The following is a 288,358-nucleotide window of genomic DNA, read 5'->3' on the forward strand; positions in this document are numbered from 1 at the left end:
AATGATGTCTTTTTTTACCTTTCTGGACCTTGAATGTGGTAATTTCATTGCTTTCTTTAGGAGATAGAAAAAAACTGGGATTTCATCAAAAAAAAAAATATTTGTTTTCAGAAGACGAACGAAGGTCTTGCGGGTTTGGATTGATGTGAGGGTGAGTACTTAATGACAGAGATTTCATTTTTGGTTGAACTAACCTTTTAAAATCACTCAGAATGCCCTAGCAAACAAATATCAATGCTTTGACCATGGCGCCAGTTTTTGCAAAGGCAAACCGTTCACATTTCCTTCAGGAAGAGACGTCTACTTGTTGTACATAAGTATGTTGAATGTAACATACTTTCCACAAGCTCATTTTACACCATATTTTTTCCTTTTAAGAGAAATATAATGCTCGAACTGACCATGGAGCGCTATAATTACTATGTGAGTGCAATTAGGTGGAAATTAGAGTGGGAAGCTGATCCCCCACCAAACCAGATTCCATGAACCTTCAGCTATGTGTGGAATCTCAACACTGACGGCTCTAGTACAGCGGTCACGAGCGCTAGCGCGACTGCTTCACCAATGTGAGGCGGCTTTGTGTCAAATACTTCCTGGCATTCTCTTAGTACTTTCTCAAGTGTGTAATCCGCTGGTTTAGATTCCATGAGGCGGGATAGGTTCTGTGTGGTATCATTCCCACTTTCGCACCTCATGCTCTGTTTTTTTTCAGTGCAGTTTGGGGATGTTGCACAAAGTTATCTTAAAATGTTGTTGTACTTCAGAGTGGTATGAGCAGCATTTGTCTCTATGGTTCACTGCAGTTTTTTATCTTCAAGGTATGATTGGAATGGCATTATTGTCATTCTAGTTTTGTGATATTTAAGGGCATTCAAGCAGTTAAACTTCTCACGGTATAATATGCAAATATCAGCATGTCTCTGATATATATATATTATACACAGTGGGTGCGGAAAGTATTCAGACCCCCTTAAATTTTTCACTCTTTGTTATATTGCAGCCATTTGCTAAAATCATTTAAGTTCATTTTTTCCCTCATTAATGTACACACAGCACCCCATATTGACAGAAAAACACATAATTGTTGACATTTTTGCAGATTTATTAAAAAAAGAAAAACTGAAATATCACATGGTCCTAAGTATTCAGACCCTTTGCTCAGTATTTAGTAGAAGCACCCTTTTTAACTAATACAGCCATGAGTCTTTTTGGGAAAGATGCAACAAGTTTTTCACACCTGGATTTGGGGATCCTCTGCCATTCCTCCTTGCAGATCCTCTCCATTTCTGTCAGGTTGGATGGTAAACGTTGGTGGACAGCCATTTTTAGGTCTCTCCAGAGATGCTCAATTGGGTAAGGGCTCTGGCTGGGCCATTCAAGAACAGTCACAGAGTTGTTGTGAAGCCACTCCTTTGTTATTTTAGCTGTGTGCTTAAGGTCATTGTCTTGTTGGAAGGTAAACCTTCGGCCCAGACTGAGGTCCTGAGCACTCTGGAGAAGGTTTTCGTCCAGGATATCCCTGTACTTGGCCGCATTCATCTTTCCCTCGATTGCAACCAGTCGTCCTGTCCCTGCAGCTGAAAAACACCCCCACAGCATGATGCTGCCACCACCATGCTTCACTGTTGGGACTGTATTGGACAGGTGATGAGCAGTACCTGGTTTTCTCCACACATACCTCTTAGAATTAAGGCCAAAAAGTTCTATCTTGGTCTCATCAGACCAGAGAATCTTATTTCTCACCATCTTGGCAAACTCCATGCGGGCTTTCATGTGTCTTGCACTGAGGAGAGGTTTCCGTCGGGCCACTCTGCCATAAAGCCCTGACTGGTCGAGGGCTGCAGTGATAGTTGACTTTCTACAACTTTCTCCCATCTCCCAAATGCATCTCTGGAGCTCAGCCACAGTGATCTTTGGCTTCTTCTTTACCTCTCTCACCAAGGCTCTTCTCCCCCGATAGCTCAAGGAAGGGTTCTGGTCGTCCCAAACGTCTTCCATTTAAGGATTATGGAGGCCACTGTGCTCTTAGGAACCTTAAGTGCAGCAGGATTTTTTTGTAACCTTGGCCAGATCTGTGCCTTGCCACAATTCTGTCTCTGAGCTCTTCAGGCAGTTCCTTTGACCTCATGATTCTCATTTGCTCTGACATGCACTGTGAGCTGTAAGGTTTTATATAGACAGGTGTGTCTTTCCTAATCAAGTCCAATCAGTATAATCAAACACAGCTGGACTCAAATGAAGGTGCAGAACCATCTCAAGGATGATCAGAAGAAATTGACAGCACCTGAGTTAAATATATGAGTGTCACAGCAAAGGGTCTGAATACTTAGCACCATGTGATATTTCAGTTTTTTTTTATAAATCTGCAAAAATGTCAACAATTCTGTGTTTTTCTGTCAATATGGGGTACTGTGTGTACATTAATGAGGAAAAAAATGAACTTAAATGATTTTAGCAAATGGCTGCAATATAACAAAGAGTGAAAAATGTAAGGGGGTCTGAATACTTTCCGTACCCACTGTATATATATGTATATATATAATATATATATATATATATATATATATATATATATATATATATATATAGAGAGAGAGAGAGAGAGAGAGAGAGAGAGAGAGAGAGAGAGAGAGAGAGAAATGAATAGTCCTTTTTGTAAATGTATTTAAATTATGTAAACTCGCATTTGATGAAGACTCAAGTTCTTTTAGGAGGCTGCTTCATATAGGGGTGGTCCACCCTCTTGGTGGCGGCCATGTTGGGATCACATGACCAGCTGAATACTATTCATTTTTATCTCTGTAACACTCTTATTTTCTAAAACTTTTAATAGGTGTGTCAGTATAAAATCTAACACTGTGTCCTAACTATACGCGATGCGATAATATTCCAGCAACAAGCAATTTTTACTGTCCACACTAGACTTGATTGACAAAATCAATCAAAAACCACAGCCAATCAGAAGAGCATGTGGATGGGCTTTCCTGGGAAGAGCACAGCAGTCAAAATGAAATGGATGTGGTCAAATTCATAAACATTTCACTATTTAAACATTTTTTAATGTACATACTAGTGACTGAGACAATCTTTGAAACAATACACTTGTTTGTTTGCAATGAGTTCACAGTTTGAACGTTTCCCATTTATTTACTTTTAAGATCTGAGGTGAGTTAGCCATTGTTGTTTCCATTACAGATAAAAAGCTGGGAACACAACATGATATTCAAACTCACATTAGATGCTTTTAACAATGAATAAAGCACATAAACAGTACCTGATACTATCATTACCATACTTTGTGTTACTGTTCCTGCCGCAATGTCGTGGAGAAAGAGAAACCCTTTCTAAAATAGAATTGTCGTGTATCGCCGTTGTGGCTGGTTAGGACAAAAACTCTGATTAACATGGAAAAGTGTAGTTAGGACATGGCGTAAGACCCCTTCATACTCCTGAAATAAACAATAAAAACTGCGTATTGCACTTTTAATGTTACATTTTTCATATTGAGCTTCAAAATGATATTTTATGGTTTGTAAGGGCATAAAGGAAGTAGTACTTTGCACTACACTAAATTGACTTTTTCTCCATTTTTATATCTATAAATGTTTTAAAAACAGACCGAACAACTCCGTATTAAAGACAGAACAAAGAATCTGTTATCCAGTGTGCTCTGTTGACTTGGAGAAAGTTCAAACACCCCCACAGTTTCAAATGTCACATCCATTGTAGTCTCGTCTCCCTCCCATTATACATGTAAACCCTCTTTTCACAAATTATTCACAAATTATAATGTCACTTTCACAGTAGATGGAACTGTACAAAATAGAAAATACAGTAAAAAATAGAATAGAGTTGTAAGAAAAAGTATGTGAACCACTTGCAGAATCTGTGAAAATGAGAATTATTTTAATAAAATAAGAGGGATAATAAAAAATGCATGTTATTTATTGTTTAGTACTGTCCTGAGTAAGATATTTTACATAAAAGATGTTTGCATTTAGTTCACAAGACAAAACAATAGCTGTATTTATTAAAATGACCCAGTTCAAAAGTATGTGAACCATTGATTCTCAATACTGTGTGTGGTTACCTGATGATCCACGACTGTTTTTTTTTTTTTTTTTTTTTGTGATGGTTGTTCATGAGTCTCTTGTTTGTTCTGAGCAGTTAAACTGAGCTCTGTTCTTCAGAAAAAAAAAATCCTCCAGGTCCTGCAGATTCTTCAGTTTTCCATCATCTTTTGCATATTTGAACCCTTTACAGCAGTGACTGTATGATTTTGAGATCCATCTTTTCACACTGAGGACAATTGAGGGACTCAAACACAACTGTTAAAAAAGGTTCAAACATTCACTGATGCTCCAGAAGGAAACACGATGCATTAAGAACCGGGGGGTGAAAACTTTTGAACAGGATGAAGACGTCACAATTTTTCTTATTTTATTGAAATATCATTGTTTTTCATTTAGTACTGCCCTCCGGAAGCAACAATAGAAACTTGCATGTTTCCCGGAAGAAAAATTAAGTAAAATTTACCTTGATATTTCAATTCAAAAGTTTTCACCCCCCAGCTCTTAATGCATTGTTTTTCCTTCTGGAGCATCAGTGAATGTTTGAACCTTTTTTAATAGTTGAGTTTGAGTCCCTCAATTGTCCTCAGTGTGAAAAGATGAATCTCAAAATCATTCAGTCACTGCTGGAAAGGGTTCAAATATGCAAAAGATGCTGGAAATCTGATGAATCTGGTGAACCTGGAGAATTTTTCTGAAGAACAGAGCTCAGTTTAACTGTTCAGAACAAACAAGAGACTTATTAACAACCATCACAAAACAAAAAAACAGTCGTGGATCATCAGGTAACCACACACAGTATTGAGAATCAATGGTTCACATACTTATGAATGGGGCCATTTAAATAAATTCAGCTATTGTTTTGTCTTGTGAACTAAATGCAAACATCTTTTATGTAAAATATCTTACTTAGGACTAAATAAAAAAATAACATGCAATTTGTATGATCTCTTTTATTTTATTAAAATTATTCACATTTTCACAGATTCTGCAAGGGGTTCACATACTTTTTCTTTCAGTTGTATATTTTTTTAAAAATGTGATATAACATGTCAGTACAAGGAGGTGCCTTCAGAAAGTGTTTTTTATCCAGTTCAGATGAGCAGACTAAATATTATCTGAGCTGTTTTATTTTCTGTTTATTATATAGGGGTTGTTATTTTTACAATCCTGTAAGAACATTTTATTTTATTAGATTTGTGTGGTTATTTTCTAGAAATAAAAGCTAAAATGACAATTGTTGTTGAAGGGCTTTTTGTTTGTTTGTTTGTTTGTTTGTTTTGGATGCAATTGATTTCCCTTAATTAAATAAAAGTATTTATTATTACTTATTATAACTTTGGTATAACAGGTTTGAATGGCTGGACTTAGTTAACCATTTGTGTAAGATTTTTTTTTTCTTCCCCTTCTTCCCATGATGTAGAAGGGGTCCAAATTATATTACTTCTTAGATAATTTTATGGAATTATCTATTTCAGATTGAAATCATGTTGTAACTGGGTTTATTTTAATACTGTTATATGATTAAAATATGTTCACGTTGTGTTTGATGTTATGTTAAGTAATTGTTTATCGACCTTTATTTTTGGATATTACAGAATTCAGTAACAGGGTTGATTTTAACCCTCAGATTATTGTTGCCACTTTAAATGTATGTCAATTTCATGTTATATAAATGTTTACCCTAGGTTCATTCAACATTTTATGGGATGACCCTTTTTTTTTTTTTTTTTTTTTTAATTAGGTGGAAAATTATGTGGTAACTGGGTTCAATTTAATGCTGTTAGATGATTAAAGCTATTTTTCCTGCTTTGATCATTAATACAAATGTTAATCCAAACTGCTTCTTTCTGAGTGTTGCATTTTACAGAATTAGGAGGCAGAGGGGGGAATCATGTGGAAACCGGATTGATTTTAATACTGTTGCCACTTTACATTTTATGTTAAATAATTGTTTATTAAAATTGTGTTACTTCCTGGTAGTCAAAATTGTGGAATTATATATTTTAATAAGAGGAAACTGCACAGTAACTGGGTTGAATTCAATACTGTTATTAGTGTAATATGATAAAGCCACTTTTCATGCTGTGTTCATGTTAATTAATTGTTTATGCAAAATATGTTACTTTCTGGGTGTCACAATTATATAGAATTAAGCGGGGAAATAATGTGGTAACAGGGTTGATTTTAACATTGTTATATTATTGTTGACACTTTTAGATACTGTTCATTTTAATTGTTTATCCAAATTATGAAGCTTCCTGTGTCACAATTTTACAGAATTTTTCAATTGCTACTTTCCGAGTGTTGCAGTTTTACAGAATTAGGAGGGGGAAATCATGTGAAAACAGCATTGATTTTAACACTGTTAAATTATTGTTGCCACTTTTATGTAAATTGTATGTTAGATAATTGTTTATTCAAATGATGTTACTTCCTGGCTGCAAAATTTTGTGGAATTATATATTTTTTAATAAAGGGGAAATTATGCAGTAACTGGGTTGAATTCAATACTGTTATTAGTGTAATATGATAAAGCCACTTCTCATGTTCATTTATACGTTAATTAATTGTTAATGCAAATTGTTACTTACTGGATGTCACAATTTTATAGAATTAAGGGGAAAAATCATGCAGTAACAGGGTTGATTTTAACAGTGTTAAATTATTGTTGCCACTTTTATGTAAATTTTAGATAATTGTTTATTCAAATTATGTTACTTCCGGCTGTCAAATTTTTGTGGAATTATACATTTTAATAAGGGGGAAATTGTGCAGTAACTGGGTTGAATTCAATACGGTCATTAGTATGATAAAGCCACTTTTCATGCTGTGTTCATTTATACATTAATTGTTTATGCAAATTATGTTTCTTTCTGGATGAAATCATGTGGTAACAGGGTAGATTTTAACATTGTTATTTTATGCTGTTCATTTTAATTGTTTTTCCAAATTATGAAACTTCCTGTGTCACAGTATTACAGAATTATCCATTTTTTTTTATTAAGGGGTGGAATAACCATGCAGTAACAGGGTTGATTTCAACATTGTTATATTATTGTTGACACTTTTAGATGCTGTTAATTTTAATTGTTTATCCAAATTATTAAACTTCCTGTGTCACGATTTTACAGAATTATCCATTTTTTATTAAGGGGTGGAAGAACCATACAGTAACAGGGTTGATTTCAACATCGTTAAATTATTGTTGACACTTTTAGATGCTGTTAATTTTAATTGTTTATCCAAATTATTAAACTTCCTGTGTCACGATTTTACAGAATTATCCATTTTTTACTAAGGGGTGGAAGAACAATGCAGTAACAGGGTTGATTTTAACATTTTTATATTATTGTTGACACTTTTAGATGCTGTTCATTTTAATTGTTTATCCAAATTATGAAACTTCCTGTGTCACAATTTTACAGAATTATCCATTTTTTATTAAGGGGTGGAAGAACCATGCAGTAACAGGGTTGATTTTTAACATTGTTATGTGATTATTTTTCATACTATGTTAGTTTTATGTTAATTCTCTAACATTTAATACTTAACTCTAAACACCACTACTTGGAATTCTATTACTTTGAAGCAATAAAAAACACAATTTGTACTTTATTCATAAAAAGTGGAACCCTTTGTATTGTCAAGACCCACAATGCTTTTGTGTTTGTCTTTGAGTTATGTGTGTTTGTACTCAGTGGATCAACACCACTTAACACCACAAATTCAAGAGCTTCAAGTTTGAAGTCCTAAATCCTTCCTTCAAGTCACACTTTACAAGAACCCCTATGTTCTTCCCCAGCTGCTCTTGTAGTCATACTGCCTTTGCCTTTTATGGATGCCCGGTTTGCTTGTCCAGCCCTCAGTACAACCACAGAACCTCTTGTGTGAGGTCCTTTAATGTCCCACAACGGAAACAACCGTCACTAAGAGCTCAACAGAGAGATTTGTGTTCTGTCTCAGATGGGCGGCACTAAAATAAGTGCTTTATTGTGCCATGTAGATGTCTGATAATGCAAGGAGGCGCCATAACTCTAACTGCACTAATAATTAATGGGAAATGACTACAATACTGTTATACAGAACACAATGAAGAAGTGCTATTAAGATCTCTGTTATGGAAAATGATATACCAGTTATTCGGGTTGTCTCCATCTTGTAGTTTACATAAATCTTTAACCCACTGTATTACCGCACACATCTGCAACGGATGACGCTGTTTTATCTCTGCTGACAGTTACCGTCACTGGGTATAAAAATATTACTACTGTGTACAGTATGTTCCCACAGATCTAAACACACACACACACACACACACACACACACACAAACATCGTTCTGATTATTTCAGTGTTGTTTTGGTCTCCATCCAGGGCCACATTAATGCATAAACTTACCTGGGATTAAGCCCAGGGACCCAGGCTGAGGGGGCCCATGGTGTTTGACATATTGAAATTGATTATAAAGTTTACATTGTGTTGGCTATGGAGGAAGTTTCAGGCTGTTTTTTGTCCATACAATGAATTCTGATGTAGGGATGCACAATATGGTATATCGAAATGAATATCACAATATAGTAATGAAGGCTGTTATTCTATTCAATTAAATAAAAATAAAAAATAACGCCGGGAATGTGGTTTATGAAAACAACTAGAACAGAACTTTAAAAAATGAGTAACATTTTATTTTAAGGTGATGTAGTTACATTGTACTTACTCAAATAAGTACTGAGTAATATTAATTAACTACTTACTATAGGGTTAGGGTTTGGTTTACGGTTAGTTATTTGTAATTACACACACACACACACACACACACACACACACACACACACACACACACACACACACACACACACACACACACACACACAGTCTTCAGAGTTAAAAGTCATTTTTCAGCTTTTTTTTCACTTCCCAACTAAATCACCCTAATTATTCTAGAATGTATGGACAAAAACAGTTCAAAATATCTATTTTGTGTGTTGGAGAAGAAGAAGAAGAAGAAAAAAAATCACAGGATTTGAATGACATGCTGCAGTAAATGATGCCGAAATTTCATTTTTGGGTGAATCTTCCCTTTAGTTAATCAGTCTTTTTTTCTTTTTCTTTTTCCTAAATGGATTAGAAAGGCATTTATTTAATTAGACTTACATAATTATTGAAAAGACTTCAATGAAAACTGAAGCTAGATTGACTTGCAAGAAAACCGGCACAACTAATCTCAGATATAAATGTTGAGTCAGTTGGTCATGTAAGCTCATTCATGAAAATGACAGGGCTTATTATATGCTCATATTGAAACAATAGTTAAGTATTACTTGCTTGTCAAGGTCTATAAACAAAGCAGCATACAATACAATTCGAGGAACAGGCCTTCGAGGCTTTACAGGGATTAAGTGTTTTCCACACTACGTAGTTCATAAGTCACTCTTAACTGGGAATAAAAGTTAAAAAAAAACACCATCAACCCAGGTCTTTTCACTAATTAATGTTTCTTTAACAATCCTGCAATGTCATTGCTATTTTTTATGTAAAATGCGAAATATGCAAAGCTTGTTTGGATTGTGAAAAAGGAGAACAGAAAGATGAAGAGAGATAAAAAGGAACAGATATGCAGCTTCATAATCATTATATGCTGTTATAATAACTGCCACGTACAACTAATCTAATTGTCTTTTTTTAATGTAATGAGCAGCGCTCTGATTTATTTTAATGACATTAAAGTTTATGCATGGTATAGTCAAATTTTGTGCAGGATACTGAGACACACGTATTTAAATCTTTCTGAACGTTACAGTGAGCATGCATGAAATGAATGAGCAGGGAGTGTGTGAATGAACAGACTTTATCTAATTCACGCATGAGTCTTAGAGCAGCCCTAAGTTAAGTAACACTTGGTTGCAAATGGAGATATTCCTTTTTTACTCTGCATTTTGCATAATAACACCTTTTCAACCATTTTTGGTTTTGCAAAAACAATAGCATATGCACAGACAGATGCAAGTTTGGGGTGGTTATTCCCAACAAAAATATGTTCTAAGAATATTCAAAACGTTTCCATTAATTTATGAAACCTTTTTTTTTTTTTTTTCTGAATGTTCAATATGTCCAGTTTTTTCCCCATGTTTTTTTTTTTTTTTACAAGATGTAATATAAGTCTCTGGTGTCCCCAGAATGTGTCTGTGAAGTTTCAGCTCAAAATACCTCACAGATCATTTATTATAGCTTGTCAAATTTGCCCCTATTTGGGTGTGAGCAAAAACACGCCGTTTTTGTGTTTGCCCCTTTAAATGCAAATGAGCTGCTGCTCCAAAAGAGGGCGGAGCTTTAACAGCTGGCACTTTGGTAGCTCAACAACAACAAAACTGGAGAATCTCACGCAGACCATATGACGATTGTCAGTAACGGTGTTCATCCTTACATTGTTTAAACCGGAGTCAACACTGATGGAGAGACTCAAGAAGAAGTTACAACTTATAGAATGCAACTGAATGTTTCTGGATGGTTAGAGGATAAATTTATATAGTTGCTGTGGAGCTGATTCAACTCATCAACTATGTGCCATCATGTTAATCTTTTGTGCAAATCCAGCGTTGTTTTGACACTCGTTTGCAGTCTGCCGTAAAATGACGGTATGCTAACAATACTTTACTACAACAATTCTTCCTCTTTTCTAAAGCAACCCAACATGGCCTCGCCCCTTTTGCTGAGTGTTCTCGGGGGCAGGGTTTATGTAAATTTTAGGGTTAGTGATCTCACCTGTTTTGCTCCCAGGCTGAAGCGGACTCTGGTGGCTTCCGGGCTGGAGCGGACTCTTTGGATGACCTCTGTGGCCAGAGCAGACTCTGGGGATTTTGGGGCTGGAGCAGAGGAAGCCATGAGGGATGTGTATGTGGACCAGACACACTGGAGGGACCACCAGACTTGGGACTCTGGTGGCTCCCGGACTGGGGCTGACTATGGCGAGCTGGAGCGGACTCTGAGATGGTCTCCAGGGCCGGAGCGGACTCTGTGATGGTCTCCGTGGCCTTGACAGGGAGAGTGGGTGGCTCTGGGACAGCCTCCGTGGCCGGAGCAGACTCTGGGGACTTCAGGGCTGGAGCAGAAGAACAGCGTGTGTTATGTGCTGCGTGTGTTTTGGATTTCTTTCCTCTTCTGTCTTTACCATTTTGCTCTCTAGTTCATCATTAGGGGTGTCGTCTCTGCAGCCAATCCGGTGCCGCCTTGCTGGTTAAAGATCTCTCGGCGTACCGCTCTGGGGTGAGTTTCCCGAAAGCATCGTTGGTGAGCCATGGTCGTAAGTCCCATTGAACTCTATTGGTAACGACGGAACTTGCGACCATAGTTCGCTTTGGGAAACGCACCCCTGAGTAGCTCAGTGTGTGTGCTTAGGTGTTTTGAGTTGAAACCTGTGTTTAGAGTAATTTTGTTTTGAACATGTGAATCGAACACTTGATTTTGTACTATCCAGGCTCTATGCTGAGAGTTGAAAAGAGTTAACTGTTCTTTATTTTTGGAGAAAAAGAGAACAAGTAAGCAGGTTGCGCGATATACATAATGCCCGCAGTTATCAAGTGTTAGACACACTAGGTAAGGGGTGAGCACCCTCTGTGTAATTTTGTTTATATTCAGTGTAGATTGTTTGTGGCGTTGTATGCGGCGAAGATTTTGGGTTTGTTTTTCACATTTTTCTTTGGTTGGTAAGGTTAGAGGGTTTTAGGGATTTAGTTTTTTAACTATTTTTTTTTTCTTTCTTTAATTTGCCGCAACCATCATTCCTTTTCCCCATTAGTTTATTGTATTTTCTTTATTATTGTTTTCTAAAGCATGCATTGTAAATAGCACACTGTTTAGTGGCTTCAGCTTGAAGGAAATAAATCATTCAATTGGCTTTAATGCTCTTTGTGCCTGGTCTACTCCACTGCCTCCACCATCACAGCAATATTAACAACTAAATTTTACATTCTAACCCCTAGAACTTTAAAGTTCGTAACATTTAATGGGGGCTCGTCCGGGATCGTTTAAAAATTCTTTTATGTGTGCATGAGTTTGAAAATCACATTTCATTGGTTCAGACTCATGCCATCGAGAATTTGCTATTAATATTCACAAAGTTGGAATGCTGAGCTTTAAAACGATCCCAAACTTTGTTTTAAAAGGGGACGGGAAATGCCAGTGGGTCGTGAACTGAGCAGAGAAAAACAGCATGGAAAGGGAGCCTATTCCTCTCAGAAAACGTACAAATAAAGATTCTTTTTAGGGCTGGGACAAAAAAATTTGTTGCATCGTGAATCGAGAAATGATTCTGGATCAATTCTGAGATTTTCTGAATGCATTGTGATTCTCTCTCGAATCGATTCTGAGCTTAGTTTTTAACAGCAGAGGGCACTGTGTGCTTTAGAAAAAGCTGTACTCTGCTTGCTTCCAGTTCCTTAAACACACGACTTGAACCTTCTATAAAATAATCATTCATAAAGTTTGAAAAGGTTTAAGTGTATTACAAAGGTGTTTGTAGTGGGCTGTTTACATTAATCTCACGTCATAAAAGCATTCTGAGGTGCAAGTACATTCTCAGACTCGACCGAATGCACAAGCGCTCTTCTTCATGAGCATTTGAGCATGCGGTTAAAAACTAGCCTAGAGTGCCATCTGCTGTTAAAAACTAAGCTCAGAATCGATTCAGGAGAGAATTGCGATCCAATTTTGAGAATTTGATCCACAAATCGAGATGAATCGATTTATTGTCCCAGACCTAATACTTTTAGATGTTTAATTACTGTTTGGATCATTGGAATCGCTAGACGAGAGCTTTATGAACTAATTTTTGTAGACTGTAGCTCGAAATTTTGCCAGCATGGGTCACAAATAAACAATGATGTTCCATAATGTTTTTGTATCATTTTAATTATTAAATTGACTCACATGCTGATCTAAACAAATGACATGTCCACTCTCGTTCACTCAGTTAGTAGATCCCTGTTCAGAACGAGATGCCTCATTCATTAAGGTCATTCACAAACAAGCAATTCGTTCAATAAAGGCGTATCCATTCAGTAGGTCCAACCTATGAAATTTTCAATGTATAGATTTTTTAAAAGTGCTATTATCATTCATTGAGGCATTTTCCTGAATTGTTTATGGTGAATTAAGTTTATATTAAAGGGTATCAGGCTTTGTTATGGAACTTGGCTTCCCGACACATGTGTGTCAGCACTTCTCATCCCTGTGCATTGTTTCACAATAGTTTCTCATGCCTCTCTTAGACGTTTGTGCCATTTGTTCTTTTTCCCACGATATGGTAGCACTTGCTCTGGCCTCGTCAGACCTGGCTTATCTGAACAATGCTTCAAATAACCATGGGGACTCATCGCTGTGCATTCTGGCCAAGAGAGCTACAAACATTTATGAGTGTGAGGAAAGAGCTGAAGCTTTTTTTGTGAGAGCTTGGAGATCAAGGTGCCAAAAATAGGTCTCCCAAACAATTGGAGAGGAGAGCTCTTGACAGAGATAGGGGTTTGACAGGCATGGAATCCTGCTGGAGAAACGTCAGGTAACAGCTGCAGTGTTGTTGTGGCACTGTGGTGGTCAGGCCTTTCACTGCAGCCTGGTTTCATCATAAATAATACCATCTCATATCTGTGTCCAACCTATATTCTTATTCCATTCAGCTTGGTTTTACTGGCATATTTTCTCATTTTGGTTCTTTTAAGACAATTACTGCAATGATACTGTAGTACAGTAATGTATCAAATGGTAATGGTATATTTTGATATAAACTATTGTAGATGTACTTTTTTTGTGTTGTGTTGGACAGAATCCTATATTTTGCAACACCAAGTGCCAAACATTCTGAAAACATCTGGTGAAATGTATAAATATTTTAATGTTTTTATATTACCTTCACCAAGAATTTTGATAATTTGCATTTTTGCTCATATAAAATTTTGGATTTTGCCTCTTAAATTTCTTTGCTCGTAAGAGAGTAGACAAGCTTTGGGACATACTATCACGTCATACAATCATGTCTTTTCTCTCTGTCGCATCCTGTCACCGTAAACTGGCCTGCCAATCATCTTACATCCTCCACATTTCATTTAGCCAATTTCCTACCGTATCGGAGAGAAATGCAGCACGTTGATCTGCAGTCGCGGGTCTTTCATGTGAAGAACTCTCCTCATATTGATGCATAATGATGCATTTAAAAGTTAATGGCCATTCAGATATTTATAAAAGTCCACATTGGTTTTGCAGATGAAAAATAACATATAACATTAAATAAATATTTTCTATCAGGTTAAACTGATTATTAGTCACTCAAACCTCTCAGCGTCGATCGCGCACATCCGCCATGTTTTGTAGTTTTTTAACACTTTTTACTCGTGTTTGTAGTTCCGAACTGAATCCTCGTCCAACGCGCAATGGGTTGTGGGCAATATTAGCCTTTATAGTGTGCACGGATCCACACTTCGAAAATCTACCGGAAATAGTAGATCATCCGGGGACTTTTGGCATACTCTTTTCAACATACTATGCTTTGGGACACACTTATTTTAATCTCACATACTATTTAGGATGGATAGTATGAACACTGGGACGCAGGGATTATGTTTTATTTAGCAAGCATGTGACCACTTAAATCATAGAAGGAAAAGACCATTTACAGCCAAAATATTAAATGAACGATTTGATTGACAGCAGTGGTTCTTAAGGCAAAGTTGTTCAGCATAAAGAGATTTATCAAATGATTTGAACATTGTGAGGATTAGCGGAGCGGGGCGGGGTTTGGGTGGGGTCCCACGATAAAAATCTTTTTGGTGGGGCTCCCCTGGTAAAATCCGCATTCCGGGGACAAAATATCACGTTATTTTGGGTCGATTCAATCCACTGACATGAAAAACAACCTGCGGCAACAGTGTAAATGTAGCCCAATTCCACGGGAAAACTGCAGACATGGCAACACTGGTTGTACTTTTTTATTTAACTCTTTACTAATTTAGATCTAATGTACTGTAGATTTGATTCAAATTTAAACTTCACTTCCCACATTTCTCACACAGACCATGTGAAAATGGCCTTTTTGGCAGAGTTTGCACCTCTTCCTTTGTTTGAGCCTTCAGCTGTTTCCTATTGTCTTTCTCTACTCATCTACTGCATATGAAATCACACATATTGTCTGAGTAGTCTATACTGTACATTTGATGAAGAACATCATGACTGCTATGTGTAAATTATGAATATTATCAATGTGTCACTGTGTAATTTCCCTGCTATTCATGACTCCTCTACCATGGTTTATAAACAGTAAAGTGTCCAGTGGATGTGAACTTCAGAATCATGGCAGAAGTAGTATGTCATCCGGATACTTTTTTTTTTTTTTTTGCCTATACTATTTTCATATGTTGATTTTCACCATATAGTAAGAAGAAATGAGTATTTAGACACTGGGATGGTGTCCGAGTCAAATTCTTGGCTCAGAGCAAAAAAGTTTATAGAAAATAAATATTATTATTGACAAAAATGTATCCAAAAATACTATGTTGAGTCAAAATTCCATAGGAAATGAATACAGGTCAATTTGACCCCCTTTATATGTCCCCATCCTATGATAAAGAAATATAAAAATTACATTGATGAGGGTCAGAAAGAAGTTTTTTGAAGAATTCATGGAACCTCCTAGGGGGTTTTTTTCCACCCCTGGAAGTCAGCCGACATTGGCTTAATGTAGCACCATCTTGTATATGTTACATATTACCACGCTTGTTTGTACAGTTTTAACCACTTCCCTTTTTTTCTGTGCTTCTAATATGTAAAGCTGCTTTGAAACAATTACCAATTGTAAAAGCGCTATATAAATAAATTTGACTTGACTTGACTTGACTTGATGGAATATCAAATAAATAAATGTTTTCATTGATACAATATTTAAAAAAACACACAGCTTGCCGGGTCAATTTGACCCCCTTTATGCATAGGGTTAAACTAGATTATTTTTTTCGCACTATACACAGTGACATAGTTTTGAAACAGTGGTTTGATTTATTAAATTAGAGCAACTTAAGAAGCTTTTGTGAAGTGAAGGTGGAGGCTGATTACAGTATGAATCACATCATTATGGTTATTCATATACTGGACAGCCTTGGACTACACTTGAACAGACTTGATTGATTAAACCAAAGTGCAAATCCTTCAGTCAAAGTCTAGATGCAACAAAATAGTCCCTCCCTCATTTCTTTGGAAATGTATTTCTTCTTCTAAACCAGTCTAAACTTCCTTTCTCAGATCCCAACCATCATCCCACTGATGTCCCAAAACCTTGATATGACTTCCCACAGATAATGAGGTCACTGCCTGGAATCAAAATACACCCACTGGCAACCATATTGGGTTATGGAGGACAAAATGCCTTTCTTGAAACATGAGGTTAGATGATAAACCAGAAAAAATAGCCCCAAGTCTTCCACCTAGGAATATGTTTTCCTCTGATCTTAAATCAGTTATGATGGATCATACTAGCATATGTGGTTAAGGTCAGGCTTTTATATTGCTAAAATCAGATCAAAATCCCAGAACTCCTTATTTGGCAGAACTCCTCCCTCTGTAATCACTAATGTGAGTCATCCAGCAGACATGCCCATCTCTTTACTGCTCTCCTTGATGACGCTTCACACAAACAAACACACCTTGGCCGTTACCATAATACATCCTACTTTGGAGGAAATGAAAGGAAAGGGTAAGATGGTTTATCAAAGGACGTTTGATAGCACTATCAGTCTATTAAACCAGATTGGATTTTTGAACTGCTGTTATCAAAGACAAAAGGACTTAATATAATACACACTTCATCAAAATGAACAGTCACTCTGTATATTACTTCATTTATAAGTTACTCAACTTCACTAGTTGTAAAATGTCAATGTATCACACCCTTAAAACCCTTACAATACAAACTATGCTCATAATATGCATATTTATAACCATCATTATATGCAATAAGCAGTACTTTGACCCATAAACAGCTAACCCAAATAAAATCAAAACTGAAATCTCATGACTATCTATCTATCTATAAAATAATAAAATAAATGTATTATAATATTGTAAATAATAACTAGGCTATACAAATAATGATTTATTATTTATTAAAGGATTAGTTCATTTTTAAATGAAAATTACCCCAAGCTTTACTCACCCTCAAGCCCTAGGTGTATATGACTTTTTATAAAGGGGTGAATAAAGGCCTTCTGAAGCGAAGTGATGCATTTGTGTAAGAAAAATATCCATATTTAACAAGTTATAAAGTAAAATATCTAGCTTCCGCCAGACCGCCTACCATATTCAATTTACGAAGAAAGTGTAATGCCTCTCGCAGTTCAAAATGCTTCCGTTATGTCCTATGCCTTCCTTATTCAACTTACGAAAAAAGCTTAACTGACGCGACATCAGTTTACCCTTTTTTCGTAAGCTAAATACGGAAGGCGGTCTGGCGGAAGCTAGATATTGTACTTTATATCTTGTTTAACACAGATATTTTTCTTACACAAATGCATTGCTTCACTTCAGGAGGACTTTATTAACCCCCCAGAGCTGTGTGGAGTACATTTTAATGGACGAATGCACTTTCTTGAGCTTCATACTCGTTGGTCCCGTACACTTCCATTATAAAGTTTGGACGCGTCAGGATATTATTAATATAACTCCGATTGTGTTCATCAGAAAGAAGAAAGTCATATACACCTAAGATGGCTTGAGGGTGAGTAAATCTTGGGGTAATTTTTACTTTAAAATATAATATCTTTGATAATAAGTTTGATTCAGATTAGAAGTCGTTTTAAACGTTTCGTTGAGTTCTGACATGTTAGAGCCATAAAGTTTCCTTCGTCCTCCACAGATCCCAGTGTGTCAGAATGCCACCCACACGCTTCCATTGATACTCAAGCAACAGTTGACATGACGTCACGTGGGAGGGGCTACATATAGTCTTAAAAAAGGTGTCGATCTCCGTCGCAACCTACTCATATTTGGCTGGATTTTACGCACGCATGAAGAAACACAGCGTCGGTCGGCGACTTCAGCGGAGATTATACGAAGCTCTGGGACATTCGTATTCTTGTCTTTTCGTCAATAACCCAAAAATTACTCATAACGCTAGCAAAATGACGGGCTCTGATATTTCCCACGTCCTGAAGGAAGGAGAGCTAGAAAAGAGGAGCGACAATCTCCTCCAGTTCTGGAGGAGGAAGACGTGCGTTCTCACCACGGACAGCCTGAACATCTACACCGACACTCAGAAGAAGAACAAGAGCAAAGAGCTCAAGCTGCAGTCCATTAAGAAAGTGGATTGTGTGGAGCGCACCGGGAAGTTCGTGTACTTCACTATTGTGACTACAGACAATAAGGAGATTGACTTCAGGTGCTCGGGCGAGGAGAACTGCTGGAATGCCGTGATCACAATGGCTCTGATTGACTTTCAGAACAGAAAAGCCATTCAGGACTTTAAAACACGACAGGAATCGGAGAACTCTTCTCTGGGACAGCAAGAGAGATGCAACGCTAGAGCACCTTGAGATGTTGCAAATTCAAGCCATACATGGTGAGAAATAAATTATGCTATACTTAGCGAGTAGGCTACGTTGTTTGACATAAGTTGATCTGAATACAAGCTATCAATTGAATAGTATACTTAACACTTGAGTAATGTTATGGTTTGAATGTAGGAAAACTTATTCTCCCTTTTTGTTTCATTTAGAGATACAGCGAACTGAATCTTGAAGTTTGGACCAAAGCGAAGCATGTCAGCATGTCTGAAAGGAGCCCATGTGCTCAGAATAAGGACTGTGGTTGAGCTGGTCTGTGAAGGTCTTCGGAATAAACCTGCAATGATTTCAACAAGCAAAACCCTCAAAAAAGACTGAATCCTTGAACTTTCTTAACCGCCTCCATAAGGCTCTGGATATGTACATGTAAATGTATCTATTTATTTTTCCAAAGGAATGCTGCAAATACCAATGTTGTATTAAGTTATTTCATGATGTATGTATTTATTTAAATAAATTTGCATAAAACTGAGTTTGCATTTGGACTTCATCTATAATGAATGATTTTTTTTATTAGTATGAAAACAAAATCAGGTAACACTTTACAATGAGGTTTTTTAACATTGAATAAAACACTTGTAAAGCATTTATATTAATTTCAATTGCTAAAATCAAAAGTTATCTGTTAATATTATATAATGGACCTAAACCAGTTGTAATACTAGCAAATTGACCTTATTAGTGTTACCGAAACTCATTTATAATATCTCACAATTTTTCATATCATAATGTGGTTTTATAGTCCTTGTACATCAGGCTAAGCCTAATTAAAAGAACAATATGGCATTTCAGCTTTAACATGTTTCTAGAAGTTTTAATTGCCGTTATTATATTTTGTGGCTTTTGTCTAAAAGAAAACCAGGCATTTCTTGAGGGAGTGGAAAGTCCCTTGTAGTGGAAGTGACTTGTTCATTCAGAAATGTGGTGTCATTGATTGTGCGTCAGATAAATGGCTCAATAGACCTGTTGTATAGCATTGCTATACGCTTATGTTATGAGCCACACCCAGTGAGAATGCTAACTTTTATTTTACTGCAATATTTTAATTTTAAATAAGACAAGAGCCAATAATTTGGGTGTTTTATTGAGGCTATAATTTTCACATTTGCCCTTTGAACAGGTGTAGGTGTATAGGAAAGATTGTAAACTCTGTGATCCACCCTATACAATAAACGCTGCCGCCTTATCAAGCAAAAATCATGTGATGAAACCGCTCATCATTACACGTTATAAATGTGTGTCATTTGTTCAATCAGCATTAAAAAAGTATGTTTGTTTAGACGGTTTTATCGGACGCACGCGCGTTGCCATGGTTACGCGTTAACTTCCGGTCTGTGTTTGTTGAAGGGGTCTGATAGTAACTTTGTCACATTCAAGTTTGGCCAAGTAACGACTATTTTCTTCGACTGGTAACCCAAAATAATACTGGTTAGCTAAAGTAAGTTCACTTGTTATTTATTTTGCTTGTTATCAGAAATGATAGTCTAGCAACTGTGTTGATACTTTGTGGAAGTCTACCGGAAGTTAAGTTTGGGCCACAAAACGTTTGTTTATGTTGTTGCCATTGAAACAGTCTATAGCCAAAAGGATATTATCATTGATTCTTGTTCAATATAATGCCTTCAGGTGTCAAACTAGGTTTGGTTGAAGTCAGTGCATGTGTCGGAGTAGCCTAAGTGTGAAAACCAAAGCTCTCGGTGGTATTACATAGCTTTACAGATTATTGAGCGCTGGGCTTTGAAGTTGTATTTAGCTGCTATATGGATCAAAGGACACACTGATCTAAGGAGCAGCATCCAGTCAAGAAATATGTCCGGCTCATTTCTGCCCCCTCAGCTATGGGCTCCTGACAGACTTGGTGGCTCAGTTTCACTTTGTATTCTCTTCTGGGGCCTGGAGGTCTGGAAGTGTCCGGATATCTGGATGGAGACATTTATAACTCCGTATACCATAAACCCAGCATAGCTATTTAAAGTTCCCTGTCATTTTATTGAGTTTTATTGTTTATGAGTCATTTTTGAAAAAATGCAGCAAAAGATTTATATATTTTTTCTTTCTTATGACAGGTTTTGAATATTCAACATTACAATTTTTGGCTTGATATGCCAATGAATTTTGTTTATATCAGCTAAGACTTGAAATTATGAAATATTTTTTTTTTATTATACTTTTTATGAAATGTAAATTCACTGATTTCAGATTAGGCTAAATCTCTCAATCTAGGCCACAATTATTATAAACCACAATTATATTCAGAATAGAGCTTGGCCTCGAGTTTCTTATTGCTTTTAATATTTAGGACACACATTTTCATTTAAACGTTTTTTTTTTTTTTAGGTCATTAAGTATATTTTATAAAACAAAACTGGACAATTTTTTTATTAAGCATTTCATTTAGCATATTTTAGGACCCAATTTTTATGAAGTATTAAGGCCTAATTAACGTGTACTTAAAAATTAAATATTTAGGAAACAAATTCTCATTTATATGTTTTTTATTATTATTAATTTATTAAGCATTTAGATTAAAAAAGCAAAATCGGAACAATTTTTAAGTTAAATGTTTTCTTTAAGCATTTCATTTACCATATTTTAGGAACATTAGGACAATTTTTTTATTATGTATCAAGCAGTTCAGTACACATGTTTTTTATTTACATATTTCTTAATAAAAGTAAAACATTTAACAAATTGTCTAAATAATGTTTTATTAAACTAAGTACTAAATAAATATTTTTTTAAGCATTTCATTTAGTATATTTTAGAAACATTAGGACAAATTATTATGAAATATTTAATTATGTGTGTTTAATGAAACATTTAGGACACAAATTTAAATGTTTTTATCAAGATTTTAGTATATTCAATAAACAAAATATCCCTTTTTGGACATTTTTTTATATTAATGTTTTATTAAGAATTCTATTCATGTATGTGTTTTTTTTTTTTAAATTATTAAGCATTTAGTTTAAAGCAAAATTTGACTTTTAAGCATTCTTTTAGCATATGTAGGAAAATTACAACAGTATTTAATTACGTGAATTTATTAAAACATATTTAGGACATTTAAGTTGTTTTTTTATCATTTAAGCATTTTATTAAGTATAATTAATTAATATTTTTAAACTTTTAAAATGCCAAATTTAATTTTTTTTTAGATTTTTTTTTTTTATTAAGATTAAGTAAAATGAAATAAAATTAAAATAAATAAATAAAAACAGGACACAATATATTTAAATATATTTTGAGGATTTCATGAAGTGTAATCCTTCCAGTAAGATGTTTTGTTTTATATAGAGACACAATGGAATTGACAGTATTTACTTTCTGTGTCTCAAACAAACACTTCTGAAGTAGTGAGAGCTCATCAAACTTCACAGTCATGCAGGTGGAACCTGAGGGTGTTGTATACTTAGGGTTGGGTTTATAGAGGAAATATGTCTTTCGTCCCATATCTAAAAGATAAGCTGCACCCACCAAGTCACTTGTTTGATCTTAAAATTGACATACCCTTATGAATCATTACTGCCTTATGAATCATTACTGTACTAAACACAAAGGTTCGCAGTCATTGTGCTCAAACATAACTGATTCCTGAGACTTTACCTTCCATTAGTTTTGATAATTATTTTCACTTCCAACGTTTTAATTTCATTTTTACAAAAATATTACATTGGTATTCATTATCTCTACAACAGTCCTCACAACATTAGTTTAGAACCCACTATTACAATTACAAAGATTACCAATACCAAATTGAGCACAAACAACTAGGGTTAAAAAAAGTAAAGTTGAAAAAATATTATTTCACAATTTTTAGGCAATTACTTGTGACTAGTTGTACTTTTTTCATTAACAATCCCACTTGTAAAATATCTTATGTCTGTGTCAGTATCATATTTGATCATTTTTTGGAATTTGACCTCACAGTCAGGTGAGCTCACCTGAGTCATACCTCACATTTTTTACCTGTGACCGCACAAAGTAAAAAAAGAGCCAATCAGAGACCCCGTGAAAGAATGTGACTCCTAAAATGGCATTCAACTGTGCTGACAAATGGAGTCAGTCATCTATTGTATTTGTGAAATGTGTGCGTGTATTGAGGTATTGTTTCCTTTAGTTATAATGCTCGATGTCCATTTATTTTTTTATTCAATTCTTTGTGGGCGTACATGTCTGTGAATAAATAACCTGAATGTTTGGCTTTAAACATTTAAAACATTTAAAAACACACTCAGATGCCACCTGATAATTAAATTCGTTTTGACAAAGGCTTGACAAGTTCTTTCCTGTGAGATCAAATTTCAAAGAAATCAGGAAGTTTTTAAAATAATTATTTTATTTTTCCTCACACAAATGTGTGTGTGTATATGACTTTTTATCACTTTCATAAAAATTATTTTCATGATTTATCAAAACTTTATTTTTCTTTCGTCAAATTAACTTAGATAATGTGGTTCAGCTAACATAATATTTTGAGTTTCTATTTATTAAAGGAGCCTATAATGCCCCTTTCACAAGATTTTCCCCTATTTGGATGTGAGCAAAAACCCAGTTTTTGTGTGTCCCTTTAAATGCAAATGAGCTGATGTTCCCAGTCCGCTTTCCAGAAGAGGGCGGAGCTTTAACAGCTTGCGCTTTGGTTTTTCAACAACAACAAAACTGGAAAATCTCACGCAGCCAAAATGACAATTGTCAGTAAAGGTGTTCAGCCTTACATTGTTCAAACCGGAGTCAGACACTGATAGAGAGTTACAACTTTTAGAATGAAACTGAACATTTCTGAACAGTAAGAGGATAAATTTATGTAGCTGCTGTGTTGATTCAACTCATCGACCAACTCATGTGCCGTCATGTTAATCTTTTGTGCAAATTCATCGTTGAATTGACCCTCGTTTGTGAATCAGTCCGGCGTAAAATGACAGCATGAGAACAACACTCTACTACAACTTTCTCATTTCTGCAGCAGCCCAAGATGGCCTCGTCCCCTTTGTTGCGTGTTCTCGGGGGCAGGGTTTATGTAAATTTTAGGGTTAGTGATGTCACTAACCCAGGAAGAAGCTTGTTGTAGTCCCTACCAGCCAATTGTTGTAGTCCTTAAACAGAGAATTCTTTAAAAGGAAATATCTCCCTTTACATTGAACTTTGAGCGTCGTAACTTTGCCGATGTTGTTTATGCTCAAACAGCAACATTACACACACACTTTCTTAAAGTTAAAAAAGTAAAAAAAAAAAAGTGAAATCATAATCAACCACCCCTTTAAAATTTAAATCTCCTTCATTGTATGAACTCAGGTTTATTTCAGTGTACTCAAAATTTCAAGGTTACCAGGTAACTTTTGGAAAAAATATATATTAGTTTTTACAGTTTCTATCCTGTGTCTGAAAATGTGGTCATTTTTAATAACATCTGTTTGAAAACTACAGCATAAATGTATCATATTCTGCAGCTGTCAAAAAGCCACAGAGAGGGAATGAAAGTAAACCAGAATCTCTCTAAGGTAAAGTTAAATACATTTGCACTTTCACAGCCTAGCTCAAGTTTTTTTTTAAAAACGCATTAAAACTCTGGGTGGAAAGTCACTGGCACAAGCTTTTTTTCAATATGTTTGACCTCTTATTACTCATTCGCATCTCTCCACTACCGGTTCGGTGTCCTGCTTTATGTAAATTAAGTAAAGTAAACCTTCAAAGGGAAATCTTAGGGTGTTACCTAGTCATGGAAAACCTCTGGTCAATTGAGTGAGACATAATGTCACAAATAATCATGGCTTTGAAGATTGATGACTCTAGTCTTGAGAAAAATGCAATGATATTGCAGAAAATGAGTTGGTTGTGCACAGATTTTGGTTATGTATTATTACCTGGGGCAGCAATTGTCTGTTTCGCAGACTAATACACGTGGACTCACCCACATGCAAAAAGAAAGCAAACCACTACCTCATTTCCTCTTCCGACACTTTGTCCTGTTCTGAGTTTGGGAATTTCATGCACCTGTGATAGGAGCAACTGTGCCTTTTCTTAAGAATCCATGATTTATGTTGCCAGTGTTTAACTTGGGCTCGGCTGGGCTGTAACAGTGAAAGCGTAGGAGGAGTTGCACATTAGGGGTCCAGCCGCAGAGGATGTGCTCCATTGTATCCGTGATACAATAGCCCGTCTATTTATCTCCATTCTTTGGCAGGATGAATCAAAAATGAATGAAGGTCTGGAAAGGTTGTTAAATTGAAATGTCAAGTGATCCTTGGATCTGTAAATCAATATACATGATCTCAAGATCTATTAAAATACAGCTCAGATGGACGTTTAGGATTATACGAGCATAGATGTCTCTTTTCCACATGGCTATCTGTGAAACTCCCCAAAGAGACTATAATGGGTTTTTTGGCGCTGTTCAGTTGTTACAATCACTGTAGTTTGCAGACAATGAAATTCTTCCTATGGGAGAGTTTTCAAGAACAGACTGTTATGTGATATAAGGGACTGCATGGGAAACAGAAAAGGGATCCTTCCCATGGTCAATAGTAAAATCAAACCCGGAACATCAAGCATTTTTAAAGTTCATATTCCACCCAGATTTAATGGAATCCAGGACATACACATTCTCTGGTGTGATTGAAAGGAATGGAGGAAAAACTTAAAAGCTCTTGAGCAGGGGTTTCCAAACTCAGTCCTGGAGCGCCACTGTCCTGCAAGGTGTAGCTCCAACCATCTCCAACACACCTGCTTGAATGTCTCTTGTATACCTATAGTGAGACATCGATTAGCTGGTTCAGGTGTGTTTAATTGGGGCTGAAGCTAAATTTTGCAGGACAACCTCCCTCCAGGACCAAGTTTGGAGACCTCTGTTCTTAAATATAGTTATCACTGTGAGGTCTGTATGGGCATTAAGACCACCTGACCAGACTGAATTCCGTCCAATTTTAAGGTTGAACACAAAATCACTCACTTATTTGTTCTCTATGCCAGTAGACTCAGACAGATGTGTTTTCACAACTCTAACTGAAAGATGAAAGAGTCTGTGTGCGCTAAGCAAGTACTATTATATAATTATAATACTTGCATTCCAAATAATGGGTTTCACTTTGTTTTGATGGTCCCTTTAACACATTCTGTTGACTATAAATAACGTTGCACCTACATGTCTACCAACTCTCATTAGAGTGTAGAGTATTAATACCTAGGATATCGAAGTCCACTAAAGGAGGGAGAGCGTTTTCACATTTGGCTCCAAAACTCTGGAATAGCCTTCCTGATAATGTTAGGGGCTTAGACTCGCTCACCCAGTTTAAATCTACATTAAAGACGCATCTCTTTAGCCAAGCATTCACATAATGCATCTCATGCCAGATCAATTGCACATGACTATATTTGCTTAATGTTATGAACAGCAGCTACACTAATTATTCTACATTTGCTTTTCTGTTTTACCTCGGGACACCCGTCTCGAGGTGACTAGAGAGGACATCAGCTTCAGTTTGGATCCAGCCTCTTAAGAAGACCTCAGATAACCAACACCTATGAAGAGACGGCGCTAACTCCTGCGAGGACTTCAGAAGACGCAATCATCTGGATCAACATACACATTGCCCAATTTCTATATCCTAATTATTGTTAATGTAATTCATTTTTCCAGGAGCTCATTGCTTCTAAGTTCAGTTAAACTGCTAACAGTGATTGTAAATTAATTGCCTAAATTATTACATTATTTGCTAACTGCATTCTTTAAATTGTAATGTTGACATGCATTCTCTGTAAAGCTGCTTTGAAATGATATACATCGTGAAAAGCGCTATACAAGTAAATGTGAATTGAATTGAAAAATTGAATTAATAGACTGGTAGGGTTAGAATAAGATGAAATTTACTTGCAAAGTTACTTATAGTCAGTAGAATGTCTGTTGGGGGAACATCACAATAAAGAGTTAGCAGATATTAAGCAGACAGTCTACGAATACTCTAATGAGAGTCAGTTGACATGTAGTTGCAAAGTTACTTATAGTCAACAGTGTTCAAAAAGCACCATCAAAATAAAGTGTTACCAATTAATGTACTATACAATGTTCACTTACCTTAAACAAAATTTACTATGTCTAGTAAAACTCTGGCCCTGAGGATAACCCAGAGAAAAGCTGGCCCAGTGGATTAATTTTAGAAGAGTAGTGTTGTCTTGAATGGAGCAATTAACATTATTTACTGCAGAGAAGCAGTAACTATTTCCAGTTTTTCAAACTCCTGTGGTGTGTTAACATTAGCTATTTTTAATAATAATTTCAAACAAAATCAGGAAATTAAGTTCATTTGGTGTTGTTTTGGGAGTTTGAAACAGCTTGCCAAATCGGTCTTTCGGGAAAAGTTTGCTCCAGCTGGTAAACACCTTTGAACTGCCATTGGTCCATTGTGATGATGTAATAGGTAGGTGTGGCTCTGAAACTCCGCCTTCTTTGACATGAAAATCTTCCCTGGTTAATTTCTTCTGTTCAGTCCTTCGAGGTCAGACGTCCTCAAGTAAAAGCATGAACACACTGGAGAGTCGTTTTATAGTAGAAATTGAAGTTGTAATTCTACTTGAAAGAGACACTGACACTGTTTTTCATGTTTAATACTATAAAGCTACTTTTATTAAGCAGTCTATTGTATGTGGTATATAAATAAACAATGAGACTTGACTGGGTTGCTGATTTGCAGAGCTATGATCAGATGCTTTCTCAACTGCTGTTTTCTCACCGCTGTCATTTTTGTTATGTGTTTATTTTGTTATTGAGGGGAAAGTGTGCGGTATATATAAATCTAAACGTCGCTCTCAGCAGCGTGGACGGCATCGGGATATTGCTAACAGTATACCGCTGCTCATGTATTTCAAGCTTCCTTTTACCCTTAAGTGAAGAATGAAAAAGAACTTCACCGTAAGTATATCTGGGCCTTTAGGTATATGTAAATGGCCCTACTCCAAGTGAGATTCAAGCCAGCTTCAACCAGCATTGGAAACGGGTACGCATTGGATTCTAAAATCTGTAGCTTTCTGTATCAGTCACTAGTGCACCTCTTATGAGGCCAGGGGAATGAGGTTTTATCTCCACAGATCTTATGAGCTGACCTTCATTACGCTGAATTCAATTCAACCAGTTCCACTCAAAATAGCGATAGCCAGTGTGGGAGGCGGCCACTAGCAAGGACACCAAAGACTACAGTCTCTCACATCAGTCGCTAGTACACCTCACCTTTTTAGGCCAGGGAAGTATTTTTTTTTTACCTGCACAGCCTTTACCATCTGGCCTCCATTACATATACTTCAAGAATAACATCAAGGTGCACTTCCATCCTCAGCTATGTTGATAGCCAATGGCAGTTCTAGATGAGTCTACCATCTGGAGCCTACACTGGATATTTCACCAGCATGCATGATCTATTTGCTGGCAAGTTGACTCAAGTTGATCAAGTCAAATCCTCAACCTCATTTGAAAGACAGTGTTAATAAGCCAAGAGAAGCTCAGAGAGAATCCAGGAGAGGGTTGGGGATCAACATCAACAGGCTGGGCAATGTCAGGGTCAGTCTTGACTTTCTAACACCTCTTTGCTGCCATCCGCTCATGTCTCAGGTCTTAGAAAAAAAACATAAGATTGTATTACAAACACATACAAGCTCAGTCCACCATCCCTGCCCCCAGTACATACATTTTTGTACTACACCCCCACAGCTGTGCCCGAGGCAGCAGGGTCTTGTTTATCGTACCCAATGCAGCTGTCCATGACGGCAACTGCCAGCGGAGGATTAAACAGAAGACAAGAAGTATCAGGGAGGAGGAAATGTGATGGAAGCAAGATGAAAGAGTGAAATCTAGTTCCTTTATTGTCACTTACAGTCGCAAGAAATGTTCTCTTTCTCAAGAAAATTACCTTATTAGATCACAGAATGGGACTAAGACAAAGTTTTTTCCTTCATTATTCATACAGGACATTACAGAGAGTGGAAAGGATCAGAAAGTAAAACAAGCCAGGACATGAATTTGGGTTGTTCAAAGCACATCCACACTATGGGCCTCATTCATGAAACATGACCAGAACAAATTTTTGTGTAAATCATTTGTAAAGCTGTTCTGGCATAAAATTTCATGAAAATGTTTGTATTTTCAAGCTGTTATTTGGTATGAAAGAAACTTAACCTGCTCCCTACCACGTGCAAATGGTGCGTAAAACATTTGATCGTTCTGTGTTTGTTTAGGCAAACTGATGAAACTGCATTTTGATGCACTATGTACCATAATAATATTTCACAAGTTTGTTCGCCCTGTCTTTTTTTAAACTGTTCAACTTTGGGTAAAATGCAACGCTCGTCACTGTCACATTTTTTTTTACCCAGCCGTCCAATCACAATGGTGGAGGGGTGGGACAGATACTACACCGACTAACCATTCTACTTGTACAACGACTAAACAACAATGGAGATGTTTGCTGGTTTGCCAAACCTGATAAGGGAGTCCAGAAGATTCCCCAGCGTTCCTGGACATGTAATTTGCGTAGTTGTAATTCATAGACGCGGATTATGCTAATTGTGAATGAGCATGCCAAGTTTCCAAAAATCATGGAAAATTTCTGGAAATTTACTGGAAAATTACTGGAAATATTCCACACCTTTGCATCCCTAATTGGAATTAATTAACATACACATGTTTAACTATCAAGTCTGATGTTTACGAAGCATTTGTGAATCTTTAGGAAAGTTTTCAGGAATGTCCATTTTACGTGCAAATTACCCCGAATTTACTCATATATTTATGAAAGTTTCATGAATGAGGCCCTATGTGTGAGTTTGCTGCCCACAAGGCTATCAGCTCTGACAGAAGAAAGTCTGAGATGGTGGACAAAGGCCAGAGGTCAGCACATCCAGTAATCTCAATGGCAGCATTCAAAAAACAGTAGACGCAAAATACCCAGATAACCAACTACATCTACCAAGATTCTGAAGTGCACATCCAGAGACTTTTCCCATGAAGCCATGGTAGAGGAGTCATCATATTCATTAATGGCAGAGAAGAGTGACATGGCTAATTCCATAGGTCACATGACAATGTCAACATGGCAGATGTTGACATTGCAAGTTCATCAAATGCAGCACAATACGTGAATTTGTATCGTGAGAATAGGCTTGTTCGAGATGAACTACACTAGCCTGCCATCGCCTGGCGAGATCTGCCGGTTGCAGGTGGGGGTGGAGTACAGACAGCCGTCAAGTCGGACACTTTGTACTTCCCGTAGTGTGCTGAACCAACGCCATTCATGGTAGACCAAGCGATTTTTGCATTGATTGTAGCTAAAGAAGTGGATGCAATTAAAATAAGAATATATATTTACTAGATAGCCTAATCTAAATTTTTGTTAATGTTTTGTGTGAATATCAGATATTTCATATCAAGATTGGTTAAATACAGGAAAACACGCAACACATGTCGTCCTTGTCATCACAGAATCTGACCAGTGAGAATAAAGTGTGTTGTCATCAAGGTTTTCGTAGCCGATTCTGAGCAACTGCGGCGCCTGACATAGGCAGCTGGTCCCGTTTTGCTCTCGCGGTAAACTGATGGCACATGTGATCGTAAGGCAGCTGCAGCACCTATCAAAGTCAGACAAATTTTCTAACCAGAATGCATTGCTTTTGTCAGGCAGCAGCCAATCTTTGCAGCACCACATGAAGTCGAACAAGCCTTATGTCATTGAAAATCCTGCAGTTTTTGAGTCAATCACATGAGCCATAAATGTCATTCTGGAGCTTTAGGAAATTTACATCATGACAATTGGCTTCATTGGCTAATGGCCCCACAAGAATACACACATTCTAAGAACTACTAGCCTGGGGTGAATTTCCCAAACCCAACTATGGTCACAAGTTCCATCGTTACCAATAGAGTTCAATAAGACTTGCGACCATAGTTGACTGACGCCGCTTTTGGAAAATGCATCCCTGAGCTGGACCAACTGATAATGCCAATTCTTGATTAGGTAATCATGTTATTATATTCCTGTCTTATGTTGTATAATCTAATATCACCTGAATGTTGAGTTCACAGGCCTGTCCTGACATGCTGCATCTTTGAATACACCCAGGAAATCATATCTCAGTCCCACAACATGATACATCCTGGTGCAGTGGGTTCAGATCTGGGTTGAAGGTCCCCCAAAATGCAATCCTTGAGCTTTCAACACTGTGTCCCTGAGTAAGGCACTCAGGTTACTCCAGTTGGATTGTCTGTAAAATAAGTGTACTGTAAGTTGCTTTTAGTAAAAGTGTATAGTTGATAACCTTCTCCATTATACCTTGGTAAAAGTGTCAAGATGAAAACTTCCTCCACAATGGGGTGTGGTTTTTCTGTTGGTATGAAAAGTGAAGCTTTTACACTATTATCTCATGATTTCTCTGGAAATCTAGCCCACAAACTTAGTGTTTCTGGCCCCACATGCTACTGAAACAGGAACATGCTGAATGGGTTTCAGACAGGAAGTCTTTAGCAGTCCTGACAGATAGGCAGCAGTATAATTACAGAAGCTTGTGGTAAACTCCTTTTTGAGGTAGATTCAAGAATCTGAACTTTATCAAGTGTAAGAGATGCCAGCAGACTTTTAGATGTCCCCACAGGGCTCTTTCAATGGTCACTTCTTTGAAGACTCCGTGGCATGTCCTTGCATTGCTCTATGTAGAATACCTAAGAGAGTAGTAACAGTATTGAATTTCATCCATTTGTAAATCATCTTGTCAACTTATCAAGGACCAAGTGCAAAGAAACCCTTTCAAGTCCTCCACAGCTTCTTCTGCGGTCCTTTGATATCTCTTTCAGTGCGGCACATTGCTGAATAGGCATCTATTTCGAAAATAGGCAATGAAATAGCAGGCTTTTATTCTATATATGACCGACTACTATTATTTTATAATTGTTAATTGTAAAATTTATCAGTAGTTTGAATTTTTACAATTTTTTTTTTTATTTCAGTTAACATTTATTTTAATTAACAAATATATATTTATATATATGGCTGTTCATTTACACAATAATGCCGTTTTGGGGGCCTGAAAATGCAAACTTTTGAAAACGGGTTTCTCCGTGTAGTGTCTTCGTATAAACTACAAAAATGTGAATTTATGAAAATGGTGACATCATGTGCATGCGTATTAGGCGCTCAGTCTATAGGTGTGTAGTTTCTTTACAAAGTGACATCGCCAACTACTGGCCAGGCAGCAGAATACAGCGTTTTAGTCGTTCTTTGCGGATCTGTGTGAATGGGGATCATTTTTACAGTGGTATCATACGTGACAAAAAGCAATGGAAAAACTTTTCCATTTTTGGTACATCAGTGTCATGTAAACGTACCCTTAGTTTATTTATAATTAATCTGCAACATATTTTAAATGGATTACAATACTTCAATTAATAGGACTACTTGAGGTTTTTTTTTTTTTTTTTTTTTTTTTGAGCCATGGATTCGCAAATTCTTCAAAAACACCAAACATTTTCTCAGAACTCTGTCAAAATATGATTCACAACAATTTTTGAAGTACGCTTAAGTACTTGTCAAAACACAAAAGTACTTTTTCGTTGTGGGTGTGCTATAGCATGACTGTGTATCTTAACACGAGCATGTATTTTTCCTTGCAGGCATCACAGTAGGTCGCTTTGAATTTTAAGTCATTTGTTCATCAACAAGACCTGACAAGCTCAATTCAGTCAGTCATGACCCACCCTGCTAATAGAGGCTCAGTTTTTCTTTCAAAACAGGTCACAGCACTCTGTCAGAAAAAGGTAGGGCGTCATGGCAAAAGAACACAAATGGGGCTCTGTTTATCATGAATCTCATCTTCCTGTACTTTGAAATATGGGTAGCTGACAAATTGGTTTCCAACATGATGCAATGAATTTGACTTGGAGGAACACTGCCAAAAAAAAAAAAAAAAAAGTTTAGATTCCCAGCTGAGCAAGGTGGATGTTCCCTTTCTGATTACTTTGATATGAAAATAGATGTAATTCAAGATATATGCTGTGAATTTTTTTTTTCTTAAGTAAATGTGTGTTGTTTTAAGGGTATTTAGATATTTGTACTTGGAAAAAAAAATACTGGCTGGGCTGTGAATACAACAGCTACACCACACCTGCAAACAGAAGAGTTCAAACCTTCAACTGCTAATGAATCATTTCCTCTGTCACACGGGCAATTTTAACCATAAAATAATTAATCAAACTTGCTGGGGGAAAAAAACAGTAGTAACAAGGACCTGGAATTTATTTTCCCACCAAAACAGTTTATTAAATAATAAATCCACTGCCATTTTCATCATGTTTGCCACGACATTTCTTTGTAGAAATGTTATTTCGAGTTTAAAAGAAAAAGAAAAAGCAGTTTATTAAGTTACAGGAAATATGTGACAGGTAGTATTTATTTATGGCACTAACTACTCAGATTAACACTCTACGGCAACAGTTATTGTCGAAAAACCAAAGTTTAATTCAGGGTAAACTCTTAAAAAATAATCAGAATGGATAATAAAATGTTAGTTCTGGTCAGTTAGTTCTGGTCCTTGAATTTGATTGGTCAAGCAACATTCCAAGATTGCTGATATAATAGACCTGTTCGAACCAGAACTTCAAGGTCACTTTGACAGACACAAAAGAGTGTTGAGTGAGTGTTGATTTGCATTGATTCAGTGAATATTTATTACTATTTTTTATATTGCTATTTATTATATATTGCTATTTTATACTGATATTTATTGCTGATTCAGCTTTGACTCGGTAATTCAGATATATTGTTGATTTAATGTTGATTCCCTGAGTGTAAAAGTACAGATAATAAAAAAATATTATATCTGTGTGAAGTAGCACAGTATAATACTTAGGAGTTAGGAATGTAGCAACCCTGATAATAATGGCTTTCTTATGCCAAATTATACTGCACAGAATCTTCATTGCTTATTGTATACTGTGGTTAAATGCATCCCCCCTTGAACAATACTTTTTTATGGCTTCTGTAGTCTGCAATATAATGAATGTGTCTGAAATTGTGATTCATAACAGAGCTGAGCATGTCTGTATTAAAACGATCTTTGCTCTGACCTAGTAGACATGTCAAGACATGACTTTTTCGCCTCCCTTTGCTCTGTAATCTGAGATAGCTGAGGGGAAGCTCAGGAGTGGTAATTACTGGGCAAACATCCGCAAGAACAACCCAAACTAGTCAACACCTTGTCTTCCCAACACACCTAAGTTTACAATTAGTAACCTACCCTCTCACTTTATTAGCCATGGTTGAGGTACATAATTTAGTTTTTTTTATGACACTTTCTATTAAAGGAAAGACAAATGAAACGAGAAAAGGGGGAATGGAATCGGGAAATTACAAAATCAGCTTCAAACTCACATCACTTGCAGAAGCACCATGGCTCAACTTGTCAAAACATGTGGACTGCTGCTACACTAGGTCACTACTCCAACATGGATGCTTTTATCCAGAGCAATTAACAGTGTGATTATTAAATGTTCAGTCTAGTGATTCAGTAGTCAGTTGTCCAACAATCAAGTAGTCCATGAGTAAGGTTGACAAAGTGAGTTCTACTTCTATGAGGGTTTTAGCTTGCCAGCATACTGAGTTTTAGCATGGTATAAGTACATGTACATAAGCTTCAAAAGATTCATTTCAGTCGGAAGCAGAAGTGTAATTTGTCTTTTTAAAATTTCATATCAATGTTTTAGTCTGACTGAAATCCTATTAGCAGGGCTGGGACAATATTATCCATGCATCGTGATTCATAGATCGTTTCTGATATTTTCTAAATGCATCGCAAATTGATTCTGAGCTTAGTTTTTAACAGCAGATGGCACTCTATTTTTTAACAGCAGATGGCACTCTATTTTTTAACCGCATACTCAAATGCTCACGAAGAAGAGCATTGACAATGTATTTGCACCTTAGAATACTTTTATGACGCGAGATTGATGTAAACAGCCCACTGCAAACACCCCTGTAATAACTTTTTCAAACTTTATGAATAATTATTTTATTAAAGGTTCAAGCGGTGTGTGTAAGGAATTGGAAGGAAGCACTAAAACTAAGGAAAACTTGGAAAACTAAGCTCAGAATCAATTCGAAAGAGAATCGCAATACATACGGAAAATATCAGAATCGATCCAGAATAATTTTTTGATTTGCAATGCATCGTTGTATTGTCCCAGCCCTAAATCAGCCAGGACTCAAACTTGGGACATTCTTGCTGTAAGGCAGCAGTGCTACCCATTAAACCACTGTGCAGGACTAAGAGGTCTAGATCCTTGTAACGGAGTGTCTATTTGCACTAAAGCCCAAAGTATACTTCACTATTTATGCAAATGTGAGGGTCAGTGTACAGTGGCCGTTGCGCAAATTTCGTCATTAGAAGAGTACAACGTCATATTTTTGTAGCTGCGCATACTTTGTACTCTCAGGTCACACATGCACATTTAATGTTTTTGCAGTAATTAGTTTATCCACAAAATGGCAATTGTGCCCTGGGGTGTCGAAGAAAAACTGCATAAACAGAACAGAACGGAACGCATGCAAGCTACAGCAACAATGGAGGCTTTTATAGACAAGAGATTATGTGTAGAGGTTAGAAAGTACACTCAACTCGTGGTGAGAGATTGCTTAAAACTGCACATGTGTCAAACGCCTATGTGTAAGTGTCAAATGAAGTATACTATGTAAGGCTGTGTATTCAACTGTGTACACTAGCGTATACGTAAAAAAAACGCAGTATAATTGCAGCTTGAGTGTAAATAGCCTGTCTTGTTTGCAAAGGCTATTTACACTAACTCCACCCACCAGTGTCTGGTTGGGCCACACAAGATTAAAAAAGTTTACACCACTCAATGTAGGCTGTAAGGAGTATGGTGCATATCAGATCAGAACGGTATTTATTTTCAATAAAAAATGAAGAAAATATTTGAAAAGTGGAAAAAAAGTGCCTAACGAGTGTTTAATAATAAATGTTTAATAAGTAATAAATAATATTGGGTAGGGTTAGAGGTAGGTGTAGGGAGGGCTTTATTGTCCCAATAAGGCGGCACCATTTAATAACTTTAATAAATATAATCATTTACACTCTGTTATTATTGCATCCTGTTAATGTCCAATAATACTGAGGTTCAAATAGTATCTGCAATTATTTATAAGTATAAATAGCATCTAACATCTATTTACACTTTATATTATACTTTTTATATTATACATTATATTACCCTTTTATATCCTTTTTATATAGTGTAAATAATAAATCACTATTTTCACTTTGTGTAAATATCCGCTGCCTAATTGTAACTCGGCTTTATCTAGCATATATGCACCCAAATCGGACTACAAGGCCTTGGCTTTGTGAGTTTCTTAAATCTAACTAGTCCAAAAAACTGAAAAGTTATTTTTGAAATGATGGTACTTTTCAAAGACCCAAATGGCTTACACCATGTAGAAATTCAGCCAGAAGAGTTACCAGACAGTACCTTTTCATAGCATTTACCAAAGCTAGCAACCCTAAATATTGTCTTACCAACTGTCACGAGCAAGTCCCTTCACCAACAATCTTTGAATGGGACACTGTGTACCTAATGTGTACACGCATAGCAACATGAAGAAGACAACACAGACCACCTTGTGGAAAGTCACATTCCAAAGAAGCAAATCTCCAAATGTATGACTACACTGGGAACATTACAGCTGAACAAAGACTCTTTGCAGGCCTTGGAGGCATGCCAAGAGTATCCAAAAACCGCTAACAAAGAAAGGTGTGACAGTAAGAACCCAAGAGGACCACCATCCCTCCGAGGGTCTTGTCTTACATACTGTACTGTCAGAACACCCACGCCCGCTCTACTGTCAATCATGCATGGTTGCTTCCACCTAAAATCATCTATTGAGGTTTGACCATTTGATAAACACATATGTCCTCAGGCATCAAATCTTATGTTCATGTATTATAGTCCCAGAAAGCTCATTACACAGCTGTAGGAGGAAGGAATTCTTTTGTGCGATGTGAGTCCAGCACACATGTGACCTAATTAGGCCTTGACTTTAAGGAGCGCTTCCGTCTTCCCCCGCATGTATCCAAGCACAAAGGTCCAGTGTATGCGCCCACTCACAGATATGTAGCCTGTAGGCCTTGGCACTGTTGCAACTACTGTTGTCCCATTTGAACTTGTCCATCAAGTGTGATGGGTTGACATATGGCTCAATGAACTGAATGATCACCATGAAGACCAAGTTACCAAGTAAACATTTATCAAATGACTCAATGCAAAAATTGTTGGCTAACAGTAAATTGTCTTTATGCGTTTCTGTGCCGGATATAGCATAAACCTGATGTTGCAATAACCTGAAATCATGCAATCATTCATGAGATGTACTAAAATAGAACTTGTCTCCTTACCTATGGCTTTATTTGATGGTGTATTTCTTAAAAGTGGATCGCTGACTCATTTGCTCCCAAAAAACCACACCCAACTTCTGCCTGGAGGCCTTTTCTACATTCATAGTTTCCATGAAAATCTTACCTACATACCTGCAGGTAGGTTGAGGCAGGTCTCATTTCTTCTTTTTTCTTTGACCAGATAAGACAGCAGACCATAATTAAGGCACTTTTATTCTACAGGCTTGCAGTTACTCAGGGAAGTTGAGGAAGGAAGGGGGTTTTCCAGACAGTACACACTTTTTACCATGTCCCAACAAGCTGTAGCACTGCCTGCTGTGACAACGAAAAGGAAAGTCCAACCACAAAAGCATTTGAAGCAGAAAATGAACTTGAACTTTTTGTCCAACTCATGCACAAAACTCACCATCACAAAGCAATTGGGGTTTGTGGGTAGTTGATAGGTGATTGCTAGGGTTGTTACACTGTTGAAAAAAACAATACGCTGGTTAGGTATGATTTGTTGGTCATGAACTGGTTTAAGCTGGTCAAGTGCTGGTTCCAAGGTGGTCCTAAGCAACTAGCTCTAGCTCAGGACCAGCTTAAACCAGCTCATGACCAACTAAGGACCAGCATAAACCAGCTCAAACCAGCTAACATGCTTCAAAATATACCTAACCAGCATATGCTGTTTTTTTTCAACAGTATAGGGTGATTGCGAAGTTTATTCCCCATCAAATGTGGTACCTAATCAATCGGTGCTTTTGGGTGGAACGACTACTATTTAAGCGAGCCACACCGTTCTGTACGGAGCCGTCCCATGCAGTTGAAAAGCGCGAAAAAGTGATCTTGTTGTATTATGTTAGTTTAGCAAAAGCATCCACTGAAGTCTATTAAAGATATAGATATTCATACATACTTATAACTAGGTTGCAGACGCACTGTCAACTTTCAGTGTTGACGGACTGGCTTTGACTGTTCCAATGTGTCGGATGGCTTACATAGAAACAGCTGCTAATGAGGCATCTATATACTGCATATATCTATGGTTGCTACTGATAGCATGTTGCTAGGGTGTTACTTCCATGGTATCGCAAAGAAGTTGCTAAGGAGTTTGTTGTGGTGCTCTGGTTGGTTGCCAGGGTATTGCATAATAGATGCCAAAATGTTCCAAGACAAATACTGTGTCCAAATACTTTCCTTCTATATAGTATGTGAAACACAGTATGCCAAAAGAGTAGTATTTGCATATACATAGTATATATAGTATTTGACAAACAGTAGGTGAAGATTCCCCAGATGACCTACTACTTCCAGGGAGATTCTTAAGTGTGCATTCAATGGATGCTTTACTATCCCATGAGGCCATGGGAGAGGATTTATGAATGTAGTTGAAGCGATGCAACTGACGCTGGTAGGTCACGAGATAATGACAGCATGGTGGATGTAGTATGCTCAGATTACATTCATACCACACACATTCACACTATATAGAATGTACGGTTACAAATTTAAATGTAGTACCTACTCAGACAGCACGTGATTTCTGATGCACTGCAATTGTCCAGGGGCAGGATTTAAGAATGAAATTAGAGGCCAAGCACTGAAGGTGCTATAGCCCCTATTGTAATTGTTAGTTTTCTTATTATGGGCCAAGCCCCGAAGGGGCTGTAACCCCAATTGTATCCGTTAGTATTCTCTTATTATTGGGGGCCAAGCCCCTATTGTATTCATCAGTTTGCTTTATTGTTATTATTCTTCCTCCCCAATAGGAGTCTATGGCAGCCATATCAACGAAACATAAGAAATGGAACATAGGAAAATGATGAAATCATTGAGTCTCTTTACTTTTTCGCTATTCATCCTTCCAATCTTCTCCATTTCTTATGAAAATTGGCTCAGATGATCTTTGGCCTGAGCTGCACAGAAATGACTGAACAGATTTTTTTTATTATTATTCATCTTTGTTCACAAGTTACGATGTCAAAGACTTAACTAGGTTGACTCAAAATTGGTTCATAGGCTGTATTTCAGCCAAACTTTGAGTAATTGAAAAGAAAATTGGTACGCTTCATCAGAACCATGATCTGTGGGTCCATGGCAAATTTGGGAACAGCACCATCTACAGTTCATGAAATCTAAATAAAAATGGCTATTTTTGCCTGTGTTTGTCAGAAATTCATGATCTTGGTGTTTATGGATACCTTGTGTCATGCCAAATTGGGGATACCAATTTTGCCGGCATTGGATGAACCATCGGGCCACCATCTTGAATTTTGTCTTAAATTGCTATATCCGGTAGCACTTTACAATAAGGTTCATTAGTTAAACATTAATGTATTAACTAACATGAACTAACCACGAGCAATACATTTTTTACTATATTTACTAATCATCGGTAACGTTAGTTAATGAAAATACAGTTGTTTGTTCATGTTAGTTGTTTGTGTTAACTAATGTAGTAAACTAATGTTAACAAATGAAGCTTATTGTAAAGTGTTACCCAATATCTTTTAAACAATTTGACATTGGCACAAAATTTGGTAAGTATCTAGCCTGGGTGCCAGCCCGAACCCCGCCCACAACATTTTTTGGACGGGAAGTTCGGTCTGGACTCGATCCATTGTGGAGTAATTATGCTCAGCTCCCAGAAGGCCGAGCCAATCAAATTGCCAGGGCGGGCTTTAAATGATGATAGACAGGCTATCTGCGGTTACGTAACCACCCACATCATCAAAGAGCGCTTGGGTTGAACTGGTTTTCACTAACGATGACTGCAGCTGGAGAAGTAAGATGTTTAGATTCCGCTATCACGTCTGTAATAAAAGAAATCGACAGCGCATTAATTTTAAAAGACGAACAAAGAACCGCAATCAAGGCATTTGTCGATGGGAAAGATGTGTTTGCCGTCCTTCCAACGGGATTCGGCAAAAGTTTAAGTACAAGTTCAACATACGTCACTTACTGCGTTGCTCTGATTGGTTGTAGGTCTATCCAATTGAGTGCAGAGGGTTTTTTTTTCGGTTAAGACACGCCCCATAATTCAAGTGCAATGGAGCAGTATCAGACTCACATTCTGCCTAGAATATGAGTATGACGAAGTCAGGCTAGTAAGTATCATCATCAGCATATCCTGAATGATGATTCACAGCGCCACCTAGTGTTTCAGAGATATACGTTTTTGTTTTTTGTTGCAAAAACACAACTTTTGAAAATATAGTTCAAAAAAATTTTTTTGGAGTAATTTTTCATTTTCCAACAATGTGACGGTCCGCCATATTGAAGCAAATGAAAAACAGGTTTTTTCGCTACTCCTCCTAGAAGCAAATGAAAAACAGGTTTTTTCGCTTCTCCTCCTACAAATTTTGTCCAAAATCGTCTCTCTTTGGACCGAGTTGCACAGAAATGACTGAATGTTTTTTTTTATTCACTACCATTCTTGACAAATATCTCTCAAAATTTGACCTTGCCTATGTTTGTTGTCTTATGCTTGTTAGCTTAGCATGCTAACCAGTTGCCATTCTTTCAATTGTGGCTCTTCAGCGATCAGGTTATAATGCTGCCTTCACGTGGTCTCGGAATTATCGTAAATACGAGTTTCCTAGGTAAAAATTGCACATGAACAGCCTCCAGTTTCGAAAGTTGAATGCAATGAGCTCGTAATCAGGACTTAAGAAATGGGAATTATCAAATTTCCGATAGCACGTGAAGGCAGCACAAGCTACATTAGCATTAAGTAACATGGTAATCTGGTTAAAATATTAAATAATCCTTTTGTGGAAATATGTTCTCATCTCTTTTTTAAGATTGTTCTTAAGACAAAACTTAAGAAATATGTTCTTAAAAATCATCTTAAAGTTTGAATAACCTCCAACTTATCTTACATTGGGTAGAAATGCATATTACTATTACTATTGAGTATATGAATCTAAATGTGTTCCTTATTGTATATGTGAATGTTTCAAAGATGACAAAGCAACATGTCGAAATGTAAAACTTTACTGTGGTGCTGTAATTGCAACAATCATTAACAAACAGTGAGCCATTCACTTCATTCAGGCAAGATAACATTGTACTGATTGCTCTGTAAAAAAGGAAAAAGTAAATGAAAAATGATTTTTAAATTTCAATGGGTTGAACTATGGCTCGAGGGCACAAGCATCATTCAAGCACAAATTTCCTATATGAATCCTGCATTGGAAGTTTTGTACTTTGACCTTAACAGTTCCCCACTAAGGACTCACTCAAACTTTACAACACAACAAAAAACTCAAGTAATTTGATGCTCGACTGTACTTGCTCCCAGAAAACCTGAATGAACGTGTTCTTAAAAACAGTATGATTATATATAAAACAAATCAAGTGAAATGATCAAATAAATACATTCTCAAGTGTTTCAAACAAATATATACACTTTTGATTACCCAGTCATGCCTTCGCTGTCGAACGTATCGCACTTCATCGGAGCAACATCAATGAACTGGAACTTCCCAGAAGGCCTCACGTGTCTCTATTGTGACCGACCTACCCAATGCCTAACAAACAGTCATGAATATGAATATCTCAGTCTTATGGCTGATTGTTCGTTCTGTTATCATAGTGCTACTGCCAATTCTGTTAACTTCATCTAAATCTACACTACGCATTTGGTGTCAGAGCATTGTTTTCCTTTGTGTAGTGTACAATCAAGTCTGTAAACAATGTACTCTTCTTTGTATTGTTCTATACAGAAACACTGTTTTGGTAAAATAATAAAATGAGCAAATTTGTGTGGTTGAAAGCATAAAGAATTGCACTGGCGGACTTCACTGACTTTTCGGTTCTTTTTTTCCCCTTTTTTTGGCATCAGTATTAAGGCCCGGTGTATAAATGGAAGAGGATTTTGTGAGTTACGCACACGCAGACACAAACCCATTCAACTGCATTCAGATGACACAAATAGATGACCAATATTGCAGAGAAAGGGAAGTACGTAGGGAAGAGGGAACACATCAATTAACAAGAGTGGCAGTACAGCATTTTACATCCACTCTGAAATGATTATCTGTCATATGAATTAAAACAAGAGTCTCTTTCTCTCTAGTTGAAGTGCTTAGTGCTTGATGGTGGGCTACGGTTGGTAGCAACATCATGGTGGGGCATTCAAGGGGCTGTGTGACGGTGATCGTTTGGCTGTGTTTATTGCTAGGCAACAATTGCTAGGCGATGGTCGCTAGGTGACGGCATCTCAAGTGAAGACGTAGTTGATGAGCAGCTGAAAGAGCAACAGCATGCACAGGATGAGACAGTGGCGACCGCTCAAGGACTTGCTCTCCTCCGACGTCTTGTGTCGCGCTATCTGACGACCCAGTGCACTCAGGTTTCTGAAGACGTAATTGAGATACAGGGATCAGTGTAATACACTTGCAGTACTGAATACAGTATTTCAAAGGGTTTACTTGCCTCTGTATGTCTTGCTGTGTTTTCTGTATAGCTGCTACCGAGGCCTCTATGAGGGCGATGTCCTTCACTTCTTTAGTGCATCTTGCACACTCTCTCATAAAGCCTGATGAAGTCAAAATGAGACATGTAAAACAATCTGAAGTCTTGAATTCTTTATTTTGCAATAAATATTCATTTATTTAGTTTTTTAAATAAATATTTATTTTTGTTTTATTTGAAATAGTCTCTTTGTTTTATAATAAATACTTTGTTTGTTTTTTTATATTTTTTGTTTTATAATAAATTATTTAATTCAAATTTTTGTTTCATAATATTTATTTTGTTTAATAAATAATATATTCATAATTAAATATCTTTTATCTCCATATATATTTTATTTTATAAGAACTATTCATTTTTTTATTTTATTTTATTCTTTTATTTTACTTTTTTAATAAATATTTTCTGTTTTATAATAAATCGTTTCATATATATTTTTGTTGTACAATATTTATTTGTGTTTAATATAATTATATATTCGTAATTCAATATTTTCTATTCCTAAATACTTTTATTTTATAACATATTTATTTTTGTTTTATAAAAATATTTTCTTTGTTTTATATTTATTTTTTGTTTAATATAATTATATATTCATAATATATTTATTTTGTTTTATTTTATTATTTTAGCTTTTTAATAAAAATTTTTAGTTTTATAATAAATTGTTTCAAATATTTTTTTGTTTTACAAGATTTATTTTTCTTTAATAATTATATATTCATAATTTAATATATATATATATATATATATATATATATATATATATATATATATATATATATATATATATATATAATAGTTTTGTTTTATTAGAAATATTTTCTTTGTTTTATAATATTTATTTATTATTTTTTATTTTATTATTTCTAAATAATAAATTGTTTAATAAATTATTATTTAGAAATAATACAATAAGAATAATAATAAAACAAAACAAATAAAACAATACATTGTTTCATATATTTGATATTTATTTTTGTTTAATATAATTATATATTAAATATATTTCAATATTTTCTCTCTCTCTAATATATATATATATACACACACACACACACACATTTATTTTATAATAAATAATTATTTTTGACTTATTTTATTTTTGTTTAATATAATTATATATTCATAATATATTTATATCTTTTTAAAATATTTTCTTTGTTTTATAATAAAACTTTATAATAAAAATTATTTATAATAATAATAATAATTAAATATTAAATTTTTGGGATATATATTTTTTATATGTTTTATAATTTTACATTATAATATATGTTTGTATTTTATAATATATAATTTCATTTCATAATACATTTTCTTTTCATTTTATAATACATATGTTGTTTGAATTTTTTTCATTTATGTTTTTTAATTTTATATAATATAATTATATAATATTTATACAGATTTTTACCTTGTGTAATCAGCCAACGATTACTTAATTCCTCTAAAATATTCCCAAGCTGTTTGGATTTAATCAGTTCTGTTTTACTTTACAAATTTTCTTTTGATCTCTTTTGGTGTTGTTTACTTAACTGGTCAAATGGTGTATAAATATTCTTTTATTAATTTTTATACAGGTATTTAAAAGTTGTGTCCAAATTATATTTGTAAGTGCAACAGCAAAAAAGGTCAAATTTTAGTCTTTTATAGCCTAGCGGATCTAAGAAAAAGATTTCAAAATCTGATTGGATAAGTTATCTTTGAAGTCTTTGTAATAGTCAACTATAGTAAATGTGTAAAATGACTTTAAAATGACTTAATTTTAGTCCTTTATAGCCTAGTGGATCTGAGAAACTATTTCAAAATCTGATTGGATAAGTTATCTTTGAAGTCTTTGTAATAGTCAACAGTCAGGCTCACAAACTATTTTAATTGCCGGAAGAACTCTTCATTCACCTCTTAACCAATACAATACATTCACTTCTATTTGCGTATGGTATAAGTCTAACGGGATGATGACTTGCCTTCATTGTCGGATGACTCGTGATTGGGTTCTGGTGTGGTACTGCTGCTCTCCGTGTTCTGACTGCAGCTGGACGGCTGGCTGCTTGACTTCCTGTGCTTGCCATTCACCCGCAGCTGAGAAACACACATCTGTCAAGTCAAGCACACACACCCTAAAGGGGCATCGGCTCACCCAAAGGAGCCCAAGAAGAATCCTTCTATACAAAATACTAGGAAACTGTGACTCACCTTCTGCTGTCCAGCCCAGTTCTGGCTGTAGGAGAAACTGCTGCGTTGGCGTAGGGATTTCTCTTTTGTCTGGATGATGCCGTCTTTCTCAAACTGTACCAGACAGCGGTCCGGATCCCAGGGCTTAGTGCTGAGAAAGAAATTGTGACGAGGAGATTAATAGTTATTGAAATGCTGCCAAATTTTTGAATTTGTAACCAATGGAATTTAGGGAATCAGTTAATTTTGCTTTAAATCACATTATTTTTCTGTAGCGTTCATATACAAAGTGGCTCATTGTAAACATACTCCGCATATTTGTAGTGCCACTCATTAGTGTCAGTATTAAGAGTGAAGAGACGTGGGCTCCAGTGTCGCTCGCCCCTCTCTCTGGCTTCCTGCCGCTGAGCCTCTTCCAGCACAAATTTCTCCTGGGTGGCACTGTTCTGGTCTTTATCTGTAATCGCTCTGGTCACATGCTGCCACAGCCTGCAGGAAAACACACCAACAATTTTCCACTATAAGCTTAACATCTTATAAAAGCCATTATTGTTTAGTCACTAGTCACAAAACATTTTCCACAGCGCTTTGATGTGGTACAATATAAACCAGGAAGTTGAGGTCATTTTGAATGACACATATTCTTTGGTGATTTAGAGGTCAAGACTGAAGAGGTTTGTAGTTTTCATTTGGCTGGTTAGAATTAGCTGTTAGCCCCTGCTGGTAGATGCAGTAACTACATCTTGTCAAAAAAAAGCATCTTTCTCCATTGACAGCCATGTAAATGACAACATTTTTGCAAGCGAAATATAAATGGCTAATATATAATTTCATAATTGTACATGTTTTACCTGAGCTTGAGTTTGTGGAGAGACTAGAGTTTGTTTGAATATATTTTAAAATCTAATTTAATTTAATCTGAATTTTCAGCATCATTACTCTAGACTTCGGTCACATGATCCTTCAAAATTGATTCTAATATGCTGGTTTGCTGCTTAAGAAACATTTATTATTATGAAAACATATTTTTTTCAGGTTTCTTTGATAATTTTTTATAGGAACTTCAAAAGAACAGTGTTTATCTGAAATAGAAAGCTTTAGTAACATTATAAATGTGAATTATTATTATTATATTTAATATTTATAAAATATAAATATATTTAATAGTTATATAAAATTATTATTTTTTATTAATATAAGCTAATATACATAAAAAAAAAAATGTATGGTAAATCACAAATAAAATTGCATATAGATAATGCATTTTGCAGCATTCTTTGTTTAGCCTTTTATGTGTTCATGAATTTGTGTTTCTGTACCTCTGAGACTCGAACGCCTCCTGCTGGTCCATCTGCACCACCTGTCTCTTCAGCCTCTGCCTGCGTATGTCTGGACTGGGGTTCCACAGCACCTCCTGGTGGCCCGTCTTCTTCTCAGTCAGGTGCACTTTACTATCCTGGGGAAAGATTTGGATTTCAAACACGCCTGTGAGATAATGTGTTTCCGGCCATTGTGATAGGCAGCCTGTGCGCTTGCCTCAATTTCACCCTGGGGATCAATAAAGTTTTATCATTGAAGAGACACCTGAAGGATTAAGTTTGCCACATCTTCCTGTAAGTTACTGATGAAACAAGCCAAAAATAGTTCATATTTAAAGGGGTCATGATATGAGAAATCATATTTGCCTTGATCTTTTGACATGTAAGAGATCTTTGTACCATTCAACACACTGCAAGTTTCCTAGCTTAAAATGTCCTACTAATTATAAAGCATTTATTTGATCAAGCTCCAGAAAATGGCTCATTTTGATCTGTGATGTCACACTGGTAAATACTTTTGCATATGTCGAATATTTACATCATGCCCACTGGCATTCAGTTGCTTAACGGCTGACATTTACCTACAATGCATGCCAGTGTCACGTTGCATCAAAAGAAAATAGAACTCGCTATATAATATAATCACTGACATTGTCTACAGTGGACACAGTATACAGATGCACGTTCAGTTTCTGACATACTCCATGAGCTTGAGTCTGTCAACAACAGGACAAAAGTTGTGAACACAGAGTTGGCGTTCTGACGTAGAACACGGAAGCTCTGCACTGTGTTTGCTACATCAACTAATGACAGGGGACAGGGAAAAATTGTTGAATAAAGTCAGTATTTTTGTTTTGTTTTTGCACACAAAAGTATTCTCGTCACTTCGAAACATTAAGGTTGAACAAATGTAGTCACGTTGACTATTATAACAATGTCTTCACTACTTCTCTGGACCTTGAATGTGGTAATTTCGTTGCTTTCTAAGAGATAAAAAACCTCTAAGATTTCATCAAAAATATCTTAATTTGTGTTCTGAAGATGAAAGATGATGTCTTACGGGTTTGAAACGACATGAAGGTGAGTAATTAATGACATAATTTATATTTTTGGGTGAACTAACCCTTTAACAGTGGGCCCTTGTGGTAATTACAGTCGAGCAGTACATCCAAACGTTCGCCTATCATCCATCAACCTCAAATATGGCTTATCATTTGAAACATGCAAGTAGTAGCAACTTTACATGGCTGCTCGCTTTAACGTTAACCTAGATAAATGTGCGCTATTATATATCCAATGTTCATGCAGAGTGTTGAAGGCAGCTAAAGTACTGCAAGCTTTGGAGGCAACGGCGCGATCACTTGCATTTTTTAAAATAAAAGTGAAGTAAAATACAATATAAATAAAATACGTATATGTATAAAATATGTCATTTTTTGTCATACAAATAAGAGTAATACATAATTCAGAACTACTTTTATTTATGTAAACACACAATAACAACAAAATGTAATGCCTTTGTAAAATAATGAAAACAAACAGGATGCGCTTTTTGCCATCTCGGTCTCCCTGAACAGCAGCGTGTCCCATAAATGAACCGAAACGTCTCGGTTACGTATGTAACCCTCGTTCCCTGAAGGAGGGAACGGAGACGTACGTCAGTAGTGACCGACGAATTGGGATATCGCTTAGAGAGCCCTATCATCTTCGTGTAAACTAAAACAAGCCAATGGAATTGGCGTGCGATATTTGCATAATGCGCACCGCCCCCGACAGGTGTATATAAATAGGAAGCAGATGCAATCGCACTCTGTTTTTCGCTGAGGAGACAACTGGTGTCCGCACTACAGCGAGGGTACAGAAACTGTGGCGACGGGACGTACGTCTCTGTTCCCTCCTTCAGGGAACGAGGGTTACATACGTAACCGAGACGTTCCCTTTCAGTCGGTCACGTTCGACGTACGTCAGTAGTGACCGACGAATTGGGATCCCAACTAAAGCGCCACAGTTACGAAACCCCTTCCAGTGCCCAGCACAAGCTCAGCCGCCCATAGCACCGGCTGGCGGTGAAGGGGGCGAGCTTACACCGAGAGAGTCTACTGCTGTCTAACCACTACCCACTAAGTAAACTAGACACACTGGGGAAGCGAACCCGTAAGGGACGCTGCGGAAACCACTACCTACCCAATGGGGGAGGAGTTTACGTGGGAATGCACATATGGACTGGCCCGGAGGGGCAGTACGCATATGGAGTCCCTGGGATGGCTCCACCTGGTTAGGGGGAGACTCATCTGACAGGTGACAGCAGAGCTGGCTCTGCTAAGGGAAAGACACGGACTCGGCCCGTAGGGAGTTTTAAACCGTGGAAAATACACATATGGGACCGCTCACGTAGAGGGGTCACGACATATGGGCCCCAGCCAACAGACAGCGTCAGCGACGGATGTAGGCCTGGCATCAGACACTCCGCAATGTCCGAGCCGAAGGGGGAGGCGGAGGAACTCGACAGGGTTCACCAAGCGGGGAACACGACTGGAGTGAAAGTATGCACGTATCCGGCCAGTGGCGGGAATGGCATTGCAAGCCGACACTTAGAGTGGGTACAACACGTCTACCGACTAGTGGATGCGAGTACACGCGAGGATACCGGCTCTACACGTAGGCTATAAAACCTAGCGAACGTGTTAGGTGTCGCCCAGCCCGCAGCTCTACAGATATCTGTCAGCGAGGCGCCATGAGCCAGCGCCCAGGAAGAGGCCACCCCTCTGGTGGAGTGGGCTCTCAACCCGAGCGGGCAAGGCACGCCCTGGGATTCGTACGCCAAGGCGATGGCATCCACTATCCAGTGGGCCATCCTCTGCTTGGAGACAGCCTTTCCCTTCTGCTGGCCTCCGTAACAGATGAAGAGCTGATCTGAGGTCCTGAAGCTTCGCGTTCTGTCCACGTAAACGCGCAGAGCGCGGACGGGACAGAGCAAAGCTAGGGCTGGGTCTGCCTCCTCCGAGAGCAGCGCTTGCAGGTTCACTACCTGATCTCTGAAGGGAGTGGTAGGAACCTTGGGCACGTATCCAGGCCGGGGTCTCAGGATGACGTGAGAAGCACCGGGCCCGAATTCTAGGCACGTTTCGTCGACCGAAAATGCATGCAGATCCCCTACCCTCTTCAGGGAAGCCAATGCAACCAGAAGAACCGTCTTAAGAGACATTAGTTTCAGGTCGACTGATTGCAAAGGTTCGAAGGGATGACCCCGGAGAGCTGTGAGAACCAGGGTCAAATCCCAAGAGGGTACGGAGGAAGGGCGAGGAGGATTCAGTCTCCTGGCCCCCTCAGGAATCTGACGATCAGATCGTGTTTCCCCAGGGACTTACCCTCAACTGCATGGTGATGTGCGGCAATGGCGGCAACATACACCTTGAGGGTGGAGGGAGACAGCCTTCGCTCCAACCCATCTTGCAGAAAGGAAAGCACGGATCCGACCGAACATGATCGGGGGTCCTCTCGGCGAGAGGCGCACCATTCGACGAACAGGTTCCACTTCAGCGCGTAGAGATTCCTAGTGGAAGGAGCTCTAGCGGAAGTGATGGTGTCTACGACCGCTTGCGGGAGATCACTCAGAACCTCCGCATCCCGTCCAGGGACCACACGTGGAGGTTCCACAGATCGGGACGCGGGTGCCACAGGGTGCCCCGTCTCTGAGTCAGGGGGTCCTTCCTCAGAGGAATCGGCCAGGGAGGTGCTGTCACGAGGAGAATGAGGTCTGAGAATCAGGTCCGAGTGGGCCAGTACGGAGCCACTAACAGAACCTGCTCCCCGTCCTCCCTGACCTTGCACATGAGTTGTGCGAGAAGGCTCACTGGGGGAAACGCATGTTTGCGCAGACCCGGGGGCCAGCTGTGTGCCAGGGCATCCGTGCCGAGCGTGCCGCCGGTCAGGGAATAAAACCACTGGCGGAGGGCAGTTTCCGGGGAGGCAAGCAGGACTACCTGGGCCTCGCCGAAACGCTGCCAAATCAGCTGGACCGCCTGGGGGTGGAGCCGCCACTCGCCCGCAAGTAGATGCTGCCGTGACAGCTCGTCGGCTGCACGGTTGAGCACACCTGAGACACGAGTGGCCCGAAGGGACCTCAGATCCTTCTGACTCCACAACAAGAGATGGCGGGCGAGTTGCAACATGCGACGGAAGCGTAGACCACCTTGACGGTAGGTGTACGCAACGGCCGCAATGCTTAGTGAGCGGACTAGAACGTGCTTGCCTGACAACAGCTCCTTGAAGCGGGCCAGCGCAAGACGAACCGCTAGCAACTCGAGGCAATTGGTATGCCAATGCAGCTGAGGCCCCGTCCAAAGACCTGTCACTGCATGCCCGTTGTACGTGGCCCCCCATCCCGTGGCAGAGACATCTGTGGAGACCACAGCGTGCCTGGACACTCGTTCGAGGGGTACTCCGGCCCACAGGAACGAAGGGTCCAACCACCGGATAAGGGTGCGACGGCAGCTCGGTGTCACGGGGACACGGAGCGTGCCGCACTGCCACGCCCATCTCGGGACCCAGCCGCGGAGCCAGTGTTGAAGCGGTCTCATATGAAGCAATCCGAGCGGCGTTACCGCGGCTGCAGATGCCATATGCCCCAGGAGCCTCTGAAAATCTTTCAGTGGAGCCGCTGTCCTGCACTTGAGCGAGCTCAGGCAGTTCAACACCGACTGGACGCGCACCTCGGTGAGACGCGCAGTCCGTGCGACCGAGTCTAGCTCGAGACCGAAACAAGAGATCCTCTACCCGGGGGCGAGTTTGCTCTTGTCCCAGTTGACCTGAAGACCCAACCGGTTGGGAGCTACAACCATGTCGGGTAGGACTTTGTACTGACATGCCCGACCCTCGAACGCAGACCGACCTAGGAAGGGTCTGTGTCGAGGCAGAATCGAGACATGAAAGTATGCGTCCTTCAGGTCTATTGCTGCAAACCAATCCTGGGGACGGTCCAGGATTGGCCGTAGCCCACCGCCCTTTTACGGTACAATGAAGTAGGGGCTGTAAAACCCCGACTTCATATCGGCTGGAGGGACCGGCTTGATTGTGCCCTTCGCCAGGAGGACAGCCATCTCCACCCGGAGAACAGGAGCACTGTCCAACGACACCGGAGTGAAGTGGACAGCCCTGAAGACCGGGGAACGCCGGGCGAACTGAATCGCATAGCCGAGTCTGATAGTACGAATGAGCCAACTGGACAGGCTGGGGAGCGTGCTCCATGCTTCCAGACACTGAGCCAGCAGGACCAAAGGCACCACAGACGCACCGGGGGTGGGGCAGCAAGGCAGAGAGGGACCCGACCCGGACGGCTTGGGGGCGGCCCGGAGTGGGGTCAGACTCTGCGAGGCAGCAGTGTGCATGGGAGACGGCGCACGGGACGCGGTCTGCACCATCACACTGCCACCTGCTGGCGAATGGGGAGGGAGCTGACAGCAGCGAGGCGGAGCCTGGCACACTGGCAGACACCCCCTGTTGTGACCTGGAGTTTGAGGAAACTGCTCCTTTTGTGGCAAAGTGGGTACCGCTGGACTCCGGAGAGCCAGCGGCGGTAGATGGACAGCCGCCACAAAATCCCCCCGGCCCTCCTCCGGGGGTGGGAGAGCAGATGGAATACTCTCCCAAAGGGCAGGAACCTTCCGCTCCAGGTCGCCCGTCTCAGGGCCGAGTTTTCCCCGACCGCTTGCCACCTGGCTGGCAGAGACGGGCTGGGCACCACGTCCGCGCCCGGCACCCTGCTGTTTGGCTGGTGTAGGCTGCTGCTTTGCCAACTTAGCAGGGGCGGAGGAAGACGCAGGCGGGCGCCCTCGGCGACGAGCGGGCTGAGGCTGAGCCACGGGCGGCTGGGTGGAGGCAGCAGCGGACCGCCGTGGCATGACATGTCTGATAGCCTCAGCCTGCTTCTGTGCAGCGGAGGACTGTTGGGCACAGCTCTCCACCGCGTCGCCGAAAAGGCCGACCGGAGACACGGGGGAATCCAGGAACCGATGTTTGTCGGTCTCCCTCATGTCTGCCAAGGTCAGCCAGAGGTGGCGTTGCTGGGCTACCAGAGTAGACATCGCCTGGCCAACAGAACGCGCTGTCACTTTCGTTGCCCGGAGGGCAAGGTCAGTGGCAGCGCGCAGCTCCCCAAGCAGGGGGCTCACCGCGCCAGCCAGCGGCCGTTGGACACAACTGCGTCGCAACAGACCGCTCGACTGGCGGGATCTTCGCGTACCCCCTGGCTAGCCCGCCGTCCAGGGAGGTGAAGGCGGACGAGGGACCAGGCCCTGTACGAGCCCCAAGCGGAGCTTGCCAAGACCTGGTCACCTCATCGTGTACTTCCGGGAAGAAAGGCATTGGGGGGGGACGCTGGATTTGACCAGCGCGACCCCCCGCCAAGTACCAATCGTCCAACCGAGATGGGCCGGGACAGGGTGGAGGGTTCCACTCAAGCCCGACGCACAAGGCGGCCCGGGAGAGCACAGCCGTAAGCTCGGGATCCGACTCGGGCAACGCTACCGTCCCGGGCGGCAGCGCGTCCGAATCCTCCCCCGAGGACTCAGGCTCACCTTCCGATGCAGCGATCGACATCTGATCCGCCGCCGGCACACCAAAGGTAACGGCTGGACAGTCCGTAGAGGGCCCAGCGGAAACCAACGGTGGCACGATGGGTTGCGGTGCTGATGAGGCGGCAGGGGCCCGAGGAGCGTTTCCGCTCGGCGGGGAAGCCCTGACCGTAATCCTCCGGTCACCCTTCCTATACAGCGCCGTACCGTCATTCCGGTTCCCGGGGCCGGAAAAAACGGTCGTACGCGGCATAGGAGAGGGGACCCCCGCTTCCTGAGACTTCAGGAAGGAGAGTCTCGACCTCAGCATCGCGATAGTCATGTTCCCGCAATGGGAACATGAACCATCCACAAAAGCTGCTTCAGCGTGCAGAATGCCCAAACACGAGATGCAACGATTGTGCCCATCAGCAGGGACCAGGGAACGACCGCACCCATTAACGCACAGACGAAATGACATACTGTCAGGGTTCGTCTGTAAAGCTCTTTTAGAAGGGGAAGTCAACTCACTCGTGCTGAAGCACCCAGGGAGCGACGCGATGTGTCAGGTACACCACTCCCTGACACACCGAGGAACCGGCCCAAATCGCTACACACGCACACGCTCTTTGTGTTGCTGTGAAAACAGCAGTTTTCGAGCTTATAGCTCAGCTCCTCGGAGACTCGCGACCTCGCTGAACGTGCCCTTTCACCAGCACTGAAAGCTCGCTGTAAATCCTCTTCTGAGGCAATGTTTTAGAATAAAACAAACGAAGAAAGGAGTCTTCTAAAACAGGACACCAGTGAATGGCTCCGAAGCGAAAGACAGAGTGCGATTGCATCTGCTTCCTATTTATATACACCTGTCGGGGGCGGTGCGCATTATGCAAATATCGCACGCCAATTCCATTGGCTTGTTTTAGTTTACACGAAGATGATAGGGCTCTCTAAGCGATATCCCAATTCGTCGGTCACTACTGACGTACGTCGAACGTGACCGACTGAAAGGGAACTCAGCGTATAGGTTACTTGCCTCACAGACATGAGAAATATATTTAGAGAAAGCTGAAAATGTCTACTTTTAAACAAACCAATTTGAAAAGAAAACAAATACTCTCTGATTATGTAATCCACATGAAAGTTGCATTTCTCTCTATAGGCGTGTCCACTATACTGTGGAGATGACAAGTCAGCATTGTCAATTTCATCTTTGCAGCTGGCCACTGACTCAGAAAACACTAGTTTATTAATAAACAATTCTTAAAATGTTATTTTATAATAGTAAACTTCGATAAATGAGCTATTTTTTTCCGACATATTCATAATCATTACTTTTGCCAATGCTTTGCGGCAAGCTTCATGAGTGCGCTTGAGCGTGAGGGATATTCCGCCCCCAGTATATTTAAGTTATTAAATTAATATAAACATGAGACTACTCGATTAATGGCTTAAATGAACGACTGCTATTCGACTAGAAAAGTCTTTAGTTGGGGGCAGCCCTACAAACAATTTCATAATGATTTGTCTGTAAATGGTTTTCCGCATATATATATATATAGTGCAAAAAACTTTATTAACATTAAAGTGAACCTCAAGGAACATTCAAATATTTAAAAAAAATCCATGCCATGACCCCTTAAAATGTATTTTATTTTTATTTTAGAATAAAATGTTATTTTATATTTTATTTAAAAAAAAATATTTTGGTATTTTTGAGGAAATGTTGTGGACTGTTCTGAAAATACTCTTACCCAGTGCCCATCTACTGTAGCCAGAACGTCTTCCCCCATACGTATCTTTCCAGAAATCTGGTTAACATTGCAAGAGCTGCCAAGAAAAGGCTGGTACAGAGAAAAAGTTGTAAGATTATGATTAAAAAAATAAATAAGCTGGCATTGACTAGGTTTGGAACTCCATAATACCTTCAATTTGAATTCAAGTTCTGTATAACATTGTGTTTTTTCACACTCAATTGTGATTTTCCCGCCAAGCTCCAAAGTCATTGTACCATACAGAATACCTGTAAGAAAGTCACAATTTCTGTTTATTAATGTTTCACGAAAACATTAACGTTGACAGTTTTCTCATTATTTACTCACCTTAATTTCATTCCAAGAAATAACTGAAATACTATAATATGGTTTTGGAATAAAATGATGGTGAGTAAAGAATGATAAAAGTATTACATTGATGATAACAAATAATTATTTATAGGTGTACTATTCCTTTAAGACATAATTCAGCATGGTTTAATTATGAAATTTAGCTTTCATATTGAAGTCCATCACCTTTACAGTGAGCGTACGGCATTGTGATGATATACTCTTCATCTCGGGGCAAAAGCAAGAGCCTGGCCTTTCCATCTAGTATAGCAGACAGCGAGTTCCCTTTAAGAAATGACACTGAGGTTATAACCAGCATCGCAAAGGTTGTGTATTAAAACCACTGTATGTCTGCATTTGAACTGCAGCATGAAATTTACATACCATAAAATTTGGATTTGGCCAGAATGCTTCCACTAATGCAGAATCCATCTTTCTTATTGCTGATGTAGAAGGCTGAAACAGGAGGGTGATGAGAAACCTGAAAGTACAAAAGTCAACTGCTTATCAGATGAGCTTATTGGTTTCCATTGCAGAGATTGTAGTCATGTTTACAATGTTTGCACAAGACAATCGTCCTAGCAGAGTAACACCATTCTCTACATTAAGATTCACTAACAGAAAGTGTCCAGAAACTTGTTTTAATATCAGTATATTGGTTTAAAATGGCAATGGGTTTGTTACATTGCATTCAAAGGGATAGTTCACCCAAAAATGAAGATTCTGTGATAATTTACTCAGTCAAACCTGTATGATTTTCGTTCATCTTCAAAACACAAATGAAGATATTTTTAATGAAATCCAAGAGATTTCTGTCCCTCCATAGACAGACTACAGAACTACCACTTTGATGCTTCAAAATGTTCATATAGAGATTGTAAAACTAATCCACATGAATTGAGTGGTTTAGTCATTTTCTGAAGAGACTATATAATAGCGCATGCTTTATATGATGAACGGATTTAATTTAGGATTTTATTCACATATAAACATTCATCAACTCACATATCAGTTGTGGTAAACGGAAGCTCAAGCATGTTTTGCTTGACATGCAAGAACCAATGAGGTTCATTCTCGTGTTATGCAGCACATTTGAGCTTCTGCAAGAACCAATGAGGTTTGTTCTCGTGCGTCAAGCAAGTACGGTTGAGCTTCTGTTTATGTTCGCTGATCAATGTTTATATGTGAATAAAAGCTTTAATTTAATTTGTTAATCATATAAAGTGATCGAGTCTCTTCAGAAAATTTGGACTAAACCATTAAATTCATATGGATTAGTTTTACGAACTTTTTGAAGCATCAAAGTGGTAGTTAATTGGACTGTCAATGGAGGGACAAAAATCTCTTAGATTTAATCAAAAATATTTTCATTTGTGTTTCGAAGATGAACGAAAGTCTTACGGGTTTGGAACAACATAAGAGCAAGTAATCTATGACGATTTCTTTCATTTTTGGGTGAACTAACCTTAATGCAATGTCATATATCTTTAAGTGTGACTTAGTCCAAACACTTCTTAAAACCACTTAATTCTAAAGTCTCACCTGCTCTGCTATGTAAAATGTACAGCTGTCTGTTTGTGGATGAAGCCAACAGCATCGAAACATTTCTCCTAGAATAGGGTTGTATGGTTTCTTCAGACCCTGAAAGATATACAAATGAACATCAGTAAGACTAAAGAAAGTAATATTTTTATTTAGCAAGGACACATTAAATTGATCAAAAGTGACAGTAGGGACAGTTATAATGTTACAAAAGAATTCTATTTCAATAAATGTTTCTTTCTCAGCACTGAAGACTGGAGTAATGATGCTGAAAATTCAGCTTTACCATCGCAGGAATAAATTACATTTTAAAAATACACTGCTCAAAAAAATTAAAGGAACACTTTGAAAACACATCAGATCTCAATGGGGAAAAATATCATGCTGGATATCTATACTGATATGGAATGGATAATGATGGAAATGAAAATTATCAACCTACAGAGGACTGAATTCATTGAAACCCTGGAAATCAAAGAGAAAAAATGATGCAGCAGACTTGTCCATTTTGCTGAAATTTCATTGCAGCAACTCAAAATGGTACTCAGTAGTTTGTATGGCCCCCACATGCTTGTATGCATGCCTGACAACGTCGGGGGAAGCTCCTAATGAGACGACGGATGGTGTCCTGGGGTATTTCCTCCCAGATCTGGACCAGGGCATCACTGAGCTCCTGGACAGTCTGAGGTGCAACCTGGCGGCATTGGATGGACCAAAACATAATGTCCCAGAGGTGTTCTATTGGATTTAGGTCAGGTGAGTGTGGCGGCCATTCAATGGTATCAATTCCTTCATCCTCCAGGAACTGCCTGCATACTCTCGCCACTTGAGGCCGGGCATTGTCGTGCACCACAAGGAACTCAGGACCCACTGCACCAGTGTAGGGTCTGACAATGGGTCCAAGGATTTCATCCCAATACCTAATGGCAGTCAGGGTGCCATTGTCTAGCCTGTAGAGGTCTGTGCGTCCTTCAATGGATGTGCTTCCCCAGACCATCACTGACCCACCACCAAACCGGTCATGCTGAACGATGTTACAGGCAGCATAACATTCTCCACGGCTTCTCTAGACCCTTTCAGGTCTATCACATGTGCTCAGTGTGAATTTGCTCTCATCTGTGAAAAGCACAGGGCGCCAGTGGATGACCTGCCAATTCTGGTGTTCAATGGCAAATGCCATTCGAGCTCCACGGTGCCGGGCAGTGAGCACAGGGCCCTCTAGAGGATGCACAGGCCCCTCAGGCCATCCTCATGAAGTCTCTATCTGATTGTTTGGTGAGAGACATTCACAACAGTGGCCTGCTGGAGGTCATTTTGTAGGGCTCTGGCAGTGTTCATCCTGTTCCTCCTTGCACAAAGGAGCAGACACTGGTCCTGCTGATGGGTTAAGGACCTTCTACAGCCCTGTCCAGCTCTCCTAGAGTAACTGCTTGACTCGTGGAATCTCCTCCAGGCTCTTGAGACTGTGCTGGGAGACACAGCAAACCTTCTGGCAATGGCATGTATTGATGTGCCATCCTAGAGGAGTTGGACTGCCTGTTCAACCTCTGTAGGGTCCAGTTATCGCCTCATGCTACCAGTAGAGACACTGACCCTAGCCAAATGCAAAACTAGTGAAAAACAGTCAGAAAAGATGAGTAGGGAAAAAACGTCAGTGGCCTCCACCGGTAAAACCGTTCCTGTTTTGGGGATCGACTCATTGTTGCCCATCTAGTGCACCTATGGTAATTTCATTAACACCAAAGCAGCTGAAACTGATTAACAACCCCCTCTGCTACTTAACTGACCAGATCAATATCCCAGGAGTTTAACGGACTTGATGCTATTCTCTGATTAAAAACTGTTTCTTTAATTTTTTGAGCAGTGTATATTAAATACATTTAAATTGTAATAATATTGCACAAAATGTTAGTTTTTACTGTATTTTTCATAAAATGGAAAAAAAAGTACCGACCCTAAAACCTTTGAATGATTTATTCTGTATATTTTGGTGTTTTCATACAGTTTTTTTATGTGATATCCCAAAATGTGCATAAAAATACATGTATGGAAACCTGGTTACTGTGAGCTGATTTATGATTCTAAAAATCTCAATCCAAAAATGAGCAATTCATCCAACTTGCCTTTGGTTTCTTGTAGAATCCTGACAGATACCAGCGCAAGACCTGCTTCATCCTGCAGTATGGGCTCTCCTCCGTCACAGCCCTGAAACAAAAAATATATATGATGATTATCTCTTCTCCAACAAACCCAGTGAAACCTAAAAATGCTAGATTTAGTAAAGTGCGGCTGGCTGCAGTAGTGATGCTTACTGGGACAGCAAGTCAGCATGGTAATAGTAATCTGAGAGCTTGTCCAGAAATGAACGTGGCTCCAGGATAAACGTTGGCAAAACCACTTTAGACAGGTCCATCCCTGGCCTCAGCTGTTTCAGGAGAGTCCAAATTAAACCCTTATTCTCATCGGAGACTGTCTCGACCTGGGACGCCTCACCAACCTGTGATGACAACAGAGAATATATATATATATATATATATATATATATATATATATATATATATATATATATATATATATATATATATATATATATATATATATATATATATATATATATACACACTTTAAATGCAATGTAAGGCGTTTTGGATAAAAACATCTGCGAAATGCATAAATGCATAAATGTTAATGTAAATGATACCCATTGTCATTCATGTTCTTTTAGTAAAAAAAAAAAAAAAAAAATGCTCGTGTTGTAGAGTCATGCAGGTATGACAAAAATTTGAGGCCAAAACGTGGAAGTGAGTTATCATTTTAACACTTCCGGTTTCATCATCCCGAAGTCAAAGGTTTTTTGTCGAGGAAAACAGTATTATGCTAACTGCCTGTTGGCCTACAAATTTACATCATATCTCCACCACTCTTCCTACGCTCCATTCGGAAGGGCTCATCCCTATTCCCTAATCCCTTCAAAGGGTTTACCCTCCGGAGTGACAGCTTTGAAGGGATGAAGGGGTCAAACAAACTCTTTCTTTTGGAAAGCACTTCTGCATCATCTTAAGACAATCAAGGAGGCGCCTTCGTCGCACATTTTGTACGCTCTGAACAACGAGTATATTGTGCAAGCTGCTCCTTTTGTTTAACGTTATTTATTTATTTTTGGTTTGTTGCACCATATTGTATTTGAAACATTTGAATGGACTGATAAAGGTAGCTTTAAATTATCTAACTCATATAAATATTACAGTAGTATAGAAAAATACTACACATACAGGTAAAATCGAACTCTGAGCCTCCTGTACCCATTCTGTGACACCAAACAACTTCCCTGTGCAAAGGATCATGGGGGCCCGAAGTGTCGATCAGTTGTACCCTTCGAAATTCTTCATTCCAAATGGCCCTTTGAAGTGGCCAGTTTTGAGCACTTTGGTTTGGAACGACCCTTCAATATGGCAGCCATGATGTTTTCACTCCGAAGTGCCCTTCGGAGGGCGATATATCCCGTTTGGAATGCACCGTCTATTGACTGACACCAATTAATTTTTTGTATGCTTCATTGGGCAATACAACAGCAGACTTTATACTGACCCCTATTGGTGTGGAAGTAGAATCACATAAAATGTTTTAAATTTTTAGAATCACTTAAAATGTTTAACAAATGTTTTTGTTAATAATAATACCATAATATTGGGGGTTTATGGTATTAATAATAAGTGAGTTGTATTTGGCTGGTCATGTGATCTCAAAATGGCTGCCACCATGAGGCAGACCACTAGACTGGGTAAACCCAGCCTGATCTGCCGGCGATTTGATTTCGCCCGGCAACTCAGTCTGGAAACCCGTACATTCATTTCTGCTGCATCTGTTACACTTTTGCGGGAACCAATCACAGACTGGCTTATCTACTTTGCTCGGTATTGGCGGGTACAGAGCTCTTTCTATGGCTCTGGGCGGGTATAACACGATGACGTCTCTCGCATGACCGTCAATCCAGTTCCTTTTAACCTCTCAATGATGCTAAATGACTTCTTTAGTTTAGCAAACAAATCGCTCGACTGGGTGTAAATATCACTCACTTTTTTATCTTTTTTTGCACAACCTGCAAAAATCGCTCGATGCCATTGCTGCTTCTGCAAACCGCTGATCAATGCTACAAACCAATACAAACTAAGCCTGTCTGGAGTTTTCGAATCGCTCTGCAAAAGTACGTCACCCGGATCGTTGATCTGATTGGTTGAAGGACTATCCAATTGCGTGAATAATGCTCGTTGATCACGCCTCTTGTGCAGTAGGAAATACATAGCAAACTCCCCAGACCAGTGTTCAGTTTTAAATTGAGCATTGGTCTGGTGATAGCCAGACAAGTAGACCACCACTAGGTAAACTGCTTTTTCTAGACAAGGAGTCTCATTTATAACACACATAAAAGCGGATTTGATTCTGATTCCATGGATTTCATCTTATGTCAAAAGTAAGAGAAGAGCATGTATACGAACATTTTATGCTCATATACTGTATACCAGTAATTTAAATAATTCAACATCTTTAATATTATTAATAATATTATTATAGGTGTAAATGAGCAACTGCTTTGTGATTTAAGATGAATTGTGATTTATAAAGTGCGATGCATATCGGAACATTTTTTGAGCATATGGACGTTTCATAAATCATTAAATTTCTGAAATTGTTATACATTCACAGTTAGGATCATTCTATGCACATCTTTATAAATGATGCCCCAGATGAAGCATCATTTCAATTATAATAAAGATGAGTATTTTAGTCTGGCCTAAAATGACATTTAAGCTGAAAAATGCACATTTTAATTGGCTAACGTACAATTTCTCTTTGTTTTAGCTTGTGTTCAGTCACAGGAACCATGTTTGTTGCATCACTGCATAACTGAAACGTAATTAAGTTTGTGCGGGATAGACAAAGCAGTTCATTCAGACCAAACAGAGACTGTGATAAAGCCATATTAAGTTATCACCTCTCCCATCTCTTCATAGGCTTCTTCAACAAATGCTGTTGCCTGGAGACACACATCATCCGATTGGTCTATATCACTCTCCTCAGTCAATCTGCCTCCATTCTCATTGGCCGCATTGTCTGAGTCTTCATGCGTCTCCCTCTCTGATTTGTCCGAGTTGGCATCGTTCTCCATATGGTTTTCCAACATGGAGTCATTCAACCTTTAAAACAAACAAACAAATGACCATGTGAGATTTGTTTCGGGTGCAATTTGCACAATTTTATTGTATATATTTATTATTTGTTGTATTTTATTTTATTTTTATTCTTTTATTCACTTTTTAATTAATTTTTTTAATATTATTCTGCTTCTCCCTTTTGAAATATTTATCTCAGTGAGATTTGTTATGTTCACGTTCAAAGCCTGTCGAGATCAGTTGCCAAAGCAACAAATCACATGACATTCATCTTCACGAGTAATTTGAAGGACAGGGCCGTCACCATGGTCACAAGAGGTTCATTAAATGAGCATGAACGTTATTTTCAAAATTCCTGTTTTGTCCCATTTGATGCTTAAGGCAAAAAATCTCTAAAGAGAAATATGAAGCATCTGACTAGTAAAAAAGGTCTTACATAAGTAATCTGACCATTAGCAAAAAACATGACATAAAATAATCTCTTTGTGTCCACCACACACAGAGATAAGAGGAGGAAAACCAGCACACGTCCTGCGTCGCTGGCTGTCAGCAGACTAGCAAGCCAAACAAAAAAAATATGTCCTTACCTTGCCAAGAATAATTAATTCCTGATACTCCAAAGATTGGTAAACAAAAAAATAATAAAAACACAGAAAAAGTCTTTGTTTACAATCAAAACACAGTGATTTCCCCCTACAGTTCCTGTTTCGACTGGTGTTTGCACAGGAAACCTCTGCAGTAACGTGTTTTCCAGAGCTGTTTTTCCAGCTTCACAGCTTCTCTGACGTGTGCATGAGCGCTTGCATGAGTGTGTTTGTTTGTGCTGATGGTGGTGTTGGGTTTACATTCTCCTCATCTCTTCCTGCTTCTCTGCCTTTCACATAAAGCTTTAGGGCACAGTTGATTGGACGACAGCTTCAAAGTGGCTAGAAAGAGGTGGGGTTTGGAATATATCAATGATTGCCAGCCCAAGGATGTCACTGGCAAACAACGTCTACTATTTCTCTTCCTCTCAGGTATGCAAACACAATGGAATTTTAACACTTTGAATCTTATTTGTTTATTGTGCAGAGAATGAAAATTAATTATTAATGTTAATGTTAATATTTTATGTCATGGTTATAGGCCTGTGTTTCAGCTATTGATTTTGATTAATGGTATTGTATGTCACACAATATTAACATGATAGTATTTCTAATCACTGAACAATATTTGTATTTAAATTTAGTTTAGCATTTATACGGAGTAAGCTGGTGTAATAATAATAATAATACAACAATGAATAATAAAATTGTGTTAAGGGGAAACCAATCAATCAATCTAATTTATGACACATGAACATTTGTATATGGTCATATCATTACTGGTGATGTTTGCTAAACCAGACAGACTTAGCAACTGCATAGCAACATGCTAAAAGCCAAATCAAAACTAGACATGAAAACAACAACAACGTTCAACACAGTGAACAGAAGGTCTTAAATATACAAGATAACGAACTCAATGCAAAACAGGTGTGCTCTTATAAACCTAATGAGTAAAAATGACAACTGAGGAATAACTTTCAAACAGGAACATAGGTAGACGGCAACAAAGAGAAACATAAGAGTCCATGAAAATTAAACTAAAACTAAACATGACAGAAGGTGGCTCCTAATGCCATAAAAGAAATTAAAAAGGGCAGTCCATTTAAAAGGGAGTGTCATAGAAGGTGGCAGAAGAGTACCCTGGTGGATCAAATGGTGGGAGGATCCAGGGAGGAGATAAATGCAGGTGGAGGCAAATGGAGGTCCCAATTACAGGTGTCAGAAGAGTACCAGGGTGGATCAGATGGTGGGAGGAGCCAGCGAGGAGATGAATGCAGATGGAGGTCCCAATTACAGGTGGCATAAGAGTACCAGTGTGGATCACATGGTGGGACAAATGAGGGAGGAGGTGATGGTAGGATGATGCAGGTGGAAGCCCAGAGCACAGGTGCTACAAAGGCCAATGGCCAGGGTGGATTTAGCAGCCCAACTGCCAGCAATGGAGCCAAGAGCTCTGGAGACCTGGGCAAAGCTGAGGTTTTGACAGGCCTCGATGACATCATAGGATCCAGAGGCCTAGGCAGAGCCACAGCGACGAGCACCTGAGGTGGAGCCAAGATTTTGGTGAACTGAGGCAAATCCAGTGTGACAGAGGACGAAGGTGGATCCGGAGGGAAGGCGGTGAGATGGAGGACAGTGAAAGGCCCAGAAGCCGTTGTGCAGGCAAGATGGAGCCAGAGGGAGGAGGGAGTATGGTGGAGCTGAATGGTCGATGGGCCGAGGTGGATTTACGGGAATGGCGGCCTGAAGCGAAGCCAGGGGATCCACATTCCAAGGCAGAGCTGGTGCCCAGCAGATCTGAGGTGGAACCGACTTACAGTATAGTTCCAACAGTGGGGCCAAGGGACTGAAGGGCACCAGTAAAGGCAGAGCTGAAGGACTGACTGATTAAGGCAGAGGAGGTGGGAGAGGGAGGCAGGGCTGGTGTGTCTTCAACAATATTGAAATTTTAAAACTGGTAAAGTGAGTTTTTTAGGTTCGGTAGAACCAGTGGTGATACAGCTTTTAAGCAGGGCAGGATCATTAGTGAAAGGTCTTTGGAGCTGGGCAGGGCCAGCAGTGATGAGGGCTTTGTGCTAAATAGGACAAGTGCTGATGAGGACTTTATGCTGCACAGGACCAGCAGTGAAACAGACTTTGAGCTGGACAGGACCCGTAGTGATGAAGGTTTTGGGCTGAGAGAAATCAGAGGAGGAAGGCTGTCATTGCCCTCAAGCTCCTCTCTATTTCCCATCGGTTCATATGTAGAAGTTGGCACACAAACCTGGTCAGACTGGACGGTGACACTCAGATCTGGGACAGACTTGGCTTCAAGCTCTAGTTCCACTGCAGGCATTGGCTCAGGGTCCGTGGTGGGTGTCAGTGTGGTCTTCAACTTTGCAGTGGCCATCTGCTGTGGGTATGCGCACAGCAGACAGCGGAAGATGACCTCTCTAGGTTCCTTTTCCCATGTCTGATAACTCAAGGGGGCTGTAAAAGAGGCTTTATTGTCTCATCATCAAAGTTGGATCTTGCAGCCAGTTGACTAAAGCGGGCAGAGTACTCCAAGATAGAAAGATTCTCATGTGCTAAGTCGATGAGTTTCGCTGCAAAATCCATTTTCTTCTTTTGCGGTCTAGTGTTCTGACAGGGGCTGGTCCAGAAAGGATGATGAAGAAGAAGGTTTCAAATAAACAGTAGCATTAGCTTTTAATTCAACAATATAACAAAAAGGAACACAGAAACAGCATGTACTGAAACACATTCAACACGACAATAAACACAGAGAACTGAAGGTCTCAAATACATAAGATAATAAACTCAATGCTAAACAGGTGTGCTCTAATTATTAACCTAATGAGTAACCATGACAACTGATGAATAACATGGCAGGCAGACGGCAACAAAGAAAAAACAGTCCATGAAAATGAAACTAACTAAACATGACATTGTCATTGTCAGCTTATCAAAGCAAAAAACAACAACAACAAAAACTTCTGCTGTAGATGTTTTAGAATAAATGTAACCAGGGTATTCGAGAAAGCAAGGTTATCTTACTGTCAAACATGCCCTGAACTCTCGGTTGATTAATCCAAAACCTTGCTTACTTGAGGTATTCTGGTTCCAAAAACTTACACGTATGTTTTGGACAAACTCACGTATGTCCAAAACGGTTACTTTTCAGGAAGTGAAAAAACCACCGTATTTCAAAAGCAGTTGAATGTAGCGTTGTCATACTTGGTACGGCATCTTTACATGTAACCATATACTTGCCAGTGTAATGATATATTCCACATTTGACCAAAATTGAGTTTAAATGGACATACGTGCATATTTTACAATAACGGTGGTCGATACGCGTTCTTTCGATCATTAATTAGAATGGCAAAGTCGCGTTTCATATTGACAGATGAATACGCTCAGTTTATTAAATAGCCCACATCTTAGTTTATTAAATAACACTGTGAGATTAAAAATAACATGTATATATAGCCCTGTCATGGCAGTTCTTTGGCCCTGTCTCCGCTGGCTCCATTCAGCCCTTCTGCGACTCCTTCGCTTGGTCTGCTCATCAGCTCCGATCAGCTTGGATCCGCCTCGGGCTGCCTGTTTGCCAGCTCTGCCCTGTGGGTCGACTCTCAGACTCCACCTCGAACCTCCAAGCACCTCACTCTACCATGATCAGTTGACCAATCGGCTCTACCCTGGATCCTCGCTCCTCGGCTCCACCTGGGATCATCATCTGCTACAAGGGGCTTCCTCTTCCCACCGGATCCACCTTGGTCAGTTGTCGCTCTGCCTTCAGCACAGACATCCGGGCCTTCGTTTGCACCTCGGCCCTCCACCCCTTCGGCTACATTGGACTCCTCTTTCTTTCCGGCTCTGCCTCAGTCCTCCAGCACTTTGGCTCCACCTCGACTACCTCTGTCAGTTGTCCACCTGTTACGCCTGGTCTCTCTATCAACGCTGCATCATGGCTCCACCATGGGGTTACTACCTGGCTCCTCCCACCATTGGCTCTTTCCACTGTCATCTCCCCCCTGGCTTCTTAACTCATTCTGGGTTATACTGTTTGCCAGCTTTGCATCCTTATCATAAGGATGCAAAGCTGTTGGACTTTTGTTGTTGTTTTAAGGCATGTGGCAGGAGGAAGTAATGTCAAGTCTGTATTTTGTTTCAGTTGAAGCAAATTATCCATTTAGTGCATTAAAGGTTTCGTAAGAGCAGTAATAGATAACTGTTGCAGTCAGGGACGTGCACAGACATTTTGGGGGGCAGGGGCTCAAGTGGAAAAAAGGGCACTTTTCATAATTATTTATTTAAAAAATAATGAACCCTTAAATATATTAAGACAACTTTGACTTCCCTGATACTCACTCAATTGTTTTATACTCCACAGATTTCTACAAAATAATCAGTTCACACAGAGACCATGGTCTTCTTCACTAGGTTTATCACAAGAGAAGTCAACACCAACTATTTTCAAGTAGATATATATTTAGAATAAATTACTGGACCAAGGAGAGGGACATAGTTTCACTAATAATTTGTTTATTTTGCACAAATCAATAAATCGTTGTAATTTTTTGGTGTTATTGGAATACTTCTTTCATGAAGTGGACAATTTTAAGATTTTACAATTTTACAATGTTAAGGTCCATTTTTGCTGCCATGTCTTTTACTCTAATGGAAAGAAAACTTAACCCTAGCCCTACACATTTAGATGGTGTTTGTTTTAAGCCTACTACCCTCCGTCTGTTTGCATCTGTAGATTTCTTCTAAATTAACCAAAACAAGCTAATCTGCATATATTTAAGCACATCAAGAGTTTTTTTTTTTTTTTTTTTTTTACTGAACTGTTAATACGTTATATATTATAACAAATGCCTGCAGAGGACGACAAAAGCCTGCTGATTTTTGTTGTTAGACAGCACAGCACGATCAAAGCCACCATGATTAAAAATATGTTATTAGCTAAATAATAATATTCGGCCACTTCTTTGTGATAGAAATGCTACAGCCACTGTAATTTCTTCAACAAGAATATATGGACAGAGCGAGGGTTTAAACTTTTATTGATGTATTATCCTGTGTAAGTGTAGATGTAAGAATAGCATTATGTAGCTGATGCTGTATTTTGATTTTAAAAAGTTTAAATAAACCATGCATCTTTAGAAAACTGTCTAAAAATGTGGTTCATGAATGTGCGTCCATGGAATGATCCTCTTCTTGTATTGACAGCCCAACCAATATCTTTACCATGGTTCAAAACGCAATGCATAGCACAATAAAATGATTGAAATTATAATATGACATAAATTTCATTAGTATCAAATCAGGCAGATGTGTTGATTGTGGACAAACTATTAATGCAGCGTTAAATGTATAAATAACCCTTAAATAGACAAAACTTTCAGGTTTGTGAACATAGGCTAGCCTACCTGAAAGAAATGCACGGGATGCATCCATCTAGGGCTTTTTTCTTTTTCGCTTCTCATCGCCAGACAGCAGTTGCATTTTTTTTTTTTTTTTTTGCGGGAATAGTTGTCACAAGTTATCAACCAGCAGCAAACTCGAGGTGAAGTGGGGCATGGCGCGCGAGCGCGAGCGTGCGGGCATGAATGGCGTGTCGCGGAGCGAGGGATCTGAACTCGACAAAGCCGACCTGATATAGTATTTTTTTATTATTATTTGTTTTACACAGTAAATATATTTGTTTGACAGGGAAGCTAAGCGCAAACAGGAATATATATTCATTTATTTAAAAAAAAAAAAAAAAAGCACCCCAGAAAAAAGGGCACTTTCTCTCGAGGAAGAAAAAGGGCAGGGGCTCAAGCCCCTTTTTTGTCTATGTGTGCACGTGCCTGGTTGCAGTAACACACTCTGAAGGTGGCTGACTGTAACGTAGGTTTAAAATGTACAAAAGCTATTCTACGATTTTTGGCATTTTATTGATAGACAAAAATGATTGGGAGACAAGAAAGGGCAGGATCTAAATATGATGTCACAGACTCAAACCCAATTTTCCCACATGAGCACCAAGATTCAAGAGAATATGAACTCATTCATGCCAAATCCAAAATATTCTACTGCAATAACTGTTTGTTTATTTCTTTAAGAAAATACTTTTTCAAACTCCTAGACAGTTTGTCTAAATTTTCACTTCAATTCGAGTCCAATCATCACACCATGCCGGCAGAAAGTTCTGGATTTTGTGTTGATAAAAGGCTGGAGAACTGTTTTTGTATATACTGCATAAATGAATTTGATGGCATAATGCCAAACTGCATCTGAGGCTGTATCTTTTGAAAGATTTAACATCGACACGAAACTTTATGTGTGTAATTGTCACCCAACACTGACCACACCAGATAAGTTTTGTGTAAGCACCACATATTGGTCAAAAGTAATAAGCAATTATGTCACATTACAAGTAATTGTATTTATGGGCTTTCAATAATTTAGCTTAAAATCATCTTCATCTTTACTCATTTTTGCAGTTGGTCTGATGCTCACTGACTTGATTTTTAGCTCCTCATTCTGCCTCTGTGGTGATTGGCCCCTTAATTGCTGCTTACAGATATTTATTTGTGGATTTTCTTTTTTTTTTTTGTTCAATTGCGGTATCCATTTTTTTCAGAAAATAACAAAAATCTGGCCATAAATGTTTCAGAATATGTGTCAATGTGTTTTTGTCAATTGTAGTAGTTAATGAAAATAGTTTTGGTGTATTTCATATCGTATCATTTAGCAATAATTGGACATTTTATTTGGAGGGTACATTATTTTTTTCTTTTATAGAATAACAAAAATTGAGGTATGTTGTTTTAAGGCATGTGGACACCCCTTTTTGATGGGGAGCGGAGTGTAGTAATGTCAAGTCTGATCTGTATTTTGCTTCAGTTGAAGCTTTAGTGCATTAAATGTTTCATAAGAGCAGTAATAGATAACTGTTGCAGTAACACACTCTGAAGGTGGCTGACTGTAACATAGGTTTAAAATGTTCAAAAGCTATTCTAGAGTTTCTGGCATTTTATTGATAGACAAAAATGATTGGGAGAAGAGAGAGGGCAGGATCTAAATATGATGTCACAGACTCAAACCCAGTTTTCCCACATGAGCACCAAAGCTCTAAAAAAGGAGGTATATTAAAGTCGATTAATAATTTATTATTTTCTTCAGCTGAGACGCTTCAGATGCACACTGTTCGCCATGATGTTTTGAATTGTTTGATATATGTTTTGCTCTGAAGTGGCTGCCAATCCTGGACTTGCAAGCTTTAGCGCAGATGGGTAAAGGAAAGATTGGGTCAATGCTATTGTCTACTTTGATAACCAGGCCTTTCCTACATTTGTGCTTCTCCTGGGCAGTTGCCGCTATGCATTCTTTAAACTCACCAGCAGCTTTCTTTGTGAAAGTCCACTAAATATATCTGTCTGCTGCCAGTGTCTCCCAGTTTTGGAGGTTTATGTTAGTTGGCCATAGGAATTAAAAAGAAAAATCATTTTAAAACAGACACTGGATCAAACTAGGATACTGTACTGTATATGTTTGATTTATATTGAAGTGATTGGGACTTTAAAAAAAAACAGTACTGTGGGTAATACTCACTGCACAAGGTCTTGGTCTGTGAGAGCCGTGCACTGCAGCAGCTGCAGTATGTGTGAAGACTCAGAGGAGCTGCTCAGATCTCCATCCCTGCAGCTCTTTGCTGTCATCTTCGACAAGCTGGAGCAGCTGAGAGCCAGTTCCAGAGCGTCCATCCAACAGCGTCCTGGAGCAGATGACATAAGCTGTATAGCCTTCAGGTGGACTCCATATTGAGAAGGCAGATTTACAGAAGAGAAATGCCAATGCTCACCATCAGATTCAGATGCTGCCCTGAAGATCAAGTAATTACTAGGCAAAGGTTGTGTGATGGAACCAACGGATTCTCCTTTAGGACCCTAAAAAAGACATAAAAAAGACAGACATCAATCAATCCCAACAATAAAGTCAAGAAAATGTGTTCTTGAAGATGTTCATGTCTAACCTTCATGGCCCATATGGACTTATCCAGTGGATGGTAGACTTTGAAACAGAATCCGTCCTTCTTTGAGGGTCTTTCGATGAGTTTACAGGCATTGAGAAGAATCGTTCCCACCCAGTGTTCCGAACCAGGTGTCTTATAAATCAGGAGAATGCCAGGCTTCAGGACACACCATAATTTCGTCCAGCTCTTCAATGTTCCCCGAATCTGATCCAACAGAACAACATCTTAAAGCTACTGCAAAATCATTGTTAGAATGAAAACCAATGAAGTTTACTAACTAACCTTTAGCCAGTTGGACATAATAACCACACTTGGATCCTTAAGTGCACTGAACAATTCATTGGCGACCCTCTTCTTTTCCTGTCGATAGTTCTTTTTTTGAACCTACAATATAAAATGTTAAGGTTTAACGCATTGCTCAAACATCAGCTAGGGGGAGTAAGTGGACGGCAAGACATGTAAAATGTCTAAAAACCTTGCTGAACACTAGAGTGCACCATATACAATACCAAAGAGCTACAAACCAGCAAAAGATACAGCTGCAAGCAGAAATGAGTTGGATCAAATTTGGAGCTACCATTAAGAAATAGGAGAAATGGACATTATGTTCACAATTGAACATGTTTTGCTTCATCTTCTATGAAATCTCTCTGTTGAACAATTCAACTGTAGATTATTATATACCTGACAAAGCTTAGGTATTTTGTGTGGTTGATTTTAATAGCATTACAGATGACACTTCATATTTTTGATTGTGTGTATAAAACTCAAATCATATACCTCTTTTAATATATCTTTAAATCTCTCTTTAAACTCTCTCTAAATTTTAGACTGTGGAGAAGAACTCCGAGCCATCTCAAGCCACCAGTCATCTCAAGGATAACCCCAAATTAACACTGGAGTCTATGGAGTTACGCTAACTGTCTTTCATTTTGATTTCATGATTTACAAAAATCTATTTAAATTTTTAGTTTTTTTAAAGAAATTTAATTTTTTAAGGGTATTGCCAAAGATAAAAATAGTTGAAAAAATAATAGAGTGTTATTTTTGTAATAATACTTTATATACTATTATTGTATTTTTTAATATTTAATATTTATTTCTTAATATAAAATTAGCTTTTATTTTTATATTTTCAGTTTTCATTTCAGTTTTATTTAGTTTTAGTGATATGTTTTGTGCTCTTTTTATTAGCTTTTTTTATTTAGCTTAATTATTATTATATAAGCTTAAATTTTAAAACTTATTTAACACTTAATTAATTTTATTTCAATCAACAAAAATGTGTTTATAACAACACTGCACTGGATGAGTGGTTCATTAGATAAAGATTTTTAAAGGTTTCACCTAAAATATCAAATACCAAAAACATTTTCATGACAAAACGTATAGGTCCTTGAGGCAAACGTGTTCCTAGTGAGGAGTGAGATGTTTCTGTGAAATTCGAATTCTCTACCTCAAACGGGGTAGCCGGGCTGATGTATTGAATATTTAACTGCTATCTGTTAGCAACCATATATTCGTACCAAAATGACAAAATGCTATTAGCCACATGCAAAATTTGGTGGGCTAACATTTGTAGCTGTTCAAAGTAAGAATATGAAAAACAAGCAAGATGAAAATCTGTATTAAAAATATTTAATAAATATTTTAGTATTTCCTCTGCTTACTATAGAGGAAGTGCCTGTATGCAGGTTCTGTGCCGTCCACCTGTTGACTAGTACTGGAGGTGACAACACGAACAAGCTGCTGTTTTGAGAAACTGGGCCAGGAACTCTGCCTTGAGTAGGAAGCACATCATACCTTAAGCGATTCTTTCCTTGCCAGCTTCTCCGTTGGTGAGGAAGACTCCTTCTCCAAACCAATAAACATCCTGGATTCCGACTGAGGCAAAAAAGAGATTGCAAAAAAGAAAATCCCAGAAAAATCCATTTAAAATTCATGTAAAGTCAACATGAGATCAAACTTTTCTTCTTACTTTCTTATTACATATTCCTGAGCTTAATATGAACAATTCAGCAGTGCACATTATTCCAAAGAAAACAGGATTTGAAGTCATTTTACTCCACCTATAAAGTGACTTGATAAAAAAAAAAAAAAGAAAAAAGAAAAAAATTCTCATTGAATTTCCTTATATTACGGAAACAAAACGGGTTGTGAATGTGAATGCTGTATCATGCTCACTTTCCAACTATGATAATCATATTAAGTATATCCCCCCATATTAAGTAATTATATTAATTTAGAAATTATAATGCTATTGAGGCAACATCCAGCTACAACTCTTTCACACTAACTGCAAAAGGCAACAGGCTAAATGCAGCAGGTCTGTTTGGTCAGCTGTGGGTGTCAGTTGAACCAAAATATGGAGAAGACAGCTTTCCTCTTAGGCCCAAATTAGCCTGTAAACCAGATGATTGAGTGTTGAGTCCAGAATAACAGCAGTAATGTTATTGGACTGTTTTATATTCAGGGGCGTTTTCTCCAAGGAGGCAAGGGAGGCAGTGCCTCCTCAAAAAATTGGATGAGAAAATAATCCATATTACAAAAATAAAACAATGCAAATATTAAAAAATGTGACATGAAATTTTAGAAATCACTCGTATTTCTAAAATAACACTGTCCTACAGCGAACCAGCAGGTAAAGTTTTAGTGGGAGTCTGCATCTCTCTTGCCTCCCCTGAACCCATTGAGTTTTAACAGACCCCCAAAGCGTCCAAGTTTGGTGGGGGGTAATTGAGAATGAATAGGGGAAAGACGCGTGAGAGGAAGCAATACCTCCATTGTGCTATGATTGGATATGATTGGTTCCCTATCAGTCAGTCAAGTTCGGCATTACGTCACGACGCCTGGCGAACTGGGATCTTGCCTGAGAGCCCAATCACCTTCCAGTGTAAACAAAACAAGCCAATGGACATTTGCAAGTGAGATTTGCATTGCGAACCACACCCAGTGAAGCGGGTATGAATGGAAGCATGCTGAACTCACCCATTCAAGCTTTTTCTTCTGAGCCATTTCTGAAGATTCTGCTCTGCAATCACCGTTTGAGCGTGTACAATGAACCAGAAGGAAACTCTTTAGACAGTGTTGGTGTGACAGCGCATCTACGTTCATTGCATTCATTGCAGTTCTCCTAAAAGAGTATTTCCCACACTACAGTGCAGACTGCCTGTAGAATGTCGACAAAGCATGCTTTTTCTATGGTCCCATTTCACAGGGGGCCTTTTCTGCAACACTGTCGAGGACTGTGCTCAGCAGTTGAAGAGCCTGCTCCGATGTGCTACCAGGCCATTGGGAACTGCCTCTCAGTCTGCTCATTGCCAATGGTATCCGTCCCCCTGCAGTAAAAAAAGAAAAAGAAAAAAGGCAAGTGTTCCGGCACGGCCAGCTCAGCCCGTCTCCTATCACCAGCAAGCATTGGTGTGCGGTTCAAGGACGCTGCCCCACTGCGGGTGCGTCAGCTCGTACGCCATCATTTGGACTATCAGACTCGGTTATGCGATTCAGTTTGCCCGGTGTCACACCAGGTTCAGCTGTGTCTGGTTCACCTCAGTGGTGGACAAGGATGCTTCTGTCCTTCATGCAGAGATTGCAGTCCTACTGGTGAAGGAGCAATAGAGCCGGTCCTTCCAGCAGATATGAAGATAGTGTTTTACAACCCATACTTCATTGTACCCAATCTTGGACCTTCATGTCTTCAATCGAGCCATTCACAAGCTCCCATTCAAGATGTCAACGCAGAGACACATCTCAGAATTCATTCATCACCAAAACTGGTTTGCAATGATCATCTTGAAGGATGCATAGTTTCATGCCTTGATTCTCCATCAACACAGACCAAGGGCAGGATGGTGGTTCCACTAAAATTGTTTCAGAGGCTCCTGGGGCATATGGCATCCGCAGCCACAGTCACACTGCTCGGGTTGCTTCATATGAGACTGCTTCAACAATGGCTATACAGCTGAGTCCTGAGATGGGCATGGCAACACAGCACACACCGGATGGCAATCACACAGGCCTGTCGCCAAACCTTCCGCCCATGGTCAGACCTTGCTTTTCTACTGGCAGGAATTCTCCTAGAACAAGTGTCCAAGCATGGTGTTGTCTCAACCGGCTGGGGTGCCATGAGCAATGGGCATGCTGCCTCTGGCTCCTGGAAAGGACCTTGACATCAGTGGGACATCAATTGTACCACATCAGTGGGACATCAATTCAACAGCCCACACTCCTGGGAGAATGAAGACTCCACCCCCAGATGGTCCAGCTGATTTAGAGATGCTTTGGAGCTGCACAGGTTGACCTGTTTGCCTCTCCAGACAAGTCCCACTTCCAGTTGTTTTACTCCCTGACCGAGGGGACACTGTTGTCCTCTGTAATATGCAAGTATGTTCCCCCAGTGAGCCTACTTGCACAGACACTGTGCAAGATCATAGAGGATGAGGAGCAGGTCTTGTTAGGTGTGCCATACTGGCCCAACCGAACCTGGTTTCTCGAACTGATGCTCCTCGTGACAGCCCCTCCCTGGTGAATTCCTCTGAGGAAGGACCTGCTTTCTCAGAGACAGGGCACCTTAAGGCACCAATGTTCAGACCTCTGGAATCTCCACTTGTGGTCTCTGGACAGGACGTGGAAAACTTAGGTGGTTGACTCCCAGTGGTAGACACTATCACTTCAGTGAGAGCACCCTCTATGAGGCGCTTACACTTTATAGTGGAACCTTTTCGTCGAATGGTGGTGTTCTCACCAAGAAGACAAGGTAAGTGCCTGATCAGTATTATGCTTTCCTTCCTGCAAGTGTGGTTGGTGTGAAGGCTGTCTTTCTCCACACTGATATTGTATGTTGCCACTATCGGCGCACATCAGGATGCAGTAGATGTTAAGTCTGATCGTCTGGTTCCTGTGGGGCGCGAGGAGGCTGAATCCTCCCCGTCCTCACCTTGTACCCTCTTGGGACCTCTCCTTGCTTGTCAGAGAATGCCATTTGAGCTGCTGCAGTCAGTTCAGCTTAAGATCCTGTCTCTCAAGACAGCGCTCCTGACTCTTTTGTCAAGAGGGTAGGGGACGGTTGACCAATCGTGCCTGGAATTCGGGCCAGCCAACTCACATGATCCTGAGACCCCGGCCTGGATATGTGCCCAAGGTTCCTACCACTACCTTCAGGGATCAGGTGGTGAACCTGCAAGTGCTGCCCCCAGATTACCCAGCCCTTGCTCTTCTCTGTCCCGTCCACACGTGGACTGCATGCAGAGCTTCAGGACCTCAGACCAACTCTTTGTCTGTTACGGAGGCCAGCAGAAGGGAAAGGCTGTCTCCAAGCAGAGGTTGGCCCACTGGATAGTGGATTCAATAGTCTTGGCATATCAGGCTCAAGACCAGCCATTCCTCCTTGGGGTAGGGGCTCACTCCACTCGGAGTGTTGCCTCCTCCTGGGTGTTGGCACATGGTGCCTCGCTGACAGACATTTGTAGAGTTGCGCTCTGCGCAAAACCCAACATGTTTGTGAGGTTTTAGAATCTCCGTGTAGAGCCTGGCAAACCCTGCATGGATTTCCTCCAGCACCTTCGGCAGTCAGACACGGTGGAGACATCAGACGCTAGGTCTAGCACTCATGTGTATGTCCAGAAGGTCAGCCCCTGTACTAGACTAGGTGCCCATGTGTTGTGATTCCCCTACGGGTGATCCCACATGTGTATTCTTCCACAGTACAGCTCCCCTGTGGCCGTGTCTTTCCCTTGGCAGAGGCCACCCTTTCGTCTCTGCTCGGTATTGACTTCACCCTCTCAGACAAGATCCCAATTTGTCAGTAGTTCTGACGTAATATCTCTATTCCCTCCTTCAGAGAACAGGGGTTACATTAGTAACCTAGATGTTATGTTTGGATACGACTGGTTTGTGCGATAAATCCTGCCTCTTACTTTCGTGCATGTTCACGAATCAGTCTGAATCCTTTTTTACAGCCTATGGTCTGAATGAACAAACTGATGAAATTGATGGGAAGACTAATAAAAAGTAAGTAAACATCTCACCCACTTAGATATTACCGCTTTGTCATGTCATATTCAAACTTGAATGGCCTGAAAACATCATGACTGTGGAGGAGTTTTATTGAGCAATCAGCTTGGTGAAATTAAAGGTACATTGTGTCTTTGACCAGAGTTTACTGAGCTTGATGACTGATGATATACGAAAATAAGATGACTACTAAAGAGAAAAGCTGAACGTCAGTTCACAAATAAAATGTATTGTTTAAATTATTACTGCTTTTTGGTATTATTTTGGAAAAAAAAAACACTAACTTGATGAGATTTATACCAGGTTTTAATAAATAGAACATTAATAACATTGTTAATCTAAAAATACAAAATATAATTGTAATTAGTTTCCTTTTTTTAATGTAACGTACGTTTATTTTACCAGGAAAATGTGACAACATGAAACTGGGATATGAATTTACATTTGATTTATTAAAATAGTTGTTAGTAATCAAAGTATTATCAGAATATCCAGTAGCAGGTGCGATGCTAAATGCTTTTTCAGGCTTATACAGATGAGATGCATTAATGCTGCATTATATCCGTGTGTATTAGATTAATGTCTCACATGGGTCAATTAATGACAGCCTTTTACTCTATATTTTCCCATTAAAAACACATGATACAAACAGATGCCTTTTATATGTGCCTGAGACATGAGTTCTGATATACTAAAATCTTTTACCGCATGTAAAACGGTTTGGAGAGAAATGAATCAGGGAGACTATGATTGGTTGAGTTTTGGCATGCGCTAATTGCAGGTCATTTCGCATTTGCAGTGTATCCTTTAATAATTGTAGTGAATCCTTTAATCCTTCACTTAGCAGCATTCAGAAATTAATTCTAGTGAAAGGTTAACTAGAAAGTGGGTTGAAATAACAAATGTGTTATGGAAATGTTCTGCAACCAGCAAGTACAGGGTTTTTTCTTTCCCATCTGCATTATTATGTCGACATATTCCATGCAGGCAGTCAACAAAAACATTAACGCACCACGCTGCTGGGCGACCGGGCCGGACTGACCTCGTCCCTCAGTAAGGGCAAACCATTTCGCTCCGTTTCATTACCTGCAGAACACACACACGCACATGCACGCACACACACACCCACACCAGTACACAAATGCCTAATTAATATCAAGGGCAATAAATGATAATAACCACAACGGAATACACATATAATGCTATAGTAAATAACATCGGGGATATCAAAATATAGTCAGCTCAGTTAAAGATTAAATGAAATACATATTTTTTTTACACTTTCCTTTCATAATAAATGTCCCATATTGTGCACAATTTATTAATTCTCAGTTGTTTGTAGCATGTTGCTGTGTGGTTGATAGGGTATTGTTATGTGGTTGTTAAGGCATTCTGAGTGGTTAATTACCTGTTTGATAGGGCATTCTGGGTGGCTGTCAGGGCTTTGCAATGTGGTTACTATCGTGTTCTGAGTGTTTTTCAGTGCATTTCTACTGGGTTTTTAAAGTGCTGTAGGTGTTGTCAGGGTGTTACTAGGTGGCTGCTAAGATGTTCAGAGTCTTTTGTAGCACAAGGTGTTCTGAGTGTTCACAGCACCATGTTTTTGCTAGGGTGATCTGCATTGCTTTGATGTTTTGAGTAGTTGTTATGGCATTCTTACACGGTTGCTAGGGTGTTGCTATGTGTGTTGCTTAGCTGTTTTTGGTGCTATGAATTTTCTAGAGGGTTCTAGGTGGTTGCTAGGACATTGCTATACAGTTGCTAAATTGTTCTGAGATGTTGCCAGGGTGATGGTGTGTGACTACATCTACATCAGGGTTCTGCTAAGGTGTTTTGGGTAGTTGCCAGGGTGTTGCTATGTGATTGCTAAGGTGTTTGTGGTGGTTTGTAGCATAGTGCTATGAAATTCCTAAAGTGTTCCAGATGGTTGTCTGGGCATTCTTATATGGTTGCTAAGGTCTTCTGAGTGGTTTGCAGGGTGTTGCTATGCTATTCCTGGCATGTTCTTGGTGGTTTCCCTGCAGTTGCTCAAGGGTTTTTTGTTTGTTGGGTTATTGTTAGTGCATTACTTTACAGTTGGTAGGGTGTTTTGTGTAGTTGCCAGGGCATTGCGGCTTAGGTGCTGAATGTTTGTTAGTGAATTTCTATCAGGTTTTAAAGTGTTTTAGTAGGTTGCCAGAGTGTTGCAATTCAATTGCAATGGTGTCCTGAGTAATTTCTAGCAAGTTGCTATGCAGAGTGTTTTAGTTGGTTGCCAGGGCATTGCTATGTGAAATATTAAAGGGATAGTTGACCCAAATTGAAAATTCTGTCATCATTTATTCACCCTCAAGTTGTTCCAAACCTGTATGAATTTCTTTCTTCTGCAGAACACAAAATATATTATGAAAAATAATCCCCCCCAAAAAAAAAAAAAATAGTCAATGGGCCCATCAACTGTTTGGTTACCAGCATTCTTCAAAATATCTTCTTTTATGTTCTGCAGAAGAGAGAAATTCAAACAGATTTGGAACAAATTAAGTGTGAGTGTAAGTAATGACAGAATTTTCATTTTAGTGTGAACTATCCCTTTAAGGAAGTCAAATGCACTATGAATGTGGTTTTGTGATGAAAAACATTCAGCTCTTGAATTCTTTAACACAACTATTTACCATAACCATAGTGACTTAGAATCAGAGCTCCTGCTCTGATTGTGCTAGTGCTTCCACACATTTAAGAATAGAATGGATACCTGGGCTGAGTGGGTACAGATCATGGTCTCCTCCATAGGACAGGTTGCGGGTCAGTACACGTGGGTCGATCTTGGGAGGTGACGTGGCTGTGGGACAGAGGGAGAACCGTCTGCGGAACAAGTTCTCCTCTTTCATTGTGCCAGCCAGTCTGTCCACCTGGAGGAGAAAGCAGGAATATCATCATAGTTTGTAGCAGCATACTGCACTGAAATACTAATGGATCATCACACACATACACACACACACACAGATTAATGTTAATGCTGCAGTGTCATGCAGCCCTTAACAGAGGTAACAGATAATCAGCAAAGTAAAGTGGGAGTGTGTGAGCAAATGTATCCGCTCAAACTTGGATGAAAATGGTTCCAGAAAGCTTATGCAACATAAAAATGGATGCTAAATGAGAAGAACAGCTGACAAATATTTTAAGATGAACTCTTAAACGTGAGTTTGCAAACTGAACTGATTCTAATGAGACAGAGTGCCATCTACAATAAAATAATGGGAAGAAAACACCACTTTCTAATGTGTTGTCCTAGCAAACTCTTATGAGCTTATTCATGTAAATAATCATTAAAAAAACTCAAGAGTTACCAGATTGAACCAGTCCTTTACTGATAAAAACGTACTGAATCTGTACTGAATCTCATAAACCTAATCCATCCATCCATCCATCCATCCATCCATCCATCCATCCATCCATCCATCCATCCATCCATCCATCCATCCATCCATCCATCCATCCATCCATCCATCCATCCATCCATCCATCCATCCATCCATCCATCCGTGTGTATATGAATTTCAAAATTGACCTAAAATTTTTCTTAATATATATACGTAAGTAAGTAATATATACCGATACGTATACCCTAAAAACTTACATACCTTACCTTTAAATATTCACTAAATCACTACATTACCCACATGCATTCTTTAGATAATTAGGTTCAAATTCTAGGGTTGTGAAATGAAAGGTTTTAGGTTACATAAGATGACACTAATCAAAGGAGGAAGTCTAAATAGCATGGGCTTTTAGTTGCAGAGCATCTGAATCAAGTTTCCCAGCATCATTCCTTCTCATAAAAAGGAGCTAAAAATAGTCCTTCTGCTGCAGTGTGGATCTGACGGGGGGTGTGGGAGCCGCCGTCTTTAAGGTGCACAGTTACAAACCCCGCTCTACCTCTCTTGCTCTCACTAGAGCTCTGCAGGGTAATGAACCCCGCCCTGCATGTGGCCAAGCAGTCAAATGAACCAATCACAGCTCAGGGCCACAGCTGGAGGGCAGGACGGGATGGATTCAATTGGCCGTGCATCTGGCTGCTGTTCAGTTTTGCTCTGTTTATAAGACTATGAGCAGCAGAGAGATGAAAACACATCCTGAATAGACTAAACAAATATAACACCTGCAAAAAGAAAATCAAAAAGCCCTTTTATATGCAAGAAAATGACAAAAGAGATCTCTTTAAAGGTGAAGTGTACAATTTTTTCAATGTTAAAGGAACTGTTCACTTAATAATGAAAATCGTTTACTCATTCCAAATTCATTTGACGTTATTTCCTCACTGGAACACAAAACAATAAAATAGAAATGAATGAGACAAAGGCTGTCAAAAAGGACAAAACAATCCTCACATAAAACTTTCAGAATGGCTCAAGGTCATATTAGGGTCAGTGATGTGATTTTTGTCCAATTTAATAATTTATTCAAAAATACATAACAAAATGCAATTCAGTTTTATATTTTGTGGGACATAAAGTGATAAATGCCCTTAATGACCATAATGAAAAAAAAAAAACTGGTATAATCTTTACTATTTTATATATAAAAACTAAGATTTTAGGACAGTTCAGGTTGTTAAATGTCATGTGGTGCGACTCCCCAAAAATGTAATGATATTTATGAATTAATTCATGGTATTTGAAAAAAAAAAAAAAAACTTTTTAAAATTATATTTAAATACATTTTAGAAAATAATGTTGATGGTTACACCACATGACATTTTTAGAGTCATTAAATGTAGACTCTTCTTTGAATTGGTATAAGGTTTTTCTAAACCAACTTGAATACAAAAGGACATGTTTCTAATGTTAATGTTGACAGTTACACCACATGAACTTTTTAGAGTCATTAAATGTAGACTTTTCTTGAAATTATTATAACGTTTTTCTAAACCAACCTGAATACAAAAAGGACATGTTTCTAATGTTAAATGACAACTGTGAATGTCTTTGTGTATGGCATAAAGGCCTGGCTGATGGAGCAAGGGGTGTTTCATGGTCTTATTAAGTGTTTCAAAAGCTCATTTATTGATATGACACTTCCTACATCGAAAGGGGCACGGTTAATAATGATTGTAATTTTAAATTTAACAAAATGCCACATTCAATTTTAGATTGAGGTGAGCAAGCACATTATTAGGAGCTGGCATATGAGAGATCTAGTGGTGGTTTGCAATAAAAGTGCCAGGAAAATAATACGCTGCCATTATTCATACAAAAACAGCCTGAAGTTTTACAGACGAGCCATTCATTTCTTGTGACACTCTTGAAGTCACTCTGTATTTACTGAGCAAAACTGCTTGTTCTTTGTTCGTCTGATTCGTGCAAACAGCATACAGCCATTGTTTAGATGTTTCCATTCATAACCAGCAGCCATAGTTATTTGATGAGCGTTTTGACCCTGCATGCCTGCACTATGATCCACTCTAGTAATCTTTAAACAGAGCTGAGTAAATGAATGGTAAAAAAACTGTGAAGAACAACTAGAGCGATGCCAAGCCACCGTCTGCACAATCTACCGAGCGTCCGTCCTCCTGTGACCTGGCAACTCTGATTTAAGGTCTGGCACTCCACAGCAGCTTCAAAACACTCCCTACTGAGATTTCAGAAGAAAACAACCCTTTATCCTGGCAGCTGACATCTTTAATCGCTTCTTAACAAAGAGAGAGGTTGACATAGCTAGTGCGGCTTTGACAACTTAATGGATCTCAGTGTAAAAGTACCAGAGTGAAGTTCAACAACACTTTTGCACTAATGCACTTTTTAGTTCAGATTCTTATTACAATGTTCCTCTGGATAAAGACGCAAATATGTGTATGTAGTATCTATGTTTTGTTCTCTATAAAAGGTGTTTATTGTGTTTGAATTGGTTTTGAGGATGATAATCTTTCGCCTTTAAAGAGCATCATATGTTTACCGTAAGTGTTGGAGGGTAACGCATTACAAGTAACTTGAGTTACGTAATCAGATTACTTTTAGAAGTAACTAGTAAAGTACCGCATTACTTTTTCAATTTACATCAAAATATCTAAGTTACTTTTTAAAATAAGTAACTTAAGTTACTTTTTTTTTTTTTTACATTTATAGACTGACAGCTCTCCTGTCCCCAATGTTGAGAGAAATAAAGTGCAGAGGTGATGTGTGCGCTGTGTAAACATGATGGTCATTGTAGTTCTAGACTACATGTGAACGTGCTTTTAATCTCACTTTATTAACCAATGTCTTTGCTGCGGACCTTCAATGATATAATTCAACCATACTAAGCAGCAAAAAGTACTTTAGATTAGATTTAGAAATAAGAGTCTTGAACTTCCTTCTCCTGTGTCATGTTCTTCTTTAATCCAGAATGACAGCATGGGGTATATCAAAAAATAATAAGTGTGAATCAAAAATTTAAAGGCACATGTAAAAATATAGAGCACAAACTTAAAAAAAAAAAAATGCAAAATGATCAGAATGGCAAAAAACACATTAAAAATGATATTGCACAAATCTTGAACTTGTGTTTATGTGTTCTTAAAAGTTGTTTTCCTTGCTTTTATTACTCTGTGCTCTTACATTTTCTGCTCATATTTTGCTCTTTTGTACTCTTGTGCTGTTTTTCTTTTTGCTCTTCTTTCCACTTTCTGCTCTTGCTTTTCCAAATGTTGCAGTTCGAGTTTCATGTAAATTAGGGCGGGCTTGAGTGTCACCATTGGTGTACTAGTTGTAGATTGACAGCACCTCCTCTAGCCAATCAATCGAAGAGAGGGAGATGACATCACTTCAATGCGACTTCACGCTACTGATGCTCACACTCATACAGGGGGAAGGTAACAGTTTAATTTGAAACTGTACAAGCACTTCCAAGCTGTAAAGTTATCTGAACTATGGACATATACAAATAAGTCCTCTTATTGAGATACATGAGATACTCTTTTTAATGTGCAGTCTTATGATTATTAATCTTTATGTTCATAATATATGGTATTTGGTGTTAAATATTACTTGGCTCATGATGCTAATATGCTAAGTCTACTGTAGCTAATATACTTCTTAAATGTTGTTAAATAATTATAGGTAACCTGGTAAATTAATTCTAAGACTGAATATATAATTTCTGCGTTGACTACAATAGTGTTACAAAAGAGATAGTTACAGAAACCAGGTGGATTTGATTTGCAGTGATTTATTCAGTCACTTATTATGTTTATTTACATAACTGCATAATTGCACAATACGTTTTAAATATAGCTTTAAAAACAAAATTATAGATCAGGGATAGGCAACATCAGTTCCGGAGTTCCATTGTCCTGCAGAGTTTAACTCCAACCCTGATAATAATAAAAAAAAAAAAATAAAAAAAAAAATCACTGTAATTTATGAGCAAATATATTAATAAGGTAGGCTTCGTATGTTAAATTCTCTTGTGCAAAAGACAGGAATTGACGAGACAACAAGTAAGCATATATTATTATCATTATTGTATGAATACTAAAAATATCTAACTGTAATATAACAGGTATAGATGAGCCAGGCACACATAAATGTGACGTTGTGAGGCTGCTGCATAGTGGCAGTTGCTATTCGCAGTGCCAGGTCTAGTGCTAGGTGCATTAAAGGTGAATATAACAGTGATGGATCATCAGACAGGCACAACTGTGACAGGTTGTCATTAGGATGGTGAATTTAACAATAAAAGATTGTCCAGATAGACATATATACTGGTGGTGACAGGCAAATATACAGTATAATGGTGTCCTGCCACAGAAAGATTTTACCCTAGTTTGGATATTGCCAGCTGTGACGGTTATCTTCCCCTGTATGAGTGTGAGCATCAGCTGTGAGTCGCACTGAAGTGATGTCATCTCCCTCTCTTCCATTGATTGGCTAGAGGAGGGGCTGTCAATTGAGAACTAATGGACCAATGGTGATGCTTAAGCCCAGCCTAATTTACATGAAACTCGAACTGCAACATTTGGAAAAGAAAGAGCAGAAAGTGGAAAGAAGAGCAAAGAGAAAAACAGCACAAGAGTATAAAATAGTAAAATATGAGCAGAAAATGTAAGGGAGCGCAAATTACAGAGTAATAAAAGCAAGGAAAACAACTTTTAAGAACACATAAACACAAGTTTAAGATTTGTGCAATATCATTTTTAATGTTTAAAGTTTTGATTCATGCTTGTTATTTTTTTTAAATGTGCTTTTAATTTTTATATTTACGCTTATTATATTTTGATCTGTGACCACATTCTTTGCCATTCTGATCATTTTGCATTATTTTTTTAAGTTTGTGCTATATATTTTTACATGTGTCTTTAAATTTTTGATTCACGGTTATTATTTTTTGATCCACGACCACAATACTGTTGAACAGTTAGTCTGAGCTGCGCCCTCTACTGTACAGGAGTAAATATGCATTTTCTTCAGCCTGAGGCGTATTAATTTCACTTTTGGTTTGAAAGAGCCTTAACATTTGCCAAAAACAGAACTTTTTTGTTGTTATTAAAAAACAAACAAACAAGCAAGCCCAGCCCAGATGAGAAAAAGAAATGCAAAAGTAATGTATGCCATTACTTTTTAGGAAGTAACGCAATATTGTAATGCATTACTTTTAAAAGTAACTTTCCACAACACTGCTTGCTGTTATTGAAAGGTTGTGCGTAAAAGCCCTTATATAGAGATGGTTTGGTAATTTGGTAATTTAGTCATTTGTTTTATGCAAATAGCATGCAGTTGCTCATTTATAATACTCCAAATTCATTAACATTAGAATGAAGAGCAAATTCATGTGTGTACACATCTTGAATTACAGCAGGCCGAATTTTTTCATTTTTTCCTGTAAATACTAATAATCTGCACAATTATTAGTGAATGTTGAAAAATCTAGACAAAAATAATCAAAGCATGTCTTCAACACAGTTCCACTTAATGAAAATAAGATCTTTATTTTTATTTTTTTTTATTTATATGCACCAATAAAATTGTATTGTAATAAACAGTCTGTCATGGGTTGCTCAGGAAATGGACCAGGAATAATAAAAATACTATTTATTAAACACTTAACAATAGGATCTTAAGTAGCAAACTGGCGTTAACACAAACAATACCGGACATTAATTCAGAGGCTGCATCTTACGAATGCTGCATTTGATGACTGAATGCAACATTCTGGTGCAATTAAGGCTGTCCCAATTCTAAGGACTCCTTCACATGTGGCCTTGAAAATGCGTCTTTCATTTCCCGGGCCATGCACAAATGGATGGCTCAGACTATCCCAAGAATCACTGCGTGCTGGTGGCGACAGGAATTTTTGAGAGAAAATAGCGGATTACACTTTTAAATGTAAGTAAGTACTTATACTCAATATTGAGTTCCAACATAGTGGAATATCTAACAATACAAATGTTACAAAAATACTTTAAAGCGGTTTAAATGTTGACATATCTTATTAAGATACAATTTCTGAACTTCACAGCTTTCATAGGTGTGGCCTTTGAAGTCTGCATTCTTTGAAGCATGTAGCCTCTGAATTGGGACACAGCTTAAGACTCAGTCAGAAGTCACTACATTTGGCCGATCTCACAAACCTATCGCAATTTTGATGATGAAAAAACGTAAAAAGTTGCCACCAACATGCATGTAAACAGTATACAGATGAGGCATTTGCATGATGCATAGATCTTGAGAAAATCATCACGACATGCTGCTTGGCTAGAGCTATAGGACTTATGGGATCTGATTAAGTCTTGATCATGTTGCAGTCCAATCAATAGAAACTGGATCTTTTTATATGGTGGGTAGGGACAATGTGTCCAATTGGACACTGTTTAACAGCTGGAGAGCACTTGGATTGGATCAATCACTCAGATTGACAGGTCTTGATTTATTGTGTGCCATAGAATAGGAGCACACAGCTGAAACAGCGCTGGAAGATCATCACTTATCCACCAGGATCTTATTAATTGTTACCTATAGCAAATTTCATCACTTCATTGCATTTTTGTCTAAATTACAGATCCTATTAAAATATCCATTGGGTGAACAGGTATGGTCATGTTGGAAAGATCGTATTTACAAGTTGAACGCACATGAACAGCACTGCAAAATTGTAATTATGGGAGGGAATGGGTGGATTATGACTTATCAAATTGGAACTTCCCCAGTTGGACTTCTGTAAAAGCACAATAGATGAGAGCTACAGAAACAAAAACAACAGTAACTAACTTTTCTCTCATCTAGCTGCCTCTGCCCCATTTTAATAGGGTTTTACCCCATGTTTTCACCCATCCAATATCCATTAGCTTTGTGACATGATCCTTTTTGACAACCGAGTGAATGTCTGTCTGTAGATCACTGGACTGCCCAGTGTACAGACGGACTTCACGCTTGCTGGGTTCAGCTAATCTCCACCCTTAGTGGGCTTTTAATCCAACTCCTAGCACTGGAATTAAGGCCTGGCCAAATGACCTATTTACTACTGTTGGCACCAGAACAGCAGACAGAGCATGGCATATCTCACGAGACAAGGTCTCTGACATATATCGCATGGTGACCTCATTTTCACCAACCAAAGCTTCCACTGTAGCAGAAAGAAACACGTGGGACTGATGAAACATAAATAAACAATGGAGACTTAGTTACAAGGGGATTTGGTGGTTGGTTAAATAGTGAATGGATTGACAATAAAATCAATATGTAATTAAACTGATCCTGTTTATTTCCTTAATACACATTCCTGGTATTATTGTGCATGATTAATCTATGCACATAATTAATCTACCAACATTCATGATCTTTTATCAAAATGTAATTGCTTGCTTCGCCTCTTAAACGACTTTCCTTTTCAGATGACATCACTAATATTTCTTCCTTTACCGTTTATTTGTGCCAACTAGCATGATTTATTATACTTTTGGGGAGTCACACCAAATGACATGTTAAAACCTTACCTAACCTGAAAATATCTGATATTTTAAGTTACTTTTTGACCTTGACACACAGTCACATGGGTCTACAGTGGCCAACTCTATGATATCCAGTGGTGGGTGAAGTACACAAATCAAGCACTTGAGTAAAAGTACAGATACCCTAATAAAATATATAACATACAATTTAACTAAATAAAAACACTATAAATACTCAGTTAAAAATAATGAGGAACAATATGTTTTTATGAAATGTAGTGTAGTGTAGAGTAAAAATCACAATATTATGCTTTGGAGTATAGTGCATTAAAAGTTTTCCAAAATAAAAATACTTTTTATTAAAAATATAAAAAAAATAAATAAATAAACAAAATAAAAAGATACTTAAGTACTTAAAAATTTACATTAAAATACTGATGATATCAATTTATTTTAGCTTGTTTGTATATTTTTTTTTTCAAATAAGAATAAACAACAAAGTAGTTTTGTTAAAATATCTCTTTTTCGAATAATTATTAATAGGATATTTCATTTTTAAGATTTTCATTCTTTTAATTAGATTTTTTTCTTCATTATGATATCAGGACAGTTGTACCAGCCTGACATTTTGACTTTTTGCCCCTCTAAAAAAAAAATCAAAATTTTTTAAACAGAAATCAAAAACATATTTGGTATAGATGAGGCATATTAAGTTGATGTGTGAATTGCATTTTTAATGTAGTTATTTTTAAATAAACTGATAGACAAAAATAGCAATTGACTGACCATAAAATTTTCTGACCAATGTATTGACCAATTTTCACAATTCCTGACTTTACATATTAAAGTCATTATACATACTGTAACTCACATTACAAAAGCAATATGCAAAAATAGCATTTAATTGGTCAAAAATAATATTGCCTTTTTGTTTGGTTAGAATGAGCGGAAACCATTCCAACAACCAGGGCAAGGTGTTGGTTTTCTTACAAAAAAAAAAAAAAAAAAAATGGAGTATATATTTACAACAAGTGCAAACAGGCTGCCTTGTTGGCAGAGGCTATTTACATTAACTCCGCCCACCACTGTCTGACTGAGTCAGACATAATTACAAAAAAATCCCACAGATAACAGACTGACTCGAGTTCGAATACACCTTTTTCCTCATTCTTCTACCTTTTCCCATTGCATATCAGCTCGGAGAGGGGTTTACTTAAATAAGAAAATATTCAAAAAGTGGAAATAAAGTGCCTAACGGATATTAGGATTAGGGGTAGATGTAGGGGAGCATTAGTGACAGGGACTAGTACTGTTCCAATAAAGCAGGATCTATTTAGGATTTTAATAAATATAACTGTATACACTGAATATATTGTTATTATTGCACCTTTTTATAATATACTACAGTACACTAAGGTGCAAATAGTATCTTTATAAAGGATAAATAGCATCCAACAACTATTTACCCTGACTTCAAACAGCCACTGCCTTAAAAAAAAAATGTAAAAATCCTAACCCATCATAATTTTAAACTGGTTAAACTGGCTTAAGACATACACCTGACAAGCTGATACCTGCATATAAGTGTTAAGTCTGACTGAAGTTTGAATCTAAAAGTTCTCAAGTGTGCTAAATGGAGATCAGGGAGGTATTTTTGGGCCCTCACAAGGGGAAAGTCTAAAAACACTGGCTTCCCACTGAGCAGTCTCTTTAAATAGAATGACAGCATGGCCCCTGCGCTCTCAGCTCCACTAATGATGAGTTCGGCCTCATGGGCGACCATGACCAATAACAAGGTCACTCAGAGCTAGCTTGTAACTTCATCTTGGGGGCTGACAGTGCTCAGTCTGACTTTCTTGTCTGAGAAGCAGCAATTACGGTTTCTTGAGAGGCTTGATTGTGTGCTATTCAGGGACACAGCCACTAAAGGGACTGAGCAAATGTTGTTCTTGAATGCCAGGGTAACCCTTGAATGCTGTGACTACATTGCCAAAAAAAAAAAAAAAAAAAAAAAAAAAAAACATTCTTAAAGGGATAGTTCACCCAAAAAAAAATAAAAGTAGATGACCAAAAAGTTGATGGGCCGCATTGGCTTACATAGTATTTTTTTGTTGTTGTTTTTCTTCTCCATATCATGGAAATCAATGGGGCCCATCAACTTTTTGGTTACCCCTTTTCTTCAAAATATCTTCTTTTGTGTTTAGCAGAAGAAATAAACTTTTGGTTTGGAACAACTTTAGGGTGAGTAAGTGATGACAGAATTTTCGTTTTTGAGTAAACTATGAGGCCTGGAAAGAAAGCCAGGTTTGAAAATTATTAAAGAAATAGTTTACTTAAAAATGTCTCTTTCTTTTTTTTTGTTAACCCCTTCAATTTGATAATGGCGTGTCTATTTACACTAAGTGCAAATAGCGTCCCTTGTTGGCAAACACTACTAGCTCCGCCCAGCAATGTTTGTTTGGGCCACTCAAGTTTTATAAAAAAAAAAAGCACAGAATTCAACATCTTCAGTGGCATAGCAGTAGTGAGTAAGGCTCGCAGACCTGGCTTTTAACACAATCGACGCGGGTTCAAATCTGCCTTTTTCTGAGATCGCATTTATTTTTATTAAAAATGGAAATAATGTTCAAAATGTGAAAAAACTGTGAATGTTTAATAATATTAAAAGTATTTATTGGGTAGCGTTAGGGGAAGGTGTAGGGAGGGTTTTTATTCTCCCAATAAGGCAGCATCCATTTAATAATTTGAATAAATATAATCATTTACACTCTATGATATTATTGCATCTGTTAATGTACAAAAATACTGAGGTGCAAATAGTATCTGCCAATATAAAGTATAGATAGCATCTAATTGCTATTTACTCTTATTGCAAAGAACTGATACTTTTACATGGTGTAAATAGAATCGCTATTTTCACCAAGTGTAAATCATATCACTAAGAAAATGCTGCTATTTTCACTATCGCTATTTGCACTTAGTGCAAATAGCCGCTGCCATTTGAAATTCTAGTTTGTTAACATCTAAATCCTGAATGAATCATTCAGGCTGGTTATGTAAACCAAAATAAATGATTCATTGAATAAAACTGACTCAAAAAAATGAGACATTGCAACTACTCTCAAGATTTTCAGTGAATAACAACTTAAATTTCAGTCTTTTCTAACAAAAACTTATCATACAACTTCAGAAAACTAGAAATATAGTCATATGAACTACTTTTATGATACTTTCATGTCTTTTATTGAAGCTCGAAAGCTCCCGTCCACATTCATTGTAACTGCATGGACCAGTACATTCCTCTACATTTCTCATTTTGTGATCCACAGAATGAAGAAAGTTTAGGGAAACAGGTTTGGATTGACATGAGGGAGAGTAAATAATGACAAGATGCTCATTTTTGGGTGAACTATTCCTTTGAGATATTTAGAAAAACCAAACAAGCTCTAAAGTCTATATTTATACTAGGACCACTGTGTCCACTAGTGAGGTAGAGCTTTAGCCTACGAGTTTTATTTATTCATTGGCGTGTGATGCATTAGAGCCCAGCTAATGGTGCCATGTCTGTACCTCAGCACTATTTTGAGCAGGTTGTGTTTTTCCATCATAACCCTACATCACATCACACACTCCATTTAACACAGACTTTAATGCGTCTTATGTAGGTCAAAACAAATGAATGAGAATTCAAAGACTTCCGTAAAAGATCTCCCTCCCTCTCCCACCACCCCACATAGCCTAATTTCTGCAGCTTTTTGAGGTTTTCGAAATTACACCTTGTTTCTTCTGTTCCTTCACGTTTTTATTCCCATCAGCACTAATTGCAATCAAGGGCTGTGTTAAACATAATCAACATCTAATTACAAACGTCTGGATTATAGAGCCTGAATACCCTTCAAATTTCCAGTACCATTCAGAGTATTTTAGGGTACGTTTACATGACAACGATGTACTAAATATGAAAAAGTTTTTTTCTTTTTTTTGAATGTACAGATGACAAGTACATGTACAGACTTCAAAACAATCCCCGTTCACAGGGATCCGCGAAAATTACTAAAAACGCTGTAATATGCTGCCAGGCCAGTAGATGGCGATGTCATTTTGTAAAGAAACACTATGCACCTGTAGACTGAACACGTAATACTAGGGCTGGGAAGATAATACCCACACTTGGCCACTTGAGAGCGCGTGCAGGTGTCAGGAAGTACGCAAGACTGTCCTTTGTCTTAAAAATGCCAAAGTGCAGTGCCCTTAAAGCACACTAAACCAACACTATCTCAAATACTGCTTCGGAGCTAAGCGTGTCCCATCATGCATTATGTTCGGGAACTCGCGTGCCCTGAAATCACGAGATGTCAATGAAAACGTTAAATTCAAAGATAAATTAATTAGATATTATATATAATTTGGTAGTGAAACTTAAAGTGTTGCACATTTTATTGGTACAAAGATGAGTAGGCTATGTGTATTTTGTACATCTTTTGCGACTGCTTTTTATTACTTTTTTAATTAGAAGCACCACATTTTTAATATTGTGTCTTCTGTTAGTTACATAGTGAATTCTGAACAGACATTTAGAAGTTTATTTTAAAATGCAAAGTGTTGAAAATAATAATTTAAAAAAAATCTCTGTTAACATTTGCAATTTTTGCAACACTATAAGTGTGTCCCATCGGGTAATCAATAGTTCTATACATACTTGCAGTCTTCACGCCCACTTGAAAACTTGGGCCAAATACAGGAAATACGTCATGTAAGTAGACAAATGGTCAACCGCAATGGTGTGTATATTTGGACAGGGCAAATTAATCTGGATCGATCCTGATATTTTCTCTCTCTAATCGATTCTGAGCTAAGTTTTAACAGCAGATGGCGCTCTAGGCTGGTTTTAGCCACACACTCTCAAACGCTCATGAGGAAGACTGCTGGACAGAGCTCATGTGTTCGGCTGAGTCATGTAAGAATGCTTTTATGCAATGAGACTTGTAATCTTGTAATTCACTTTTCGAACTTTATGAATGATTATTTTAGGTTTAAGTGGTTTGTGTAAAGAAACTGGAAGCAAGCAGTGTAGGAGTCTTCCTAAAGCACGTAACTTATAGTAGCGCCATCTGCTGTTTAAAAACTAAGCTCAGAATTGATTTGAGAGAGAATTACGATACATCTGAAAATATCAGAATCGCTCCAGATTCTTCATATCGCGAATTGAGATTCGATGTATTGTCCCAGCCCTATGTAATACACATACGCATGACGTCACAGTTTTCACAAATGCATTTTTCTGGTTTACACTGAGACTATAACGCTATCGTTTTCAAAAACTTGCAGTTTGAAACCTGTTCTCAAAAGTTTGCATTTGCAGGCCCCCAAAACAAATGAATGTCCAAAACGCATAAAAAGTTTTCAGGTTTTAGTTGAAAACGGTGTCGTGTAAACGGCCCTTTAGTTCATTCACTCCATTTCCTGTTCAAACTCTTCAACCTTTAGTTACTTTGAATGTTATTAGTGCATTCTGACATTCTACTAATAAGACAAAAAAAAAAAAAAAAAAAAAAGATTTAAACAATATGGCTGCCAACTACAACTGCTTTTCTAACACTGAAGACTTCAACTACATTTTTATCATTTCTAATTTACTTACCATAATTATTATATGGATAAATTATTACATTATTACTGTTACAAGCTGCATTAGTGGTGAATCATGAAAACATGCCTCTAAAATTAAAAAAGAAAAATATAAGAAAATAGGAATTATTTGTTTGCTGCATTTAAAAAAAATTATAACAGCATATATAAAAGGTACAACTAATACTTCCATGTTTTAGAAATACTTTACATTTAAATAACATACTATTTTTTCACATTAATATGATTTGTTTTTTTTATCATATTACTGTAATGAGAATTGTACTTAATCGTGATCAATTAAAGTAATATAATAAATAATGCCTCAAACAATGTTATAAAAAATTATAAAATAAAATAAAATGTCCTGTTTCTTTCTTTTGGTTTTGGGATGAAATATATGTATATGCAATACATGTATGACTAATATGGCTTTCTAGCAGAAAATCTCCCAACAACGTCTGATTCTTAACATTTCGGTGACACTAATAGGCTCACTAAGACAAGAAATTGCCAAAAGATAATGTTTTGCAATTTTAATGGAGTCCAAGGGAGTATGTGCACACTCAGTACTGACACCAAATTCCAGATATTCTTAGAGAAAAAGAACAGCCTTTTGCAGCATTAGATTTATATTAGAATTTTGCAATGTGCAAGTGCTGATAGAATAATCCAGCAAATACCAGCTCAACTGTTAAAGCAGAGGTTGGATTACCCAAAATGTGATGATTTATAATCTGACCTGAAAGAGGGCAAATGCTAATGGATGTGATCACTGATGGCTATCTTTAACATGATGGAAAAAGCATTGAGATATTGACCTTTAGCGCCCTTTCTCAGAGAGGCATATGTCTATTTCTGTCCTGATGTCCTCTGAGGTTATTGACTGATGATGGTCAATAGAGACCAGCTCTGGACTGCAATAATTAACACATGGTCATTGGGTTTTAGAGAATGCTAATGTAGCTTAAAGTGTGATAAAACCAAATTGTATTGTGGGCGAACACACTCAATTAGAATGGGAATGGAGGTGGAATTATGAGCTGTACACATTTAATAATCTGCCCTGGTCATGCCCTGGTCATGCCCTGCCCTGGGCATGGTTTGACACTGTTTGAATCTGATCCTCCAATGGGTGTCAATCTAAAGCGACCATTAGGAATAACTTCATCTGAAACTGAAAAATCATTTACTCAGCCTCATGTCATTCCAAACCTGGATAATATTCTTCCTTCTGTGGAATACAAAACATTTTGAAGAATTTCCAAGCTGCTTTTTTTCTTTACAATACATGCAGTAAGCAATGGTCCTCAAGTTTAAAAAAAAAAAAAAAAAAAAAAAAAGATGATGATGATGAAATGAAAAAGTACTAATAATATAGCACACAATTAATAGTATTAAAGTCATTATTTTTGTTTTGTTTTTGCGCACAAAAAGTATTTCCGTCGCTTCATAACATTAAGGTTGAAGCACTGTAGTAACGTTGACTATTTTAATGATGTTTTTGGGTCAATGACATGACGGGTCATTTTTTTTGTCCAAATAAAAAAACAAAGATATGACATCCAAAGTATGTAAGGTAGTACAACTAGATTTCTTTTATTGAATCCAAAAGGTTTATATTTTGCTACATATAAAGGTATTTTAAAGATTTTGAAGTGTCAAGAGGTAATTTGGTTTAACCGTCTAAAGGCGAATACAGCCATTTAATTTGTGATTAAAATATCTTAAAATGTATTAAATGTATATATATATATTTTTTTTATGGCATGATTTTATAACATCGTATATCAACAGTGCAAAATGGTATTAAAAATATGTGCAAAAGTCGTTGCTTTATTATGAGAAAGAATGTCTGGAAAAATGAATTTCCTTGATGTCATTCAGAGTAACCAATATAAAGGGACCATTTTGGATCAAGTCATGCGGTCAGTATCATGTGACAGGATGTTACATCATTTAGACACCTGCAAAAGACCACATGATCATGAAGTAAAGTAACTAACTCTCACTATTTGAAAAATTCATGTTTTCACTTGCTCATATGCATGTCCCGAAACATCAGGTCATTCAGTACAACTGCTATAAAACGTGGAAAATGTTGTAATATTTTTAAAACTTGTACTAAATATAAAATGTTTGATTGTCCTTTTGCTAGCTAGATCTTCATATATAATAGCTAAATAATATATAATATATATTAGCTAGATACTAGCCATTAGCATTGTTTGAAAATATCATCATTCGGTATAACCAAGTGTCATTTGGCAAAACCGAAATTTTGGTTAAACCGAATGACTTTTTTGGTGACAAATTTTGTCCATCTTGTAAAAAATGAAAAAAGCTGTGTTTTAATTGATTATAAAACCCATATAATTTCATTGTTAACACTAAACAAAACTTCAAAATTAATTATATGTACATTGTTTTTTTTTTACACTTTTAAAAAACGTATTTGTCAATGACCCTTTTGTGAACATTGAATGTGGTCCAAAGATTTTGAACATAAACAAAGGTCTTACGGGTTTGGAATGACATGAGGGTGAGTAATTAATGACAGAAATTTCATTTTTGGGTGAATGAACTCTTTAAGTACTTCTATAGTTTTCTTTTGTTCTTTTTATAACTTAACAGCAACAGTCACTGTTCTACTTTGTTTTATGGAAAAGAGCAGCTTGAGCAATCTACTAAATATCTCCTTTGTGTTCCTAAGAAGAAATAAATTCATATGGGAGTGGAACAGTATATGGCTGAGTAAACATTTTTTTTTTTTTTTTTATTGTTGAGTGAACTATTCCTTTAACTCAGTCAGAATAAGGTCAAATGGATAGACACAGTCAGGGGTTTAATGATCTAACCAATCAGTCATTGTTGGCTTGGAGAACTGTTGGATAGCATTAGCAACAATGCTGTTAATGACATGGGGGTGTTTTCCTCCATTTCCTACTATAAAAAAACATCACCAAAATACTGCCATTAACGCATTACAAAGTGTTAGTTTGATCAAATTACAGCTCACTATACCATCATTAACCAAGTCAACCCTGTAGAGGCCTTTTTCGTGAGCTGCTAGTTGTAATGATTCAATCTGAGATTTTCACAATGCAAAGTTTGTTTAAAAAAATGATCTAAGAATATCAGTTTGGAAATCTGGGACATTAAAAGTGACCCACAGACCTCCTATTAATTAAAGGGATATTTCCTCCAAAAAATAATTTATTCATTCCAAAAATGACCTCCCTTCATCTACAGAAGAAAAGTAAGTTCACAGAAAAGTAAATGGGGTCCAATCCGTGTTGTTTTGAACCCTATTGACTTTCATTGCAAGGGCATTTTTCATAATATCTTTTTGTGTGTGTGTTCCACAGAATGACATGAGGGTGAGTAAATGATAGAATACTTATTTTTGGGTAAGCTTTTCTTTTAAATACTATATAACTTGAAGGATCACCGCTAAAATTCACAAGACAACAGCCCTGCCTACTAACCTATCACACAGTTATTCTAGGTCTATTAAAGTCAAATCCATGAAACCTTGACCACATACTATAAAACTTTGTAAACATAACACAAATCATGCTTGCTCGGTCAATGATTAGATGCCCCATTTATACACAACCACAACAAACCAAAACATACAGTCTTGGTTGACATTAAATCCTGGAGAATCACTTTGGTGGAACCTGAATTGAAAATGTGTCCAAGCTTTAACTACGCTGGGATTGATTCAGCTTATTCATTGTTCCTGACATTGTTTCTCCTTCTGAATTCCTTAAAAATGTGCTCACTAGAAAACAAGAGCAGTAAAAACTAAAGAGTTTGATAAGATTCATTTTGAAAAGCATCTAGATAAAATAAGCTGCAGAGAAAATCAGAGGCATTTCTCATTCATGTGAGCTTTATACAAAAACACTGAGGGAAAATGCAGCTGCCGGCCCCCTCTTATTCCTCTGATAGGCTGAAATGGTGTCTGGTGATATTTTCTCATTCAGCGAGCTCAAAAGCACAATTGACCTCATGTCTCTCTGCACCTTTAAAAAAACATCTCCCTGCTGCACAAATGCAAGTGAGAAAAACTTGAGAGCAACTGACTAATAGCAGAATTCATATAATTCTATTAGGGGAGGGGGTGCTTCTTACTCACTTTTGTTGAACTGGTTATTTCACCATGAAATCTACAAAATATCATCATACCAAAAGAAGTTTACAGATTTAACCCACTGGAGTCCACAAAGTAAATTAATCTACTGCAGTGTGTGAATAATACAACGACTTTCTTGGGCTTTATCTGGCTTTTTAAAAGGAATTTTAAACATCTGCTACATTTTTTTACTGGAAACGTAAAAATAATTGTATACATAACACAATTCAAATTGTAATTGGTGCCACATTTGGCTAAATATTAGTTATCTAAAATAGTTTTTATACAAAACACTACAATGTTTTTAGGATATATTTGTAAAATCTAAATCTATAATACTACTAAGTTTTTTATGAATGATACTGCCTTGAAATCACAAACAGACCCTTTCTCAATACCAAATACGGCATATTATTTATAAAAAATAATATTTAACGAACAATAATATTTAAATAAACAACAATAGCCATTAGATAATAGGGAATAAACACAAGCAAAAAAAATCAGTCAAACATACAAATGCAGTGCTTTAGTACACAATTTAAATTTAGCCAAAATATAAAGTTATGAAACTTAATTTTCCCCTTACCCAAACCGATTTACATCTGGAACAAGTAATAGATTAATAAGACTTGCCTGTTTGATATACCCCAAATGAATTATATCTCATGTTTAACCACTATGTAAATAAGAGTTAGCGGCAAATTGGACTGGCAGAGATGAAGCTGTTCTCAGCGGGTATATGAGCGCCGAATGGCTGTTGATGGCTTGGAGCTCACATCTTCGAAAGCGTCTAAACAAATTGTCAAATAGAGTCACATATTTGAGGTCTAAATAACTCTAAATACAAAACTCTAACCGAAATGGTTCCAGTATTGATACTGGGGAGAATATCACATGGCTCTCAGCCAATCAGATTTGAGAACTAGAAAAAAATGTTGTGTGTGTGTGTGTGTGTGTATATATATATATATATATATATATATATATATATATATATATATATATATATATATATATATATATATATATATATACACTGCGTTCCAAATTATTATGCAATTGACATGTCAGTAAGATTTCAGTACAATAAACATTCAGATTTTAGTTTTTCTAAGAAAATGTTTGTTTGTTTATTTATCCATGTCTTTTTAGATAACAGGTATCAATCTCAGACAAAATAATTTGCCAGATCTATGGAAACCCTACTTAGAGGTTGTTCCAAATTATTAAGAAAGTCACAGTTCTCATGCAATATGGGGAGGAAGAAAGATCTTTCTGAAGATGAAAAGCATGAAATGGTGCAATGTTGTGCAAAAGGCATGAAAACAACTAATATTGTGTGAAAACTGAATGGAGATTGTCGAATTATCATAAGATTTGTGAGTGATTTAGAGCACAGCAGAACTCGGTCAGATAAAGGCTTATTAATGAAAGCTCCTATCAAAAAAAATTATTGTATTAAAAGGGCAGCTATAAAAAAAAAGCCAGTGTTGAGCAGCAAACAGGTATTCTGGTGTCTCTGGAGTCTTAAGAAGCTCTCCATGCAGGCTGGCAGTTGTGCGTAAAGATGCATTTTAGACACCAAACCTCACAAAGAGAAACATTTACAGTGGGTGTAGAAATACATTTTCAAACAGTTTTATTGCTGTGGTGTTTTTTTTGCAGCATGGGATAGTGCATAGTGCATTGTACAATAGTGCATTGTACTATGCACTATCCTCCTTTTTATACCATAGCTGAAAATGAATTATTATGAACCCAAATCATCACCCACCAGCTCCTTGCTGACACTGCAGTCTTGTTGGAACGTGGTGGCCATTCACCAACCATCCAGAAATCCATCCATTTAGACCATCCATTGTACTACGGCATTAGTCAGTAAATAAAGCTATTTAAAAATGAGTCTTCATGTATTTCTAAACCCACTGTAAATGTTTCTCTTTGTGAGGTTTGGAGTGGCTGAAATGCATCTTTACGCACAACTGCCAGCCTACATGGTGAGGTTCTCAAGACTCCAGAGACGCCAGCAGCTTCAAATACCTGTTTGCTGCTCAACACTGGCTTTTTTTATAGCTGCCCTTTTAATACAATTAATTTTTTTGACAGGAACTTTCCTCAATAAGCCTTTATATGACCAAGTTCTGCTGTGCTCTAAATCACTCACTAATCTTAAGATAATTCGATAATCTCCATTCAGTTTCACACAATATTAGTTGTTTCCATGCCTTTTGCACAACATTGGACCATTTCATGCTTTTCATCTTCAGAAAGATCTTTCTTCCTCCCCATATTGCATGAGAACCATAACTTGCTTAATAATGTGGAACAACCTCTAAGTAGGGTTTCCATAGATCTGGCAAATTATTTTGTCTGAGATTGATACCAGTTATCTAAAAAGACATGGATAAAAAAACAAACAAACATTTTCTTAGAAAAACTAAAATCTGAATGTTTATTGTACTGAAATCTTACTGATTTGTCTCTTGCATAATAATTTGGAACGCAGTGTGTGTATATATATAGGGCTGTTAACGTTAACGCATTAACGTATGTGATTAAGTGATTAATTCAAAATCCTTAACACGTTAAAATAATTTAACACGAAAAAATTACGGAAGCATGTGAAATTGCATCATAACGTAATTTATGTCACACAGTTAGATGATCTTAAAGTCCATGCTGATTATATCAGAGATGGCAGAGAGAATTAATCATTCCAGTGTCTGTTTCGCTTTAAAACACGAACTCTGTCATATTCTGTCATTGTATCTGAAGAGCGCAAGCCCTACCGCATCACGCTGGTCCTGTCTGAACGGAACGTCGGAACATCCCACCGCTGTACTGCCAGATGATATGAAAACTATGTTTCCCATTCAGTCGGTCACGTTCGACGTACGTCAGACAGACCGACGAATAGGAATCTCGCTAGAGAGGCCAATCTACTTCGAGTGTGACTAAAATGAGCCAATGCACATTGGCATGCAATCATATGCATCAGCTGCTCGCCTCGCAGCGCGGGTATATAATGAGCAGCAGGTGCGTTGCATCTTCAGCTTTTCGCTTCGGAGCCGAACGGTGTTTGTTCCTGTTCTCTGCAAGCGAGTGTCTGCTAGAAGACGAGTCAAGCTTTTTGGTTGAACTTCTCTTTTTTCCGAGTGCGGGCGAACAGCACAGCAGCGGGGTCGAAGTCCTCTCTTTTTCTGTTTTTGTTTCGTTTGCCGTTTTTGAGCAAATAGCTGTTTGACAGCGTCAGAAGGCTGTTCTCACGGCCGGTACGGTGCGCTTTTGAGCGCTGAAAAGCCGTTTTTACGGCTGGTAAGAGTGAGCGCCTTCAAAGAGAGAGAAAGCACATGACAGGCTGCACACAATCCCTGTCTGTTTTGCGGTGGCCGTTCCCCTGCGTGCTTCAGCACTTCTAAAAGAGTAAAGTCCCTGAAAGAGCTTACACAAGTAGATTCGCGTCTTTTTAAAGACGACATCCTACTTGTGTTTCTGGATGCGATCGTTCCTGTCCTCACTGACGGCCACGATCACCGTTTCGCATGTCTGGGCGCGTGCTGAAATGATGTTCGTGGGTGTTCATGTTTTCATATGAGAACATGATCACGTCGACACGCCGGTCGTGACTCTTCTTTCTCCGGGAAGCTTGAGTCCCCTCTGTTGTTGGCCAGCTGCCGCTTGTGTGTAAAAGCACAGCCGCGGGTCTGCCCGACACTCTGGGAGACCGTGGAGATCAGCGAGAGCAAACCTCTCGCTCCTCTGCATGTCGTGTGCCGTCGAGCTGCCGGGCTGCAGCGCGGGTTGTCACGGCAACCCAGCGCTCGCTCGGCGCTCTAGACGCGCGGTTCCCTTGCGTAATCTCATTGTAGCGCCCTCTCTGGTGCACCAGAAGAGGTCTACTTTGCTGATATGGCTTGGGTGACATGAGGTTGAGGGGTTCCTTCGGGGAACCAACCCCCTAGGGCCCCTCCCTCTCTAGCGCATTGCAAGCTGTGCAGTTTCTGGATTGGATTGCTGGTCCTTTTCCTGGGGAATCTAGCATTTCATTCAGAGCTCCAGCTGAGGGACAGACGTCGATTGCAGCATCGGAGAGAGTGCTGTTATGCTCTGGAAATGAGGGTGACGCTGCCCACTGTAATGGTGTGTGCTTATGCTGACTCAGATTCAGAGTTTACAGCCATGCTTTCCTGGGTCTTCCAGATGTGCATGGAAAACTTGGCAGTATGGGGGTATATTGGTGCCATAAATATGGAATGCCAAAGGTGCCAATCTGCATAAGTTTTTCCTCTCTCACTACCCTCTTGGATGGGGTGGCTGTACACAGACCACACCCACCCTGCATGTGAAGCCAAGGCACTCTTTTTGCATGAGGGTAGTTCTGTGCTGGGGGTGAGCTGCGCTTGTTGACTAACCATGATCAAAGTCACGGCGCAGGCCCTCAGCCAGACGATGTCCACCTCCGTGGTCCAGAAGTGCCCCCTGGCTTACCTTGTGAGGTGTGAGAGGTTGTCAAGCTAAATGCTTTCTCAATGCTCCCATCTTACGAGGTGGCCTTTCGGTGACACTGTCGAGGACTGAGCCCAGCGGTTCTCCTCAGTTAGTAGTGGATCGGGGAGCTTCCCATGACAAACCATTGAGTTCCTCTTGGGCCGCCCCTCAGTCTGCTCGTCGCCAAGGGTGTCGTCCCCTGCAAGAAACTCCGTCCCAGCAGGCTCTGCTGTATCCATTGCGGGGAGATGACGCCTCCCGTCTCTGCAGCTGTTTAACTGGTTGGTGAGAATCACCCCTGAGACGGGTGACCCAGAGATGGGTGGGGCTGCTCTTCCACCCCTGGAGGAGGGCCAGGTGGTAAATCCTTTATTGGGTTTGTTTCTGTTCTGCCACTGACCCAAGAGGCAGCGGTACCCAAATTTTAAAGAGCAGTTCCTCCATTTCCAGGTCTGAAGAGGGTTTGGAGAGCAGTGGGAGGAGAAAAACCTCACCACTCTCATCCCCCTCTTCTGTCGCCAGCGGACAGCCAAAGCCTCGACTGCTCCCTCTGTCCATCCATGGAGCCAGGTAAGTGTTGCCTAGCATACTGTGACGCCGCTTCGGGCCGCCTCACAAAGAGAGCCCCCCGAGCCGCGTCCTTGTGTTCCACCTCGCTGCCCTGCTGCGGGTACACCGGTGGTCCCTTTAGTCCTGCTTGTACGGTCTCTGCGAGCCGGGTTAGCGCTCCCCAGTCCGTATCGCTGGCTCCTTCGGACCATCAGGGTCGGCTTGCGATTCAGTTCGCCCGGCTTCCCCCCCCAAGTTCAGGGACGTCCTCTTCACTACAGTAAAAGATGCCGATGCCCCTGTCCTGCGTGCGGAGATCGCAGTCCTACTGGTGAAGGACGCGATAGAGCCGGTCCCTCCAGCCGATTTGAGGTCGGGGTTCTACAGCCCCTACTTCATTGTACCCAAGAAAAGCGGCGGGTTACGACCGATCTTGGACCTGCGAGTTTCGAATCGGAGCCTCCACAAGCTACCATTCAAAATGCTCACGCAGAAACGCATTTTCGAGTGCATCCGTCCCCGAGATTGGTTTGCAGCGATTGACCTGAAGGACGCGTACTTCCATGTTTCAATTCTTCCGCGACACAGGCCATTCCTGAGATTCGCGTTCGAAGGTCGAGCATATCAGTACAGAGTCCTACCCTTCGGGCTGGCCCTGTCTCCCCGCGTCTTCACAAAAGTCGTGGAGGGAGCCCTTGTTCCCATGAGAGAACCAGGTGTTCGCATTCTCAACTATCTCGACGACTGGCTCATTCTAGCACAGTCCCGGGATCAGTTGTGCAAACACAGGGATTTGGTGCTCAGACACCTCAGCCAGTTGGGGCTTCAGGTCAACTTGGAAAAGAGCAAACTCGCCCCGGTGCAGAGGATCTCTTTTCTCGGTATGGAGTTGGATTCGGTCGAGCAGATAGCACGCCTCACAGAGGAACGTGCTCGGTCGGTGTTGAACTGCCTGAATACATTCAATGGCAGGACAGCGGTCCCACTGAAGTTCTTTCAGAGGCTCCTGGGGCATATGGCGGCTGCTGCGGCTGTAACACCGCTCGGTCTGCTTCATATGAGACCGCTTCAGCACTGGCTTCACGGCCGAGTCCCGAGATGGGCGTGGCAGCGCGGCACATTCCGGGTGCCAATCACTCAGGAGTGCCGCCGGACCTTCAGTCCTTGGTCGGACCCCTTGTTTCTTCGGGCAGGAGTGCCCCTAGAACAGGTGTCCCGGCATGCTGTGGTGTTCACAGATGCTTCTGCCACCGGCTGGGGTGCCACATAATACGGGCATGCAGTCTCAGGGGTTTGGACGGGACCCCATCTGCATTGGCACATCAATTGCCTCGAGTTGCTGGCAGTACGCCTTGCTCTGAGCCGCCTCAAAGGCCTGCTTCAGGGCAAGCATGTACTGGTCCGTATGGACAACACTGCGACCGTTGCGTACATCAACCGTCAAGGTGGTCTACGCTCCCGTCGCATGTCGCAACTCGCCCGCCATCTCCTCCTGTGGAGTCGGAAGCATCTGAGGTCGCTTCACGCCATTCATGTCTCCAGTGTGCTCAACCGTGTGGCCGACGAGCTATCACGAGCTGCGCTGCCAGGAGAGTGGCGACTCCACCCCCAGGTGGTTCAGCTGATCTGGAGAGAATTCGGAGAGGCTCAGGTAGACCTGTTTGCCTCACCAGAAACCTCCCACTGCCAGTTGTTTTACTCTCTGACCGAGGGGACACTCGGGACAGATGCACTGGCTCACAGCTGGCCCCGGGGCCTGCGCAAATATGCGTTTCCCCCAGTGAGCCTACTTGCACAGACCCTGTGCAAAGTCAGGGAGGATGAGGAGCAGGTCTTGTTAGTTGCGCCTTACTGGCCCAACCGGACCTGTTTCCCAGAACTCTCACTCCTCGCGACAGCCCCTCCCTGGCCCATCCCTCTGAGGAAAGACCTTCTTTCTCAGAGACGGGGCACTCTTTGGCACCCGCGTCCAGACCTCTGGAAACTCCATGTCTGGTCCCTTGGACGGGATGCGGAGGTTCTAGGTGACTTACCCCCTGAGGTACTTAACACCATCACTTCGGCACGTGCACTGTCTACGAGACGTGCTTACGCCTCAAAGTGGAACCTGTTCGTCGAGTGGTGCTCTTCTCGCCGGGAAGACCCCCGAAGATGCTCGATCAGAGCCGTGCTTTCCTTCTTGCAGTAGGGTTGGAGCGTAGGCTGTCCCCCCTCCACCCTCAAAGTCCATACTGCTGCTATATCCGCTTACCACGACCACTTAGATGGCAAATCTGTTGGTCAGCACGACCTGGTCATCAGGTTCCTTAGGGGGGCGAGACGGTTAAATCCTTCTCATCCCCTCTCCATACCCTCTTGGGACCTCACTCTGGTGCTGAGAGCACTTCAGATTGCTCCCTTTGAGCTTTTGCTGTCAGCAGACTTAAAGATTCTGTCTATGAAGACTTTGCTGCTGGTGGCATTGGCCTCCATCAAGAGGGTAGGGGACCTGCAGTCATTTTCGGTCGACGAATCGTGCCTGGAGTTCGGGCCGGGTGATAGCCACGTGGTACTAAGACCCCGGCCTGGCTATGTGCCCAAGGTTCCTACCACTCCCTTCAGGGACCAGGTGGTGAGCCTGCAAGCGCTGCCCTCGGAGGAGGCAGACCCAGCCCTGGCTTTACTCTGTCCAGTCCGCGCTTTGCGACTGTACATAGACAGAACCTAAAGCCTCAGGAACTCAGACCAGCTCTTGTCTGTTATGGAGGCCAGCAGAAGGGAAAGGCTGTCTCCAAGCAGAGGATGGCCCACTGGATAGTGGATGCCATCGCCCTGGCTTACCAAGCTGGCTCGTGGCGCCTCGCTAACAGACATTTGTAGAGCTGCGGGCTGGGCGACACCTAACACGTTCGCTAGATACTATAGCCTTCGTGTCGAGCCGGTCTCCTCCCATGTTCTCGCCACAGGTCAGAGGCACGGAGAGGCCCCGGCTTAGTGTCGGCTTGCTGCGCTACATGCGCTTCTTTTCTCCAGAGAGTCCCTACAAGGCCGACCCTGTCGAGTCCTCCGATATCCCTTCGGCAGCCGACGTGGCGGAGCGTCTGGCGCCAGGCCTATACTCCGTTGTATCCTTGAGAACCGGGTTTAGGCTGGGTTCCATATGTGTGACCCTACGGGGATCCCATATGGTTGGTTCCACGGTTGCTCCTAAACGAAGCCCGTGTCTTTCCCTCTGGGAGAACCTACCCTTCATCGGGTTGGAGTCACCCCAGCTCTTCCATATGTAGCACAGCCCTACAGGGTTAGTCCATATGTACTTCTCCACATAACTCCTTCGGGGAAGGATGTGGCTTCCGCAGCATTCCTTTCCCAGCGAAGGGTACGCTTTCCCAGCGTTATCCAATAGTCTCACTGAATGGGTTTTGGGGAACAGCAGTGATCGACTCTCTCTGTGTTAGCCCCGTCCCACCATCCTCAGGCAAGGGGGTTCAGGTGGCTTACAACAGAGCGCTGGAAGGGGGCAGCTCCTGTGGCGCTTTGGTAGGGATTCCTATTCGTCGGTCTGTCCGACGTACGTCGAACGTGACCGACTGAATGGGAACGTCTCGGTTACAAAGGTAACCCTCGTTCCCTGAAGGAGGGAACGGAGACGTACGTCCCGTCGCCACAGTCGCTGTACCCCGCTGATGCTGCCGCCTATCCGGTTCGGCTCCTCAGCGAAAACCTGAAGATGCAACGCACCTGCTGCTCATTATATACCCGCGCTGCAAGGCGAGCAGCTGATGCATATGATTGCATGCCAATGTGCATTGGCTCGTTTTAGTTACACTCGAAGTAGATTGGCCTCTCTAGCGAGATTCCTATTCGTCGGTCTGTCCGACGTACGTCTCCGTTCCCTCCTTCAGGGAACGAGGGTTACCTTTGTAACCGAGACGTTCTCGGCTGGATAAAGCAAACCAGCTTCTTGCTATGAAAGTTTTGATGGATGAGGATTGCAATCAAAGTAAAGACGGTTGTGGTGACATACAGAAGCACGCGTGAGTCTGTTATATTGATGGGCAAACAAATGTATGAGCGCTCTCGACACACTGATCGCACATTGTATTTATGCACAGACACATTTCAGTACATTCACCTTGTTTTCACACACATTCAGGATAATGTTTGGATTTGTCCTGTGTATGTTGCTGAGTACTTTAGTATATATGCATATGTTTGGTTTAGGTTTTATTGCCATCTCCATGTGGTCCTGTTCAGTATCGCAACTTGACTTGACTAAAATGTACTATACACTGTGAATTCTGAAACTTTTTTTTTTTTTTTTTTTTGCTGTGATTTGTTTATGGGTGCTTTGGTGTAGCCTACATAAATGAATTATATGAAATCATATCATTTGGTTATTTGGTATCCTTTTGGAGTCTGCATGTGTCTTTTTTTTGGAAAGACATCTAAATTCACACAAAATGGTTTACTTTGCTGGATATAGGCAATGATGGCAAAATAGATGTGTTAATCAAGATAAATTAAATGGTGTATGCTTAATTTCACGCTAAGTGTGTGATTAATCACGATTAAAAAAATGAATCTATTGACAGCCCTAATATATTATATATATATATATATATATATATATATATATATATATATATATATATATATATATATATATATATATACATACATTCAGAAAATATTTTTTCTATTTTATATCACCTAATTCTCTATTATTAAATTTCAATTTGAATGCCATTATTCATGCTGACTTTACCTAAAAACATCACAGAGAGTGGATGAGTTTCATTACTGTATTACAAAAATGAGGATTAAATTTTATAATTTGCATTATAATAATGATAATGGCATTTTTGCATTAGAGTTATTAAAATTCATAGAAAATGCGCTTAATAGTCCTAAAACTGGTTTAATTTTCTCATGCAAAATATAAATTTGCATAAAAAAAAAAACTGATCTAAATAACATACAATGTAACATCAAGAACTTTTTATCTCTAAATAATCATATAACTACTCAAAAAGCCAATATAATCAACCATAGTTCTATAGGGTTCTTTGCAAAGCTTTTATTTTTTAAAGAGAGATAAAAGTATTCTTTTATAATAATATTTGTACTACAAAAACTCAAAGTAGATGGAATTGAAACTTTGTAGACTATAGTTAAACCAGGTTACCCATAACAGCAATCAGCATTCATTCTCTGCTAAAATGATGGTTTGTGGGAAAGCAGAGCCGACTTCTCTTTGTACATCAACTCCCCATGGGCCGTTACTATACTCAGCTCCTACCAACCACACACACACACACACATACACACACACACACACACACACACACACACACACCAGTGCTGCAGAGGTGCACCCCTGGCGTGTTTGTTTACACTCAGCATTGGTTGCCAAGGTAAACATAAGCAAGGAGGACTGGTGAGCGCAGCGCCTCTGGCACGGGGGTGCGTGAAATCCGGCCCTCGCCCCCCCTGCATGTGCTCAATGCCACATGAGATCACTGTATAGAGTACCGTTACTGTCAGTGAAAAGACTCTGACTATAAGCCCTTTTTCAAACCTTTAAGAGAGCCACTGGCAATAAAGTGTAACAAAATGTAATAATAGTAAAATAATATGAAAATTATAATGTTTCAAAAATCTAAATTCTTCTGTCTTTCTTTACTCACCCTCATGTCGTTCCAAACCGATCTGCTGTTGTATATTTCTACTGCGTTCCACAGGAAAAAAAAAAAAAATTATATATAGATATATATATATATATATATATATATATATATATATATATATATATATATCATAGTCCTAAGGTTTGGGACGACATTAGGGTAAATAGTGACAAAATAGACATTTTCAGGTGAAATTTTTCTCATCTGATGGTCTTTAACCATATTACTTGACACTATTGTTGTAGCTATTTGATAACTTGTCTACAGGATCTTTGGATATGAGCTGCAAGGGCAGAACTTGGCACAACCCTGCCTGGATTTCTTCCTCCTCACAATTCACCTCTTGTTTGTTTATATTTCCTTTTTTCCCCTTAGCTTTCTTCCGACACAAGAAGGAGAGAACAGACTTGTTTACTCTTCATGAAGCACAGTCAGGCGTTAAGTACAGACTAGATTGGAGTGTTTATGTACCTTTGAATATCTAGAGGGACCAATTACAGCTCAGGACAGCCCAATCTCTGAGGAAGCATTCTCCACAACTGCACAAAGATCTCCGTTTCCAGATGGCATAACATGAAGAGAATACTGTGATCCATTTAGTTTCTTCAAATCTGTGACCATTTTGGATCACGCTCATGCTCAAGTTTCACCTTTCTGGTTGTATTGATAGACAATTAAAGCTTAAAACTGCTAGCTAGCATAAAACACTAGCATGAAGTGTTTGTGTTTACAGAGCTACTTGTGTAAAATATGTTGTAAGCATAAATGTTACTGTAATGCAGCATGCACAGAGACAATCTTGCATGGTTTATTGAACGTTACGCCCACACAACCCATTTCAAAAATGCGCACGGACCGTTTTCCAGTCGTTAAAATAGCAAAAGTGGATTGCACCTGCGCCGTGCGCTTTACACTTTAGATCGTTAAAATAGGGCCCATGGTGTATGACTTTTATATGGTTATATGGTTTTATATGGTTAATATGTCATCCAACATCGGCTTGAAGTGCACAAGTTTGTTATTTCTGTAATTTTCAGTGTAAACACACTACTCACATTGATTATACTACATAATGTAAAAGAATGAAGCATAAGATACGTGAATTAAGACACACCGACAGCTTAAAACAGCTAGCTTACACATTTGTGTTTACATGCATAAAAAATGCATAAGTGTTACCTTAATGGACCAGCGGTTAACGCAGATGCTACAAAACATACCTGTAGCACTATTGGGTACCCATTTCACAAGCTAAATTAATCCCTACATATTGTGATCTTTGTGACTAGGTTGTTTGTACAGATAGAGTCTAAAATGGCTAGCTAGCATGAAGCGCTTGTGTTTACTTGTGTAAAATATACCTCATTAAGTGTTACCGTAATGGACTAGAGTTAATGCGCATGCTACAAAATGTTGAGCCATATTATTTATTGGGTCTAATTGAGCAATTTCACTTAAGTTAACTTCTAGTCTTAGTAATTTTTTGTTAATAGGTTGTACATGCAGAAGCTAAAACAGCTAGCTAGGATAAAACACTAGCATTGAAGCATTTGTTTACATACTGGTATAAATTATGTTGTGGACATTACTGTAATGGACTAGCAGGTAGCACACATACACAATGGGCGATATGAAATTAAATTTTCTTTTTATATATATTCTGTTTTCATTTTCAGTTCCACCTATCATTTCCTGTTCTCTTTCCACTATATCTAAAATGTCCTACATATTTTACCCATCTTTCTTTGCACTTTGCTGTGTCATTCTGTAACAAGCCCCCCGTGAGTGTGTGCAGAATAGCACACAGTCTTTTAACATAGTCACACTGCAGCCTTATAGGAGGGAAAGTAGGGCAGGATGTCTTCCACTGCTTCAAACACTGAACGTCAAGACTAGGAAAACTTGAACAGCAGCCTGCAGCATCTGATGCCATATAGACTTGATAAGGGAGAGAGGGATAATCTAGAAGCTTCCACTGTAAATTACAGACTGTGTCAATCATGGCTTTCTAAATCAGGTAAAATGGATATGAATACAGGCAAGAGAAAATAAACTCTCCAGCCTGACCATTGTTATTGGCAACATTGTGCTAGATGATTTAAGTGAATGCTGGATGGCTACAAATACAGACACAATGTGATACACAACATGTCGTGTATAAATAATATTTACTGTAATCATGCACCAAGAGGCCAATGTTTGGCTAGTTAGCATTAGCAGTTAGCACCTGCTGGTAAATGCCACAACCATACCATTCTAGGCCAAAAAAAGTATTTTTTTCTCCATTGACAAACATTTCCGTGATCCCATGAGCAAAGATGGCAGATTCAAATCTTGTACTTCTGGGGCTAAAAATACACTGTAAAAGTCATATCAAATCATGGTTCATAAAGGAAGGAAAAGAGGGAAGTTTGGTTCTGTGTACGCACATACACTTAGCTGTGCAAACATGCCATGAGCTACTTTACTCAATGGAAAACAAATACAGCATGACTGATATTAAACTCCTAAAGCCAGAGATTAGCACAGTATTAAAGTTCACAACATAGATCAGTTTATTACATTGTGGTTCTGTACAAACGCCTTTCTAAAAAGCATAATGCATTGCGAAAACCATCCTACTGCCACCGGACAGATGAAAACAGCTGCTTTACTTTCTTTTTTAATATATCATGCTGGTATTGAGGTAAATGTTTTCTAAAGGGATTGAGGAAAGCTGAAAAACGGCACCATATCTACGGATTTAGCAAGAGATGAATGAAGGATGACAGAGGCAGAAAACTATTATGTTTGGATTCTAAGGGTGGGAGAAAGTCGTGTTCACATCTGCCCACTTACAATACATAACTGAGTATGGTGTCCTATGGCTTCTTCAAAAACTTCCTCCTGAGTAGATGACTGTATAGCCTCAGTAATAGTATAGTGTACTTTCAATGGCCTGTATATATTGGATCACTGATTGGTATAAGGGACATATATACTTATAAACAAAAACATTCCTAATTCTCCAGTCCCAAGCAATACTCTTTGTATTTACAAAGCAAACATTGAGATCTTAACGTATTGGATTAGGTGTAAAGGTATTAAGCAGGATGCTTTTAATGAAATAAGGCCAGCGGTTCCACAACAAACATCTTTGCAGATCTTCAGACACCACTTAGATGCTGTCTAACACCGGAACAGAGAACTTAAGAACACTCTATTACGCTCCAATAACAAGACATTAGTCCAAACAAAGCTAAACCATGAGATTATCCTTTAGCATTAGCATTTTCCAAACGTTTAAAAGTGCCCTAGTACTTTTTTTAAAAAGATGTAATATAAGTCTAAGATGTCCCCTGAATGTGTCTGTGAAGTTTCAGCTCAAAATACCCCATAGATTTTTTTTTAATTCATTTTTTTAACAGCCTATTTTGGGGCATCATTATAAATGAGCCGATTCAGGGCTACCGGCCCTTTAAATTCTCGTGCTCCATGCCCACGGAGCTCGCGCTTGCCTTGAACAGTGCATAAACAAAGTTTACACAGCTAATACAACCCTCAAATGGATCTTTACAAAGTGTTCGTCATGTATGCGTCGGATTATGTGAGTATTGTATACTGTTATATTGTTTACATTGATTCTGAATGAGTTTGAGGCTGTGCTCTGTGGCTAATAGCTAATGCTACACTGTTGGAGAGATTTATAAAGAATGAAGTTGTTTATGCATTATACAGACTGCAAGTGTTTAATAATGAAAATAGTGACGGCTCTTGTCTCCGTGAATACAGTAAGAAACGATGGTAACTTTAACCACATTTAACAGTACACTAGCAACATGCTAACGAAACATTTAGAAAGACAGTTTACAAATATCACTTAAAATATCATGATATCATGGATCATGTCAGTTATTATCGCTCCATCTGCCATTTTTCGCTATTGTTCTTGCTTGCTTACCTAGTCTGTTGATTCACCTGTGCAGATCCAGACGTTAATACTGGCTGCCCTTGTCTAATGCCTTTCATAATGTTGGGAACATGGGCTGGCATATGCAAATATTGGGGCCGTACATATTAATGATCCCGACTGTTACGTAACAGTCGGTGTTATGTTGAGATTCGCCTGTTCTTCGGAGGTCTTTTAAACAAACGAGATTTATATAAGAAGGAGGAAACAATGGAGTTTGAGACTCACTGTATGTCATTTCCATGTACTGAATTCTTGTTATTTAACTATGCCAAGATAAATTAAATTTTTCATTCGAGGGCACCTTTAAAAACTTTGAAGTATAAGATGAAAAACATCAGAATCGGCCGATAGAGGTTTAAAATGTAATCATCAGCATCAGCCCGATATAAGATAACCAGGTGATGCGTCTACGTTAACTCACATGTGTTAGCCGTCCAATCAGAGTGGAGGAGGGGCGGGACAAATACAACACCGACCAGCTGTCACAACATTCTTGCTGTACAATGACATTAACCAGCAGAGAACGGGACAAAATCGATAAGAAATTAATATTGCTGGTCTCTGAACATACATAGCAAGTACTCTACGTTGTGTCGACATTTTTAGTCTGAAACAAATTATCTGTGAAATCAGTTATAAGTAACAGATATTCCATAAAAAAAAAAAAACGCTGCGATGCCGAAGCGCTCTCAAGTGCTCACAGATAGGTGTTTTTAGCATTACCAGCTGGCTAAAAACGCTTTGTTGGACGCACGGCCTTATTGTTTGAATTTCATAATAAAATTGACAGACAAGCTGTGGATTTTATTGCGATTACAGCCGCACTACAAATGTTTAGTTAAGTTTTGCGGTGCAAGGATGGGAAACCTGTCACTCACGTGAGATCAAAGCAATAGAAAATGACAACGATCCAATCAATTCCTGATGGGACAAAATCTTTGGGCTGCACAATTAATCAAAATGAAACCAAACGCAATTTGGCAAAGGTTGCGATTTTTTTATGCGCAGCTTCTCAGTGAAGCACAGCTCTGTGATCAGTAGTAAATGCTGCTCCATCTGAAAGCCAGAGGGCGCTCTCGCACAGAAACTCAAAATATGCCCCACAGAAGTAAGATAACGGTTCCAGGAAATCCCTATGGACATCATACTATCGCTGTAGCTTAATAAACAGAACATTAAACATGACAAATAAACACACAACTATGACAATATATGGTTTATCTAAGTTATTCAAGCCTTCTCGAGTATTTTCATGATAATAAAGTATATTTTTAATGCAATGCTAATCGACATAACCTTTACCACTGTATAGAATACTATGAAATAATATGTTGTGTGCCTCATTCTGTGTAAAAAGCCACATCATCTCACAGATTAATGTTTTCAAACACTCACTGATCTACTACTGATCAGAGAGCCGTGCTTTATGGACAAGCTGTGCATAAAATAAATGCAGCATTTGTGATTTAATAATCGCACTAAGCCAGATCGGGTTAATATTGATTAATCGTGCAGCCCTAACGACATTTTTTCTCATTCGAGAAGCTGTTACTGATATAGCTGAATATAAATAGCTGATATAAATCACAATAAGGAAGAAAATAAGATTGCATCATCCGCTTCATGCCGACTTTAAGGGTTTACATGCCAATTAATAAATGGACAACAAAAGTTTTCTTTGCGCTTGATATTAAAACATAATAACACACCTGTTGTAACCTGAGAAATGAACACCATACACAGCTTTACATAACCTCTGAATAATCAGAGTTAGGCTGAGCATGTTAATGCGCTCATTATTAGCAACTTTCTTTCAAATTTTGCCATTGGTCAATATTGGAAGATGAAAACACAAGGTCTAATATTTTCTAAAATAGTTTAGACTATTTTTCATCAGATTGCAAAAGATGTTTTTCATGTTGTACATTTTAGATTGTGTTTTATTATTGTGTTTTAGATTTAGGATAGATTATTGGCCATGAAAATGAAAATAAGAATCTAGTAATCATTATCGGCCAGAATTTCTATGCATCCCTAAGTGCGACAGCAACGGTTTATAAACAGTTAACAACATTTTTTAATGATGATTAAAAAAAATTCTAGCCCACTCGTATGTAAATGGACTTCTAGAAACAACTTGGCCATATTTCAAGCTTTTAAGCATGAGCCAAGCATGAGTAATCAGCAGTTCCTATTGGACCGCGGTACTTGTGGATGAGAGGCTAAATATGAAGAGTTTGGCACTACAGGAATGTAGCAGCTCCAAGCAAATTAACACAGAGCTCTGTTAAAAATTTTGCTGTGATGCTAAAACAAAAGTGGCAATCTTGCAACCTTGAAGTCAATCTGAAACAGCATTTCCAAACCTTTTTATCTTCACATCATGGCGTATTTCCAAGGGAAACAGGATATTCAACAAAGAAACCATGTCAGTTGGGACAACTTATTATTTAGATATTATATTGTACACCTTCCAACTCCCATTGGTCGAAAAAACAAACAGCCCCACCCCAAACGCTATTGGCCAAGCCAATGTTGCGCTCCAAAATGCAAAGAAATGTAATAGTACTACAAAACCACAGTGTTTACTCTTTTTTTAGGCCAATTGACTTCAAGTTTTAGTTTAGTTTTGTTTTTACTTTTTTTTTCCCCATTAAAATCCAACAGCTCCATAGAATTTGGTATCAGAAACTGTTGTAAAAAGCTCAGCTGTATATACAGAAAATGCAGGCTGACCAGTCAATGACCCCTTAAAAAAAGAATTCAGCTGTCTGGAGTTCTCACAAAGAGCGATCAGCGAGAGAATCGACACAGTTTGAACAGGAGGGTACGAATAAATTAAAGAACAAACACTGGGCTGTTAGGGCAGTTTGATTCTTGATTTGCTCTTCCCAACATGTCACTGGAGACTTCTGTTCAAGCAATCTGGTACTGAATGTGAACTAGCGGTCGACCGTTTTAAAGAGCAGGGTGCTGCAATGTGCTATATCCTATATCTAGATATATTTATCCTAATGAAAGAGAAACATCAGCAAACTCATATTAGGTCGCCACACTATTCACACCCTACTGATGGTGGGAATGGAACGATTTTGGCTGATGTCAGCAGGGTCATGGCAAAATTATGTATGTAAGAGTGATGATATTTGCCGCATTAAATACCGAAACAAAATTAATATAATACATTTAAAGGATTAGTCCACTTTTAAATAAAATGTTCCTGATAATTTACTCACCCCCATGTCATCCAAGATGTTCATGTCTTTCTTTCGTCAGTCGAAAAGAAATTAAGGTTTTTGATGAAAAGATTCCAGGATTATTCTCCTTATAGTGGACTTCAATGGCCTCCAAACGGTTGAAGGTCAAAATTACAGTTTCAGTGCAGCTTCAAAGAGCTTTAAACTATACCAGATTAGGAATAAGGGTCTTATCTAGCGAAACGATCAGTAATTTTCGGAAAAATACAATTGTAAATGCTTTATATACACAAAATATCACCTTGAACGTACTTCTGCTTTCTGCATTCTTCAAAACGCTTACGCTGTATGTCCCACGCCTTCCCTATTCTACTTACGGAACGAACGCGGCGGCAGTTTAGTTTTTTTACGATTTTGATATTTTGTGTTTATAAAGCATATATACTTGTATTTTTTAGAAAATGACCGATCATTTCTCTAGATAAGACCCTTATTCCCCGTCTGGTATCATTTAAAGCTCTCTTAAAGGCCTTCAACCGTCTGGAGACCATTGAAGTCCATTATAAGGAGAATAATCCTGGAATGTTTTTATCAGAAACTTTAATTTCTTTTCAACTGTCGAAAGAAAGACATGAACATCTTGAATGACATGGGGGAGTAAATTATCAGGAACATTTTATTTAAAGGGTGCAAATCCTTTAATATAACGTTAGGTTACACTTTAGTTTACAGTGCCGTAATTACATTGTAATTACTGAAATAAGTACTGAGTACTATTAATAAACTTCATACTTACTATAAAGCTACAGTTAGGTTTAGGGTTAGTAACTTGTAATTATGCATGATTTGCTGTTATTACTATAGTAAGTACATGTAATAATGTGTAACTACGGCACTGTAAAATAAAGTGTTACCTGATGTTAATATAATGTTAATAATAATAAGAATATATGCTATCAATATCAATATTTATATTTATTTATTTTATTTTTTCCCCCATTATTCTTTATTTATTATTAGGGTAAAGTATTCACCCTTCAGCAGACCCTTTATTGCATAATTATTTATATTTTATTTAGAAATCAGTTAAATATTGCTGTATTATATTATATAAAATTAGATTAAATATGTATAGGCCTATTGCCTACATATTAAATGTATTTATACTATATGAAATCTCCTCTAAAGCAACATGTATTCAAAAAGGCATTATATAAACAAGTTTTGATACTGTTATTTTGTTAAAATATAAAAAAGATTTCCTTAAAAACCATATTTTAATATCAATATTGTTTAACAATCTTTAAATTCATAATACAAATACAACAACGCATTATTTGGAACTTTGGATGTCTGACAGCTGTGGGGGTTTTTGCCAGTAGGACAATATTCAATAATGTCTAAATAAGGGAGGGGACGGATGGATAGTAGGCGACTTTAAAATGTCACCTCAACTGCAGAGAGAGAAAAATATGGAATATTGCAGCGCTGTAACGTTTAAAATGATTCGTGCTGGTTAGGGATTGATGGATGGATGCCGGAGAGGAAATTCAATAATCACATTCACATCTAAATGCAAATGATGATGCTCGTTGTGGTTATTTATGCTAAACAGCCCATGATTTCATCCTGATTCAAACCACAGCAGCTGTAATACAGTCATATTTGGCTGTCATATATTATGGCAGATTTGTCTTACCTCTGTTGCAGTCGCAACTTCAGCCCTCGAAGATAGAAACGTGGCAGGAGATCTAGACGTATCCGAACGACTTCATTTCGGATCAAAAACGGGTCGGTTTGGCTTTAATTGGGTTCCAATCACTTCAACGACCGTCAGTCATGAAGGCTGTTACGTGGAATGGAACTGCGAGACGCTCGTGTTTGTCCCGAAACAAAGTAACGCTCGCGAATTATGCCGTCTTAAAATGTGGACAGGCCGCTGTTTTCCAAACGCGATACAGTTGTAAGTTGAAAGTTAACCGCGTACACCTGCATCCTCAAGAGATGGAAGATGATGGAGAGATAAAATAGCGGTCCATAGCATGCCATAACCGCTGGCGTACAGCTGTGTATTCTGGGAGTGCGGACGGCAGGAAATGCCTTTGGAGGAAAGGAGGCGCTTAACCAGCCAGAGTGGAACAAACGCGGGCGCTGGATTTAACCCTCATACAGCCTGACGTCATTCTTGAACAGCAGAACTTTTTTTTACCTTCATGTTCTGTTTCAGCGAAGTGTTTAAGAGTGTTTAAGCATATTCAGATCTACAACTGTTCCACTGAGGTTCATACTGATTGCATTATTGCATGTATTTCCCTTTGACATGCAGCTGGCATTATCTCTGTCTCTTTTATCTATACACAATTGTGTTTAGTATTTACACAGAAATCTTTGCAATAGCTTCATGGCCAATATGTATCATGTGTATAACACAATACAATATTTGTGTTTCATTAACTGTATTTGGGTCATTGACGGATAAGTGTAAAAAAAACATAATGGAGATATAATTAATTTTGAAGTTTTGCTAAGTATTAACAATGAGATTATGTGGTTTATATAATGAATTAACAGTGTTTTTGTCATTTTTTTTACCACATGAACAAAATTTGTCTCTATAAAGAGTCATTTGGTTTAACCAAAATTTCGGTTTTACCGAATGACACTTTTGGTTATACCAAATGACGAAATTTTCAAACAATGCTAACAGGCTGATATCTAGCTAGCAAAATGACAATGAAATGTTTTATATTTATTACAAGTTTTTTAAATTTTACAACATTTTCCATGTTTTATAGCGATTGTACCGAATGACTTGATGTTTCGGGACATCCGTATAAGCAAGTGAAATCATGAATTTTTTAAATAGTTAAAAGAGAGTTCGTTACTTTGCTTCATGATCATGTGGTCCTGTGCAGGTGTCTGAATGATGTCACATCCTGTCACATGATATTGACCGCATGACTTGATCCAAAATGATCCCTTTATATTGGTTACTCCAAATGACATCAATGAAGTTCAATTTTTTCAGACATTCTTTCTCATAACAAAGCAACGACTTCTACACATAATTTTAATATCATTTTACACTATGTTGATATATGATGTTATAAAATCATGCCTGCATAAAAAATATATACATTTATTACATTATGAGATATTTTAATCACAAATGAAATGGCTGTATTGGCCTTTGTATGATTAAACCAAATTACCTTTTGATAATTCAAAATCTTTAAAATACTTTTATATGTAGCAAAATATAATTGAACCCTTTTGGATTCAATAAAAGAAATCTAGTTGTACTACCTTACATACTTTGGATGTCATATCTTTGTTTTTTATTAATATTCACTCTAGCTACTCAATAAAATTGTGGCAACAGATTACAACCAATGTGATTAATTAAATTCAACATATAAGAATTGAGTTAGAATTAATCAAATTAATTCTTTAAAAGTCAACCATTTAAAATGTGTAAAATTAGCGAACACTATTATAAAAAACAAAAACTGACATAAAAGTCAAACTGCCCAACCAGATGTAACACTGATCACCATAATGGTGATTAAACGTTTTAAATAAAATCAACATCAACATCTAAAATTCTGTTAATTCTCGTGTTTCTCTTTCCTTCAGTGAAATAGAGAAAAAAATAGAGTTCTTAATTCACCTTTGACTTCTGTCTGTTCAGAAATTCAGAAATTTTGTTTAAATTTTACTTAAAGGTGCTCTAAGCGATGTCATGCGTTTTTAGGCCAAAACATTTTTTTTCACATACAGCAAACATGTCCTCACTATTCGCTAGCTGCCTGTCCCCTGAACACACTGTAAAAAAAAAAAAAAAAAAAAAACGCAGTCTCTGTAGTCGCCACAACATCCGAAAATGGCAATAAAAACAAACTGGTGCACCCTGGACCACTAAACATAATAAACATGCTCCAGCCAATAACCGACAAGAATGATTTTAAATGCGCGTTCATGACTGTTTCAGGAAGCACGGAGGGGAGGGGAAGGAGGAGGGAGGGTCTAGCTAGCCTCTGTTTTGTTTGACAACACTTCGAACGTCAAAAGGAAGTTACTCCACCCAGGATCACTTAGAGCACCTTTAAATTTTACTTGTTTTAAATGGTTGACATTTAAGGAATTAATTTGATTCATTCTAACTCAGTTCTATTTGTTGAATTTAATTAATAATATTGCTTGTAATCTGTTGCCAAAACTTTGCATAGTAGATATAGTATATTACATTTTACAGTCTATAAAACCCAAGTGTGAAATGTGCCTGTTTGACATTTCTCATTACCTTAGACAGGAAAAGTGCTTGGCTGCCCTCTAGTGAAACAAGAAGATACAAATGTTTCAATCAGTGTTCAAGAAAAATGCACAGAGCACTTTGTAAATGGACCAGTTGAACCAAATATGTGGCCATTTTAGTCAGAAAATGACTTGTGTATTTGTGCTGTAGTTTTGTCATTGTTCTTACCCTTTGTCTTGTTACTCTCTGTTTTTAAGCACTTGTGTTTTCATTCTGGTGTGTTCATGAGATTCTTGTACCTTTGTGATTAGTACTACTTTATTAAAAATTCAGCACTTGGCTCCCATTCTTACTTTCTGAGGCTCCATTACATAAATTACAAACCTCATATCTATCACAGAAGGATAAGCTTTTAAAATAATCATACAATTTGTATTTAACCTAAAAGCAATAAGCATTTTACAAATCACATTTTACAAGACCCCTATCAGCATATACAATCATGTCATTAGTGAAGTTAACATACCATTTCAGATTATACAAATATAATATTTGGAAAAGTAAAAATTAAAATAATAATAATAATAAAAATATTAAAATGTAAATATTACTCAAATGTTTTGAATATTGTGCAAGAAATAAATTACATCCAACTACCATTCAAAAGTTTGGAAACATTACTATTTTTAATGTTTTCGAACTAAGTCTCTTATGCTCATTAAAGCTGCATTTATTTAATAATAAATACAGAAAAAACAATAATATTGTGAAATTATTACAATTTAAAATTATGGTTTTCTATTTTAATATACTTTAAAATATAATTTATTTCTGTGATGCAAAGCTGAATTTTCAGCATCATTACTCCAGTCTTCAGTGTCACATGATCCTTCAGAAATCATTCTAATATGCTGATTTGATACTCTATTATCAACGCTGAAAACAGTTGTGTTGCTTAATATTTTTTTGGAACCTGTGATACTTTTTTTCAGGATTCATTGATGAATAAAAGGTTAAAAAGAACAGAATTTATTCAATATAAATCTTTTCTAACAAAATAAATCTTTGCTATCACTTTTTATCAATTCAACACATCCGTGCTGAATAAAAGTATTTGTTTATTTAAAAAAAATAAATAAATAAAAAATTACTGACCCCAAATTTTTGAATGGTAGTGTAATTTGTTCTTCTTTTATTGTTTTATTTATTTCTATTTTAAATAAATGCTGATAATATGTTTTTACTTTTTATTCATCAAAGAATAAAAATTATTCAAAAAAGTATCACAGGTTATAAAATAATAGCAAGCAGCACAGCTGTTTTCCAACATTGATAATAAATCAGCATATTAGAAAGATTTCTGAAGGATCATGTGACACTGAAGACTGGAGTAAACTCAGCTTTGTTCACAGGAATAAATTATATTTTAAAGTGTATAAAAATAGAAAACCACAATATTTTAGTTTTTTCTGTATTTATTATGAAATAAATGCAGCCTTAATGAGCATAAGAGACTTATTTCAAAAACATTAAAAATAGTAATGTTTCCATACTTTTGACTGGTAGTGTATGTGTAAAGAGTGTATTTCATTATTTTAAAATCCAGTTTAAAATGCACTTTATATAAACTTTAATTTCTTTGATAGTTTGATGAGGGTCATTTTGAGACCATCTGCATTCACTGTTTAAGATTATTTGCATTCTCATAGATCGGGGGCGCTGCTGTGTTCTGGTATATTAAGTCCTCTTTGGTTCCAGTTCTTGATCGAATGATGTCATACGCACACTGGTGGAGGTAAACATACTGCTCCTGTTGTAGAAATCAGAAAGAAAAAAGAAAACATAAAATTGTGTAAATATATGCTTCTTTACCATAATTTACCATAACAAATGTCAGCACCAGTTTGTATGCTAATGTCATCTTCTGGGTTCAGTAAAAGTTCAGTTCAATCAACAGCATTGTGACATAATGTTATAAAAAAAAAAAAAAAAAAAAAAAAAAAGATTTTCACTTGACCCCCTTTTCATTAAAAAAGCAACAAGAAAAGCAAAATGCATGTTAACATGATGTAAGTTTAAAAATAAATGATTATTTAAACTGCTTTACAGCTCAAAGAATACTAACCCTTGTAACTTGTACTGAACCCAGAATATTCCTCTTTAGTGTCTTACCTCAGTCTGAACCATGAGAGGCCTGTGCATGTGCATGTCAGTAACGATTCCATAGACGTCAACCATACTGTCTCTTTCAATCTGGATGATCAGGTGGTCAATAGCAATGAAAGCCCCTGTTCTTCCCACACCAGAACTGAAAAAAAAAACAAAAAAAAAAAACAAATACAAATTTGATGCATGCATTTTTGCAATGTACTTTTCACATGGAATCTGTTATTTAATTTCAAAGGACTTTTATTTTGAAGTAACCCCAGACCATTTTCATTTCATGTGTCAAGTTGAGTTTTTATTTCATGTGCTAATTTCTGTCAATCAATCATTCCTTACCTGTTGTGAACCATCAGTTCATTTAGGCAAGGCAAGGCAAGGCAATTTTATTTGTATAGCACATTTCATACACAATGGTAATTCAAAGTGCTTTACATAAAGACGAAGAATAAAAATAGAACATAAGGAATAGAAATAACAGTAAAAACAGATAGTTTTGCTATTTGGATTTAAAATGCATTAAAAGTCAGAATCATGATGATACATAAAAGATATAAAAATACATTAAAAATTAAATAAAAACAGGAAAAGAATTTAAAGAATAAAAAGATAATACGTATAAAATAAAGTGCAAACAGTTCAGACATAGCACAGTGCTCAATCAGCAAATGCATAGATAAAAAGATGTGTTTTGAGTCTGGATTTGAATGTGGCTACTGTTGGAGCACACCTGATCTCTTCTGGAAGCTGGTTCCAGCTGCGGCTGGCGTAACAGCTAAAAGCAGACTCTCCCTGCTTTGAGTGAGCCCTTGGTATTTTTAAGTGAATTGATCCTGATGATCTGAGTGATCTGTTAGGTTTATATTCTATGAGCATATCTGCAATGTATTGAGGTCCTAGGCCATTGAGTGATTTATAAACAAGCAACAGTACTTTAAAATCAATTCTAAATGCAACTGGAAGCCAGTGCAAGGACCTGAGGACTGGTGTGATGTGTTCATGTTTTCGGGTTCTGCTCAGAATCCTGGCAGCAGCGTTCTGTACGAGCTGCAGCTGTCTTGTGGTCTTTTTGGGAAGACCAGTAAGGAGCCCATTACAATAATCCACCCTGCTGGTGATGAAAGCATGAACAAGTTTCTCTAAGTCTTGACTGGAGACAAAGCATCTAATTCTTGCAATATTTTTGAGATGATAATATGCTGATTTAGTTATTGTCTTTACATGGCTACTGAAACTCAGGTCTGACTCCAAAATCACACCAAGATTCCTGACTTGCTTTTTAGTTGTTTGACCCCTAGAGTGAAGGTACATGTTCACTTTGAGAACTTCATCTTTGTTTCCAAACACAATGACTTCAGTTTTGTCTTTGTTTAACTGAAGGAAGTTTAGGCACATCCAATTTTTAATTTTATCAATGCATTGACATAGGGAGTCAATGGGGCTGTAGTCGTTGGGTGATAGGGCTAGGTAAATCTGGGTGTCATCTGCATAGCTGTGATATGCAATTTGGTTCTTTCTCATTATTTGGCTCAGTGGCAGCATATATAGGTTGAACAGGAGGGGTGCAAGTATTGAACCTTGAGGGACTCCGCATGTCATGGATGTCCACTCAGACTTATGGTCACTGATACTCACATAATAACCTCTCCTTTCTAAGTATGACCTGAACCATTCAAGGACCATCCCAGAAAGCCCAACCCAGTTTTCGAGCCTGTCAAGAAGAATGTTGTGATCGACAGTGTCAAACGCAGCACTGAGGTCAAGTAGACACTGTATTTTCTGGTTAACTCTCTCTGCGTGTCAGATCTTGTTTCAGCGTAGTCTGTGTTTACCACCAGCCTGTTAAATCTTCTTATGTTGTTCTACTTCACTCCTGTGTTATCTCCTCGTCTTACTATAATAGAGCTGCTAACTTTATCTTAGCTGTTGAAGCTGCTAAGATCTATTGTACACGCAGGTTGCACATGCACATTTAAATATTTTTTTATTTTTTTGCAGTAATTAGTTTATCCTCAAGGTGGCAACCGTGCCCTGGAGGTGTCGAATCACAAGGTAGTTGAAGAAAACTTGCATAAACAGAACAGACTGGAACGCATACATGCTACAGCAAAAATGGAGGCCTATATAGACAGATTGTGCAATGAGGTTAGAAAGTACCCTCATTTGTACAACTCTACCATGAAAGAATACAAATATATTTACATTGGTTGTAACTCATGGTGAGAGATTACTCAAAACTGAGCATGTGTTGAACACCAGTACATGCACACAAGTCAAGTGAAGTATAATTTGAAGTATACTTTTCTAGTATATTATATACTGGTGTACGTGTAAAAAAATAAATAAAAACAGTATACTAGGGATGGGAATTGATAAGAATTTAACGATTCCGATTCCATTATCGATGTTGCTTATCGATCCGATTCCTTAACGATTCTCTTATCGATTCTCATTGGGTGAGGTAATAAGTACACATTTGTTTGTTTGTATAGACCCTTTTACTGTTTGTACACAATGATGACGTAGCAACGTATGTGCGCGCATTTTGGCAACGGAAGTGGTGTTGTTCCCCATAGGTTCTAACATGTTAGCAACTCCGAAAGTGATAAATATATCTACAGCTTCGCGAGCGGATTAAGCAACACAGACAGATAAAGTTATTTTAAAAAGTTGACTTTATCAAATAGTATCCGGCTATCAGATCCGTGTAGTCGAGTGGATAGAAGACGTTAGCAGATGGCCAAATACAGTGGCCAGATATATATACATAAACCAGGGCTCTCAAGTTTTAAAGACAGGCAAGAATAACAAATATCCAACAACATGACATGATTTGACCAATAACATCGACGATGTAATACACAATAATTTATTTAGTGCTAATAAAATTATTAAGCCTATTTGGAGAGAGAGAGAGCTGTTTAATGTGACAAAATGTCAGTCATCGTGTGATAACGAAAATATAACTAGGTCTAGACTACTGAGCAGGAGTTTTCAGTGAACAGGTTGTAAAACTGTTGACTAAGTTCAGACACTCATGAAAAACTGATGCTGATTATCTGGGAAACATTCTCTAACAGCAGTCAAGTTGTCATTGTTTGTGTCAAACAAGCTGTGAATTTGTTGTAACATTAAAATAGGAGATCATGACTTACTCTGTGCTCAAATTGATGCTCAGAGCTCCAGTGTTTTCCTCTGTGGGTGAACGAGGATGATGGTGAACAATTCCAGGATATGCTTTTTTTTTTTTCCATTGGTTGTTGCGTTAAATCTTACCCAGATACAATAGTGCTATTTTCTGATTGGCTACTGTGTAGCCTCTTTCTTTTTTTGATTGGCTGATAAGTGGCAGGCTACTCCAGAGGAGACGAGCTTGATTCCTGCCCGGCGTAGCGGCATATTAAATTATAAAAAATAGTTTTTCTGCGTGAGAAATACAATGTGTGGCGGGAGTGCGTGACAAAAGACAGAAATGAGTGACTGTCACGCTCAGTGCGTTACACTTGAGAGCCCTGAAAAACTTTCAGAGTTGCTAACACGTTAAAACCAATAGGCAACAACACCACTTCCGTTGCCAAAATGCGCGCGCAACTATTTGATCACGTGGGCTGTAAAAGGGTCTATTAACTCGCTTTAATATCTGATCAGAAGACACAGAACAGAGTATACGCACATTATGTGTAGCAACCTCAGAACAAACCTAAAATTAGGTGAGCTACTTCTTCAAGTAAATTCCAGGGACATATATCCTTGTTTCTCAACCAGTATTCACATTCACAGTATATCACATTCATTGGTCCAGACAAAAATAAATAAATAAATAAAACTGCCATTTATGTGCCATAAAAACTAAAACACAGACTGAAAACAGTCAAAGAAGAGCTTGTGCCTTTTGGAATATTAACAGTGCTCATTTGGATTCAACCTGAAACAAAATTCAACTGACACAAAAATGTAATTTAATAAATTTAATAATGACAATGGAGATTATCCGTATAGTAAAAGTTTACACAATGAAATAGCGCTCACATTAACATTAACACATTACCTTCGGCATTAATAACAGATGGCGTCCTGTTAGCTCCGCTGGTGCTTAACTCGCTGGTGGTGTTGTTGTGTAGTAGTGTATCAAACACGCGACAGTCCTGCAAATGAATTGCATGCTGTGTGGCCAAATGTTTCTGCATATTGGAGGTAGTTCCCCCCTTTGACGAAATGGAACTTTTACAAGTGTTGCAAGTGACTGTATTGTCGTCTTTTCGCGTAAAATGTAACCAAACTTTAGATCGCTTCAGCCTCGATGCCATGTTTGCTGCATTCTAAACCAAAACAACGCAGCGTGTGTGTGACGTCATGACACGTTAGCAACGAGAAGAACCAATAAGCGGAATTGTTAAGCCGGCATGCTAACGGTTCAAAGGAATCGATTCACTTGGCACCGGTTCTTAAGAAGAACCGGTTCTTAAGAAGAACCGGTTCTCGATTCCCATCCCTACAGTATACCCAGGGCTTTTGGCATCCCTGCCCTCGAACCTCCAGAGTTTGCTCCAGTCCTCCTGGAACCTATTCCAAGTTTTTTTGGACCTTGCTCCAGAACCCGCTCCAGGCTCAGAGCCTACGCCAGGGACCGCTGCAGTTCTCCTGCAGTGTTGCTCCAGTTTCCCAGAGCCCACTCCAGAATCTGTTCCAGTTTCCCTTGAACCCCCTACAGAGTCCACTTTAGTTTCCTGGAGCCGACTCCGCTTAAGGCAGGAACACACCAATGCCGACGAACTAGTGGCGACAAAAGCAGACTGTGGGGTTGGCTCCTGTCAGTAGAGTCTGTGTCCAAAGTTGCCATGACACACCAAACCAATGCTCGACCGCCAACAGCCAAGAAGCATGTCCGTTCTGTGCCTGAACAAGATGAAATGCCTTTCCATACCAGCAGGTGGCAGTAGCTGAACAGCCAATCAGAATGATCTGATGGCCCGACTGACCGACGAGCTCCAACGCTGAATTAAGATGTCAAATCGGCCGAGGAAAACCCAACGAGGACCAACTTCAGCCGACGGTGCGGAACAACCTGAGAAAACTTAGTCAGCCGACGAACAAAAACTGCCTAGCGGCCGACCGTCGGCTTGGTGTGTTCCTTCCTTTAGGGTCTCTGATCCTCATGCTTGACCTAAGCCTCCATCCCCCTGGACTTTGTCCTCTGTTCCACCGGCTCCACTTGGTCCTTCATCCCACTGGTTCGACCTTGATCCTCCGGGCTCCGCTTTGGTCCTCCGACCTTCGGCACAATTTCCAGTTCCTCCGATTCCCCCTTTTTTCTTGACTGCCCTGAAGAAAGAATTTGTTTTCTACCCATGGATCTGGCCCTCCCTCCTTTCTTGTCAATACTGCCCTCTACATGCAATACTTACCTGAAGTTTTGCTTTCCTCTGACACAATTTAGGCATTTGCCTTAGATTATTTCCTTGTTCTTCTTCTTGATCCCTGTGTTATCTACTCTTTTCCTAAAAAAGCTGAACTTAGATCCTAACCACGTCTCCTACTCCTGCAACCATGACAGTAATATAAATTCTTAAACGCTATTTTATAACAAACTCATATCTAGTTAGTTTACCTGCAATGCACCACAGTTGGAGAGTGACGTGAGTACTGGTCCATGTGTTTTCTCACCAGCTGCCTGAAATCAATGAGGACTTCAGTAGTCTGTGGAACTCCATTATCCGGCCACGCTGTGAAGTGGAACTGGCGTACATTACGAGTTTCTTCTGTCTTCTCCTACAATATTGCCAATCATATGATTGTATTACTGATTTTAAAACAACAACAACAGCAAAATACTCCACTCCTTTATGCTACTATATGAGATATTGGGTGCAGGAAGTATAGCTTCACATTTTTGATTCCGAAGTCTCTTATGGTCCAGCTCTCCAGTGCTGTCTCTGAGGTGGTCGTCACTGAGATGTTATGATAATGATTAGTCCCAGATGGCCAGTACTTCTCACATTTAACCTGTAGAAAACAGTACTACCTGTTAGCTTTACTTTGCATTTACATTTTCACATTTCACCACTTTTCAATGTGACTAATAATATTTCAGCAATAAATTATGAACTCACTTCTCCCTGCTCTTTGCATTTGGTCAGCATCACTATGGTGTAGACATTCTTCTCCCAGATCATTCTCCAGAATTCATTTACTGTGATGGACAGTGGACCCTGAGCAGCTATAAACTCTTCTCTTGACTTGTAGCCCTGATCACAAAAGGTTTTAAAGGGTTAATTCACCCGAAAATTCTGTCATTAATTACTCACCCTCATTACGTTCCAAACCCATAAGACTTTTGTTCATCTTCGGAACACAAATGAAGATCTTTTTAATGAAATCTGAGAGCTTTCTGTGCAAACAAAGCACTTGTGTCGCTTCATAAAACTGAGGTTAAACCACTGGAGTCACATGGATTAATTTAACCCTTAAATGCATGACTGTTTCGCCAATCATTCTTACATATTCGGGTCTTTATCGACCCGGATCTATATCTAACAAGGAAGGATCTCTACCTGTCGCGATAATATAAAACTCCTCTGATATCAGAGTAACAGTTACAGAAGAATAAAATAAAGCATATTTTGTTACCTTTTGGAGCTTGAAAGGGCTCTGTTTGAGCAGATGTTTTATGCCACTTATTATCACTGTCCTCGTCAGAGCTCATTTCCCAGTAAATTCATCAAATAAAAGGCTAGTTTTATGTTTGAGGTCACAAATATGAGCCCATTCGCGATCTCAAACGTAATCTCAAAACTATACAATTTTCAACATCTTCAAAATCAATATTTAGGTCGCTAACGCTTCACCAGATGACAGATAGTCATATTAGATTGCGTTCACTACTTGCTCTGCAGTAAATCGCTGAGCCATTTCATGTTTTTCTTATTATTTTGTTTTCTGTCTAAGTGAGTCGTCTCTTCAGCATTGTGTATCAGACATTGCCACCTTGTGGAATAAAGGTGAAGTGCACTTATTCCATCATCTAAGATTAAATTATTGTTGTGCAGAAAAAATGTAAGTACACTCATACACACATCGGGTCGTTAGCGACCCTATACAATTTTTACAAAAAATGAATACAAAAATAGGCATTCTTTTATAATCTTATGATTTTTTTCTTGTTATATTCTTTATAATGAATTGATTGAGGAATACCAAGAAGGTTGATGTCTAACTTTAAAAAATGAACGAGGAGGAGGGTAGTGAATGACGTCCTGGGTCACTAAAGACCCGAGGTATGCATTTAAGGGTTAAGGAGGTCTTTACTACCTGTCTGGGGTTTGGAAGTGGTAGTTGCACATACTGTCAATGGTGGGACAGAAAGCTCTCAGATTTGATTAAAAAAAGATTTTCATTTGCGTTCCGAAGATGAACAAAAGTCTTATAGGTTTGGAACAACATGAGTAATTAATGACAGAATTTTCACTTTTTGTGAACTAACTCTTTAAGTGAAAAACATGCATAGATGCAAAATACAGAAGTCTTGTCGAGACATGCTGGAATTTCCCTTCTGTATACTCACTGGGATATAGCTGGCATTGATGTAGTCATCGAAGGGGTTGCCACACATTGATAATTTCACTCTTGAAGCATCGTCTCATAAAGGCAAACATGATGCAATTAGTATCAGAAAGTGCTTATTCAGTAAAAAATTTAAAAGTATAGGCCTACGTCTGATTTGGTATAAAGGCACATTGTAGCTTATTCTGGGCAATAATACTGTCTTCCCAATTCTCAATAATACTTATTCTTCCCAATTATACTGTCTAAGCAACAACTGTTCACTTCAAGACTTTCATGTCTGGGAAAATTCTAGAGTCTAAATTCACACTGGAGTTGAATATGGCCATAATCTGATTGTTTTCTTACACATGTGCCAAAAAGCTTTTTTGGGTGAATGTGAAGCAGTAAAATTCACACTGAATTTTCAATTTCCAATTCCAATCTGAACCATGTTCATATGTGGAAATGAACTGAAAATGTATCTGATTTTTTTTGTGTGAGTAGTCTTGGTACAATTCATGTAGTTTCATATTCATGTCATTTTAATGTAAACCCAAATTTCCTTATAATTCTGCAGATTTGATTTAAATCATAAATTAATGTGCAATTTCATGCCAGCCTCCCCAGCACTTTTATAACAATGTTTTTTGTTTGTTTGTTTTTTTTTTTGTGTGTGTGTGTGTGTGTGTGTGTGTGTGTGTGTGTGTGTGTGTGTGTGTGTGTGTGTGTGTGTGTGTGTGTGTGTGTGTGTGTGTGTGTGTGAATTTTGTGACTTTTCACTTTTGTTTACTTTTGCTGGTACAAAATTATCTGGGCAAGTTTCTGATCGTATTTTCATTGCATTGGTCAGAAAGTCATCATTTTCTAGCTGGAAACTGCATAACAACCAGCTAATCAGATTGGAGCTTGCCATTTTTTCAAAGGTTCTTGCCACATTTTTGTACAATATGCAATAGTTGGTCTGCTTACATGGTAACACATTAGTGTAACGGTTCTTCATCTTGTTTTCAAAAGCCAGGGCATCTTTCTTTGACTGTGCCGTTCCAACAGATTTCAATTCCTGCAACAACACATCACTTATTTATAATTACATTAATAACACTATGATGTAAATCTGCACAGCTGTTTAAAAATATTATCATATTATAATATATATATATATATATATATATATATATATATATATATATATATATATATATATATATATATATATATATATTTGTTTTTTGTTTTTTTTTTAAATATTTGTTTCCCATCTGTACCTCATACTCTTTAGCAAAACCACAGTTGGAATCTGCATGATTCCTAATAAAGTAATCTTCATAATCTTCTATTCCTGAAGCAATCTTACTGTGTGCCATGAAAATAAAAGAATCCATTGTGTAACACGTAACAAAAATAGAAAAAAAAGAATAATGTTATATTACATATGATGAAACATGTGAATTAATAATAAATAAATAATTGTATTATTATTTATCTCTGGAAACAGAAAAAAATTAATTAATTACCAAGTAAATATTTAACTATGAACATCATACAAATTTACCTAATAATGTGTAAAGGGAAGTCGGGGCATTGTTTCTTTTTTTGACTGGAACAGAGAGTAATGGAGAAATGTTAATAAAATAAAATTGGGTAACTTTTGAATGTAGAGCTCTAGCTAATATTCATATTGGCAACTCACCTTCTTGAATAGATTAAAATAAGAGAGATGATGAAGAGAAAACAGATCACTGCCACAACTATGCCAACAACCAGCCAAATATTAGGCCCAGTGTTTTTCCCAGAGAAATCTACATGAGAATATGGTAAATTATTAAATGTTCCCAATACAGAAACAGTTGTTATGATTGAAATAAATGTTAGGAAAATTTTAGGAACTTTTAAGCAGTGAGCTTGTGAAAATATATCTATACAGTTTTCTGCTAAAAGCAAGCAAAAGGCTGAATTTTCAGAAGATTGTTCATCCTTGTTCAAATTATTCATCTAAGCAAAGGTCTTATTGGTGTACAGTGAAATCTGATTCGATCTCCCCTCGGTCACATTATCAGCTGAAATTGCAAACACTTTGTATTTGATCTCCAGAAATGAGATCATTTATTTTGATAGAAGCATTCCCAGTAGTCACATTCTTGTCTTCATATTCCACACGGCAACGGAAGCTTTGACCATTTGGTTTGAATTTAATTGAATTGAGTTTAGTCCAGTTTAGTAAAACAAAGGATGTTGTAATTTCATCAGCTGTGATGTTCATTATGATGCCTGGCTCTGTGAGTAAAATCAATTAGGCATATTTTCATCACATTAAAATACATAATCGTTTCTTGGTGTGTAATTGTCATGAACATCATTTTGCAATGGAAAAAGTCTTATGGTCATAAACAGTTTTAGACAGATGAAGAGAATGAAATTGATGATGAAGAGAAAACAGATCACTGCCAGAACAATGTTAAAAATCAGCCCAATATTTGGCCCAGTGTTGTTGTCACCATTATGTTCAGTTAAATTTTTTTTCATGGACTTTCAGTTTATATATCCTTAGTTCCTGTGTTCCTTTGATTGATTTCCCCACCACTCATCTGTTACCATGGAGACTATCATTAATAACTATCATTGCAGCTGTTCATCATTTAATTCAGTCTCACTGTGTATTTAAGTTCCTTCTGTTCATTTAGTGTTTGTCTGGTCATGTTTATGCTGTCACCAGATCCCTCGACGATGATACCCTGAAGACCTTTTTCCGAATCGGGGCTACCTTCAACCACCCCATCGACTTCCCAGATACCACAAGACTGGACTGGAGGGAAACTGTCATTAGGTGTCTGGAGAGTGTTGGGTCCCAATCCAGAGCACAACCTAGAACCCTTTTCATCCCATATGACCATGGAGGAATCGAGTGTGCCCCCTGCAGATGTTGAGGGTCAACACACTGCAGTGAGTGAGCCAGAGCATTGAGCTGGCCGTCCGGCCAAACTGAGCTATCAGGGGAGAAGAGCCTTGGTGAGAGAGGTAAAGAAGAACCCAAAGATCACTGTGGCTGAGCTCCAGAGATGCAGTCGGGAGATTGGAGAAAGTTGTAGAAAGTCAACCATCACTGCAGCCCTCCACCAGTTGGGGCTTTATGGCAGAGTGGCCCGACGGAAGCCTCTCCTCAGTGCAAGACACATGAAAGCCTGCATGGAGTTTGCCAAGATGTTGAAATAGGATTCTCTGGTCTGATGAGACCAAGATAGAACTTTTTGGCCTTAATTCTAAGAGGTATGTGTGGAGAAAACCAGGAACTGCTCACCACCTGTCCAATACAGTCCCAACAGTGAAACATGTTGGTGGCAGCATCATGCTGTTGGGGGTGTTTTTCAGCTGAAGGGACAGGATGACTGGTTGTAATCGAGGGAAAGATGAATGCGGCCAAGTACAGGGATATCCTGGACGAAAACCTTCTCCAGAGTGCTCAGGACTGAAGGTTTACCTTCCAGAAAGACAATGACCCTAAGCACACAGCTAAAATAACGAAGGAGTGGCTTCACAACAACTCTGTGACTGTTCTTGAATGGCCCAGCCAGAGCCCTGACTTAAACCCAATTGAGCATCTCTGGAGAGACCTAAAAATGGCTGTCCACCAACGTTTACCATCCAACCTGACAGAACTGGAGAGGATCTGCAAGGAGGAATGGCAGAGGATCCCCAGATCCAGGTGTGAAAAACTAGTTGCATCTTTCCCAAAAAGACTCATGGCTGTATTAGATCAAAGGGGCTTCTACTAAATACTGAACAAAGGATCTGAATACTTAGGACCATGTGATATTTTAGTTTTTCTTTTTTAATAAATCTGCAAAAATGTCAACAATTCTGTGTTTTTCTGTCAATATGGGGTGCTGTGTGTACATTAATAATGAGAAAAAAAATTACTTAAATGATTTTAGCAAATGGCTGCAATATAACAAAGAGTGAAAAATTTAAGGGGGTCTGAATACTTTCCGTACCCATTGTATATAGTTGCTGTGGTAATATAACAACTATAGTAATATAAACAGATTACTTTACCCTATACTGTAAGTTTTCTATAGGGTATATTATACTACAATAAATACACTACAGAAAAGTGTTTCTTCAGTTGAACTCAAATAATGATTTTTAACTCCAACTGTTGTCGTCTGTCAGTAGTATAATGCATGTCAATGGGAAATCCATCTATAAGAGTGGAAAAAAAACAAAAAAAAAACATGCACAGACAAATCCAAATTAAACCTGTGGCTTGTGACGACACATTGATGTCCTAAGACACAAAACGATCGGTTTGTGCGAGAAACCAAACAGTATTAAAGCCGCAGGTTTACTGTCACCCCCGCACCTTCACCAAATGTGTTGACGCGGCTCTGACGCCCTTGCGCATGCAGGGCATCCGCATTCTAAACTACATCGACGATTGGTTGTGTAACAAGGCTGGACTCAGGCAGGGATCCATATGCAAATCTTTTATGAAAAGTGAGCGTGGTCGTACAGGCAAGGTCAAACGGGAACAAACAGGAACAGCAAGGGACAGGCAGAGTCGAGGTCAGGATACAGGCAAAGATCAGGACAGGCAGATATCACCCACAGATCAGTATACAAAGCACAGGTCAGGGGTAGGCAGCAGTGGATCATAAACAGGTAACAGGCAAGATCAACAACAGACAGGCATACAGGATATAAATGCTCAGAATTGCAACCGGGGTAAACAAGACTTCGCCCTGTGGCGGTGTATGTGTAGTCTTTTACAGTCCAGGTAATGAGCTACAGCTGTATGTGGCAATTGGTGATTGGTTTGGAGTGTGCATGTTAGGGATGTCCCGATCACGTTTTTTTGCCCTCGAGTCCGAGTCCGAGTCATTTGATTTTGAGTATCTGCCGATACCGAGTCCCGATCTGATACTTAATAGCCTACATAAAAAAGAATAAATAAGAGTGAAAAAACAGATCCAGGAACAGTGATTTTCAGGTTTTTCAGGTATCTAACAGTTTTCAAATAGTAATCAAATCTAAAATATCACTGCATATTATCTTTACTGTATAAAATAAATAAAGATTAATCATTATTGAAGTTACAAAAACTATTCAGTCAAGAGCAGTGAGTGATTTCTTTGTTATTTGTTGTTTGATTTAACATTAAATACAGGCAGCAGGAATAGTTGTTTTCCCATGCACGATCCAGTACATATACTGTTCCACATGCGCTGTCTTTCTCAACTAATATACGTTCACTTAAGACATAACCGACTATGTTTGCTAGGATACTCGCTAGGACGGGCATGTTGACATAATTTTTGTATGAATGTGGCCGCCGAAGCGCAAGACTTGAAAGAGAACTCAGTATTTGCGCGCTGACTGGAATAAGCGTGTGCGCGCTTCGGATGAGCGCACAAAAATCTTCTCACAGCACATGCAAGTTCTCTTTCGCATCTTGTTCTTTAAGGTTTAAATCAGCAAGGCTTAAATGAGTTAGTTTAAACACAGACAGCAACGTGTGCTGTTCAGGTCTCACCTGCGCTCGCGCGCTATCAACACCCGGGTGATGACGGCGTAAATGACTGGACATTACAGCAGACGGCACTCGCAGTTAACAGTTTACAAAGAGTGACTGTTTTGTCCACGCTTTCTGATTATCGTTGTTGTAACGTTTTGTGCATCCATCGACTGAAACATACATTATCTGATCTCTGTCTGTTTTCCACGTTGCTATTTTAAACAAACCATATTAACCAATAGATGCGTCGTCATTCGAGATGGACCGCAGTGCAAGTGCGGTCCGTAAGTGGAGAACCGTATGGTTCGATTTTTTACCGAGAACCGTTGCACCCCTAATACATATATTTATCTGAGTCCTGATCGGGAGGTAATGTCCGATTCCGATTGAGTCTGAAACCACATGATCGGGCCCGATTTCCGATCACGTGATCGGATCTGGACATCCCTAGTGCATGTGACAGGCAGGGAGGATTATGGGAAATGTAGTCCAGGAACTGACAGGAACTGACGGTGATCATGACAGGTTGATTCTAGCTCAAGAGATGTTGTTCTCGCGCTTATGAAGAAGTTGGGGTTGAGGCTAAACGCGAAGAAAAGTGTACTTTCTCCACCTCAGAGAACCACTTATCTAGGCGTGGTATGGGATTCGATTGTCACGCGTGCTCGTCTGTCACCTGCTCGCATAGCACCGATTTTCTCAGCTGTAACAGACATAAAGCTAGGCCAGTCACTTACTGTCAAACAGTTTCAGGGGGTGAGGCCCGGGGAATGAAGACTTCACCCTGAGGTGGTGGAGCACCTATGGGAGAACTACGGTCGAGCTGATGTGAATCTGTTTGCAGCTCGAGAGACGACTCACTGTCCATTATGCTTCACCATGACAAACCCAGCACCTCTGGGGCTGGATGCCATGGTACAGGCGTGGCCAAGTCTGTGCTGCTCCCGGGAGTTCTGGAGAGAGTTTGCCAGGACAGGGCTAATCTGTTCCTAGTGACCCCATTCTGGCAGTCCCGAGTATGGTTCTCGGACCTGATATCCCTTCTAGATGGCTCTCCGATGGAGATTCCGATCAGGATGGACCTTCTCTCTCAGCCGAGCGGGTCAATCCTTCACCCCTCCTGGAGTTGTGGAAACTATGAGCTTGGCCTCTGAGGGGACCCAGCTCATGAGTTCAGGTTTCTCAACTGAGGTTGTTGAGACCATCCTCCACTCCAGAGCTCCCTCCATGAGGAAACTCTATGCCTTGAAGTGGAGATAATTCACTTCATGGTGCAGAAATCACCAGTGGGATCCAGTTAACTGCCCCGTTGGCGTAATGCTGGAGTTCCTGCAGGGAAAGATTTTCCACAGGGCTATCTCCCTCCACAATAAAGGTGTACGTAGCGGCCTTAGCTGCTTACAAAGCTCCTTTGAGTGGTGTATCTTTGGGGAGACACCCACTTATTACTCATTTCCTTCATGGCACTTTGAGACTCAGACCTGCAGTTCACATGAGGGTGCCGGCCTAGGACCTGGCCGTTGTGTTACAAGGTCTCTCAATGGCTCCTTTCGAGCCTGTTGAAGAAGTCCGAGACGTTTCTCACCTTGAAAACTATCTTTCTGCTTGCTATATTGTTTCTCAAGAGGATTGGAGACATTCAAGCTCTCTCTGTATCTCCCTTGTGCCTGGAGTTTGCACCCGGCATGGTTAAAGCTTTCCTGCACCCTAGACTGGGTTACATTCCGAAGGTCCCTACTAATATTGTAAGACCTATTGTACTGCAAGCCTTCTGTCCTCCTCCCTTACAGATGTACGAACTCCATGCACATCCATGCAGCCTAGCATGGATAAGAGCAGGGAGAGCAGAAATAACCCCACTAGGGTAAACAGAACAGAACCAACATTTGCACATATAATTAATGTCTATAATTTAACATGTACACATATTTCAAGAATTTGCCTAATTCAGGGGAATCATAAGGCTAATCCTGACTGACGAGAGGAGGTGCTGGGGATGGAGGAGGGTAGGTAGACGCAAGTCACCTGGGAGAACTGCCAGAACTGACGCTAATGCTGGACTTCTTTGAGTAGGGAACGAGATGCTGCATTGCCCTGCCTTACTCCCAGCATGCCCTTAAAGGGTTTGTTCACCCAAAAATTAAAATTATGTCATTAATGACTCACCCTCATGTCGTTTCAAATCCGCAAGACCTCTGTTCATCTTCGGAACACAGTTTAAGTTATTTTAGATTTAGTCCGAGAGCTTTCTGTCCCTCCATTGAAAATGTATGTACGGTAGACTATCCATGTCCAAAAAGGTAATAAAAACATCATCAAAGTACTCCATGTGACATCAGTGGGTTACTTAGAAGTTTTTGAAGCATCGAAAATACATATTGGTCTAAAAATAACAAAAACTACAATTTTTTTCAGCATTTAAGTGACTTGCTTCAGTTTTCCAGAAGCTGAATGAATGGGTTTTCGGGTAGGTTTTATAGTTTCCTGCATCTTGTTCCCTACTCAGGGAATTAAGGTTACATGCGTAGATGTTTTCACTGCAAGTTGTTGTGAGTAGTGGAATGGCTCCTGTGATGATCACTGTTGCAAAAGCTGCATCTTCTTCACCGTTTTCTTTATCTTTTTGCTTTTTTGCAGAACAAATTTGCATGTTGCTTTCAATTAAGGACAGATGTCGAGCAATGAATCGATCCACCTGAATAGGAAAGCTCTTATTCTTGAAAAGGCTGTGTTTGAAATTTTTCAACTCTGCTTCAACATTGGCTGAACTTGCCGTGATGTTGGGGCTTCAGAAGTGAGGGATCATTACCTCTGTCCAGAGTGGTAAGTACTTGCAAGCCAGATTATATTGGGAATAATCTCAGGGAGGAAGTGCATATTATCCTGACCACTATTAGCCACTTCAAGTGACCTGCTCTCCTCACATATGTCTGTCACCCAATGCTGTAGGTCTGTCTGTGTTTGGTCACATGAATCCACTTCTTCCAGGTCCTCACATCTGGAATGATGACACTCTCTTTTGCAATGCAGGCGTTCAGGTATTTCTTGCACCATTCTGATATGACAGGGCAGAGGTAGGAAAGTTCGGTCCTAGAGAGCCGCTGTCCTGCAGAGTTTAGCTCCAACCCTGAAAAAAAAAAACCTTCAGGTGCCTATAGCCTTAGTAATCCTGAACAGCTTGATTAGCTTGTTTAGGTGTGTTTGATTAATGTTGGAGCTAAACTCAGCAGGACAGCGGCTCTCTAGGACCGAACTTGCTTACCCCTGTGACAGGGGCTCCAGAGCTTTCAATGCCCTCTGCTTCGCTGAGAGCCACAACAGTAATACAAAATATACAAAATACACAAAAAATAAAAAAAGTAGCTCTCTTGCATCGTCCATAGACTGAGTGCACAAGCCTTTATATTTACAAGTATAGGCCTACTCCTTTGGCCTTAAGTGTGGAAAGATGAGTTCATGTGTGCGACTGCTCTTGTGGACTGCTTATTTCAAGCATTCAAGTCACTCGCACATGCGCTGTTGTATGTGGATCAAACCACCCCACTTCCCGCACACATATGATTCAGCTATCAGTCAACTATAGGCAAGACTTGACAATTCTGATTTGACTATGTAAATCCTTTGTCAGGAACACCCCTACAACAGATATTTTATCATTTTACATACCTGTATATTGTGAGATGCAGATAACGCCGCCTTCTGTTGAATTATCTGCTGCCACAGCAGTGATGCAGAATGTGTAATTGACTCCAGCAATCAGATCAGTGATGTTATAGGAAGTGTTACTAGTTTCCTTTGTTTTTTCATTTGTGTTGTCAGTCCATTTAACTTTAAAGAAAGATCTATTTCCAATCAATTCATTCCATGACAGAGACACAGATAATGTTGTGACATCAGACACTATGAGATTCCCAATCATATTTGGCTCTGTGTTGCGGGAGAAAAAAGAACTCCAATTAGGACTAAAATAGCATTTGTAATTAGACTAGAGTTAAGAAAGTCTGGAATCCTAAGGTGTTACTGTACAGTCTTCTGCTTAAAGAAAGTAAATATTCAATGGTTTTTGTAGCTGAAAGTTGAGTAGATTCATTAAGATTAAACATCCAAACAGAGGTCTTACTAGTATACAGTGAAATCTGAATGGATCTCCCCTCGGTCACATGATCAGCAGAAACTGCAAACACTTTGAATATGTACTGTGCTCCAGAAATTAGATCATTTATTTGGATAGAAGTGTTCTCAGTAGTCACATTCTTGTCTTCATATTCTACACGGTAACAGGAGCACTGACCGTTTGGTTTAGTCCAGTTTAGTAAAACATAGGATGTTGTAATATCATCAGCTGTGAGGTTCATTATGACATCAGGATCTGTGAGTGAAAAATTAGGAACATTTGGTGATTAAAATTTGAACTGAAAACTTTTTCAGGCTATATATAGATAGAATAGGGATCAGCTATGATAAGAATATTTAGATGTATTTGGTTTATGAAAAATGTCCTTTTACTAAAAAGATGGGAGCAAATGAGTGGTGGTGGACATGGGAATAATTCTAGTGCTTTTAGAATTTTCTAGACAAAAAAATACTGGTGGGTCAGAAGTCAGGGAGTTTAAAAATACTATGTAGCAAGGAACATATATTTTTTTTTTAATAATTTTACATACGTGTATATTGTGATATGCAGATAGTGTTGCCTTCTGTTGAATGATCCGCCGCCACAGTAGTGATGCAAAATGTGTAATTGACTCCAGCAGTCAGATCAGTGATGTTATGGGAAGTGTTACTAGTTTCCTTTGTTTTGTCAGTCCATTTAACTTTAAACAAAGATCTATTTCCAATTGGATCATTCCATGAGAGAAACACAGATAATGTTGTGACTTCAGACACTATGAGATTCCTAATAACATTTGGCTCTTTGTTGCGGGAGAAAAAGAATTCCAATTAGGAATTTGAAATAGCATTTGTATATAGACTAGAGTTAAGAAAGTCTGGGATCCTAAGGTTTTACTGTACAGTTTTCTGCTTAAAGCAAGTAAATATTCAATGGTTTTTTAGCTGAAGGTTGAGAAGTTTCATTAAGATTAAACATCCAAACAGAGGTCTTACTGGTGTACAGTGAAATCTGATTGGATCTCCCCTCGGTCACATGATCAGCAGAAACTGCAAACACTTTGAATGTGTACTGTGCTCCAGAAATTAGATCATTTATTTTGATAGAAGTGTTCTCAGTAGTCACATTCTTGTCTTCATATTCTACATGGTAACGGGAGCTTTGACCGTTTGGTTTAATCCAGTTTAGTAAAACAGAGGATGTTGTAATATCATCAGCTGTGAGGTTCATTATAACATCAGGCTCTGTGAGTGAAAAATTAGGAACATTTGGTGATTCAAATTTGCACTGAAAACTTTTTCAGGCTATATAGATAGAAAAGGCATCATCAATGATAAGAATATTATGATGGATTTGGTTTATGAAAAATGTCATTTTACTAAAAAGAAGGGAGCAAATGAGTGGTGGTGGACATGGGAATAATTCTAGTGCTTTTACAATTTTCTAGACAAAAAATATTGATGGGTCAGAAGTCAATGAGTTTAAACATACTATGTAGCAAGCAACAGATATTTTATAATTTTACATACTGGTATATTGTGAGATGCAGATAGCACCACCTTCTGTTGAATTATCTGCTGCCACAGCAGTGATGCAGAATGTGTAATTGACTCCAGCAGTCAGATCAGTGATGTTATGGGAAGTGTTACTAGTTTTCTTTGTTTTTTCATTTGTTTTATCAGTCCATTTAACTTTAAAGAAAGATCTATTTCCAATCGGTTCATTCCATGAGAGAAACACAGATAATGTTGTGACTTCAGACACTATGAGATTCCCAATCACATTTGGCTCTGTGTTACGGGAGAAAAAAGAATTCCAATTAGGAATTCAAATAGCATTTGTAATTAGAGTAGAGTTAAGAAAGTTTGGGATCCTAAGGAGTTACTATACAGTCTTCTGCTTAAAGCAAGTAAATATTCAATGTTTTTTTTTGTTTGTTTGTTTTGTTTTAGCTGAAGTTTAAGAAGTTTCATAAAGACTGAACATCCAAACAGAGGTCTTACTGGTGTACAGTGAAATCTGATTGGATCTCCCCTCGGTCACATGATCATCAGAAACTGCAAACACTTTGAATGTGTACTGTGCTCCAGAAATTAGATAATTTATTTGGATAGAAGTGTTCTCAGTAGTCATATTCTTGTCTTCATATTCTACACAGTAACGGGAGCTTTGACCGCTTGGTTTAGTCCAGTTTAGTGAAACAGAGGATGTTGTAGTATCATCAGCTGTGAGGTTCATTATGACATCAGGCTCTGTGAGTGAAAAATTAGGAACATTTGGTGAATTTGCATTAAACTTTATCAGGCTATATAGATAGAAAAGGCATCAGCAATGATACGAATATCAGGATGTATTTGGTTTATGAAAAATGTCCTTTTACTAAAAAGAAGGGAGCAAATGAGTGTTGGTGTATGTGACAAAACAAGGCAGGGGGTCAGGAACAGGCAGAACAAGACATGACTAGAAAACAAAAGGCTATAAGTAACTTCTACAAAAACACTTTAGAAACCAGAGGACTAGAACACAGAGGCACCAGGTTTAACGTACTGGCAAAACATGAGGGAAAGAGGGCACAATAAAAAGGGAGCAAAGAACATGAGGAACAGGTGACAACACTCAGACTAACGAGGAGTGATCGATGACTAAAGAAGAGGGCGAGATAATTGGAAACAAGGAGGCGGGAACAGAGGAGCACATGGCAAACACAAACAAAGACAAAGCCATGTGCTGACACACAACACAAACATAGAAACATTAAACAAAGACAACACAAGGCTGTCAGGGCAGAACCCTGACATACTGGGCCCTATTTTAACGATCTAAGCGCATGGTCTAAAGCGCACAGTGCAAGTGCACTTAGGGTGTGTCTGAAGGGCGTGTCTAGTTTAACGACGTGAAAAATGGTTAGCGTACCTGCCGCATGGTCTAACTGGGTTGTCCCTATTATATGGCGGATTTGCTGGATGACCGCCAGAAACAGTGCTTCACACTGGATATTATCTTTTGTTGCAAATGCATAGGTGTAGTTTTTAGGGGGTGCTCCCCTTTTTTTAACCCTGTGACAGCAGACTGTCCCTATGGAATCTTCTCGCCCTGACTCCGAGTGACAGAAAGCTCTGGCAGTCATCCAGAACTCATAGCACCGCAGTTACATATATAACTCTCATTCTAATGCATTCTTCCTGAACGCCAGAGGATGACTTATAACAACAAGGTCACGAGGAGGTCCTGCTTACCCTTAAGAGGGTCCAGACAGGACCGCTGCCTCAATAGTATCGGAAGCAGCCACATTAGTATCTGAAAAAGGTACTTGTTGATGACCATGTAGCTGCTGCACAGATATCACTTAGAGGGACACCTTTTAGTGCAGCCCAAGATGTTGAGATGGCCCTTGTCGAATGACATCTCACTCCCAATGGCACTGTAAAATTATTAGATTTGTAAGCATGGGTGATCACCTCAACTACCCAGTGTGACAATCTCTTCTTTGAGACGGGCTGACCTCTTTTTGGCCCCCCATAACAGAGAAAAAGTTGGTCTGATTGTCAAAAAACTGTGGCCCTCAGATAGCCCCGGAGAGCTCTTACTGGGCACAAAAGTCTGCTTCCATTTTCCTCCTGTGTACTCAAAACTGTAGGATTAAACACTGCCAACTCAATAGCCTGGTTTCTAAAATGGGTAGAGAGCCTCTTGGAGAGAAATGCTGTGTCCAGCCATAACATCACTACTGAGCCATCTACATTCCAGTGCATACAGGATGTGCTAACTGATAATGCGTGGAGTTCACTCACACGCTTAATCGAAGTAATGGCCAAGAGAAACGCTGTCTTCAGTGAGACCCACTTCAGGTCACTCTGCTCTAGAGATTTAAATGGGTACAATGTAAAAGATTTTAGTACTAGACTCAGGTCCCATGAGGGCACCTGAGTGGACTGAGGAGAGTGCAGTCACTGAGCACCTCTAAGAAACTGAGTAACCAAGGCATGAGTCCCCAATGGCTGACCATCTATTCGCACATGATATGCTGAAATGCAGCCATATAGACTCTCAAGGTAGAAACTGCTCTATTATTTTCTAACAGTGACTGCAGAAAACATAAAACCAGGGGAACAGGGCATTGATCTGGGACCACTGCATATTCTCTGCACCAATCAACGAAGAGCTTCCATCGACAGGCTTAAGCACTCCTGGTAGAAGGCGCTCTGAAGTTCAATTTGGTGTTCTGCACCTCACGATCGCAGACTCTGAAAAGTGGTTCCGGCCCTTCAGAGGCCAAACACAGAGCTGCAGGCGGTCTGGATTCAGGTGCCAAATCTGACCCTCCAACTGGTGGAGAAGATCCATTCTCCTGGGAAGGCTCCAGGGATCCTGCTCTAGGAGCTTGTACAGTATTGGAAACCAAGGTCTCCCTGGCCAGTTAGGCGCTACTAATAGCAGCCTTTGGTTACCTTGAAGGACCCTGTGAACAGTCGCCAAGATAAATGGTATCGGGGAAAGGCATAAAGTAAGTGATCTGGCCAGGCGTGGGCTAGAGCATCCTGCCCCAGAGGACTGGATTCCTCCACTAGTGAGAACCAGAGACAGCAATGGGCCGATGTTTTGATGTTTTGAATGGGCCCCTTTGAAAGTGGGCGACCACTGACGGAACTGCAGCTTGTACCCGAGTTAGTGTTGATATAACCAATGGGTCGGAGGTTGTTGTTTCCCAATAACTGAGCTGCTGAGACCTTCAGGTCCTGCGTCCCTAGCCTCTAAAATCCCTGTGGGGCCATTGGCCAGGTGCTCTGCCCCTTGGGGCCTGAAATACTTGCTGTCCCCGAGCCTGGGGCTGCTGAGTAGAACATTCTACTCAATGAGATCGCTCCAAGTGCTGAGGCTGGCCTCTGTGAGTATCACCTGGGTGTGCTGAAAACTGAGGGCGTGGTAGATAATGCCCCCTAGAGGGCTGACTGTAATGTAATTGAGACGGAGGAACTCTCCTCAGTTCAGCAAATTGCTGCCTGGTCTGATTCACCTGGACACTGCGCTCCAATGTCTGCTGCACAGCTGGTCCAAAGAGCTGTCCTGGAACTACTGGAAGGTCCCTTAGTGTTTTCCTACTTGCCTCAGACGGAGGTGATTGTGCAAGCCAGACTTGGTGGCATGTCTGTGTTAGGTTGACATCAGCCTGCCCGTGTGAGCATTGACATCAGCCTGCCCAGCTCTCTTATGAATGCCATTGCCTGAAGCGAGGCATCACTTAAGTTTGAGTTTAAAGGAACAATTCCTGATGTTTGAAGAGACCGAGACAGGGCCAGCATGAGATGTGAGAGAGAATTGCCAATGCGACCCATTCGTGCTGTTGTGTTATATGCCTGGATGAGAAGATCATGTGTAATCTGGCATTGAGGCCGGAGGCAATGAACATTAGGCCTCAAGACCTCCTCTGAGGAAAGAACAAAAGAGGCAATAATTGGATCAACTTTCAGCATTTGACCCAAGCCATAAGTGTCTGCATCCTGCATCGCAGCCAATGCTCTGCTTGCACTAGTAGGGTGCGTAAGAGATCTAGGGTTAGCCCAGCATCTTTGCAACTCCTCAATATAATCTTTCGATGGTGGAATGGTAAGAGTAGAGGGTTGTGCTGAACCTCTGAAAAAAGTGCTGGAAGTGGTTGCCACCGTATTCAGACCCTTTGCTGTGACACTCATATATTTAACTCAGGTGCTGTCCATTTCTTCTGATCATCCTTGAGATGGTTCTACACCTTCATTTGAGTCCAGCTATGTTTGATTATACTGATTGGACTTGATTAGGAAAGCCACACACCTGTCTATATAAGACCTTACAGCTCACAGTGCATGTCAGAGCAAATGAGAATCATGAGGTCAAAGGAACTGCCTGAAGAGCTCAGAGACAGAATTGTGGCAAGGCACAGATCTGGCCAAGGTTACAAAAAAATTTCTGCTGCACTTAAGGTTCCTAAGAACACAATGGCCTCCATAATCCTTAAATAGAAGACGTTTGGGACCCTTCCAGAACCCTTCCTAGAGCTGGCCGTCTGGCCAAACTGAGCTATCGAGGGAGAAGAGCCTTGGTGAGAGAGGTAAAGAAGAACCCAAAGATCACTGTGGCTGAGCTCCAGAGATGCAGTCGGGAGATGGGAGAAAGTTGTAGAAAGTCAACCATCACTGCAGCCCTCCACCAGTCGGGGCTTTATGGCAGAATGGCCCAACGGAAGCCTCTCCTCAGTGCAAGACACATGAAAGGCCGCATTGAGTTTGCTAAAAAAAACACCTGAAGGACTCCAAGATGGTGAGAAATAATATTCTCTGGTCTGATGAGACCAAGATAGAACTTTTTGGCCTTAATTCTAAGAGGAGTGTGTGGAGAAAACCAGGCACTGCTCATCACCTGTCCAATACAGTCCCAACAGTGAAACATGGTGGTGGCAGCATCATGCTGTGGGGGTGTTTTTCAGCTGCAGTGACAGGACGACTGGTTGCAATCGAGGGAAAGATGAATACGGCCAAGTACAGGGATATCCTGGACAAAAACCTTCTCCAGAGTGCTTAGGACCTTAGACTGGGCCGAAGGTTTACCTTCCAACAAGACAATGACCCTAAGCTAACAGCTAAAATAACGAAGAACTGGCTTCACAACAACTCCGTGACTGTTCTTGAATGGCCCAGCCAGAGCCCTGACTTAAACCCAATTGAGCATCTCTGGAGAGACCTAACAATGGCTGTCCACCAATGTTTACCATCCAACCTGACAGAACTGGAGAGGATCTGCAAGGAGGAATGGCAGAGGATCCCCAAATCCAGGTGTGAAAAACTTGTTGCATCTTTCCCAAAAAGACTCATGGCTGTATTAGATCAAAAGGGTGCTTCTACTAAATACTGAGCAAAAGGTCTGAATACTTAGGACCATGTGATATTTCAGTTTTTCTTTTTTTAATAAATCTGCAAAAATGTCAACAATTATGTGTTTTTCTGTCAATATGGGGTGCTGTGTGTACATTAATGAGGAAAAAAAAATAACAAATGATTTTAGCAAATGGCTGCAATATAACAAAGAGTGAAAAATTTAAGGGGGTCTGAATACTTTCCGGACTCACTGTATCTATATTACAACAATTCTCGTACTATAATTTATTATATGTGTATGTTGTTATATATAAAATGTATTATATACTCACCTATATGTATACAAAGGAAAAATATTAATTGCCTCCACAATATTAACTACTGTGTTACTTGAACAAGCACCCAGCAGAGTATTGTACTTCTTGTAGCACAGATACCGATCACTATACAAAGCGCACACACTCCTGGCGTGGTCTAAACTACATCCACAATTTATTATTACTGTATGGCCATACCACAGAGCGAAAACACTAGCGACCAAAACAATGCTGGGAAATTGTGAACGAACCCCAAGCATATATGTAAACAAACTCACCAGCCATTGTTTCCAATTGTCAGCTGTTTCTTTCAATAAAACTCCAATTGAATCCGCAGTCGCGAAACACCAACAAATGGTTTTGTTGCGAAGCTGTGAAGAATGGATTCCAAAAGTGTTTTTTTTTTTAAAATAATATTCTACTACCAGCAATATGTGCACGCGAGAAGATTATTGGGACAGTCTGCAGGAAGTCACAGGGTAAAATAGGGGAGCACCCCGAGTCATCCTGGTCACAAGGGATTTTGTTGGTATTAAACAGAGACGGAGCGTTAGCATTAGCCGTTACGTTTTTTTGGCTAAAGGTTGCAGGCTTGCCTTCCTGTGGCTTTGATTAAACTCAACCTATGCATTTGTAAGGAGAGAAAACATCCAGTGTGAAGCACTGCCTCTGGCGGTCAGGAAAAGCGAAATACAATGGATCTGCTCGTCCATGAGGTTAAAGCGCGCGAGCAGACCATCTACAGGACAAGCCGGATTCCACCAAACCATTTCTATCCCTATATATGCACACAATAATAATCTTTTACATTGTAATCCTTTTATTTTTAATATTTGTTTGTTTGTGCAGTTTGTGTGCTGCTTGTATGAATAATAAGCAGAGTGAACGTGCGTTGTGCACCCGCATATAGGCGCATATTACTAACACGCTCTGAGTTCACCCAAAAATGAAAATTCTATCATTATTTAGTATCAAGCAATGGAAATTTTATAATTTTACATACTTGTATATTGTGTGATGCAGATAACATCGCCTTCTGTTGAATTATCTGATGCCACAGCAGTGATGCAGAATGTGTAATTGAGTCCAGCAGTCAGATCAGTGATGTTATGGGAAGTGTTACTAGTTTCCTTTGTTTTTTCATTTGTTTTATCAGTCCATTTAACTTTAAAGAAAGATCTATTTCCAATCGGTTCATTCCATGAGAGAAACACAGATAATGTTGTGACTTCAGACACTATGAGATTCCCAATCACATTTGGCTCTGTGTTGCGGGAGAAAAAAAAATCCAATTAGGAATTCAAATAGCATTTGTAAGAAAGTTAAGAAAGTCTGGGATCTGAAGGTATTACTGTACAGTTTTCTGCTTAAAGAAAGTAAATATTCAATGGTTTTTTAGCTGAAGGTTGAGAAGTTTCATTAAGATTAAACATCCAAACAGAGGTCTTACTGGTGTACAGTGAAATCTGATTGGATCTCCCCTCAGTCACATGATCAGCAGAAATTGCAAACACTTTGAATGTGTACTGTGCTCCAGAAATTAGATCATTTATTTGGATAGAAGTGTTCTCAGTAGTCACATTCTTATCTTCATATTCTACACGATAACAGGAGCTTTGACCGTTTGGTTTAATCCAGTTTAGTGAAACAGAGGATGCTGTAATGTCATCAGCTGTGAGGTTCATTATGACATCAGGCTCTGTGAGTGAAAAATTAGGAACATTAGGCGATTACAATTTGTATTGAAAACTTTATCAGGCTATATAGATAGAAAAGGCATCAGCAATGATAAGAATATTAGGATGTATTTGGTTTATGAAAAATGTCTTTTTACTAAAGAGAAAGGAGCAAATGAGTGGTGGTGGACATGGGAATAATTCTGGTGATTTTACAATGTTCTAGACAAAAATATTGGTGGGTCAGAAGTCAATTAGTTTAAACAAACTATGTAGCAAGCAACAGATAGTTTATAATTTTACATACTTGTATATTGTGAGATGCAGATAGTGTCGCCTTCTGTTGAATTATCTGCTGCCACAGCAGTGATGCAGAAAGTGTAATTGACTCCAGCAATCAGATCAGTGATGTTATGGGAAGTGTTACTAGTTTCCTTTGTTTTGTCAGTCCATTTAACTTCAAAGAAAGATCTATTTCCAACTGGTTCATTCCATGACAGAAACACAGATAATGTTGTGACTTCAGACACTATGAGTTTCCCAATCACATTAGGCTCTGTGTTGTGGGAGAAAAAAGAATTCCAATTAGAAATTCAAATAGCATTTGTAATGGACCCTTCGCTAAGCCCCGCCCTCCTTAGTTACTGTTGCTACGCCTGTCAAGCTTTCGCATCTGGCAAGTCATTTACACTGTGTTTGCACCGGTGTCAGACATTTTCAAGGAGATAATTCGTCATTTTTGGCGAACAGGCGAAATATCTGAGAGAGCAAGACAAAAGGGACTGCAGTATGCATATTCGAGGGATATTCATAATATGCAACAGATTAGAAAATAATTTGATCAAAATTGAAGCTAAAGCTGAAGCAGAAGCCTTTGAATATGTACTGTGCTCCAGAAATTAGATCATTTATTTGGATAGAAGTGTTCTCAGTAATCACATTCTTATCTTCATATTCTACACGATAACGGGAGCTTTGACCGTTTGGTTTAGTCCAGTTTAGTAAAACAGAGGATGTTGTAATATCATCAACTGTGAGGTTCATTATGACATCAGGCTCTGTGAGTAAAAAATTAGGAACATTTGGTTATTAAAATTTTCATATTGAAAACTTTTAAGGGTATATAGATAGAAAAGGCATCAGCAATGATAAAAATGTTAGTAACCAAACACAAATGAGTGGTGGTGAACATGGGAATAATTCTAGTGCTTTTACCGTTTGCTAGTGAAAAAATATTGGTGGGTCAGAAGTCAACGAGTTTAAGGCCCAATCCCAATTCTATTTTATACCCCTTCCCCTTCCCCTTACCCCTACGCCTACCCCTTCCCCTTGCCCCTTGAAACAGAGTGTCAAGGGGTAGGGCTGAAAATATTCCCCTAAGAAATGGGACACCACTACTAGACCGTTACAAGTCGTCGCTAGCTCGTACGTCATAGATGCGCCAATGTTTATCACACACTTCTAAAGGCCAGTTTACACCGCACCGACAACACTCGTCTGTTGGAGTTTGTTGGATCGGTGTGATACCCCTGTTGGCGTCTGTTGGAGTCGGTTTTAACCCGACTGAACATGTTTAATCGGCGTTTGTCGGGTCGTGGAATGTCTGCGCGGTGTGAACAGTTTTCCAACAGACTGCAACAAACTCTGACGTAATCGACCTGGCCACGAACCGTTGCCATGACGATGAGGCAAGTCCCCTGCAAAGACAGCTGTTTGATCGCGCCCGAGCCTCACACACAACACAACAAAGCAGTGGAAACTTGACATCGCACCTTGTTCATTATAAAAAATAAAATACTGTTAAAAAAATTAATTATACAAAGGTACAATAGTCCATAGTGCAATCCGTGCCATTCAGCAAGAGCAGCTGCACCACTTCACCAAAAGAGAGAGGTAACGTTAACCACTATGAGAGCAACGCAGGTTTACCTTCAGTTTAGTTTTTAATAATTTGTTTTGGCTTGTTTAGCTACATGGTTGTATATGCTTATGGGTCTCGTTAATAAAAAGGGTCGCGCTAAAAAAATTGTTTGTTGTTGCGGTGTGAATTGGCCTTTTAAGATGCCATCGATAGCTGTAGTGATCTCTGTTGCTTGGGCGACAGCTATTTTTTTGCATTTGTCTTCAGTTCTTCGCATAAGACAAAGGAGACGAGCCTGCGTGTTTCCTCAGGAGTCCCTGGTTGATACAGAACATACAATACTGATGAATAAGCACGCAAACTGAATGCACTTTTTGTTTATATCCCCTAAAATTCTGTCATTTATTACTCACCCTCATGTCGTTCCACACCCGTAAGACCTTTGTTAATCTTCAGAACACAATTTAAGATATTTTAGTTGAAATCCGATGGCTCAGTGAGGCCTCCATAGGGAGCAATGGACATTTCCTCTCTCAAGATCCATTAATGTACTAAAAACATATTTAAATCGGTTCATATGAGTACAGTGGTTCAATATTAATATTATAAAGTGACAAGAATATTTTTGGAGCGCCAAAAAAACTAAATAACGACTTATTTAGTGATGGCCGATTTCAAAACACTGCTTCAGGAAGCATCGGAGCACAGATGAATCAGTGTGTCGAATCTGCTGTACGGAGCACCAAAGTCACGTGATGTCAGCCGTTGGCAGTTTGACACGCGATCTGAATCATGATTCGACACGCCGATTCATTTATGCTCCGATGCTTCATGAAGCAGTGTTTTGAAATTGGTACAGTTTGAGTTTAGACTTTTATTCACATATAAACATTAATTAGCGAACATAAATGGAAGCTCAACTGTACTTGTTTGTATATGCACTTGTGTACTAAATTTGTTCATTATATAAAGTGATCGAGTTTATTCAGAAAATTTGGACCAAACCTCTCAATATTCATTAGATTAGATTTACGATCTGTATGAACTTTTGTTTTAAACATCAAAGTGGCAGTTGTGTAGACTGTCAATTGAGGGACAGAAAGCTTTCAGATTTCATTAAATTATCTTTATTTGTGTTTTGAAGATGAACGAAAGTCTTAACAGGTTTGGAACGACATGAATTCATGTCATGATAAAAACAAATAATGTTGTAACTCACAATATATACATGGTATTTTAATGATTTCAAAATACTATCAAAAATTAAAAAAAAACTTCATAATCGCAATTCATTTAGGCTACATGAAATATGCCCTTACTGTATTTTTTCTTAAAATATTTTTTTCTTGCTTTCGTGTACAGAAAGATGTATTTTTGAGGAGGCTGCAACAACGACTAAAGCCAGGGACACACTTAACGACTGTAAGGCCGATTATAAATAAACTAATAAACTGATCTTGCCCAAACACGTCGAGTCAGAGCCAGTTGCATTCAGTCTGTTCATAATCTGTAAGTATTTAAATCCACTTCAGTCGAAGGAAACAGTTTTTAAGTGTGTTGATTTCAGTCTTAGAATGTTTCTTCTAGTCGTTCAGTGTGTCCCCAGCTTGAAGTAATCGTTAAAATGTAAGTTCTTTGAGAATTTGTGCACTGTTTATTATCTAAATGTAATAATGTACACTGCCAATCAAAGATATTGAGATTTGTAAGATGTTGCAAAATTTAATTTATTCCTTTGATGGAAAATGTTCGGCATCACTTTTCTAGTCTTCAGTGCCACTTGATCTTTGATCATTCTAATATGCTGAATTGATGCTCGGACATTTCTTTTGAAATGTGCTGCTTCAAATTTTTTGTTCTTGAGCATCAAATCAGCATATTAGAATGATTTCTGAAGGATCATGTGACACTGAAGACTGGAGTAATGATGCTGAAAATTCAGCTTTGATCACAGGAATAACTTACTTTTAAAAATAGATTAAAATAGAAAACAGTTAATAGTAAAACTATTTTAGAATATTATTATTTTACTGTATTTTTTCATCAAATGCTGCCTTGGTAAGTAGAAGAGACTGCTTTCAAAAGTAAAAATGCAACTTCTAACAATGTAATACAACCTTTCAGCTGCCAGAGGAGGATGATGATGGCAGTGGTGACCGAGGTGACAGTGCAGCTCAGGATGAAGAAGAGGAGGAACATGTAAGTTAAACATGCTTTCCTCATACCTTTCTAACAAACAATACACCTGACTACAATAACTACTATAATATATATTTTTTTTACTTCCAGTTTGTAAAAATCCAAAGTGAATATATAGAGACCATCCTCCTATCCTTGCCTCAGAAGAACCTGAGAAAGACCCTCTTCCTCTTCTCTCACAGCTCTCCATCATCTACCTCTACAACACTCTTGGCAAGAGTGTTCTACACAGCTGAGGACACGGTAATGAGAGATCTCAAATTCTTCCTGAGAAAGTCCACATGTTCATTTTCTTGAACAAAAAATGTACATGTATTTTTGGGTGGGCCAAACTATTATTTGAAGAAATGCTAAAAATCTCTATATTGTTCTTTATACATATCTTACTCTTTATGAATGTCATTTCCTGGATTTTTTTTAGCTTTTGAGAAGCTCAAGGACTGTATATCTTTGGTAATTGTGATATTGTCTGGCAGTAAAGCAGTATTAAAGCACATTACCTCAGTATCTTTGTAGCAGCTGCTTCATACAGGACACTTAGGAAATGGTTTAATATATATTTTTTGCAAATAAAGTAATAAAATATCTGCTGAATCTTTTTCATATCTTTGTAATTTTTGTGCCAAATTATGGATAGTAGTAATCATAAGAGTATCTATAAATATAATTGATAAAATCATTATTTAACTATACCCATCTAATGATAAAACACTGTCAATTAAAAGAATAAAACATATTAATCACTGGTTACATTTATTTATTGATTGTATTGTTTGATCTATGAATGTGTTCAATTTATGAATTCATGTGTTAACACTTTACATGGTTAAAACATGGTTACATGGTAATATTCAAATGTATTGGCTTAGTAATTGTACAAAGTAACAATGCTGATGATTTCATGGATGCAGTGTGTTTCAATAAACGACAACGAACCAGCACAGAACTGCAAACACAAGGAGAATAAATAGAAGAGCAAATGAGGCAGGTAATGAGGGAGGACAGGTGGGGCAAATCAACCAATAATCAGGTAACAAGGTGGGCGTTGTCAAGACAATAGACATGAGAGCACATGGCACAAAGAAACACATGACAAGCCATGTGCTCACATCAAAAAAAAGACACAAGCACATGGCCAATGAAGACAAATCACAAGCCATGTGCTTACACAAGACGAGACATGAACACGTGACTATGAAAACTCATAAGCCACGTGTTCATACAAAACAAGACAACATGGAAGCACGCAGCCCGTAAAACACAGACTGCGTGCTAACACAACACAGGACAAAAACACAACATGAAAGCACGCGGCAGGTGGAAAACACCGCGTGCTACACAAAACATGAGACAAGAGCGCACGGCAAGTGAAAGTACACACAAACCGTGCGCTCACAATAAAGACAGGACTGGGAGCGCGAGTGTCCGAATCTCGAAACCAAACTAGACACGAGTGCCGGGATCCGAACGCCACGCTCCCAACATGAAAGAAGGCACGCAGACAAGAGAGCGCACAGCCCCGAGAACACTCGAGATTGTACGCTCACCCAAAAACACGGGCGGGACCGGCGGGACAGACCAGCGGGGCTTCAGCTGGTCTGGGGTCCTGGCTGAGGACCAGGGCGGTACTGGAGGGACCATCCAGGCAGGCTCCAGCAGGGCAGACAGCTTAGCAGGCGCTGGCAGGGCAGACAGCCTGGGTGGCGCCGGCAGGGCAGACCATTTGGCTGACGCCGGCAGGGCAGAGAGCTGGGGTGGCGCCGGCAGGGCAAGGCGCTCGGGTGGCACCGGCAGGGTAGACAGCTTGGCTGGCGCCGGCAGGGCAGACAGCTGGGTAGGCGCCGGCAGGGCAAGGCGCTGGGGAGGCGCCGGCAGGGCAAGGCGCTCGGGAGGCGCAAGAATGACCTCTGGGGTTGGAGAGGGCTCACGGGCTGGAGCGGGCTCAGGAGCGGACTCACGGGCTGGAGCGGGCTCAGGAGCGGACTCACGGGCTGGAGCGGGCTCAGGAGCGGACTCACGGGCTGGAGCGGGCTCAGGAGCGGACTCACGGGCTGGAGCGGGCTCAGGAGCGGACTCACGGGCTGGAGCGGGCTCAGGAGCGGACTCACGGGCTGGAGCGGGCTCTGGAGCGGACTCACGGGCTGGAGCGGGCTCTGGAGCGGACTCACGGGCTGGAGCGGGCTCTGGAGCGGACTCACGGGCTGGAGCGGGCTCTGGAGCGGACTCACGGGCTGGAGCGGGCTCTGGAGCGGACTCACGGGCTGGAGCGGGCTCTGGAGCGGACTCACGGGCTGGAGCGGGCTCTGGAGCGGACTCACGGGCTGGAGCGGGCTCTGGAGCGGACTCACGGGCTGGAGCGGGCTCTGGAGCGGACTCACGGCCTGAAGCGGGCTCTGGAAAGGCCTCCGGGCCTGAAGCGGGCTCTGGAAAGGCCTCCGGGCCTTGAGGGTTGGAGGAAGGCTTCTTCCTCCTCTTCCTCCTTTTGTGAGTGTGAGGCAGTGGCACTGTGCCTACCTCCTCTGTAGGTGCTGCAGCTTCTTCGGTCAACTCTGGGGGTGCTGCAGCATCCTTGGTCACCTCGGGGGAGACTGCAGCGGTCACAGCCACCACTAGAGGCGCTGCAGTGGCTTCAGCCATCTCTGGGCAGGTGGCAGATGAGGCTGACCTGTTCTTCCTCCTCCTCCCTCTCCCTGAAGAGGTCATCGGAGGACTGGGGACCTGGCAGCTTGTGAGGGGAATGGGAGGTGGACCAAGAGGGGGAAGGCCACCCTCCTCTCCGTGGTTGTAAACAAACCCCACAAACTGCCAGAAGGACAAAATCCCCAGCATTCCCATCTCCCAGGCACTGACGGGCTCATTAAGGCTGCTGTTAAAAATGTCCTTGAGCGCTGCGTCGCTGATGTTGAGCCCCTCCGCTGTAAACACAAACAGGTGTGCAAACTCCTTCACGCTGGCTTCCCCTTGCCGAAGAGAGAGGAGCTTGCTGCGATGATCCACCATCAGTTGAGCGGAGGGGCTGGGAGATGGGAAAAGGAAGATGCCCATCCTTCTGCTGAGTTCTCAATTGGCTGGTTCGTTCTGTCAGGTTTGGTGGTGGTGAAAGGAGCGAGGACTCAATAATGCAGGAAAATGAAGGGCTTTATTCAATGAATAAAAATAAAACAAAAACTACCCCGTGGGGGAAACAGACTGACATAAAACTGGACTTGACTTGACTTGACTTGACTTGACTTGACTTGACTTGACTTGACAAAAACACGAGGGAATAAACAACAACGAACCAGCATAGGACTGCAAACACAAGGAGAATAAATAGGAGAGCAAATGAGGCAGGGAATGAGGGAGGACAGGTGGGGCAAATCAACCAATAATCAGGTAACAAGGTGGGCGGGGTCAAGACAATAGACATGAGAGCACATGGCACAAAGAAACACATGACAAGCCATGTGCTCACATCAAACAAAACAAAGACACAAGCACATGGCCAATAAAGACAAATCACAAGCCATGTGCTTACACAAGACGAGACATGAACACTTGACTGTGTAAAACACAGACTGCGTGCTAACACAACACAAGACAAAAACACAACATGAAAGCACGCGGCAGGTGGAAAACACCGCGTGCTACACAAAACATGAGACAAGAGCGCACGGCAAGTGAAAATACACACAAACCGTGCGCTCACAATAAAGACAGGACTGGGAGCGCGAGTGTCCGAATCCCGACACAAAACCGAAACCAAACTAGACACGAGTGCCGGGATCCGAACGCCACGCTCCCAACATGAAACAAGGCACGCAGACAAGAGAGCGCACAGCCCCGAGAACACTCGAGACTGTACGCTCACACAAAAACACGACAAGAACGGGAGTGTCAGAGCTCTCTCACAAAACCAGGAAATAGACTAGACATCTTTTTGACAGAACCCTGACAAAAAGATGATCCAAAAAAAGTAAGATGCAAGTTGTGCCAACATTATTGAGTCCTACCACTCAACAAGTTTTGGATGCTCTGAACATGTTTAGCTAAAAAGACTGCCACTCCAGTTTAGTGTTTATTGATGTCTCTGCAGTTAAAAAGACAAAGTTGACAATTCTGGCTATACTTTCATTATTTTAATTATTTGTTTATTTTTATTTTTTTTTATTGATCACTCTGAGCTATGTAATTTAACTATTTTTGGCTTGTGTTTTAAAAATAATATATGTGTTTGAATGTAATATAATAATTCAATTCTGTAAATTAATTTTTGATGGTTTTTCAGTGCATCGATGTTGAACTGTAGGCTAGAGTGTGCTCGCACAGGCAATTTAGCCGGTTTATTTTGATTTGCCGACGTGTGAAATGCAAATCCTGTCTGCAGTGTGGCCTTTCTGCAGTTATTTATTTAGGTTTATTTATCCAAAATGTTTTTATTCATTTTCTTTTAAATCTTTGTGGTGTTTTGTACATTGTTGCTGTAAAATGTTATGAGGAATCACTTTACAAATGTTTATCCACATTGCCTTTCATTTTAATTTAAAATAGATAAAAAGTCATTGTCAGTTTCGTCTATCACTTGACAGGCAGTTTTGGTCACTTTATTAGAAAGTTGTTTCTGTGTGATGTTTGTAAAAGAAAATAAAAGTGGTCTTAAGGCTTAGGTACAGGGTTGCCAGGTTTTCACAACAAAACCCACCCAATTTATCCTCAAAACTAGCCCCAAACTAGCCCAATTAGGGGGTCCCATGGTAAAAGTTGCATTCCGGGGGGTAAAATTTGCATTTTTGGCAACACTGCCTAGGTATACTTAATTTTCCGTGTTCTGCTCCGTCTCATGCACAGTTGAGCGCGCAAGCCTATATATTTACTAGTGTAAGCCTACTCCTTTGGCTTTGAGCATAGAAAGATGCGTTCGTGTGTGCACACTATCTAGTGGACTGATGTTTTCAGGAGCTCAAGTCACTCGCACATGCGCTGTTGTATGGGAATCAGAAACACTCACCCCCGCATAAACATATGAGTCAACTATCAGTCAACTATAGACAAGACTTCATAATTCTGATTCGACTATGTAAATCCTTAGTCGAGGACACCCCTACAACAGATATTTTATAATTTTACATACTTGTATATTGTGTGATGCAGACAGCGCCGCCCTCTGTTGAATTATCTGCTGCCACAGCAGTGATGCAGAATGTGTAATTGAGTCCAGCAGTCAGATCAGTGATGTTATGGGAAGTGTTACTAGTTTCCTTTGTTTTGTCATTTGTTTTGTCAGTCCATTTAACTTCAAAGAAAGATCTATTTCCAATCGGTTCATTCCATGACAGAAACACAGATAATGTTGTGACTTCAGACACTGTGAGATTCCCAATCACATTTGGCTCTGTGTTGCGGGAGAAAAAAGAATTCCAGTTAGGAATACAAATAGCATTTGTAAGTAGAAAGTCTGGGATCCTAAGGTGTTACTATACAGTTTTCTGCTTAAAGCAAGTAAATATTCAATATTTTTTTTTTATTTTTAGCTGAAGGTTGAGAAGTATCATTAAAATTAAATATCCAAACAGAGGTCTTACTGGTGTACAGTGAAATCTGATTGGATCTCCCCTCGGTCACATGATCAGCAGAAACTGCAAACACTTTGAATATGTACTGTGCTCCAGAAATTAGATCATTTATTTTGATAGAAGTGTTCTCAGTAGTCACATTCTTATCTTCATATTCTACATGGTAATGGGAGCTTTGACCGTTTGGTTTAGTCCAGTTTAGTAATACAGAGGATGTTGTAATATCATCAGCTGTGAGGTTCATTATGACATCAGGCTCTGTGAGTGAAAAATTAGAAACATTTGGCGATTAAAATTTGTATTGAAAACTTTTTCAGGCTATATACATAGAATAGGGATCAGCAATGATAAGAATATTATGTATTTGGTTTATGAATAATGTCCTTTTATTAAAAAGAAGGAAGCAAATGAGTGGTGGTGAACGTAGGAATAATTCTAGTGCTTTCACAAAAATTATTGATGGGTCAGAAGTCAATGAGTTTAAACATACTATGTATCAAGCAACAGATATTTTATAATTTTACATACTTGTATATTGTGAGATACAGATAGCGCCGCCTTCTGTTGAATTATCTGATGCCACAGCAGTGATGCAGAATGTGTAATTGACTCCAGCAGTCAGATCAGTGATGTTATGGGAAGTGTTACTAGTTTCCTTTGTTTTGTCAGTCCATTTAACTTTAAAGAAAGATCTATTTCCAATTGGATCATTCCATGACAGAAACACAGATAATGTTGTGACTTCAGACACTAAGAGATTCCCAATCACATTTGGCTCTGTGTTCCGGGAGAAAAAAGAATTCCAATTAGGAATTCAAAAAGCATTTGTAATTAGACTAGAGTTAAGAGAGTCTGGGATCCTAAGGTTTTACTGTACAGTTTTCTGCTTAAAGAAAGTAAATATTCAATGGTTTTTGTAGCTGAAGGTTGAGTAGTTTCATTAAGACTAAACATCCAAACAGAGGTCTTACTGGTGTACAGTGAAATCTGATTGGATCTCCCTTCGGTCACATGATCAGCAGAAACTGCAAACACTTTGAATGTGTACTGTGCTCCAGAAATTAGATCATTTATTTTGATATACGTATTCTCGGTAGTCACATTCTTGTCGTCATATTCTACGCGGTAACAGGAGATTTGACCGTTTGGTTTAGTCCAGTTTAGTAAAAGAGAGGATGTTGTAATATCATCAGCTGTGAGGTTCATTATGACATCAGGCTCAGTGAGTGAAAAATTAGGAACATTTGGCGATTACAATTTGCATTGAAAACTTTATCAGGCTATATAGATAGAATAGGGATCAGCAATGATAAGAATATTTAGATGTATTTGTTTTATGAAAATTGTCCTTTTACTAAAACAAAGGGAGCAAATGAGTGGTGGTGGATGTTGGAATCATTCTAGTGCTTTTACAATTTTCTAGTCAAAAAAATATTAGTGGATGAGAAGTCAATGAGTTTAAACATACTGCAAGCAACAGATAGTTTCTAATTTTACATACTTGTATATTGTGAGATGCAGATAGCGTCGCCTTCTGTTGAATTATCTGCTGCCACAGCAGTGATGCAGAATGTGTAATTGACTCCAGCAGTCAGATCAGTGATGTTATGGGAAGTGTTACTAGTTTCCTTTGTTTTGTCATTTGTTTTGTCAGTCCATTTAACTTCAAAGAAAGATCTATTTCCAATCGGTTCATTCCATGACAGAAACACAGATAATGTTGTGACTTCAGACACTGTGAGATTCCCAATCACATTTGGCTCTGTTTTGCGGGAGAAAAAATTATTCCAATTAGAAATACAAATAGCATTTGTAATTAGACTAGAGTTAAGAAAGTCTGTGACCCTAAGGAGTTACTGTACAGTTTTCTGCTTAAAGCAAGTAAATATTCAGTGTTTTTTGTAGCTAAAGGTTGAGAAGTTTCATTAAGATTAAACATCCAAACAGAGGTCTTACTGGTGTACAGTGAAATCTGAATGGATCTCCCTTCAGTCACATGATCAGCAGCAACTGCAAACACTTTGAATGTGTACTGTGCTCCAGAAATTAGTTCATTTATTTGGATAGAAGTGTTCTCAGTAGTCACATTCTTATCTTCATATTCTACACGATAACAGGAGCTTTGACCGATTGGTTTAGTCCAGTTTAGTAATACAGAGGATGTTGTAATATCATCAGCTGTGAGGTTCATTATGACATCAGGCTCTGTGAATGAAAAATTAGGAACATTAGGCGATTACAATTTGCTTTGAAACTTTTTCAGGCTTTATAGATAGAAAAGGCATCAGCAATGATAAGAATATTAGGATGTATCTGGTTTATGAAAAATGTCCTTTTACTAAAAAGAAGGGAGCAAATGAGTGGTGGTGGATTTGGGAATAATTCTAGTGCTTTTACAATTTTCTAGACCAAAAATATTGGTGGGTCAGAAGTCAATGAGTTTAAACATACCATGTATCAAGCAACAGATATTTTATAATTTTACATACTTGTATATTGTGAGATGCAGATAACGCCGCCTTCTGTTGAATTATCTGCTGCCACAGCAGTGATGCAGAATGTGTAATTGACTCCAGCAGTCAGATCAGTGATGTTATGGAAAGTGTTACTAGTTTCATGTGTTTTATCAGTCCATTTAACTTTAAAAAAAGATCTATTTCCAATTGGTTCATTCCATGACAGAAACACAGATAATGTTGTGACTTCAGATACTGTGAGATTCCCAATCACATTTGGCTCTGTGTTGCGGGAGAAAAAAATATTCCAATTAGAAATACAAATAGCATTTGTAATTAGACTACAGTTAAGAAAGTCTGGGATCCTAAGGTGTTCAATGTTGAGAAGTTTCATTAACATCCAAACAATGGTCTTACTGAGTCTCCCCTCAGTCACATGATCAGCTGAAACTGCAATCAGAAATGTGCTCCAGAAATTAGATAATTTATGTGGATAGAAGTGGTCTCAGTAGTCACAATCTTATCTTCATATTTATTTTTTTTTTCTCTAGAGCTGTGATTTGTTCTTCTATGGCCCTGGCCCTCCCTCCCATTACTGCCACCTACAAGCATGAGGACTGCCATTTAAGGGGGCGAGGGGAAAATGTTAAAAATCATGTTCCCTTTCGTGGGAACTATCGACGCTACGTCAGTGACGTGATGGGAATCCTCTGCATTTTTGTGTTCGTGAAGCACTATTGTATCTAACCAATGAGAGAACGCGACGTCAGAGGCGGGTGACGTCACGAACCGGAACCTATAAAGCATGCCCGGAAACAAAGAACGCTAGCTTCTGTTGTCTTCAGTAAGCGCTATTTGTATCTTGTCTGTCTTATTTACTGTTGTCTGTCTACCATCTCGCCAGAAAGTGATCTCTTTGTCTGAGGACAAGAGTTTCTAAACAAGTGAAATAAGACACATAATAGACATATATATAAATATATATATATATATAAAATGACGGAGAAAAGCCAGCGTTTCACTAAGTGTGCACCTCCTTGTCCGCGATTCATCGTGGAGGGAGATACACACGAGATGTGTGTGAAATGCCTGGGAGTTGAGCACGCACAGGCAGCTCTTGAGGGGGCTGTCTGTGTGCACTGTGAGCGGCTCACTCTCAGGGCGCTGCGCTCACGCCGGGCGCTCTTTGAGGAGGGCGCCGCGGCGAGTGTTCCCCGCGGGTCTGGTCCCGCTGCTGCCGAGGCACAGCGAAGGCTGCACTCGTGGGGTTCACAAATGGATCTAGCAGAGGGGGGAGAGACGGGCTCTGCCTTATCGCTTCCCTTACCTGCTAGATCTAGTGTCTCTCCTTTGGTGGTGGAAGCACGCGCTGCGGTTTCTTCCCCGCAAAGGGAGGCACCGACACTGAATATATCTTCCTCCGAGGAGGTTGATGTTGAAGGTGTCGAGGGTGGTGATGAGGGACCGTCATCCTCATCTCCAGCCCATGAGGGGCTTTATTCTTGAGGGAATAAAAGTCTAAGCTCGGATCTCGCGCTTGCCGAGGCAGCGCGTGGATTGGGTTTTAATTAAAGAATATATGGCTCGGATCTCGCGTTGCCGAGGCAGCGCGTAGATTAAGTCTGCAAGAATGAATATACGGCTCGGGTCTTGCGTTTGCCGAGGCTGCGCATGTATCACGTGTCCGTAATTATGCATGTGTGTGTATGTATATGCGTATATATATTTATATATTAAGGGATCTGAGCAGACGGGAGTTTCCCTTTCTCTCTTTCCCTAAATGCCTTGCGAATTATTACGAGCTATAATTCTTTTTTGTATTCTAAATATATTCAGTCTGTTCAAAAATATATATATTTATATAAGAACTGGCTGCATTTAATTTGAGGATTAAATGAAATATTGAATACATTAAATTCTGAGGAATTTAAAAGAAAGCGTCGCCACCCTTGGTCCCCCGCAGAAAGCTTGGGGACAGGGACAGGCGACACAGCCGAAGTCTTTGTGGGGTAACACAGATCTGCGGACTGTAATTACTTCCAAGAAGGCTTCGAAGAAGTCCTGATGCCAGTGGCGCGGGACGTTGGAGGGCAGTCCCCTCCAGAGAGGGTTGGGTATTAAAATACTTGGTACTCATCCCTCTTTGGCGCCCTCAGGGGGCCGTTCTGCTAACCCTGCCACCCAGTGTGTTTCAGGGCGCAGCGGTCTCCACCGATCCTCCGAGGAGGGCCGGTCATCATTTGATTCGGCTGTTCCTTGCCGGTTCGCCGCTTCAGGGTGCCGAGTCAAGTGTTAAAAAAAAAAAAACACCAGAGGCCAGTCTCGAGAGACTGGTTCCCTTTGTAAATAAGGCAGAATGAAAACTTCTCCCAAATATTTCAAAATGGGTGCTGCTCACAATAGAAAAGGGTTACAAATTCGGGTCTCGCCCGCCCCAGTTTAATGGGGTCCTTCCCACAGTGGTGGCCCCGAGCAGTCTCTGGTAATGGAACAGGAGGTTATGACGCTCTTGCAAAAAGGAGCTATAGAAGGGGTTCTCCTCCCAGCAAGCTGTCAGGGTTTCACAACCTATACTTCATTGTTCCAAAGAAGGGACAGATCAGGTCCGAGGAGCTGGTTTGTTGTGATAGACCTGAAAGATGCTAACTTTCATGTATCCATCCATCCTTCTCATAGGAAGTTCCTCAGGTTTGCTTTCGGGGACAAAGCTTACCAATACAGGGTTCTTCCTTTCAGCCTATCATTATCACCCCGCACGTTCATGAAGTGCGTGGATGCAGCGCTGGCTCCATTGAGACTCCAGGGCATCTGCGTGCTGAACTATATCGACGATTGGTTGATATTAGCTCAAACAGAACAGTTGGCAGTTCAACATCGAGATGTTGTTCTGTCGCACATGAAAAAGCTTGGGCTGAGGCTCAATGCCAAAAAGAGTGTGCTGGTTCCGAGTCAGATTGCAAACTATCTAGGAGTAATCTGGGATTCTACCACGATGCAGGCGCAGCTGTCTCCTGCTCGTGTGAATTCCATTCTCGGAGCCGTGAATGGGGTGAAGTTAGGCCAGTCACTCACTGTAAAACAGTTTCAGAGACTGTTGGGTCTGATGGCAGCTGCGTCCAACGTTATTACTATTGGCCTTCTGCACATGATACCCTTACAGTGGTGGCTCAGGACCAAGGGGTTTTTCCCTGAGGGGAGATCCTTTTCACATGATCAAAGTCACGCGGCGATGCCTTCGTGCTCTGGTCATGTGGAAAAAGCCTTGGTTCCTGTCCCAGGGACCCGTGCTGGGAACTCCTCGTCGTCGCGTAATGCTTACGACAGATGCTTCCCTCACGGTCTGGGGGGGCGATCATGAGTGGTCGCTCGGCTCAGGGTCTAAGGGAGGACCATCAGCTCTCCTGGCACATAAATCGGCTGGAGATGATGGCGGTGTCTCTAGAACTGAAACACTTCCTCCCAGACCTGAGGGGCTACCACGTGTTGGTCCGTACGGACAACACGACGGTGGTCTCTCTTGACCAGTCATTCACTGTAAAAGTTTCAGAGACTGTTGGGTCTTATGGCGGCTGCGTCCAACGTGATAACTTTTGGCCTTCTGCACATGAGACTCTTACAGTGGTGGCTCAGGACCAAGGGGTTTTCTCCGAGGGGAAATCCTTTTTCGCAAGATCAAAAGTCACGCGGCGATGCCTTCGTGTTCTGGTCATGTGGAAAAAGCCTTGGTTCCTGTCCCAGAACCCATGTGTGGGACTTCTCGTCGTCGCGTAATGCTTACGACGGATGTTTCTCTCATGGGCTGGGGGGCGATCATGAGTGGTCGCTCAGCTCAGGGTCTCTGGGAGGACCATCAGTTCCTGGCACTTAAATCGGCTGGAAATGATGGCGGTATTTCTTGCAGTAAAATACTTCTTCCCAGACCTGAGGGCATTAAAATGTGGGAGCAGACGCCCTGTCGAGGCAGGGGCCGAGGCCCGGGGAATGGAGTCTCCATACTGAGGTGTGGAGCTCACTTTGGAAAACTTTGGTCGAGCTGAAATCGACCTATTTGCTTCAGGGGAATCGACCCAGTGTCCACTGTGGTTCTCCCTATCTCATTCAGCACCACTGGGTCTGGATGCCATGGTACAGACGTGGCCGAGGCTGCGTCTGTATGCATTTCGCTCTGCTCCCGGGAGTTCTGGAGTAAATACGCCAGGAAGGGGTCAGTCTAATATTGATAGCCCTGTACTGGCCAACCAAAATATGGTTCTCAGACCTAGTGCCACTTCTAGATGGCTCCCTGATGGAGCTTCCTCTCAGGCAGGACCTCCTGTCTCAAGCGGGCAGCATGATAATTCATCCATGCCCAGAGCTATGGAGACTGTGGGCCTGGCCTCTGAGGGGGCCAGGCTCATACATGCTGCTCTCCCAACTGAGGTTGTGGAGACCATACTCCACTCCAGAGCTCCCTCCACGAGGAAGTGTATGCGGCCATTTTTGGCCATAGTCCTCTGGGGGATTCCTCGGTAGGTCGAGACCCCCTTTTTTATACGCTTCCTCCGTGGTACTCTGAGGCTGGGGCCTTCAGTACCTACAAGGACGTTGGCCTGGGACTCGGCCGTGGTATTAGAAGGGTTAGCCGAGGCTCCCTTCGAACCACTAGAGGAAGTTTCAGAGAAATTCCTCACCTTTAAAGACCATATTTCTACTGGCTATTTCATCTCTTAAAAGAATAGGAGATCTTCAAGCACTTTCAGCTGCTTCTTTGTGTTTGGAATTTGCACCTGGAATGGTCAAAGCGTTCCTGCACACTAGACCAGGCTATATGTCTAAGGTCCCCACCAAACCACGTTCTCTCATTGGTTAGATACAATAGTGCTTCACGAACACAAAAATGCAGAGGATTCCCATCACGTCACTGACGTAGCGTCTCGTTCCCTTACTCAGGGAACAAGGGTTACACTCGTAACCCAAGACGTTTTATTTTATATTCAAAGACTTTTATTTTGATATGTTCACAGACTCTTGGTTGTATTTCTGCTTCCTGTAGTTTATTTCCTGTTTATCATGGTTAACTTAGTTATTAATCATTCTCAGCTCTTTCTAGTTTAGTTTGTATCATTTGTGTATTTATACCCATCCTCCTCATGGGTTGTTTGTCAGATCTTGTTTAACACAATCCCTATTTATAATTTTACATACTTGTATATTGTGAGATGCAGAAAGCTTTGCCTTCTGTTGAATTATCTGCTGCCACAGCAGTTATGCAGAATGTGTAATTGACTCCAGGAATCAGATCAGTGATGTTAAATGAAGTGTTACTAGTTTCTGTGACATTTACATTTGTTTTCTTATCCATCCAATTAAGTTTAAAGAAAAATCTATTTCCAATGGGTTCATCCCATGTCATTAACACAGATGATGTTGTGATGTTGTTCACTTTGACATTACTGATCCTATTTGGCTCTGTGTGGAGGAGTGAAAGTGGTGAAGATGTAATGATACAATTATGCTTTGACACAGCATTTGTCTGACCCCAATAATTAAGGCTTGATTCCCCCAGAAAGTAATACTGTAGCTCTGATTGAATTAAAAATGTAATATTGATCGCCCTTAAAATGGGTCATACAATTGACATTAAAGGCCAATTTATACTTCTGCATTGAGTGTACGTCTTAGCCTACATTGTAGACTACACATATAGCCAACACTGTCGTGAGCATTTATACTTTTTCGTTCTGTCTGTCTCTTGCTCTGCAATTACACTGCTGAAACGCTAGTTGGCGGTAGGGTTTCTATTGTTCCACTGTTTTGAGTTCCCTTTCGTGGGAACTGTCGACGCTGCGTGGAAGCGCATTGGGAACCTTCTGCGTCATGTCGTCACTGAAGCACTCATGTATCTAACCAATCGCGTAGCGAGACGTCAGAGACGGGTGACGTCACGGACCAGGAAACTATAAAGCATACCCAGACGCAGAGAATGCTAGCTTCTGTGTCTTCAGCAAGCACTCTATGTTATCTTGTGTGTCTTATTTCGTGTTGTCATTGCATCTCTTGCCGTACACCCTGCATACTTGCGAGTGCTTGCTTCAGACTTATCCCAGAAGCTAGCGTTCTCTGCATCCGGGTATGCTTTATAGTTTCCTGGTCCGTGATATCACCCGTCTCTGTTGTCTCGCTACGCGATTGGTTAGATACATGAGTGCTTCAGTGACAACATCATGCAGAAGGTTCCCAATGCGTTGCCACGCAGCGTCTCGTTCCCTACTCAGGGAACCAGGGTTACATCTGTAACCTGAGACGTTTCTTCCCCGCAGTTTTGAGTTTACACTACAGTAATAGGTTCAGCAATAGTTTCAGTAATAGTTCTACTGTATTTAGGAATTGGAATAATTATTCTTGGGTAATAAGTCAGTTAGTGCATGATGTGTATGATGCAACAAAACGTATTTTAAAACTGTACATACCAGTATATGTTGAGATACAGGATGGTTCAGTTTCTCTCTTGTTATGTTCAATAACAGCAGTGACACAAAATGTGTACTTAACTCCAGCAGTCAGATAAGTGATGTCATAGGAAGTGCTAGTTGTTGTTGTATTTTCATTTGCATCATCACCAGTCCATGTAATTTTAAAGAAAGTTATATTTTCAATTGGTTCATCCCATCTCAGAAAAACAGATGATGTTGTGATGTTAGTCACTTTGAGATTCCTGATCACATCTGGCCCTGTGCATGGAAAAGAGATCAAAATGATAAGTAGTGATGAAAACCAGTTATTCAAAGTACAAAAAAGTACATGATATCCCCAGTTTTCAAAGCAAAATTAAATAAGAGGTTTTAAGGCTTAAGAGGTTTAAGTCTCAGAAGATTCTTCGTTCAAGATAAACATTACAAAATAACATTTTTAAATCAAAAGTTTAAAGCTAAGGTAGGCAATGTTTTTCCAGAAATGTTTGAACCAAAATATGTTTGTCTAATTGTTGCATTTGGTCTGAGTACTATGTGACACACAAGGTAAATTTACACCCTCTCTCATGATGAAGACCCTGCTCTGGCTGTGCGCTTTCATGTGTTTTGGAGGAGGTGAGCCTTTGGAGATGCTCTGAAGGGAGGGTGGGATCTTATGCTTTATGCTATTGCTAGCTTCTCCAAAACTGCTTAACCTAGCTACAGTAGATTAAAAAAAAAAAAAAAAAAAAAAAAAGTATAAACTAAATGTTGAAAGAACACACATTCACTCATCTAAACAGCATTTATATTACATTAGTCCCTTTACAGTTTGGGTTTGGGGTGGTATTGACACAAATTTCATGATTCGATTTAATAAGCTTGTAATTCTAATTTGATCTCTATTCAATACCAATTCATTTGGATATATTCATGGATATATACATCATCCTCTTGGAATTATAAGGTTCTATCTGCATTCTGAGCAGTTTTGAGATATTGAGCTTCAAAGTTTTCGCATTCCATTCGACTTTATAGATAGAACCTTTTTTTTTTTCTAAATAAAAAGTCCCAAAATGTACACATTAAAAAAAATCATCACATAATGTCAATAAGTTGCCACAGAATAAGAATATGTGAATAACTCAATTTTGACAAAAAAATGTCAGCTAGAACCTTATAGTTCCAAGGGGACGACAATTTTTCTCAAAATAAAAAATTATTTCTCTCAAGATAAAAAAAAATCTCTCAAATATTATTATACCTTGTCAAACATTCCCCTTTAAAGGTTAAAATGAACAACTTTTAATACATACGTTAGTTTGTTTTAATACAAACTATGTATTAAAAGTTGTTGATTTTAACCTTGGGATGGTATTGAAAATTCAATACCATCCCAATGACTCACTGAGTTGAGCCAGTTTAGAACGGAAATAAATATGTTACAAAAAGATTGACTGGCCATGCAGCCTTCTTCAGTAGTAGCAGTGGTGTAGTCTAGTTTTTTTGTAGTGAGTATACTGTGATTTTTCCCTCCCAGCCTCATACTCACCCGACCCCATAAGCACCACCACACTCACTAATGCATCTGATCTAGGCTACATGTGTTACATGTTCACTTTGTTCTGGACTCATTGTTTGTACTATGTTGGTGTATGTTCCTGTGGATTCCTGTTTCCTTCCAAGTAAAGACTTATTCTGACTCTGTCTCCTCATCGTGTGCTTAGTATACCAGCTACCATAACAGAATACCGGACCGAAACAGTTATACAGTTTGTGGCGTGTGTTTTCCATCCCAGTGTTTTCCGTGTTTCACTCTCCGTTCCCGTCAACATGTACACACCCGCATTTCTGTTATTATGCCTTGAGCAGAAGGACTGCTCTCTCGAAGAACATTTGGACAATTTTTTGTTCCTCGCTCCATTAACGCATTTCCCGGACAGCAACCTTTGCAACTTCCTGTATGCCGGCCTCAACACCGGCACCAAAGCACTGCTGTCTGGGGAAGGACCTCGAGGGAGCTTCCGGGACTATGTGGAGTGGGTGCTGGCGTCATGTGGATCTTCGATTGGATTTCTACAACGACGACACCAGTCCCACTCCTACTCCAGTGCACAGCCATCAACACCCTGACTGCGAAGATCGGCAGCATGAGCCCACCGCAGACTGTGAAGAGGACTTTGCCGTGACGTTTGAGCCAGCGCCTACGAAAGCGACCGAGCGGAGCATCGCTGTGGAGCCTGAGCAACGCGGGACTGACCAGGTGTGCAAGCCGGCTGTACCATCCATCGCCGAGGGAATCTTAGTGGATTACGAGGGTAGGGAAGTGAGCCCCACCTAAACCCCTGCCACTGAGAGTGAGTTTTTGGTCAACACTGGAGACATTTTTTCTGATTTAGAAGAAGTAAATATGCAACCTGTTGTACTACAGTCTCTGGCCCCTCCCAGCCTCCCTCTCCCACCACCTCTTCAAAATGTTTTTGGGACTCTTTCATTTTCTGAAGAACTGTTTAGCACGCTCCAAACTCCTCCTCTGTCACCAGCCACGCCTGCGATCCAGTCGTCACTGTCTCCCGTCAGCCCCTCAGTTTCACCATCTCCTCTCAGTGGTAGGGTTCCACCTCGGGACTGCTGGGAGCCACCTCCTCCTGGACGTGAGGAGCCTGGGGTTCTGCCTCCAGCCTCAGAGCTCTTCACTTCCCCTCGACCCGTCGACCTGGCTCCTACACCTATGCTCCTTCCTCCCTCGTCGTCAGCAGGTACCATCGGGCATTCGGCCTTGCTGAGCTCCCTCGGCACGTCGACTCCGCCTGGATCGGACATTGCCACGCCTCTGCAACGGACTTACGGGCCAGTCGCTGCTCTCTGGCCCTCCACCCCTTCTGTGACAGCTAGCTCCTCCCTCCCTCAGGCTCCACCTCCACCCTCGGTCGCTCCAGCTCCACCTCTGCCCTCTGGATACCCGCTTCCTCCTCGGGGGGTCGTCGCTGCGGCTCCGTTGCAGTCGCCAAGATCATCAGGGTCGCTTCAAGTCTTCGCCGTTCCGGCTGCATGGTGGACTCCTACGTTGATGTCATCGCCACTGCCGATCGTCCCCATGGTGGTGTATAGAACTACATCACCATGGCTCCTCCCATCAGCGACACCACCATGGGGCGCAGTCTTGGCTGTGTACTGGATGGTTTTTTCCTCTGTTCAAGGCTCCCCTCTGGACTTCACCACCACCTGCACCTCCCTGGTCACCATCACCTACATCTCCCTGGACTCCTGCTGTTCGCCTCCTCCTGGATAGCCGTCCGCCTCCCAAACCGCCTCCTACATTATCTGCTCCATCTCTTCTTCTTCTTCCCCTCTCCACGGCGCGAGGATGCGCCTTTCCGGCAGGGGGTGATATGTTACATGTGCACTCTGTTCTGGACAATAGTTGACAATAGAATTCCAGTGAAGACTTATTCTGACTCTCCTCGTCGTGTGCTTAGTATACCAGCTACCGTAACAACATGTAATTGAGAGCATTCTGAAAGACTGCTTATGTATGTGTTATCAACATTTCAATTTATTATGAGCAACAAAAGACTTTAACATCCAGTGACATTTACAGCTGAAAAGACTGGACTGATTTTCTACAGTTTAGTGTCAATCCCAATCTAACTCAGCCAATTAAGATAGCCGATGTTATATCAATATGGTCCCTGGAGCACAGGTTTTTACAGCTGGCAAGTTTCAATACACATTTAAGAGTGCAAGTTGCAACTATTATTACAAAATGCTGGGTTAAAAACAACCCAAGTTGGGTTGAAAATTTACAAACCCAGCGATTGGGTTAAATGTTTGCCCAACCTGCTGGGCAGTTTTATTGAACTCAACTATTGTGTAGAAATTGCTGTATTGCTTGCTTAAAATTAACCCAAAGTATGCTGGAAATTAACATTTATTAATATTAAATATAATAATTAAACAAAAAAAAATTTATTAGCACCTGTCACCACTTCCTCATTCACTTCTTCGTTTCACACTCCAACCCTGCACGCCAGTCCCATGGCCCAGCCGGCACCCTACTCAGGATCGGCGGAGGATTGCAGCGGATTCCTCCTGCAATGTGAGCTGGTCCTGGAGATGCAATCGCAACTTTACCCCACAGACACCTCTAAGATCGCCTTCATAATCTCACAGCTACAAGGAAAAGCTCTCTGTTGGGCAGACGCGCTCTGGATTCAGAAAGGCCCCGTGGTAAAATCATATTCTGCCTTCATCTCTCACTTCCGCAAAGTCTTTGGAAAACCCCTTTCGGATTCATCAGTCGGTGAGAAACCCTATAATTTAAAACAAGGATCTAACACTGTGAGTGATTATGCATTGCAGTTCCGTACTCTGGCCTCCAGCAGCGGATGGAACGAACAAGCCCTCATAACTTCCTTCCGCCAGGGGTTGGAACCGAAGTTGCGATTGCATCTCTTTGCATACGATGACAACATCGGCCTTGAACGCTTCATCCAACTCGCCATCCGTGTAGGCACTCGTATGCAGTCGTGTCTCGAAGAACACCAGGGCCAGCCACTTCCTCAACGAAGCAAATAGAAATTTGACCCATGCAAATAGAAAATTCTCGACTCTCCTCCACTGAACGACAGCGCCGGCTGACCCTGAATTTGTGCCTCTACTGCGGCTCTCCTGGGCATGTACTCTGCATGCCCAACTCGTCCTCCAAGACCTCCGGTGAGTGCCATCCTTCCCTCCTTACTCAAGATGAAACCACTCACCACTGTTGTAAAACTTACTGCTGCAAATGTGTCTGTTCCAGTTGTCGCGCTCCTCGATTCAGGGTCAGCCGGGAACTTCATCTCCGGGACCCTCTGCCGTCAACTCAACCTCAAAACCTCGCCTTCGCCTCGTATCTAGCAAGCCCACTCCATCATCGGAAAGCCCCTAGGTCGCAAGAGGATCAGCCGCTGTGCTGGACCACTGCAACTCCACGTTGGCATCCTTCATGTCGAGGACATCCACCTGCTGGTTCTGGAGGAATCCACCGCTGACGTGGTTCTAGGGCGCCCATGGCTCGAACAACACAGCCCAACCATCTCCTGACGTACGGGCGAGATCCTGAAGTGGGGCGAACACTTTCTCCAACTGCTTCTCCGGGTTTCCTGTTCCTCCATCTCCACGTCCTAAAGAAATCTCAGTCTGTGCCACCTCCATCGAGAGCCCCATTGAGAAACGATCCATTGACATCCCATCCTGTTACGTCCCTTTCAGCGACGTCTGCTGCCTGCAACGAGCCTCCAAATTACCTCCACACCGGCCATGGGACTGCGCCATAGATCTGCTACCGGGTGAACCAGTGCCACGGGGAAGGATCTACCCCCTATCTGTGCCGGAGGAGAAGGCCATGGAGGACTACATAGAAGAGGCCCTAAAGCAAGGATACATCCGTCCGTCTACTTCCCCTGCTGCTTCCAGCTTCTTCTTCGTGGCCAAACAGGACGGAGGCTTGCGGCCCTGTATTGATTACCGCTCACTCAACAAGATAACCATCAAGTTCCATTACCCACTTCCCCTCGTCCCAGCGGCCCTGGAACATCTCCGTGGTGCCACTGTGTTCACCAAGCTGGACCTCCGCAGCGCGTATAACCTCATCCGGATACGCGAGGGGGACGAGTGGAAGACCGTCTTTGTCACGCCCACCGGCCATTACGAATATCTGGTCATTCCCTATGGACTAGTCAACGCCCCCTCCGTATTCCAGGATTTCATTCATGAGGTGCTCCGGGAGTTTCCCCATAAATTCGTGTTGGTGTATATCGATGAAAGTTTGGTTTTCGTCCTTTCTTTATCAAAGTTGTTCAAACACTTTATGCAAATGCAAATTGTTGCAAATGCAAAATGGCTCATCTACCAGATTTAAATTACTACGTGGAATTGTGAACTATTTTCAATTAAAGATTGTTGTTTGACAAACATAAACCGCATCCCAGTGAAAGATAAAGTCACTTTTTTGGGTATAGTCGTTTCTAAGGTTATAAAAAGATAGGTATTTTGATAACTTTTCTCAGATTATGGAAAAGACCAAAAACAAACTAAATCTGTGGTTACACAGAGATTTGTCTCTCAAGGGTAGAACGTTACTCTCTAAAGCAGAGGATCTTTCACGTCTAGCTTATTCCGCTACATCTCTTTACGTTCATGCTCAGACTTCTAAGACAGTTGACCAATGTTTGTTTAATTTTTTATGGAAAAATAAGAAACGCTATATTAGAAAATCTGTAGTTATGAATTCTTATGAAAAAGGTGGTCTTAATTTCATCAGCTTCTCTACCCTTAATTATACTTTTAAAATAAATTGGATTAAACAACACTTAAAAAATCCCACCTCTTTATGGAACTTTATACCAAATTTAGTTTTTTCTAAATTAGGTACAATTTTTAAATTTTTTGCTCCTATGTGATTATAATCTTGACAAAATTCCTTCCAAATTATCTCACTTTCACAAACAATGTCTTCTGTCTTGGTCTTTAATTTACAAGCACAATTTTTCCCGACACAGTTATATAATTTGGCACAACAGAGATTTGCTTTACAAGAATAAATCAATTTATTTTGATAATTGGGTTAAATATAATATTATTTTGGTGAGTCGGTTATTTAATGACCAAGGAATTCCTTTAAAATATGAGTTTTTGTCACATTATTAAATCCCAGTTACAGCAAAAGAATATGCTATTGTTTTTGGAGCTATCCCTTCGGGGATTATTATGTTTATGAAAGGCTATAATAAAAAGCTCTCTCAGATAGTGCCACGTCTCAATGTAATGGATACATATGTTGGTAAATTATCCCTTACCACCAAGTCAAATAATAGGAGTATTCGTGCTTTGTTCCAGAATGAGGTTGTCTCTTGTCCGAATGCTATTTTTTATTGGAACAGACATGTAGGTGAAATTAACTGGGCTAGAGTGTGGATTTGCCTCAAAAATTATTTTTGTACAAAAAAGAATTGTACAAGAAGTCTCTTATAAAATGATTCATCGGCGCTATCCCACAAAATATTTTTTACAAAGGTTTATTTCTGATGATTTTGATGTAAATTGCTCATTCTGTGGTCTCCAAACTGAAAATGTATCTCATTTATTTTGGTATTGTGAGTATAGTAAGAATCTGTGGAAAATTTTTTTTTAAAAAAAAGAGTATTTTTTGTGGTATAATTCCTGAAATTTCATTGAAATATGAAAATGTTATTTTGAGTTATACACATTTTGAAAGAGAACATTCAGATGTTTTTTATTTACTTAATCTTATTTTGTTTCTCGCTAAATATTTTGTACACAAATGTAAATTTTCTAAGTGCAAGCCTTTCTTTAACGTTTTTCTGGAGGAGTTAAAATTGTATTTGTTTTTGATCTCTGACTCTTCCAATAAGAAAGCTGTAAAGAATGTGAATCTTTTTAAAAGTTATATTGTTTTCCTGCTCCCTGGCATGTAGTATATTATTGTCATTCTGTGTTTCACGTTATTACATTTATAATAAAGAGAAAAAAAATGGCAGCAGCTGCGTTTGTATGAAACGAGAGAGCGAGTCCGCGATACCAGATGACATAATTAAGTAACTGTACACAAAATATTGATTTGACTGCTTTTTAATATTTTATTAGCTCACGAAAGGCAAAACTTCCACAAGGAAAAACCTAACAAAGTAAGCATATAGCGCTGCTGACATCAGTTACCCGGATGAGCCTATGAGCCAATGACCAATCAGAATCAAGTATTCCACAGAGCTGTGTAACAAAACATTAAACCAGCATATACAGTACCTCAGGGATGACGTGTTTTTGTAGGCAAAACCCGGAAGTGAGTTAACATTTTAGGACTTCGGTTCCATTGCCCAGAAGTCAATGTTTTTTTTTTTTGTTTTTGTTTTTTATGGGTTTTTGATAAATCGCCTGAAATTAAGGTCTGTGGTTAACAAAGCCTCTAAATATTTTCATGTTTTGATCTACGCATTTGCACTTCGGAGGAACAATTTGATGTGCAATCTAAAATTCTAAACAATCGTTTTAGTTGAAGAGGATATCCACACACTTGGTTCAAATCACCATTTGATAAAGTTACAAATTCTAAAAGAAGTCTTTTATCAAACAAAATAAAAAAGTTCGTCGAGACAAAGTTTAAGTTGGCTTGAAAAAGCCGGTCCAGAAAGTTTGAAGTAGTTTTAAAAGTTTTCAGTTTGAAAGTTTAAGTTAAGTAGTTAGATAGATAGATAGATAGATAGATAGATAGATAGATAGATAGATAGATAGATAGATAGATAGATAGATAGATAGATAGATAGATAGATAGATAGGTTCAATGAGTTTCAATGGATTAGAAACAGTACATAGCATGGTAGTTTAATTGAGTCTAATTGAGTTTTTGAGTCTAATGGGCTTCCGTAGTCTTGGATCATTTGAACAGTCGGTCAATGAAAGTTAATGGGATTTTTCCAAGTTTTAGTAGTCATTTTTAGGAAAACTGTAAGTCGGATCAGTTAGAAAAGATATAGCACACCAAGTCAGAACAGTTTGAAGGTCTGACCTGAGTTTGGAGTTTTTAGATTTAAAGCTCTAGGAGGAGTTAGAGTTGGAAATTTTAGTCTCAGAAAAAGAAGAATAACTAGAATGTACATTTTCTGTAGAAAATGTGAATGGTGCTTGCAGTGGCAAAACTCGGCACTCTTGATTAGCATGATGCTAACACATTTTTACTAGTTTGTGTCATGTTTAAAGCCTAAGCTAATTGCTATTCGGATGTAGCTATTCACTGCTAGCATGTGTAGCATGTTGGAAGTCCAGTTTGCTAGCATGAGTCAAAAGAGCTAACCGCCATGTCTCTACGATGCTCTGATGCAGAGATATAGGTCTTGCTAAACGGTTGCTAGGGTACTCTGTTTGGTTGCTAGGGAGTGGCTTGGCAGCTACCAATGTGATACTCCAAAGGCTGCTTGACAATATAAACCAACCCCCATGTCTCTACAATGTTCTGATGCAGAGATATTGGTCTTGCAAAACGGTTGCTAGGGTACTCTGTTTGGTTGCTAGGGAGCGGCTTGGCAGCTACCAATGATGATACATCAAAGGCTGCTTGCCAGTATGAATTATATAAACCAACCCCCATGCCTCTATGATATTCAGATTTGAAGATATCCCTTTATGCTTTGGTTTGCTAAGGTGCTCTAAATGGTTGCTAGGGCGTGGTTATGAAGTCTTGAAGGTGATTCATGATTGGACGTTTGCTGCCCCGAGTCAAATGAGCCCACCCTCATGTTTCTATGACACTTCTATCCAAAGATATTCCTTTGATCTTTTTCAATGGAAGTCTATAGAACTTAGAAGAATAACTAGAATGTACATTTCCTGAAGAAAATGTGAATGGTGCTTGCAGTGGCAAAACTCGGCACTCTTGATTAGCATGATGCTGACACATTTTTACTAGTTTGTGTAATGTTAAAAGCCTAAGCTAATTGCTATTCGCATGTAGCTATTCACTGCTAGCATGTGTAGCATGTTGGAAGTCCAGTTTGCTAGCATGAGTCAAAAGAGCTAACCGCCATGTCTCTATGATGCTCTGATGCAGAGATATAGGTCTTGCTAAACGGTTGCTAGGGTACTCTGTTTGGTTGCTAGGGAGTGGCTTGGCAGCTACCAATGTGATACTCCAAAGGCTACTTGACAATATAAACCAACCCCCATGTCTGCATGATGTTCTGATGCAGAGATATAGGTCTTGCTAAACGGTTGCTAGGGTACTCTATTTGGTTGCTAGGGAGTGGCTTGGCAGCTGCCAATGATGATACACCAAAGGCTGCTTGCCATTATAAACCAACCCCCATGTCTCTACAATGTTCTGATGCAGAGATATTGGTCTTGCAAAACGGTTGCTAGGGTACTCTGTTTGGTTGCTAGGGAGCGGCTTGGCAGCTACCAATGATGATACATCAAAGGCTGCTTGCCAGTATGAATTATATAAACCAACCCCCATGCCTCTATGATATTCAGATTTGAAGATATCCCTCTATGCTTTGGGTTGCTAAGGTGCTCTAAATGGTTGCTAGGGCGTGGTTATGAAGTCTTGAAGGTGATTCATGATTGGACGTTTGCTGCCTCGAGTCAAATGAGCCCACCCTCATGTTTCTATGACACTTCTATCCAAAGATATTCCTTTGATCTTTTTCAATGGAAGTCTATAGAACTTAGAAGAATAACTAGAATGTACATTTCCTGAAGAAAATGTGAATGGTGCTTGCAGTGGCAAAACTCGGCACTCTTGATTAGCATGATGCTAACACATTTTTACTAGTTTGTGTAATGTTTAAAGCCTAAGCTAATTGCTATTCGCATGTAGCTATTCACTGCTAGCATGTGTAGCATGTTGGAAGTCCAGTTTGCTAGCATGAGTCAAAAGAGCTAACCGCCATGTCTCTACGATGCTCTGATGCAGAGATATAGGTCTTGCTAAACGGTTGCTAGGGTACTCTGTTTGGTTGCTAGGGAGTGGCTTGGCAGCTACCAATGTGATACTCCAAAGGCTGCTTGACAATATAAACCAACCCCCATGTCTGCATGATGTTCTGATGCAGAGATATAGGTCTTGCTAAACGGTTGCTAGGGTACTCTATTTGGTTGCTAGGGAGTGGCTTGGCAGCTGCCAATGATGATACACCAAAGGCTGCTTGCCATTATAAACCAACCCCCATGTCTCTACAATGTTCTGATGTAGAGATATTGGTCTTGCAAAACGGTTGCTAGGGTACTCTGTTTGGTTGCTAGGGAGCGGCTTGGCAGCTACCAATGATGATACATCAAAGGCTGCTTGCCAGTATGAATTATATAAACCAACCCCCATGCCTCTATGATATTCAGATTTGAAGATATCCCTTTATGCTTTGGGTTGCTAAGGTGCTCTAAATGGTTGCTAGGGTGTGGTTATGAAGTCTGGAAGGTGATTCGTGATTGGACGTTTGCTGCCCCGAGTCAAATGAGCCCACCCTCATGTTTCTATGACACTTCTATCCAAAGATATTCCTTTGACCTTTTTCAATGGAAGTCTATAGAACTTAGAAGAATAACTAGAATGTACATTTCCTGAAGAAAATGTGAATGGTGCTTGCAGTGGCAAAACTCGGCACTCTTGATTAGCATGATGCTAACACATTTTTACTAGTTTGTGTAATGTTTAAAGCCTAAGCTAATTGCTATTCGCATGTAGCTATTCACTGCTAGCATGTGTAGCATGTTGGAAGTCCAGTTTGCTAGCATGAGTCAAAAGAGCTAACCGCCATGTCTCTATGATGCTCTGATGCAGAGATATAGGTCTTGCTAAACGGTTGCTAGGGTACTCTGTTTGGTTGCTAGGGAGTGGCTTGGCAGCTACCAATGTGATACTCCAAAGGCTACTTGACAATATAAACCAACCCCCATGTCTGCATGATGTTCTGATGCAGAGATATAGGTCTTGCTAAACGGTTGCTAGGGTACTCTATTTGGTTGCTAGGGAGTGGCTTGGCAGCTGCCAATGATGATACACCAAAGGCTGCTTGCCATTATAAACCAACCCCCATGTCTCTACAATGTTCTGATGCAGAGATATTGGTCTTGCAAAACGGTTGCTAGGGTACTCTGTTTGGTTGCTAGGGAGCGGCTTGGCAGCTACCAATGATGATACATCAAAGGCTGCTTGCCAGTATGAATTATATAAACCAACCCCCATGCCTCTATGATATTTAGATTTGAAGATATCCCTGTATGCTTTGGGTTGCTAAGGTGCTCTAAATGGTTGCTAGGGCGTGGTTATGAAGTCTTGAAGGTGATTCATGATTGGACGTTTGCTGCCTCGAGTCAAATGAGCCCACCCTCATGTTTCTATGACACTTCTATCCAAAGATATTCCTTTGATCTTTTTCAATGGAAGTCTATGGAACTTGTTGCTATGGTGCTCTATATGGTTGCTAGGGCGTGGCTTGATAGCTTCACAATGATCCTGGGAGACTGATTGGTCGCCTGAGTGAAATGAGCCCATCCCCTTGTCTCTATGACATTGTGATCCAGAGTTATGTTCAATACAAAATCCCTATGTAATTTCCCATAGTAGGAAAAACACAGTACTTCCTGCGGGAGGAATAGCATGCCAAAATTTTGTGTGGAATAAAAATAATAATAAGTATTTAGAATATCAATAATGGATGCTTTGCCTTTGGCATTTTCCTGAAGAAAATGTGAATGGTGCTTGCAGTGGCAAAACTCACCACTCAAGGGGGTCGCACACCAGACGCGAAGCTCGGCGCCGCACCGCGCAGCGCCACGCCGCGTCTCAGGTATCTCACACCGGACGCGCACATTCTATACACGCAAGCTCAATTTTGAATCGGCTTCTGACAGAAGAGCTGCACGATGAGTTCTTACTTTATTTATTATTTATTTTTTTATTTGTATTGAATAATAGCTGACTTTTGAAGGTTCATTAATGAAGATCACATTATGTCTGTTATTGTTTTGTTGTATCGGTTGTCCAGGCAACTATGTTACATTGTAGCAATATTATTTAACTAACGTTAACTAGCTAGTCCGAGTAAAAACGTCAGCAAAAAAAAAAGTTATTTCGGTAACACTTTACAATAAAGTTTCATTTGTTATCATAGTTAATGCATTAGGTTAACTAACATGAACGTCTCGGGTTACGAGTGTAACCCCTGTTCCCTGAGTAAGGGAACGAGACGCTACGTCAATGACGTGATGGGAACCCTCTGCATTTTGTGTTCGTGAAGCACCTCTGTATCCAACCAATGAGAAGATGTGACGTCAGAGGCGGGTGACGTCACGGACCAGGAAACTATAAAGCATACCCAGAAACAGAGAACGCCAGCTTCTGGAATATGTCTGAAGCAAAGCGCTCCAGGTATGAAGGAGGTACGGCAACGCGACGTAGCGTCTCGTTCCCTTACTCAGGGAACAGGGGTTACACTCGTAACCCGAGACGTTCCCTTTCGTGGGAACTATCGACGCTACGTCAATGACGTGATGGGAATGCTGTCCCAACTACGCCGTATCTTCAAGTGCCTGGCTGCTATCTTGCAAGACCAAGGAACCTGGAGTAGAACTTATATTAAGATTATAAAATCTGATGAAAGTGTGCTGGGATGACCATCCAGCTGCAACACATATGTCATCCAGAGACACTCCTGACAGAAGAGCTTTAGAAGCGGCCATACCTCTTGTAGAATGAGCTCTAACGGCTAAGGGACATGGCTGTCCCACTGCTTTATATGCAAGTGAGATGGCCTCGACCACCCACTTGCTCATCCTCTGCTTGGATGCTGGGCCCCCTCTTCTAGGGGACCCGTAACATACAAATAATTGATCTGTTTTTCTCCACAGGGCAGCTCTGTGGGTGTAGGCATCCAGCGCCCTCACAGGGCAAAGCAGATTACGTTTTTCCTGATCCTGATTTTCAAATGGTGGAGGACAGACAGCCTCCAGTACAATGGGACCTGGGACTCTAGTGGGGACCTTTGGCACGTAGCCCGGTCTAGTATGTAAGAAAGCCTTGATCATACCAGGCGCAAATTCTAAGCATGATGGAGCAACTGACAGTGCTTGCAAATCACCAATCCTTTTCAAGGAAGAAATTGCCAACAGAAAGACTGTTTTTAGTGTTAGAAATTTATCTGACACTTCTTCTATTGGTTCGAAGGGAGCCTCAGCTAACCCTTGGAGCACAATAGATAAGTCCCAGGTCGGAGTTTTTGTGCGCACCGCAGGCCTCAACCTCAGTGCACCACGGAGGAAGCGTATGACTAGGGGGTCTCGACCCACCGAGGAGCCCCCTACAGGGTTATGATAAGCCGAGATGGCTGCAATATATACCTTCAATGTTGAAGGGGTTAAGCCTTCTGAAAATTTTTCCTGAAGGAATTGTAGCACACAGCTAATAGGAGAGTGGACGGGGTCCATATTACGCTGGCCACACCATGTGGCGAACAGTTTCCACTTGTACATATACAGCTTCCTCGTGGAGGGAGCTCTGGATTGAAGGATGGTCTCCACAACCTCGGTTGGGAGACCAGATTCTATGAGCCTTGCCCCCTCAGAGGCCAGGCCCATAGCTTCCACATTTCTGGGCGGGGATGGAGAATCGTGCCGCCTGCTTGAGACAGGAGGTCCTGTCTGAGAGGAAGCTCCATTGGAGAGCCGTGAAGGAGAGATATTAGGTCCGCAAACCATATTCTTGTTGGCCAGTAAGGAGCCACCAGTATTATGTCGGCCCTTTCCTGGCGAACCTTGTCCAGAACTCCCGGGAGCAACGAGACTGGGGGGAATGCGTACAGACGTAGCCTCGGCCACGTCTGTAGCATAGCATCCAGCCCTAGGGGTGTTGGGTGCTCCAGAGAGTACCACAGAGGGCACTGAGTTGACTCCTCTGTGGCAAATAGATCGACTTGAGCTCGTCCGTAGACTTTCCATATCAACTCCACCACCTCGGTGTGGAGTTTCCATTCCCCCGGCCTCGCGCCCTGCCTCGACAGGGCGTCTGCTCCCACATTCAACCGCCCGGGAATATATGCCGCTTTCAGTGAAAGGAGTTTTCCCTGGGCCCACAGGAGGATGCGGCTGACCAAATTGCATAGCAGGCGAGACCGCAAGCCCCCCTGGTGGTTGATATATGAGACCACCGTAGTGTTGTCCGTGCGGACCAACACATGGTTTCCCCTCAGGTCTGGGAGGAAGTGTTTTAGAGCTAGAAACACCGCCATCATCTCCAGCCGATTTATGTGCCAGGAGAGCTGGTGGTCCTCCCAGAGACCCTGAGCTGAGCGACCACTCATGATCGCATGAAGCATCTGTCGTTAGCATTACGCGACGACGAGGAGTTCCCATCACGGGTCCTTGGGACAGGAACCAAGGCTTTTTCCACATGACCAGAGCACGAAGGCATCGCCGCGTGACTTTGATCATGCGAAAGGGATTTCCCCTCGGGGAAAACCCCTTGGTCCTGAGCCACCACTGTAAGGGTCTCATGTGCAGAAGGCCAATAGTAATAACGTTGGACGCAGCTGCCATCAGACCCAGCAGTCTCTGAAACTGTTTTACAGTGAGTGACTGGCCTAACTTCACCCCATTCACGGTCCCGAGAATGGCATTCACACGAGCAGGAGTCAATTGCGCCTGCATCGTGGTGGAATCCCAGATTACACCTAGATAATTCGATTCTAGACAATTAAACCTGACTCGGGACCAGCACACTCTTTTTGGCATTGAGTCTCAACCCAAGCTTCTTTATGTGTAACAGAACAACATCTCGATGTTGAACTGCTAGTCGCTCTGTTTATGTTAGTATCAACCAATCGTCGATATAGTTCAGTACGCGGATGCCCTGGAGTCTCAGCGGAGCCAGCGCTGCATCCACGCACTTCGTGAACGTGCGGGGTGATAGAGATAGGCCGAAAGGAAGGACCCTGTATTGGTAAGCTTCGCCCCTGAAAGCGAACCTGAGGAACTTCCTGTGAGAAGGATGGATGGATACATGGAAATAGGCGTCTTTCAGATCTATTGTCACAAACCAGTCCTCGGACCTGATCTGTGGATAATCTGTTTGAGTGTGAGCATTTTGAACTTCAACTTTTTTACAGATCGATTTAACACACGTAAATCTATGATCGGACGCAACCCTCCATCCTTCTTTGGAACAATGAAGTAGCGGCTGTAAAAGCCTGACATTTTGCTGGGAGGAGGAACCCTCTCTATAGCTCCTTTTTGCAAAAGCGTCGTAACTTCTTGTTCCATCACCAGAGACTGCTCTGGGGCTACCACTGTGTGGAGAACCCCATTGAACTTGGGCGGTCGAGAACCGAACTGAATTCTCTAACCCTGTTGTATCATGAGCAGCACCCATTTCGAAATGTTCGGGAGACGTTTCCATTCTTCCATATATTCTACTAAGGGAACCAGTCTCTCGAGACTGGTCTCTGGTGTTTTTTGAGCACTTGGCTCGTTCATCTGGCGCGGCGCACCGGCAGACAAACGAATCGAGCGCTGACCGATCCCCCTCGGAGGATCGGTGGAGACCGCTGCGCCCTGACGCACGCTGGGTGGCAGGGTTGGCAGGACGGCCCCCTGAGGGCACCGGGGTAGAATGGGCGCCCGAGATGATAATTGAATTACCCCGGAGGGGACTGCCCTCAAAGGTCCCAAATGATTGGCGTCAGGACCTTTTCTTGGAAGCCTTCCGGGAGATAATGACGGTCCTCAGATCCGTCCTACCCCCGGAAGGCTTCGCCTGTGCTGACCGCCCCGGTCCCCAAGCTTTCTGCGGGGGAGCCCGGGTGGCCACACTGGCTTTCTGCTGCGCCCTGTGCGCCGAGGAGCTGGCTATCGGCCGAGACTGCTCCCGCCCAGCAGTCTCGGGGGGATGAGAGCGACGGGGGAGAAGCTTTTGGAACGCCGCTGACTGTTTGCGTGTCTCCTGAAACCTGTCGACGACAGATGTCACTGCGTCGCCGAACAGGCCAGCAGGAGACAGCGGCGCGTCCATCAGGACGTTTTTATCCTTTTCTTTGATGTCGGATAAATTAAGCCATAGATGCCTCTCCGTGGCCACCAGGGCTGCCATAGAGCGGCCGATTGATTTGGCCGTCTCCTTGGTGGCCCGGAGAGCTAGATCTGTTGCCTTTCTAAGTTCATGAATGGCTTCAAATGATGCTTCCCCACTCTCATCTATTTCCCCCAGCAGGTCGGCTTGGTATGCCTGCAAGATAGACATAGTATGCAGGCATGCCGCCGCTTGACCTGCCGCCGAATAAGCCTTGCCCACTAAGCTGGAGGTTGTTTTTAATGGCTTAGTGGGCAACGTCGGGGTCTTAAGGGACGATGCAGACTCGGGAGAGAGATAGCTCGCGAGCGTCTCTTCCACCCGAGGCATCGCCCCATAGCCGTGGTGTTTCAGCCCCATGATGTTACTGTATAATGATGTTTGGGGGCTGTAAACACGGTATTGAACTGGTCTCTTCCACGACCTCGACACCTCGGTGTGGAGGTCGGGAAAGAACGGCAGACCCCGGCGCTGGGGTAGTGACCGCGCTGGAAGAAATCTTTCATCAAGCTTGCTTTTAGGTTGATTTTCCCTTTTTTCTACGGGCCAGTCTATGTTTAACTTTTCAACTGCCCTGGTCACTACCTCCAAAAGCTCCTCGTGCGCTGGAGATGAGGATGGCGGTCCCCCAGCTCCATTTGGGATAAGATGGCGGCGCGCATAGACGCTGCGGCTCAGTGCTTTCACTTTCGGTGTTTTGTTTTGTTTCGGTTTTTTGTTTTATTAGTGGGTTATGTGCTTTTCATTCACAATACATTTTGTTGGGCAAACAATGTCTATGACCGGCACGATCTCCTAAAGATAGGAGTTTTGAGCGAGAATAGCATTACAGCAGAGTTTCTCAGCTCACACAACATACCGGTGGATATAGCGAGGAGTCCTGGCTCTCCGTGGACTGTCATCCCCGCGGGAAGGAGGCGGAGGCGGCGGCGAGAGAGGAGGCAAAGACGAGGCTGCAGGGCCGGCGTGCTAGTGAGGCTACGTAAGCAGCCATATAAACCACCACTTCCCAGCCTTTTCCTCACCAACGCAAGATCCGTCGTAAATAAAATGGATGAATTGAGACTGCTGGCTGCTACGAACTTTGCCAGTAGGGACAGTTGCATTTTACTTGTTACTGAAACCTGGTTACATTCATCCATTCCGGACTCTGCTATCGAGCTAACAGGCTACACGGTACAACGTCATGATAGGACCAGTGACTCCGGTAAGGGCAGGGGAGGGGGACTTTGTGTGTACATTAATAACAACTGGTGCACTAACATAGAGACTGTAGTCAGTCATTGCTCCCCAGACCTGGAGTGTGTGACTGTTAAATGCAGACCCTTTTACCTACCAAGGGAGTTTACTGTGGTCATGATAACTGCTGTGTACATTCCACCGGATGCTAATGCTAACTCAGCTCTTGGACACTTGTACAGCAACATTAGTTTACAGCAGAGCATGTTTCCCGACGCTGTGCACATAATTGCAGGGGATTTCAATCATGCAGATTTTAAAGCAGTGCTCCCGAAATTTCATCAGCATGTAAAGTGTGCTACCAGAGGAGCTAATATACTGGATAAGGTCTACACAAATATAAAACTGGGCTATAGAGCTAGACCATTACCACATCTGGGTCAGTCTGACCATATGTCCCTGCTCTTAATCCCGGCATACACCCCTCTCAGGAAAACTGCTCTTACCACCACCAGGACTGTCAAAACCTGGCCAGTTGGAGCCTCTCAACAGCTGCAGGATTGCTTTGACAGAACCAACTGGGATATCTTTGAACACCAGGACCTTGAAGTGTTTACAGACACTGTCTTGTGTTATATAAAGAACTGCACAGACATTGTCACAGTGGATAAATACATCCGGGTCTATCCCAATCGGAAACCCTGGATGACCAGGGAGGTCCAGCGGCTGCTGAAGGAGAGAAACAACGCCTTCAGGTCTGGCGACAGGGCTCTTTACAGCACAGCCCGAGCCAATTTGAAGAGAGGCATCAGAAGAGCCAAAGCGGACTATAGGAAGAGGATTGATGACTATCTGGATAGTAAAAACAGCAGGCAGGTGTGGCAGGCAGTTCAGTATCTCACCAACTTCAGGTCTGGCCATGGAGCTGCTGAGGGTGACGCCTTGCTGGCAGAGGAGCTGAACCTCTTCTTTGCCCGCTTTGAGGTGGAATTAAACAATACAGCCACACAGCACCCGATGGCCCACAACAACTTCAAATCCACCCTCTCTGTGGAGGAGTATGAGGTGAAGCGCACGTTGAGAGCCATCAACCCCAGGAAAGCGGCGGGTCCTGACGGTATCCCCGGACGTGTTCTGAAGGATTGTGCAGACCAGTTGGCTGGGATCTTCACTACAACTTTTAACAAATCCTTATCCCTGGCTGTTGTACCACCCTGCTTGAAATCCTCCATTATAGTCCCTCTGCCCAAAAGATCATCCATTACCAGCTTCAATGATTACCGGCCAGTAGCACTTACCCCTGTGGTAATGAAGTGCTTCGAAAAGTTGGTGAGGAGACACATTTTATCATTTTTGCCCCCCAACTTTGATCCACATCAGTATGCCTATAGGGCAAATAGGTGCACAGAGGATGCAGTAGCTGTAGCTCTTCACACTGTGTTGACACATCTGGAGCAGCGGGGGAACTACGCTCGGCTCCTCTTTGTGGACTACAGCTCTGCGTTCAACACCATCCTCCCCCACAAATTAGTGGGTAAACTGTTGGACCTGGGTCTGCCTAACTCCATATATCTTTGGATGAAGGACTTCCTGACAGGACGCACACAGAGGGTCAGAGCAGGCCCCCACATCTCTACAGCTCTTAGTCTCAGCACTGGCTCCCCTCAGGGCTGTGTGTTGAGCCCCCTGCTCTATACCCTCTATACATATGACTGCACACCTTTCCATTCCAGCAACATCTTCGTCAAATTTGCTGACGACACTACAGTAGTGGGGCTCATCTCAGGGGGTGATGAGTCAGCCTACCGGGATGATGTGAAGCGGCTGTCAGTGTGGTGCAGAGACAACAACCTGCTCCTGAACACGTCAAAGACAAAGGAGTTAGTTATTGATTTTAGGAGGAAAAAAACGGACATACATCCCATATTCATTGGCGGGGACAGTGTTGAGAGGGTAACAGCCTTTCGTTTCCTGGGAGTTTATATTGAAAAGGACTTAACATGGGGCATGAACACCACAGAATTAGTGAAGAAAGCACAGCAGAGACTCTACTTTCTGAGGGTCCTTAGGAAAACAACATCATTCAGAGTCGGCTGGTATCCTTCTACCGTTCCACCATAGAGAGCATTCTCACTTACTGCCTCTGTGTGTGGTTTTCCAGCTGCACTGTGGCATGCAAAAAACAGCTTCAAAGGGTCACCAGGACCGCTGAGAAAATCATTGGGTGCCGCCTCCCAACCTTGGAGGATCTACACAGTTCTCGTTGCCTCAAGAGAGCTTACAGCATTATAAAGGACACATCTCACCCAGGTCACTCTCTTTTCAGTCTGCTTCCTTCAGGCAGGCGGTATAGATCCATCAGAACAAGGACAAACCGACTCAAAAACAGTTCCCTTTCGTGGGAACTGTCGACGCTGCGTGGTAACGCATTGGGAACCTTCTGCGTGATGTCGTCACTGAAGCACTCATGTATCTAGCCAATCGCGAAGCGAGACGTCAGAGACGGGTGACGTCACGGACCAGGAAACTATAAAGCACACTCGGATGCAGAGCACGCCAGCTTCTGTGTCTTCAGCAAGCGCTCTATGTTATCTTGTGTGTCTTATTTGGTGTTGTTTGTCCTGCTTATTTTTGGAAAACATTATCTCTTCGTCTGAGGACAAGAGTGTTATTGTGCACCACACATATATATATATATATATATATATATATATATATATATATATATATATAGTGAATAAGACACGAGTGAAATGGCGGAAGGCAGACAATTTAAAAAGTGTGTTCACCCATGCACACGGTTTATTCCAGATGGGGACACTCATGAGATGTGTGTTGTCTGCCTGGGGGTTGAGCATGCACAGGCAGCTCTCGAGGGGGCTGTCTGTGTTCATTGTGAGAAGCTCACACTCAGAGTTTTAAGATCACGCCGGGCACTCTTTCACGATAAAGAGGGTGCTCCGGTCGGCGTTCCCCGCGGATCGGGTCCCGCTGTTGCTGAGGCGCAGCGGCGGCTTCATTCGTGGGGTTCGCAAATGGAGCTGGCAGAGGGGGTTGAGACGGGCCCAGCCTTATCTCGCCCTTTACCTGCCAGCCCCAGTGCCTCTTCTCAGGCGGCGGAAGCACGTGCTGCGGTTTCTTCCCCCCAGAGAGAGGCACCCGCGCTTCATCTCTCTTCCTCTGAGGAGGTTGATGTGATGAGCGTGGGGGAAGAGGAACCGCCATCCTCTTCCCCAGCACATGAGGAGCTCCTGGAGGTAGTGACCAGGGCTGTGGCCAAATTAAAAATTGACTGGCCAGCAGAGCGTCGGGGTTTGCCCTTCTTTCCGGACCTCCACACCGAGGTCTCGAGGTCTTGGAAGAAGCCGGCATCATATCGCGTCTTCAGCCCCCAGACCTCAATGTATAGTAACATCGTGGGGCTGAAGCAGCAAGGCTATGCGGCGATGCCTCGGGTGGAAGAGACGCTTGCGGGCTATCTCTCCCCCGAGTCTGCATCGTCGCTGAAAACCCCGACGTTGCCCACCAAGCCATTAAAAACTACATCAGGCTTGGTGGGCAAGGCTTATGCGGCAGCAGGTCAGGCAGCGGCATGTCTACATACCATGTCGCTCCTACAGGCATATCAAGCCGACCTGCTGGGGGAAGTGGAGAATAGCGGGGAGGCCACGTATGAGTGCATCCAGGAAATCAGGATGGCAACTGACCTGGCTCTCCGTGCCACCAAAGAGACGGCAAAAGAAAACGGCCGCTCTATGGCAGCATTGGTGGCTACGGAGAGGCACTTGTGGCTGAACCTCTCGGACATAAGGGAGCGTGACAAAGCCTCCCTTATGGACGCGCCGCTGTCTCCTGCGGGCCTCTTCGGCGACGCCGTTACAACAGTCGTCGAGAGGTTCCAGTAGGCTAAGAAACAATCTGCGGCGTTCCAGAGGTTCATCCCCCGCAAACCAAGAATCCCTCCCCCCGAGGCTGATGAGCGGGATCAGCCTCGGCCGTCAACGAGCTCCTCAGCGCACCACAGAGCGCAACAAAAGATTAGCGTGGCCGCCCGTGCTCCCCCGCAGAGAGCTTGGGGATCGGGTCGGCCCGCTCAGCCGAAGCCTTCTAGGGGCAGAACGGACCTGCGCGCCGTTATCCTGGCCCGGAAGGCTTCGAAGCGGTCCTGATGTCTGTGGGTCAGGAACCGATGAGGGCGGCCCCCTCCGAAGGGAGCCGGCGAAAAATACATCTAAAAGCCGCTTCCCTTCGGCGCCCTCAGGGGATCGTTATGCCAACCCTGCCACCTAGGGTGCGTCAGGGCGCAGCGGTCTCCACCGACCCTCCGAGGAGGGCCGGCCACTTGATTCGATTGTTCTCTGCCGGTGCGCCGCTTCAGAGCGTCGAATCAGGTGCTCAAAAAACACCAGAGGCCAGTCTCGAGAGACTGGTTCCCTTAGTAAATTTTCTGGTAGAATGGAAACTTCTTCCGAATATATCAAAATGGGTGCTGCTCACTATAAAAGAGGGTTACAAGATCCAGTTCGGGTCTCGCCCGCCCAGATTCAACGGGGTTCTTCCCACAGTGGTAACCCCCGAGCAGTCTCTGGTTATGGAACAAGAAGTTGCGACACTTTTGCGAAAAGGAGCTATAGGAAAGGGTTCCTCCTCCCAGCAATCAGTCAGGGTTCTACAGCCGTTACTTCATTGTTCCAAAGAAGGATGGAGGTCTACGACCTATTATAGATTTACGTGTGCTAAATCGCTCAATACAAAAGCTCAAGTTCAAGATGCTGACACTCAAACAGATTATACCACAGATCAGGTCCGAGGACTGGTTTGTGGCAATAGACCTGAAAGATGCTTACTTTCATGTGTCCATCCATCCTTCTCACAGGAAGTTCCTCAGGTTTGCTTTCGGGGGCGAAGCTTACCAGTACAGGGTTCTTCCGTTCGGCCTATCATTATCACCCCGCACATTCATGAAATGCGTGGACGCAGCTCTGGCTCCGCTGAGGATCCAGGGCATTCGCATACTGAATTATATCGACGATTGGTTGATTCTAGCTCAGTCAGAGCAACTAGCAGTTCAGCATCGAGATGCTGTTCTGTCCCATATGAAGAGGCTTGGGCTGAGGCTCAATGCCAAAAAGAGTGTGCTAGTTCCAGCTCAATCCACCAACTATCTGGGTGTAGTGTGGGACTCCACCACGATGCGGGCACATTTGTCTCCCGCTCGGGTGAGTGCCATTCTTATGGCTATGAAAGGGGTGAAGTTAGGCCAGTCACTCACTGTAAAACAGTTCCAGAAACTGCTGGGTCTGATGGCAGCTGCGTCCAACGTGATACCTTTTGGCCTTCTGCACATGAGGCCCCTACAGTGGTGGCTCAGGACCAGGGGTTCTCCCCGAGGGGAAATCCCTTTCGCATGATCAAAGTCTCAAAACGATGTCTTCGTTCTCTGACCATGTGGAAAGACCCCCGGTTCCTGTCCCAGGGACCCGTGTTGGGGGCCACTACTCGTCGAGTAATGCTTACGACGGACGCCTCCTTCACGGGCTGGGGAGCGATCATGAGTGGTCGCTCAGCTCAGGGTCTTTGGGAAGACCATCAGCTCTCTTGGCACATAAATCGGCTAGAGATGATGGCAGTGTTCCTAGCTCTGAAACACTTTCTCCCAGACCTGAGAGGTTACCATGTGTTGGTTCGTACGGACAACACTGCAGTGGTTGCATATTTAAATCATCAGGGGGGTCTGCGGTCTCGCCGACTATATTACTTGGCCCGTCAGATCCTCCTGTGGTCCCAAGGGAAGCTGCTCTCGCTGAGGGCAGCTTACATCCCGGGACATCAAAATGTGGGAGCAGATGCCCTGTCGAGGCAGGGGCCAAGGCCCGGGGAGTGGAGACTCCACCCAGAAGTGGTGAGTCTCCTATGGAAAAATTTCGGTCGAGCGGAAGTCGACCTGTTCGCCTCGGGAGAGTCAACCCAGTGTCCGCTCTGGTACTCCCTAACACATCCAGCACCTCTGGGTCTGGATGCTATGGTACAGACGTGGCCGAGGCTGCGCCTGTACGCATTTCCCCCGATCGCCCTGCTCCCGGGAGTTCTGGAAAAAGTACGCCGAGAAGGGGCCAATCTAATACTGGTAGCCCCATTCTGGCCAACCAGGATATGGTTCTCAGACCTAGTGTCGTTACTCAACGGCTCCCCAATGGAGCTTCCTCTCAGACAGGACCTCCTGTCTCAAGCGGGCGGCATGATTATACATCCCCGCCCAGAACGACTGAAACTATGGGCCTGGCCTCTGAGGGGGCCAGACTCATAAATGCTGGTCTCCCAACCGAGGTTGTGGAGACCATTCTTAACTCCAGAGCTCCCGCCACGAGGAAGTTGTATGCCTACAAATGGAATTTGTTTTCTACCTGGTGCAGACACAATAATACGGACCCTGTCCTTTCTTCTGTTAGCTTTGTGCTAAAATTCCTCCAGAAAAAATTCTCGGAGGGCCTATCTCACTCAACCTTAAAGGTTTATGTTGCAGCAATTTCAGCATATCATGCTCCTCTTGAGGGGAATATCTCGGTAGGTCGAGACCCCCTCGTCACACGCTTCCTCCGTGGCACACTGAGGTTGAGGCCTCCAGTGCGCACAAGGGTGCCAACCTGGGACTTGGCTGTGGTCTTACAAGGGTTAGCTGAGGCTCCCTTTGAACCATTAGAGGAGGTTCCTGAGAGGTTCCTCACTCTGAAAACGATTCTTTTATTAGCTATCACTTCTCTGAAGCGGATAGGAGATTTACAAGCACTTTCTGTTGCTCCCTCTTTCCTTGAATTTGCTCCAGGAATGGTGAAAGCATTCCTGTATCCTAAACCGGGGTATGTCCCAAAGGTCCCTACCAATGTCCCAGGCCCCATTGTGCTTCAGTCTTTCTATCCTCCTCCATTTGAATCTGCGGATCAGGAAAAATTGAATCTGTTATGCCCAGTAAGGGCTTTGGATACTTATGTCCACAGAGCTGCCCTGTGGCGTAAGTCAGATCAGTTGTTTGTCTGTTATGGGTCCCCTAGAAAAGGGGGCCCAGCATCAAAACAGAGAATGAGCAAGTGGGTGGTCGAGGCCATCTCACTTGCATACAAAGCGGCCGGACAGCCCTCTCCCTTGAATGTTCGCGCCCATTCTACCAGGGGTATGGCAGCATCAAAAGCTCTGATGTCAGGAGTCTCCATGAGTGACATATGTGATGCAGCTGAATGGTCATGCCAGCACACATTTATTAAATATTATAACCTTGATGTTGGCTCCACTCCGGGGTCCTCTGTCCTGTCAAGATAACCTTGGCAAGTGCTTGAGCTACGGCTCAGTTGGGATTGCGTTCCCAATGCGTTACCACGCAGCGTCGACAGTTCCCACGAAAGGGAACGTCTCAGGTTACAGATGTAACCCTGGTTCCCTGAGTAGGGAACGAGACGCTGCGTCTCTTGCCGTACCCCTGCACACTTGCAAGTGCTTGCTTCAGACTTACTTAGAAGCTGGCGTGCTCTGCATCCGAGTGTGCTTTATAGTTTCCTGGTCCGTGACGTCACCCGTCTCTGACGTCTCGCTTCGCGATTGGCTAGATACATGAGTGCTTCAGTGACGACATCACGCAGAAGGTTCCCAATGCGTTACCACGCAGCGTCTCGTTCCCTACTCAGGGAACCAGGGTTACATCTGTAACCTGAGACGTTTTTTTCCAATTGCTGTACAAGCTCTAAATGCCACCTAGCATAATGTTACATTACATATGCAAGAAAGTTTATTCAACATAAAGAATATATATTATTTATTACTTATTTACGTTTATTATTTGTATGTGGGTGCACTTAAATAACTAAATTTCGTTGTACAGCTGTACAGTGACAATAAAGATTTCTATCTATCTATCTATCTCATCTCCTTCTTCGGCACCCTCCACATCAACCTCCTCGGAGGAAGACATGTTGAGTGCCGGTGTCTCTCTCCGGGGGGAAGAAACCGCAGCGCGTGCTTCCGCCACCAGAGGAGAGACACTGGGTTCAGCAGGTAAGGGGAGCGATAGGGCAGGACCCGTCTCTCCCCCCTCTGCTAAATCCATTTGTGAACCCCACGAGTGCAGCCTTCGCTGTGCCTCAGCAGCAGCGGGACCGGACCCGCGGGGAACACTCGCCGCGGCGCCCTCCTCAAAGAGCGCCCGGCGTGAACGCAGCACTCTGAGAGTGAGCCGCTCGCAGTGCACACAGACAGCTCCCTCGAGAGCTGCCTGTGCGTGCTCAACTCCCAGGCATTTTACACACATATCGTGTGTATCCCCGTCCGTAATGAAGCGCGGACAGGGAGGAACACACTTAGTAAAGTTTTGCTGCTTTTCCGCCATTTATATATATATATATTTGTCTTATTTTGTGACTGTGAAACTCTTGTCCTCAGACGAAGAGATGAGTGTATGCAATGTGCAGGGTCAAACAACAGTAAATAAGACAGACAAGATACAGATAGCGCTTGCTGAAGACAACAGAAGCTGGCGTTCTCTGTTTCTGGGTATGCTTTATAGTTTCCTGGTCCGTGACGTCACCCGCCTCTGACGTCACATCTTCTCATTGGTTGGATACAGAGGTGCTTCACGAACACAAAATGCAGAGGGTTCCCATCACGTCATTGACGTAGCGTCGATAGTTCCCACGAAAGGGAACTATGAGCATTTGTTACAGTATTTATTAAGCTTTGTTAACTTAATGTTAGTTAAAAAACAGTTGTTCTTTGTTCATGTTAGTTCAGTGTAACTAATGTTAAATACAACTTTGATTTTAATAATGTATTAGTAAATGTTGTAATTAACTTAAAGATTAATAAAGGCTGTATAAGTGCAGTTCATTATTAGTTCATGATAACTAATGTATAATAATATATATTTAATATTTTGTATTTTGTGGGGATTTCACAGTAGTACTACAGAATATTAACTTCTAAATTATGCAGTATTCAACAGACATAATTACATTATATTATATATTTATCCAATGTAGACTATGAAGGTTTTCGAATGCCCTGTTTTTGATGTCCTCCTCAAACAGATCAAATATTGACAGACAACAAAAAAACTGCTGCACTGCTACTTTTACGTCGAAGACTGAAAAATAGAGGCAATCGAATTTGCCTTTGTTATTTCGCATCACTGAGGTTAGTGTATGGAAAAATGGCACAAAAGAGCAAAATAATATATTAGAAAGGGCTACGTTTATTATACATTTTCCCCAAATATGTTTAGACCTTACTCAAGCTGTTGAACTCAGAATGTAAAACAAGTGTATCTTGTAGCACAGGGTGTAATCAGTATGTACATTGACAATTTGAGGGAAATATAATATAAATTTAATATAAAACCTTGAAATGGCGCTCTGTGGCGCGGCAGGATTTTGAACAACTTCCTGAGTCGTAACTGGGCGCCGCGGACAGGCGCCGAATGCTGCCGCCGGTGTGCGTACTCTCATAGAAAACAATGTGTTCGAATTTTAAAGATGTGGCGCAGCGCTGCGCGGCGCCGAGCTTCGCGTCCGGTGTGCGACCCCCTTCAGTTGTTAGGTTGTTTCTAGGCAGTTGCTAAGGTGTTCTGGGTGGTTGCTAGGTGGTTGCTAGGGTTTTTTGGGTGGTTGCTAGGCAGTTGCTAGGGTGTTCTAGGTAGGGCTGTATACCTTGGAGAACCTGGTGATACGATACATACCTCGATACACAGGTCACGATTCGATACGTACCTCTATACAGAGCTGTCTCGATACGATTTGATACAATGTAATACGATTCAATAAAAATACATGGGCCAGTGCCAATTAGTTAATGCTGAACACATTTACTCAACAAACAGAATTTTTATTGAAGACAAAAGTGCATTATAACAAAGTGCATTTTGCTTAAATATTTGCAACTTTAAGTGCTCTGATTAATTGTACACAAATTGTATTAATCTGGAAATTACCACAAGTTAACATTTAACTTTCCAAGGGTACAGTCTGAGCTCACACAAGCACAAAATCTTCTTATTATTCTTATTATTAAATCTTCTTATAATTATTTTTTGTGACACCATGTACTCCCATAACATATTTCACTATGAAATCACTTAAATGCTACATCTTGCTTTAACATTTGGCACAACAACAAATCTAATCTACCTCATAACAGGATGGATTTTTAAAATCTTGAATTGAAAAAAAATGAATTACCGGTGTCGCATATAGAAGCCTGGCAATGCTTGCAGATTGCATTTGTTTTATTGATCCCTTGGTTTCCTTCCTTTGCTTTAAAACCAAAATGTGTCCAAACATCTGCCTTTAGGGCAGGGGTCTCAAACTCAAATTGGCGAGGGGCCGTTTCTGTGATTGACACCTCATAGGAGGGCCATTTTAACATTCAAGCGCAAGAAAGTGCAACATTTCAGAAAATTTACTTTCCTTTGCATTATTTCTCATTTACTTCAAATTTCATTACTAAAATATTTTTATACCTATACTATAAATATTTTATTTACCATACTAAATGTAAACAGCAGTCTCTCCCATTGTTACACAGTGTAATATAATTATATAACACTATTACTAATATAATACTACTAATATAATACTATTAATTGCAAAAGTCTGGTGCAACTACTCACATCCAAGAAGGTGCATGGATTAAAAAAAATGAGTAATTTAGGAACAAAACCAGCAACATGTGGCATGGAGGGGTCAGAAATAAACAAAAAACTGGAGCTATATATCAACTTTATTTTGCCAAAAAATTAAAATCTCTCATTGTTACATACATTATTAGTTTTTAACATTTAGTGGAAATATTTTCCCTTAGTTTATGTTAGCTGTGACATTAAAATCTTGCACTGAACAACACTGTACAGAACAAATACAATCCCTGAGTACATTTGTACACTATTCTGTTTCTTGACAGACACCAGAGCTTGTGCTCACACAGCTGAGACTCATTTGTCCAAGATGCTGTTTGAGCATTGGTAACGTTTAATTGTTACATCGGCGCTCGTGACTTAAAGTCGAGTGCTTTTACTGTAATTTAGGCGAGCGCGCTCATATTAGAAGCGACGCGGTTGAGAGCGCGGCTCATGGTTGCGTAGCAACAACAGACGCCACTGAAGCGAAAGCAATGCGGCGCGGCCGTTTATGTGACGCGATTTGTGAATGCCCTCATAAAACCGTGACTTTTTCGTTGCATATCAGACAGGTAGCAACTAGAGAATAATAATAATAATAATAATAATAATAATAATAATAATAATAATAATAATAATAATAATTTAGCGGGCTGGATTATGTTTTATTTTTGATATCAGTTGTGGGCCTGGTAGAGTTGGAGGGCGGGCCGTAAATGGGCGGAGTATCGATACTAAGGGCTAGAATGTCGATACTGTATCTTTTTTTATTATATCGGTATGTATCTAAGAATCGATATTTTGAGCACACCCCTAGTTCTAGGTGGTTGCTATGGTAACCTGAGTGGTTGATAGGGTGTTGCTGGGCAGTTGCTAAGGTACTTGGAGTGGTTGCTAAGATGTTGCTAGGCGGTTGCTAGGGTGTTCTGGGTGGTTGCTAGGTGGTTGCTATGGTAACCTGGGTGGTTGCTATGGTGTTGCTAGGCAGTTGCTAAGGTACCTGGGGTGGTCACTATGGTGTTGCTAGGCAGTTGCTAGGGTGTTCTGGGTGGTTGCTAGGTGGTTGCTATAGTAACCTGGGTGGTTGCTAGGGTATTGCTAGGCAGTTTCTAAGGTACCTGGGGTGGTCACTATGGTGTTGCTAGGTGGTTGATAGGGTGTTCTGGATGGTTGCTAAGCAGTTGCTATGGTAACCTGGGTGGTTGCTATGGTGTTACTAGGTGGTTGGTAGTTGTCACAGATAGTTATTATGGGGTTTCTATAGAGTTCTTAGCATGTTCTCTGCCCACTTTAGGACTAAGCTAGTCAAAAGAGCCAACCGCCATGTCTCTATACGATGTTCTGATGCAGAGATATAGTTCTTGCTAAACGGTTGCTAGGGTACTCTGTTTGGTTGCTAGGGAGTGGCTTGATAGCTACCAAAGATGATACTCCAAAGGCTGCTTGCCAGTATGAATGATATAAACCAAGCCCCATGCCTCTATGATATCCAGATTTGAAGATATCCCTCTGGGTTGCTAGGGTTCTCTAAATGGTTGCTAGGGCGCGGTTATGAAGTGTTGAAGGTGATTTGTGATTGGCCGTTTGATGCCCTGAGTCAAATGAGCCCACCTTCATGTTTCTATGACACTTATATCCAAAGATATTAATTTGATCTTTTTCAAGTCTATGGAACTTGTTGCTATGGTGCTCTATATGGTTGTTAGGGCGTGGCTTGATAGCTTCACAATGATCCTGAGAGACTGATTGGTTGCCTGAGTAAAATGAGCCCACCCCCTTGTCTCTATGACATTGTGATCCAGAGTTATGTTCAATACAAAATCCCTATGTAATTTCCCATAGCAGGAAAAACTCAGTACTTCCTGGTTCATGGGCACGGTTTCACCATAGTATGTCTATGGGCCAGCTTTGGGCAGCTCTTGCACCCCAGGGGTACAACTTAAACTCCATTTTGAGGTATGGTCTGACAGAGCCTGTCAGCCTCTTCAAATGTGGTGACACACTAGCCTGACTTCGTCATACTCATATTCTAGGCAGAATGTGAGTCTGATACTGCTCCATTGCACTTGAATTATGGGGCGTGTCTTAACCGAACCAGTAAAAAAAAAAACTCTGCATTCAATTGGATAGACCTACAACCAATCAGAGCAACGCAGTAAGTGATGTATGTTGAACTTGTACTTAAACTTTTGCCGAATCCCGTTGAAAGGACGGCAAACACATCTTTCCCATCGACAAACGCTGTCGATTTATTTTATTACAGACGTGATAGCGGAATCTAAACATCTTACTTCTCCAGCTGCAGTCATCGTTGGTGAAAACCAATTCAACCCAAGCGCTCTTTAATGACGTGGATGGTTACGTAACCGCAGATAGCCTGTCCATCATCGATTAAAGCCCGCCCTGGCAATTTGATTGGCTCGGCCTTCTGGGAGCCGAGCATAATTACTCCACAATGGATCGAGTCCAGACCGAACTTCCCGTCCAAAAAATGTTGTGGGCAGGGTTCGGGCTGGCACCCAGGCTAGTGACACACATGTTTCTACGAAATTCTCGTTAGGAGCTTTGACTCGTCAAAGTCTATGGGATTTTCAGCTACTTTTTCGCCCGCCGGATGAACATCGTTCACCCGATCGCTTATAAAACTCATAGCACACCACTCCTCAATGAGCTGGTCGATTTGACACATGGGTTGACACATTAATTCATGGGTCTAGGACAAACGCTGCGGGAGGAGTAGCGCACAGAAATTTTGTGTGGAATAATAATAATAAGTATGCAGCAGAATAAGAATGATGCTTTGCCTTTGGCAAGCACCATTAATAAGTTTAAATAGCATTACAGTAAGATGGCTTTTTCAAGCCAACTTAATAACAACCAAACTAAACAAAGAAAGTTGTTTTCAGTAAATTATATTCTTACTTATACTAAACAAAGCCATTAGGTAAAGTCTATTGTCAATAAATATTGGTTTATTTTGGCTTGAGATTCATCATTACAAGATGCTTTTAAGGTCCGTGTACGTTTTGATAGTTTGTTTTCCAAATTTTGTTAATCAGCATATGCTGTTGTAATGCTGTTTGTAGTTTAATATGCATGGTGAAACGAATCCAAATGTTTCCACATCACGATTTGGAGGCTAAAATATAGGCTTTTTATTATTTAAACGATTTTATACAGACTACTAAAATGAGCAGTAGGCTATAATTGTTTTATATATTTGGTTGGATGTATGTTATTTTGACAATTAACAGGCTCCGAAGTTACTAAACTGTGTGCGCTTGAGGCGCTGACGCGTTCACTTGAATTTTCTTATAAAAGCGGAAACAACTTAAAATACTCAGACATTTATGGTCAAATGTAACACCATTCGAATCTTTGAACGGTTAAATAGTCCTATTATTTTTGGCTCTTTATTCCTTCTATATAATTTAATCCTATTTTTTTTCCTTCACAGAAAGCAATGCAGGTGCATGATAATGAACCTTCATGTTCTGTTGTTTATTTTGCTATTTGTTCATGTAGGCTGAAACTAAACCCCTGGGATTCTTTTAATGATTCACAGACACTTATCAATTCTAATTTAGTTTAATTCTAATTTAATATAATCTTGTCGGTTAATGAAAATATTATCGCGTCAGTTGAAAGTCAGGGAAAAACCCAGAAATGATATTGACAAGGCATGCAGGCAACAATAATTTTCGTTTAGTTTAAGTTTTTCAACTAATATTTATATTTTCTAATGTTTCAGTATTATTTTGATTAGCATAAATGTTTAATAGTTTTTGTTTTGTTAATTAACTAATAACCCTGCCTGGGAAAAACATCCACAGAACTGCATTACAGTAAATTTTCCCGCTGTTAAACCATGAATATTTACAAAGATTCACAAATTATTTAATTCCGTCTGGGACACAACCTCAGGCTGGGAGTCTCACGCTCATCAAAGCCAATAAACATACAGCTAGGCCTATTGTTGAAAACATTACTTTTAAGAATAATGTTGGAAAAGTGATATAAAAAAAAGTTTCAGTCAGAAACAGATAAAGTCGAGCACATACCTTATGATTAGCTGTGCAGTGCTCCGCCAATTAATTATCTATTAACGTATTCACGTAGGCTACATTTAAGAAACCCCGTTAAATCTAAATTGAAAGTAAAATGTTAACGGCCATTTATAGCTAATTCAGTTAAAAGCGAAGGAAAGACTAAAAAGTGAGGATAGCAAGTAAACTGTGACATATAATGTTCATTGTGTTGACATGTTCATTATGTTAATAAAAGTTCTAGGGCTTTGTTTAATTTAGAGATAAAATAAGCATGGCCATTTATAAGCGAAGGAAAACTAGAAAAAGCCCGCCGACGGTGATACCGTGGTGTTGTCATATAGGAATAACAGTTTTATTAGCCTATATTTATTATATTTCATATTTGTCTTTTTGTCCATAGACTACATATCGTGAAAACAAATGTAACACAAACAACAACAACAACTATTTTGTGTTAAAAAACTGTTCTTAATTTTTATAGATGACTGTGCGCCACCTGGTGGATAGCTTATTTTCTAATATGACTGCATAGCCTACTATATAGCCTACTGTAAGGAATGTCATGCGTCTGCTAAATAATTGAATTGAAATGTATAAAATGTAAACAAAACATTAAAATATGAGAAGTTTTGAAGTCCTGTTTCTGTTTTCTATTAGTGACCCGAAAAAAGGAAAATCGAGCCAAAATTTCGTTTTTCCATATTTTTTTAACAAACAAAAAAAGGTAAACGACCGTTTTCTCATTCCTGCATATTTCATTTCAAATTGGAAAACAAACTATCAAAACGTACACGGACCGAGGTTACATCGTGTAACCTTGTGTAATAGGCAGTCTATGGACAAAAAGACAAATATGAAATATAATAAATATAGGCTAATAAAACTGTTATTCCTATATGACAACACCACGGTATCACCGTCTGGGGGCTTTTTCTAGTTTTCCTTCGCTTATAAATGACCATGCATATTTTATCTCTAAATTAAACATAGCGCTAGAACTTTTATTAACATAATGAACATTATATGTCAACACAATGAACATTATAATATGTCACAGTTTACTTGCTATTCTCACTTTTTCTGTCTTTCCTTCGCTTTTAACTGAATTAGCTATAAATGGCCGTTAACATTTTACTTTCAATTTAGATTTAACAGGGCTTATTAAACGTAGCCTACGTGAATTATTTAAACCGTTAATAGATAATTAATTGGCGGAGCACTGCACAGCTAATCATAAGGTTACAACATTATTCTTAAAAGTAATGTTTTCAACAATAGGCCTAGCTGTATGTTTATTGGCGTTGATGAGCGTGAGACTCCCGGCCTGCAGGTTGTGTCCCAGATGGAATTAAATAATTTGTGAATCTTTTTTTTTTGTGAGTTTTTCCCAGGCAGGGTTATTAGTTAATTAACAAAACAAAAACTATTAAAACATTTATGCTAATCAAAATAATCCTGAAACATTAGAAAATATAAATATTAAACTAAACGAAAATTATTGTTGCCTGCATGCCTTTTCAATATAATTTCTGGGTTTTTCCCTGACTTTCAACTGACGCGATAATATTTTCATTAACCGACAAGATTATATTAAATTAGAATTAAATGAAATTAGAATTGATAAGTGTCTGCGAATCATTAAAAGAATCCCAGGGGTTTAGTTTCAGCCTACATGAACAAATAGCAAAATAAACAACAGATCATGAAGGTTCATTATCATGCACCTGCATCGCTTTCTGTGAACGGAAAAAAATAGGATTAAATTATATAGAAGGAATAAATAGCCAAAAATAATAGGACTATTTAACCGTTCACAGATTCGAATGGTGTTACATTTGACCATAAATGTCTGAGCATTTTAAGTTGTTTCCCTTTTATAAGAAAATTCAAGTGAACGCGTCGGCGCCTCAAGCGCACACACAGTTTAGTAACTTCGGAGCCTGTTAATTGTCAAAATAACATACATTCAACCAAATATATAAAAAGTTATAGCCTACTGCTCATTTAAGTAGTCTGTATAAAATCGTTTAAATAATAAGTATAGTTTAGCCTCCAAATCGTGATGTGGAAACATTTGGATTTGTGCCAAATTATAACGCTGGCTTCTGTTTCAGTTTAGCTTTAAATGAATTCGTTTTGGCTTAACGTTTACATATTATATTTTTCATAACTAAAATAGCTATTTAGTGGTAAAAAACTGTGTTTTTTTTAAATCTGTATTTCTTATCCTCTCTTCTGTGTATGGGTAGCGCAGTTTCACCATGCATATTAAACTGCAAACAGCATTACAACAACATGTATGCTGATTAACATTTCTGAAATAAATATTTCTATGAAATACACATTAAGCCGATATGACATATAGCTACTGATATAGCAGCAGAGGACTGTTATTTTGTTGAACAAACTGATGATGACGTCACTGACTCAGATTTGATTGACCAATCGACTGAAAGGGGCATGAAATGACCGCCCACAAGTGGAAAACGAGTTTTGAAGTCATGTTCCCGTTTTCTGTCCATGACCCGAACAAATCTTTTTTTTCCGTTTTTTTTAACAACCGAAAAAACGGGAAACGACCGTTTTCTCGTTTCTGCATATTTCATTTCAAATTGCAAACTATCAAAACGTACATGGACCAACCTCTCAGATTGCCAGACATTTCATTGAATCTAATCATCGTATTGAACAACTCACTTGTGTAGGTGGTCCGTGTACTTTTGCGTCCATTCCTTTTTCGTTTTTTAATCACGTCAAGAAAAACAAAAAACGAACGGTTGTTGTATTTTTAAATGCTATGGTGAATACCAACATTTAAATTAAAACCGAATACACAAATTTAATGTGCACAAAATAAATATTGACTTATTTTCAGATTTTTGTTTATTACGTTTTGCATCTTTATAAACCAAAATTAAAAAAGGACAGATTAAAGTCGAAAAAATGTCAATTTACAAGTTTTCTTTTGTAAAATTGTTGTTTCCCCCACACTTTCGAGAGCCATGTCTCTGAAACATGATAATACATGACTTAGGGTGACCACCTGGCTATTGATCTGTTGCAGAACAGTAGATGTGATTTTGCGGGACACGTGAAAGTGAGACAGATAAATTTACAACTATTACTCTATGTAAATATTGATTTACATTTGTTGGCAAACTTGGCATATATGCCGATTAATGTTTCTGCCGGTGGGTGCCCATAATGTTGCGCTTATGGCAACCATAGACTGTAAAAAAAGCGTCCGTGACGTCACCCATAGAGTTCTGAACAGCAGTTCCCATTCAGTCGGTCGCGTTCGACGTACGACGGACAGACCGACGAATAGGAATCTCGCCAGAGAGGCCAATCTACTTCGAGTGTAACTAAACGAGCCAGCAAGGAGAGTGCACACGACAGGCTGCACATTCCCTGTCTGTGCTGCAGCGGCTTTCCCCTGCGTGCTTCGGCACTGAGAGAGTTAGTCCCTGAAAGAGCTTACACGAGTAGTTCGCGTCTTTTTAAAGATGTCGTTCTACTTGTGTGCTGCTGGATGCGGTCGTTACCTGGCGCCTCAGGATGGTCACCAACGCTGTATCACGTGCTTGGGCTTAAGGCACGCTGAGGCGGCGTTTGTGGACGAGTCATGTACCCATTGTGGGAAGATGACCGTCGCGGAGTTGCGGTCTAGACTCCAGTTCCTGCAAAGGGGCGGAGTCCCAGTACCGTTGCCTCGTTCCAATTCTCCTGAGAGAGTTGCTTCGGGCAGCGGTACTGGTGACCTGAGGATCACGGTGAGCGTGCTTGCTTCGGGGAACCAACCCCCTAGGAACCCTCATCCCTCCTGCACTCCGCAGCCAGTAGAGCTGCCGGGGGAGCGCGGTGGACCACCCCAGAGGTGTGTACCATCCGTATCCTTCGGAGCTCCCCAAGACGACGGGATGTCGATCGCTGCATCGGAGGGTGAGCCTGACACTTCTGGGGATGACGATTCGGTGCAGCTGCCTCCCTCTGGAGTGACAACTGTGCCCGATTCAGACCCGGAAATGATGGCTATGCTTTCCCGGGCCGCCAACATGGTCGGGCTCGTGTGGAATCCTCCACCGTGTCCCGAACCCTTGAGGTTGGACGATTGGTATCTCGGGGTGGCAAGGGCTGGTTCTCAGCCCCCCACCCCAGTGCCTTTCTTCCCGGAGGTGCATGAAGAGCTCACTGGCACGTGGACGGCACCTTTTACTGCCCGAAACCGTGTCGGTGGGTCCTCCTCCCTCACCACCCTTGACGGCGGGGCAGTTAAGGGTTATACGCGCATATCCCCTGTGGAACGGGCCGTTGCTATGCAACTGTGCCCTAACTCGACCTGGCGGGGGGAGCCGTCTCTCCCTTCCCGGGCCTGTAAGTACTTGTCGGATCTTACCGGCAAGGCTTACCAGGCCTGTGGGGAAGCTGCCTCTGCCCTACACGCTATGGCGTTGTTGCAGGTCCATCAGGCCAGGGCACTGAGGGATCTGCACGAGGGTGGTCATGACCCACAAGAAGAAAGGTGGCAAGGCCAAGTCCAAGCGGCCCTAGGACGGGCGACCCAGAGATGGAGGGGACTGCTCTACAGGAGGTGGTGACCACACCACTCCTTCCCCCGGAGGAGGGCCGGGTGGAGAATCTTTTGTTTCCTTCTGTTTTTGTTCTGCCGCTGGCCCAACAGCCAGCGGTACCCAAATTCTCAATAAAAGAGCAGTTTCCTCTATCTCCGGGTCCGAAGAGGGCTCGGAGAGCAGTGGGAGGGCAAGAATCTCACCACTCTCATCCCCCTCTTCTCTCGCCAGCGGACGGCAGCGAGCAGCAGGCAGTCAAAGCCTCGATTGCTCCCTCTGTCCACCCGTGGAAGCAGGTAAGTGTTGCACAGCACACTGTGACGCTGCTTCGGGCCGCCTCGCAGAGAGAGCCCCCCGGGCCGCGTCCCTGCGTTCCACCTCGCTGCCCCGCTGCGGGTGCGCCTGTGGTTCCTCTAGTCCCGCTGGTACGGTCTCTGGGGGCCTGGTTAACGCTCACCAGTCCGTCCCGCTGGCTCATTCGGACCATCAGGCTCGGCTATGCGATTCAGTTCGCCCGGCATCCCCCCAGGTTCAGGGGTGTCCACTTCACTGTAGCAGCTGATGCAGATGATTGCATGCCAATGTGCATTGGCTCGTTTAGTTACACTCGAAGTAGATTGGCCTCTCTGGTGAGATTCCTATTCGTCGGTCTGTCCGACGTACGTCTCCGTTCCCTTCTTCAGGGAACGAGGGTTACCTTTGTAACCGAGACGTTTTGATGCCTAAATGAGGCCGCGGCCATCTTAGCTGCGCGTCACCGCACGTCACTCCCGGATATCTGAAAATGGGCAAAGAGGCGGGGAGGTGGTTTGAGCTGATATTACTGGTTGCTGAAACCACACCCGTCTAGCTTGACGTGACCATGTTAGCAGGCAAAGGAGCTATATATCTATCTTAGATACGATCTAAAATAATAATGCAGATAAGTTTTATCATCAGAACGTTCTAAAGGTTTACTGTCAATCTACGGTGTTTTTAAGATATAGATCCTCCAACACCAGTGTTGGGTGTGCAAATAACAACATGGAAAATCAAATGGGAATTCATACCTTTATAATGAAATAGAGATCGGGAGATGAATCCAATCTGTGGCACTTGGGTAAAATATGAGTGTCCATTGCAAAACAAAAAACCATGTCACATTTCTTCTGAATGATCTGCTCTCTGTCATCGTTCTTCAAGAAAGGATGCAACCTGAACAGCCTTTATCTTGTAAAACTGTATACGATCGTATCTAACAAACAAATGAGTGTCCAAAGTATATTTTTTTCAAAATAGTGCAGCAGTTTTAGTTATAATATCCAAGCAGTGCTGTCGGATTTTGATATCCTCCCGCCATTGTCATTGTAGTAAATCTCACAACCAAAACTTTCAGCCAATGCCACGATCCAACAACGTGTGTTCTGTTTCTTCCGCATGCATGCACATCTACACAGACACACATCAGTCTCGAATATTATACAGCAAGCCATATTTTATAATTGTATAATTATAAAATTATACAATTTGGCTTTGGGTTGGCTTCCTGCTTCGCTACTGTTCGGACGCTCTTGCTTACAGCTCCGCGCTTTGCTCTATTGCTTTTATATTTTATCTCCTAATTTTAACTTCAGCAAATCAACACAGTGCTCAAACGACAAATCTTGGCAACAACAATCTTTTTAACTGGAAGAATTGCTATAAAAAAGGGGAATTTTTATCCAACCAGCTTCCCACTGACGGCAGCCATCAGCTTACATTCCGGAGAAGGGACACAGCTGCCTACATCCAAAAGGATTAGAAATAATATGCCTCCTCTGGTTGAAGAATCTACCTGCTGCACAAACTGCCACAGACTTCTACAAAGGATTGCGGTTCTTGAAACAAAGTTACTTGCGGGACTACCAAACCAGAAGGAACACACAACAGAGCTTCGTCATGGACGTCCTCAGCCCACACTCGGTGAGTCCCATGAATCTAATGCCCCTAAACAGACCGTACTCAGTACCGGAACTGATCAGCATATTAATCGATGGCACACACAGGGAGCGAGACCCAAAGGCACTCGAGACATCAGATTGTCACAAGTATCACATATTAATGCAGTAGCATCCTCTACCCCAAACACTAGCTCCCTACCACCGCCGATACATCTGGAGAACAGATTTGAAGTGTTAATGAATGTGGGTGAGGAATCTAATGTGGGTGAGGAATCCCCAAACATGATCGGACACAGATCAAATCAGCCAGCAGCTAACACCGATGCTAACTGCCGCTCAAGGTTGAACAGTCATCGGCACTCAGCTCAGAGAGCAGCCGAGCCCAGGACTCTGATAGTGGGTGACTCTATTATCAGAAACATTAGCAGCAGGGACACAACTACATGCTGCCTCCCACAAGCAACAGTTTCTGATGTAAACAGGGAACTTAAGAGCATTCTGATGAAATATAAAACTGCAAATCGACTAATCATTCATGTGGGGAAGAATGATATTCAGAAGGAGCAGTCAGAACTCCTTAAGAGGGATTTCAATGAACTTTTTGAAATGCTTAAAAGACTAAAAGTTCAGTTGTTCATCAGTGGACCACTCCCAGCAAGTGGAACAAATAGATTTACACGGTTGCTTGGACTTAACACATGGCTGCAAAAAACCTGCAACTTAAAAGGACTGAATTTCATCAATAACTTCAAACTGTTCTGGAGTCAGAGACAACTGTTCACTCATGATGGCCTGCACCCAAACAAACTGGGCTCAAGAGTGCTAAAGGACAATATCTACTTCTGCCTCCATCATCCTTCAGCCGTGTGTGCAAATCCACTCAACCTGAATGGCACAAACACACCTGGACAGAGTACAACTGACCACAGGACTTCATTTCAGCAGCTGAATGGTCATGCGGTTGACACTTCCCACAAGGTCAATGATAACACCACGCAGCCACAACAACCACTGCTCACGGACACAATCTTGACTGAGCCCTGCCCACACAGAGCTCACCGAGAGACAGTGACGTATTAGAACTGCTCCAAGATTCAGCACCCAAGGACGACTTTCAGGGAAAATTATTACAGCCTCCGGTAACACCAGAGCAACAGCCCCTCTCACCGGACACGTTATCCCTCTCTCCAGCATCCCCTCTTCTGTGCTTCTCAGAGAAAATGGAGGAACTGGTGTACGCTGGAACCAAACTCTCCCACTCTTTAGCTGCGAGCCCCCAGATATCAACAAAAAAGCGTCAAGCCCCGAAACCACCAAAGCCTGTGGGCCCAGCTCGACCTCCCCCTCCTCCTGCGAGAGCTCTTCGGCCCCTGCCACAACGCCAGCGCCCTCACCCTCCTTCATCTGTTCTAGGTGAATCAAAAACAACCGATAACAGCTCTCAGTGATGTGTGTCGGGTCCCCGCTATGATAACAGTGACTTTATCAAATGTTTACAGAACAAACGGGAACCCAGTGTGCCTGCAGCTTTCTCTATTTCTGTTTTATTACGTTATAGAAAGCCTAAGGCCTTTTCAAACCGTTTGGCTAACCCATTTAATCTGCTACCTATTACACGTCAAACTAAGATTACCGTAGAGACAGAAAGTAAGACTGTTAAGTTAGCACTACTAAACATACGCTCACTTAAAAATAAATCACTTCTAGTCAATGACTTAATAACCACAAACAACCTAGATTTTATGCTTCTAAATGAAACATGGCTTGAAGACAGCTGCAGTGCAACAATCCTGAATGAAACAGCCCCTCCTAACTTTACTTTTATGAGTGTCTGCAGAGCTGTTAGGAGAGGTGGAGGTGTAGCTGCTCTATTTAAAGATGTCTATCAATGCAAGCAAGTGTCATTTGGTGATTACTTGTCTTTCGAATACTTGGGTATTGTATTAAAAGGTGCTCCTCGCATTCTACTTATAGTTATCTACAGGCCTCCAAAATACTCTCCAGCCTTTATGGAGGACTTTACAGAACTGTTATCAGCAATTTCCTCAGAGTTTGACTGTTTTGCTATTACTGGGGACTTTAACATCCACATAGAAAATGCAGAATCCAATATGGCAAAAGACATCATAACTGTTTTGAATACTTTTGATCTAAATTAGCATGTACATGGACCTACACACAATCGTGGACACACTCTAGATTTAATTATCAGCAAGGGTCTAAACATTTCATCCATTGTCATTAAGGATGTAGTGCTATCTGATCATTTCTGTATTTTCTTTGAAATATTGATCTGTCCGACTGTTGAAGCTAGATCTGTCTCGGTCAAAAAGCGATGCTTAAATGAGAACACTAGTGCACTGTTTATGAAGGCTATATCTTTAACACCAAGCATATCTGCAGACTCTGTTGATTTTCTCCTTGATTCTTTTAACTCAAAAGTACAAAATGTTATTGATAACATTGCTCCTGTGAAAGTCAGGAAGAAAAGTGGCAGACAAAAAGCACCATGGAGAAACTCAACAGCAGTGCAAAATATGAAAAGACTATGCAGAAAAGCTGAGCGCATGTGGCGAAAGACAAAACTTGAAATCCATTATAACATCTATAAAGATATTCTTCATGCTTTCAATGTGTAATTAGGCAAAGCTAGACAGACCTTCTTCTCAAATATTATAAACAGAAACTTAAACAACACCCGCACTCTTTTTGCTACAGTAGAGAGACTAACAAAACCCCCAAGTCAGATTCCTAGAGAAATGCTCTCAGACAGCAAATGTAGTGAGTTTGCTTCCTTCTTCTCTGAGAAAATTAATAATAACAGAAAGGTGATCAGCACATCCTTGAGCTGCACTGGGGTAAAACAGATCAGATCACAACCTCAGAAAGTAGCTATTATGTCTGATTTCGAAGCAATTGAAGGTAAAATTTTGGAAGAAACAGTACAGCACCTTAAAACATCAACCTGCTCCCTTGATACACTTCCCACATCTTTTTTCAAAAGAGTGTTAAACTGTTTAGAAGCAGATCTCCTAGAAGTGGTAAATGCCTCACTTCTCTCTGGGACTTTTCCAAAATCCCTGAAAACTGCAGTTGTTAAGCCCCTCCTGAAAAAGAGCAATCTTGATAACACCATATTGAGCAACTACAGGCCAATCTCAAATCTTCCTTTCATAGACAAGATCATTGAAAAAGTTGTTTTCAATCAGCTGAACAAGTTCTTAAGCTTGAATGGATACTTTGATAACTTTCAATCTGGTTTCCGACCGCATCACAGCACAGAAACAGCACTCATAAAGATAATAAATGATATTCGCCTCAACACAGATACAGGTAAATTATCAGTGCTGGTTCTATTTGACCTCAGTGCTGCGTTTGACACTGTCGATCACAACATTCTTCTTGACAGGCTCGAAAACTGGGTTGGGCTTTCTGAGATGGTCCTTAAATGGTTCAGGTCATACTTAGAAGGGAGAGGTTATTATGTGAGTATCGGTGACCATAAGTCTGAGTGGACATCCATGACATGCGGAGTCCCTCGAGGTTCAATACTTGCACCCCTCCTGTTCAACCTATATATGCTGCCACTGAGCCAAATAATGAGAAAGAACCAAATTGCATATCACAGCTATGCAGATGACACCCAGATTTACCTAGCCCTATCACCCAACGACCAATGTTCCCTCCAATTTTTTTTCTCGCTGAGCAAAACTTTTCTCTGTTGAGCACACATTTTGGCCACCTGAGCAAAAACATACTTTAAATCAGACCTCTACAATGAACGTAAACACACACACACACAATGGTTTTATCATGCTACTATAACATTTAACTTTAATGTGCCATTTCTATTTTATTTGACCCTTGATGTAACTTAGTGATTTATTAAATAATATGTTTGAAAAAGCAGTTCAGTCACTAAATTAAGCACATTTTAGGTTACTTGAGATTTTTTCACATTGCTGTATTAACTGTACCAGTCTTTACCAAGAAATTCTATTAAAAAATAATTTCTGTCCTCCTGCAGGACAGTTCAATTCTTTACAATAATATAATATGAGCAGTTACAATGATGGTTTGGAACAACCATAATGTGTTTTTGTACAGTAAATTATTAGCAACAGACAGTGTTAAACTGTCTCAATTTTTTTATTAGGCTTACATTATAATATAACAAAATATAATATAATATTTAAGTATTTAAACTGATATACAGTATTATATCAGTTTAAATGCTTCCATTTGTTTTAATATATTATATAGTGAAAACAAACTGAAGCATTTAAACTGATAGCTAAATATTTTTAAGAAAAGTGAACGTTAACTCATTTATAGTTATCTAAACATCCCTGAAACCCACTCCACCACCACACACAATAATCTATTTAAACTGAGGTATATCACTCTTTTTTTTTTTTTTTTTTTTTATTATTATGCAAAACAGACAATTACAATAATTACAGAAAACAAATTAAATGCAGAAAACAAATACAAAGACCAACAAAACATACATAACAGTACAATTTGGGTGTGTTTGTGTGTGTGAATGTAAGTATAACTGGGTGTGGTAGTGGAAATATATATGAATATATATGACAATAATAATGATGAAGAGGGTAATAGTATCACACAAGAGGAGAAAGAAAAAAAAAACAACTGATAAATGAGGGATGAGAAAGATGACAAAAGTAACAGTAATAGCAATATTAATAATAATAATAATAATAATAACAATAATAATAATGATAAATCCAATTAATAAGAAATGACAAATAGTAATAATAGTATTTAGCAGTAGTAGTAATGATAAACTTATTAACAAATATACTCACTTCATCCGGAATGAGGGGGGAGGTTAAAGGATCAGGAAGAGGACCAATAAAGTTAATAGTAGTAGTAATAACAATAATAATAATAAATAATAAGAATTTTAGTGACAATAATAATGAAGAAGAGGGTAATAGTATCACAAAAAAAAAAAAAAAAAGCTGATAAATGAGGGATGAGAAAGATGACAAAAGCAATAGTAATAGCAATATTAATAATAATAATAATAATAATAATAGCAACAGTAATAACAAAAATAATGATAAATCCAATTAATAAGAAATGACAAATAGTAATAATAGTATTAGCAGTAGTAGTAATGATAAACATATTAACGAATATACTCATTTCATCCGGAATGAGGGGGGAGGTTAAAGGATCAGGAAGAGGAAAAATAAGATAATAGTAGCAGTAGTAATAGCAATAATAATAATAATAATAATAATAATAATAATATTGATACAGCCATTGATAGTAATGATAATAGTAGTAATTATAATAGCAATAATAATAATAATAATAATAATGGAAATATTGATACAACTATTAATAATAAGGTTTTATAAAGCTGCCTCTGACACCCCTCATGGCCATGGGATAGAATAGACCCCCGCCAGCGTCATGTTGCAATAGGCTATCAAGGTGAGGTACTGCGAGGGCCAGGGTCCCAAACTCCATACTCAACCCCAGCCGCCCCACACATGCCACGCTTACCCTGCCTTTGTTTTTTTTTTTTTTTTTTTTTTTTTTTTTATGTTTTTTTATAAATATGGCAGCTTTCATTGTTATACTCATGATATGTTTGTCAACTAGTGTATAATGCATTAAAAAAGTATGGCGTGCAGCATGGAACCAGTGCAAAGCCCAGGCCGCCACGCACACGCCACACTTACCCTCTGTGTGTTTTTTTTTTTTTTTTTTTTTTTTTCCCTTCCCTCTTTTTCCTCTGCGCTTTAAACTTGTTTTATATTCCAAATGAATGTGTGTGTGCACCTCATCTAACATGTGAAGCATTAAAACAGCGAGACAAGTGCTGAGCCAGCCGGAGACAAGAAAACCCAGGTGAAAGTACAAGCTGGAGGGCGAAAGCCCAAGGCCCCTGGCCCCACACCACACTAACCCACAACTAATCAGAACCGCACATGGCAGGGGCTAGTATGCCACAGCCGACCAGGATCCAGAAGCAGCGAGAGAGAGAGAGAGAGAGAGAGAGAGAGAGATTTAAATGTAATCTTTTAAGTATTTTATTAATATTTAATATTAATTGGTGTTGCTATCTCTTCCTGACCCCCACCCCCCAGTCATGTGTGAATATTAATGGTGTATCATTGAGGATGGCTTCAGACAAAGAAGGTCAGTGGATTCATGACTGTTGGAAGTAAACTGAGGTATATCACTGATGTATTTTGAGTTTGCAAGCTACACCTGTGGTGGGTGTGTGATTGTAAATGTCTCCAGTTTTGTTACCATTCTGTGCCCATCATCCGTTATCTCCACCACTTTTCATTAAAACATGACGTATTTCACATTCTTTTCATTTCGCGTTGCCTCTCGTGTTGAAGTATTCAGTCCGCAAACATGACAGTATTCTTACCGCGACTGATTTGGCTCAGGGCCAGCCAGCTCACAAGAGCTCAATCGTTCTTTCTATGAAACCTGTGGACCGCATTCACCGGTTCTAACTCTATAGCGACAATAACTCTATAGCGGTTGTCCAGAGCACTGCAATTATTTCTCATTTAAACTACTACAGTCATTTTCATGTCTGTTCTCTGCTCGGCAATTACTTCTTCTGCGCGCGCAGCTTAGAGGGAACATTGCCAACGACAACAGCCCCATTGACTCCCTGTGTCAATGCATTGATGAAATTAAAAATTGGATGTGCCTAAACTTCCTTCAGTTAAACAAAGACAAAACTGAAGTCATTGTGTTTGGAAACAAAGATGAAGTTCTCAAAGTGAACATGTACCTTCACTCTAGGGGTCAAACAACTAAAAATCAAGTCAGGAATCTTGGTGTGATTTTGGAGTCAGACCTGAGTTTCAGTAGCCATGTAAAGACAATAACTAAATCAGCATATTATCATCTCAAAAATATTGCAAGAATTAGATGCTTTGTCTCCAGTCAAGACTTAGAGAAACCTGTTCATGCTTTCATCACCAGCAGGGTGGATTATTGTAATGAGCTCCTCACTGGTCTTCCCAAAAAGACCATAAGACAGCTGCAGCTCGTACAGAACGCTGCTGCCAGGATTCTGAGCAGAACCCGAAAACATGAACACATCAAACCAGTCCTCAGGTCCTTGCACTGGCTTCCAGTTGCATTTAGAATTGATTTTAAAGTACTGTTGCTTGTTTATAAATCACTCAATGGCCTAGGACCTCAATACATTGCAGATATGCTCATAGAATATAAACCTAACAGATCACTCAGATCATCAGATCACTCAGTCCCCTCCAGGGCGAGTCAGTTTGCACCTCATTACATGGTGCCCATCTCCCTTCGGTGCCCTCAGGGGGCTGTTCTGCCAACCCTACCACTTCATGTTCTTCAGGGCGCAGCGGTTCTCAGCGAATGCATATCTTAGTGTCCAGCCGGCAATGTAGTGGCGCTAGGATGTTCGATCCCTCCAAGGAGGTATTAAAAGTGGCCAGTTAAATTGCTCCCTGCCGGTTCGCCATTTCAGGACACTTGGCTGGTCACACATCAAACACCAAAGGTCAGTCTTGAGAGACTGATTCCCTTAGTAGAATTCTGGCAGCATGGAAACTTCTGTCAAATGTATCTCAATGGGTCCTGTACACAGTAGAATTTGGGTACAGAATTCAGTTCGGGTTGTAACCGCCAGGGTTCAACGGGGTACAGGCCATTATCTGAAATACAGACTCTCTTATGAAAATAAGCTATAGAACAGGTTCCCTCTCCCTGCAGGGAGTCAGGGTTTTACAGCCGGTACTTCATAGTTCCGAAGAAGGATGGAGGGTTGCGTCCTATTCTAGATCGGTGCCTACTAAATCGCTCTGTCAAGAAACTCAAGTTCAGAATGCTAAGTCTGAAACAAATCATGTCACAAATCAGTTCTGAGGACTGGTTTGTCACGATAGATCTGAAAGACGCATAATTTCATATATTCATCCTTCCTCAACACAGGAAGTTCATGAGGTTCACTTTCAGAGTCAAAGCGTACCAATATCGGGTTCCTCCCTTCGGCCTAGCTTTATCACCCCAGCACCTTCACAAAATGTGTGGATGCTCCGTTGTGACTCCAGGACATCTGCGTGTTGAATTACAACACGGGGGGCTCTCTCCTTCACCCCCGCCCAGAGTTGTGGTAACTGTGGGTGTGGGCTCTGAGGGGGCACAGCTTATAGCTTCAGCTACATCTGTATGCCTTTCCCCCAATTACTCTGCTTCCAGGAGTTTTGGAGAGAGTGCAATGGGACGGGGTCCAGTTGCTGCTAATAGCCCCGGGCCGATTTTGGTTTTCACCCCCGCCCAAAGTTGTGGAAACTGTGGGCGTGGCCCTTGAGAGGGCACAGCTCATAGATTCAGGTCTCCCTACCAAGGTAGTGGAGACCATAGTCCAGTCCAGATCTCCCTCCACGAGGAGGCTTTACTCCCTGAAGTGGAACGTCTTCTCTTCATGGTGTAAGGCTTGATTTTCCTGCTAAACAAAAACTGAGATCAAGCGTCCTGCAATAAAGTAATAAAACTTTAATCTGGAAAGAAGATCTTAAAAGAATAGCAAGGGGCAACACCTTGCCCCCACTCCAAAAGGACAACGCCTCCCCCACCACACACACACACACACACAAACTCTCCTTCCCCCTGCCTCAAGTCACTGAAAGTTATTCAAAACATATAATGTAACTTGTGTATCTATTGTTTTTCCCATTTCATGTTTGGTATCATTTAATTTGTCTCAGTGCGATTGGTAAAACGGTCTCAATTTCATAGTAGTCACTAGAATTATGAAGAAGATGGAAAATTAAGGAAAATTCTGTCCTCTTTTTGGGTGGTGTCTCTTCTCCTCTCCCCCAAAACAGGTGTTGGTGTAATAAACATTTACGATCCTTTTGTTCTGGTTCTGGTATAAAAGGTAAAGAGCAAAGCAGTCAGGGGGGATCATCTGTAGGAGAGGCCCCCCAGAGATGGGTGAATGTCTGAGGACATTCACCCATCCCTGTGTATATGCATTTCTTTGAGTAATCGATGTTATGCATTTATCATTTCTGAATTGGCTTCTAATTGTCTAATTGTAATGTAATTGGCATGATATATTTTTACTTGACAAATAAAATGTTATATTTGGTTGATTCTGTATTATTCTTAATCCATTATTTCTAGTAGATCAAAGCGAAGGTATTACCTCAAATCTGTGTTCAGGATTGTTCATACGAAAGGTTTAATAGATGGAGCATAGGGCACGTCAATTAAGTCCATTTCGATTTCTGACAATCACTGCCTTAAATAAGTTGCCGTTTTCGTAAATATATCAAAACTATGCTTTTTGTTACGAGTAAGCAGAGCGCGACCGACTTAAAGGTAGATATTTACCCTGCATCCAATGTTTAAGGTCAGACTGACGAGTTTGTGTCCGGGAAGAGTGCTCAAATCGGCCGAAGTAACTCTTCTAAAGCGATACCGGGACTGCAGTGAACGAAATAATTTAAGATATAAGGTAATCAGAATAATCGAATATCTAAATTAATACATAACAAATGATTAATTTCTAATTGGAGACACAACCCTTAGAATAAGAATCATTTGAAATTGGAGTCAGATTAAACGAGTGAAATTAAGTGAACTTCACAGAGACGCTGAAAAGGCATACACGCTTAAACCTTCCCCGTCCTGTGGGAAACCGTCATTGGACCTATTAGGCGGGCCTTACAAAGTGGTGACCCCGACGTGATCTCCCATCTTGTTGGCGAGTGTCTTTTCAGTGGAAAATTGGGATTTGCAACAAGTAAGGGGCTTGATCATCTTCTTTTTCTTCAGCTGTGGTAAGTCCATTCTTATTTGCCTTTTAGAAGTGTTGAGGGAAAGATAATTGCATCCTACACATTTGTAGAATGGGTCGGCATACCCATCGATTTAAGACCGGAGACCGAAATCCGGTGGGGCTGGAGAATTAGACAACCACGTTATCAGGGACATGATAGCAGCAGCATAGATGAGAAATGATATCCCTTGCTTTAACTTTAAAGATCTCCTTGTTTGCCTACGCAACAAGAGATTAACCTTAAATTGGAATAACATCATCCAAATTTTATTCTGGTATTCAACAGAGGGCTGTAAATTGAAACCTAAATTCTGAAGTAAAGAATGCCCAGCTACATGTTTATTTGTCTTGCTGCAACGACGTTGCAATGCTGAAAATAAGCAAATGGTCACGTTGTGAAAAATCTTGTGATTGGATAAGCCAAAAGATAACAAGGGAGAAAATCTCACTGAAATCCTTTGTGTGTGGAATGTAAAGCTGGACAAAACAATGTTGTAAAACTAAAAAGTTTTCAAAAGAAAAGATTTGGGCATAATTCTGTCTCAGTCCTGGAGAACTGCTGCCATGCAGAAGTCCTAGAGACTGCAACTGGGAAAATACACTAAATGTTAAAACTGATGTGTATAATGATAATTATGATATTACTGAGAGACTTGTAACCAAGCCTGTGGGTTTCACCCATTCAGAGGACATGCCCAGCTTGTCTTTGTTTCATAAAAGAAATTTCAAGAGGTGCTAAGAAAGTTTACGACTGATGTCACAAATGGTGTAAACAGCACTGGTTAAGCACTCAGTCTTATAAAACATCTTTTACCTTGGTCTTAGTTCAGAACTTAAAAAATTACTGCACTCTTGTATGCTGTTCAGTGTCTCAAAAGAAACTGAAAAAACAAACAGACCAACAATTAATCTTTGTGCTCTCAATCAGACCTGTGTTTGTCCAACCTTTCTTTTCATATCCAAATAGATTCTCAGGAGAATGTAATTGATAACATAAGAATAACCAAAAATAAGAAAATTGTGTCCAATTCTATATTGTAGTCACAAAAATCTTAAAATTGAGCAAATGATTTGACCCAGTATTCACAGCGTCAAAGTCTATAACTGTTTCCAGTTTAGCCTGTTGACACAATGTGAACACAAAGCAATGCGATCACAGCTGTAGCTGCAGGGCCAAATGCCTTCTAAAAGATCGGTGAGATGATAACAAGTCACTCTTCACAAATTACTCAGCCAAGACCCTCTTGATACCAGCAAATAAAATTATTTTTAATTTATACTATTTTAATATAATATAAGTTATATTATGATCACATCATGATATATTATATTATGATGGCCAGGGATGGCCTTTAATCTCATGATGATTCAAGCAATGGTTTGGAAGAAGAAAGGATTTTGGAGAGGAGCAGAAGGAATTAGAATGTAGTAAGATGGAACCAGAATGAAGACAGAAGTTGGGAGCACTATTAGTGCTGAGAGAATTATGAGGAATCAATGGAAGGATTCAAATTTGTAATTGTGTTAGACACATTGTTCTCACAGAACACACATTCTAGTTGTTTGTGCTACATGTGCACCTAGACTAGTTGAGTTTATTCTTTAAAACACATGACTGCCTTACTGTAAGTGATGCGTTGACACACTTAGGTTTGAGGTTAGATGCTATGCATTCTAGACCATGTGTCTTGTGTAAGTTGGAATAACTAGTACTGAAATTGTACAACATGTGTGTCTGTGTTAAATTTGTTTGTCTCCTAAATGGAACACTCAGCTATCTTCCATATAGCTGCAGTTAAACCATGCACAGGAGCATAGAATTGCCATAAGGCTACAATGTGCTTCACAATTGCATTAAATAAGTTGTAAAGAAAAATGGAAGGAATAAATAAAATTAATGGGAAAGAACTTCTTTATCTTCTATCTGTGCAATAATCTTTAATGAGAAAAATTACAATGACCAGTATTTAACAACTAAAATAATCAATCCGATTGTCATATCTTGAATAGGCTAAATCCATTCAAGATCAAAACAGGAATTAAAATTTGATTCTATTGATCTGGAACCCAGTGACAAGAGGAAGTATAAGTTTTGATTTTCCTTTGCAACAAAACCACAAACAAAGTGGACAAAGTGTTAGCAAACTCCTCTCTGGGAGTGCTAGATCATGTATGGGATCTGATCAGGGAAGTTATTTTACTGGACATGTAATTAAAGCTGTGTGAAATGTTAATATCAGGCAGAAACTCTTCTGTTTTTACAGACCACAGAGGTCCAAATGGTCAAGTATTTGAATGACACCATAAAAGCCAATTGCTAAACAAACAGCACAGCACCACAAAAGGTGATCTGGTGTCCTAATCACAGATCTGATAAGTGTGAGATTCCCCCAGGAAACCCGGGTGTGATAAAACTCACAACACAACAGTGTGTGTAAGCACAGCTGCAATAGCAACTCAAGGTGTAAGATTCTCTGACAACGCTTAACACCAGCAGTCAGATCTGACCACTAACATTCAGTTTTATCTGGCCTTTTCTTTGCAGAAACAAAATCATAATAATGATCTATGTCTCTGTAATCTAAAACACATTTTCTTCTAATGGCATACAATCTTAACAGATTAAAGCCATTTGCAACAACTGCCTGGATAAGACCATTTAAGAAAAATTAAGATAGCACCATCTATCTTAACATAATTTGTTTAAAGGTTCAAGATAAACTGTTTTTCCTGTGTGTCTGTTTCCTTTTCAGGATTGACAGCTGCCATTTTAAAGGCCAGAATACACAACTTCACACGCAGGAGATGGGGGTGAAACTTCAAGAGGCCATCTCATGACACTAATAGATACATGGCCTCCCAGTGTAAAACTGGAACTAAATTATGCAACACAAATTATGGTAGGATAGACACCAACCATCTTCTACACAAACATACAGAACACACACTACAAACTCACAACATCTCTACCTGGCATTCACATAATGCAAATCTAACATACATAATTTACCTTCATACATATAGGACGAGGGAAATTATTGCCACCATTTCTTTTCCTTTTAATTGTGTCAATTCTGAGGTATAATGGAAACACTGTAATATGCAGGACATGTGCATGGCTTTAGTCACACATCAATTAATAGAATTTCTGATCATTCAAATTCCAAATTCCAAATTTAAATGAGACCTATTCAGTGATGTAACTGGTCTCTTTGGACAAAACGTTTTGGCATTGTTGCAAACTAGGAGGGCCCCCTAGTTTCCAACATATGACTAATGACAAATTGAACTAAACAGTTAGAACTGAAATGCAGGCATTTCTATAAATCAGGTACTCAATTCCCAGACCTCTATTCTTGAGTGTGACTTTGCCTGTACATCAAATGCACAGATAATGGTTGTAAAAGCTTAACAAGAGATTTTAAATTTCTGTTCCTGTAAATTCCATTCTCTAATTGACTTGATTGAAGCCTAAGTTCTGCATCAAGGATGTGCAGTTAAAACAACTATTATAGACAGTTTTATAATGGTAATTATGAAATTGTGTATTTCTATGTTTAAGTATGTGATATATTTAATTATTTATACCACTGGTAATATACTGGTTATTTAGACTCTTTGCTAATTGCCTTTAATGCATCCAGACCAAGTCTAAATTCCACTATAGTGAAGAATCTGGTGATTAAATGAGACCTGCTCACTAAAGATAGTACTCTGAAAGGGAGACCTTCTTTACCACTCGCACTTCTGACATGTTCATCATGTGTTATTTTGTGTTATTATGTTTTTCCAACAACCCTTTTCCTCATCTTATGATAACACGTATCATCATTGTTCAAGTATTGAATGGTCACTCAGAGGTTGTTCAGGTGTCCTGCACGCAATGGAGCATCATCAGATAAATGAATCCTTCACCCATGGAGATTTGACCTGCCCGGCAAACTAGACCTTCTACTTGAAGGTAACCGAGGATTTCTCACAGGATCAATTAAACCTGGGGCGGACACAGGTGTTTCCGCAAAGTGCAATGAGACTTTCCTGACACGTTCTGCTCGTGCTGACCAACACAACAGACTTGGTACAACCAGTCATTCTACAGACAGAAAACCACCACAGCCAAGTGCAGGTGGAAGCAGACCTGACCAAGAGGATCACAGACATCATGTCCAGCTGCTGCAGCATCCAGTCAGCACAGTACACACCTGAAGGGACTGTGTGCCACAGAGATGCATCCTGCTGTACTTTCATCTTAATGTTCAACCTGCCTTAATGATGTTATTTCAGGTGACGACTTGACTCCTGCACCCATCGACTAATGAGCATATGAAAGCATGCACCCAACATGTGGAAGCAGGAAATGTCCAAAAATGGCCCCTCAGGGACTCATTGAATTTGCCCCAAGGGGCCAGGGGCCATCTGTAAGGCTTGATTTTCCTGCTAAACAAAAACTGAGATCAAGCGTCCTGCAATAAAGTAATAAAACTTTAATCTGGAAAGAAGATCTTAAAAGAATAGCAAGGGGCAACACCTTGCCCCCACTCCAAAAGGACAACGCCTCCCCCACCACACACACACACACACACAAACTCTCCTTCCCCCTGCCTCAAGTCACTGAAAGTTATTCAAAACATATAATGTAACTTGTGTATCTATTGTTTTTCCCATTTCATGTTTGGTATCATTTAATTTGTCTCAGTGCGATTGGTAAAACGGTCTCAATTTCATAGTAGTCACTAGAATTATGAAGAAGATGGAAAATTAAGGAAAATTCTGTCCTCTTTTTGGGTGGTGTCTCTTCTCCTCTCCCCCAAAACAGGTGTTGGTGTAATAAACATTTACGATCCTTTTGTTCTGGTTCTGGTATAAAAGGTAAAGAGCAAAGCAGTCAGGGGGGATCATCTGTAGGAGAGGCCCCCCAGAGATGGGTGAATGTCTGAGGACATTCACCCATCCCTGTGTATATGCATTTCTTTGAGTAATCGATGTTATGCATTTATCATTTCTGAATTGGCTTCTAATTGTCTAATTGTAATGTAATTGGCATGATATATTTTTACTTGACAAATAAAATGTTATATTTGGTTGATTCTGTATTATTCTTAATCCATTATTTCTAGTAGATCAAAGCGAAGGTATTACCTCAAATCTGTGTTCAGGATTGTTCATACGAAAGGTTTAATAGATGGAGCATAGGGCACGTCAATTAAGTCCATTTCGATTTCTGACAATCACTGCCTTAAATAAGTTGCAGTTTTCGTAAATATATCAAAACTATGCTTTTTGTTACGAGTAAGCAGAGCGCGACCGACTTAAAGGTAGATATTTACCCTGCATCCAATGTTTAAGGTCAGACTGACGAGTTTGTGTCCGGGAAGAGTGCTCAAATCGGCCGAAGTAACTCTTCTAAAGCGATACCGGGACTGCAGTGAACGAAATAATTTAAGATATAAGGTAATCAGAATAATCGAATATCTAAATTAATACATAACAAATGATTAATTTCTAATTGGAGACACAACCCTTAGAATAAGAATCATTTGAAATTGGAGTCAGATTAAACGAGTGAAATTAAGTGAACTTCACAGAGACGCTGAAAAGGCATACACGCTTAAACCTTCCCCGTCCTGTGGGAAACCGTCATTGGACCTATTAGGCGGGCCTTACAAAGGTGTAGAGAGCGTATGTTAGACCCTGTTAATTGCCCGGTTGGTACAGTTCTGGAGTTCTTTCAAGACAAGTTCTCTTCACGTTTATCTCCTTCGACACTGAAGGTCAATGTGGTGGCCATTGCGGCTTATTATGTTCCTTTGGAGGGTGCTTCTTTGGGAAGACCCCCAGCGGTTACTCGCTTCCTTCGTGGTACGTTAAGGCTGAGACCTTTGGCACATCAGAGAGTTCCAACTTGTGATTTGGCCATAGTTTTGTAGGGCCTGTCCACGGCTCCATTTGAGCCCATCGAAGAGGTTCATGAGAAGTTCCTCACTCTTAAGACTGTTTTCCTCCTCGCCATCTCGTCTCTTAAGAGAATTGGAGACCTCCAAGCCCTTTCGGTCTCTCCCTCTTGCCTGAACTTTATGCCGGTATGGTTAAAGACTTCCTCTTCCCTTGGGAGGGCTACGTTCCCAAGGTCCCCACTAATGTGGTGGGCCCCATTATGCTTACGTCCACAGAGCTGCCCTGTGGTGTAAGACTGATCAGTTATTTGTCTGTTTGGGGGCCCCATGTAAGGGTCACCCTGCATTCAAACAAACACTAAGCAAGTGGATAGTTGTGGCTATCTCGCTGGCTTATGAGTCGGCCGGCCAACCCTCACCTGTCAAGGTCCGAGCCCACTCTACTCAGATTATGGCTGCCTCTCTGGCATTACTCTCTGGAGTGTCCCTCCAGGAAGTTTGTGATGCACCTCACACCTTTGTTAGGTTTTATAACCTAGACTTGGCCTCGGCCCCAGGGTCACGAGTGCTTGTGTCTTAGTGTGTGCATCCGATTTCACACAGACATGCACTTGGTTTTATTGAGGTGTGGGTATTTCGTTCCCAAAGCGCATGACACAGCGCAAGTTCCCTTGAAAGGGAACGTCTCAGGTTACGTATGTAACCATGGTTCCCTGAGAGGGAACGAGACGCTGCGTCACGCTGCCATACTCCCATCATGCCTGTGACCGACTTGCAATGACTCCTCAGAAGCTAACACTGTTTGCTTCAGGTGTGCTTTATAGTTTCCTAGTCATGAAGTCACCCTCCTATGATGTTCCGTTATAAGGTTGTTAGGATGTATTTGAAAATTTTTTCTAAAAAAGAAGGGAACAAATGAGTGGTGGTGGATGTGGGAATAATTCTACTGCTTTTACAATTTTCTACACAAAAAATATTGGTGGGTCAGAAGTCAATGAATTTAAACATACTATGTAGCAAGCAACAGATTAGAGGTGACTCTGAATAGTCAAAGATTCGGTGCTTCGATAGGAGGAGCCTGATTCGACTACCAATCTCACAGTTAAAATATTCGCAATGGTGTTATGAGACAAGAATCATGCCGTTTTGGCTATATGAGGGTGCTCAATGTTTGATTTCACATAGAACTACCGGTTTTCTCACAATAAGTTAATATACAGCCTATTATGACCAAGCTGTAAATAAAAATGTGAAAAGAAAAAAGCTTTTAATAAATATTTTTGAACATGCATGAATAAATCCAACCACTCCTGTGACAGATTTCAGTTTTACTTTCCATGATCCGTGACAGATGAGCATCATGGCAGCAGAAATTTAAATCTTTAATAATATCTGGGATAAGAAAATCTAAATTGTGGAATTTAATGCACTTTGAAATAGTAAAAGATGATCCAAAAAAAGTAAGATGCAAGTTGTGCCAACAGCTCATGTCCTACCACTCAACAACAAATATTGAGGCGCACTTCTGCCAGTCAATGGTAACAAGTCGGTTTTCCTTGCAAACTATTTAAAAAGACTCAAACTGAGACAAGCAGATCGAGTGAAAGACTGGATTCCTAATTTGAGTTTTGGATGCTCTGAACATGTTTACCTAAAAAGACTGCCACTCCAGTTTAGTGTTTATTGATGTCTCTGCAGTTAAAAAGACAAAGTTGACAATTCTGGCTATACTTTCATTATTTTAATAATTTGTTTATTTTTATTTTATTTATTGTTCACTCTGAGCTATGTAATTTAACTATTTTTGGCTTGTGTTTTAAAAATAATATATGTGTTTGAATATAATATAATAATTCAATTCTGTAAATTAATTTTTGATTGTTTTTCAGTGCATCGATGTTGAACTGTAGGCTAGAGTGTGCTCGCACAGGCAATTTAGCCGGTTTATTTTGATTTGCCGACGTGTGAAATGCAAGTCCTGTCTGCAGTGTGGCCTTTCTGCAGTTATTTATTATTTAGGTTTATTGATCCAAAATGTTTTTATTCATTTTCTTTTAAATCTTTGTGGTCTTTTGTACATTGTAGCTGTAAAATATTATGAGGAATCGCTTTACGAATGTTTATCCACATTGCCTTTCATTTTAATTTAAAATAGATAAAAAGGCATTGTCAGTTTCGTCTATCACTTGGCTGGCAGTTTTGGTCACTTTATTAGAAAGTTGTTTCTGTGTGATGTTTGTAAAAGAAAATAAAATTGGTCTTAAGGCCTAGGTACAGGGTTGCCAGGTTTTCACAACAAAACCCACCCAATTTCTCCTCAAAACTAGCCCCAAACTAGCCCAACTACGGGGTCCCATGGTAAAAATTGCATTCCGGGGGGTAAAATTTGCATTTTTGGTGGGGCTCTCCTGGTAAATTTTGCATTCCAGGGACTAAATATCATGTTATTTTGGGTCGATTCAACATGCAGACATGAAAGACGTCTCGGGTTACGTCTGTAACCCTGGTTCCCTGAATAAGGGAACGAGACGCTGCGTAAGCGCTTTGCGTAAGCGCTTTGCGTAAGCGCTTTGGGAACGCCTCTGCGTGTTACATCTTGATGCACTCGTGAAATCGAACCAATAGTGTGACGGGACGTCAGAGCGGGTGACGTCACGGACCAGGAAACTATAAAGCACCCTTGAGAACAAAGAACGCCAGTTTCTGAAATAGGGATGAAGCAGACGCTCACAGGCGTGCTGGGAGTATGGCTAAGGTACGCAGCGTCTCGTTCCCTTATTCAGGGAACCAGGGTTACAGACGTAACCCGAGACGTTCCCTTTCATGGGAACATCGACGCTGCGTAAGCGCTTTGGGAACGCTATCCCAACTAGGCCATAAGACCAAATGCATGTCTGTTATCTTTCAGGACGACAGTACTGAGGACCCTGGAGTGGAGCCCAAGTCAAGGTTATAGAACCTAATAAAGGTATGCTGAGACGACCACCCAGCAGCCTCACATATGTCATTGAGGGGGACCCCCAACATCAAAGCCTTTGAGGCAGCCATACCCCTGGTGGAATGTGCCCGGACAGCCAACGGAGAAGGCTGCCCGGAAGACTCATAGGCAAGCGAGATGGCCTCGACCACCCACTTACTCATTCTCTGCTTGGACGCCGGACCTCCTTTGTTAGGAGATCCGTAACATACAAATAATTGTTCAGATTTTCGCCACAGGGCAGCTCTGTGGACATAAGCGTCTAAAGCCCTCACTGGGCAGAGCAGATTTAGTTTTTCCTGATCCGCATTTGCAAAAGGTGGAGGACAAAAGGCCTGCAGCACAATCGGCCCCGGGACACTTGTAGGGACCTTGGGAATATACCCAGGTCTAGGATGCAGAAAAGCCTTGACCATTCCAGGCGCAAAGTCTAGACATGACGGAGCAACGGAAAGTGCTTGTAAATCTCCAATTCTTTTGAGAGATGTTATGGCCAGAAGAAATATGGTTTTCAAAGTGAGAAACTTCTCAGAAACTTCTTCCAAAGGTTCAAAGGGAGCTGCAGCCAACCCTTCCAACACAATGGCTAGGTCCCAGGACGGAGTTTTTGTGCGTACCACAGGCCTCAGCCTCTGAGTACCACGGAGAAAACGTATGACTAAAGGGTTTCTACCCACAGAAACGCCTTCTATTTTAGCGTGATAAGCAGAAATCGCTGCAATATATACCTTCAATGTAGAAGGGGTTAAACCATCCGAGAATTTTTCTTGGAGAAATTGCAGTACATGACTGATGGAAGACTGGAACGGATCCACCTGTAATCGGCTACACCAAGTAGCAAACAGCTTACACTTATACGCATAAAGTTTTCTCGTGGATGGAGCTCTGGAGTGGAGAATGGTCTCTACAACCTCAGTTGAGAGACCGGATTCTATGAGCTCGGCCCCCTCAGGGGCCAGGCCCACAATTTCCATATCTCCGGGCGGGGGTGAACTATTGAGCCGCCCGCTTGAGACAGAAGGTCCTGCCTGATTGGAATCTCCATAGGGGATCGCATCAAAAGTCGCCTCGCCACTCTCGTCTATCTCCCCCAGCAGGTCGGCTTGATATGCCTGGAGGATGGCCATAGTGTGGAGACATGCGGCCGCCTGACCTGCTGAGGCATAAGCCCTGCCCACCAGTGCTGATGTTGTACGCAGGGGTCTGGTGGGCAAAGTCGGGGATTTTAGGGACGATGCTGTCTCAGGCGAGAGATAGCTCGCGAGCGTCTCCTCGACCTGAGGCATCGCCCCATAACCGTGCTCTTTACCTCCTACTATATTCCTATATAGAGTGGTTTGTGGATTGTAAACACGAAATTGTGCTGGCTTATGCCACGATCTCGACAATTCAGTGTGGAAATCGTGGAAAAAACGGCAATCCCCGGGGCTGACGCTGTGATCGGGCGGGGAGAAAGCGCTCATCCAGTTTACTTTTTGTTTGCGCTTCTGATCTTTCTTCTGGCCATTCTATTTTTAACTTTGCCACCGCCCGAGTCACAACATCTAAAAGCTCCTCATGAGCTGGAGATGAGGATGGCGGGTCCTCATCTCCAGCCCCGACGCTCGCTACATCCATCTCCTCGGAGCTGGAAAAGAGAAGCGCCGGTGCAGGTGCCTCTACCCTGGGGGAAGAAACCGCAGCGCGTGCTTCCGCAGCCAGGGGAGAGACACTGGGTCTGGCGGGTGAAGGCTGATATAGGGCAGGACCCGTCTCTAGCCCCTCCGCCAGATCCATCTGTGAACCCCAGGACTGAAGCCGCCGCTGTGCCTCGGCAGCAGCGGGACCCGAGCCCTGGGGAATACTCGCCGCGGCGTCCTCTTTTTTATCAAAGAACGCGCGGCGTGATCGGAGTACACGGAGCGTTAGCTTTTCACAATGTACACAGACAGCTCCCTCGAGAGCTGCCTGTGCATGCTCCACTCCCAAACAAGCAACGCACATCTCGTGTGTATCCCCGCCCGAGATGAAGCGAGGGCAGGGATGAACACACTTAACAAACTGTTGCTTGCTTGAACTCGCCATTTGTGTCTTAATATATATATATGTATGTATATATGTGCTTTGGTGAACTAAAATACTCTTGTCCTCGGACGAAGTGATATTTTGTTTGCTGTGTAAATATAAAGGGACAGACAACACCAAATAAGACACACGATAACACAGAGCGCTGCTGAAGACTTCAGAAGCTGGCGTTCTTTGTTCTCAAGGGTGCTTTAAAGTTTCCTGGTCCGTGACGTCACCCGCTCTGACGTCCCGTCACACTATTGGTTCGATTTCACGAGTGCTTCAAGACGTAACGAGCAGAGGCGTTCCCAAAGCGCTTACGCAAAGCGCTTACGCAGCGTCGATGTTCCCATGAAAGGGAACAACCTGCGGCAACAGTGTAAAAATAGCCCAAAGTAACTTGGCAAGGCTGCCTAGGTATACTTAATTTTCCGTGTTCTGCTCCGTCTCATGCACAGTTGAGCGCGCAAGCCTATATATTTACTAGTGTAAGCCTACTCCTTTGGCTTTGAGCATAGAAAGATGCATTCGTGTGTGCACACTATCTAGTGGACTGATGTTTTCAGGAGCTCAAGTCACTCGCACATGCGCTGTTGTATGCGAATCAGAAACACTCACCCCCGCATAAACACATGAGTCAACTATCAGTCAACTATAGGCAAGACTTCATAATTCTGATTCGACTATGTAAATCCTTAGTCGGGGACACCCCTACAACAGATGTTTTATAATTTTACATACTTGTATATTGTGAGATGCAGATAGCGTTGCCTTCTGTTGAATTATCTGCTGCCACAGCAGTGATGCAGAATGTGTAATTGAGTCCAGCAGTCAGATCAGTGATGTTATGGGAAGTGTTACTAGTTTCCTTTGTTTTTTCATTTGTTTTATCAGTCCATTTAACTTTAAAGAAAGATCTATTTCCAGTCGGTTCATTCCATGACAGAAACACAGATGATGTTGTGACTTCAGACTCTATGAGATTCCCAATCACATTTGGCTCTGTGTTGCAGGAGAAAAAAGAATTCCAATAAGGAATACAAATAGCATTTGTAATTAGAATAGAGTTAAGAAAGGCTGTGACCCTAAGGAGTTAATGTACAGTTTTCTGCTTAAAGCAAGTAAATATTTAGTGGTTTTTGTAGCTGAAGTTTGAGAAGTTTCATTAAGGTTAAACATCCAAACAGAGGTCTTACTGGTGTACAGTGAAATCTGAATGGATCTCCCTTCGGTCACATGATCAGCAGCAACTGCAAACACTTTGAATGTGTACTGTGCTCCAGAAATTAGATCATTTATTTGGATAGAAGTGTTCTCAGTAGTCATATTCTTATCTTCATATTCTACACGGTAACGGGAGCTTTGACCGTTTGGTTTAGTCCAGTTTAGTAAAACAGAGGATGTTGTAATATCATCAGCTGTGAGGTTCATTATGACATCAGGTTCTGTGAATGAAAAATTAGGAACATTTGGCGATTACAATTTGCATTGAAACTTTTTCAGGCTTTATAGATAGAAAAGGCATCAGTAATGATAAGAAGGTTAGGATGTATCTGGTTTATGAAAAATTTCCTTTTACTAAAGAGAATGGAGCAAATGAGTGGTGGTGGACATGGGAATAATTCTAGTGCTTTTACAATTTTCTAGACCAAAAATATTGGTGGGTCAGAAGTCAATGAGTTTAAACATACCATGTAGCAAGCAACAGATATTTTATAATTTTAAATACTTGTATATTGTGAGATGCAGATAGTGCCGCCTTCTGTTGAATTATCTGCTGCTACAGCAGTGATGCAGAATGTGTAATTGACTCCAGCAGTCAGATCAGTGATGTTATGGGAAGTGTTACTAGTTTCCTTTGTTTTGTTACTCCATTTAAGTTTAAAGAAAGATCTATTTCCAATCGGTTCATTCCATGACAGAAACACAGAAAATGTTGTGACTTCGGACACTATGAGATTCCCAGTCACATTTGGCTCTGTGTTGCGTGGGGAAAAAAGAATTACAATTAGGAATTCAAATAGCATTTGTAATCAGAGTAGAGTTAAGAGAGTCTGGGATCCTAAGGAATTACTGTAACGTTTTCTGCTTAAATGAATGGGAGGGGGTTGCGAGCGGCGAGGCCTGGCACACTGGCAGACGCGCCCTCTTGTGACCTGGAGTTTGAGGAAACTGCTCTCTTTGTGACAAAGTGGGTACTGCTGGACTCCGGAGAGCCAGCGGCGGTAGATGGACAGACGCCACAAAATCCCCCCGGCCCTCCTCCGGGGGTGGGAGAGCAGATGGAATACTCTCCCGAAGAGCAGGAACCTTCCCCTCCAGGTCGCCCGTCTCAGGGCCGAGTTTTCCTTGACCGCTTACCACCTGGCTTGGCAGAGACGGGCTGGGCACCACGTCCGCGACCGGCACCCTGCTGTTTGGCTGGTGTTGGCTGCTGCTTTGCCGACTTAGCAGGGGCGGAGGAAGACGCAGGCGGGCGCCCTCGGCGACGAGCAGGCTGAGGCTGAGCCACGGGCGGCTGGGTGGAGGCAGCAGCGTACCGCCGTGGCATGACGTGTCTGATAGCCTCAGCCTGCTTCTGTGCAGCGGAGAACTGTTGGGCAAAGCTCTCCACTGCGTCGCCGAAAAGGCCGACCGGAGACACGGGGGAATCCAGGAACCGATGTTTGTCGGTCTCCCTCATGTCTGCCAAGGTCAGCCAGAGGTGGTGTTGCTGGACTACCAGAGTAGACAGGCCAACAGAACGCGCTGTCACCTTCGTTGCCCGGAGGGCAAGGTCAGTGGCAGCGCGCATCTCCCCAAGCAGCTGTTGGTCAGGACCTTCCTGGGGCATCTCCGACAGCGCTTTTGCCTGGTGAACCTGCAAAAGGGCCATCTTCCGCAGGGCGGAGGCAGCCTGCCCACAGGCACTGTAAGCCTTCTCAGTCAGACCGGCTGAGAATTTACAGGCCTGGGACGGGAGACGCGGCTCACCGTGCCAGCCAGTGGTCGTTGGACACAACTGCATCGCAACAGACCGCTCGACTGGCGGGATCCTCGCGTATCCCCTGGCTTCCCCGCCGTCCAGGAAGGTGAAGGCGGACAAGGGACCAGGCCTTGTACGAGCCCTATACGGAGCTTGCCAAGACCTGGTCACCTCATCGTGTACTTCCGGGAAGAAAGGCATTGGGGCGGGACACTGGGTTTGACCAGTGACTCAGGTCACCCTTCCCATACACCGCCGAACCGTCATTCCGGCCCGGGCCGGAAAAAAACGGTCGAACGGGGCATAGGAGAGGGGACCCCCGCTTCCTGAGACTTCAGGAAGGAGAGTCTCGACCTCAGCACCGCGATAGTCATGTTCCCGCAATGGGAACATGAACCATCCACAAAAGCTGCTTCAGCGTGCTGAATGCCCAAACACGAGATGCAACGATTGTGCCCATCAGCAGGGACCAGGGAACGACCGCACCCAGTAACGCACAGACGAAATGACATACTGTCAGGGTTCGTCTGTAAAGCTCTTTTAGAAGGGGAAACAGTCAACTCGCTCGTGCTGAAGCACACAGGGAGTGACGCGATGTGCCAGGTACACCACTCCCTGGACACACCGAGGAACTGGCCCAAATTGCAACACACACACTTTCACTCTTGGCGTGTTGCTGTGAAAACAGCAGTTGAGAGCTTATAGCTCGGCTCCTCGGAAGCTCGCGACCTCGCTGAAGCGCCGTAACTACCAGCACACACACGGCTGCTGAGAATCCTCTTCTGAGGCAGTTTACTTTTCACGAAGAAAGGAGTCTTCTGAACACAGGACACCACTGTATGGCTCCGAAGCGAAAGACAGAGTGCGATTGCATCTGCTTCCTATTTATATACACTTGTCGGAGTCGGTGCGCATTATGCAAATATCGCACACCAATTCCATTGGCTTGTTTTAGTTTACACAAAGCTGATAGGGCTCTCTAAGCGATATCCCAATTCGTCGGTCACTACTGACGTACGTCGAACGTGACCGACTGAAAGGGAACTATAAAGCACACCTGAACCAAACAGTGTTAGCTTCTGTGTCTTCAGTAAGCGCTCTCTGTGAAATCGGCTGTCTTATTTACTGTTGTTGTTTGTTTCTCGCGTTATTCAAGCACTATATTTAAGACAAGTGAAAGTATGGAGAGTAAGCAGCAATTCAGACCATGTGTTACTCCCTGCCCTTGTTACATCATGGGTGGGGATACACACGAGCTCTGCGCTGTTTGTTTGGGAGCGGAGCATGCCCAGGCAGCCCTCAAGGGGGCCGGTGCTGCAGCAATCCAGTTCTGAGGAATTCGGCACCTCACACACAACCGCATGAGGAGCTAGTGGATGTTGTGACTAGAGCTGTTGAACATAAGATTGTACATAAGCTGGCCAGCAGCAAAACAGAAAGCCGGTCAGTCAAGTCTATTAGACGATCGCTTCCTACCAACACGGTAACAACCTCCACGCCTAGGCTTGCATTTCTTTCCCGACCTCCGCATTGAGGTGTCGAGGTCGTGGAATAGACCCGCCTCCTATCGGGTCTTCAGCCCTCAAATATCTTATTATAGCAACATCCTAGGGCTGAAAAGGCATGGTTATGTGGGGATGCCTCGGGTGGAAGAGACACTTGCCAGATATCTCTCCCCTTAGTCTACATCCTCCCTTAAAGCCCCAAAGTTACCCACAAAGCCATTAAGTACATCATCTGCTTTAGTGGATAAAGCGTACTCGGCAGCACGTCAGGCAGTGTCTTGTTTACATACAATGTCAATTCTTCAAGTGTATCAAGCCGACCTGCTTAAGGACCTTGATGAGGGTGGGGAAGTTAGTCACAAGGCTTTCGCTGAGCTTCGTAAAGCTACTGATCTGTCTCTCTGGGCTACCAAGGAGACCGGCAAGTCTATTTGGCAGTCTATGGCAGTACCGGTAGCTATGGAGAGGCACCTCTGGCTCAACCTCGCAAACATGAAAGAACAAGATAGATCTTTCCTTTTAGATGTCCCGCTCATGCCACCTGGCCTCTTCGGCGACTCAGTCAACACAGTCGTCGAGAGGTTTCAGGAAGCTTCTCACACAGGGTGCAACAGAAAGTGAGCATTGCTTCCCGTGCTCCCCCACAGAGAGACTGGGGAGCGGGGTAGCGCTTACAACCAAAGCCTTCCAAGGGTAAGATGGATCTGAGGACTGCCATTATCCAGCGGAAGGCTTCAGGAAAGAAGTCCTGATGCCAGTGGTGTCGGTTTTCTGAGGGCAGTCCCCTCCAGGGCGAGTCAGTTTGCACCTCATTACATGGTGCCCGTCTCCCTTCGGTGCCCTCAGGGGGCTGTTCTGCCAACCCTGCCACCTTGTGTTCTGAAAAGAAGCTATAGAACAGGTTCTCTCTCCCTGCAGGGAGTCAGGGTTTTACATCCGGTACTTCATAGTTCCGAAAAAAGATGGAGGGTTGCGTCCTATTCTAGATCTGTGCCTACTAAATCGCTCTGTCAAGAAACTCAAGTTCAGAATGCTAACTCTGAAACAAATCATGTCACAAATCAGGTCCAAGGACTGGTTTGTCACGATAGATCTGAAAAACGCATAATTTCATATATCCATCCTTCCTCAACACAGGAAGTTCATGAGGTTCACTTTCAGAGTCAAAGCATACCAATATCGGGTTCCTCCCTTCGGCCTAGCTTTATCACCCCGCACCTTAACGAAATGTGTTGATACTTTGTTGCGACTCCAGGACATCCGCGTGTTGAATTACAACACGGGGGCTCTCTCCTTCACCCCCGCCCAGAGTTGTGGTAACTGTGGGTGTGGGCTCTGAGGGGGCACAGCTTATAGCTTCAGCTACATCTGTACGCCTTTCCCACGATTACTCTGCTTCCAGGAGTTTTGGAGAGAGTGCACTGGGACGGGGTCCAGTTGCTGCTAATAGCCCCGGGCCGATTTTGGTTTTCACCCCCGCCCAAAGTTGTGGAAACTGTGGGCGTGGCCTCTGAGAGGGCACAGCTCATAGATTCAGGTCTCCCTACCAAGGTAGTGGAGACCATAGTCCAGTCCAGATCTCCCTCCACGAGGAGGCTTTACTCCCTGAAGTGGAACGTCTTCTCTTCTTGGTGTAGAGAGCGTATGTTAGACCCTGTTAATTGCCCGGTTGGTACAGTTCTGGAGTTCTTTCAAGGCAAGTTCTCTTCAGGTTTATCTCCTTCGACACTGAAGGTCTATGTGGCGGCCATTGCGGCTTACTATGTTCCTTTGAAGGGTGCTTCTTTGGGAAGACCCCCATGGGTTACTTGCTTCCTTCGTGGTACGTTAACGCTGAGACCTGCGGCACGTCAGAGAGTTCCAACTTGGAACGATCTGGCCATAGTTTTGTAGGGCCTGGCCACGACTCCATTTGAGCCCATCGAAGAGGTTCATGAGAAGTTCCTCACTCGTGAGACTGTTTTCCTCCTCGCCATCTCGTCTCTTAAGAGAATTGGAGACCTCCAAGCCCTTTCGGTCTCTCCCTCTTGCCTGAACTTCATGCCGGTATGGTTAAAGACTTCCTCTTCCCTTGGGAGGGCTACGTTCCCAAGGTCCCCACTAATGTGGTGGGCCCCATTATGCTTACGTCCACAGAGCTGCCCTGTGGTGTAAGACTGATGAGTTATTTGTCTGTTTCGGGGCCCCACGTAAGGGTCACCCTGCATTCAAACAAACACTAAGCAAGTGGATAGTCTGTGGATCTCGCTGGCTTATGAGTCGGCCGGCCAACCATCACCTGTCAAGGTCCGAGCCCACTCTACTCAGATTATGGCTGCCTCTCTGGCATTACTCTCTGGAGTGTCCCTCCAGGAAGTTTGTGATGCACCTCACACCTTTGTTAGGTTTTATAACCTAGACTTGGCCTCGGCCCCAGGGTCACGAGTTCTTGTGTCTTAGTGTGTGCATCCGATTTCACACAGACATGCACTTGGTTTTATGGAGGTGTGGGTATTTCGTTCCCAAAGCGCTTGACACAGCGCAAGTTCCCTTGAAAGGGAACGTCTCAGGTTACGTATGTAACCATGGTTCCCTGAGAGGGAACGAGACTCTGCGTCACGCTGCCATACTCCCATCATGCCTGTGACTGACTTGCAATGACTCCTCAGAAGCTAATGCTGTTTGCTTCAGGTGTGCTTTATAGTTTCCTAGTCATGAAGTCACCCTCCTATGACGTTCCGTTACACCATTGGACTGATTTCACGTGCTTCACAACGCAATCACGCAGGGGCTTTCCCAAAGCGCTTGCTGCAGCGTCTCGTTCCCTCTCAGGGAACCATGGTTACATATGTAACCTGAGACACTTTCTTTGCACACTATTTGAAAAGACTCAAATAGAAACAGGCAGATAGAGTGAAAGACTGGATTTTTTTTTTCTGGCAGTTATTTATTTAGGTTTATTGATCCAAAATGTTTTTAATCATTTTCTTCTATATCTTTTTTTGTGGTGTTTTGTACATTGTGGCTGTAAAATGTTATGAGGAATCATTTTACGAATGTTTATCCACATTGCATTTCATTTCACTATAAAATAGATAAAAAGGCATTGTCAGTTTCGTCTATCACTTGACAGGCAGTTTTGGTCGCTTTATTGGAAAGTTATTTTTGTGTGATGTGTGTGAAATAAAACAGAAGTGGTCTCAAGGCCTAGGTATACTTAATTTTCCGTGTTTTGTTTGTCTTGTGCACAGCTGAGCGTGAAAGCCTTTATATATATATACAAGTATAGGCCTACTTCTTTGCCTTTGAGCGTGGAAAGACGCATTTGCATGTGCACACTATATAGTGGACTGTTGTTTTCAAGCGCTCAAGTCACTTGCACATGCGCTGTTGTATGCGGACCATACCCCCCTCCCCCCACACACATATGATTAAAAATCAGTCGACTATAGGCAAGACATAGTCTGATTTGACTATGTAAATCCTTAGTCGGGGACACCCCTACAACAGATGTTTTATAATTTTACATACTTGTATATTGTGAGATGCAAATAGCGTTGCCTTCTGTTGAATTATCTGCTGCTACAGCAGTGATGCAGAATGTGTAATTGACTCCAGCAGTCAGATCAGTGATGTTATGGGAAGTGTTACTAGTTTCCTTTGTTTTGTCACTCCATTTAACTTTAAAGAAAGATCTATTTCCAATTGGATCATTCCATGACAGAAACACAGATAATGTTGTGACTTCAGACACCATGACATTCCCAATCACATCTGGCTCTGTGTTGTGGGAGAAAAAAGAATTCCAATTAGGAATTCAAATAGCATTTGTAATTACACTAGAGTTAAGAAATTCTGGGATTACTGTAACTTTTCTGCTTAAAGCAAATAAATATTTAATGGTTTTTGTAGCTGGACGTTGAGAAGTTTCATTAAGATTAAATATCCAAACAGAGGTCTTACTGGTGTACAGTGAAATCTGAATGGATCTCCCTTCGGTCACATGATCAGCAGAAATTGCAAACACTTTGAATGTGTACTGTGCTCCAGAAATTAGATCATTTATTTGGATAGAAGTGTTCTCAGTAGTCACATTCTTATCTTCATATTCTACACGGTAAGAGGAGCTTTGACCGTCTGGTTTAGTCCAGTTTAGTAAAACAGAGGATGTTGTAATATCATCAGCTGTGAGGTTCTTTATAACATCAGGCTCTGTGAGTGAAAAATGAGGAACATTTGGTTATTAAAATTTGCATTGAAAACTTTTCAGGCTATATAGATAGAAAAGGCATTAGCAATGATAAAAATGTTAGTAACCAAACACAAATGAGTGGTGGTGGACATGGGAATAATTCTAGTGCTTTTACAGTTTGCTAGACAAAAAATATTGGTGGGTCAGAAGTCAATGAGTTTAAACATACTATGTAGCAAGCAACAGATTAGAGGTGACCCTGAATAGTTGAAGATTCAGTGCTTCGATAGGAAGAGCTTGATTCGACTACCAATCTCAGTCGAATTTTCACAGAGGTGTTATGAGATAAGGATCATGCCATTTTGGGGTTGCTCAATGTCTGATTTCACATAGAACTACTGGTTTTCTCACAATAAGTTAATATACAGCCCATTATGACCAAGCTGTAAATAAAAATGTGAAAGAAAAAAAGCTTTTAATAAATATTTTTGAACATGCATGAATAAATCCAACCACTCCTGAGACAGATTTCAGTTTTACTTTCCAAGATCCGTGACAGATGAGCATCATGGCGGCAGAAATTTAAATCTTTAATAATGTCTGGGATAAGAAAATCTAAAGTGTGGAATTGAATGCACTTTGAAATAGTAAAAGATGATCCAAAAAAGTAAGATGCAAGTTGTGCCAACAGCTCATGTCCTACCACTCAACAACAAATATTGAGGCGCACTTCTGCCAGTCAATGGTAACAAGTCGGTTTTCCTTGCAAACTATTTAAAAAGACTCAAACTGAGACAAGCAGATCGAGTGAAAGACTGGATTCCTAATTTGAGTTTTGGATGCTCTGAACATGTTTACCTAAAAAGACTGCCACTCCAGTTTAGTGTTTATTGATGTCTCTGCAGTTAAAAAGACAAAGTTGACAATTCTGGCTATACTTTCATTATTTTAATAATTTGTTTATTTTTATTTTATTTATTGTTCACTCTGAGCTATCTTATCTATTTTTGGCTTGTGTTTTAAAAATAATATATGTGTTTGAATATAATATAATAATTCAATTCTGTAAATTAATTTTTGATTGTTTTTCAGTGCATCGATGTTGAACTGTAGGCTAGAGTGTGCTCGCACAGGCAATTTAGCCGGTTTATTTTGATTTGCCGACATGTGAAATGCAAGTCCTGTCTGCAGTGTGGCCTTTCTGCAGTTATTTATTAATTAGGTTTATTGATCCAAAATGTTTTTATTCATTTTCTTTGAAATCTTTGTGGTCTTTTGTACATTGTAGCTGTAAAATATTATGAGGAATCGCTTTACGAATGTTTATCCACATTGCCTTTCATTTTAATTTAAAATAGATAAAAAGGCATTGTCAGTTTCGTCTATCACTTGGCTGGCAGTTTTGGTCACTTTATTAGAAAGTTGTTTCTGTGTGATGTTTGTAAAAGAAAATAAAATTGGTCTTAAGGCCTAGGTACAGGGTTGCCAGGTTTTCACAACAAAACCCACCCAATTTCTCCTCAAAACTAGCCCCAAACTAGCCCAACTACGGGGTCCCATGGTAAAAGTTGCATTCCGGGGAGGTAAAATTTGCATTTTTGGTGGGGCTGTCCTGGTAAAATTTGCATTTCAGGGACTAAATATCATGTTATTTTGGGTCGATTCAACATGCAGACATGAAAAACAACCTGCAGCAACAGTGTAAAAATAGCCCAAAGTAACTTGGCAACGCTGCCTAGGTATACTTAATCTTCCGTGTTCTGCTCCGTCTCATGCACAGTTGAGCGCGCAAGCCTATATATTTACTAGTGTAAGCCTACTCCTTTGGCTTTGAGCATAGAAAGATGCGTTCGTGTGTGCACACTATCTAGTGGACTGATGTTTTCAGGAGCTCAAGTCACTCGCACATGCGCTGTTGTATGCGAACCAGAAACACTCACCCCCGCATAAACATATGAGTCAACTATCAGTCAACTATAGGCAAGACTTCATAATTCTGATTCGACTATGTAAATCCTTAGTCGGGGACACCCCTACAACAGATGTTTTATAATTTTACATACTTGTATATTGTGAGATGCAGATAGCGTTGCCTTCTGTTGAATTATCTGCTGCCACAGCAGTGATGCAGAATGTGTAATTGAGTCCAGCAGTCAGATCAGTGATGTTATGGGAAGTGTTACTAGTTTCCTTTGTTTTTTCATTTGTTTTATCAGTCCATTTAACTTTAAAGAAAGATCTATTTCCAATCGGTTCATTCCATGACAGAAACACAGATGATGTTGTGACTTCAGACTCTATGAGATTCCCAATCACATTTGGCTCTGTGTTGCAGGAGAAAAAAAGAATTCCAATAAGGAATACAAATAGCATTTGTAATTAGTCTAGAGTTAAGAAAGTCTGTGACCCTAAGGAGTTAATGTACAGTTTTCTGCTTAAAGCAAGTAAATATTCAGTGGTTTTTGTAGCTGAAGTTTGAGAAGTTTCCTTAAGGTTAAACATCCAAACAGAGGTCTTACTGGTGTACAGTGAAATCTGAATGGATCTCCCTTCGGTCACATGATCAGCAGCAACTGCAAACACTTTTAATGTGTACTGTGCTCCAGAAATTAGATCATTTATTTGGATAGAAGTGTTCTCAGTAGTCACATTCTTATCTTCATATTCTACACGGTAACGGGAGCTTTGACCGTTTGGTTTAGTCCAGTTTAGTAAAACAGAGGATGTTGTAATATCATCAGCTGTGAGGTTCATTATGACATCAGGTTCTGTGAATGAAACATTAGGAACATTTGGCGATTACAATTTACATTGAAACTTTTTCAGGCTTTATAGATAGAAAAGGCATCAGTAATGATAAGAATGTTAGGATGTATCTGGTTTATGAAAAATTTCCTTTTACTAAATAGAATGGAGCAAATGAGTGGTGGTGGATGTGGGAATAATTCTAGCGCTTTTACAATTTTCTAAACCAAAAATATTGGTGGGTCAGAAGTCAATGAGTTTAAACATACCATGTAGCAAGCAACAGATATTTTATAATTTTAAATACTTGTATATTGTGAGATGCAGATAGCGCCACCTTCTGTTGAATTATCTGCTGCTACAGCAGTGATGCAGAATGTGTAATTGACTCCAGCAGTCAGATCAGTGATGTTATGGGAAGTGTTACTAGTTTCCTTTGTTTTGTTACACCATTTAAGTTTAAAGAAAGATCTATTTCCAATCGGTTCATTCCATGACAGAAACACAGAAAATGTTGTGACTTCGGACACTATGAGATTCCCAATCACATTTGGCTCTGTGTTGCGTGGGGAAAAAAGAATTCCAATTAGGAATTCAAATAGCATTTGTAATTAGAGTAGAGTTAAGAGAGTCTGGGATCCTAAGGAATTACTGTAACGTTTTCTGCTTAAAGCAAGTATAAATTTAATGGTTTTTGTAGCTGAAGGTTGAGAAGTTTCATTAAGATTAAACATTCGAACAGAAGTTTTACTGGTGTACAGTGAAATCTGATTGGATCTCCCCTTGGTCACATGATCAGCTGAAACTGCAAACACTTTGAATGTGTACTGTGCTCCAGAAATGAGATCATTTAATTGGATAGAAGTGTTCTCAGTAGTCACATTCTTATTTTCATATTCTACATGATAACGGGAGCTTTGACCATTTTGGATGTTGTAATATCATCAGCTGTGAGGTTCATTATGACATCAGGCTCTGTGAGTGAAAAATTAGGAACATTTGGTGATTAAAATTTGCATTGAAAACTTTTTCAGTCTATATAGACAGAAAAGGCGACAGCAATGATAAGGTTGTTAGGATGTATTTGATTTATGAATTTTTTTTCTAAAAAAGAAGGGAACAAATGAGTGGTGGTGGATGTGGGAATAATTCTAGTGCTTTTACAATTTTCTACACAAAAAATATTGGTGGGTCAGAAGTCAATGAATTTAAACATACTATGTAGCAAGCAACAGATTAGAGGTGACTCTGAATAGTCAAAGATTCGGTGTGCTTCGATAGGAGGAGCCTGATTCGACTACCAATCTCACAGTTAAAATATTCGCAGTGGTGTTATGAGACAAGAATCATGCCGTTTTGGCTATATGAGGGTGCTCAATGTTTGATTTCACATAGAACTACCGGTTTTCTCACAATAAGTTAATATACAGCCTATTATGATAATACTGTAAATAAAAATGTTAAAAGAAAGAAGCTTTTCATAAATATTTTTAAGTCGTGAATAAATCCAACCACCCCTGTGACAGATTTAAGTTTCACTTTCCATGATCCGTGAAAGAGGAGCATACTGGCAGCAGGAATTTAAATCTTTAATAATGTATGGGATAAGAAAATCTGAAGTGTGGAATTGGATGCACTTTTAAGTTGTAAAAGATGATCCAAAAAAAGTAAGAAGCAAGTTGTGTCAACAGCTCATGTCCTACCACTCAACGACAACAAATACTGCAGCGCACGTCTGCCGGTCAATGTTAACAAATTGGTTCCCTTTCAAGGGAACTTGCGCTGCGTTAAGCGCTTTGGGAATGCCCCATGCGTGATTGCATCGTGAAGCATGTGTGAAATCAGTCCAATGGCGTGATGGAACGTCATAAAAGGGTGACATCATGACCAGAAAACTATAAAGCACACCTGAACCAAACAGTGTTAGCTTCTGTGTCTTCAGTAAGCACTCTCTGTGAAATCGGCTGTCTTATTTACTGTTGTTGTTTGTCTCTCGCATTATTCAAGCACTATATTTAAGTGAAAGTATGGAGAGTAAGCAGCAATTCAGACCATGTGTTACTCCCTGCCCTTGTTACATCATGGGTGGGGATACACACAAGCTCTGCGCTGTTTGTTTGGGAGCGGAGCATGCCCAGGCAGCCCTCAAGGGGGCCGGTGCTGCAGCAATCCAGTTCTGAGGAATTCGGTACCTCACACACAACCGCATGAGGAGCTAGTGGATGTTGTGACTAGAGCTGTTGAACATAAGATTGTACATAAGCTGGCCAGCAGCAAAACAGAAAGCCGGTCAGTCAAGTCTATTAGACGATCGCTTCCTACCAACACGGTAACAACCTCCACGCCTAGGCTTGCATTTCTTTTCCGACCTCCACATTGAGGTGTCGAGGTCGTGGAATAGACCCGCATCCTATCGGGTCTTCAGCCCTCAAATATCTTATTATAGCAATATCCTAGGGCTGAAAAGGCATGGTTATGTGGGGATGCCTCGGGTGGAAGAGACACTTGCAAGATATCTCTCCCCTGAGTCTACATCCTCCCTCAAAGTCCCAAAGTTACCCACAAAGCCATTAAGTAGATCATCTGCTTTAGTGGATAAAGCGTACTCGGCAGCAGGTCAGGCAGTGTCTTGTTTACATACAATGTCAATTCTTCAAGCGTATCAAGCCGACCTGCTTAAGGACCTTGATGAGGGTGGGGAAGTTGAGCTTCGTAAAGCTACTGATCTGTCTCTCCGGGCTACCAAGGAGACCGGCAAGTCTATTGGGCAGTCTATGGCAGTACCGGTAGCTATGGAGAGGCACCTCTGGCTCAACCTCGCAAACATGAAAGAACAAGATAGATCTTTCCTTTTAGTTGTCCCGCTCATGCCACCTGGCCTCTTCGGCGACTCAGTCAACACAGTCGTCGAGAGGTTTCAGGAAGCTCCTCACACAGGGTGCAACAGAAAGTGAGCATTGCTTCCCGTGCTCCCCCACAGAGAGACTGGGGAGCGGGGTAGCGCTTACAACCAAAGCCTTCCAAGGGTAAGATGGATCTGAGGACTGCCATTATCCAGCGGAAGGCTTCAGGAAAGAAGTCCTGATGCAAGTGGTGTCGGGTTTCTGAGGGCAGTCCCCTCCAGGGCAAGTCAGTTTGCACCTCATTACATGGTGCCCGTCTCCCTTCGGTGCCCTCAGGGGGCTGTTCTGCCAACCCTGCCACCTTGTGTTCTTCAGGGCGCAGCGGTTCTCAGCGAATGCATATCTCAGTGTCCACCCGGCAATGTAGTGGCGCTAGGATGTTCGATCCCTCCAAAGAGGTATAAAAAAGAGGCCAGTTAAATTGCTCCCTGCCGGTTCGCCATTTCAGGGCACTTGGCTGGTCACACATCAAACACCAGAGGTCAGTCTTGAGAGACTGATTCCCTTAGTAGAATTCTGGCAGCATGGAAACTTCTGTCAAATGTATCTCAATGGGTCCTGTACACAGTAGAATTTGGGTACAGAATTCAGTTCGGGTTGTAACCGCCAGGGTTCAACGGGGTACAGGCCATTATCTGAAATACAGACTCTCTTATGAAAAGAAGCTATAGAACAGGTTCCCTCTCCCTGCAGGGAGTCAGGGTTTTACAGCCGGTACTTCATAGTTCCGAAAAAAGATCCAAATCAGGTCCAAGGACTGGTTTATCACGATAGATCTGAAAAACGCATAATTTCATATATCCATCCTTCCTCAACACAGGAAGTTCATGAGGTTCACTTTCAGAGTCAAAGCGTACCAATATCGGGTTCCTCCCTTCGGCCTAGCTTTATCACCCCGCACCTTAACGAAATGTGTGTGTTACGTACTCCATAAACACAAACGAAGCGTAACACAAAGAGTGACACATTTTGACATGTGCCGCCCGGAGTCCCGTCTCCTGCTCCCACAAACACCACAAAGTCTTCAGTTAAGTCAGAGAGGAAGATTGTTTATTTCTTAAACAGGTTTAAAGAGTGGCTTGAAGTCCGTGGGTCGGCCAAAATAACAAACAAAAGATAAAGAGCTACCTATTTTTAAATATCTTCCCTAGAACAAAGATAACAAAAGAAAAACATAGACTTACCTCCCTACTAACAAAATAAACAGGAGAAAAAGAATAACCAAACAAAAAGGGCCTTCCACTAACAAATGGTTTGTCAAGGAAAAGGCAGTTGAACAGTTACCAGCCTATACCGCTAACAATTCATTCTTCACACCAGAATGTAGTTTAAAGGCTAGTCCAGCAGCTTCACGCACACTCGCTGGTTCTACAACAGGAAGCAGGAGAGGGAACCCGTCAAACAGTCTTCCCTCAAGATTTTTATCCAGCAACCGATTCGCGACTCCACCCACACACACAGCTGCACCTGTTCACATACAATTAACAGAGCACAGAGGGAGAGCGAGAAAGAGAGAGAGAACACTTACACAAAACAATGTTACACTTCAGATACGTAACATGTGGATACTCCGTTGCGACTCCAGGACATCCGCGTGTTGAATTACAACACGGGGGGCTCTCTCCTTCACCCCCGCCCAGAGTTGTGGTAACTGTGGGTGTGGGCTCTGAGGGGGCACAGCTTATAGCTTCAGCTACATCTGTACACCTTTCCCATGATTACTCTGCTTCCAGGAGTTTTGGAGAGAGTGTACTGGGACGGGGTCCAGTTGCTGCTAATAGCCCCGGGCCGATTTTGGTTTTCACCCCCGCCCAAAGTTGTGGAAACTGTGGGCATGGCCTCTGAGAGGGAACAGCTCATAGATTCAGGTCTCCCTACCAAGGTAGTGGAGACCATAGTCCAGTCCATATCTCCCTCCACGAGGAGGCTTTACTCCCTGAAGTGGAACGTCTTCTCTTCTTGGTGTAGAGAGCATATGTTAGACCCTGTTAATTGCCCGGTTGGTACAGTTCTGGAGTTCTTTCAAGACAAGTTCTCTTCAGGTTTATCTCCTTCGACACTGAAGGTCTATGTGGCGGCCATTGCGGCTTACTATGTTCCTTTGGAGGGTGCTTCTTTGGGAAGACCCCCATGGGTTATTTGCTTCCTTCGTGGTACGTTAACGCTGAGACCTGCAGCATGTCAGAGAGTTCCAACTTGGAACTTGGAACGATTTGGCCATAGTTTTGTAGGGCCTGTCCACGGCTCCATTTGAGCCCATCGAAGAGGTTCATGAGAAGTTCCTCACTCTTGAGAGTGTTTTCCTCCTCGCCATCTCGTCTCTTAAGAGAATTGGAGACCTCCAAGCCCTTTCGGTCTCTCCCTCTTGCCTGAACTTCATGCCGGTATGGTTAAAGACTTCCTCTTCCCTTGGGAGGGCTACGTTCCCAAGGTCCCCACTAATGTGGTGGGCCCCATTATGCTTACATCCACAGAGCTGCCCTGTGGTGTAAGACGGATGAGTTATTTGTCTGTTTCGGGGCCCCACGTAAGGGTCACCCTGCATTCAAACAAACACTAAGCAAGTGGATAGTCTGTGGATCTTATGAGTCGGCCGGCCAACCATCACCTGTCAAGGTCCGAGCCCACTCTACTCAGATTATGGCTGCCTCTCTGGCATTACTCTCTGGAGTGTCCCTCCAGGAAGTTTGTGATGCACCTCACACCTTTGTTAGGTTTTATAACCTAGACTTGGCCTCGGCCCCAGGGTCACGAGTTCTTGTGTCTTAGTGTGTGCATCCGATTTCACACAGACATGCACTTGGTTTTATGGAGGTGTGGGTATTTCGTTCCCAAAGCGCTTGACACAGCGCAAGTTCCCTTGAAAGGGAACGTCTCAGGTTACGTATGTAACCATGGTTCCCTGAGAGTGAACGAGACGCTGCGTCACGCTGCCATACTCCCATCATGCCTGTGACCGACTTGCAATGACTCCTCAGAAGCTAACACTGTTTGCTTCAGGTGTGCTTTATAGTTTCCTAGTCATGAAGTCACCCTCCTATGACGTTCCGTTACACCATTGGACTGATTTCACGTGCTTCACAACGCAATCACGTAGGGGCTTTCCCAAAGCGCTTGCCGCAGAGTCTCGTTCCCTCTCAGGGAACCATGGTTACATATGTAACCTGAGACATTTTCTTTGCACACTATTTGAAAAGACTCAAATGGAAACAGGCAGATCAAGTGAAAGACTGGATTTTTTTTTCTGCAGTTATTTATTTAGGTTTATTGATCCAAAATGTTTTTAATCATTTTCTTCTATATCTTTTTTTTGTGGTGTTTTGTACATTGTGGCTGTAAAATGTTATGAGGAATCATTTTACGAATGTTTATCCACAATGCATTTCATTTCACTATAAAATAGATAAAAAGGCATTGTCAGTTTCGTCTATCACTTGACAGGCAGTTTTGGTCGCTTTATTGGAAAGTTATTTTTGTGTGATGTGTGTGAAATAAAACAGAAGTGGTCTCAAGGCCTAGGTATACTTAATTTTCCGTGTTTTGCTTGTTTTGTGCACAGCTGAGCATGAAAGCCTTTATATATATATATATACAAGTATAGGCCTACTCCTTTGCCTTTGAGCGTGGAAAGACGCATTTGCATGTGCACACTATATAGTGGACTGCTGTTTTCAAGCGCTCAAGTCACTTGCACATGCGCTGTTGTATGCGGACCACACACCCCTCCCCCCGCACACATATGATTAAAAATCAGTCGACTATAGGCAAGACATAGTCTGATTTGACTATGTAAATCCTTAGTCGGGGACACCCCTACAATAGATTTTTTAGTTTTACATACTTGTATATTGTGAGATGCAAATAGCGTTGCCTTCTGTTGAATTATCTGCTGCCACAGCAGTGATGCAGAATGTGTAATTGACTCCAGCAGTCAGATCAGTGATGTTATGGGAAGTGTTACTAGTTTCCTTTGTTTTGTCACTCCATTTAACTTTAAAGAAAGATCTATTTCCAATTGGATCATTCCATGACAGAAACACAGATAATGTTGTGACTTCAGACACCATGACATTCCCAATCACATCTGGCTCTGTGTTGCGGGAGAAAAAAAGAATTCCAATTAGGAATTCAAATAGCATTTGTAATTACACTAGAGTTAAGAAATTCTGGGATCCTAAGGAGTTACTGTAGCTTTTCTGCTTAAAGCAAATAAATATTTAATGGTTTTTGTAGCTGAACGTTGAGAAGTTTCATTAAGATTAAATATCCAAATAGAGGTCTTACTGGTGTACAGTGAAATCTGAATGGATCTCCCCTCAGTCACATGATCAGCAGAAATTGCAAACACTTTGAATGTGTACTGTGCTCCAGAAATTAGATAATTTATTTGGATAGAAGTGTTCTCAGTAGTCACATTCTTATCTTCATATTCTACACAGTAAGAGGAGCTTTGACCGTTTGGTTTAGTCCAGTTTAGTAAAACAGAGGATGTTGTAATATCATCAACTGTGAGGTTTTTTATAACATCAGGCTCTGCGAGTGAAAAATGAGGAACATTTGGTTATTAAAATTTGCATTGAAAACTTTTCAGGCTATATAGATAGAAAAGGCATTAGCAATGATAAAAATGTTAGTAACCAAACACAAATGAGTGGTGGTGGACATGGGAATAATTCTAGTGCTTTTACAGTTTGCTAGACAAAAAATATTGGTGGGTCAGAAGTCAATGAGTTTAAACATACTATGTAGCAAGCAACAGATTAGGGGTGACCCTGAATAGTTGAAGATTCAGTGCTTCGATAGGAGGAGCTTGATTCGACTACCAATCTCACAGTCGAATTTTCACAGAGGTGTTATGAGATGAGGATCATGCCATTTTGGCTCTATGGGGTTGCTCAATGTCTGATTTCACATAGAACTACTGGTTCCCTTTCGTGGGAACTATCGACGCTGCGTGACAACGCATTGGGAACCTTCTGCGTGATGGCGTCACTGAAGCACTCATGTATCTAACCAATCGCGTAGCGAGACGTCAGAGACGGGTGACGTCACGGACCAGGAAACTATAAAGCACACCCGGATGCAGAGCACGGTATCTTCTGTGTCTTCAGCAAGCACTCTATGTTATCGTGTGTCTTATTTGGTGTTGTTTGTCTTATTTCATAAACAAGTCCCGATATCTTTGTCTGAGGACAAGAGTATCTCACACCAATCCATATATATATATATATATATATATATATATATATATATATATATATATATATATATATATATAAAAAGACACGTATTATGGCGAGAAACAGCAGTTGAATGGGAGTTGAGTAAGCCTGGGCAGCTCTCGAGGGAGCCATCTGTGTGCACTGTAAAAAAAAAAAAAAAAAAAGAAACTCGCTCTCAGAATACTGTGTTCCAGTGTCCCCGCGGATCGCGAAAAAGAAGTCATTCGTGGGGTTCACAAATGGATCTGACAGAGCGGTTAGAGACGGGCGTTGCCTTTTCTCTGCCCTTACCTGCCAGGTTCAGTGCCGTCTCCCAGGTGGAAGCACGCTCTGCGGTTTCTTCCCCGGGTTGAGGCACCGGTATTTCACATGCCAGCTCTAAGGAGGTGGATATTGTGATATCGATCTGAGGACTCGCCACCTCACACACATCGTGTTAGGGAGTGGAGCATGCACGTCAGTTCAAAAACAAAGCAGCTGACGGTTCATTCTTAAAAATGTCCCGGAGTGTAAAAGAAATGAACTAGCGGGATTTTTTATCTCCACTCCTGTTGGCTTTATTCTCGAGGGAATAAAAGTCTAACACGAGGCTTAGATCTCGCGTTTGCCGAGACAGCGCGTGGATTAAGCCTGCAATAAGGAATATATAGCTCGAATCTCGCGTTTGCCGAGGCAGCGCGTAGATTAAGTGTGCAACAAAAAAATATACGGTACGCTCGGATCTTGCGTTTGCCAAGGCTGCGCATAGATTGCGTGCACGTAGTATATATTGTATATAATGTTTATACATAATATATATATATCTGGAGGGAACTGAGTAGACGGGAGTTTCCCTTTCTCTCTTTCCCTATAATACCTTGCAAACTATTACGAGCTATAATTCTCTTTGTATTCTAGTATATTCAGCCTGTCATTTTTGACTGTTTTGGGCTGCATTTAATTTAAGGATTAAATGAAATATTGAATACATTAAATTCTGAGGAATTTAAAGGAAAAGGGTGTCACCACCCTTGCTCCCCCGCAGAAAGCTTGGGGACCGGGACAGGTGACACAGCTGAAGTCCTTGTGAAGTAGGACAGATCTGCGGACTGTTATAACCACCAAGAAGGCTTCAAAGAGGTCCTGACATCTGTGGGCCAGGATCCATGAGGGCAGCCCCCTCCGGAGGGGGTCCTGTGTTAGAATATCTGACACCCGTCCCCCTTTGGCGCCCTCAGGGGGCCGTTATGCTAACCCTGCCACCCAGTGTGCGTCAGGGCACAACGGTCTCCACCGACTCTCCGAGGAGAGCCGGTTATGACTTGATTCGTCTGTTTTCTGCCGGTGCGCCGCTCCAGAACGTTGAATCGAGTGCTCAAAAACACCAGAGGTCAGTCTCGAGAGACTGGTTCCCTTAGTAGATTTTATGGTAGAATGGAAACTTCTACCGAATATATCAAAATGGATGCTGCTCATCAGAGGGTTACAGGGTCTCGCCCGCCCAGATTCAATGGGGTCTTTCCCATAATGGTGACCCCCAAGCAGTCTCTGGTTATGGAACAAGAGGTTATGACACTCTTGCGAAACGGAGCTATAGAAAGGGTTCCTCCTCCCAGCAAGCTGTCAGGCTTCTACAGCCGCTACTTCATTGTTCCAAAGAAGGATGTGTCCTATCATAGATTTACATGTGTTAAATCACTCAATACGAAAGCTCAAATTCAAGATGCTTACACTTAAACAGATTATCCCACAGATCAGGTCCAAGGACTGGTTTGTGGCGATAGACCTGAGAAAGGCATACTTTCAGGTGTCCATCCATCCTTCCCATAGGAAGTTCCTCAGGTTTGCTTTCGGGGGCAAAGCTTACCAATACAGGGTTCTTCCTTTCGGCCTGTTATTATCACCCCGCACATTCACGAAGTGCGTGGATGCAGTGCTGGCTCCACTGAGACTCCAGGGCATCCGCGTACTGAATTACATAGAAAGTGATTCTAGCTCAATCAGAGCAACTAGCAGTTCAGCATCGAGATGCTGCTCTGTACCACATGAAAAGGCTCGGGCTGAGGCTCAATGCCAAAAAAAAAAAAAAAGAGTGTGCTAGTTCCGGCTCAGACTACCACTTATCTAGGTGTAGTTTGGGACTCCACCATGATGCAGGCACATTTGTTTCCTGCTCGTGTGAGTTCCATTCTCGCAGCCGTGAAAGGGGTGAAGTTAGGCCAGTCACTCACTGTAAAACAGTTCCAGAAACTGTTGGGTCTTATGGCAGCTGCGTCCAACGTCATACCTTTTTGGCCTTCTGCACATATGACTCTTACAGTGGTGGCTCAGGGCCAGGGGATTTTCTCCGAGGGGAAATCCTTTTTGCATGATCAAAAGTTGCGCGGCAATGCCTTCGTGCTCTGGCCATGTGGAAAGATCCCTGGTTCCTGTCCCAGGTACCCGTGCTGGGGATTTCTGGTCGTCGTGTAATGCTTACGACAGATGCCTCCCTCACGGGCTGGGGGGCGATCATGAGTGGTCGCTCAGCTCAGGGTCTATGGGAGGTCCTGGAAGGTGTCAGACAAGTTCTTGACACTTAAAACTATCTTTCTCCTGGCCGTCTCTTCTTTGAAGAGAATTGGTGATTTACAAGCGCTGTCAGCAGTTTGCACCTGGTATGGTGAAAGCCTTTCTGCATACCAGGCCGGCACATAAATCGGTTGGAGATGATGGTGGTGTTTCTAGCGTTAAAACACTTTCTCCCAGACCAGAGAGGCCATCACGTGTTGGTCCGCACGGACAACACGGCAGTGGTCTTATATATAAACCATCAGGGGGGTCTGCGGTCTTGCCAACTTTACTACTTGGCCCGTCGGATCCTCCTATGGTCCCTAGAGAAGCTGCTCTCTCTGAAGCCAGCTTTCATCCTGGGGTATAAAGGGAGCAGACGCCCTGTCGAGGCAGGGGCCGAGGCCCGGGGAGTGGAGACTCCACCCAGAAGTGGTGGATCTCCTATGGAAAAATTTCGGTCGAGCGGAAGTCGACCTATTTGCTTTGGGAGAGTCAACCCAGTGACCACTCTGGTACTCCCGAACACATCCAGCACCTCTGGGTCTGGATACCATGGTACAGACGTGGCCGAGGCTACGTCTGTATGCATTTCCCCCGATCACCTTGCTCCCGGGAGTTCTGGAGAAAGTACGCCAGGAAGGGGTCAGCCTCATACTGGTAGCCCCCTTCTGGCCAACCAGAATATGGTTCTCGGACCTAGTGTCCTTACTAGACGGCTCCCCAATGGAGCTTTCCCTTAGACAGGACCTCCTGTCGCAAGCGGGCGGCTCGATAATACATCCCCGCCCAGAACTGTGGAAGCTATGGGCCTAGCCTCTGAGGAGGCCAGGCTCATAGATGCTGGTCTTCCAACTGAGGTTGTGGAGACCATCCTTAACTCCAGAGCTCCCGCCACGAGGAAGCTTTATTCCTATAAACGGAATTTATTTTCTGCTTGGTGCAGACAGAATAATATGGACTCTGTCCACCCTCCTATCAGCATTGTGCTAAGATTTCTCCAAGAAAAATTATCGGAGGGTCTATCGCCTTCAACCTTGAAGGTTTACGTTGCGGCTATCTCAGCCTTTCATGCTTCTCTTGATGGTGGCTTCTCGTGGGTCGAGACCCCCTCGTTACTCGCTTCCTCTGTGGCACACTGAGGTTGAGGCCAGCCTGGGACCTGGCTGTGGTATTACAAGGGTTAGCTGAGGCTCCCTTCGAACCACTCTCACTGTAAAACAGTTTCAGAGACTGTTGGGTCTGATGGCAGCTGCGTCCAACGTGATTACTATTGGCCTTCTGCACATGAGACCCTTACAGTGGTGGCACAGGACCAAGGGGTTTTCCCTGAGGGGAAACCCTTTTCGCATGATCAAAGTCACGCAGCGATGCCTTCGTGCTCGGGTCATGTGGAAAAAGCCTTGATTCCTGTCCCAGGGACCCATGCTGCCGCCACGAGGAAGTTGCATGCCTACAAATGGAATTTGTTTTCTACCTGGTGTAGAAACAATAATACGGACCCTGTCCTTTCTTCTATTAGCTGTGTGCTAAAATTCCTCCAGGAAAAATTCTCGGAGGGCCTATCTCACTCAACCTTGAAGGTTTACATTGCAGCAGTTTCAGCATAACATGCTCCTCTTGAGGGGAATATCTCGGTAGGTCGAGACCCCCTCGTCACATGCTTCCTCCGTGGCACATTGAGGTTGAGGCCTCCAGTGCGCACAAGGGTTCCGGCCTGGGACTTGGCCGTGGTCTTACAGGGGTTAGCTGAGGCTCCCTTTGAACCACTAGAGGAGGTTCCTGAGAGGTTCCTCACTCTTAAAACGATTCTTTTATTGGCTATCACTTCTCTGAAGCGGATAGGAGACTTACAAGCACTTTCTGTTGCTCCTTCTTTTCTTGAATTTGCTCCAGGAATGGTGAAAGCAAATATCATGTTCAGTGTCGATTCAACATGCAGACATGAAAAACAACCTGCGGCAACAGTGTAAAAATAGCTCAAAGTAACTTGGCAACACTGCCTAGGTATACTTAATTTTCCGTGTTCTGCTCCGTCTCATGCACAGTTGAGCGCGCAAGCCTATATATTTACTAGTGTAAGCCTACTCCTTTGGCTTTGAGCATAGAAAGATGCGTTCGTGTGTGCACACTATCTAGTGGACTGATGTTTTCAGGAGCTCAAGTCACTCGCACATGTGCTGTTGTATGCGAACCAGAAACACTCACCCCCGCATAAACATATGAGTCAACTATCAGTCAACTATAGACAAGACTTCATAATTCTGATTCGACTATGTAAATCCTTAGTCGGGGACACCCCTACAACAGATGTTTTATAATTTTACATACTTGTATATTGTGAGATGCAGATAGCGTCGCCTTCTGTTGAATTATCTGCTGCCACAGCAGTGATGCAGAATGTGTAATTGAGTCCAGCAGTCAGATCAGTGATGTGATGGAAAGTGTTACTAGTTTCCTTTGTTTTTTCATTTGTTTTGTCAGTCCATTTAACTTTAAAGAAAGATCTATTTCCAGTCGGTTCATTCCATGACAGAAACACAGATAATGTTGTGACTTCAGACTCTATGAGATTCCCAATCACATTTGGCTCTGTGTTGCAGGAGAAAAAAAGAATTCCAATAAGGAATACAAATAGCATTTGTAATTAGTCTAGAGTTAAGAAAGTCTGTGACCCTAAGGAGTTAATGTACAGTTTTCTGCTTAAAGCAAGTAAATATTCAGTGGTTTTTGTAGCTAAAGGTTGAGAAGTTTCATTAAGTTTAAACATCCAGAGGTCTTACTGGTGTACAGTGAAATCTGAATGGATCTCCCTTCGGTCACATGATCAGCAGCAACTGCAAACACTTTGAATGTGTACTGTGCTCCAGAAATTAGATCATTTATTTGGATAGAAGTGTTCTCAGTAGTCACATTCTTTTCTTCATATTCTACACGGTAACGGGAGCTTTGACCGATTGGTTTAGTCCAGTTTAGTAATACAGAGGATGTTGTAATATCATCAGCTGTGAGGTTCATTATGACATCAGGCTCTGTGAGTGAAAAATTAGGAACATTTGGCGATTACAATTTACATTGAAACTTTTTCAGGCTTTATAGATAGAAAAGGAATCAGCAATGATAAGAATGTTAGGAGGTATCTGGTTTATGAAAAATGTCCTTTTACTAAAAAGAAGGGAGCAAATGAGTGGTGGTGGACATGGGAATAATTCTAGTGCTTTTACAATTTTCTAGACCAAAAATATTGGTGGGTCAGAAGTCAATGAGTTTAAACATACCATGTAGCAAGCAACAGATATTTTATAATTTTACATACTTGTATATTGTGAGATGCAGAGAGCGTTGCCTTCTGTTGAATTATCTGCTGCCACAGCAGTGATGCAGAATGTGTAATTAACTCCAGCAGTCAGATCAGTGATGTTATGGAAAGTGTTACTAGTTTCATGTGTTTTATCAGTCCATTTAACTTTAAAGAAAGATCTATTTCCAATTGGTTCATTCCATGACAGAAACACAGATAATGTTGTGACTTCAGACACTATGAGATTCCCAATCACATTTGGCTCTGTGTTGCAGGAGAAAAAATAATTCCAATTAGAAATACAAATAGCATTTGTAATTAGACTAGAGTTAAGAAAGTCTGGGATCCTAAGGTGTTCAATGTTTTTTGTAGCAGAATGTTGAGAAGTTTCATTAACATCCAAACAATGGTCTTACTGGGTCTCCCCTCAGTCACATGATCAGCTGAAACTGCAATCAGAAATGTGCTCCAGAAATTAGATAATTTATGTGGATGGAAGTGGTCTCAGTAGTCACAATCTTATCTTCATATTTTTTTTTTCTCTAGAGCTGTGATTTGTTCTTCTATGGCCCTGGCCCTCCCTCCCATTACTGCCACCTACAAGCATGAGGACTGCCATTTAAGGTGGTGAGGGGAAAATGTCAAAAATCATGTGTTATTTTATATTCAAAGACTTCTATTTTGATATGTTCTCTTGGTTGTATTTCTGCTTACTGTAGTTTATTTCCTGTTTATCATGGTTAACTTAGTTATTAATCATTCTCAGCTCTTAGTTTAGTTTCTATCCTTTGTGAATTCATACCCTTCCTTTTCATGAGTTGTTTGTCAGATCTTGTTTAACACAATCCATGTTTATGCTGACAGGTTTAACTCTAATGCTGTAGGATTTAGAGTTTGAAATAGGTTGCTTCCTGTATGTCTAAGTTTTGGATTTCATTATTAAAGCTTGCAATTAGATCCACACCTCAAATAATGGAATAATAGACTGACGAGGGGGAAGGCATTTTTCTGATATGTGTCTAAGTCAATTAATATAAACATACTATGTATTAAAAAAACATATTTTATAATTTTCATACTGGTATATTGTGAGATGCAGAAATTTTCGCCTTTTGTTTCTTCTTCATCTGCTGCCACAGCAGTGATGCAAAATGTGTATTTGACTCCAGAAATCAAATCAGTGATGTTATGGAAAGTGTTACTAGTTTTTGTGTAATTTCTGTTTGTTTCATCATCAGTCCATTGAAGTTTAAAGAAAGATCTATTTCCAATCGGTTCATCCCATGTCAAAAACACAGATGATGTTGTGACTTCAGACACTGTTAGATTCCTGATCACATCTGGCTCTGCATGGGAAGAAAAGAGCAATTCACAAATTTTAACAACAACACACAAACAAAGTATAAATACAATTAGGAAGAAATGTGAACTGGTGGGGAAAATTAATAAATGATAGACTGACAAGATGGAAGGCATAATTCTGATATTTAATCTGTATCAGAAGCTTTAGATTGAGATTTATACTAAACAAAAAGAAAAAGAAAAAAAGTAGGAGGCAATATTGGTGGTGGTGGTAGTAGTAGCAGTTCTACTGCTTTTACAATTTACTATTATTTTAAACTTACTATGTAGCAAGCAACAGATAATTTATAATTTTACATACTTGTATATTGTGAGATGCAGAAAGCTTTGCCTTCTGTTGAATTATCTGCTGCCACAGCAGTGATGCAGAATGTGTAATTGACTCCAGGAATCAGATCAGTGATGTTAAATGAAGTGTTACTAGTTTCTGTTGAATTTCCATTTGTTTTCTTATCCATCCAATTAAGTTTAAAGAAAAATCTATTTCCAATGGGTTCATCCCATGTCATTAACACAGATGATGTTGTGATGTTGTTCACTTTGAGATTACTGATCCTATTTGGCTCTGTGTGTAGGAATGAAAGTGGTGAAGATGTAATGATTCAATTATGCTTTGACACAGCATTTGTCTAACCACAATAATTAAGGAATGATCCCCCAAGAAAGTAATACTGTAGCTCTCATTGAATTAAAAATGTAATTTTGATCGCCCTTAAAATGGTTCATACAATTGACATTAAAGGCCAATTTATACTTCTGCATTGAGTGTACGTCTTAGCCTACATTGTAGACTAAACACATAGCCGACACTTTCGTGAGCATTTATACTTCTTCGTTCTGTCTGCGTTCTGCAATTACACTGCTGAAACGCTAGTTGGCGGTAGGGTTTCTATTGTTCCACTGTGTTGAATTTCTTCCCCGCAGTTTTGAGTTTACACTACAGTAACAGTTTTAGCAATAGTTTCAGTAATAGTTCTACTGTATTTAGGAATTGGAATAATTATTCTTGGTTAATAAGTCAGTTGTGCATGATGTGTATGATGCAACAAAAGATATTTTAAAAATGTACATACCAGTATATGTTGAGATGCAGGATGGTTCACTATGTTCAATAACAGCAGTGACACAAAATGTGTACTTAACTCCAGCAGTCAGATAAGTGATGTCATAGGAAGTGCTAGTTGTTGTATTTTCATTTGCATCATCATCAGTCCATGTAATTTTAAAGAAAGTTATATTTTCAATTGGTTCATCCCATCTCAGAAACACAGATGATGTTGTGATGTTAGTCACTTTGAGATTCCTGATCACATCTGGCCCTGTGCATGGAAAAGAGATCAAAATGATAAGTAGTGATGAAAACCAGTTATTCAAAGTACAAAAAAGTACATGATATCCCCAGTTTTCAAAGCAAAATTAAATAAGAGGTTTTAAGGCTTAAGAGGTTTAAGTCTCAGAAGATTCTTTGTTCAAGATACACATTACAAAATGACATTTTTAAATCAAAAGTTTAAAGCTAAGGTAGGCAATGTTTTTCCAGAAATGTTTGAACCAAAATATGTTTGTCTAATTGTTGCATTTGGTCTGAGTACTATGAGACACAAGGTAAATTTACACCCTCTCTCATGATGCAGACCCTGCTCTGGCTGTGCGCTTTCATGTGTTTTGGAGACACTCTGAAGGGTGGGATCTTATGCTTTATGCTATTGCTAGCTTCTCCAAAGCTGGATTAAAAAGATGAAAAAAAAGAAAAACAAAAGTATAAACCTAATGTTACCCTACACGTTGAAAGAACACACATTCACTCATCTAAACAGTATTTATGTTACATTAGTCCCTTTACAGTTACTAGGGGTTTGGGGTGGTATTGACACAAATTTCATGATTCGATTCAATAAGCTTGCAATTCGAATTTGATCTCTATTCAATACCGATTCATTTGGATATATTCATGGATGTATACATCATCCTCTTGGAATTATAAGGTTCTATCTGCATTCTGAGCAGTTTTGAGATATTGAGCTTCAAAGTTTTTGCATATTCCATTCGATTTTATAGATAGAACCTTTTTGTTTTCTAAATAAAAAATCCCAAAAAGTACACATTAAAAAAATCATCACATAATGTCAATAAGTTGCCACAGAATAAGCATATGTGAATAACTCAATTTTGACAAAAATGTCAGCTAGATTCTTATAGTTCCAAGGGGAACATTGGGGACATTTTTTCTCAAGATAAAAAATAATTTCTCTCAAGATAAAAAAAAATCTCTCAAATAGTGTTGTAAACTATACTTTGTCAAACATTCCCATTAAAGGTTAAAATTAACAACTTTTAATACATAACGTTAGTTTGTTTTAATACGAACTATGTATTAAAAGTTGTTGATTTTAACCTGGGGATGGTATTGAAATGGGATGGTATTGGTATTGGTATCCCATGACTCACTGAGTTGAGCCAGTTTAGGAAGGAAATAAATATGTTACAAAAAGATTGATTGGCCATGCAGCCTTCTTCAGTAGTACCAAGTAGCTGCTCGGACGAGTTTCATGTACATCCGGCCAGTTGTTATCTCAGAATAAACCCTGCCAGGGTGATCAGAGGAGGGGTCTTGCATCAGCCTGAAGGGGTTTATTGGCTCGATGTACATTATGCCGCTTATTACATGGCTACTTGCCACATAAGTAAATAATTAGACGTAAAATATTGATCTGAGTCGATCTGACTCGGAAAATTACAACTAGACAGAAACAGACATTTAAGATACAGTACAGTCATACCACATATTACACGGCATTTCATCACATAAATAATGATTGGGGATAAAACATATAGATATGCGATTGGTCCGTGTCATACCTGTGTGTTGTCTTAATCCATTACAGTGAACTAAACAATAGAGGATACGATAAGGTAACCAGATTTCGGAAATGGAAACCGGGGACATTTCCTATTTGAGTGGTCAAAATTTCACCGAAATCTCATTTGTTATTTCAAAAATATCTTCAAATTCCCATGATAGTACAAATGATAGTACAAAAAATAATAAAATTTGATATAGAGTTATTTTTATAGTTATAATAATGATTTTATAATGTTAACCATTGATTAATTCTCTAGCCATCTAGTGGTTGTAGTTAAAAATTCATGTTATTTTAATTATAATTTAATTAAAGGTGCCATAGAATTTAAAATTGAATTTACCTTGGCATAGTTGAATAACAAGAGTTCAGTACATGGAACATTGGGAACATGAGCTGGCATATGCAAAAATTGGGGGCGTACATATTAATGATCCCGACTGTTACATAACAGTCTGTGTTATGTTGAGATTCACCTGTTCTTCTGAGGTCTTTTAAACAAATGAGATTTATATAAGGAGAAAGCAATGGTGTTTGAGACTCACTGTATGTAATTTCCATGTACTGGACTCTTGTTATTCAACTGTGCCAAGGTAAATTCAATTTTAAATTCTATGGCACCTTTAATTAAATTAAAATAACATGAATTTTTAACTACAGTCACTAGATGGCTAGAGAATTAATCAATGGTTAACATTATAAAATCATTATTATAACTATAAAAATAACTCTATATCAAATTTTATTATTTTTTGTACTATCATTTGTACTATCATGGGTATTTGAAGATATTTTTGAAAAATACAATTAATTACAAGGCTGTAGAGAACAGTGCACTATTGCAGACTTATATACTGAGGTTTTAATTACATTATTTTAATATAGTCAGTCGTGAATTACAGTGGGCCGGTTTAAGGCACGAAACTCCAGGGCTGAAAATGAGTCCCAATCCGGCCCTGATCTGACAACTTTATTTAGGTTTCAAAATGTATAAATGTTGTGTTAACTTGTAAAGATTATCTTGATAGACAAAACGTGAGTGATAACCCTTTGTTGACCGAAAATGCATGCAGATCCCCTACCCTCTTCAGGGAAGCCAATGCAACCAGAAGAACCGTCTTAAGAGACATTAGTTTCAGGTCGACTGATTGCAAAGGCTCAAAGGGATGACCCCGGAGAGCTGTGAGAACCAGGGTCAGATCCCAAGAGGGTACGGAGGAAGGGCGAGGAGGATTCAGTCTCCTGGCCCCCCTCAGGAACCTGACGATCAGATCGTGTTTCCCCAGGGACTTACCCTCAACTGCGTGGTGATGTGCGGCAATAGCGGCAACATACACCTTGAGGGTGGAGGGAGACAGCCTTCGCTCCAACCCATCTTGCAGGAAGGAAATCACGGATCCGACCGAACATGACAGGGGGTCCTCTCGGCGAGAGGCACACCATTCGACGAACAGGTTCCACTTCAACGCATAGAGACTCCTAGTGGAAGGAGCTCTAGCGGAAGTGATGGTGTCTACGACCGCTTGCGGGAGATCACTCAGAACCTCCGCATCCCGTCCAGGGACCACACGTGGAGGTTCCATAGATCGGGATGCGGGTGCCACAGGGTGCCCCGTCTCTGAGTCAGGAGGTCCTTCCTCAGAGGAATCGGCCAGGGAGGGGCTGTCGCGAGGAGAATGAGGTCTGAGAACCAGGTCCGAGTGGGCCAGTACAGAGCCACTAACAGAACCTGCTCCCCGTCCTCCCTGACCTTGCACAGGAGTTGTGCGAGAAGGCTCACTGGGGGAAACGCATATTTGCGCAGACCCGGGGGCCAGCTGTGTGCCAGGGCATCCGTGCCGAGCGTGCCGCCGGTCAGGGAATAAAACCACTGGCAGTGGGCAGTTTCTGGGGAGGCAAACAGGTCTACCTGGGCCTCGCCGAAATGCTGCCAAATCAGCTGGACCGCCTGTGGGTGGAGCCGCCACTCGCCCGCAAGTGGAGGCTGCCGTGACAGCTCGTCGGCTGCACGGTTGAGCACACCTGGGACATGAGTGGCCCGAAGGGACCTCAGATACTTCTGACTCCACAACAAGAGATGGCGGGCGAGTTGCGACATGCGACGGGAGCGTAGACCACCTTGACGGTTGATGTACGCAATGGCCGCAGTGCTGTCTGAGCGGACTAGAACGTGCTTGCCTGACAACAGCTTCTTGAAGCGGGCCAGCGCAAGACATACCGCTAGCAACTCGAGGCAATTGATATGCCAATGCAGCTGAGGCCCCGTCCAAAGACCTGCCACTGCATGCCCGTTGTACGTGGCCCCCCATCCCGTGGCAGAGGCATCGGTGGAGACCACAGCATGCCTGGACACTTGTTCGAGGGGTACTCCGGCCCGCAGGAACGAAGGGTCCGACCACCGGACAAGGGTGCGACGGCAGCTCGGTGTCACGGGGACACGGAGCGTGCCGCACTGCCGCGCCCATCTCGGGACCCGGCCGCGGACCCAGTGTTGAAGCGGTCTCATATGAAGCAATCCGAGCGGCGTGACCGTGGCTGCAGATGCCATATGCCCCAGGAGCCTCTGAAAATCTTTCAGTGGAGCCGCTGTCCTGCGCTTGAGCGAGCTGCGCGCGCCTCGGTGAGACGCGCAGTCTGTGCGACCGAGTCTAGCTCGAGACCGAGATAAGAGATCCTCTGCCCGGGGGCGAGTTTGCTCTTGTCCCAGTTGACCCGAAGACCCAACCGGCTGAGGTGAGCTAAAACCATGTCCCTGTGTTCGCACAACTGCTCTCGCGAGCTGGCCAGGATCAGCCAGTCGTCGAGATAGTTGAGAACACGAACGCCCTGTTCCTTGAGGGGAACAATGGCCACCTCCGCAACCTTCGTAAAGACGCGGGGTGACAGGGCCAGCCCGAAGGGTAGGACTTTGTACTGATATGCCCGACCCTCGAACGCAAACCGGAGGAAGGGTCTGTGTCGAGGCAGAATCGAGACATGAAAGTACGCATCCTTCAGGTCTATTGCTGCAAACCAATCCCGGGGACGGACGCATTCGAAAATACGCTTCTGCGTGAGCATCTTGAACGGCATCCTGTGAAGATACCGGTTCAGGACGCGCAGATCCAGGATTGGCCGTAGCCCACGCCCTTTTTCGGTACAATGAAGTAGGGGCTGTAGAACCCCGACTTCATATCGGCTGGAGGGACCGGCTCGATTGCATCCTTCGCCAGTAGGACAGCAATCTCCGCCCGGAGAACAGGTGCACTGTCCAACGACACTTGAGTGAAGTGGACACCCCTGAAAACCGGGGGACGCCGGGCGAACTGAATCGCATAGCCGAGTATGATGGTGCGAATGAGCCAGCGGGACGGGCTGGGAAGCGTGATCCACGCCTCCAGACTCCGAGACAGCGGAGACACAGACGCACCGGGGGTGGGGCAGCAAGGCAGAGAGGGACCCGACTCGGACGGCATGGGAGTGGCCCGGAGTGAGGTCGGACTCTGCGAGGCAGCAGTGCGAATGGGAGACGGCGCACGGGACGCGGTCTGCGCCATCACACTGCCGCCTACTGGCGGAATGGGAGGGGGTTGCGAGTGGCGAGGCGGGGCCTGGCACACTGGCAAACATGCCCTCTTGTGACCTGGAGTTTGAGGAAACTGCTATTTTTGTGGCAAAGTGGGTACCGCTGGACGCCGGAGAGCCAGCGGCGGTAAATGGACAGACGCCACAAAATCCCCCCGGCCCTCCTCCGGGGGTGGGAGAGCAGATGGAATACTCTCCCAAAGGGCAGGAACCTTCCGCTCCAGGTCGCCCGTCTCAAGGCCGAGTTTTCCCCGACCGCTTGCCACCTGGCTTGGCAGAGACGGGCTGGGCACCACGTCCGCGACCGGCACCCTGCTGTTTGGCTGGTGTAGGCTGCTGCTTTGCCGACTTAGCAGGGGCGGAGGAAGACGCAGGCGGGCGCCCTCGGCGACGAGCGGGCTGAGGCTGAGCCACGGGCGGCTGGGTGGAGGCAGCAGCGGACCGCCGTGGCATGACATGTCTGATAGCCTCAGCCTGCTTTTGTGCAGCGGAGAACTGTTGGGCACAGCTCTCCACCGCGTCGCCGAAAAGGCCGACCGGAGACATGGGGGAATCCAGGAACCGATGTTTGTCGGTCTCCCTCATGTCTGCCAAGGTCAGCCAGAGGACTACCAGAGTAGACATCGCCTGGCCAACAGAACGCGCTGTCACCTTCGTTGCCCGGAGGGCAAGGTCAGTGGCAGCGCGCAGCACCCCAAGCAGCTGTTGGTCAGGACCTTCCTGGGGCATCTGCGACAGCGCTTTTGCCTGATAGACCTGCAAAAGGGCCATCGCGTGAAGGGCAGAGGCAGCCTGCCCACAGGCACTGTAAGCTTTCTCAGTCAGACCGGCTGAGAATTTACAGGCCCGGGACGGGAGACGCGGCTCACCGCGCCAGCCAGCGGCCATTGGACACAACTGCATCGCAACAGACCGCTCGACTGGCGGGATCCTCGCTTATCCCCTGGCTTCCCCGCCGTCCAGGGAGGTGAAGGCGGACGAGGGACCAGGCCCTGTACGAGCCCTATACGGAGCTTGCCAAGACCTGGTCACCTCATCGTGTACTTCCGGGAAGAAAGGCATTGGGGCGATGGGTTTGACCAGCGCGACCCTCCCAAAAGTACCAATCGTCCAACCGAGATGGGCCGGGACAGGGTGGAGGGTTCCACTCAAGCCCGACGCACAAGGCGGCCCGGGAGAGCACAGCCGTGAGCTCGGGATCCGACTCGGGCAACGCTACCGTCCCGGGCGGCAGCGCATCCGAATCTTCCTCCCCCGAGGACTCAGGCTCACCTTCTGATGCAGCGATCGACATCCGATCCGCCGCCGGCGCACCAAAGGTAACGGCTGGACAGTCCGTAGAGGGCCCAGCGGAAACCAACGGTGGCACGATGGGTTGCGGTGCTGATGAGGGGGCAGGGGCCCGAGGAGCGTTTCCGCTCTGCGGGGAAGCCCTGACCGTAATCCTCGGGTCACCCTTCCTATACACCGCCGAACCGTCATTCCGGCCCGGGCCGGAAAAAACGGTCGAACGGGGCACAGGGGAGGGGACCCCCGCTTCCTGAGACTTCAGGAAGGAGAGTCTCGACCTCAGCACCGCTATAGTCATGTTCCCACAATGGGAACATGAACCATCCACAAAAGCTGCTTCAGCGTGCAGAATGCCCAAACACGAGATGCAACGATTGTGCCCATCAGCAGGGACCAGGGAACGACCGCACCCATTAACGCACAGACGAAATGACATACTGTCAGGGTTCGTCTGTAAAGCTCTTTTAGAAGGGGAAAACAGTCAACTAGCTCATGCCGAAGCACACAGGGAGTGACGCGATGTGCCAGGTACACCACTCCCTGGACACACCGAGGAACCGGCCCAAATCGCAACACACACTTCACTCTAGGCGTGTGCTGTGAAAACAGCAGTTGAGAGCTATAGCTCGGATCCTCGGGAGCTCGCGACCTCGCTGTAGCACCGTTACACCGGCACACACGGCTTGCTGTGAATCCTCTTCGAGGCAGTTTAGTTCACACAAAACAGTCTTCTTAAACAGGACACCACTGAATGGCTCCGAAGCGAAAGACAGAGTGCGATTGCATCTGCTTCCTATTTATATACACCTGTCGGGGGTGGTGCGCATTATGCAAATATCGCACGCCAATTCCATTGGCTTGTTTTAGTTTACACGAAGCTGATAGGGCTCTCTAAGCGATATCCCAATTCGTCGGTCACTACTGACGTACGCCGAACGTGACCGACTGAAAGGGAACTGTAATAATATTTCACAATATTACTGTTTTCAAATAAATGCAGCTTTGATGAGCATAAGAGACTTCTTTCAAAAACATTAAAAGTAGTATTGTTTCCAGTTTGGACCGGTACTTTAACAGGGCTGGACTCAGGCAGGGATCCAAATGCAAAGCTTTTATTAAAAGTGAGCGTGGTCGTACAGGCAGGGTCAAGACAGGAACAGCAAGGGACAGTAGTGATGTGACGTTCGACACCGAGGCTTCGAAGCTTGTATAAACTGACTGCTTCATATTCTGATTCACATAACGTGAACCCTTGTGCATATGTGAAGTGTCATTTGCTTTTTAGCAAAAGAATATGTCATAATACGAATATTTACATGTGTTCAGTTTGTATTTATTCCCAGTTCATAATTCTATGACAACAATTTATTTTAAAATAATGCAAAAAGCTTGCCTATTTTTCCCCAAAAAATTTATTCAGACTCATTTATTCAAATTGTGTAAGTAAAATGACACGTGAAAGACTTTATGTATATTAATAATTTGCATTGTTTTATATGCTTTTCATAGCACAAACTGACTTATTACATGAGTCGTAGTCAGGATACAGACAAAGATCAGGCAGGCAGATATCACTCAGATCAGTATACAAAGCACAGGTCAGGGGTAGGCAGCAGAGGATCGTAAACAGGTAACAGGCAGGATATAAACGCTCAGAATTGCAACCGGGGTAAACAAGACTTTGCAAAGAGGTGGTTTGTAAGTGAGTCCTCTATAGTCCAGGTAATGTGCTAAGCTGTATGTGGCAACAGGTGATTGGTGTGGAGTGTGCATGTGACTGGCAGGGAGGATTATTGGGAAATGTAGTCTGGGAACTGACAGGAACTGACGGTGATCATGACAGGTACTATGTTGCATACTATTGAACATCCATTAACACAAATGGACCTTTAAAAAATTTTAATTGGACAATATAATGTCCAAAAGCATCCTGGGTTAAGCCTCATATGAAAGCAGACTCCCCTTACAGTAAATCTCTCCTTGGAGCATCAGATTGGAAGGGAAATTCACACAAAGAAAATTCTGTGGAGTTGTTTTCCAGGTCAGTGTTAATCCACAGAATTTTTCCCAGACTTTATGTGAGAAACTTTCCCAGCACAGAGCACTTTTCCTGAGGTAGAGTCTATCTTGAATGCAGAGGGAAACTGTGATGGACTTTGGATTGGCCTGAGGCAGGGGGACTCCAGAAGGTTAATTTGATTGGTAACAGCCCTATAGTGTCTTATTATTATAATTGAATTTTCTGATCAAATTTAAGAGTTTGAAATGAAAGATGAACCATACATTTAAAATGACTAGGATATGATTTTGTAAAGGCAAAAAATGCCCTCAGGGTAAATATCACAAATATGCAGATTTAAATATGTCAAAGAGTACGAGGAGTGACCGATTTACTTGTCGGAAGGACAAGTACATGAAAAGGCTTAATTTCGAGCCCTAAAAATACTCACTTGAATGAGCTGAGGTTTGAGACTCAGTTGCAGAAGAGCTTGTATATGCAGGGGGTGATAAAATATTTAGATTTATGAAGAAAAACATAACTTAAGCAATATTCGTTGATATGCTAAAAAGGACATTTTTGTATGCAATGAAATTCTGCATTGCAAGATCTGTTAATAGAAGTTAAGTTAATACAACTGCATAAATAATACAGTTTTTCCAAATGAAATGTCATAATTGTCTATCTCTAATACTTCTGTTTGGTAAGTGCTGCTGTTTGACAGTTATCATTATAATACCACATTAGCAATAAAAATGAATGAAATAAAGCTATATGTGTTTCCACAGTTGTCCATGAACAATACTCACTTGTGACAGGTGTTTGAGGAGATGTTTGAGTTGAAGAACTGCTTGTAGTTACAGGTAAGGCTGTGAGATATGGACGTATAAAGAAATAAAAACACAAATATTTACTAAATAGTATTTACAAGTTAACACGGGCATATGTTCATTCAATTACGTTTTGTATTATGACTATAACTTGACTATAGTCTAATGACTATAACTTGTAACATAAACAGGGCTTGACTTTAACACTCGCCAAATGCGGGTGGATTTCAGCAGTGGGGTGTAATGTAAAAAAAATAAGGTAGATTGATTAACAAGTTTGCACTGTTGAGGCTTGTGCAGCCTCTCAAGGAGAAATCAAAACAAATGAGTGCAGCACACACAAAGAAACTCAGTTAGCATATGGCAGTAAAACTTCAAAATGTAGAGGTTTTATATTTATAACATATAATACAGTTAAGCAACTTCACACAACCAAGAGTGCTGTTTTCCTGAATAACATCACGACTGAAAATGTGACATTGATTTCATACTACAGTTCAATAAAACTTTATTAAAAATGAGTTAAAATTAAGTCACTTACATTTTAGATTCAGTATTGACTGTTTTTGTTCTATTTCAGCAATGAAAATAAAAAAAATGACTCTTTGAAAATGAAGAATACTTACCTGTGACAGGAGTTTGAGGAGATGTTTGAGTTGAAGAACTGCTTGTGGTTACAAGGAAGGCTGTGATATATGGACCTATAAAGAAATAAAAACACAAACATTTACTAAAATAGTAATGTACAGTGCAGTGTTTATTTCTCATTGAAAGCTGATTTTTTATTCATTCATAGAAGTACGTTTGTGATATATAGTGGTGGAAAATGATATTGCACTACTCTATGGAACGTAACTGGAATTTAAAAAAAAACTGTGGTAGATATGACCATAAGTCATTAATTTAATTCTGAAAATATCTGTAATACTTCTTTTGTGTTAGTTTGATGATAGAAGTTCGATACTGACATGTTTGAAGATTGATGTTCTATCCTGAAATTGATCGCAATCTGATGACTAGCATGCTAACATAGCTGTGCAATCTTTTTCATACACGTGCACATCATTAATGCACTTAGAAGGTTTATTTAGTTGTTTTGAAAGTGTTAGCAAATGTTTATAAATTTGAACATTGTAAATTATTTGTGACATTTTGTGAATAATTTGTAATTTGTATTTTGTGTTTTCTTTTTTAGTTTTACAAAAAAGGGGGTTAGTAAAGTCCTTCTGAAGCAAAGCGATACGTTTGTGTAAAAAAAAAAAAAAATATTTAACAAGTTATGAAAATATTTAGCTTCCGCCAGACTGCCTTCCATATTCAACTTACGAAGAAAGTGTAAAACTCTCTCAGTTCAAAAAGCTTATGCAAAGTCATACGCCTTCCCTTTTCAACTTACGGAAAGAGTGTAACTGACCGAAGCCCATGAGGCGTGCAGTCAAGCTTCTCTTCTAGGTATTAGGGCTCTTTTCTGTCTAGAAAGGCTTTATAAGAAAACTGGGCTTATTGTTCACTCCTTGACATATACTGAACACATTCAACAGTACAGAGAAGCTCTTAAAGGGATAGTTCACCCAAAAATGAAAATTTGATGTTTATCTGCTTACACCCAGCACATCCAAGATGTAGGTGACTTTGTTTCTTCAGTAGAACACAAATGATGATTTTTCACTCCAACCGTTGCAGTCTGTCAGTCAAATAATGCAAGTGGATGGGAACTTGAACAATAAGAGTTGAAAAAACTTGAGTAGACAAGTCCAAATTGAACCATGCGGCTTGTGACGACACATTGATGTCCTAAGACACAAAACGATCGGTTTGTGTGAGAAACCGAACAGTATTTATATAATTTTTGCCTCTAATACACCACTATGCCCAACTGCGTTCTGCATTCGGTTAGTGAGGTCTGATCGCGCTCTGACAACGGCAGTGATGTCTAGTACTCATTGAAGTCTATGTGGTTCTTTGTGTTTTTGTTACGTGCACTTTTGTACTCCTGGCTTTTGTTTTGTGGACTGTTTCTGTGATTTTGACCCTTGCCTGTTCCTTGGATTACGTGTTTGGAGTTCCCTTAAATAAACATCACTGCACTTGGATCTTATCGCCTTGTTTCTGTGTGCATCCGTGACATATAGAACCACCATAATGCAAGGATCCAGCAGCGAGGGAGTCTGGTCCCCGGCCAAGGCACGGGAAGCTCGGGGCAGTCCCCAGGATTTGGCGGTGCTGCGGCAGAAGGGTATGAGGATACGACCATTTGTCCAAAAGTTCTGGTCACGGGCAGAGAAGTTTAGCCTCCCTGATGCGGTCCTCAAGGAGACTTGCAACGGCTGTCTGAACGACCTTCTACCACAGTGGGAGATGGAGCTGGTGGAGAGGTTGAATTTTTGGAACTTTGCCAATTACTTATACCTACGTAAGAATAAGCCGATTCGGAGACCTCCTGTTCCCGCTACAGACCGTGTGTCCTTTCCAAGGCCTGCTCCAGCCCATGAGTGTGTTCCAGCCCGTGAATCCGCTGCAGAGGCCTCAGAGGAGGATGGCACTGAGTCTCCACTCCAGAGGCCTCAGAGGAGGTTGGCACTGAGTCTCCGCTTCACACTCATAAAAGGAAGAGGAGGAGGAAGGCTTTAGTTATCCCTCAAGGGCCGGAGGCCTTCCCAGAGCCCGCTCCAGCCGGTGAGTCCACTCCAGAGACCGCTCCAGCCGGTGAGTCCACTCCAGAGCCCGCTCCAGCCAGTGAGTCCGCTCCAGAGCCCGCTCCAGCCAGTGAGTCCGCTCTAGAGCCCGCTCCAGCCAGTGAGTCCGCTCCAGTCAGTGAGTCCATTCCAGAGCCCACTCCAGTCAGGGAGTCCGTTCCATCCAGTGAGTCCACTTCAGAGCCCGCTCCATCCAGTGAGTCCACTACAGAACCCACTCCAGTCAGGGAGTCCGCTCCATCCAGTGAGTCCACTCCAGACCCCGATCTAGCCAGTGAGTCCACTCCAGTCCCGCATGATCTTCCTGTCAGTCCTATGATGGCCAAGAGGACTGTCTTCACTTTTTATGTTTTGGCAGCATTGCGTGCCTGGAGGATGCACTCGGAGCGGCCCGAGTCCGCTCCAGCCAGTGTGCCCACTCCAGCCAGTGAGTCCGCTCCAGAGCCCGCTCCAGCCAGTGAGCCCGCTCCAGCCAGTGTGCCCGCTCCAGCCAGTGTGCCCGCTCCAGCCAGTGTGCCCGCTCCAGCCAGTATGCCCGCTTCAGCCAGTGTGCCCGCTCCAGCCAGTGAGCCCGCTCCAGCCACCCAAGCCTTCTGCCCTGCCGCTGCCGCCCAGGCTTTCTGCCCTGCCGCTACTGCCCAGGCCGTCTGAACCGTTGGAACCAGCCTGGTCAGTTCCTCCGGCACCACCCTGGCAATCAGCCAGGATTCCAGACCCGCTGGAACCAGCCTGGTCAATTCCTCCGGTGCCACCCTGGCACTCAACCAGGATTCCAGACCCGCTGGAACCAGCTTGGTCAGTTCCTCCAGCACCACCCTGGCTTTCAGTGGGGCGGCCTGGATCTGGCCCGCCATCCCTCCCCCTGATCCTCCTCCGGTCCACCTCCCTCCTGAGTTTTTTGTGTTTTTGTGTTTTGTCTGGTGGAGCGTCTGGTAGCCGCTCCTTTGAGGGGGGGTAATGTCACGATCACCAGTGAGCTCTAGAGCCCGCTCCAGCCAGTGAGTCCGCTCCAGTCAGTGAGTCCATTCCAGAGCCCACTCCAGTCAGGGAGTCCGTTCCATCCAGTGAGTCCACTCCAGAGCCCGCTCCATCCAGTGAGTCCACTACAGAGCCCACTCCAGTCAGGGAGTCCGCTCCATCCAGTGAGTCCACTCCAGACCCCGATCTAGCCAGTGAGTCCACTCCAGTCCCGCATGATCTTCCTGTCAGTCCTATGATGGCCAAGAGGACTGTCTTCACTTTTTATGTTTTGGCAGCATTGCGTGCCTGGAGGATGCACTCGGAGCGACCCGAGTCCGCTCCAGCCAGTGTGCCCACTCCAGCCAGTGAGTCCGCTCCAGAGCCCGCTCCAGCCAGTGAGCCCGCTCCAGCCAGTGAGCCCGCTCCAGCCACCCAAGCCTTCTGCCCTGCCGCTGCCGCCCAGGCTTTCTGCCCTGCCGCTACTGCCCAGGCCGTCTGAACCGTTGGAACCAGCCTGGTCAGTTCCTCCGGCACCACCCTGGCAATCAGCCAGGATTCCAGACCCGCTGGAACCAGCCTGGTCAATTCCTCCGGTGCCCCCCTGGCACTCAACCAGGATTCCAGACCCGCTGGAACCAGCTTGGTCAGTTCCTCCAGCACCACCCTGGCTTTCAGTGGGGCGGCCTGGATCTGGCCCGCCATCCCTCCCCCTGATCCTCCTCCGGTCCACCTCCCTCCTGAGTTTTTTGTGTTTTTGTGTTTTGTCTGGTGGAGCGTCTGGTAGCCGCTCCTTTGAGGGGGGGTAATGTCACGATCACCAGTGAGAGTACCCTATCAGCCACTAGAGGGCACTCCATTCCGGACTCTCATTTCCACCCATTGCATTCACTACATTACCCATAACGCACTCCCCGGACTCATTATCTCATCATCATTGCACTCACCTGTTTGGTATCACATCATTAGTGTCTGTCTATTTATACCTGGTTTGTTTCTGCCTTTGTTTGTGGTTCTTTGTGTTTTTGTTACGTGCACTTTTGTACTCCTGGCTTTTGTTTTGTGGACTGTTTCTGTGATTTTGACCCTTGCCTGTTCCTTGGATTACGTGTTTGGAGTTCCCTTAAATAAACATCACTGCACTTGGATCTTACCGCCTTGTTTCTGTGTGCATCCGTGACACTTATTGATCCAAGTTCCCATCCACTCGCATTATTTGACTGACAGACTGCAATGGTTGAAGTTAAAAATCAGCCTTTTCGTACTACTGAAGAAACAAAGTCACCTACATCTTGGATGCCCTGGGGTAAGCAGATAAACACCAAATTTTCATTTTTGGGTGAACTATCCCTTTAATGCAGCTCAATCATCTTATTCCTCTACAGTCATTAATAGGTCCAAAAACAGGCCTAGAACATTATTTACTACAGTTAAAATCACTCATTTCATTAATATGTCAATGTCTTCTGGAGCTGTACCATCTAAGCTTAAGATTGCCGCTGTCTCCCCAGTTCTTAAAAAGCATAGTCTTGATCCTTCATCCCTAAGTAGCTACAGACCTTTTTCAAACCTTCCTTTTCTGTCTAAAATATTAGAAAAAGTTGTTACCTCCCAGTTACAGGCCTATCTGTTTGGTTTCGACCAAACAGCCCTGGTTAAGGTTATTATTAATGATCTCCTCCTAGCTTCTGATTCTGGTACTCTTTTCACACTCCTTCTGTTAGACCTCAGCTCAGCTTTTGACACTCTCTCCATAACCATGGTCCTACATTCTTATGACTTATTTCAGCCTAATGCTCCTGTTCATACCATACACTCTTCTAGTGCAGGATTGTTAGTCACCCCGAAGTTTAGTCTGGTGAGCCAGGACTGTTGTGGCTCCCAGGTTGTGGAATGCTCTTTCTCAAGACATCCATCAAGCATCCACCCTTCTTTCCCTCAAAAACATCTTAAAAACACATTTTTTGTCTAAATATATTACTCCTCAACTCTATGTCTGTAAATTGTACATTGTTATGGATATGTTATTTGATTGAACCCCTCTTTGTATCTTTAACCTATATTTATAGTAACTTCTGTATTTTATTTTCTGCAACTTGTTATAAAGAATGCATATATCATTAAATAAAAATGAAAATATAGATGCTTTGCACTGGCGAAAGCTTGCTATTTCCCCAGTTGACCCAAAGTCCCAATTGGCTGAGGTGTTTGAGCACCAGGTGCTAATGTGCGCACAATAGATCTTGAGAGTGAGAGGTGCTCTCATCCATAATGTCCGGACCATAGGCTGTGTGGTGCAGGGAGTGCGGAAGCTGCTCTTTGTCTGAAATGTTGGGTACCTTTGCTCCTTGAGCAAGTGGTGGAACAAAAAGAAGAGAGAGCGTGGCTGTGAACGCTTGGGACTCCATTCTAGCCCCATGCTCTTGGTGACACTGTATTCAGCAACCAGCTTCAACAGAGGTGAATGAAAATGATTTTGTGTATCTTTTCTCAAGAAAAAGAGGTAATGAGGTGTTTGGGGCTCCCAAGTGCGACCCCTATTGTACAATATGCCACATTTAAAAAAAACAAACAAACAAACAAAAAACCTATGAGTAATATTTTTGCTGTCATGCTTACAAGGACTTTTTTTTTCTATTCTTCAAAATGTCATTAAAATACATGACTTTGCCATAAACTGTATGAATACAATTTGTGACATGAAACAAGTACACTTATTATTACAATGTACCACATTAATATTAAAATTGATTAAATACAGGTATAATTTCCTATTAAACATGTTTACTCAAATGTCCATTAATAGAAATACTCACTTGTAGAAGCTGAGTTTTGAGACTCAGTTGCAGAAGAGCTTGTAGTGGAAGGGAGTGCTGTAATATTTAGATGAATTAAGAAAGAGAACATCATTTAAGTAACATTCATTGCTTAAAAGGACATTCAATAAAAATATTAATAGAAGAAACGACATTGACTGTAAACTATATTAATTAGGGATGTCCCGATCACGTTTTTTTGCCCTCGAGTCCGAGTCCGAGTCACTTGATTTTTGATTATCTACCAGGAACAGTGCTTTTCAGGTTTTTCAGGTATCTAACAGTAGTTTTCACGTACAGAAAATGGATAAAGTAATCAAATATAAAATATCACTGCATATCTTTACTGTATAAAATAAATAAAGATTAATCATTATTGAAGTTACAAAAACTATTCAGTCAAGAGCAGTGAGTGATTTCTTTGTTATTTGTTGTTTGATTTAACATTAAAAACAGGCAGCATGAATATTTTTCCAGTACATATAGCCTACTGTTCCACATGCGCTGTCTTTCTCGACTAATATACGTTCACTTAAGACATAACCGACTATGTTTGCTAGGATACTCGCTAAGACGGGCATGTTGACATAATTTTTGTATGAATTTGTCCGCTGAAGCGCGAGACTTGGAAGAGAACTCTCTTTCGCGTCTTGTTCTTGAAGGTTTAAATCAGCAAGGCTTAAATTAGTTAGTTTAAACACAGATAGCAACGTGTGCTGTTCAGGTCTCACCTGCGCTCGCGCGCTATCAACACCCGGGTGATGACGGCGTAAATGACTGGACATTAGAGCAGATGGCACTCGCAGTTAAGTTTACAAAGAGTAACTGTTTTGTCCACGCTTTCTGATTATCGTTGTTGTAACGTTTTGCGCATCCATCGACTGAAACCTGAACTCTGTCTGTCTGTTTTCCACGTTGCTATTTTAAACAAACCATATTAACCAATAGATGCGTCCAGTGGCGGCTGGCCAATAGAGGCTCAGTGCCCAAGGAAGTCGACCGGAAGTTGAAGTCGGCCGCGTGCCGCCATCTTGTAGCAGAACTTCACTTGTGTTAGCATCCCATTGACTCCCATTCATTTTGGCGTCACTTTGACAGCGAATAACTTTACATCTGAGGCGTTTAAAGACTCCATTTGTCCATTATTTATTTCTAAAGATACACAACAATGTATAAAGGGCTACATTACCTTCTATGTTACATTATGGCCCAGTAGAAACAGTTTTTGTAAAAATAGGCTAACGATTGCATCATAACCACTCGACTCTCTGTCGCACAGTAGAGAAATTCCCGTACAGACAGGAGGAGAAGCTCGTAGGCAATAGTATGCATTAACGTAATATGGCGTACTGGCGTTACATTTTAAAATACTATACAAACTAATTAATCAGAAAACTTACTCCTGCTCACTCACGCCAAAGAACTCCCCGCTCAAGCTCGCCGTCTCTGCAAGATTAATGATGGCAGTTTGCATGCACAGCTACTAGAAGATTTACATCTGTCAGACAGGTTGCTGATGTCATCAAGCTTAGTTTGAGTCTGCGCGTCAGAAGCGGAAGTGCTAAAAATCGCTAAAAATGGGCTTCACTTGTCTCAATCCGCTTGTTAAGTCATGACGTAAGGAACGCCGTTTCCGGGTCCAAGCCTCGACTCATTTCACTTGAGAATGCCATCGACGGCTGTTTATGAGCGCTATTTATTCATATTAAACATCAATCATTTTAAAAGTTTAAATACTTACAGTCTACACAACAGTCTCCATGCTCACAGCGTCATAGACATTAATATTTTAACGCTTTATAAAAGATGAATCATTGTCTGGCCATCTGGAATATTGGTATGGAGATAAAGATTATAATTATGTTTTTTTGTAGTATTACACCACATCGTGTGTGTATATTAGCACCATTTGTTGTTTTCTTGTGGTATGAGATGGAGCGTTTGGACCCGGAAGCGCTACCGCGTGACGTCAGACTTAACAACCGAATTGAGTTCCAATGGGGTCGCTGTGTCCATTTCTTTTACTGTCTATGGTTGGGCTTCAGGGGCACGTCCGAGCGATCAAATACACACAAAAATGTGTTAAAATGACTGGATTGGAGCGTGTTTAACTACTTAAACGCAGTTTATATCATAAGTGTACATGAATAGCTGGGACAAAAAACGTGTTAATATCTAGGCTATTGTTTTAAAGTGACAGCAGTCAGCTTCTGACGATTGTGCCATCAATGTTAATCAAACGAAAAAATGCAAAGTGAAGATCACTTACAGCTCTTCATCTGAATATAGTTAGCTTTAAAAGGCATTCATTTATTAATTTATACTGTGAAAACCATGCAGTGTTATTTTTAACATTTGGTTACTGTACTTAGATTTTTTTATAGGCTAGTCCTATAGCCTATTACTTAGGCCTACCTGAATAAACAAATAAAGCACTTTATTTCATTTGTATCTTTGTTTTATTGTATTTGTCAGTTTGTTTTACTTTGTTTCTTTGTTCATGTTCTTACTGTATCTTAAATAAAACACCAAAAGACACTGTATAATATAAAGCAAAGTTAATTTAGCTCTTTTTATATATTACATTACATTACATTATATTATTTATAAACAAAAAGTACCGATAAGAATACCATTAAAGTACCGGATCGATAAGCAGTATCAGTAAGAGTAGTCATACCATTAAAACCTTAACAATACCCAGTGCAGAAAATGATATGACAACGATAAGGTCTGAATGTAACTGGCCCCTCTAACAGTACAACTGGCTCCAGCTTGGCCCCCCCAGTTGAAATGGTCTAGAACCGCCACTGGATGCGTCGTCATTCGAGATGGACCACGGTACAAGTGCGTACCGAACCGTAAGTGGAGAACCGTACGGTTCGATTTTTTTAACAGAGAACTGTTGCACCCTTAACACATATATATCCGAGTCCTGATCGGGAGGTAACGTCCGATTCCGATCGAGTCTGAAACCACGTGATCGGGCCCGATTTCCGATCACGTGATCGGATCTGGACATCCCTAATATTAATGCATTTTTTCATAATCAAACACCATACTCACTTGTATAATAGCTTTGTACATTTAACCCCTGAGGAAAAAGGTGACATTTATAAGTAAGATATATAATTAACAGATGTAACTTGAGGTTAGAAAGGGTGGGGGTTAGGATTAATTTCAGTTATTTCAAATGACAGACCTTGCCCTTTGACTCATTAACAATCAACTTCAGACTTTATTTGGACTTAAATCCAGACCTCAGTGAACAACAATTGTCAGCAGCCATATTTTTATTTATATTTAGCCTGGATTTGTGCAGTCATGTGCTCCTGAATTCCATTAAGTTCGACACAGTGTTATTAAAAAATTTGCACTGTATAACGCCATTAACATCTGGTACAGCAGATCAAAAGCAAAAGACCTCAGTTTCCCCCATCTGTAAATGTCACAGTTTAGTTTCTCTCTCTCTCTATCTCTGTGTGTGTGTGTGTGTGTGTTTCTTGTATATCTTTTCAGTGTAGCTTTCTCCTTACACTTGTTTATCTTAAAGGTATAGTTTACCTAAAAATTAAAATTCTGTCATTTACTCACCCTTGTGACAATCCTAATGTTCTTTTTTCTGTTGAACATAAAAGAAGATATTTTGAGAGATGTCTCATTGTTTTTGTTTGTGTTTTTGTTTTGTTTTGTTTTTTTCATCCATACAACTGAAGTCAGCGGGCACTGAAATGATTTGGTTACCAACATTCTTCAAAATACCTTATTTTATGTTCAACAAAATAGACTCATATAGGCTTGGAACAACAGGAGGGTGAATAAATTATGATATTTACTCTTAATTGTTTTTTAACATGATCGATGCAGGTTTGAATCGGCCTTTTTGCCGAGCTTGCATTTATTTTCAATAAAAAATGAAAATAATGGTCAGAGTGTTTAATAATATTAAATAATCTTAATAAATATAATCATTTACAATCTATGATATTATTGCATCCTGTTAATATACAAAAATGCTGAGGTGCAAATAGTATCTGCCAATATAAAGTATAGAGGGCATCTAATTACTATTTACTCTTATTGCAAAGAACTGATACATTTACATGGTGTAAATAGAATCTATCACTATTTTCACCTAGTGTAAATAGCATTTCGCTAAGAAAATACTGCTATTTTTACTTAGTGTAAATAGCATCTACAGCTATTTGAACCTCCAAGTCTGGCCCTTGGACAGATCACGAAAGACGTGAGTGGGCTATCACTAGCGGTGATAGACAATATCACTCAGGTTAGAGCCCCCTCAACAAGGCAAGCCTATGCCTTAAAAGGAAGTCTGTTTGCTATCTGACTGAGGATCTCCCACAGGTTATGTTATTGCAAGTTCACTTGTTACCCAGCATGCAGTGGCTTACCAACATTTGCTTCGCTCAGTTTAGGTTGTGGCTCTTTTCATAGAGACCCCTATTATTATCATTCAACATAATATCGAAGTGACTGAAAGATACGGAACAGGTCCGTATCCAGAACAGGTCTGTATCCAGATCAGATGGTGGACTGAACCTAGTGACGACCACAACAGCCCTGAATATCATGGAAGATCATGACAATTAGTCAAGCCCTAGAGACAGACTGCCTCTGAAGACCTTGTCGACAGCCATCTGCACAGATCCTCAGCAAAGAAGAACTAGACAATCCTCTGCACAGACCCTATGGCCAGCTTCGACTCCTGTCCACCATATGCCGATGTGATGTATCCAATCTTCAAGCAGAAAGAACTGGATGAAATATTCTGAATGATACCAATCCACATTCTGACTTGTGATGCAGCCGGAGATCATAACTCGGGATGCACCTATTACAACCATCAAATCAAAAACCAATAGGAGCGCAGCAAAACCTGATGACACAGTTAGAGAGACAATAACAAACCACCATTTGCTCTACACTGACTATGTCTACATGGACAGCAGTAATCTACTGTAATCATTTACCTTGCCTGCATTGACACCATTATATGCAAACTGAACTGAGCTGGACAATCACACTATTTTCTTCTAGAGCGCTATATAAATAAAGGTGAATATAGCTGGTTTTAGCTGGTTTATGCTGGTATTTAGCTGGCCATGAGCTGGTTTAAGCTGGTCAAGTGCTGGTCCTAAGAAACTATAGCTCCAGCTCAGGACCACCTTAGGAAAAGCTTAAACCAGCTCAAACCAGCTAAGGACCAGCATAAACCAGCTCAAACCAGCTTCCATGCTTCAAAACATACCTAACAAGCGTATGCAGTTTTTTTTTTTCAAGAGGGAAAACTCACACACAAATGTTAATAGTGTGATTAAGGTGTGTACATGTCTATAATGCACTTTGAAAATACAACTAAAATAGAAATACTCCATGTCTTAATTCGATTTGTGTTTACTTCGAGTATGACTTCAGCCATATTAAGGTAATCAGAAATCACTGTTTATATGGTAGTTTCTTAATCAGATTATTGTCTTAATCGGGTTAATAATGGAATATTAATATTGTTTTCCATGTAAACATACTGACTACCACGTTTAGATGAACCAAAGGTAAATAAAAAGTCTTTCTGAAAGTCTCCACTGAAACAGGAAGCCAGGGCAGGACATATCGAACAGCTCCATCGTTACGTCATTGCTTACGTTGCACGAGTTCCCACTACTGGTGGAACCCTTGCATTGGGCTGAATTGGAATGTCCTAAGCCCTTGATCACTTTGAATCTGCTATGGGGTTGATTTATTTATTTTTTCCTTACAAAACTGTTTAATGCAGCAATCTATATGTATATACAGTGGGTACGGAAAGTATTCAGACCCCCTTAATTTTTTCACTCTTTGTTATATTGCAGCCATTTGCTAAAATCATTTAGGTTCATTTTTTTTCCTCATTAATGTACACACAGCACCCCATATTGACAGAAAAACACAGAATTGTTGACATTATTGCAGATTTATTAAAAAAGAAAAACTGAAATATCACATGGTCCTAAGTATTCAGACCCTTTGCTCAGTATTTAGTAGAAGCACCCTTTTGATCTAATACAGCCATGAGTCTTTTTGGGAAAGATGCAACAAGTTTTTCACACCTGGATTTGGGGATCCTCTGCCATTCCTCCTTGCAGATCCTCTCCAGTTCTGTCAGGTTGGATGGTAAACGTTGGTGGACAGCCATTTTTAAGTCTCTCCAGAGATGCTCAATTGGGTTTAAGTCAGGGCTCTGGCTGGGCCATTCAAGAACAGTCACGGAGTTGTTGTGAAGCCACTCCATTATTTTAGCTGTGTGCTTAGGGTCATTGTCTTGTTGGAAGTTAAACCTTCGGCCCAGTCTGAGGTCCTGAGCACTCTGGAGAAGGTTTTCGTCCAGGATATCCCTGTACTTGGTTGCATTCATCTTTCACTCGATTGCAATCAGTTGTCCTGTCCCTGCAGCTGAAAAACACCCCCACAGCATGACGCTGCCACCACCATGCTTCACTGTTGGGACTGTATTGGGCAGGTGATGATCAATGCCTTGTTTTCTCCACACATACCGCTTAGAATTAAGGCCAAAAAGTTCTATCTTGGTCTCATCAGACCAGAGAATCTTATTTCTCACCATCTTGGAGTCCTTCAGGTGTTTTTTAGCAAACTCCATGCAGGCTTTTATGTGTCTTGCACTGAAGAGAGGCTTCCGTCGGGCCACTCTGCCATAAAGCCCTGACTGGTGGAGGGCTGCAGTGATGGTTGACTCCCGACTGCATCTCTGGAGCTCAGCCACAGTGATCTTTGGGTTCTTCTTTACCTCTCTCACCAAGGCTCTTCTCCCCCGATAGCTCAGTTTGGCCGGACGGCCAGCTCTAGGAAGGGTTCTGGTCATCCCAAACGTCTTCCAAAGGATTATGGAGGCCACTGTGCTCTTAGCAACCTTAAGTGCAGCAGAAATTTTTTTGTAACCTTGGCCAGATCTGTGCCTTGCCACAATTCTGTCTCTGAGCTCTTCAGGCAGTTCCTTTGACCTCATGATTCTCATTTGCTCTGACATGCACTGTGAGCTGTAAGGTCTTATATAGACAGGTGTGTGGCTTTCCTAATCAAGTCCAATCAGTATAATCAAACAAAGCTGAACTCAAATGAAGGTGTAGAACCATCTCAAGGATGAAATGGACAGCACCTGAGTTAAATATATGTGTCACAGCAAAGGGTCTGAATACTTAGGACCATGTGATATTTCAGTTTTTCTTTTTTAATAAATCTGCAAAAATGTCAACAATTCTGTGTTTTTCTGTCAATATGCGGTGCTGTGTGTACATTAATGAGGAAAAAAATCAACTTAAATGATTTTAGCAAATGGCTGCAATATAACAAAGAGTGAAAAATTTAAGGGGGTCTGAATACTTTCCGTACCCACTGTATGTGTGTTTGGGTTGTTCTAGATATTTAAAATAAATAATTAATATATCATAGAGATGTTTGTGGTGGGGTAAATTAAACGTGATATGTGGGGTAAATTAAACACTCAAACTGTTGATACAGATGTCATTTCATTGTGTAGCCACTACTGAAATAAAACACATTATTCAACGCATGAACACTTTACCTTTATTTTTCAATAACATAAACGTGTGCCATTTTACTATCACTGAGCACGAGGAAAACTTTTAAGGGGTCTTACATCTTAACTGATATAGTATATCCTTACTGGGCTTGTCCTAACATTTATTAATAATTATTATTACAATATCAAGAGCAAAAATTGATCATTATAATAATATTGCAACCCTACCTTATAATGAGTTTCTGATTTTCTAAGCCTATTAAATTAAACATGACATGGATAACAACTTTGAGCAGTATTAATCAGTCTGTGTAAATAAATGCCATATCAGATGGAGTTTTTGTGATACTGAAAAAAATGTGACTGCTAACAGTCTATAATAGTCTGATTGATTAAAACAATTGGTTAAATTTAAGTATTTGACATAACAGGCAACACAGATACATTTAATGAGGTAATTATAAAATATCCATTAAAAAAAGGCTCCTGCAGGAGGGAAATATTGCCTGTTAATGGAAAAGTTTACTTCTGACCATGCAGGGGAAGTGTAATGTACAATAAGCATCTGAAAGCATTTAATAATTAACATTTAATAAGCAAATATAAAGGAAGTGAACACTGACACGCTTTGCCCCAAAAATCCCAAGTGAAACGTCAAACGAGCAATGGCATCAACAAGTTTGTCAAACACAAAGAGCCTGTTAAATTATTGAAACTCAGAGGGGGAAACAAACTTTCCAAAAACAAACTTTTCCTGCTATATCAATTAAATATTTACTATACTGTTAAAAAGGGATGATCAGACAAAAATCTAATTCAAGGTGTCCTGCGCCTGTTACAGACCTGCAACCAGTGAATTTGTTTTCCATCTAATTTAAATATCATTCGTTATCTGGGAAAAATTTGCCCAGTTAGTTTATTTTAAAAGGTGCATAGGTTTTCCCTGAATTAAACTTGATTCTTACTGAAGCTAACTGATGCAACAGAAATACCTTTAAGATGGTTTGGCCTTTGCATAAGGTCTGCTAAAAAGCTGCAGCCAGACACCCTTGACGTATACACTTTTTGACATAACATTTTTTTTGATTCACTTCTCACAAGAGAGCCACGCAATTCACGTCTCTTCCGAAGAATAAGAGATCATTATGAAAAATATGAAATTAAACGCATTTACAAAGCAGGAATAAACACTGATGCAGTTAAAGTTTGAGAAGGCAGCTGAAAGAAAATATCTGACTATATCAATGCATGTGAATCAAACAAATAGACCAAATAATTATTATAGTTTCACAAAGAGCTCAAAAGAATGTAACTTAATAAGCTTTATATATTATTTTCATTTAAAAGCAAAGTTTATATAATAGACCTAATTATATGAACATGTCAAGAATTATTCATAATTTTAATTTATTTAATATAAATATAATGAATAATTAGCAGCAAAAGATGAGCAATTTTGTCTCTAAAATGTTTTCACTATAAACTGATTTAATTTGGAGCGAGAGATACAGGGGTAGTGTCTTTATTGCATCAGATACGTGTCACTTTACTCACAGCTGATTGGTCGAGTTTGGGTTTGTGATCTCTAACCCAGAATTAGCAGGTTAGACGTGTAGCACAAGTTACTATAGCAATGAACCCCACTAAAAACCGATCCACCTTCATGAGCCTGAAAAAACTAAGTTTGCTCAAACTAATCTTGAACTTACCTGGGTAGCAACTGACTCCAGCTTTGTGCAATAGGCCACTGGAGTCAAGGTATGCATTCACATTTGAGGTTTTATCTTTATTGCCCAGTACAATGACCTCTGTTTTGTCTGTTTTATTTAACAGAAGAACATTTTGCTTATCAGATGGCGGCACCCTGTATGGCAGCGGCTACTTTGGCTGTACAGATTTCGTTAAATGTACCGTCTATCTTGATACAATCAAACACAGACTAGTATACAATCACTGTACTTTGCTCAGACTTTGTGCATCCTACTTATCAAGTAACTTATACAACAGTTTACTGGCTTTGAACCCCAAAACGCTCTATGAGTTTGGGATTCTACACAGCAGGGGACTTGTCTACCATTACTAAACGATGCAGGCTGAGGCACAAGCGATGAGAGAGACGACGCAAACGCAGCACTCATGCAGGGATTAGCATTAGGCTAAAGGCTACACCCACAAAGAAGTTTTATTTATATGATCTTGATTATGCGAAACGTATTTCCCCTCGGGGACAACCCCTTGGTTTTGAACCACCACTGCAAAGGTCTCATGAACTGCAGGCCAAAGGGTATCACAATGGACGCAGCTGCCATCAGACCTAACAGTCTCTGAAACTGTTTCACAGTGAGTTACTGGCCTTGCTTTAACTTGTTTATGGCTATGAGAATCACTTCTATTCGAGCAGGTGACAGACATGCTTGCATGGTAATTGAATCCCATACTACACCTAGAAAGGAGGTTTTCTGTTCACGGCTCACTTCCTTGCCCTCGTCCAGGTCTTTTAGCAGGTCAGCTTGAAAAGCTTGCAACACTGCCATAGTGTGGAAGCAAGCTGCTGCCTGACCTGCTGGCAAGTATGATTTACCCACTAGCGTTGATATGGCTTAGTGGGTAATTTCAGGGCTTTTCGGGAAGACACAGATTGAGGGGAAAGATAGCTCTCTTCCACCTGAGGCATCACCCCCTGACCATACTGCTTCAGTCCCATTATGTTGGAATAATTGATGGTCTGGGGACTGAAAACATGATATGTTATTTCCACTGGTTTCCTCCATGATCTCAACACCTCAGTGTGGAGATCAGGAAAAACGGTAAGCCAGGGTGAGGAGGTTGTGATCTAGATGGAAGGAAGCAATCATTTAATTTGCTTACGTGACGAACCTCCTGTTTCTCGGCTGGCCAGTTAATGTTCAATCTGGCTGCAGCTTGAATCACAACCCCCATCAGCTCCTCATAAGCCTGCGTGTGAGGTGGCGAATCCTCAACATCATCAGGAAGAAACCGGAGAATGTGCTTCCATCTCGTGAAGTGAAGCACTGGACCAAGCAGGTGAGGGCAGAGAAAGGGCAGAACCCCATGACAAGAGCCTTCGCTGTGCCTCAGCAGCAGCGGGACCCGAACCGCAGGGAACGCGAGCCGAGGCACCCTCCTCAAAGAGCACCCCGTGGGAACAGAGCATCTTCACAGACAGCAGATCGCAATGCTCACAACCAGCCCCCTCGAGGACTGCCTGAGCATGCTCTGCTCCCAGACAGACAACACAAAGCCGATGTGTATCTTTACCCATGAGAAAACAAGGGCAGGGAGGAACACATTGCTTGAATTGCTGCTTATTGGCCATAGTGTGCTTAATAAGAGAGACAAACGACACTAAATAAGACAACCAATTTCAAAAGAGAGCACTTGCTGAAGATACAGAAGCTAACACTGTTTGGTTCAAGCGTGCTTTATAGTTTCACGACGTCACCCGCCTATGACATTCCGTCACGCCAATGGACACCATTCATTGTTTTTATATGATTTAATTTTATAATCATAAGTATTTTATGTAGTTGTCATTTGATTTATCATTTAATCATTTATTTATATCATTATTGTTTTAATTACAATATTTGTGGCATTTTTGTGTGTTCATAAGTGAATGTTAAAAGAATATCTCCATTTCAAAGTTTTTAACGTCACAGGACGATTTTGAGAAGCAGTAATTTTCCATTGCATTTGCTTAGGTATAATGACACTTGTTGGATTTGTATTGTTCAGGCAAAGTCTGAGCATTGAAACATACCAACTAAGATTATTCAATAAACTCTGCTCTTTTATAATCATCACTTTGTCTCCTGCTTCTGCATTTCTCTGGCTTCCTCAGTCAAACTCTCAGGCTGATAGAAGACTGTTAATAGAGTTTTGGGTACCAGACAAGACTTGCTATTGACAGGTTTTACTAGTTTTGGACAAGAGACAAAACTGATATCTTTTGACAGGATCTGGCTTTTATTAACATTTACACATCATTTTTGTTCATTAAAACAAATACTACTGGTTTTGATATTTTACTAGCTTTTAATTCTCTTAAGTGTCTAAATATGTTTTGGGGTTACTGTATAAAACAGGTAATAATGGCTAAAATAAGCTGCTAAATATTTAAATTAACCACCATAGACCACAAAAGAATGCAACAGCACATCTCGTTGGGCATAAACCAATGAGCTGTTTGCTTTATCCAAACCATCAATTATCAAACAAATACCAATACCAAATAAAGAAGGTCTCTTACCTGAAGAATGAAGAAGAACAAAAGTCCTGTTCTTTTCGATACAGTTTTAGAACAAAAGCATGCCATCTTATTACATGGATTCTTAAGTTTGCCCACAACTTTTCTCAATGATGGACTACTCTACATCCCACTGTCTGTTCCTAGTCAAAATCTCACCAATTACTGATGAGAGAGATATGAGCTCTTGCTCAAGGTGGAGCCTGACTGCTGTGACCAGAGGTAAATTTTACACTTAATGTGATGAGTGCTATTGCATCACCTCAATCCAAACAGGAAGTTATATTTTAAAAGGCCCCCCCACCCGTTTTTTTAATGTAATTATTTATTTATTTATTTCACTTGTGGTAATATCCATCAAGACCCTGCAAATTTTATTTTTTTTTTTTTTTTTTTTCATTTTTACATCCTTGTAATATTTAGATCACCATATTATATACAACTGTTATTTCCACCAATAGATAAATAGATGGGTCGATTAATATCTCTGATAAATGTAAAACATTCAGCCAGGGGGTGGGGCCTTTTTCACTTCCAGCAAGGTCTGTGCTTGGTTCTGCCATTTTCTTATACAATATAAATTCAATAAAAATGCACAGAGCATTTTGTTACGTAATAATGATAATGAGTGCTATTCCATCCCCTCAGTCCAAACAGGAAGTTATATTTTAAAAGGCCACTATATCCCCCCACCCCTGTATTTTAAATGTATTTATTTATTTATTTATTTATTCATAAACATGCATGAACACCAACAGGTTTTTTGAAAGATACAGTACAGTATACCGAAATTCATATTATGTCAAATGTAATCGCTCAATAAGTGTTTCAACCATGAAAAGATGTCAATAAAACCTCAAAAAAGCCATTCAATGTCCAAAAACTTGTTAGTCAGCTAGAAAAGTGAACTTAGAGAGCAGCATTTTGCTAAATATATGCACTATATTTCATATTCATTCTATTTTTACCCTTTATTCAGTACTATTTAATGTTTGAATATGTCTGTTTTATGACAGCCACCATGTAAAAAAATAAATAAATATATATATATATATATATATATATATATCTATATATATATATATATATATATATATATATATATATATATATATATATATATATATATAAAAGGAGGGGGAGGGGCCTTTTTCACATTCAGCACATGCCCCTCAAAAGGTCTGTGCCTGGCCCTGCGTTCTTCCATTTTTTATACAATATAAAAGCAATAAAAATGCACAGAACATTTTGTTACATAATAATGACTCAATTCCACATTATGTATTTTCCCTAAAACTCATCAAATGTAATGTGTTACGTCCTCATAGAGTCTAGTTGGTATGAAACCAAATTTAGTAATGATTCTTTGAACAAAGTACTTTTGATATATATATTTTTTAATTCATTTATTTTTATTCATTTTGTGTTCACAGTTTCCAGCATGTATCAGAATCATCACAATAAATGGACCATAATTTGATCAAATTAAAAAGAGCTAAAGACACTCCCTATATGCAAGTAGCCTCATCATATATGTTAAAAAAAATATAGAAGCAAGAAACAAGTGACCAGTGTGAAATGCAAGTTGGAAAGAGATTCATTGTTCAAATACAAATAAAAATGTCAAACACTTTGTTGATCATAGGAATGTATAAATAGTAAAAGCAGATTCGTATAGTGCTTTGTCATATATTTAAGAAATATTGCACAAGTAAGAGTGCAGGTAATCACAGCTACTAAATATAATAACAGTACAGTTGCAGGTGTGATTGCTTTTAAACAAAAGTGCCATAAATAGAACATTAATATAGAGTTACTAACTTTCCAGACATAATTCGGATAGTTTGTAGCGGTGCTTGTTTACTAAATATTAGCACTCTTGGAAAGCTACTTGTCTAATCAAATTAGTACTGTATAAAAATGATCACAATATAAATTACAAATCCCAAGCAAATGCTCATATCCAGCAGAGCAGGTTGAATTTTGTGCACACAGCTAAACCGTTAAAACAACAACAACATAAAAATAAAAATAACAATAATAATAAAACTTATCAACCATAACAGTCATATTTTCTTTATAATTTTCAACATAATAGCTCAAACATATTCACATTTGTATCATGCATTGGGAGGCTGGGGGTGCCTTCTAGTGGGGAAAAAAGAAAAATCATTTTATTTATTCTCTAAATGTTTAAATATTGTAAGATATATTCCTCTAAATGTCATTGAAGAGATAAGCATTTTATAAAACATGGGATTTTTGATATTGCAGTAAATATATCATGTAAAAATAATATATATTGGACATGTAATAAAAAAAAAAAATAAAGATCTCTTGATTGAAATATTATAAATGTAATTATTTACACATTATTTGCTGTTTACTTCAAAATTAACATAGAAAATATTGCATTCTTTCCAGTGTAATCTTTTATATTTATATATTAAAATTAAAATATTACACAATATTTTTTTTTTTTTTTGTGTATAGTGCAAGAAAATAAATTAGATTTAACTATATGTAAAGAACGCATTACATTATTTTGAAAGAAATAATACCGGTCAAGAAAAGACTGGGCCATCTTAAGGCCATCTACATTTATGATTTTATGTATTTTACATTCTGATAGATGGAGTTGATTGCCTCTGTGTTCTGGTAAATTAAGTCCACATTGGTTCCGGTTCTTGATCGAATTATGTCATATGCACACTGGTGAAGGTAAACATACTGCTCCTGTTGTAGAAAACAGAAAGAAGAAGAAAACATGAAATAGTATACAAATTTGTTCTTTACTATAATTGTTTTTTTTGTGAAAATACTACAACAAATGTCAGCTCCAATGTCTATGCTGGGTTCAGCATAATGTTCATTTACCACAAACATAATTTCAATTCGTCCCTCCTTTTCATTACAAAAAAAAATGGATTACAGGGAAGCATTTACAATTGAAGTGTATTGGGTCAATCTGAAAAAAAATAAAATACTCACACAGTAATAAATATTTTTTAAACTGGGTACAATTAGGTTATTCTCTTCATCCCTCAACCATCAAACTTTAAAGGTGCCCTAGAACCAGTTTTTACAAGATGTAATATAAGTCTAAGGTGTCCCCTGAATGTGTCTCTGAAGTTTCAGCTCAAAATACCCCATACATTTTTTTTTATTATTATTATTATTATTTTTATTTTTTTTATTTCTTTTGAAGATTTTTTTTATTAAGTTTTAACATTTACAGTATTAATTAATTTCTTTAACTGCCTATTTTGGGGCAACATTAACTATGCACCGATTCAGGCTGCGGCCCCTTTAAATCGCACACTCCCTGCCCCCCGAGCTCTCGACTATAATACAGTGCATTTACAAAGTTCACACAGCTAATATAACCCTCAAATGGATCTTTACAAGATGTTCGTCATGTAAGTATAGTATTTATTTGGATGTTTACATTTGATTCTGAATGAGTTTGAGGCTGTGCTTCATGGCTAAAGCTAACATTACACACTGTTGGAGAGATTTATAAAGAATGAAGTTGTGTTTATGAATTATACAGACTGCAAGTGTTTAAAAATGAAAATAGCGACGACTCTCTTGTCTCCATGAATATAGTAAGAAACGATGGAAACTTTAACCACATTTAACAGTATAGCAACATGCTAAGGAAACATTTAGAAAGACAATTTACAAATATCACTAAAAATATGTACTGTACTCATGGATCATGTCAGTTATTATTGCTCCAGCTGCCATTTTTCGCTATTGTTCTTGCTTGCTTACCTAGTCTGATGATTCAGCTGTGCACAGCTCCAAACGTTAATACTGGCTTGTCTAATGCCTTGAACATGGGCTGATTTGGGGGCGTACATATTAATGATCCTGACTGTTACTTAACAGTCGGTGTTATGTTGAGATTCGCCTGTTCTTCGGAGGTCTTTTAAACAAATGAGATTTACACATGAAGGAGGAAACAATGGTGTTTGAGACTCACTGTATGTCATTTCCATGTACTGAACTCTTGTTATTCAACTATGACAAGATAAATAAAATTTTTGATTCTAAAGCACTTTTAAGGAAATTTAAAACATGATAGGAAAAAGTGTGGATTCCTAGGATGCATAATTGGTCTCCACATTATCCAGATGGACCCTGAAGATTTGACTTGATGTCGGGAGCTCTGAGCCCCCCCATTTCTCCCCCACCGGAACATGATTTCTACTGTGGGAGAACAACCGAACAACCCCTACTTGAACCCAGAATATTCTTCAATGGTCCCCTACCTCAGTCTGCACCATGAGAGGCCTGTGCATGCGCATATCATTAACAATTCCGTAGACGTCCACCATGCTTTCTCTTTCAATCTGGAAAATCAGGTGGTCAATAGCAATGAAGGTCCCTGTTCTTCCCACACCAGCACTGAAAAAGTCAAATAATGAGATTTTAATCTGTTTAATCAAATGGATGGCAAATTTAATATTTGATGCTTGCAGTATAAAATAAATTCATGAATGCTTGTTTATAGGAATCTCATTTACCTGCAATGCACCACAGTTGGTGAGTGGCGTGAGTACTGGTCCATGTGTTCTCTTACCAGGTGTCTGAAATCAATGAGGACTTCAGTGGTCTGTGGAACTCCATGATCTGGCCATGCTGTGAAGTGGAACTGGCGTACGTATCGAGTTTCTGCTGTTTTCACCTACAGCATTATCAATTATATTATTGTAAAATAAAACAACAACAAAAGTCACTTCTGTATGCTACTGAAAGCAGAAATGGAGGTAATCAGGTGCAGGAAATGTTTCTTTACATTTTTAATTTTGAAGTCTCTTATGGTCCAGCTGTCCAGTGATATCTCTGAGGTGGTCGTCACTGAGATGTTATGATAATGATTTGTCCCAGATGGCCAGTACTTCTCACATTTCACCTGGAGAAAACACAGATTGCTGGTTTGCTTTACTCTGCATATACATTTACACATTTCACCACTTTTGAATGTGACTTTATATTTCAATAATACATTTTGAACTCACCCGTCCCAGCTCATTACATTTGGTCAGCATCACAATGGTGTAGACATTCTTCTCCCAGATCATTCTCCAGAATTCATTCACTGTAACGGGCAATGGACCCTGAGCAGCTATAAATTCTTTTCTTGAATTGTAGCCCTGACCACAAAAGAAAAAAAAAACATTCATAGATACAACATACAGAAATCATGTGACATGCTGAAATTTCCCTTCTATATATGTACTCACTGGAACATAGTTGGCATTGATGTAGTCGTCAAAGGGGTTGCCACACATTGATAATTTCACTCTTGAAGCATCATCTCCAAAGGAAAAAATAATGCATTTAGTATCAGACAGTAGTTCTTTATTAAGAACTAAAAATGATCCAATAAAGTCACACTGTATCTAAAAACTTCTTATTTTTGGTTTTGTTTGTGTTTCCACATTGAATTTACTGTTTCCATTCGGTCGGTCACGTTCGACGCAAGTCTTCGTTCCCTCCTTCAGGGAACGAGGGTTACCTTTGTAGCCGAGAATTTATTTTGTTTTCTTTTCCCTTGCTTGTATTGAAGAAGAAGATTGGGGACTGAAGGTAAGCTATAGGCTACCTGATATTTTATTCTTACAGCTTTAATTAAATATTACACTGGTTAGGTTCTATAGCCTACAGAAAAGAACATCGCGATTTTCACATTGGCCGGCAGAAAAACAGTGTGTGCGCACAAACATTGAACTGCAGAAAAACTGTGTGTGCGCACAAACATTGGAGAGGTCTCAGACGTGAGCTTGGGATGTTGACTCAAGGACATGAGAGCCCGGAGTAGCATGAATATCCAAACTATAGAACCTGATTAAAGGTGCTAAAGAGGATGTTTTGTTTTATAGATTTTTGCAATATTACTTGAAACTGTCTTTACTAACTGATAAAAGTCTATTTATTAGGTGCACTGAAAGGAATAGTATTAATATACATCATCTGTGCACGAGGTAGGGCCTTAAAAACATCAGCCAATGACGTTCTTTGTGAGAGACAAGCGCGGCTGCGCGCTCCAGTAACTTTCCACACTCCACAGGTGCCGCATGCGATGTTTTTGTCCGGAGACAGGAGTAACAACTGCAGATTATGAGTTACCTGCGGTGAGTCCGACATAATGAATCCACTAACACGATATAGCGAATTCCGGTGGTAAACACTCGTGTTCCAATACTCGTGGCACGAGTTTTGGGAGGCGTTCCCTCGAAAGGAGGGGGGGTTGTTCTTACGCATGCGCTCATTTCAAAAACTCAGTAACAGTCTTTGGTTACTCAGTCGATGAGAAGATCCTCTTTATCACCTTTAATGTGTGTGGAGAGGACCAGCCTACTTTTTGCCAAAGACCTGGAGGATGCAACTTCCCTAGTAGAATGGGCCCTAACTCCTAGAAGCAAAGCTTGACCACATGCCTCATAGGCTAGGGCAATGGCACCCCTCACCCAATGTGACATTCTTTGCTTGGTTGCAGCCGCCCCCCAGTTGCGGCCCCCATAGCATATGAAAAGTTGCTCTGACTTATGCCACTGGCTGGTGCGGTGGATGTAAATCTGAAGGGCACAGACTGGACACAGTGAAGTCTTTCCTGATCTTTCTTTGAGAAAAGAAAGCTTCAAGAATGACCGGATGCATAGTCGAAAATCCAGTTTTAGGAAGATAGTCAGGGTGAGATTACAAAATAGCTTTGACTAGTCCAGGGGCAAAATCTCACTACAACTAAGTCTCACAAATAGATTCTCACTCTGACGAGCAGCCTCAACCGCTTAGGTCCATGAATGAAGAGAGTGACGAGAGAGTGTTTTCTGACATCAACCCCATCAATCAGAGTGTGGCAAGCCGAAATGGCAGCCACATAAACTGAGAGTAGTAAGACACATGCCTGCGGACAGCACTGAAACAATCTGTCAGTGTACTGGGTCTGCACGGTGTCCAATACATCATCTTTCAAAGACGCACCATCTGAGGGCATAACTTCTTCTAGTGGAGGAAGCCCAAGCAATTTTCCACTACATCATCTGAAAGACCAGAATCTCTTAGTTGTTCCCCTTCAGGGGCCAAACATGAAGGTTCCAAAGCTCAGGCCAGGGGTGAAATATTGTCCCCTGTGCCTGAGATAGGAGATCTCTCCTAATAGAATCGTCCATGGCGAGCTGACAAGGAGATATTAGGTCTGAGAACTAAACTCTGGTATCACGTCCAGACCCAGGGAAGCTGGAGGAGTAAGAGAGAAGTAGAGGCGAAGAGGTCCACCTCTGCTTCATAAAATTTCTCCCAAATTTGTTTGACTACTTCGGGGTGGAGTTTCCATTCTCTGTGTGCCATAGTCTGTCTAGACAGTAAGTTTGCTCCCATATTCATATGCCCTGGAATGTCAACATAGGCGTGTCTGGATGTCTCTTCAGACAAAGTTATAGTGAGAAGGCACGTCCATTTCCCATTTATTTATAGCCTCTCATGAGTGCGCTTTCTGGTGTCACAATCAGAAGTTATTTAAGCCAAATTCTTGGCTTGTTTGCCACATGTGCTACACAACCGGTTAAACAAAGATCTCATTATTGTTAATGAA

General features: G+C 40.9%; 6 protein-coding genes across 8 annotated transcripts in view; 1 reads left to right on the plus strand and 5 right to left on the minus strand.

The window, feature by feature from the left end:
- The first annotated feature begins 18,071 nt into the window (after positions 1–18,071).
- On the plus strand, positions 18,072–19,154 carry phlda2 (pleckstrin homology-like domain, family A, member 2). Its single transcript, XM_067380075.1, has 2 exons — positions 18,072–18,665; positions 18,822–19,154. Exon 1 carries the CDS (start codon positions 18,115–18,117, stop codon positions 18,637–18,639), a length of 525 nt encoding a protein of 174 aa, XP_067236176.1. The 5' UTR covers positions 18,072–18,114; the 3' UTR covers positions 18,640–18,665; positions 18,822–19,154.
- A 21,917-nt stretch (positions 19,155–41,071) lies between these two features.
- On the minus strand, positions 41,072–116,644 carry osbpl5 (oxysterol binding protein-like 5). 3 transcript variants are annotated; one of them, XM_067380338.1, is made up of 22 exons: positions 116,264–116,644; positions 78,769–78,925; positions 77,050–77,123; positions 71,829–71,909; positions 70,308–70,409; positions 70,026–70,229; positions 69,855–69,939; positions 69,605–69,767; positions 61,250–61,451; positions 58,569–58,753; positions 58,380–58,461; positions 56,257–56,355; positions 55,099–55,195; positions 54,901–54,999; positions 54,535–54,632; positions 54,364–54,453; positions 46,062–46,198; positions 45,052–45,231; positions 44,764–44,893; positions 44,535–44,649; positions 42,526–42,628; positions 41,072–42,446 (listed from the first exon to the last, which is right to left on the minus strand). In XM_067380338.1, the coding sequence occupies exons 2-22, from the start codon at positions 78,902–78,904 to the stop codon at positions 42,311–42,313; spliced, it is 2,598 nt and encodes an 865-aa protein (XP_067236439.1). In that variant the 5' UTR covers positions 78,905–78,925; positions 116,264–116,644; the 3' UTR covers positions 41,072–42,310. The 3 variants fall into 3 exon arrangements, with proteins under 3 accessions (XP_067236439.1, XP_067236438.1, XP_067236440.1); XM_067380337.1 differs by having other exon boundaries at positions 54,364–54,632; XM_067380339.1 differs by lacking the exon at positions 71,829–71,909 and having other exon boundaries at positions 54,364–54,632.
- Positions 116,645–120,384: 3,740 nt separating this feature from the next.
- On the minus strand, positions 120,385–157,247 carry ptprjb.2 (protein tyrosine phosphatase receptor type Jb, tandem duplicate 2). Its single transcript, XM_067380336.1, has 22 exons — positions 157,126–157,247; positions 156,607–156,855; positions 156,156–156,416; positions 147,293–147,541; positions 146,760–147,008; positions 146,313–146,573; positions 140,148–140,396; positions 139,674–139,934; positions 139,140–139,388; positions 138,698–138,946; positions 138,154–138,402; positions 137,700–137,960; positions 130,215–130,323; positions 130,077–130,121; positions 129,790–129,877; positions 129,494–129,584; positions 128,544–128,617; positions 127,093–127,227; positions 126,869–126,985; positions 126,591–126,751; positions 120,992–121,127; positions 120,385–120,629 (listed from the first exon to the last, which is right to left on the minus strand). The coding sequence occupies exons 2-22, from the start codon at positions 156,839–156,841 to the stop codon at positions 120,498–120,500; spliced, it is 3,861 nt and encodes a 1,286-aa protein (XP_067236437.1). The 5' UTR covers positions 156,842–156,855; positions 157,126–157,247; the 3' UTR covers positions 120,385–120,497.
- Positions 157,248–157,340: 93 nt separating this feature from the next.
- Positions 157,341–227,055, minus strand: LOC137014804 (receptor-type tyrosine-protein phosphatase eta-like). Its single transcript, XM_067379322.1, has 9 exons — positions 226,947–227,055; positions 226,414–226,662; positions 225,959–226,219; positions 165,503–165,763; positions 159,087–159,335; positions 158,554–158,802; positions 158,105–158,359; positions 157,682–157,823; positions 157,341–157,374 (listed from the first exon to the last, which is right to left on the minus strand). Exons 2-9 carry the CDS (start codon positions 226,646–226,648, stop codon positions 157,341–157,343), a joined length of 1,686 nt encoding a protein of 561 aa, XP_067235423.1. The 5' UTR covers positions 226,649–226,662; positions 226,947–227,055.
- Positions 227,056–240,794: 13,739 nt separating this feature from the next.
- Positions 240,795–279,022, minus strand: LOC137014805 (receptor-type tyrosine-protein phosphatase eta-like). The gene is made up of 14 exons (XM_067379323.1): positions 278,963–279,022; positions 272,000–272,078; positions 268,934–268,990; positions 263,091–263,165; positions 262,444–262,503; positions 252,994–253,239; positions 252,222–252,485; positions 251,638–251,904; positions 250,574–250,822; positions 250,041–250,289; positions 249,589–249,849; positions 243,791–244,039; positions 243,348–243,596; positions 240,795–240,973 (listed from the first exon to the last, which is right to left on the minus strand). The coding sequence occupies exons 1-14, from the start codon at positions 279,020–279,022 to the stop codon at positions 240,795–240,797; spliced, it is 2,544 nt and encodes an 847-aa protein (XP_067235424.1).
- A 3,159-nt stretch (positions 279,023–282,181) lies between these two features.
- The window catches only part of LOC137014806 (receptor-type tyrosine-protein phosphatase eta-like), an 11,292-nt gene continuing 5,115 nt past the window's right edge, over positions 282,182–288,358 (minus strand). Inside the window, exons 8-13 of the mRNA XM_067379325.1 lie at positions 286,008–286,081; positions 285,783–285,917; positions 285,560–285,676; positions 285,288–285,448; positions 285,033–285,168; positions 282,182–283,491 (exon numbers count right to left, since the gene is read on the minus strand). Coding sequence (XP_067235426.1) covers positions 283,357–283,491; positions 285,033–285,168; positions 285,288–285,448; positions 285,560–285,676; positions 285,783–285,917; positions 286,008–286,081 — 758 coding nt within the window. The 3' untranslated portion in view covers positions 282,182–283,356. The remainder of the gene's footprint in view (positions 283,492–285,032; positions 285,169–285,287; positions 285,449–285,559; positions 285,677–285,782; positions 285,918–286,007; positions 286,082–288,358) is intronic.

Source organism: Chanodichthys erythropterus, chromosome 24 (assembly GCF_024489055.1).
Source record: "Chanodichthys erythropterus isolate Z2021 chromosome 24, ASM2448905v1, whole genome shotgun sequence".
Lineage (NCBI taxonomy): Eukaryota > Metazoa > Chordata > Actinopteri > Cypriniformes > Xenocyprididae > Chanodichthys > Chanodichthys erythropterus.

Bases quoted from the DNA above. Each gene is read 5' to 3' on its own strand.
- phlda2 (XM_067380075.1), top strand. From the start codon at position 18,115: ATGAAGAAACACAGCGTCGGTCGGCGACTTCAGCGGAGATTATACGAA.
- LOC137014805 (XM_067379323.1), bottom strand. From the start codon at position 279,022: ATGGCAGTGTTGCAAGCTTTTCAAGCTGACCTGCTAAAAGACCTGGAC. The intron at 250,823-251,637 runs GTATGAAAATTA...CCTGCAACACAG, and splicing joins CTGCATCTCACAATATACCA to AGCCAAATGTGATTGGGAAT. The intron at 250,290-250,573 runs GTATGTAAAATT...TTTCACTCACAG, and splicing joins CTGCATCTCACAATATACAA to AGCCTGATGTCATAATGAAC.
- LOC137014804 (XM_067379322.1), bottom strand. From the start codon at position 226,648: ATGAACCTCACAGCTGATGATATTACAACATCCTCTGTTTTACTAAAC. The intron at 226,220-226,413 runs GTAAGACCTCTG...CCTGCAACACAG, and splicing joins TCAGATTTCACTGTACACCA to AGCCAAATGTGATTGGGAAT. The intron at 158,803-159,086 runs GTATGTAAAATT...TTTCATTCACAG, and splicing joins CTGCATCTCACAATATACAA to AGCCTGATGTCATAATGAAC.
- osbpl5 (XM_067380337.1), bottom strand. From the start codon at position 78,904: ATGAAAGAGGAGAACTTGTTCCGCAGACGGTTCTCCCTCTGTCCCACA. The intron at 69,940-70,025 runs GTTAGACATGAA...TGTCTTTTTTAG, and splicing joins AGTCCATATGGGCCATGAAG to GGTCCTAAAGGAGAATCCGT. The intron at 54,633-54,900 runs GTGATGGACTTC...ACTTTCTTACAG, and splicing joins GCCGTACGCTCACTGTAAAG to GTATTCTGTATGGTACAATG.
- ptprjb.2 (XM_067380336.1), bottom strand. From the start codon at position 156,841: ATGAACCTCACAGCTGATGATATTACAACATCCTCTGTATTACTAAAC. The intron at 140,397-146,312 runs GTATGTAAAATT...TTTCACTCACAG, and splicing joins CTGCATCACACAATATACAA to AGCCTGATGTCATAATGAAC. The intron at 138,947-139,139 runs GTAAGACCTCTG...CCCGCAACAAAG, and splicing joins TCAGATTTCACTGTACACCA to AGCCAAATGTTATTAGGAAT.